This window comes from Argiope bruennichi, chromosome 1, assembly GCF_947563725.1.
Source record: "Argiope bruennichi chromosome 1, qqArgBrue1.1, whole genome shotgun sequence".
Taxonomy (NCBI): domain Eukaryota; kingdom Metazoa; phylum Arthropoda; class Arachnida; order Araneae; family Araneidae; genus Argiope; species Argiope bruennichi.
Genome location: NC_079151.1, coordinates 87,044,925 through 87,333,282, shown reverse-complemented (window position 1 = coordinate 87,333,282; position 288,358 = coordinate 87,044,925). Strand labels below are relative to the sequence as shown.

Sequence of the window (288,358 nt, the reverse complement as noted above, 5' to 3'; positions counted from 1 at the left end):
GTTGCATTACATATTGGACTGAAAAAAATTAAGAATATTTTCATAATAAAATTTCTACATTATTATATTCAATGATTCCTTTTTAATAATTGTTTGTATCAAGGAAAGTCTTTAAAGCCAACTTGTATTTTCCCGAATTTTAACATTACTTAAATTCTCTTCCCTTATTTAAGCTTAATGTGTTTTAATGATTATGTTTTTTGAATAGCTATAATTTTGCAATTTGATTAATTTAGTATATAATTAATATTCAGTAAATATATTCAGTTCTATAATTGATCAAATTAATTATAGAACTGAATTAACTCAGATTAATAACCTTTTATTTTAACGCTAAAAACAGATAATACATCTTTTCCCTTCTTAGCAAAAAAACTTAAAAATACAAAAAAAAAGTATGATAATCTAAAAATGTGTGAAAGAATTTCAGAGAAACGTTTCCTGGCGAATCCTCAATACGCAAGAAAATTCACTCTTGGGAAAAACCTTCAAATGCTAATAGATTTTTAAGAATTAAAAAAAAATTAAAAGCTAATAAATCTTAGGTAAACCTTTTTAGTTACAAGCGCTTTCTGAAAAAAGTATGACATGAAATCTCAATAAAGCGATGTTAGTGGAAAATTTTGTTTGTTAAGGTAATTAAAATGTGTATAACATTCTTCAATATTTAACTTATTGATTGATTGATTTATATATAAAAAGCTGAAATCTAGTTTAGTGTACCCCTTCACCTCACAAATGATGCCAACAATGCCAAATTCGCAAATTATTATGCCTATCTAGTTAAACAATACAGTAAAAAATTATTATCAGTTTTTTTATAAGCTTTTTTACTGCTGCTTTTGACTTTGTGGATTTGGCTTTGATAATATCATTGTCTAAGTGAAAAGGTACCATAAATAAAATTTCAACATTTAAAATATTATGTAAGTTTAGCTTAGTTCAATATATTTTATATTTTGAGGGTAAAAGGGGACAGACCTCGTAATTTTAGTCCTTGATCAAATAGTGTCCTCCGCTGGTGTGGTGTGGTGTGGCGTGGAGAGGTGGGTGCCAGCTCAGGTGTCGTCCTCGTCATCTGACCGCGGTTCCAAATTACGAAGTCCATCCTAAAATAGCCCTAGTGTTGCTTTACAACTGGACGTTAATATAACTAAACTAAACTTGATCAAATAGCAAAGGCAACGTGTAAGCTGGCATTTAAGTCTCAAGCTTCCACATTAATACATATTAGGTGGAAGATTTCATGAAAGTATGCAAAAAGTAATTAAACAAAATTTTGCAATTATTTTTCCTTTGATCTTTTTCATACAAATTTATTTTTTAATTACTCTCATATGCAATCAAAGGGCGTTTTAATTATAACTTAGAAAATGTAGTTAACATTTAAATCCAACAGCCCTGTTATCACCAATAAAGGCATTAGCGGATATTCCGGTAGTGGCCGAAAAGGAACAGATTAATACGAAAGTATTTCTGAACAATTTGTATTTAGACAATTATTTTTGATTTCATAAATAGAAGATTTCAATGCGTGCGTCTTCATTGATAACAAGCTACTTTTGATTACTTGCTAGTTCGTCAGTAACATTGTTTGTTAAATTTCAGTAAAATCTTTTATATACTTATATCTTCACGATTCTATCAACAAATTATTTTAAGCATGCTCTACTTGAGCATAAATCCATGTTATTTTAATGACCTTACGAGTATTTTGCCTATTATACATTTGAATCATTCAAATGAAGTAAAATCCCATGTATATCATAATAAAATGTAATAGTCATATGTCATTGTATAAACAATTTTCTAACTGCATGTAATTTGTCGCCTTTTGATTCCTTATGCAAACTTCTCAAATGATTAACAGAGTCCTTCTTCTTTTGCTTTCAAAGGCGGAAGAAAATAATGCACTATTTAACGAAACATTGAAAACTCTTTGAATATGAATAAAATTATTGAACTAATGAAAAGCATATTTTTAAAATTTTGCAAAAGAAAAAAAATTGCAAGATAATTAGTCTGATACCACTAAAAAGAAAATTTTCGATTTTCAAAATTGTGTCAAAATCATGTCCTTTATTTTTCAGTCCTATTTTCAAAATTTATCATGAAAAAACCGAAGTTTCTCCTTAATTTTTGATAAATTAAAATTATAAAGGGATTTCAATTAAATTGCTCTGTAGTGTACATTCTCACTATCCAAAGTATATTTGTGCCAATATGATATCTCTAGGTAAAAAATCTGATCTATGGAGAGTTTTGGTTTGGTTTAGTTATATTAACGGCCCGTTTGAAGCAACACTTGGGCTATTTTGGGACGGACCTCGTAATTTTGAACCGCGGTCAGATGACGAGGATGACACCTGAGCTGGCACCCCCTCTTCACACCACACCAGCGTGAGGACGTTTGGTCAGGACGGATTTAACGTGCAACTGACCCACTTACACGACGGTTCTTCAGTGGAATCGTGTCTCGAACCTGAAATCCTCCGGTTCCGAAGCCGAGAAATTACCACCAGGCCACCGCGGCCCATGGAGAGTTAATAGACGCACATATACATTCTCCTTTACTATTAGTGAAGTTTAGTTTGAGTTTCAAGTTCTTAACTAGATTTTATCTATGTTTAATTAATAATTTTTTATATTTCTCTGGATATTATTAATTACAAACAGCCTTTGCTACATTGCTTATATAACCATAAATTTGGAATTTTGTCAGAACTTTTGAGAAATAAAAAAGAAAAAGTAATAAAATAAACCACCTCGTCGTTTTTTATTTCAAAAAAGCAGACAAAAGAACTTGTCACCAGATGAGTGCAATCCATCATGTGAATAAAAAGAAAAGGTGTAACAGTTCTGTTATCCTCAGACAGTATGAGTTAATTTTATTTAACAGTTGCTTGACATGAAGAGCATTTAAAGTTATTGATCAACTTACAAAAATTAAGAAAATAGATTCCTTTTTGTGGAACTACTTTCTTTATTTATTTCTCCAAAATGTAAACTATTTCGCTTTGAAATTTGAAGCATTGAAATGACACACTTCTTCCGGAATAGAAAGACAAGTCGCATTTTATTTTCCTCTGTATTTGTACATTTAAAAAATTAGATTGCGCGGGGTTTTTTTATTATTATTATTTACTTTACCCGTTTTCAAATGTTCTAATGAAACTCAATTTATTAATATTTTTAATATTTCCTTTAATTTTCTTATAATTTTGAAAAATTCGAATTTGATTAAATCTGTTTGATACGTATCCCAATTTTAAGATACATTGGAACAAATTTCGGGCAATTCTCAAATGATGACACTTTATTCAAATTCAAGGAGCAAGTTCGCAAAGCGTTTTGGATTCTGATAATTCAATCCACAAATAAATTATATTTTATCCAAACAAACAGTGGATTCTACCCTGAAATGAAAACTGCTCTTTACAAACATAAAGGACACTTGAAGCGGCTAACAAATTTTACAGCTAAGATGGCTGGATTATGTATAATGGTACTTGGCGTAATCTCATAATCGCCAAGTAAATCTCAAAACCGCTATAAGGCGCAAGTACCATATAAAGTTTGCAATTTGATACCCAAATTTAGTTCATCCTATAATTCGAGGATTTTTTTTTTTTGTAGGCTTATTGAAATAGCTAAAATTATTTTTTTACAATTTCAATAAAGAGACTCCATGAGTCGTCATACTTGAAAGTTGGGGCTATTTCATCAGCCCTAGCAATCATCTTTTAGATTTTGGGATGAAGATGGCAGCTAATATTTGGCATATTTTTTTTTCTCGTGGATCACTCTATAGGAATTGTACTTAAAATATTTTCTTATTACTAAGGGTTCCTTATACTTTTGCTTTGAAACTTCAGAATAGTAGTACAAAAATGATTTTAGTTTACTTGTAGTAGCAGCTTAATGAAAAAATCAAATGAAAATTCAAAAATGGATGTATGAAATACGCCTATCTCGGAAAATTAAATTTATACAACCTAATAAAACTAAGTAGTGATTTCTTTTAATATACTTCTTCACATCGTCAATTATCCTTAGTAAAAAATTAAAATGATTGGCAAGGTATTCTGCATATGATTATTAGAATAATTACTCATTTATTTGTTTGGCTTCCCGTAGAATCGACAAGCTCAAGGTGTACTTTAAAGTAAATTTCACCCAAAAACTAAATTTGAAAAGAAAGTACATTTTTAAATAATAGAAAATGCATTAGTAGATCGACCTAAGAATAGGTGCGATCGTTGAAATTAAATTTTTTGGGATGATTTCCTGCCAAATATGCAATCTGACAATTTTTACTGTTACTCTAAAATTTGTTTATTACCATTTTTTGTGGTCTTCCAAAATGATGAAAATTTTAAGAGTCTGTAAACGAGTCTTACTAAAATGGTATTTAAAATCCGGTACTTGTCGATTATAACGGCGGCCAAAAAGCGCCAAGAAAAACTTCGCCAATTTGGCGATTTCCATCGTCAAACTTTATAGCATTTCTTATATATATATATATATATATATATATATATATAGTATTTCAGTATATTTTTATAATTTGGCGAAATTTTTTCTTGACTCTTTTTGGTCGCCATTAAACCGAATTGCTCCTACAATCCTTTATAAGTCGAAAAATAAAGACAAATTAGAAATTCATAATGGTAAAAATGGCTTAATTCTTTTGTATAAAAATATATTTATTTCATAGTTAATATAACTGGGATATTCTTTTGTAGTTACTTTAGTTCACTAATAATTCTCGATATCGATCTGAAGAGCGTACTTCGCTTCGATCAGAGAGATCTTCCTTAAGAATTCTTTCAAAAATTTCAGGACTTAACAAGCTTCGGATATAATTCAAATTATCGTAGTTAATAATCCATTTAAATTTTCTATGGTGTTGTGATTTCTCAAAATCTTCTTTACTTTTGATAGCCCTGTACCAATTATTATTCACATCAAAATTAATTAGAGCCCTGATATAATTGCGATTATTTCCCAATTCAACTAACCATTTCTTTTCATCAGTTATATCCTCGTCATCTTTTGTATTGGAATCGGTACAAGATGATATTTCATGCAAGAGATTGTCAAAATGCTCTAGATCCTCATTGCCATTTCTCCATGATGGTATTCTTGGAATGAGTGTTGGCACATCTTTTTCATCTTCATCTTGAGATGGCAATTCTGACTGCTTATCTTCTAAAGATTCATTTTCGATATCTTCGTCCGTCTCTTTTCTTGTTTCCGAATCATCTGTTGTTGCAAAAGAAACTTTGGAATTTGTTTTAAGGTCTTTTTGATCCATATCTCTTAAATTATTTAGATCATCATCATTTTTATCGTCTTTATATGCATCGTTTTGGTCGTTTTGATGTGCATCAATTTCATCATTTTGGGTGTTTTGATATGCAGGGTTCACATCATTTTGATCTTTTTGATGTGCCTCGTCTTCACCGTTTTGGTCGTTTTGATGCGCATCATTTTCATCATTTTGGGCCTTTTGATGTGCGTGGTTTACATCATTTTGGTCTATTTCATGCACATGGTTTACATCATTTTGGTCTATTTCACGTGCATGGTTTACAACCTTTTGGTCTATTTCATGTGCATGGTTTACATCATTTTGGTCTATCTGATGTGCATCGTTTTCATCATTTTGATCGTTTAGAGCTTTATCTTCAGATATTGCTGAAACATTAAAATTTTCTGGCCATTTTGGTGTCCATTGAGCTTTAGCAAGAGAATAGACAGGAATCTCTCTTACCTCTCCTATTTCTTCCATCTTAGATGAACTTTCTTTCTCTGCAGGATTAAGATCTATACCAAACTGAGGCCAGTTCAAAAACTGTTTAGTAAGATCAACTAAACTTTGACTTAATGAAGGTGAAACTTTCATCTCTTGTTTATCTGATGCAGAATTTGAAACCAACTCTTCTGATACTGGTGAGCTGTTAGGGTTATCCATTGTATCTCTATATTAAATAAAATTAACTTTTAGAACTGCTTTCTTATATATACATGCGAACGGAAAAGAGAATTTATGGGATCTAAGGCAACGAAAGAAAATAATATCAACATTTAAATTTGTCCTATTCAAATCTGCTGCCATCTTCTTAAACTCAAATTTAAAGATTTCTGTCACGCACTGATTTAAAATACAGTAGAGCATTTCGTGTATAAAGTAATAGAAAGTGGTTTTATAATAACTGAATCTTATGCAAAAATATCTTTTATTGAAATATTTTCTAAAAAGTTATCGCATTACTTCCGAAATTGTGATAAATTGTTTGAATTATCTGTAACTTTTACTTTTAGGAAAACTCGCTTAAAAATGGCAAAATGAATAATTTTTTTCCATTTCATGAAATTTTCCCAGGAAAAATACAGGACAAAAAATTAATATAATTTTTACTCCGAAACAGTTTGTTTAATTTGCAAAATTAAAATACGTTAGTTTTGCCTAAGAATATAACACATCTCAGACTGTGTTACATTCTTAGGTATAAAAACAAACATAAAATTCTTAAGCATTTATAATAGACATAAAAGAAAAACTCTAATAGTTTTAGTTAATCTGAACTCTAAACTATTGTGCCATTGACTATTTAACTGTAATTAAATTTTAATAGCCTAAGATAATTTAGTATCACCAATAAACCCTTAAAAATTAAAAAATAATTTTATAGCTATATAAAAAATAATTTTTATATAGCTTGTAAACTACATAGATATCAAATTGTTTTCCTATCGCAATCTACTTAAAGGCCTATGGAGAAAATTACCCTTTTAAATTAAGGGGAGAATGTGTGTTTATTTTAATTCTAAAAGACATATTTTTTAACCAAATATGATCTAGTATCAAATATAATTAAATATAAGTTCAATAAATAATAAAGTAAAGATTTAAACTTTTAAATACCTTCTTAATGTATGAATACAGAATATCAGGATATCGGCGTGGTTTTTTTCTAATAAGTGTTAACGCTCAGCTGTGGAATATACGAACTCATTCGGACACTATGAAGTTTCGTGGACGTGTTCTGCAGTCGTTCAAGGATCAGTGCCACACCTATTTGCACTTTGATATCAAGATTACATACTAAATTATATTTGTTATGCTTTTGAGTAAGCTTGTTCAAAAGCAGTTTGTATGAAAATAAAGAAATCTAGATATTCTAGATTGGTGAACAGATGCATACATCATGTTAGAAAATTACCATAAAATCTCATTTTAAAATGATATAAAACTGTTATGACGCTGAAAAGTTAGATTTCCACCAGAGGGCAAATATTGTAAAATGTATTAAAATTAACTTGAAAATATTTTCGATATACGTGTCGCTGAATACTTAGAAGATCTTTGCCATTTAAAAATCAGGTGAATTTATTCTGATTAAAAATTGCAGTAAGGTTTTATCTCCTTTTGTTCACACTTCTGTTTAAGGAATGATTTTATTTTATTTTCAAAATATTTCATTATTAAATTAATAATAATAATATTAAAATTAAAATAATATTATTATTTATTAATATTAAAATTTCTCTTTTTGTCTGTTTTCTATTGAAGTTCCAGGAAAATGTATGTTAAGTATTGAAATTGTCATAATTAATTATAATTATTATTTATTTTTATTACTCATAGTTTATTCTTTGAATGGTAACATTATATTATGTTTTTTACTGTATGGTAATATTGTTTGAATTCTAAAATGTTGTGTGTTTTATAATGTAAAGCAAAATGTGTCGTTAGTAAAAGGTTGTTGTTAGTAAAAGCTTCACAAGATTATATTGTGGTTATTTTGATTTATTTAATCTAGCCCAAAATAACGATTTAGTTTATAGGATGATAGTATCAACAAGTATTTATTAAGCATTACTTAACTATGCACATGAGTGAAAGATACATTTGGATAAACGGAGGGTACAGTTCTAGAGGCGGGTACATTTGGCGATTTTCCGCCAAATTTTTATCGCCAAGCCCCGCGGACTCTGTAATCTTCAGAATTTTATTTCTCAATATTATGACTATTTTCAAGAGACGCTGGCGACTTTATCTTTAAAATTTGGCGGTACCCGTCCCTAGAATTTAGCCAAACGGAGAAAAGTTTGCCTATCTCAGAGAATCTATCATTCGATCATAAAAAATTAAGCATATTTCTTGTAGTAAAATTACTTATTGAATTTATTTTTACTTATTGAATTGATTTTTTACAGCACAGAGAAAATTTCCACAGTTCTTCACTGATCATAACCCCTTAATTATCATTTACATCATTGAACCACACGCAGGAAGCCAACTTGATACGTTTTTCAGTTAAACAACATCTTCTCATCGTAAAAAATTTCGGATACAAATGGGAAAAAAATAATTGGAAGTTATATTATAGGATATTCTGGAAAACAAAATCCACAGTGATTTTTAGGGGCCAGTAAAGTCATTTTTAGTCAGTGGTTATTATCTTATGTATTATCCTATGCTATTTTGTAAATACGATTATTTCAGAAAATCTATTGGATTTGTTGTAGCGAGTAATATAATGTAAAAATTGAAAAATATTGAATCAGTTCGTAGCTGAGCAATTTGTCTCAAAAAGGATGAAAATGGTAAGAAAGGAAAATTTCATTTCCCTGTAATATTTTTAAGATTTAGGATAGAAGTATAATTTAAATTGGATGAAATGTTCACTTCAATGTTACTGATTTTTTCACGTAAGCTGTAATGGCTTAGGAGTTTGAAACTCAATAACATTTTAATTATTAATTAATTTAATTATTAATATTAACTTAATTATTAATTTTATGAAGGATTTTAAACTTTTAACTCTATAAACTACCTTTTATCAATTTCCATTCCCCCATTCCCATGAACGTCCCATTTCATCCTCATAACTATAATTCCTAAAAAATTAGGAAAAGAAATTGCGGAATGGATGATGTTTATATTTTTAAATAAATGAAATTTATATTTGCGTTTCCAGTTACAGAAGTTTTTTTAATTTATTTTCACTGTTTACTTTACCCAGGATTTTGCAAATTTTTTCCAGTTCCAAACAAATAAATTATTTTGTGTCGTTGCCAATTTTTGTTGCAACTTAACTTTAGTCATTTGTGGCGATCAGTTGGTTCGCCAGAAATTCAATTAAATCTTTTATGCAAATCATAATATCACAATTACATCAAGAAAATATTTTTACACATTCGAATTCTTGTAGAAATTAAAATTTTATTAATTTAATAGTCTGATACCTGTTCCGTTCATTGTGTATATGAACTATCCTAAGAAAGTCGAGTCCCATGACAAAATAGAGCCTGAAAACGTAGTTGGTCGTCTCATCCATTTTCCAACTGTCATCCATCTTTGTAATTCTACTATACTACATGCATTTTTATTTATTGCTAATCGCATCTGGTGAACAATTGGTTGGCCGGTGATATTGATTATGTTTAATTTCGGGTAAATCATGTAGATATAATCAAGTCAAAACATAACATAATTTTTTAAAGTAAGATTAAATCTTGCTTTCTTTGGGCATTTTTCTTTTTTGTTCTCGATGTATAAACTCCTTGTGTGCCAACAAGTATACCACAAGGCTTACAAATGTAAGTCAGTACACAATAGGCAGTCGAATAAATCAAATATAAGGATGCAGGCACAAATGCAAAGAAAGAAGAAAGAAAAATGGGGGGAAACCAATAGATACACAAACAAAAGCAAAATGAAACAAAATTGCTCACATAGAACAGAAACATACAGTAGATGATATAAAACAATTGAAGAAGTATGATCAAATAAAATATTCAAAATACAAATACAAAAGTATATATGCAAATATATGTAGGCAAACACACTGAAGTAAAGTTTAAATAATATGGGGGAAAATAATATTATTATATTTACCAAAGGAAATGAAAGATGATTTACTCTGTACAAAGGCAGATAAATGAGGAGGCCAAGCTATATTGTTCTTTAGAAGGCAGTTCCCGAGTTTACGTCTTTCCGGAATAAACTTGGTGCATTCAAATGTCAAATGCTTTGCATCTTGGACTGCACCACTGTAGCACGAACACATATTAGTCGGCGACAAATTGAATCGTTTTAAATGTGCTTTAAAGTTCCCATGTCCAGTCAGAAACTGGATAAGCTTAAAATTTGACTCAAAGTAGTTAGCCTTTAGGCGTCTCTGTATGGATGGAAAAAATTCCTTAGTGAGTTGCGCATTAGTCGATGCTTGATATAAAGTATTCCATTCAGATATAACTTTATCTTTAAAAACATTCTTTAAATAAGATTTCAGAATGCTCATAGGAATGTAATTAACTAATTTTATCGCTTCTTTGGCAAGCCAGTCGACGCATTCATTGCCATAGATTCCTGTATGACCTCTAGCAAAAGAAAAAAAAACTTGCACACCTCTGCCTTGAAGAAAACTCAGATTGGATTGTGTTTTAAAATTATTTGGTTTAGGAAATCGATGTTATTTAAGGCATGTAAAGATGAAAGGGAGTCGCTGCAAATTAAAAACTTTGATGAAAGGTTTTCACTGTCACAAATCCAAGAAACTTCTTGGGCTATGCAAAGCAATTCAACCTGAAAAGCACTGCATTCGTCTCTTATTCTGAATTGATGAGTTTCAGTTTCAATATAATGTTGGAAAACAAGAAATGCAAGCCCAATCTTATTGTTAATTTTACTACCATCTTTAAAACAGACAACAGGAAAGTTGTTTTCAATGTTATTATTATAACTAATTTAATTAAGAGGAAATCTTTCAGAAGGATGGGGAAGTTCAGAAATTTGAAGGAAATCATCTAGACTTTTATGGGCCAGGTTCTTCGCTGCGTTCTTAAATTCATTACTATGGATTATAAATTTCTTTGCACATAGAAATAGAATTTCCCCTTCCGCTTTTATTTCGCAGTAAATCAACTTTTTGATTTGCACCCGTAGTTTTTTGATGTTGACTGATTCCATTCAGTCCTATCAAATAAAAAGATTAAATTTTAAATAAAAAAATACTGCATATTATTAGATTATCAGTCAAGAAAACGAATATTCTGAGCAAGCAAACTGGTTATCGAAGGCGACTAATTTTAAATAAAAATATAGGAATGAATAAAAGTTCTAATACATTTATCCCATTTATGTTAAATTTCTTTCCCTTTTCTTCGATATTTTATCATTTATCTTAAATCCGCGATTAGACTCAAAACATTTTACGTATTATTTTGAAAATGTTGTGCAAAAACAACTTTACTTCGGATTTTGATATAATAAGTAAGCCAAAAACTATGGTAAATTTCATAGCCAACAGATTGATAGTCCGCCCGTTTTGCAGTAGGCAACTATAATCGCAAATTTCATAGATAACCCTCTTTTCCTAAGATTTATCTTGCATAGAAAGAGGAATAAGAATCAAGATATTAAATAAAAATCAATTAAAACAATTAAAGCTAAATTGTTAATAATTTTTAAAAGATTGCTGCATCCAGCAGGTTTAAGCATTGTAACTACAATGCAAATAGAAAATACATTCACTATAACAGAAAAATCTTCTCATATTAATAAGTAAATCGAAATGATAATATCTCGATATTTCTCCATCTTCGTCAATTTCATTTCAATCATACGATTCCAACCAGACAGGTATCATTACGTTTCACAGACTGCGAAGCTTTTAACCTATAACAAAATATCTAGCCTACAATTACTTACCAACAAAAGAAAAAGTTGCAAATGGACGCTATATGATAATCTACTGTTAGATAACCATCATAAATTGAGAGCGACAGAACTGACAGCAATTTCGTTTCTATAATTCAAAATCATCGTTCCTGGTCCACCTACATCGAAGAAACACTAACCCTGAACTGATTGGCTCAAGGCGCTAGGAAAGAAACTGACTGCCTTAAAATTTAATGAAGCACCTAGTTTGAGATGCATCAAAGAGATAAGACGTAAATATACAAGTAGGAAAAAAAATTACTTAACAGTGGTAAAAAAAGGTGGGCGTTATGTTAACCACAGCGGGAAGCATTATTGACTTATTAGCTCACGTATTGTTTGCTTCCCAAAGGGCCTTGGATGAGCAGGTCTAACGGTTTTTCAGAGCCCCCACCCTGCCCCAAAGGTAAAGAATCCAGATGCGAAGAGAAAGGGTCTATCGTGGTGACCTTGAAGAATAAATCCCTGTCACCCGTGATTGGTGCAATGTCAACAAGGGAAAATCAGTTAAGTAGAAAATTGACAACTCATGAGATAATCAATGGCAAATGCTTACGACTTTTCTTTTTTTCTTTCTTTTATTTGTAATTTTTAAAGTAAATGATTTGTGGGTCGACAGTTCTTCTATGCGACAATTCCCGCATATTAAGTATGATGAAAGGCATGCAATTCTTGTCAGATATAGAAACGTATTTCTTTATCAGATTGAATGAAGGAACCTTAAAACAAGTTTTTTATCCCATACAAATGAAGTAAAAAAAAATTGTGATTTTAAATTAGGAGAATTTTTTTTTCTTTTTATCATAGGACTTGTTATGAATGAGGAAATCAATTTTTTTTAATTAAATCATTAAAATCAATTTAATTATTTTAAATCTACAATAGACTTTTGCTTGCATTTTCAGAATTATTAGTTCTGTTGTTTTATTCTGTTCTTGAATGTCTTGAACATGATAGCGATACAGTTTTAATATCTCCAGAGTTTGTTGAGATACTAACTTCGTAAATTCATAGTTACAAGATTGTGATAACACTCTTTGTAAGTGTTGAAATCACCTACAAAGTAGTAAAGATGTAGTAGGTGAGTTCATCAACTACTACTTCTTACTTTAATTTTACTTGCTACACCTCTTTCCGCATGTTGAAGCTCAAAGTAAACTGTAATCAACTTTGTTTCGTATTGTAAACGTTTTTAATTTCTAAAAATATGCTTACCAAACAGAAAATCAATCTCTTGTAAAATTTCAGATTATTTTAGAATGTTTCTTTCAATATTTCAGCAAATTCTTCTAACGGAGATTTAGCAAAGTATTTCTCAACAATGCATTTTCCATGTAATTTATTTAACATCAACTCATCACGTCAGCTTATATATTGTCTTCTTTTATTTTTAAGGCTTATTAGAAATTCATAAAAGGGTTTTTAAAAACATCACACAACAAATTGACGTATATACTGAAGTAAAAAAAAATCTTTATAGATGAAAGAGAACGACGCACTATTTTCACTTTCCGCCGGAAATTATTTTTTATTGCAATAGGAGTCGAATTGACCACGCCCATCTTTCAATATTCATTAAATATTCCGCATTTATTAACAATAGAAAAGGAAATAAAATAAGAAATTTTGCTCTTTAAAAAAATTTGTACAAGTAAAATTTTAAGGTCATATAAATTTTATTCAACGAAGAATGTTCTATATAATTTTAACGATTTGAATAGCAAATTTTTGATTTTTTTTTAATACATGAATAGAAAATAATTTTAAATACCGCCAAAGTTCTCCAGAAAGTATGAATAAGAATTCTAAGCATTTATAAGTGATAATATTCAGAATAGCGTGTTATTTTGAGCCTTAATAAAGAAATGAAGTGCAAATAGGGAATAATAATATGACAATAAAATAAAGAAATAAAGTGATGCCAATGTTGTTTTCATGTTCATCAACAGCAAAAGTTTTGAAATGATAATAGGCAACAGAGATGTACAGTTGCAAGAACTCTAGATTATCACTTTCGGATAATTTTGCAGCTCACACGATATAGGCATTTCATGTTTCTTTTTTATACTTTTAACTTCATCCCGTTATATGAGTTTTCTTTAATCTCTATCTTGCTTATTATTTTCAATCGTACTGTTTTATTTTAAATCAAAACTTACGTAGTTTATTGTTCTTATAGTTTGATCTGCTTGCAGTTTATTCGTGGTTGCAATATCATTTAATTCCATTGCTAATCGGGGTTTGCTGAATTGTTAGAAAACATAAGCCTCTTCTCTATTTTTTATCACACCTCTATTTTGATAAATGCAGCGCCTACTGGGACATTCGTACGAGTACTAAGGATTTCCTTATCAGAGTATAGACAATACAGGTCACTAGAAAATAAATCGAATTTAAATTCCCAAAATGATAAAAAAAAATATTTTTTTATTCCTTTATGTATATTTTAAGTTTTTTGAATGATATAGTTATGTTCAATTAAATCTTAAAGCTTTCTTTCCTACAGCAAATTACTTATTTCACAACATAAAAAATTATATGTTTATAATATAATTGAAAATACATGCGCTTTTAATAAACAATACAAATATAATATTTTATTACATCTGTTATCACAGTTTTTAAAAATATCACCAAATTTCTGAAAAATGTAGGCACTAGACAATAATTGTTCAAAGCATATTTTAGTGATACTTGTCTCTTCTAAAAGATCACTCGTCCTCTATTTATATACCTCTTCTAACAAATCACCCATTCAATTCTTCTGGTCTCCTACTAAGTGTTCTTCTCCAGGAGGAACTTAAACATTTAGGTACTATATTTCACACTACGCATTGATTTTTATAATAAAGTAATTTCACTTTTTCATCCTTCTTGTAAATTGAGCAAATAATAAATAGAATCCTTCCTCCTCAACTTTCATCAATGGAAGAAATTCTTGAGATTAAATATTTAATGAAACAATAAAACGGTTTAAATTTAAGAGCAATAACAGCAACAATAAAATCTATTTAGAAAATTACTCAAAAAAAATTATTTCTAAAACCCTGGAACTTTTTAAAGATAACAAAATTAGAATAAGTAAAAAGAAATTTCGTAAAAATCAATTTTCAATAATAATTCAAAAATGAAGTAAATAAGAATTTGAATAATAATTCAAGTTCTTATTGGAGTAAGATATTTAGTTTTCTCTTATGATTTATAAAAATTTTAAGATTTCAAAAAAATCACTGCAAGGTACACGTTTTTACTACCGAAAGTAGTATATATATGCCAAATTTTTAGCTCAAATTTTGCATTCTGTAGCAATACAATGCACATACACGAAACATATTCTCCTTAATATTCGTGAAGATAAAACTGAAATTAAATTAATATTTCATATAAATATAATAAATCAATCCACGAGACACAATAAATCGTCTCGTGCAACCATAATCATTATAAAATAAAATTTCTGTTCATGGCATGAATAATACTATTAGAAGATGCAACTGTTAGTGCACTTAACAAATGCAAAAAAGAAAGAAAAAACACTCTACGCAATATTTTTGCTCCAAATTAAAAAAAATAACTTAACTTGTTAAATAACTTGACAAGTTACATAGAAAATTAACACATGCAAAATGTTACCTCAAATTTAAAAAAAGATATATATTTTTCACTACGCATATCGCAAAAAAAAAAAAAAAAAAAAAAAAAAATGCAATATGGCAAGTTGAATTAGTTTTTTTTTTTTTATTTGACATGTCATGATTCTTTATTCAATGTATCAAAATGTAAATTTTTTATTAAGGAGTATGACAACATCGAATGCTCCACCCAAGATCAAACAAAGAAGTGAAAAAAATGTTACAAAATAAAAGTTGCAAGCTTTCTTATGTGAGATGTTGGACATGATATAATTTCTAAAATGACATTTTTCATTTAATTTTTTTCGTGTCTAATTATCTAAAATTTTTCGTCGTTAACTATTCATTTTTAAAAATACACAGAACTTTTGTTCACTTTGCAACATAGCTGTCTTTAAATTGAGAATTAGTGAAATTTAGAGTAGGATTACAGCAGATCATCAGTTGCCAAAAAAAAAGTATTAAGTATTCCTTTCGGATTTTGTTTATTTTAAAGAGTTAAAGCTTATTAATTATATTCACAATGAATGAATATTAAATCTGGAATAACTTGTTTTAAATACATTTCTATCCTTTATATTGAATTGCATATTTGAAGGTAGTGTAAATTCCCTGAATAAATTAAAATTATAAAAAAAATGTTGCACATCATTTAATTCATCTTCACAAAGTATTTTTTTTTTTATTTCTTACAATAAAAGACTAGTAATAAATTTTAAAAACTGAAACTACCCACTTTTCAGTTTATAATAATTTAATATTCGAAAATGTAACAGGAGTTTACATTTTTTTTTTTGAGGTGGGGGGGAGGGCAAATTTTAACTAGTATACTCTTAATCTTTCTTCCAAAGATTCCTACAGTGAACATTTGATTTGTTGTTATTAAAGCTTTCTTGAAGAAAATAAGTTTCGTACGAATATAATAAAAGCATAAAAGAAGTATTTTTAACAAGTTTTTCTCACTAACAGCTTAAAATATAACTCGTCATATTATTTATCTCATTTCTCCAAAAACTGATTACTGAAGAATTTTCACTTCCCTTCTTTTATTAATAGTGCAATTTTCAAATTTTGAATAATCATTGTGAAATATTTTTTGTATCTCTTATATTTAAAAATATCTTTCGAAAAGTTTCAATTTAAGTTAACCGAATATAAATTTCTTCAACTAGTACTTTTGGAATTATCATCGCTAAGTATTTATGAAGTCATGAAACATAAAACAGAGAATAAAAATATTTATTTTTTAAAAGAAATTCGTTTGCTAAGATTATTATGGTGTGCTTCAGATGAAACGCATGTATAATTATTTCGTTTTATTATTTTTTCGCTGCTTTGTTTTCCTTTATTTATTTATTTTTTCCGAAGAGCAGATGTAAAAGTCGAACTTCAAGCTTTTAAACAATTCACGCCAGATCTGGAAAAGAAATCGTCTGCTTGAGAATATGATTGTGTCGACCGATAACTATAAAATGTTGCTGAAAAAAAGGAATATAGAATCAGGAATTCTGGCAACGAAAATGTGGTAAAATTGCGACTTTATAAAGTTTGAATTTCATCGATATGCATTTATGACCAGAAGAATTTTGTTGTCGTGAAATGTTAAACCTTTTGATAAAAAGGAATTAAGCTTATCCTTAATCTGAAGCCGATGAATATAATTTGAAGGAGGTAAGTTTCTTAATTAACTAATTTTCAGCCTGTCTGTTGTGTCAAAAGAGAAAGGTGAATTTTACAGTTTAAATCGACAATCCAAACTTGATATTATTATCGGTTACTTAATCGTTATTCTTTTTGAAGCATTTTCCTTCAAAAGCTTCATAGTTTCAAGATTATTAATATTTACAAATCATCGTCTCCTGGAAAATGTCATCAAAAAAATTAAAGTTAAGAATCGAATGTCAGATAAATAAGTTTTATAAGCTTTGATGCCATAAAAATTAATAAGTAAAAAATTCAAATTTTGTGGAATTTCTACAACTAATTTCTATTCCTTTTTCTACAATTAATAAGGTGTGCGTGAGCGTGTGCTTGCACGCATTGTAATCTCGTCTTAGAGTTTCCACTTTTGTTTCTTTGGTAATATTAAACTTATTGTTGTGCAGATCGCATTAATGATTTACAGACAATTTTACAGTCTAGATATATTATGTAAAATATAAATATCGATAAATATTTTCTTTTTCAAATTCTACATGCAATGACTGCAAAGTATGTAATTATAATAAAGATATTATCATTCGTATTTGCTTTTATAGCAGAACAATTAAATAGAATTGATGAAGAAATTTCAAATCTATTTCGAGTCAGGGTTTTGAAAGATCTTGCTTAAATATTCACATTCCATTCGCCTTACAAGCCCTTTAATTTTTTAATCGAGAAAGCGAATCGAAATTTTCTTTTTTTCTCCAACGAAATTGCTACAAGAAGCGTGCCTTAAAGGATAAAGAAGAAACGGGAAACCTTCGCAGAGAATTTTCTTCTATACGCTAAAAGAATGTTGCCCACCACACGCGTTTTTAAGGACCTTGAATTCTGATCATGGATGATGTGCAAGGTTAAGGTAAAAAATAGAGCACAGCTCTTTGTTTTATGGCGTGAAGCTTTCAGAATTCAAAACACTTCCCAATCTCTAAAAGAAACTCATGATGATAAAAGAAAAAGAGACCGTTTGATAATACTATTGTCCTTGACAGTGTCTTTTTTTGTGGTTTTTACGAATAACTAAGCATTATGTGCCATTCTTCGTTTTAGGGATGCTGTTGAACAAATGAAAGTAACTTTCTGAAACGAATCCCATTATAAATAAACGGAAATAATAATTGTATCTTTCAAATTTGAACTGAGTCAGTAATAAATATACACATACAAAAGCATTTTTAATAATTTGTGGGCGGTGTGTGGCGGATAATTTAAGTACAAAACTTGTTCATTTTATGCTTTAAAAACTGTGAATGAAATAAGAAAGGTCGAATTGTGCAACACTTTAGTAATTATTAGTTCGGATTTTACACATTGAATGCAACCAGTTTTTTTTAATTAAACTATTCAATGATTCCTCTCTAAGTTTCATTACAGACTTTTAGCGAAGCAATGAAAAGCAACAATCTTGTAAGCTTACATACGAATTTTTAAGCATAGGACTGTTTCATACAAAACAATTATTGAAAAATACTTTACTTTCTCCATACTATACAAGATTTTTTTTACAAAAATACTGTTATTATTATTTTTAGCATATCTCTTACTTTAATCCTAGTATCCAAGTTTCTTCTTGGCGTTGTTTTCCTTACTCGATTAACACTGAAAAAGAAAATATGTAGTGATTACAAATGGTTAACAAAAGTCAGATAGTTAAAAAAGCGACTTAATCAAAATAAAATCAATATATACATGAATACATTCATTATACCCAGCTCAGACTATAAAGTTGGGGGGGGGGGGAAATATCTGCCAATGCGAAATTCCAACTACTGTTTTGGCGTCAAGAAAATTAGAGAGGGCATTTTAAGTGAGCGAATGCAGCTAAGCATGAATAAAAATTAGTTATAGGAACGCAAAAATCACATTTTCTAAGCATTTTATGCTGGATTGTAATAATAGAATTCCGGATCTTTCTTTGTTTATTTTTATTGCTATTTACATCAAAAGTGTGCTATAAATTATTGTTCTTATTATTTCTTAAGCATTTTGCCAATTTGCATTGTATTTTCGATTGTTAATTTGTGATAATCAGATGTAAGATATTGTTAACAGGAAACAGCTCTAGTCGGGCACATGTTCTAGTAAGCCAGTTTGATCATTTTCATCTTCTAGTAAGCTTCCTAGTTTGATAATTTAATCCTTATCTGTAGCAGCGTAAAAAATTGTCGTATAATATATGAATTAACCACTTGAAAAATCGCAAACAGAGAAATATTCCTAAGGATTTAAGTTTTACATGTTTTCTTCACACTAGGGCTACGGCTGCATTTTAGGCTGCCTGACATGACTACTTCTCGAGTTAGTCCAACTTAAAAATTTTCATGAAACAGGATATGGAAGCAAAGTTTATATCATTCGAAAAAAAATTGTGTATTAAAACGATGTAAATTTGGGAGTTGCAATACCTTGCTTTAAACGTATTAAAGAATTACGTTGACATTTCGATTCGATTTCGTAAATTCCTTTCTTTGCTATAATTTCTGTGAGTATGCATTTCAAAACATGAAAAATCGAAAAATACCAATGTTATATATACCCTTAAGTATTACAATTTATTTACTAATTTATAGGTTATACCAATACGATTGAATTGTTTCATTAATAGGGATAATTCGTTCTCATATCTTCGTCTGCTTTTAATTTTTTTTAACTATTTGAGCTTCACCGCGTGCTCAAAATGCATGCTATCAGAATATTTAGTTTTTATAACTACTGTTTTCCCCCTATACAATGTTCTAAAAATATATATTATTCATAATAAATTAGTATATTAACAAAGCGCTGACTAGATGATGCCTGTAGTTACTATAACAGTTAATATTACTCTAAAAATTGATTTAGATTCACCTCTGTTGTTTTCAAGCGTTATATCCCAGAATTTATTTACAAAGGCCACGTATTTACAATAAGATGGATGGTTGTATAATGAGGGAGACAAAGGATACGTTAAAAGATTTGAAGGACAACCTATATGAAGAAGACATGGAAATAATGACGGGGTAAGAATTAATGATACATAATTTCAAGAACAAGCCACGCCTCTTTAGGCGAGAAGTTCATTACATTTTTTAGGTGCGTATTTCCTAGCTGGCGTTTGTTCTATCGGTTTGGAAACAAAGAAAATCAAAAATTATTCTTTTTGAAGTGTTATTTAGAATGTTAAAAATGAGATCTATGAGCTTTTACTATTAGCAACTTTTTAGGACATTATGCTAAAAACTAAGATATTTTTTACTATTAATAGTGAAATTGAATAAATTTTTCTTAAATCTAAAGTATATAAAATGTCATGATGTTTTTAAAAAACTGTAGTACTGAAATTTTCAATATCTGTATGTGCATTGAAATTATGCATGTATTTTTTTACTGTTAGGAATGTATTTCAAAAATTTCCATTTCAAGATGAAGAAAGTATTGGTTAAATTAAAAATAAACATCATCATATAGTGAACTATAAATTTGGTAATAAGATTTTGATGTTGTTTATCCAAAGATCTTAGTATCAGTCGTCGAAATTTCCAATTCCATTTTTTTAATGTCATCGTGAACTAACAGTTTTTCTTGAAAATAAGATAAAATTATTTAACTCCCACCTTACTAATTCAAAAAGTATAAAATAGATAGAAGAAATTAAAAAAATACACAAGACACATCTCAAACAGATGAAATCTTTGTGAATATTACAAAATTTATACATAAATTATTTCTATATATGTTCAGTACGAATCGAATAAAGAAAACTTGATTGAAAAAAAAACAGTTTTTTGGCATTTGCAAAGAAACAAAGAATTCAAAATTTTAACTGAGTGGGTAATCATTGATTGATGCATATAAAGAGTCTTGTTTTTGAGCTGTGTTATTTGTATATACCGGGTGTCCCATAAATTTGTAAATACTTCAAAAATTCATAAAAATTGAAGGAATGAGTATATTTTAATGCGGTTTGCGAAACTGTTATTCTCATGAAGGGGGATTTTTTTTTCATACAAAAAAAGAGAAATAGTTCAAAAATTAGTCGATAGAGGGCGCTAAACACAAGCAAAACATACAATTCTACGGGAAAAATACTTTTATTTGCATGCAAGCAATTATTTACATGCGTATCACACCAGTACTGCAGTACTTGTTCTATGTGTCCACCACAAATAACAGTTTGGAAGTGAGAGACAACACTGGTAACTGCATCATACAGCATATCCGGATGAATGCATGAGATTTCGTGGCGAATGGCTTCCTTTAGCTGCACTAACAAAGTTGGCCTATGGCGGTACACCCGAGACTTAAGGTAACCCCATAGCCAAAAATCAAGGGGTGTTAAATCTGGTGAGCGTGGGGGCCATTCATGTGTAAAGTGACGGCTGATTATCCGTTCTTCAGTAAAAATTCTTCTCAAAAATGCCTTCACTTCGGTGTCGATGTGAGGAGGTGCCCCGTTTTGCATGAATGTCACTGTGTCAAGGACATCGTGTTCCAATAAGGAGGGTATCACTTCCTTCTGTAACATTTCCAAGTAACTTGTTCCATTAACTGAACATGTCTTCCATCCTGCTTTTTTACAGGGCTTTTCAAAGAAAAAAGGGCCTACAATAATGGATGCAGTGAAACCACACCAAACAGTAACCCGTGGTGAATGCAGGGGCTTCTCAGTGTAAGCATGTGCATTCTCATGTGCCCATATTCTAAAGTTATTGGTATTAACTGCTCCATGCAAAGCAAAATGAGCCTCATCTGTCCACAATATTTTCAGCAGCCATCGCGGATCATCTTCAAATTTTGCCAAAGCCCAATTTGAGAATTCCAATCTCTTAGCTGTATCATTTGGTAAGAGCTGATGTATCGATTGCAATTTGTATGGGTACAATTGCAATACACCATGAAGGATACGGCACACCGAAGTCTTTGGTATACCAGTTATTCGTGCCACTTCTCGTGCGCTACTGACTGCACTTGTAGACTGTTCCCTTAGCGTATGCATTTGCGAAGAGACATCGGGGGTACGGACCGATGACACAAACTTCCAATTTCTTCGAAACGGCGTACTAGGGAAACAAGTCCAGCAGGAGTGATCGGACCTGAACCTTTCTTCAATATTTTCTGGGTCCTAAACTTTCGTAAGGCTTCAGCCGCCGATTCGTTGCTGACATAAAACAACTTTACCAATAGTGCTTTATCCACCAGTGTCAACATCTTAATACAAACCTTATGCAAACCTTTAGAAATGATGTGTCAATCGCTCACTCTGCCTTTCATAAGACTAATTTGCATATTTCCACTGATTTGCTTGTGTGCAGCGCCCTCTATTGACAATTTTTTGAATTATTTTTTTCTGTATCAAAAAAAATCCTCCTTCATGAGAATAATAGTTTCGCAAACCGCATTCAAATATACCCAGTCCTTCAATTTTTTATGAATTTTTAAAGTATTTACAAATTTATGGGACACCCGGTATTTTTACATAGTACAACTTTTGAATTCTTAATTCCAACCTATTTTATGCTGTTTAAGAACATTCAAGAATTATTTGAATGGCATCATTGCATAAAATTATTCAAATATTGATTAAATTTAGAGAAATAGCACAGAAATAAAATTTATACCAGAAAGATTTATTGTAGAAAAATAAAATTTATGCCATTGTAGAGCAGCTTTCTTAAAATTGTAAACTGATGTGGCTGTTTGTTGTACAGTGTTTTGTTCGAATGTTATTATTATAGTAGAAAGCATAGAATCATTCTACCCCTATTTCACTCCTTTTAGGGGGCTTTGAAAACTTTTTAATAGAGCGATTAACCCTTCTAGGTGCTAAGAAATATGTGTGGCAAATTTTATTCGATTTTGTTGAGAGGTATAGATTTGTTTAACGTTCAAATAAACAAACGGTTATTCTCTATCTCCGATTAAATGGGTAGGCAAAGAAATTCTGCTGCTTTCAATAATATTTTATAAATCTATAAAGAAATATTATTTTTGAAAATTCATCGGCGTCTTCTTGCCAAAGGAAATAACCCAGATATAAGCTTTAGTATTGCCCAATGTGAAATAAACAATCAATAACTTCAAACTCTCCAAAAAATTGAGAACTGCAAAATTTTCCATAATTCGCTATTAACAAATTATATTTCTTATTTAAGTATTAAATGCATTAACACGCCAAGTTTCTTCTGAATTGTTATGATTTTTTTATATAAAAGTTAAATTTTAAAACCATGTCCAAATTGTTTTAAACTAATATTCAAAACATTTGATATTTAGAAGAATTTCTGTACAGGTTTATAAATGTTAGCATATTTTTCTAGGAAAATAAATATTTTTTTTAAGAATAATTGCTCTTTAAGTCATTTCTTTTATAAAAAAACATTTCATATAACTCAAGTGATGAATCTCAATGTTAAAGTATTTTTTCAGAAAATTGTTGATATGACTTGATAATTATTTTGATTATTTCGTGCTTTTATGAATTTGAAAAAATCCATTTCTAAGTTACTTGGCTTTGAACTTTGAAAGAATTATATAAGTTACCATTACAATTTTATACATCCTTTCTCTTGCATTATTCTTTATTAAACATTTTCAAAGTGCATCTATTCGAATATATCTTCATAAATAATTAAGCGGCATAAATGAAATCTATTAATTTTACATATCATTTTTCTGTAATAAAAAAATCATAAGAGGGCATTATCATCAGAAGACGTTTCGCGATTGATATTTATGTTTTATAATCTTTGTGTTATATATACTTTTTGGAAGGAAAATCTCAACCATTCGTCATAAATTTATTATTAGTCCTTTTATTTATTTCATATTTTAATTTCATTTATAAAATATATAAATAAAACGAATTGTAGTTTTTCGTCTAATAATGTGCAAAGCATTTTCTTGCTTTCTTTTTAAAAAATAAAAGTTTTTGTTTCGAGTATATGTCATGTGATATCTAAAAACAAATAAGAAAGGCCGTTGCTAGGTGAAATGAAATTTTAATTTTTAATGTCGGAAAATAATTCGCTTCGTATTTTATTATATTCGAATGAATTATGTCGTGAGAAATATTAGATCACGCAAGATGATTATGTTTCGAATATACTTTTAAATTCCGGATTTTTTTTAATTTTTAACTCATAATTTTGAAATAAGATTCCTCATATTTATCAAACTTAGTTTTGCAAAAACATGAACTATCCATGGATCAGTTTATGATTACTATCATGATTGAGCAGAAAACATTCTTGAGCAATGGTATTCTTGAGCTTTTGTTTCTCTAACATTTTTCTGTATATAATTGAAAAAAATAATCTGATATTTCCACAACAAAACCTACAGAAAAAAATTAAATACATTTCGCGCTGCCGACTATTTTATTAAAGAATTAGCAATTATACAAATGTCAATTTTTGAATCCATGATGAATAGATCACCTTCTTCTTCCGAACAACTTATCAACCATGTAGAACAGTTTTTCTTGATCTTTCTCTAGCAATAAAGCATCAATGCACTGCGTGAAGTATTCGTTCTTGAAACAGTTTGACCTGCAAAAGGAAATTGGAATTTATTAAATTTCATGAAAATTTCAAAATATGATTATATGAGATGCATGATATTATTTAAATTCCTTATGTAAATCTTAACACTCACATAAATGCTTACATATTATGCATTTATGATATAATCAAACCTTGCTTTATAAGCATCTCCCATAATGAGTGAATCGTATAAAGATCAAAACAAAATATAAAAATTAATGATTCCCTTAACAATTCAGGTTTCGCTGAACGAAAGATGAACTCTGTGGGATCACATGTAGGATTGATCTATTTCTTAAGTATAAGTCACTTGTTTGAAGAAAATCCTTATTTTTACTTGGAAGAATTTCTACCCCGATAGCTTTGTCGAACGCAACTCCGAAGAGCTTGTGTAAGTGTCTGTAAAACTTTAAATGAAGAGATTGTGCTTTTGGCCAAGATTATGTGGCTAAAGATGGAAAGCAACGACATCGACAAAAGCATGATCAGAACTGCATTATAGATAATGGGGTTGCTTTCTAAGCCACAGCAAAAAGGTTGTGGATAAAATTTGCTCATTCAGGAGTAAATAATAGATCAGCAGCCTTGCATCGAAATAAGCGATATGCTATAAGTATGTAAATGATTGCATCGGACGTTGAGGAACATTATTCTAATCAGGCAGTAATGCTGATTCTTTTCGCCAAATTTTGAACAGTAGTTGAAGGAAACTTAGAAAATTTTCTTGTAACAACTTAGACAATCTTAAAAAAACCTTCTTGTACAACTCACACAATCTTAGACAACTTTCTTGTAACAACTTACACAATCTTAAACAACTTTCTTGTAAAACGCGTGCATTATAAGTAATAAATTACATTATTATAATTTTTTTGTATATTTTTTTTCAGAATGGAATGCATTGTCCTATTTTACACTGATTCTTATTGAAAAACGTATCTCGCTTAACTCGTATTTCGTAATAAGAGAAAAATTCGGAACAAAGTATACTCCTTAAATGAAGTTCCATTGTAACTCTAAAATATAATAAGCATAATTTCCATTCGAAAATACCAGCGATAAAGATAGTATTAAAGTATTCTTGCTCAAAACATTATAAAAATATTAGCTGTCATAAGAATCCTTAAAAGTTTTGTCATAGCTTTAAAATATGGAGAAAAAAAATTTACTTGAAACAGGAAAAAGTTTTTTTTTTTTATTCTTATTCATTCAAATCTTATTAATTATAAATTTTGCATTACATCCTTAAAAGGTATCTTTTAAATATATTATCTTTCATTATATCTTTTTTTTAAAGTTATAATTGGATTTTATGACAACTAGAAATATCTATTTATTTCATTATCACTTATGATTCGTAAATAATATTGATCGTAAGTGTGATTCATTTACTATAGATTTGAGCTATTTTTTATTCTTGATATGCTTTTCTTCTGCTACCTAATGATTGGTCAGTCCAAATGCAGAATCCTTTCCTTGCAAATTTATTTTCTAACCAAGTGCCTTTTATCATATTATTCACGCTTTCTGGTTTACAATATGTAAATTTATGATTAGAAATAAAGTACGCCGTAAGACATGGACTTAAATTATGGCCTTATTAAAAATTTCTAAGTTGGCACTATTTTTGGAATCGAATTCTTGAACTTTATTTTATTTGACATATAATTTAGGTGAAAACAATTCATTTAAGTAATTTCGTATTAAATATATTTATATAATTATGTTATAATAACATTTTAAAATAAAAATTTCACAAGCTCCAGAAATATTTTCAAAATAAAAATCATAACAAACTGAATACACTTAAGAAATTTTCATTTTTAATGAAACTCCTTTCTCATAAGTTTTAAACTGATATTAATTAATATTTCAAGGAGAAGTTACAATATCTGCTATTTAATTGGTATTTCAAAAAATTCTACCTCATAAAATAGTTAGGTAAAAAATATAACTGGGAAAGATACTGTAAAAATATAATTTTTGACTAACGGCAACAAAAAAAGGCAAAAATTTCATAGAAAACTTTTATGAAAGAATATTCCAAATAAAATCTTCGAGAAGTATGGATATCTTGTAACTACAAATGAAAAAATAGTGTTAAAATATACTTGTAAAGAAAATCACCATTTAATATAAAACTTGTCTTGCATATTTTTCCTAAAACAATATATATTCCTAAAACAATAATAAAACGCTGAGAAATTTACCTGCATGAGGTGTGCACTTCAGATTCTCTGTACAGTTGGTAGCATTCTTCACACACTCTGTCCAACCTGGTGAACTTCGCTTTATCATAGATGCCCATACAGCCAAGATCCGTGAAGCTCCTCTTTACTTCTCTATCTATGCTGGCGCCCATGACAGCTAACAACTTAGTTATAAAGTATACTAATGACGTAAAATTCATTTTCCTGTAAGAATAATTATAGTGAATTCAGCATGAACTGATATTTGAACTTGATATTGACAAATACTTATAAAGCAATTAAATTTCTGAATTATTAATTCAAACATTTGCTATCCTTCTTAAAATTCCATTTATTTAATTTACTCTTTCTTTAAGTTAAAATGATTTTATACTTTTAAGAATCGATGTATCATTTCAAGAATCTAATCAATTGATAAACTCGAATGAACAAGAGAGATTTGATGCAAAATTTAGGTTTTAAAAATCAAAAGAAAACCATCAATGTTTCATATAAGATTAGATTAGCTACCTCTTGATAAAATAAATAATTTTTTTGTCTATGTTAGGTCTGCAGACTCCAATATTCTTGAGAAAATGAACTTTTTTGACATTTATATAACACATTCAAGATAATAAAATTGAATGTTTCATATTATGCAGGTTTTTCTCTTTTATTCCTTTAGTGATTTCAGGGAAGCAGTAATTATTCTAGACACGCCGACTACAGTAAGAAGAAAATGACTTTTTGTAAAGGACTTTTATAATTTAATAATTAATTTCTATTTCATCATGAAACCCGACAAACGTTTATCATAAAAATATGCTTTCAGTGAAGGGAGTAGGAAAGAAAAAGAAGAGTGACCATGCACAATTATGCATTTCACTCACAGAGTGGAATTTACTCTGCCAGGAGGAAATAAATCATCGTTTTATGAAACGGAAGCGCAAAATCCTAATAGAATTAAGGTACTTAACACAACTATTATTAGGTGAGTCTATGTTGTAATACAATTATCATCGCTTTTAGTGATCATAGATATTCTAGTGATCAACAATTTGCTTATATTGATCAATTACTATGGCCAGGTGGTTTGGCTTGAATGCTTTATTAGGACGAATAAAATGGATGACTCGGATTCATTAAAAAGTCATCAGATATTTCTAAAGATTATGAACCCAGATCAACACTGATATTAATTAGAAGAAAACTAAAAATACTTATAAAAGGAACAATTTGTACATACAGATGAATCTGGATAAAACGGCACGTAACAGGAGAACAATGAAGACTCAGAGAAGTCAGAAGAGAATCTCATTCACCCCAGATCACTTCGTCAATCCTTTAACCTTTCAGTACTATACCGTGCTGAATATTATTCATATGAAAGGTGTATCCAGAAAAAGTTTGATAACTTAATAGTCTAGATGACTTTTAATTAAAATTAAATAATTAATTATGCGTCAATATTTTTCAATTCTGTACATTAATCGATTTTTCTGTTTCTAATTAAAACGAATAAATAATACGAATAACATTGCGTGTTCTTCTGCTGTCCATAATATACTTATAGAGTTATATTTATCTTAAAGTATTCTAAATGCACTGCTCAATCGAATGTAGTAATCATTTTAGCTTGGACCAGAAGCGATCCTTACAAGCGGCATCCACTGTATAAAAAAAAAGTTTTCTTTTTTTATTAAAACTTTCAAGCCAATAAATTTCAATAATGCCCAGATCTCAATGTTCCCGAAATAATTCAAAATTATACAACTAAAATCTCAAAATTCAAATATATTTCTGATTTTTTTTAATCATACACATCCACAAAAGATCCATTTCGTTAAAGCGAAAGAGGTACGTTGCTATGGTCAGTACTTGGAATACTTGACAACTACAGATATTCAAAAAATTATGTGGTAACTCGATGATACAACGGTCACCAACTAATTTAACCATCTAGAACCTATATCTATATAGTTTCAAATTGTAACAAATTAAGGTCCGCGGTGGCCTGGTGGTAAGGTCTCGGCTTCGGAACCGGAGGGTTTCAGGTTCGAGATCCGATTCCACCGAAGAACCGTCGTGGAAGGGGGTCTGTTGCACGTTAAATCCGTCATGACGAAACGTCCTCCCGCTGGTGTGGTGTGGAGAGGGGGATGCTAGCTCAGGGGTCGTCCTCGTCATCTGACCGTGGTTCAAAATTACGAGGTCCGTCCCAAAATAGCCCTAGTGTTGCTTCAAACGGGACGTTAATATAACCAAACCAAACCAATGTAACAAATTAAATACTAGATGTTATTACATTCAATTCTTCTTCATGGTTTCATTTCATTAAATGTTACAATTTTTCTCATAAATAATTTGCCAGTTACCAATGAAAATTTTGCTGTTTATTTCATTTTTCTTTTTTGAGAGACAGCAGTAGATTCTGAGCAAGAATTTTAAACGATCTACTTTTGTATTCAATTTCTGTACCTCAAATTTCATTTTCAATACCTATTCTTTAGAAGTAAAAAGTGCTAATAAATGTCTAAGATTTTTTTTAAATGAAATTATTTTTACAAATTCTAATATTATATTAAATATACTCTTACCATGTCTAATAATTATCAGCTTGAAAGTTGTATAAAAAATGCATCAATAAAATTAATATTTATAAGCATAAAAAATAACTGTTTGTACTCTAGAGCAATAAAAAAATAATTAAAAGGAACTCTAATTTTTTGTTTTTATTATTTCACGATTTTAAAAACTCTTCAAAAAACATTTTTAAAAAATCGTGATTTTCTGAGCAACTCTTGAAAATAATTTCAAAAGATAAAACCGCAAGAAAAATAAGATACCCCATTTCTGCAAAACATTATTAAATAGTCATCCAGATAACGCAATTGTTTAATATGTTGATAGAATACAGAATTTTATCCACTTATTTTTATTATATAATAATAGCTTTTCATCAGTAACAATATTAATGGTTAAAATTTCTAATAACTTTTATATATGAACGGTAGCAATATAGAAAACGTTATAATATTTCAAAACTCAAAATAAATATTTAACCTTTTCAGTGCGAAAGAAACTTATTTATTATAGTTATCTTGCATGTAAATAAATTGAAATCTATATGATTAAAATAAATACAAATGCAATTACGCATACTAAAAAAATTTGGCTATTAATTATTGAAATGGTTTTATAAAACCTTTGCTATACTATGTGCTTTTATCTTTATTCTTGTCTCCCAGATTAAATTAATTTGTTATCTTTATTCTGTTAATTTTAAACACTTAAAAATTTTCAGTTACAGAAAGCTTTTAAAAAACACTTCAATATTTTAGTCACATTTTAAAATAAATAGTTAATTAAAGATACAAAAGATACACCGGATACTACTTACGCTGTTCTAGTGAGATCCCCGCTGTATGATGAGTCTGATGATGGAATCTCACGTATCTTCTATTTATATACACTCGACATCATGAAATTTTCATTTCTCATGAAACTCACGTCTCTGTTAGCTAAATTTGGAAACAATTCCCAAAAGTGTAACCAACCTACTTGGGTCCCTTGAGCAGACCTGAACTCGTTTACGCTTCTCCATGTTACATCCAAAAGATCCAATCTCAAAAACAAATTTACAGTCAAAGACATTTTAATTATATGATTATATATTAAATCCCTTAAGTGACTTTTCTTGAATAATTAGGTCTAAGTATTTTAATGATAAAATGATGAATCTGATTTCATATTTCTTGGTGAATAATGATCCTTGTGAAGATAATTACCTCAAATAATTTATGTTTGGAAATAGTGCAACGATTTCTTTTTTCATGAGTTCATGATTGTTCCTGCATTAGCACTGAAATTTTGATTATATACATATAAATATTTGTTTGTATGTTTTTCGTTAACTGTAGATTTATAAACAAATCTACAGTTGTTATACGATAGGTAAATTGTTAGTTTCTAATAACTAATTCTAAGAAGATAACTGTTGTTTCCGAGGTCCAAAAGTTAATATATAAGTTATTTAAAAATTCGACGAATACATTTTGGAATTTTTGTTTTTGCTAATGTTAACAAATAATAAAAAGATAATCAATAAAACTATAAAAAGATTATAAATTTGATAAAAGCTTTAACTTTGAAACATGTTATTCACTTCCATTTTCAGTTCATTTATTTACAAGGACAGCAATTTATTGCAGAGTGATTCTATTAAATTAACATTTTTCAGTATTATCAACTGATAAATAAATTCTTTAATACATTAATATATCATATTAATAATTTAAAAGCCAAGAAGTCGATATTCCAGATGAACTAGCTGGTTGTGAAAAACGGTCATTAATAAATAAATATGAGATTTCATATAAGTTCGCATAAAATTACAAAAACAAATAACCATCAGTAAAATCTCGGTAATTTTTATTAATAAAGAATCATTAGCAGACAATTATTATATTCCTTTAAAATATTTTAATTATTAAATGATAATAACATCAAACGACTTTTAACAACTTCCAAACTAAAATGGCCAGAAATATATTTTTAGAATTTGTACAATTTTTCATAATCTATACTTATAATAAAGCTCAATGTGTGTGTGTGTGTGTGTGTGTGTGTGTGTGTGTGTGTGTGTGTTGGCGCTCTACAGGCCAGACCGTTTGACATACAGCTACCAAATTTGGTACATGTATACCTTGGAGGTTGGGAATGTGCACCTGGGGTTTCTTTTTTCGAATTTTTAATTAGAATTTTAATTATTAATTAAAAACTAACTTTCCCGCCAAAAAAATCTTCCATTTTCCCCACCGCCAACTTTTCCGCCAAAAAAATTTTCCATTATCCCCAGCACCAAACGAGAAAGGCTTCGGTTTTTTTTTTCTCCCAACAGTAATGAGGCTAGGGTTAAAATTTTTCGGCGGATTATTTCAATCGGTTCTGTTTATTTTCTTAATGTTTGATGCATTTAAAATTAAACATTGTTAATGAATCAATCTTTCAGATTCATTCTGAAGTACTTTTGAATTAAAATAAAACAGAATAAAGGAAATTAAAAATTTCTAATCTGCATAGCGTTACCCCAACTGGCGTAGAAAAAATCACGTATTTGCGTTACGTAACCGGCGAAGAAAATTCACGCATGCGCATTCTGTTCTGATTGTTACCATGACAACGTTATCAATGGATGATTTAAATTATTTTTGGGTTAGTTGCATGCTTTTGTAAGTAAATTGTATTTATGTTAGTTATATATTTTTTGTATATGCTTATAGTTTTAAGTACATCGTTTTTTAAGTAGTTTTTTTAAAACCTGTTTTCAACCGTTTATTTTAAACGATTCGTTTTATTTTCTTAGTGTTTGATGCATTTAAATTTAAACATTGTTAATTAATCTATCTGCTCATAATGAATCTAAGAAAATTTTGTTGACCAACTCTTGAGATATTACATAAATTTAAAAAGATATTCTTTAGTGTCCATAAAGTTTAAACGCTGAGTGACTCTATTTTCAGTAATCAGATTATAAAAAAATGCTTTGTTTCAGTAAAAAATATTATTATATTAATTGAAGATAAATTCTTTCCACTTTAATTTAAAGCATAAATTCTACGGGTGCTAACAGAAAATGAGAGAGATACATATTACGTTATGACTGAAGGCCTTTATAATATTATGAATGAATTATATGATAGTCAAAATTTGAAGTTTTAAAATATTTTGATGAAGAAGCTATTAAAGTAGAAATTGCATAAAATATTTAATTATTAAAATTTTAATGAACATTAAGATTGGCGAACCGGCTGGTCGCCAAAGGCGGCTAGTATATTAAATAGATGTTAAGTTGAAACTTAACAGATTCTGATAGTGAAAAATTTATCCCGTTTTTTCTAAGAAATTAAAGATGTTAAAATAATTGTTTTCTTAGAAAATATAGTTTCAATCATTGAATTATACTGACAGAAAATATTATATTTATTTAAAAAATACAAATTAGTATAATTTTATGTAATAAAGTTTTATAGAAGTTAAATTTTAAAGATATATAATTAAAGTTTTTAAATTTTAATAAATATGCCGTTACTTTTTTTTTAAGTAAAAGAGCACTGAAAAATATTTTGCTTAATTTATTGCAGCTCTGAAGAATTTTATGATTTACCACACTTTGTTAATAAATACTAAATTGAAAAGTTGACAACAAATAAAAGCAGAAAATAATATAATTATTTAAAATATATAAATTAATATAATTTTATATAATAAAGCTTTTTAAAAAGTTAAGATTTAATGATTAGTAATTAAAGTTTTTAAATTTTAATAAATAAGCTGTTTTATTTTTGAGAAATTAGATCATTAAAAATTTTTTATATATATATATATTTTGCTAAATTATTTATTGCAGCTTTGAAGAATTTTGTGATTTTGAATACTATGTCAATTAATATTAAATTAAAAAGTTAAGAGCAAATAAAAACCTACTTTATTTGACATATCTTTTGAAACTGAAATCTTAGTTCGTTTTATTTTGCTTATGTTTTTCTGTTTTATATTTTAGATTATTTATGTACTCTAACTACTATTTCAAAATCACTTTCTTTCCATTCTAAAAAAAAAATTCTAATTCCACCATAACATAAATTAATAAAAAAAATATCCAAATCATAACATACTGTTCTATTATGCTTAATAAACAAACTATGCTAACCAATTCATTTCCTATATTTGCAGTATAAAAGATTTTTTTTTCTTCTTATGGTCTGGATAATTTTTCAATAATAAACTTTTTATAAAGATTCAATATATAAAGCAACAGCTTATTGTCAAGATATGCATATTATATTTATTAAAATATTTTCTTATTGTAATTATCATAAATATTTTTAATTAGCAGTCATAGTTTCTTTTTGGCATTACAATGGTTACACCATAACATAAATTAATAAAAAAATATCCAAATCATAACATACTGTTCTATTATGCTTAATAAACAAACTATGCTCACCAATTCATTTCCTATATTTGCAGTATAAAAGAAATTTTTTTTCCTTCTTATGGTCTGGATAATTTTTCAATAATAAACTTTTTATAAAGATTCAATATATAAAGCAACAGCTTATTGTCAAGATATGCATATTATATTTATTAAAATATTTTCTTATTGTAATTATCATAAATATTTTTTAATTAGCAGTCATAGTTTCTTTTTAGCATTACAATGGTTACAGTAGCTCTTATAACATAAAATTAAATATCGATTAACTCATTAACATTAAAAATAATCCTTTAATCATAAAATCATGTGTCTATTAAAACACGTTATCATCATCAAAGGAGAAAGTGAAAAGAAATTGAGATGGATTGGATGAGTGCTTAATAAAAAGTGAAACAATTTTGAATTAGTGAGGAGCAGATATGTGTAGTAATATTTAGATTAAACAACGTTTAATCTTAATTTCAAAATTTATTATAAATATATATATTTATTTAAGAAGACTTTTTTTCTAAATAATAAGAGATTTCCAAAATAATTCCGGAGTACATAAATGTGTAAAATTACACAATATTTTTTTAACTTCGAGAATATTAGAATACCAGCATATTATTTTAAAAATTATTCTTAAGAACTTATTTTATAAAATTAATATTATTTTTAATCATATTATAGTAGTATTATTTTTAATATAATTATATTATATTATTTTTTTATAATTATTAAATAAATAATTGAATATGATTTGACATTTTTATAATAGTTGAAAATATTCTTTTTACTGCAGCTCCATCTGGGTCTATTCACTCATTGTGTATTTAAGTAAAAGAACATGTATAATTCTAATTCGTAGAATTTTTCTTATTAATATCTGTAAGTTATTTTAACTTAAACCCTAATTAATTACTACTCTAAAGAATCAGGATAAAAGAGATTTTTAATATTAGTATTTAGTATGTATATGTAACTATTTCTTTCTATGGAATCTAACTATCTATAATTGCCCATGGGAGAACACAGTTTCTAGGTTCATAGTATCGTATACAAGAGATTAAATTTCCACTTAAAGCATAAACAATATCAAGAGAAAATACAGTCTCTTTGGTTAAAAAACTTAAAAGTTTCTTATATTTTGTTCAAAAAAATAAATAAAAATCAAAATTTTTAGCAAAAAAAAAGACTATGCCCTAATGTCAAAAAATTCCTATTTTCAAAATGGTTATACGTCAAGATGGCACTTATTAAAAACTAGTTTTTGAAAAAAAATTAAAGCAGACGATATTAATTAGTGATTAAAATTATGCTTGGTCTCAGGAGTATAAATATGGGTTGTCATCTAAGCCTCAGTTATTTAATAGGGCCAAATTAAAAACCATTCATATAATTACACTTATTATTATTATGTCATCCTTTAATTTTAAGTCATAGAGTGAGGTATAAAATGGAAGGGATGTCCTCTAGAGTTTCTTGGTACTTTGCTATTTTGGAACATAATTTGAAGTGAAATATTCTGGTAATTTTTGATAAAATCTTCAACTGCAATCCTTTCAAAATAAGAATTTGATTCTGGAACAGTTTTTATGAGAAAATACGTTGTTTCATTCCAAGAAATATTAAATGTCTTGGAGTTTAAACCAGTACAATCTTTTGGATTAGTTTTGCACTAATTGAGATTTTTTAGCTATTCTGTGAATAACTGTCGGTGATTTGAACGATAAACTTTTCAAGGATTGAAAGACTAAAAAATTGCTTATTAGCAATAGCAATTTTTTTCGGAAATGTGAGATCATCAATGACTTGATAGATTGCTGGAAATTCGGTCATAAAGTTGGAATTAAGGTGAGGAATTCGGCTACAGAAAGTTTGCAACAGTAAAAAGGCTTAGTAATTATAATTGTGCACTTTTTTTCACATCACCCACAAATAAATGATTTTCAAGCAGTAAGATGCAATGAAAGAATGAATAATAAATCAATGAAAATATTTTAATTATGTTTGTTTTTTCTTAAATGCAATAATATTCAACAAACGCAAGTTAATAAACAGTAAAAAAAAGTTTTATGGTATGTTATTTTGGTGCTAAATTAATTGGCTGCAAAAGAATTGCTAAAAGCAAATATAAAATTAGGTCAACAGTTTAAGAAATTTAAGTGCAGCATATGACATTTTTATAAAATGTATTTCAAATAATTTTAAAAATTGATTAAAATTATATAGGCAGTCAAGTAGAAAAAATTTATGTGTAAAAACATAATTTTTTAAAAAACAATTAGATTTTTAGTGACATAAAAAATTTAATTTAAGTAAATTTGTCCTTAAAATCTAATTTTTATTCTCACGATTCGAACTACAGAGAATAAAATGTAATCGTGAAAAAAATCCTCAATGAAAATTTTGGCGAATCATTCCTGATTCAAACCTTCCAGAATCCGAAAATACATTTGAACTGTCTGCGAATACGAATCAAAAAACCTTTGAGCTAGATTGATGAAATTTGGTATATGACTTTTACACTAAATTTTCAGATTTTTATCAAATTTTGAATTAAATTCATTCGGAGAAATTCTGCCTGCCTGACTTTCTAATATATATTGACACGTTAACTACAAAACGTAGAGAGCTGCATAGATAAAATTATAATTTTGATATTCAGATCTAACATTTAATGTGTAATTACTTATCAAATTTAAAAGAAATTAAATCCATCAAAAGGTTTAATTCTTTGTCCATCTGGGCTTGTACAATCATACGAGCATGATAACTAAAAAACGTAATACCTTAAATGTATAAATCTTCCTATGTGATTTAATGACTACAGTTATAGTCAAATGTTGGTTTCAGTCAGTTGTAAAAAACTCGTCTAAACACAAATTCGATTTTCGGATATACTATTACCAGCATTCTATAGATTAATCACCAAAAACTCATCAAGGATCACACGATAGATTATTTTAAAATCTGAATTCCAACCATAGATCAATATTTCGTAGCTATCGGTCGCCAACGCCATTTAAAGCCTTCATGGCCTCAAACAAGCTCCAAAATTATAGATGTTGTGAGAGGGTGGTAACATTTTTATTAGAGAGTCTGCGAGAAAATTTAGGAGAAGCCACTGCTATTGGTTTGAACTTTAAGGTTGTGTAAAAATAATTTTTGTGGCAATGGTTTTTTTCAGAAGTTATCGCGGAAAAACATAAAATCTTTCAACCCCCATCTAGTTATTGCTTTTTTTTCCTTTTATTATTATGTAAATAGATAGCAGCTTCGTTTCAAAAATTTGCTGTTTGAAGGATTTTTTTTTTTTTTAATTTTTGAAATTTTGTGGACCATGTGTAATTTTTGCTTCAAATTATACAATTAATGTTAACTTATAGCACTGAAAATCGATAATCCGATGCCTATATGATGCGATGATATAAACGGATTAAAGGATTGGCGAAGAATATTTGTCCTTTGTATCTGTTTTCGACATAATTGTTTGTAATCCCATATAAGGAAGCATCTTTTCTTGCAGGTCTTTTTCTTGCACAACTCGTTAACTCCTCTGATCAACGCTTCTCTAAATTCGTAAGATTTCATCACTGCCGTAATGTAAGAAATTAATTTATATTAGATATATTGAGTGAGTTATCAATCTAGATTCTTTTTTTTCCCCCTTTCTCTAACTGCATCTTCGTCCAAAAGAAGACCACATAAGCTGGTATCAAGACGGAAGTTAAGTCGTAGTCGTTGGTAACGTAGCTAAATACAGCGTTACTTTGTTATGTTTATATCAAATTGAAAAAAATAGATGCAAAAAACTCTTAAAATTAAAATTATATATCAAAACATTGAAAACCAAACCATTCATGATGACCATTCAAGAAGAATACTTAGCTTGACAATGGAAACTTAATAATTCCGAGAAAATATATGTTGGGGGATATATTTCTGTTTAGATATAAACAAAATTTCAAATTTTGATGTTAATGAACAACATCAGCCATCTTTGTACTGCCTTGCATTTCCAAATTGAATGAAACGATGAGCATTGTGTGACGAAAGCTTATAAGCCAGTTAACAGAGACGTTACACGAGCAATTCCTTTTGTATTGTGGTCATGTTTCTGGACGACGAACCACAAGGTCCCAGGTTCCAACCTCGCTCATCCCAAACCGCCACATTGATGACCTCGGACGATGATCCTTCAACTTTCGTACAGCTGTTGGCGCCATCTACTCACAGTAAAACCAAAGTCGTCAGATTCACTTGAGGCAGCAACACAAAACCGTCAGATTCACTTGGTGTATTCAGCAACAGCAACCACACACCCACACAGGCTCGCCATAACGCTTGGCCCAACTCAAATGGGTATAGGTGCATTAGACTCAACAGCTAATAAATACATCACCACTCAACAGCCATATTGTTCGTCTCACCTCCAACTCACTGGAGGGAGGATCTGTGGTGAAAGCTTATAAGCCAGTTAACAGCTCCGTTACACGAGCAATTGCTTTTGTATCGTGGTCATATTACTGGACTGCAAACCACAAGGTCCTAGGTTCTATCCTCGCCGCTTATCCCAAAACGCCACAATTGCTAGGTATATTATCAGAATGGAAAGATTATGCAGAAAATATTCCCTATCAGTAATTAGCTTGACGAGGAAATTACATAAATATCTGTCAGTTAAATAGCATCATAGCTTGTGTGTCATTCACTGCTGAAAAAAAGCATTTCGATTCACATTCGACGTCTTACTAGATTTCTAATTTTACAGAATCTCTTTTCCCTCAATTATGCAATCAAATCGGTAATTTGCTATATAACTCAATATTAACGATCATTGAAAGGTAACTTTATCAAGCGTTTTCATTTAAATTTCCTATTCACTTTTCAAGCGAGAAACGGATTAAAACTGTGTGAAAAGAAGTATCGTGATAATGATTTATAAATGAGTTCCTTCCAGAGACAAATTTCTGCTCCATGGCTTCCATTGAACCATTAGATCAAATATTTAATTTAATAATAAATTTTTATATCAAATGAGTTTTGAATCTAATAACTATATTGTCAAATATTTGCACAATATACCTATTAGATTCAAAATTAAATTCAAATGAACATCTTTTTTGTTTACCTCCATAATTTAGCACGTTTTATACTTAGCTTTCAAGTATTGTGAAAAAAGTCTTTTAAGCATTTTGACAGACTTTGAATGACTTGAAAATTTGATACAGATCAATAATTTTGATGAGATGATATGACAAATTTACTTATAAAAAACAGACAGAAAGACAATCTATGTTTTTAGAAATTTGGCTAGACATTTAAAATGAGTAGATCAAATATTATATCTAATTCACTTATTTTGTCCCAATTTTGAGTTATCTATTTCACATTCACATAAATGGACAGATTTCGCAAAAATTTTACAAAATTTTACAATTTTGGTGCAAGAAGTACGCACCAATTTTGACAATTTTTCGAAATAATGTATCACAGCAGGCAATTTGAAAAATACTTCCTGCGGTCTCAGAGAAGTTAAAAACAAATGAAACTTCGTCAGATCTCTAAGACAGTATTTTGTTTTATGACTCATTTTCCTTTTACATACTTCCTAAAAGGTACAATGAAAGCCGACTAAATAAACATTCATTTTTAAATCAGCACTTACATACGATAAGATGAAATTTTCTCCTTGCAATTTTAATTTTATTGTTAATTACCGAATAATGCATTTAACAACAATGTATAGTACAAAAAAAAATCTTTACAAAAAGACATTAGTAAGAGAATTATAAAACCAACACAATATGTTTTAATGAAGATATAAAATAACTGATATACACTACAGTAAAATGACATAAAATTGCTTTCTCTGTTTGGAGGCACTTGAAATTAAAATTAATAAATAGAATGAAATCACATTTCATATATAGATTGTGGAAAATATGAATAAATGAATTTCTCCAAAAAAAAATGAATAATGCGTCAAAATTCATACAAGCAATATCTTATATAAAATGAAGATCAAAACGCTGGAAATGTTACATGTCTCGGAAACCCTAATGTCGACTAATAAAACATTATTTACTGTGAAGTTCATACTGTATGCCATTATTTTTTAAATGTCCATTTTTTTTATCTCTCGATTAATAAGATTTTGCATAATCCATTTTCCACGGGGCCACACATTTTCGCTGTGATTGCTCTAAAATCTCCCTCATTTGATGATTATCGTTAATATTTTTTCCTCGAGATTTATTTTCTCAGAGCTTCAAATGTCTATAAATGAAAATAAGTTTCATTCCGTCCATTAGTTTTAACTGCAGATACTTTCAAACAAGAAATTTACTGCATAGCCATTCTGTGCTTCAGATATCGTATATCTTCATCAAAACGTATAAACTCGGTTTTTCTTTTTAAAAAAAAATTGTATTAATGTCGTTCTGCAAAGATTCTTTTGATATTCGGCATTGTTTTTAAATATATTATTGAAAAATTGTAAAAAAAAGTCAAACATTTCTGGAGGAAATTTTAAGTTATAGAGTATAATTAATTCTTGTGTAAATGTTTATTTATTCAGTTCTGATTTTTTCTTATATGAAGGGTGTGTTGCATATTCAACTCAAGCAGTGGTCGGTCCCAGAGGAGCAACATTATTGGATAATCATTTTGTAACCGGAAGTACGTTGTATTTCCGGATGAACTGTCATTGGATGTTTGTTCTTTTTAAGTAAAAAGAACGGACACCGCCTGTGTGTATATACCGTAGCTGTATACTCTGCAAGATGCAGACCTTTTAGTTTTTCATTAAAAGAATTTGATTTTAATCTAAATGGCTGGTCTTATTTATACTCTGCTATTTTTGTTGAGAAAAACTCCAACAGGATGTAAAGTGAAAATTTTGTATTCGTCAAAAACTTCGATCTACTATGATAGTTATGATTAATTTTCTTGCTTTTATGAGCCCCAGAAGTACTTTTCGAATTACGCCGGCGTTCTGGCTAAGGGGTAGCGCGTCTTCACCGTGATCTGGGCGTCCTGGGTTCGAGTCCCGGTTTGGGCATGGTTGTTGTTCTATCTGTGAGATGTGTGAATGTGCCCTCCTGTAAAAAGGGGTTGCGCAAGCGAATGAGTGATGCGCGAGTAGCAAAGTCGTGCTCTTGGCCCCGGTTGGCGCTACTAAAAAACAAGGGACGCTCCCCCACCGGCTTAAAATCGCTGTCTTCGTAACAGCGGGCTTGTCCATGGCAAGTGCCATAAGAAACAACAACAAATGTTAGAATTATGTTTATTTGTGAATGTTTTATTTTAAAATCAAAATCGGTTAGATAGATGAAATGTGATATTTTCACTGAGCTTTAAAATGTCCACCTATATTTTTCTTTAGTTCCTTTAGGGTACATTTAATTTTTCAAAAATTCTACAGAAAGAGTTAAAATAGCAATGCATTTCTACCCTATACAAAAAAAGGAAAATATTCTTAAAGACCATTGCAAAACGTTTTCTCCATTTTCTATCACATTCTACGGGTTTATAATTGTTTTCCTCTTGTATCATCAATCTTTTTCGTTTCACTTTCCTCAGTTTATTCCAAAGAGCTAGGAAAAACCAATTAGAAGTTTCGCGTTGAAATCTTCCAAATATTTGGGCTTACGACATTGTGTAATTAATTGAAAATATATATTTATTTCCTCATTAAGTGTGTAATTAAGATTCGGCTTGACAGGACTCTGATTTTTTTTTAATTAGATCTGAAGTTAATGATTCAAGACATTGACTTTACAGCCTGCTGTTTAATTTCCCTTGACAATATTTGAATAATGTAATGTAGTAAAAGATTGTATCAAGCTATTTCATATTTTCTGATGGTATGTTAATCATTTATTCTGTTTTAATAGACTAGTAGTTATAGGAAAAAATATTGTCTTCGAATTGAATCATGAAATCCGTATGCCAAAAAAATTGTACAAAATATTCTGCTAAATGGATCAGTGCGCAAAGGAATGCCAAATTTGGACAGTTTTTTGAAGTATTTTGTATTCACAAAAAAAAGAACATATTTAAAATTTCGATTAGGTTTTTAATTAAAAATAAAGTGAAATGCTAACGTTTTTTTACCCAATATTTTCGGAGTATATTATTACACAAAATCTTTTACGCTTCTTTCATTTTTTTAAATGCCTTTTTAGTAATATTAGTTATATTTTCATAATTCCTCTTTTCCTCTAATTTTCATAAAGTTAAAATTATTTTCAGATACATTCAAGTGCTAAAACTTTTCAATTTTTTAGTTATTCAGTTCATATATACGAGCATTGTGATAATATTAAATGTATTATTTGTACGCATGTCATCACTGCTATATAATTAAGAACAAATTTTAAAAATAAAATAAAGATAGATGAATCAAGCCTAAAACCTTACCATGTCAAGCGTTTCGTACCAACGTTTGATATCCCCTTTAAATTTTTTACTCTTTATCTTATATTTTTAACAAAAAAGGTTTTGTATATAAAAGAGATTTTAAAAAATTGGAAAATATCAGATAAAGCTTTGCGCAAAAATTTACGTAATAACTTATTATTATATACATTGTGTATTATGTACTTTAATGTATTATTGTTACATAATACATTGATGTTATAATATATTATATAATACATTATAATATTTATTGTTACAATGATAATACTTTTTAAAGTTTCATAAACCGTTCAGAATATTATGGTAAAATATTTGGAAGAGGGAAAGACATTACATAGAATTTTAATGAAAATTATTTTGCTTTTTCTTTAAATGATTTGCTTTTAATTAAAATTAAACTATCCATAAACACAGTGAAGAGAAGCAAATTTTAGTCACAATAAAGATAAAAATCTTTATTATAATTTTTGCACTAACAGTATACAGAAAGGGTTTATATTTGAGAAGAAAATATAATTAAATAGATATAAACAATAAAATGAGATGAATCGACATGACGTCACAATTATATGACAAACGTAGCTATATATGCCACTTAACATTTAACTACACCTTGCTTTATGCAGTGTTTATATGCCACATCTTTTTTTGCGCAGTATAGCTAAATATGGCACTTGCTTCAATAAACACCAATATATAACGCACTTTTTATGTATATATTTATATATGCAGTGTATATCTTAGATTATTTAATATATCTAATAAACCGAATCCGAGAAAAGCATTTCATAGAAAAGATTATCAATGAGATAATAACCGTGACTTTATGTAAAAGTACAGCATATCCGTTCTCCTGATACAGTAAATTTGTATGTATTTTGTTGTCTTATTTTTATGCATCAGATACATTAATGCGGTTAGGTTTTTCTTAATAATTCTATTACGCACGTATTTTTATAAGAATTCCGATTATTCTATACATGCTAAAATAAGCGAGAAACGTTTATACACTGTACGATTAGAGGGCCATTCGAAGGTCACCTTAGTATAAACAAAAACAAAAAAAGACTTTATCTAAGTATGCATTCCACCTATATCACACAAACGATACATGCATTCGATTCCAGAGATTTTTTGCGAGAGTGAGATTCTTTTTCACGGTTAAGGGCGTAATTCGAACTTTCTCTTTTATCTCTCTTTTTTATGTAGGAGGAAACTTATGTTTTTACTCTTTAGAAGTTGCACCCTGCATTTTATTCTTTTCTTTTAGATTTACCTATTGTGTGTGTATAAGGTCTATTATTCTATAGATTTTAAACAAATTACACAGTATATTTTAAAGCAAAAAAGAGATGTAAAACAAAAAAAAAAATTAGGTAGATTTTTTTCTTTTTATATACAAAGGATACAAATATTGTAATTGTTAAAAATTTTGACCTCGAATTTTGACGAATCTTTATGTTTTGGATCACGCTCAGACCAAAAAACACATTTTTGGAATTGCTTATCCCTGTCTCTCTGTCTGTCTGTTAATTCAAAAACACTTAATATTATATGAATAAAATTTGGTATATGATCTGTACTTCAAATTAGTACATTTCTGTCAAATTTTTAATGAAATGCCTTTAGAAGAAATCAAGCTGGCTGGCTCTTCCAGTACAAGTGAACTCAGTAACTGTGAAGGGAAGAGAACCGTATGGCCAAAATTTGGTGCACAAATTTGATGTCTAAGTTATAGATCCTTATCAAATTTAGAATAAATTACGATAATCAGTTGCTCATTTGTCGAACTGTACTTTCACAAGCATATAAACGCGGCCATTTAAAGTATGATTTAAATATATGTGCTTTGGTATGTGATTTTTGTAGACACAATTGCAGTTTTATGTCAAATTTTGATGGCAATCTATCGGGAGGGGAAAAAAGCGTCCAAAATGCGTATTCAGTGATCTAGAGCTTGTATAGCGTAACCGAATCCCAGCAATTAATAACTTAGAATCTCGTCAAAGCTCGCAGGTTAATTGCTCTTTCGTAAGTATTGTTCACCATTGGCATGCAGTTAATAATATACAAATACATTTATTAGAGAGTGTGCGAGACAGTTTTGGGAAGTCACCCTCGAAAATTTTAATTTGAGGGATACTATTTTTGGCAATATGGAAAAAATATTTACTTGCGTATTTAACAGCAAATTCAGCAATATTTTATTCGCAAAAGCTAATGTAAAACCAATCTGCTTGAGGAATGATTGGACGAGGATACGCTATATGGCATATATGAATATGTAATATGAGATTTTGAAGAAAAATGGGATACCGAACACACTTTTTTGTTATGTAAAAGGGTAGTTTGACTTCTAATCAACAACTGAAACTTTGATTAACATTTGTATTGAATTGAATGTTTTAATTTAGGAATTTTTCTTATTTCTATACAACAAGGTGGAAACATTTTTCTTTTGATAGAAGCAGATATATAAGCCATAACTTACGAAGATGAAATGAAGTCTGTGACTTGATATTATGTTTTCGCTTTTAAGTATCACTTCGTAAGTATTTATAATACTTACTGAAGAACGTTAGCTCTTTTATTTAAAAAAAAATTCTTGGGTAATATTGCTAAAATTAATTGTTTAAATAATTATAGATTAGACCAAATATCTGTTAGCTTTAATCAAACTATCTTTCTCTTAATAAATGATTCATTTACTGATTCTTACCTTTGTTTAATAATAATGGAATATTTCATATTTATGTAGGGACGTACATTTCTTTCCCATTTTTTTTCATGTAAAGAATTAGCATTCATTTCCTTGTTATAAAGTTAAAAAAAAAATATTTAAATCACATTTCCAGCTTAATTTTAATCTCAACTAAGGAAACTATGTCAATGTATATCATGAGAATATTTGGGCCGCGGTGGCCTGGTGGTAAGGTCTCGGCTTCGGAACCGGAGGGTTTTAGGTTCGAGACCCGATTCCACCGAAGAAACGTCGTGTAAGGGGGTCAGTTGAACGTTAAATCCGTCCTGACCAAATGTCCTCCCGCTGGTGTGGTGTGGTGTGGAGAGGGGGGTGCCAGCTCAGGTGTCGTCCTCGTCATCTGACCGCGGTTCAAAAATTACGAGGTCCGTCCCAAAATAGCCCTAGTGTTGCTTCAAACGGGACGTTAATATAACTAAATTAAACTAAACTAAACCATCATGAGAATATAAACTATGAAGCAATCTCCAGAATGAATCTAATACGGATTTCTTAGCTTATTTTCAAACCTATAACAATATAGAAAATCTTTTAATAGTCAAAATAATCACTAATATGCTTGTATAGTAGAGTCTCTATTCAACGAGCTCCTTTTTATCAAAGTTTTTTAATGATTATTTTTATAGAACCTCAACTTTTAATGGATTTTACATGTTACTTATTCTCCCTGTTGTGGAAACTATGCCCAATTTGGAAAAATTTCTATTTAAAAAAATGTTCCTAATTTTTTTCGATTTATTTTTTTGGAGGGAGGGGGGAGGAAATTTCTTTCAACATTGCATGATTTTCATTTATCGAAATTCAAACAAAACGAACAAAGTCGCCTGCAATGAAAAATGATATTTGAAAACCATAGATACTATTGAAAAAGGCATAGAGCTGTTTTATTTTGTATATGTTGAAGATAATGAGAAAGTTGAATATCCTGCTGAGAACGTCATATCGCAAAATGTTACGAAATGTAATGAAGAATTCTCCTGTTCCAAATAAAAATGATTGTGAAGTTATTTAAAAAACTTCAAGCGGGAAATGCTATGAGCATATGATAACAATTCGAAAGGTTTAAAAATATTTTAGATGATGTTTTTCAATCTTTATTAAAGTGTGAAAATTTTATTGAAAATCTGCTTTCTAATAAACATGTATAAAATAGAATTATGATATTTTTCCTATTTAAAGTAAGTGTGATTAAAATCACTAAAGTTAATAAATAAAATTCAGCCATTCAGGTTTTCCATTTTTATAACTTAATGCACAAATTTCTGTTTGACAAATTTTCTGTATAACGAAGTTTATAAGTGGAATGATGATATTTATTAAACAGAAACTTGACTGTATTTGAAAAAAGCTTTGTTTTAACTGTGTCAATTGATATTATTTTCTTTATCGAACATCCACGCTTTTAAACCGTACTTAATATTTCACTAAAATAGTAGTGCATTATAGTGGCTATATAAGAACAAAATTGAAAAAAAAGCTTTAAAATGACAAAAAGTCTTGAAAGATATTATTTATAAAATTGGTAATGGGTATAATTTTGATTTTTCATTTCAAATGATACAATTTTTTTTTATATTTATGATGTTAATGATGAACATTATACTAATTACAATTTTAGCATAAATATTTATTATTTCTGGAGAAAGCACATTCGAATTGGTTTTTAAAAGTTTAATTATTTATCATAACTATCCACAAGGCTAGATCTAAAGCAAATGTTATAATTCGATGTAATATCGTAAAAGTTTGCATAGTACAAAAGAAGTTTTACTAAATGTCATTTAAGTTATACAGAATAGAAGTAAATTGTAACTACATAAATTATATAAACACTTATTGAATATTTTAAAGCATTACATGATTTCGCTATCATGTAATTTATATATCCAACTCGCACTCATCTCACATGCAGTCGAAATGCAGAAATTTGAAAATATTAAAATTGCTTTCTTCTGCTTATGCAATTTGTTATCTTTGTAATTTTATAAGCAGTAAATATCTAGCAATTCTTATTTTTCATGTATTCATCTTATTTACTAATAAAAAAATTTAAATTGAAAAAAATTCATTTTTTAAAATTTAATAGCATAACATTCTATTTATAACTAATAAAAAAAGGGAAAGGAATAACAGATGAAAAAGAAATTGAACTAGCCAATTTTTCTTCAAATACGTAATGAAAGAAATCTATAACTTCTTCTGTAATCAAAATGAAATGAAGAAATGCTAAACATTCTTCTGTAATCTATCACTTGCATAATATTCCGTGTCGCAATTAATGATTTATATTTGTAATAAAACATTATTCAAGTTCGTGATTAAATCCAAAATATCAAAAGATGATTCCCCAAATGCTTGTTTCATAAGAATAGTTCAGTGCGATCTGATTACTTATTTTTTCATTCAAAACATGTCTCTGATTTCACCTCTCTTTAATGTAGACACGTGAAATTACAGCAGTCCAACACCTGAGGCTGCCACAATATCACCAACAGTTTTACGCTATCAGTAAGTATCAGTGTTATGACATTAACCCTAAATCGTAGAATTAAAAGCAGAAAGAAAAAAAAACTATCACTTTCACTCACAAACTAAATCACGCCATCTGGCTTCGAGGCAGAAAGCTTCGAAATTCGTCTACAGTGGCGGGCAACGACCTTCTAACCTTGCAATTTCTTTTTTACTTTTTTTTTCTATTCGAGTTTTTTTCAAAACTGTAAACGTATCCAAACAAAACATATCTAGGCGTCCACGAAAGAAAAAAAAAGTCCACAAAAAGGAAAGAAAGAAGCGAAAAATAAAAGTATTCGGGTACAACGTCTTCCAAACTCAGAATCTTTATCGGGTATGCTAATTGCTAAAAATTCGAAGTCAGACATGAGACCCGTTGATTAGAACACGCTTCGGATTGGCTGCATTTTTAATTCTACTTCGTCTTTTATTATTATTTTTTCTTTTTCGGTAGCTGATTATTGTTATTTCTGCTATGCTTATTATCAAAAGGAATTACTGTTTGACGGTTGGCATCATTTTGCTCTTCTCTGCTATTACGGAGTTCCCAAGAGGGGGAAAGGTTATGAACCAGAATCGTGATAGATTTTTTTTAATATTTCAAAGACGTTGCTATCACTTATTATCCTCATTTAAAGTATTAATAGGTGATATTTAAAAACATACAATCGTGAAACGACATTAAAAACGAAAGTTTATCAATTTTAATGGCATCCATTATGAAACCATTTTATTTTAGAAAAACTGCTTTAAAAGAACGATTGGACTCACTTATGCAGTATAAAACCAGCTAACAAATGAATTAATTGTTTTTTTTTTCAAAATTATTATCACAAAATTTTCTATAAAAGATAAGATTGAGATATTTCTAATCCTTAAGAGCTTAATTTATGAAGCAAATAAAAGTTTGAAAAATTGCAGAATAAAGATTTGTTTTCTAACTCTAAATTGTGGAAGCAAAAATTCATGAAAACAACTGTGAAATAATTGTCAACATGATCTCAAAAATCTATGAAAACAACTGTATCTTTCGAGTTTGTTTGTTTTTTTGTTTGTTTGTTTTTGTTTTGTTTTTTTTGCATTTGTTTTGTTTTGTTTGTTGCATAACTGCTAAATTATAAAAAAAATGTGATATGTAGTATAAATATCATATTTTTAATCAACAAAATTACTATTTAAAATTTCAGATCTCTTGATTAAAAAAATTATTCGTTAAAAAAAAGTTAAATTGTTATCGCGAAATATGAATTTCTATATGAAATATCTGTGAAAACAATACAAATCTATTTTTGAATATGTATAAAATGTTCGAAAAGCAAAGAAATCAAAATTTATTAAAGAATTATTGGCATATGTGTAACTAGATATAAAAAATAATAGTTTGTAAATACAACTTAAATTTTACAAATGCATCAGTATACTGCCTGAAAAGTTTTCAGAAAAGAAAATAATTTCCAAATCAATCACCATTTCAGATACGCTTTTACTTCATGCGCTTTTTACTTCATGTTGGGGTCATTCTCATGTTCATCATGTTTATTCTGGAAAACTAGACAAAGCATATATTCTAGCCTTCAATGTTTGAAGACAAACAATTGGGTAAAATTTTTTTCTTCATCATAATCCCTTCATAAAAAGGGAATATAAAGGAATAAGGTGTAAACAAATCAAATGAATTTAGAAATTAAAATGATTAATTTTCATATATATCAAAAGTCATACTTGATAAAATCTTTTAAACATAATTATCAGCTTCAAGTCTGAGCTAGTACCGCCGTCTGTCTCTTTGTGGGCAAGGGAATTCTGGTAATTTTATAAGATTTTTTTTAATATATATATATATATATATATATATATATATATATATATATATATATATATATATATATATATATATACTATCAATTGTTTCTTAGAAATTCCACACTGTATTTAATCATAATATTCAAAATATTTAAATTGAGTACGAATTCCTAGTTAGTAGTCCCTAGTTATAAATTATTGTATAAGGCATTCTTAAAAAGAAAAAAAAGTTCCTCCAGAAAAAATATAATTTTTAATAAACTTGAGTTAAAACTTAATGACCCCAAATAATCTGCATTTTCGTGCCTTGTCTTTTTTTTAAATAAAAGACAAGGGCATGTGAAATCCAAAAATAAATAAATCTACCAAAAATTCAAAACTACTCTGATTTGCGCTATATTTCTAGATCGTTTATAAAAGTGTTTGTGTTTCGTACAGTGATATAAAAAAAATGTGAGAAGAAGAATTGAAGAGTTAAAAAATAACCCTGAAAAAAGTTGATCGTTTCATTGAAGTTAGCATTCCGATTAGTTTAGATTTCAAAATGTTAGGCATATTGATTTATAGTCAAACTTTACTTGGATATTTTTGAGAGAAAAACTCAAGCTTATTAGAGTCTTAGAAAGTAGTGAAAAACAATCTCTCTGAATCATGCAGCATTACTGCTAACAGAAATGAGGATCTTCAACTATTTTTTTTTTAAATGAAATTTTGATAATTTGCTAAGAAATTAGAAATCCCCCCCCTTTTGGGGGGGGGAGTTTTTCCTAGGTTTTCCTGGAAGAAACTGAATTAATTTTATTTAAAAATATGTTTAAAGGAATTATTCGCATGAAATTTCTTTCTATTTTTGTAAAAAATGAAATAAAAAAATAAATAAGGGAAATTCCAGAAAGAATATAATACCTCGGATAATAAACAACCTGTTGAATTTCGCTGAGATATTCATTAAAAAATGCAACAACGTGCTCTTCAAGAAAAAAAAATTGTTTTGGTCTAACCTATGCAAAAAAAAAAAATTATGGAGTTAGCGCCTTTTCCAAACACATCAAATTTCATTTCAAAACTAGTATATGAATTCTTTAATCAGAAACATAAACTAAGTAAAGTTGTTTTATTAAATTAGAATTATTCTCAATTTAAGTGTAAATAAGTATTTTGTCAAAAATTCATAACAATATTTTCTCTTATTTGAACAAATAAGAAGAAAGTATTCACTGAAGAATCGACCTCTAAATTTAAGTGAAGTTTTCTTTTTTTTTTTTTTTTGTATTGCTTGGATATTTTTTTTTTTTTTTTCATCTCAATTTTGGAATTTGGTTTTTTAATTGTCTTCTGTGAACACGATAACTGAAAAATACAAAATAAATAAATAAATAAATAAAAGAACATATGGATTAAATTTGATATATGATTTTCCTATCAAAAAAAATCCAGATAAATCAAGAGCTTCGAATAAAATCCATTCAAAGAAAGCCTGTCTGTCCAGCTGTTTATGCACAATTGTGAATGCACAATTGCGAGGATGTTATGCACAATTGCGAGGATTTCAAAGCACTGCGAGCTAGACAGATAAAATTCGATATATGGAATTATTATTATAATTACAGATTTTTGAAATTATGCCTGTCTCTCTGTCCATTCGCGTGTATATCTATTCAAAAATAACTCAAATATTGCTTGTTTTTAGAAGTAAATACCTAATATAATTTTTGTAAACAAATTTGTACCTAATTTTGGGCTAAATCCCTCTAAATGGTGACTTGCTATTTCTTTATATGTATTTCTATATATGACAAAGTAACATAAAAAGAAACAAAAATTAAATTTGGTATACGGACAAAATTTGCTAATTTTAATCAGCAATTGAATTTGCCCTATTTTACTTCCTCGTATAAGAAGTATAAAAAGCGAAAGTATCGTCTGCAGTATCGTAATAATCAGAAAATTCGAAATCGAGGTTTTTGTGTATAAACACGATATCTCAAAAATGAATAAAATTTGGTTTATGGACTTCACACCAAATTTGTAAATTCAATTACTAAAAAGGATAATACTACAAAAACACTTTGGGCTATATGGATGAAGTTGAATACATGGATTTTACGCCAAATTTGGAATTTTTTTTTTTTTATTTTGAACGAAATTCCTTCAGAAGAAGTCTATATGTTCGATTGTTCTAGTATGTTTGTGTTCAAGTGAGCACAACTGCTAGAAAATCTAAAAAACTAGTTGGATAAAATTTGGTGTACAGATTTAGAATGTAAATTGTGATTTATATCAAATTTGGAACGAAATCGTCAAGGCGTTGACCATTTGTTCGATATGTTCTTTTGCATGCATGTAAACACTATAGCTCGTAAACGCAATAATTCAATCAATGAAATTGAGTATATTATTTGGAAATTACAATTGTAGTTCCATGGCAAATGTTGGTCGGCAGAAAGGCATCCAAAATACATATTCGCACCATAGATTCAATAAAAACATTATTTTTACACAAAGATGTGTATTTCGTAATTATTGTTCGTCAATACCATGCAAGTCATCCGTGAATTTATACAATCCACAATTTTATGCAGAGGGGGGGGGGGTATAAGACCTTTATTGAAAAATATGAGAGAAAGTTTCGGCGAGAGCTCCCCCATGGGTTAAAACACAAATGCAAAAGGAGAATGTTGTCATTCTCAAAGTTATGAGAATGAATCGTCGGTTGCGTAAGCTCAGAAACAAAGATCTGTACTTCCTAACTTTTGCTCCGCAATGTCAATGCAAATCATTGGTGTATTTACACAAGAACCACAATTTTAAGCGAGAAAAGAAGGGTGAGGGGTATAAGACTTTTATTGGAGAGTATGCGAGAAAGTTTCGTCGAGACCACTCTCAATGGTTAAAACACTAATGCAAAAGGAGAATGTTGTTATTCTCAAAGTTATGAGAATGAATCGTCGGTTGTGTAAGCTCAGAAACAAAGATCTGTACTTCTAACTGTTACTCCACAATGCTATGCAAATCATTGGTGTATTTACACAAATTCCTCAATTTTCAGTGAGAAAAGAAGGGGGGGGGGGTATGAGTCCTTTATTAGAGAGTATGCGAGAAAGTTTCGGCAAGACCACTCTAACTGGTTAAAACACAAATGCAAAAGAAGAATGTTGTCATTCTCAAAGTTATGAGAATGAATCATTGGTTGCGTAAGCTCAGAAACAAAGATCTGTACTTCCTAACTTTTGCTCCACAATGCCATGCAAATCATTGGTGTATTTACACAATATCCACAATTTTCAGTGAGAAAAGAAGGGGGGGATATAAGCCCTTTATTGAAGAGTATGCGAGAAAGTTTCGGCGAGACCACTCCCACTGGTTAAAACACTAACTCAAAAGGAGAATGTTGTCATTCTCAAAGTTATGAGAGTGAATCGTCGGTTGCGTAAGCTCAGAAACATCTTCCCGATCGCTTCGGGTGTGAAAGCTCTCTCGCCCAAGGATCGTCGACGCCCACCTTTCGCCCAGATGTAGTCACGACGAGGATCTGTTGGAAGACAATGGGATTCACGACGAAGGACGATACTCGGAGGAGAAAAAAAGACTGAGCTCTCTTCGGATTACGAATTTCCGCTTTCGATTGATCTTGACCTTTCTTTTGAAAAGGAGGAATAAAAAGAAAAGGCTTCTTAGAAGAAAAGAAACCGCAACATATAAATGTGTCCCCCATTTTGAAAGTTAATAAGTATCGAGAATAAATGAAATGAATGAAAAAAAGCGTGTTGCTGCTGCAGAAGAAATATCGTTTGAAATATCGTTTGGAAATATCGTTTGAAATTTGAAATAGCCATCTTGTTTCATTAGGAATGATAGAAAGAATGATATTTATTTTCTTGCCGACAATGAATGCATTCATAGAAAGTTAATGATATATAAAGGAGACTTATAAATAATATTTATACTATTTTTTTTAACTTTATTATTCAAGTATATGTACTTTAGGGTAACCAATATTTTTTGTTTTTCCGTCTTCAGCAAAAACAAATAAATTTCTTTACTGCCCTTACTAGTGAGCATCCATCATAAAACTGGCCATGTGAAAAACATGAATTTTCTAGATTCAAAACAATAAGTTAGCAAAGTTTTATCGCCATCGCCATCGGATGAACAGTGCTGCAGCGCTTAAAATACGAATAAACAAAAATTCCTTTAAATCTACACACACACACACATATATACACACACACACACACACACACATATATACACACACACACACACACACATATACACACACACACACACACACACACACACACACATATATATATATATATATATATATATATATATATATATATATATATAATTGAACTATTCCTAGAACCTTCTCGCTAGTGCCAGCAATAAGTTGGCAAAGTTTTATCGCGATCGGATGAACTGTCTGGCAGCGCATAAAATACGAACAAACAAAGATTTATTTTTATATATTAGATATAATAATTGTACTATGCCTATAACTTTCGCGCAAGTTCAAGCAATAACTTAATAACTTGGCCAAGTTTTGTCGCAATCAAATGAATGATAAGACAGCGCATAAAATACGAACAAACAAAAATTAATTTTTATATATCAGATGTGGCTAAAACTGAAAACGTTCGTATATGACAAAAAGAAGCATTTTTGAATGTTATCAATAAAAATGTTTTTAAAAAAAATAATGCCTTTTTTTTTATCCAAATGCTGCTGGATCTTGTAATTTAGATATTTTCTGATGTTAATTTCGGATACTGAAATGTACAGAACATTTAAGACATCTTAGAACTCATATCACCTATTCAGTTATATCAATCTTACATTTTTATGTTAAACATATTTCTAATTACATGCATGATAATTTTTACTCAAACAATTATAATTGTTTACACTGAACATAAAATAACTTCCAAAATTTGAAATTGCGGAGTCACTTTCTTCTCTTATTCTTTTCTTGTAATGAAATAGACTGATTCATTTATTGAAACATAGTATATATTAGAATAAAAAAAAGATAATAGAAAATTGAAAATATTATCAAAATTTCTGTCAAAAAATTCGATAAGAAGTATGTTATATAAACAATACTTTTATCATATGAAATCTTTATACTGAGGACAATTTCTTTTGAGAAATTTTTTCCTGTACCTCAATGAATTTCATTTAGAGCAGTATTTGATGGTGCAAAATTTCAAAATTCTAAAATTTTATTTCAGAAAAAAAAACATTGTGAAGAATATTTGAACAAAATTCATAAATATTTAAACATTTCTTAAATTACTTGCATGCATGAAACCAAAATTCCATAAATGAATATTTAAAATTAAGATTTGAATATAACTTAAACTCATTCTGTCTCCAATGTCCAAATAGAAAATTAAATTAAAATTGAATTAAATTTAATTTAATTCAACCAGAACAACAAATAATTAATAAAGAATTTACTTTGAATCATATTCAATGATCAAGAGAAGAACTCATGCAAAAATTTGTCGGAACTTTTTTTTATATCTAAATAAATTCCATGGCGATTTATTCAATGTAAATTAATTATATTAACAAAGTCATGTTTTTGAAATTTAGTCAAATTCTGAAAAAAAATTTCTGAAACTATATGTTATAGTTTTTTTTTCTTTCTTTTCATGCAGCATTTATTTGTAATTAATCTAAATCTCTTTTGTTTGTTCTTATTTTATACTAAGAATTTCACAGGAGGATATAGTCTTAATTGAAAACAATCAAATGAAATTTCTAAAAATAAAGATTATGAAAACAATGTGAAATAATTATATTAACAAAGTCATGTTTCTAAAATTTAGTCAAATTTGGAAAATAAAAAAAAAATTCTAAAATTATATGTTATAAAATTAATATTATGTTTTCTTTCTTCTCATACATCATTCATTTATTATTAATCTAAATAACTTTTGTTTGTTATTTTTTACTAAAAATTTCACTGAAGGACATTGTCTTTATTGAAAATAATCGAACGAAATTTCTGAGAAAAAAAGGTTCTGAAAACAGTCGGAACATGAACATGCCGGTATTATTTAAACTCTTATTTGGAATTAAAATAATTGAAATAATTTCATGCTTTAAGTACATGGAATAAAAAAACAGTGAAAAAATCTGATATTTAATTTATTTCGATAGTTAATTCTTATTTTTTTTTATGTGTGTGTATTTATCCAAGTAAAGTTCAACTTCTTTTGAACTATTCAAAAAATATATATGGTCAAAGAATACAATGGTTTGCTCACTCTTAGCGATTGTCACATTTTTCTTTTCAGGAAAAGTAATCAATCGCAGATTTCATGATTCTTGATTTTCATTGTTCAGTTAGAATTTAGTTACATTTTTATGATTCACTTGACTGATTACTTAGTCAAGGTTATGTTTTAAAAGGATAGAATTAAATAATTTATACTTTGTAGCAGTTTTTTGCTGTTGTAGTTAAATAGCATTTTAATTCATTGTTGAAGACTGACTCTATTTTTTGTCCTTTGCTGTTCGATTGACAATAGTGAAAGACACTTATTTGTGTCTTCTGATATTTCATGACAATTCACATGTTAAAGAAATATCATATTCTAAATATGTGACAGTGCCAAATACATTATACTTTTGTTATCATAGACATATTATTTTGTAATATATAAACTTATCTGCACTAATCAGTGTGGGTACTTGATAATTAATTGAAGTAATAACTTGAAACAAGCGGACATGGTCTCCCCAAAACTTTCTTGTATACTCTCTAATAAATTCGTCATACCAGAGAAGTGCTTAGCATGCCATTGACGTATTATAGTTATGAAAAATTAACCTTTGGCGTGAATATGGTATTTGTACTGAATCTATCGAGTCGTTCATGCGTAGCCGACGAGAGACTCTCTCTCGATGGCTACGATTCATGGCGAGTTATTTGGCAATTAATCTCTGACACGCATTTAAATGTATCTGAAAATTTTGTTTCAGGTACAGTTTTCAGATACTATTTTTGTTTCGGATTTTGTACTTTAGACACGTTTTTCTCAATCGGTAGAAACAAAGATTTGACATAAAACTTCATTTATAGCTCCAAAATCCCATAATAAATTTTATAAATGTAAGTTATTGTACACATATAAGTTATTGCGATATTGTAAGTTATTTTATATATGTAAGTTATTGTACACATATAAGTAAGTTATTGTTATATTGTAATTTATTTTATATATTTAAATTATTGTACACATATAAGTAAGTTATTGTTATATTGTAAGTTATTTTATATATGTAAATTATTGTACACATATAAGTAAGTTATTGTTATATTGTAATTTATTTTATATATGTAAATTATTGTACATATATAAGTAAGTTATTGTTATATTGTAAGTTATTTTATATATGTAAGTTATTGTACATATATAAGTAAGTTATTGTTATATTGTAAGTTATTTTATATAAGTAAGTTATTGTTATATTGTAAGTTATTTATATATGTAAGTTATTGTACATATATAAGTAAGTTATTTTATATATGTAAGTTATTGTACATATATAAGTAAGTTATTGTTATACTGTAAATTATTTTATATATGTAAGTATCTACACTATAGATGTTAAATTTGTGTATAGAATCTTATCTATTTAAGTCCCATCGTTTTTTAGTTATTATGTTAACTTATATTCGAACAGCCGAAAAATTTCCTCTGAACAGATTTTACTCAAAATTTGATTGAAATCTTCAAATTTGGTGTAAAGATCGAATACCAAATTTGAACCTCCTACCTTAAAGCGCTTTTGAGTTATATTTGTTACAGACAGATAGACGGTAATTTCCAAGAATGTGCTTTACAAACCCACGGAGATCTAAAACGTAAAAATTCGTTAAAATTTTGAATTGAGATTTTTTGACAATTACTGTATTTTTTCTATGCTACGTATATGAAAAAGTAAAAGATAAAATTTAAATATTAGCTATGTCATATTACTGGAAAATATGCATTTCCTATGATAATAATATCTGCAATCAATGAGATGTGCTTGACAGTTAGTAATCATGCCGCAGTGGTGAATATTCTATGCATTCTCTATAGAATAACAATATTTTTTTGAAATATGTCATCTAATCTGCACTAATCAGTGTGGGGTACTTGATAATTCAAGGAGAATAAGAACTTAAGAATTTTAAATATTAACTATGTCATAGTACTGGAAAGTATATCACAGTCCTATGATAATACTATCTGCAATCAATATGATGTTCTTGACAAGTAGTAACTATGCCATAGGGGTGAATATTCCACTCATTGTTTATTCGGACTAGCAATATTATTTTGATATATACTATCTCATCTGCACTAATCCGTGAAGGGTACTTAATCATTCATTGAAAGTAAGAGCTTGAAAAAAGATAAAAATTTCAAATATTAGCTATGTCATATTACTGGAAAATATGCATTTCCTATGATAATAATATCTGAAATCAATGAAATATATTTGATAATTAGCAAACATGTCGCAATGGTGAATATTCTATGCATTCTCTTTGGGCTAGCAATATTATTTTGAAACATTTAATCTCATCTGCACTAATCAGTGAGAGGTACTTGATAATTAATTGAAAGTAATAACTTCAGTGATAAAATTTCAAATACAATGTCATAATACTGGAAAATATACATTTCCTATGATTATAATATCTGTAATCAATGAAATGCACTTGATAATTAGTAACCATATCACAGTAATGAATATTTTATACATTCTCTTTTGACTATATAATCAATGAGAGGTACTTTTTAGTGAGAAGGCTATGTTTACCAAAAAAAAACTTTTCACTTTCTTCGCGAAACATTGTCTTCAGGTCTGCACGCTTTATTGTGTTTGCTCTTCCACTTCCAAATCGAAGCCGCCAATTTTGCAATGCTACTTTGTATTGGCGAGAGCGTTTTCTTAATTGGAATTGTGAGGCAATTCATTTGCTCCGTCAATCCGGTTTGGAGGGGCAGGCCGGGTGCCGCCGCGGAGCTTATAAATTCTGGCTCGTTCTCGACCCTCCTCAAATGCTGGCCGACCCAAAGACACTTCTGTCCATGTCCCTAACATGTGCCACCTTGCTGGGGACCTGCCTCCTGCTCTTGATTAGAGGGGTGGCGCCCGACGATGGAGAATTTGAAAGTAAGTCGCATCCTCGTGTTTATCTTTTTTTATGCTCTTCTGTGGATGAAGTTAGAGTGAATTTACTGCCACAATATGAGTGTCCTATGGATATTTATATACTATACAGCTCTTGTATAACATGATCAATAAAATTTGAAATTAGTTAAGGGTAGTTCTGTTTATCAATTTTCCCCCTCTGGGGGGGGGTGTCTTTTCTAACTTAAAAATATTTCAGATCAATGAATGAATTCTTGTCGGTAAGTGTAAGTGTTTACTTTTGATAAGACTTGTGCTTGTCTGTTTATTTCGAAATAAACAGATACTAAATTTTAAGGAGTTCCAGAATAAAACTTTTTTTATTTTATTCAATTATTATCAATATATAATGAATATAGTTAAAAGAATTTTAAAGATTTCGAGTTATTTTCTTAGTTGACTATTATTTTCTTAGTTAAAAATTATTAATGAACAAACGATAAATGTAGCCATAGAGATTCTAAACTAATTTCAAATATTTTGTTGGTTGAATACTATTTTCTTAGTCGAAAATTATCAATGAGCAAACAATAAATGTAGCCATAGTAATACTTAATTTATTTCAAATGTTTGTTTGGTTGAATATTATTTATTTAGTTGAAAATTATTAATGAACAAACGATAAATGTAGCCATAGTAATACTTAATTAATTTCAAATATTTTGTTGGTTAAATATTATTTGCTTTCTTGAAAACTATTCAGCTGATGAGAAATATTTAATGTTTTGCTTACTGTTTGTTTTATTTAAAATTATTTGTTTTATTTTTTTATTATGTTTCTAATAAAAGAGAAATATTGTAGTCAATATGCTTTTTTTTGGAATGCAATTTTAGGAGAAAGTATTCTTTGTTTGTATTTCAAATAACTTTCCCTATTAACTGCAAATAAATTTGTTAGATAATTGTTTGGGAAAAAAATCAATTTATATAATTGTCCTATTTCGAAAGAGATATGCTTGTTTTAAAGACCCTAATCTCCTACACTGAAATACTGTCATTCTAATGCTGACTTAATGCTCCTTTTTAATTTCTACCGAATTCGGAAATCGATGAAACTATCAGTCGAATGCGTCTTCATATATTAAGCATCGAGATACTTAAATGAATCCATTTGTAAATAATCCTCGTTCCATACATTCAAATCGTTAATTTCCAATGAAATTTCCTTACAGAATTAGGCAATGCAACGTAAAAAGTTAACTAAAAAGGAAATTGGAATATAAAGTAACAAAACACTGAAAATAATTTTGGACAGTAATGTAAAAAAAAATAATGATAATTTGATGCAAGTAATGCTTTTTTTAGGTTGGCAATAAGCAAAAAAAGAGAAATTTGAGAGGATGCAACATCGCCTGCTACTTTTTTCTCTGCAGCATATACTCCGCAAAAATACTTTTTTTTTTCTTTTTTTGTAATTGTTGTTTGTATACTTGTCTGTTTGTTTATATTTAATTTCCAAATATTTATCTATGGATAATATTTTAAGCAATAATTTTTAAAATATCCCTACAAAGAAAAAGACATTTAAATATGCAAAATGCTCTATGCAAACATTTAAATGGGTTTTGATGCAAGAAATTAATTCTATTCCAAACAAAAGACAAACAAAAATGTGAAGTTGTGAATCTAAAACATCTAACTCCTCCAAAATATATATTGTTCTTGAGGAAGGATGCAAAAAATTAGAAAAAAATGACAGAGACTTGAATTTTGGAACATCATAGCATAATACTTTGGCTTGATTTATCTATTTTTATTCTATTTTAAAAAATTTCTCTTAATTATATAACGACGATAATGTGCAAACAATAAATGTATTTCATATCTTCGCAATGCTAGGCTGTATAAATTTGGCAACTGAAGCAATGGAAAGTATTGTAGTAAAATATAATTAAAAATATTTATAAAAGTTTATAAAACTATCGAAATAAAATAGATAACACGGGAAAACATAATTCTTTAACCTCTAAATAAGAGTGAAAGAGATATTTGTATAATATTTATGATTTAGTGTATATGAAGAATATTAATTATATTTATTGATGGAAAGCATTAAAAATTTGATTAATTTTTAAATAATAGTCAACAAAAAAAATTTTTAATTCTTTCTTAGCGAACACTTACTACTAAATAAGTAACCGAGAACTAAATTTACTAGAGTTGGGTAAAATGGTTTAGCATTTAGAGATTTTTTAACAGTTTTTTTTAATCATGTGAATATTGTCAAAAATGTTACAGAATGTAATTTACAGATAATATACCATATGATTAAAATTATCATGCCAAAATGAACACCTCTGAAAAACAGATGCTATATTTTTTATGTTCCATTGAATATGAAAATAAATTTTATGTGTTATCATCAAAAATCCCTGCAAAAACAATAAATTATAATTTTTTACTTTTTAAAAATTTGTGGTGTTTTAAGTAACCAGCGAGAACTTTAAATTCACCATCAACTTAAAGTAAATGCAGAGACCCATGATTTAACATCTTCTATACCTGTATCAATCCAAAACAACTATGATAGCACTGAATTGAATTAAAGAAAAATTAAATTAAAGTACATGTTAAACTGAATTTTGATGCAACAATTGTACCTACCTACTTTTGATACTTAATGTAATAACATAACATATTTACCTATTAAGCGTTCGGATATCAAATTTTTTATTTTCAAATTATTAAACTAAAATTAAGTAAGCTTTTATTTAGAACAAAAATTACATCAAATTCATAAACATCCAAATTATCTGCGGGTTCTAGAAAGAATAAAGAAACAACTAAAGGCAAAAATAAAACCAGTCACTTAATTATATAACGGAACGAACCGAACTTTCCAGAGTAATAAATGAGTTGCAAAACTTGCCCTCATGAGCACATAAATTTCACTCTAGCACTTACGAATAATTTCAACATATATAGATGTTCGAAATACAAATCTAATTTGAATTCATACGTTAACTGTAACACTATGATACAAAAGGTGACGGGCCCATAGCAACCACAACTGGTCAACTTACTGCTGATTCAATACAATTCCATTTAGCAAAATATAACTGGTTGTTTTTAACTCAAGATTCATTCATATTCTAAATCAAAGCAATTTTTATTCCGAAAATGTGTAATTAATTTTCATTGTCATCCACATAATCATTTAATTAATTATAAATACAAAAAAAATTGAAAATAACAAATCGTACAGCAAAATCATTAATCATACGAAAGTAATTTTGCCTTGCATAAAGCTATAAAAACATAGGAATGACTTTCAATGATATAAAAATTATTTTTTTAGAAAATTACTGAAAACTCCATCTACATATTTATAACAAGATCTATATTGCAAATTATAGTTTTCCATTTTATTTAAATTTATAAATTTAAAGTTTTAATCTTAAATTTTCTTGCCTTTTTTCCCCTTGTGCAATAAAAATATGATATGAATATGCTTTATTGTATTTCAATGTTTCTTGGTTTTTGATGGTATTGTGACACATTTCAATAATCCTGATTCATTAAAATATCTCGATTTTTCATTGATGCTATAATTTCTATCAATAAATATAAAGAAAACATTTTAATCTCACATATGGCAAATGTTATTTGATTGAATTATCTCCAGTTAGTCAACATACATTTTCAAGATAAATGACAGAGAAAAAAAAATGAAAACAGTCTGAACCAGCTTTGTGATCACAATAAATACTAATTAATAGCAAAAAAAAACTAAGAAGGAAAAAAAATCAAGATAGAAAATTTTATAAAAATGAATTACATTCATAAAAAAGAAATAGTATACAAATTAAGTTTGAAGTGTGAAGAAAAAAACCTAAGAAGTTTTGACGAGAAGTTCCTTTTTTTTTTTTATTTGCATCTCATTTTTCTAGAAATGTTTTTATTTTTCAAAAATTTTTATTTTTCAAACGTAATTTCTAACATGCTATTCAATAAAAAAAAATTATAAAATATATTCGTACGCTAAATTATGCTTTTACTTAAATATCATTTGAAAATAGAAGAGTATTGCTTTAAATATCATTATTTTTTTAAAGAAAAACGTATCTCCACACCTTTTATTTAACTGTATTAACGCCTCCTTTTGAAGTTACATAAGGGTTGTTTCAGAAAAAATTTCACATATTTGATGTTCACGTACGATTGAAAAAAAAATGTTTCATTAAAAAAAATTTACATCTCATCTAGACGAAAACCATCATGAACGTGCTATCTGAATTTTGAAGACTCACAAAAGACATCATTAAGCAAAGAAAAACTAAAAATAAATCTCCGCTCTTACTTTCCTTTAATATTTTCTTTCTCTCTAAGTAGTTATTAATATTCATACTCTCAGTATCAAATGCGGCCCTCATACCAGTTCTTGAAGATGAGTTTTCTGCTCCGGAATCCAGCAGTTAATTTTTTTTTCCCTTACCATGTTTCTTTTGTTTATTTTGTTAAAATACTTTCCTTTTAATTTGCCAGGATGCGGCATCGGTCCGGTTCTGACGGGCAGGATCGTCGGAGGCAATGAAACGGAGCCCAACGAGTGGCCTTGGCAGGTAAGCTGGTGAGTTCCTGCCAGTATTAGTATGCGCTGTGCAGGCAAAAAACATTTAGGTAGAAATATACTTATTAAACTCTGCTGCTGGTACATCCTTTCATATTCTTTAAAAAGAAAATATGATGAATGTTATAAGGTCGAGAGAATAATAATATGAAGATTTTATGCCATATTGAAAATTGAAATTTATGCCGATTGTTTTTTTAATAAATTTGCATTTTCGATTTATAAATAAGTTTTAATATCACTACTAAGCAAATTTATTTAATTTATAATGAATATTTAATAATATAAATCTCTATGTGTTATGAATATATTTGAATATCATCATTTAATAAAGGTAATGTGTGATGCTAGAAGACATAAGGGTGTTTAAATACGACAAAAACAAAAAATAATGAACTGTTTGTTGTTCATTATTTTGTTACTTATGGCACTTGTCACAGACTAGCCCGCTGACGAAATCACCGATTTTAAGCACTGTTTGTGCAGTAGCTTATGAGGGTAAAGGCCCCTGAGCACCCGAGGGCAGAAGTCTGACTTCTAGCTCATATGGAGATGACACTCACACTCGCTTGCACAACCCATTTTTACGGAGGTTTTTTCGCTCACCTCACAGATAGAACACAGGGTGAAGAACAACCGTTCCCGGAACGCCCAGATCACTGGAAAGACGCGCTACCCCTAGGCTGGGACACCCACTAACGAACTTTCTAAACTTATAACGCATCCTGGACTGTACATTTTAATATTAAATATCCCTGAAATATTGTTTTTTTTATTAATTATCAACGGTTAAATATAATGTAAGGTAATTTAAAAGTACAATAGCACTCTATGAAAATATGACACTTATATTATTTTAATGAATATGATTATAAATCTAAATTCGTTATACAACGCTTTTGAAAGGAAAGTAATTTTGATTGATCGCTAAAAGGGACGCATTGTGTCATCGTTTTTGCTATTTTATGCCATTATTGAAAATTGAAAGTTGTACCGATTGTTTTTTAATAAATTAGCATTTTCCATTTAAAAATAAGTTTTGACATCAGTACTAAGCGAATTGGTTTAATTGATAATGAATATTTAATATTATAAATTTCCTTGTATTATGAATATATTTGAATATCACCATTTAATAAAGGTAATGTGTGATCTTAGAAGAAACAAGGGTTTTTAAATATGACAAAAACAAAAAATAAGGAACTCTCTAAAATTATAATGCACGCTGGACCATGCATTTTAATATTAAATATCACTAAAATAATGTTTTTAATCAATCACCAACGGTTAAATATAATGTAAGGTAATTTTAAAAATACAATAGCACTCTATTAAAATATGACGTTTAGGTTTTTTTAATGAATATGATTATAAATCTAAATTCGTTATACAACGCATTTGAAAGGAAAGTAATTTTGATTGATCTCTAAAAGATATGCATTGCGTCATCGTTTTTGCTATTGCATCATACGAGTACTTTCAGTCTCGCGTATGAAATACGAAAAAAAAATATATAGTGGTTCAATGTCATTGACCATGATTCAATGAAATTAATAATGATATATTTAGATATAAATAATAGATGTATCCGTGTTTTTGTTAATGCTCTAGTTGTTGCTTTTACATGAAAAAGAAATATTTTTTTTATAATAACGAAAGACGGTGGGAATTAACTCTTTTAAAATTTTTTACGAAAGAAAGATGTTCTAGATAACGATCATTTATGAAAAAATTTAGTATTAAATTTATCATCGATATTATTAAGATTTCTTCTTGGCATTCTTTTTATTTAAACATAATTGTAGAAAGTGTAGTATTTCGAAAGAAAGAAATATAAGCTATCCTATATATAAAAAACCTCAAAATAAATGTTTCGGCGTCATCATTTGAATTAAAACAATCCCTCCTATAGAAATAAATAACTGAATAAATTAAATGTTTTTATAAACACGCCTATAAATGTAATAAAAAGTAAAGATATATTTATCTTAATTATTTTTTTATTTTTAATGTATAATTTGGAATTCATATTATAAATATTAAGTAATCTTGAAAACATTTTTTTTTCTTAAACTCCGTGGGACACTGCGTCCTTCACGCATATAGAATTAAAATTTAATTAAATGGAGAGATCAAATAATAATTAAATTCTGAAAATAAAAACAAATTATTTTCAAAAATGCATAAATCTTCATAATTTTAAAACTCCAGCTCGTCTGCAAAAGTATAATGTCTCCTTTCGTTAATTTTTTCTTGTTGTTTCTGAAGGCACTTGCCATGGACTAGCCCGCTGTTTCGAAGTCAGCGATTTAAGCTGATAGGGAGCGTCTCTTGTTTTAGTAGCGCCAACTAGGGTCAAGAGTACGATTTTGCTACTCACGCATCACTAATTCGTTTGCATAACCCCTTTTTACAGGGGGGCGTATTCACACATCTCACAGATAGAACAGATAAAAAACAACCATGCCCGAGCCGGGACTCGAGCCCAGAACGACCAGACCACGGGGAAAACGCGCTACCCTATGCCAGGACGCCGGCCGTAAATTTTTTACAAACATGAAACAACACAATTTGAATGAAATTGTGTAAAAATGATTTAATTAATTTAATCTGGAATATTGAACATGCGTTAATAAATACAGAATAAAATAAAAGGGAAAATATTTTTCTTTTAATAATAACAATCATTTTTATTCAAGTATCCAAAAATAAGGCAGTTATTCCAATTCTCAAAAAAGGATATTGGAACCTAATGCTGAATTTTAAATTGTAATTTTCTAAAAGTAGATGGTATTATTATTAGTTATCTGGATTTTTCTTTGCAGGCCTCTCTACAGCTGACCCATCCCCAATTTGGAAAAGTGGGACACTGGTGCGGGGCTGTCATTATTCACAAACAGTGGGTCATGACGGCAGCACACTGTATACTTAAGTAAGTATCTTCATGCCATTTTTCCCTACATACTACTGAATTCAAAAATGATAGTCAACATTCTGATTCATCAAATTTTTTTAGCCATGATTCAAAATTTGTAAATTAAAAATATTCTTTTGAAAATAATATGTTTGAACAATTTTCCTTTTCGAATTGTTTTACGAATAAAGAAGCATTGTATGAAGACAGTCTGAAAATATCAGAAATAGATAACAGACAACGTATTATAAAGTAATTTTTACAAATCTTTTATATCAGAATATTTGCTATCTGTTTCATCGTTATAGAATTTGCATTTGTAATGTCTTTTGTTAAAGATTAAATGTTTGATATCTATTGACAGTATACAAAAGGATAAGCCTAAAAATAAATTCTTAGTGGATTAATAAACAAATTATTTTAATGAAGTAATTTCAGGATTTTTTTAAAGCTTGAGGCAGTTTTACAAAAAGCGCACCACAAACGTTTGTGCATATATATATTCACTGAATTTTTTGGGAATAACTTATGATGTATGATCCTGTGGTGAAAGCTTATAAGCCAGTTAACAGCTACGCAGCACCAGCAATCGCTTTTATATTGTGGTCATGTTACTGGGCTGCGAACCACAAGGTCCCAGGTTCTATCCTCACTCCTGCCAAATCCTCCACACTCCCATATGCAACATTATAAGTCACAATAGTATAGTTTTCGCAAATATATATAAAAAAAAAGAGAAAAACTTTATTTGGTCCTGTTCCATTTTCTTTCCTTTTATATACGCAACACGTTAAAAATCAACTTTTATATTTTAAATTCATTTCATTCATGACTAAGATATCCTAACGTTTTGAATTATTTCTCAAATTTCCCTCACTTATTAATTTGAATCAACTGTCCAGTGAGACAAATCAATAGTTATCTTTCAATTTTATTATTTTTTTAATATTAGCACTTTTCTTATTTATTTGCAATAGATTCTAGATATTATCCTGGCTACTTTTCAAATCGTGAAAGAATGATAAAGTAGTTTCATGTACCAAAAATGATTTCAAAATCGTTAATTGATTTATTGCATCTTAGATAGATATAGATAGCTAGATAACTATAGATAGCCAGTCTCAATTTCTACTTCTAACTTTTATCGATAGATGGCAGCAGGACAAAAGTCTCTGACACAGATTTTGCAATTGTTCCTTTTACCAAGAAGGAATTTTTTTAAGCATAAATACCTTAGAAATAAGACATTATATTTTAGAATAAGGTTTTCAAAGTATCTTTCTCTACCCAAAGGATTAAATTATCGAAGTGGGGCTACTCTCCTGAGTAAAGGAATGGGGAAAAAACGCACCCTTTTTCTTGTTCAGTATGAAAGTAGCTGCATTCTTACTCTATCAGATGTATGATTTTATACAGAACACACAAAATCAGAAAATGAGAATAGTATTTAAAATTTTTGAAGTTTATTCTATTTTTATCTTAATGACATTCTAATCCATAATAATTATTCCAGAAACAGGAGGGGGGGGGGGATTTCAAAAAATTGAGAATAATTCGTCTCGATTCTCTGATAGTAACGAACAACCCCCAAAACAACCAACCCACCCTTTTCTGTTTCGTGGTGAGTCGAGGAGTAGTAGAAATAGAAAGAAAAACCAAAAACCGAGTGTTTTTCCTACAGCCCCCTGTTCTCCCTACCTCAGCCCATATTCTGGAAGGTACGCGTGGGCGAGCACAACCTGAAGCTGACCGAGGGACCAGAGAAGACCATCCAAGTGTCCGAGGTCCACTTCCATCCTTGGTACCATGCTTATGACAAGGATATCGCCTTGCTGAAGCTGGAAAAAGAATTGGAATTTAATGACTACGTGCGGGCTGTATGTTTGCCGGATGAAGATGCAGGCTATCTGGGCATGCGATGCATTGCAACAGGTTGGGGCAAGGTAGACTTCGGTAAGTCACACTTTTAATTTTTTTTCGTGTAAATTTTTCTAAAGGCTGTCCCAAAATTAACACAAGATTTGAATTTGCCACCATTCGTTCTGTAAAGTGTTGGCAACCCTATTTAAAAAAACCTTTGATAGCTGATAGCTTAGCGTAGTAAAAATGAGAGTTACTCGATAGAATAACGTGTTAACGCAAGATTTGAATTAAATAAAAGTCACAGATTTTATTCTTTAAATTGTTATCTTTTTATTGAATCGTAAAGTACATAGGATAGGGTTGTGTGTGTAATAACACATAGGACAAATGAAATCCATGACGTTGCTGATACATATGCATTCTTTTGTGTAATTTTCCATGACATTTTGCATAAATATGACTGAATTTCCTTGACGCAGCATTGAATTTCCGCCTTCAATGCGAGCATGCTTGTAGGCTTGTTAGCATAGACCTTTGACTTCAAATAATCCCATAAAAAGAAATCCAATGGTGTTAAATCACACGATCTAGGAGGTCACTACTGAAATTTTTGAACTGTGACCGCCAGATTTCCATTATTTTGGAAATATTGTTCAAGAATGAAAACACGTTGTTCTATCGTGTAACGCTCCATTTTTACAAACCTTTAACTAACAGGTGTCAAATAATTTTTTTAATAAGGTTGCCAACACTTTACTGCACGACTGGTGGCAAATTCAAATCTTGTGTTAATATTTGAACACCCTTTAGTTTTTTTAAAAATAAGTATAAATTTAAAATAAGTATATAAGTATATTAAATAAGTTTCCGTGCTGAAAAAGTGTATAGTTCGTCCTCGTCTCACCTCATGCAAGTTACTAATTATATGATCATTTGTTGTCAAAGCTATAATATATATTTTGTCAATAATAATTTAATTAGAAATTCTTAATGTGTTTGTTTTCAAATGTGTCTTATATTAACATTAATCCTCAAAAATAATTATTATAGTTATTTTTAATTTTATTGTCAATTCTAAAATAAATAGTTCTATGAAAAAATAAAAACAAAATGGATGAGGGGGATTGAAAAATATTAAACCAGATCTGTACAATGAAGTCCATGTACTGGCCTTGAACTTCTTCAGTTCCAAGGTCATCTGCCGGATCAAGTTTGATGTCGTTCTCCAGAATGCTTTAAATTTATTCATACAATTAAAAGTCACTGTCTGATTAAGTAGATTTCCAGGTTAATGCCCTTATTTTGTTATTTCAGAAAAAGACTTCAAAAAAATTTATGGTGTCATTCTGAACAAATTTATGACCCAAAGCTCCTTGCTAATGTAGATTTATACTTTTTTTATATATATACGTAGAGAGAGAGAGAGAGATTGCGAGAGAATTCTTTATTCTTATTAGTTCTAAGAAATATCCATTATGCGTTTTTTTTTTATAAACACTCCAGTTTTTCATCATTAGAATTTTCTAGTTTAAAGTTATGAAAAATAAATTTTTACAAGAATAGAATATTTAAATAATCTGAATTTTGAAATTATCAAATGCGTGAGAAGAACAATTAAGGATATAAAAATAAATAAAAATATTTAAACTAAAAAACTGAACTACGAATTCACTTTCAAATCAAGTGTACTCATTTAATTTCTAAAACAATTTTTTTTTAAATTCATTACCGGTAAATTTTGCACTGTCATTCTACTTAACACAATTTCAGTTTATTATATCACAAATTGATAAATCTTAAAGAAAAATCAAAAAATTTATAAATCTCTTTGTAAATCAATTTACAAAATGATTTATAAAAATTTGAAAATCATTCAAAAAGTTACAAAGGGAAAAAAATAAAATGAAAATTAAATCCCTAATTGCAGTAAATAGGCAATTTAAATAAGACATCATTAAATATTTCCTAACCATAATTATATACGGTGACTTATTTTATTTGGTGGCCGTTATGGCTAAACACGCATCTATTTATTTAAAATAATTGACAAAGTCACATTACTATCTATACCAAATGACCATATATCGCCAACTCTTTATTCCTAAGTATGGCATGAATGATCGATTGTCCCTATCTCTCATCCATTTTCAAAAAAAAAAAATCTCAAAAGTATTATTTAGATGTACATTCGTTATTAAGAAAAACTGAATGAAATACCCTAATCCCAACAGCTGTAATGATTTCTCCAATTTTTATTTCAGATGACATCTTAAAACTCCCTGTTATTTTATCAATAATCGCCTGTCCCTATTGCCTTCCTTTCTCGGAAGATTTTATACAATAAAACTTGCACGTAATCTCCCAGCCTCAATAATTGAATCAATTTCACGAACTTATTACGCTGCATTAAGCGTACCGAACATCGGTTGATCTTGTTTTAATTTGATTTTATATTTATGAACAAAATTTTGATCAGTGTAGAATAAACAAAATAAAAATATTACTCAGCTTAATTGAAAAGATTCCAATAAATTAGGTACATTTAATAAAACTAAAATGTTTTCGTTTGTATATCTGTTTCTAATTTGATTAGAGTTCTTCAATTTCTTAAACAAAAATTTGAAAAAAATTCAATAAATCTGCATCGCATAGTTGTTTATTTTATATAATTGCCTAGTTTAAATAACTTAAAGATTGTTATATAATAAAAAATTTAATTAGTTTTTCCATAATAAATAGACGAAAGACTATCATTTATATACTATATGATCTTATTTATGGCGTAAATAATGCGTTATTATAAAATAGTGACAACAATACAATTAAAGACGATCCAGCATTGGTACTATCTTGAAACTTCTAATCCTTCATTGCAATTACAAGCTATGTATTCGATTTGTTTTCAGTTTATGTAAGTCATAGAATATATGAGGCAGTACCAAATCTGTTGGTAGCTATATAGGGTTTGCATAGCTTTAAGAATCTTTGGACTAATTTAATACTGAATATATATATGTAATGATATTTTAAACTCTAATTTCAATTTAATTAATTTCCAAGTTTTTATCTTAATTTAGCCCATAAAGTCATTCTAAAATATTCTCTTATTTCCTGATCCGATTCCACTGTTTCTACTTAATTAATTTAAGAGAAGCTTTAAAAAATTGCTGCATCGGCTAAACGGCGACATATTCTCACGCTCCGCGTGAGGGATTAGAAAAATTTCCAATAAGCACATTCTTTTTCAAAAGAATACCTGTGTTTCCCTTACTTGTAATTGACATGCGTCAGAAATCTCTATCAGAATCTTAATAATATATTAGCACAGTAAAAAATATTTTCCCTATCAATATCTCATGTTATATAAGACGAGGGATAATTTATTTCTCTCTCTTCCCGACTTCTGCTTTTGTGCCGCGCTGTGGCGGACGTGCCTTGTCCGCGCCTTCTTGTAAATAAATCATGCCTGCCTCCCACGAGAAAATAAAACGAACTTAAAAATACGAAGTCTCTTCACTGCTTGTCGCACCTGCATTCTGCTTCACATAATATAATGCTTACATATATATTCATCTATAGAATAACATTGACCTAAATCCGAGAAATATCGACGATAGCTGAGCAGTTCTCAAGCCCAAAGAACGAACAAGTCAGCCACGAGTGTCAACAAAAATTTTTCTAGAGATTTTCAAGAAAAAGATATGTCTATACAAACCATCAATAAAACTTATATTGTTTCTTTTCATAACTACCTTCCCACGTAGCTGGATGTAAGTCAGACACAAAGCTGCTGATTGTATTGAAGGATTAAAATTTCCATGCTATCATTGACGTTGTATAGGCTGTAACTATATAGTAATCAGTATTAAATTTTCTCCTTTTGTAACGAGAATAAATATCAGTCTGTCAACACCGAATGAATGAGAAAAGATGTTATTGGAATTTTTAATCAAATTACTCTCTTAAAATTTCAGCCGTATTATAAATTTATCTGCTGCCTAAGTGTACTTTCCGCCAAGCAAGTGAAAAAAAAACACACAATTCATTCCAAACATGAAACTCGTGAAATTTATATTTCCTTTTTTGTTTGATAATATTGTAATACTGTTTAGGTAATTAAATAAAATAACTCAGTTTTAATCATAAAAATTGTCTTATTCATTTATTTGAAATTTATCTTCTTTTTTATTGCTCTATAAATTGTTCAGATAACTAAATAAAAACTACCCAGTTTTAATAATAAAATTTTTTTCATTTATTAGAAATATTTGTTGGATTTTTGAGAAGCACATATTTAAAATTACTATTGAAATTTTTAGCATTTTTAAAAAAAATCAGTCTTTTTTTATGACATGGAGAAAGGAGAGACTTTCTGCATTTCTCAAAATTATGTGGTCATATCGAAATTAAACAAATTAAAGTAAATTTAGCTTTAATCTTTGTTATTACATAATGAATTTAGTCCTACATTATATTGACTCAATAATAAATAGTCAATCTTTCTTAAAATTAGTATTTATCGGAAAATAAAGTTTGCAATGAAATAACAATAATAAAGTGCAAGAAGGAACTAATTTAAAATTTCTATAAGAAAATTTCGTTATGAAACTTTTAATGATTTGTCAGCATTTGTGTTATAAGAACGGTTTAAAACTATGCCTCTTGCCTGCGAGCTGTGCTTCAGGCTCAAATCCCTTTAGCCTGCTGCAGTGGAACGTGCTACCGTTTCATGTACTTACTTTTTTTTCTATTCAATTAATGTCCTGATTAACTCAAATGAAGTCCTTCACGCAGGATAGGAAGCAAAAAACAAGAAAAAGCATGAGAAAGAGAAAGTCCAATCTGTGGTCTTTGACCCAGCGACAGAATTCCAAGGTCATCCAACATCATTTTCATCTGTGTTTTTTTAATGCCTTCTTCTAGACATAAAAAAAAATTATTATGATAATAGGTCATGCATAATTAATGCCCTTACAACATCTAAAAGTAATACGCAGCATCATAATATCTGTTAATTATTAGTGCTTGGCGCACGAAGCTTTTCTTTGTCTGGAGAATTTCAATGGAGTCCGTTCGTGCTCACGTGATACATGTAAAGTATGCATCGACTATTGAAATGCTAAATTTATTTTGTACCGTGAATTTGCTATTTTTGCTGCTCATGAAGGCGTAAACAATTACTTTTCTGTTGAAAACGCTATATACTTTTTAGCTTTACATTCCCTTTGGTAAAATAATACCAGGTCTTGCTTCAAATCTCGTGTTTTGTATCAGTTCTTAAATTTCGTCTAATTTATTTGATATCATTTGTTAATAACATTATAAACATTGGCTGACGTCGGCTTTATTAAATTTATTTTACTATTCTAATGTACTGTATAACTTTTCTGAATTAGTTAAAATCTCTAACTAAATTCTTTATTAGAGTGTGTTTTTTTTAAATTTTTTAAACCTGAATAAGAAATATGCATATAAGTAAGTATTTCTACCCTATCATAAAAATGCCCTACTGAAAAGCAGTCTTTTTTTAAATTTTGTACATTGCTCGTTTTGAGGGTATAATAATTTTTTATTTAAATCTTAACAGGAAAATAATTTAACAGGGTATAATAAGAGCGATTATCTTTAACTGACATCAATTACATTAGTTAACTTCACAACAAATAACTAACAAATTGAGATTTGATTCAAAAATTCATGCAACGAGATTTTACTTAATTTATAATTAATGGTATATTCGAAAATTTTATAAGCACTTAAAATTTAAGTGTGTCATTAAATTGTATTTAATGTCTTTCTATTACACTTTCGACTTTTCCTTGTGTACGTAGAAATCAACTAATATTGTAAAATTGGAGTTCTTTTAAGATGTCTTAGAATGTAAAAATTTCTAGTTATTTCTAATTAATTAACTTTTTAACAAACTTTTGAGAAAAATCTAGACGATCTGAGACTTAAAATAAGCTGATAATTAAATCTTTCTTTAAGATTTAACTATCAATAATTGATCATTAATCTTATTATGTAGCAATTATTCTTTTTAATAGCAATAAATCTTATTATGTATAATTAATCTCGATTAATAATTAATTTTATTATGTAGAAATTATTTTAATTAATTATTATGTGCGAATAATTATAATTTCCTCTTAATTAATTATAATTACAACTCACGAGTAATTATAATTTATACACTCCTCTCCATTTCAAAAAAAATAAATAATAAAAACAATAGCGTTTGCGTGAATGTGATTTCATGAGAGACCTTTTACTGAACATACTAGCAAGGTCGTTGGAAAGAAAAGTGTCAATTACACAAAAATTGCTTACTAAAAATGCATGAAAGCTAATAAAAGAATCCGTTAAGGAGATTCTTTTGAAATTATTTGATATTATGAGAAAGTTGATAATGCGATTAATTATAATTTCCTCTTAATTAATTATAATTACAACTCACGAGTAATTATAATTTAAACGCTCCTCTCCATTTCAAAAAAAATAAATAATAAAAACAATAGCGTTTGCGTGAATGTGATTTCATGAGAGACCTTTTACTGAACATACTAGCAAGGTCGTTGGAAAGAAAAGTATCAATTACACAAAAATCGCTTACTAAAAATGCATGAAAGCTCATAAAAGAATCCGTTAAGGAGATTCTTTTGAAATTATTTGATATTATGAGAAAGTTGATAGTGTATTCACAGTAAATTATAACTTTTGAATTTACACCTTCCACAAACTTTTAAATCGGGGAATCTAAAACACCGACTACATAAAAGTCCAACTCTCCATAAACAAAATATTAAATACTAATGCTTATTTTAAAAACATCGTGAATGACATCGTACAATTTCTTGTGCTGATAAAGCGATGGGGTTTCTTTGAAATGAAGTGAAACGCGTACTTGAAAATTAGATAGCATCGGTTTCCCAAAACCACAAATGAAGGTACTTTATGTACTGATGATATATTACTAAAAGTGACAAAACTAAAAGTAAAAGAACTAGATAATGTGTTCTTATTTTATGACTTCTATGTGAAAGAAAAATTGTGTATACCGCTGTATATGCAATATTTATTATACACTGTCATTGCACTGATATCTACATTTTTCTGTTTCTAATACGACATTTTAAAGCTACAAGAATATATTAATTACTATTTCATTTTCTTTTCACTTTAAAGAATATGCCGACATTATCTGTTCTAATTTTCCTGACAACTTCCTTTTTTTAAGATGAAATATTTCATTTTAGTTATATATCTTGCAAATCAGCAAGAATTTAAAAGTAACATACCTAACTTTTATGTTTTTTATAAAGTAGGAATTGTAAAATTTTAACTTTACTGACTCTCCATAATGCATCTTTAAAAATAAATATTGTATTTGATGGCATCACATGTATCTCCCGATCAACAGTAGTGCTGCCATCTATTAATTGAAATATACACTAAGATATTTGTTGAAAATGTGATTTTTCGTAGAAAGGATGATAATTTATTGCTGGAATTATTTTTTAACATACGTAACAATTTCTGATTATGCAAAAGCTATAAATTAAAATGATTTCATATCTTTAGTTAATTTGTTTCAGTTCATAATTTTTATTTTTCATAAATGTCTTTAACAAATAATATCTCACAGGATTAAGTGAAATTTTTGTGATTTTGATACATTCTTATCAATAAGGATAATTAATAAGAAATTATTATTGCACTTATTTTTTTCTCAATTGAAAAAAATTGCATTAAATATTACATAATTGAAATCTGTCCTCGAATCTAAGCGTGACAAGTCCGATTTCTTCTAATAAATGAGTGAAAAACTTTTTCCATTTTTATCTATCTAAACAAATTTTAAGAAATCAAAAAATTTTAGCCATCAAAATTCTCAAATAGTTTTAATGGAAAAGCGTTTTAGTAATTAACATAATTCTTTTCCTCATTACAATCAGATTAAATTAAAGTAAAAACAATTTTTTTTAAACAAAATGAATTAATGAATTTTATTTCCCCTTAATTTGAAATCAAGTCTTTCTGATTTTATCAAAACTAATTAAAAACCAATATGAGGCAATCATGATGACATTCATGATAATTTGATTTCCAATATACAGAGTACAATATTCCTGAAAAAATTGGGCGGCCTCGGTGGTCTGGTGGTAAAGTCTCAGCTCGTGAGGCGTACGGTTTCCGGCTTTAGACCCGATTCCACCAAAGAACCGTCGTATAAGGGGGTCTGTTGCACGTTAAATCCGTCAAGGCCAAACGTTCTCCCGCTGGCGTGGTGTGGAGAGGGGGTGCCTGCTAAGATGTCGTCCTCGTCACCAGACCGCAGTTCAAAATTACGAGGTCCGTCCCAAAATAGCCCTAGTGTTGCTTTACAACGGGACGTTAATATAACTAAACTAAACTCCTGAAAATGTTAGCATTAAAGAAACAACATTGAAATATTAATAATGTAAAACTTTTATCACGGCAAAGCCCAGTTTTTAAAGTTTCTTTATCGACGTACATATGGTGAAACTAATCTATAGGTGTAAACAGTGAATCGAAAGCTACTTTTTAATGAAATAACACCGATAACGAACAAAGAGCAGGGAATTTTGTATCTCCATGAAACAGATGAACCATTTTTGTTCATAATAGGTTCAGAAATTGCTATGGACACTATCCTCTCGATATATAGACATAAAGCAGTCCCGTCATTGAAGTTCTATCATTGAAGATTTCTGGTAGAAAAAAATGATTGCTACATGGAATCCATGTCGTTGATTTCCCCTTTTGAGTCTGAAATCAATTATTTAATCATTAACTCACTGGCTATTGATACTTGCTTGATTAACAGATGCCATGTCCAGCACTATATAAAAAATGATGGTCAATTCGTAGCGAATAATAAAATATTGCCTGAATATTTCCTCTGCTATAAAGAGAAGAATATTGAATTAAGGTCATTTCTTTTGTAATTAAATCCATCAGGATATTTACAAATTAGAAAATAAACACAAGTCTAAATATAATAATTTGCACGCAATAAATTTTTATATTAAGAAAAATACTCCAGCATATTCCCAATAAAAGAGTACCCAAATATAGATCCTATATTTTCTTATGATATTAAAAAATATAGGAACAGTCACCCATCATACTTTTTTTAATATATTTTTGCCTGTAGATAAACGAGGATCGAATGTATTACGGGAAGTGGAGATCCAGGTGATGGACAACCATGTGTGTCACGCCGCTTACTATCCTACTTACAAGATTCCGATTAAAGGGTGGCATCTGTGCGCAGGGGTTCTCGAAGGTGGAAAAGGAACTTGTCAGGTAAAAATATGTTCTTATCCATTTGGTTCGCCATCACATGACTTATTCGACACAGAAACGTGGGCAATTGAAGAGCAGAGACTTATTATTTGAAACGATGATTAGTTTAAAATAATGAAAAGTTAATATTAAATTTTGGGATTCCTTCGTAGAATACAATAAATTAAAAACTTTATATCTAGGGTGATATCTAAGAGATGGAAATTCAGAAAAGATTTGTGTGGAACATCACTGACGATTTTCAAAAACAGATAAAAATGTCAATCATGAAATCTTAATTATTCTATACAGTCAACAATCATTTAGTTTAACTTTAATGATTAAATAAGATTAAATGTAATTATTATAATAAAAAGAGTAGAATTTAAGAATAAAAATTCCCTTTAATTAATTAAATTAATCAAAAAACTGTAAATACTAATTGCAATTTTTATAAGCATAAATATACTGTTCAGTAACTAAAAAAGAAGTATCCACATAAGGTTACAATTTTTTTTCAATTTCTTACTGCCGCTCAAAACTTTAGCAATTATTGTTTTTGTTTTATAAATTATTAAATTATGTTTATAAATTCAGATTCCTTTCTTTTTAAACCCTGATTATCATACTGCAATTTGATATTTGATACAGCATCGATAATAAGATGCCTTAAAAGCGATTTTTTTTTCTCTGAATTTCAAACTAATAAGCTGAAAATGGTTTTTTTTTATGATTGTTTTCATAAAACGCATATTATTAAATTTGTAGTAAACGTCAGAAATCAATTCATGATCATTAGATACATATTGGATGTACTTCGCATTTTAATCTTATATGTTTTGTAGGAGGAAAAAGAACTTTAAAAGATAGCAAAAAGAAACGTTGACTTCCAAATGTACTTACCATTGTCAAATTAATTCCATGTTCCAAAGTTTTAATCCGTTCCGATAATTTTTTCTTGAAACACTTTTCACTTTTTCCTATATGAAAGGCACAAAGAGAAATTATCGTAATCGTCAGAAATTTCCCATTCGAAGATTTTCATGAGTTCCGACCTTGACGAGATTTGAAAACTGATTTTTGAAATTATACTTGTCTGTAGTTTTATCTGTGAACATGACAACTGAAAAATAATCATTGAACTTGAGAAATGAAATTTAGTACGCAATTTTAACGCGAAATAAGTAGATTTCTATCAAAAGTTTTAATAACTTTTTATAATTAAATTAAAATTGTGAAGAATGTTCTTTTTTTTTGTAACATAACTCAATATATAACATGTTTAAAGCTTTTGTTTCTATTCATTCTGATGTATGAGGTTAGCTTATATCGCCTGTCGAAAAAAGTGTTGTCGTAGTTGTACACATGATACGCTGTCTATAAAATAACTTTTCCTATTTTTTTTATGAATATAAGTTAATTCTTTAGATCATTGAGAGTAGATTACCACGATTAACTTTTCAAAAACAGTCATCATCATTTTAATTTAATCTAAAGCATTGGACTAGAGTATTTATCCACTTTCCATCCAAGTTAAAATTCAAGAAAGGTTTAAGAAAAGAAATTACGAACTAGGAAAAAAAGAATGCTATATAAATCTATGAACAATTTACGTCGACAATAAAGCAAGTATACAAGCCTCAAGTTCACCAAAATCTAATAGCCAATTAGCAAGAGATACATTCACCCTTCTTCTTGCAAATCCTCACATTAAAATTTCATGGATCAAGGCACATGTAGGCTATGAAGGGAATGAAGCGGCGGACAAACTAGCCAAAACAGCGGCTAATGCTAATCAAGATCGGAATGTAATGAAGCTTCCAAGATATCATCTGAAGAACATCCTCCAAACCGATATGATGACAAGATGGCAAAAGGAATGGGAAGAAGGCGAAACAGGCCGCTCCACATTCAATATAATACCGAAAGTTTCTCTCTACGCGACCAACTGGAACAAAGCGGATGTCCTTTTCTTCACTGGACACGGCCCATTCCCGACATACCTACACAGATTCAACCTGGCCAACTCTCCTTATTGTAGCTGTGGGGAGATAGGATCCCCAATTCACTATGCCACCGAATGCCTACTGACTCTCTCATGGCACATGAGGAAGCCAGAAACAAGTCTCGAGGAAGAATGGTACAGGAGAGTTGCATCGAATACCCTTTCACGCGGCAAGATCCACTCCATAGTAAACCATATTCATAAATACCAAGACCTCTTCAAGACTACACAATAGCTGAGACCAAAATGCCACTTATCAAAATCAGCCGAAATTATAACTTCAAAAGTCCCTCAAAAGTGCAGTTCTGACGAAGGAAATCAAAACCACAGGACTCAGAAGGACGTTACAGATTTCTGACTTTTCAGAGATAATTTATATGCTTATACAAATCATATAGATGTTCTCAATGTAATTTATCAGTTTTTTTCAGTTAGTAATCTCGTTTCCCTGTAAATTGAACCTATAGTGACCATTTGTTTAAGTATCCTTGTCCCCTCTATTCGGTTATTACGTCACCAAAAAATTAAATACAGTCGTGTAGGATTTGACACCGTTGGGATTCTCTCTGGAGAACCCTGGATGGTCTGTCGTCTCTTTCTTTCTACCAACATTTTCTTTCTTTTTTTTTTCCTTCCATCTTGTGCTCATCCAACTGGTTAGATAACTTAGTGTTATAGGCACCGGGGGCACAGGATGGCGTTATGTTATGTTATATAAATCTATGATATAATTTTAAAAAATGAGTGCAAGTAAATAATAATATTATATCACTCTCATGAGTATTTGAACGTGTTATTCGATGAATCCTTCGACCATTATTCTATTGTTCATGAAAACTAAAATTTTGCGATTTTCATGATTTATAAGAAAAGTTGCTCAAAATAATTAAAATAAAATGTTTCTTTCAAAAACATTTTTCATTTTAAGTATAATTAAATTATATCCAACTCAGAAAAATTGTTTGCTCTTTGTTTGAAACATATTATTGTTTGTTTTCTCTACTATTGCCATCTGGAGTTATTAAAGCGACAACAAATATTTTTATCGTTTGCTCTCTATATCTCAACATAAATTAGATGTAGACAAATTCACGTTGATTTTTAATTTCTATGAAACAATTTTTTTTTCCTTCCAGCTGTATATATTTATGATACAAAAAAAGGATACGAGGATAAAAATCAATAATTTAGAAATTTTATAAAGATTAATTTTCAGAAATATAATTTAAGAAGAAAAGAATATTTTTATTCTCATATTTCACTGATTTTTCGATGCAGTATATTTCAGTAAATCATAAGAAGTTGATAATTCTATCAACTCTTTAAGATTTTCAACAATTCAAAAGGGAAATATTGAATAATTACTTATATTATTTTGTGGCAACAAATCTAAATTTAGCTCTTGCAGAATAAAAATCCAACTCCTTCTAAATTTATACGAATTTATAAAGTCAATTAGGAAAATAACTTTGAAGTTATATTTCACAAATTTATTTTATAAATTTATTCTAATTATTAGTATACCGCAGTATATACCCTTTATGTGAAATCAAAAGTAAGTTTTAAATTTATGCTCCTCGCCGTAGATACCTACAAATTTTCATATGTGTGTTTAATAACGTTTTAAGTAAGACTTATTTGAGTTAATAATTTACATAAAATTATATAGTTTGATTTTTTTATGAAAATAACAAAGCATTTTATTGACAACGTATTAAAAATGAAATTTATTTTATTTATAGCATTTTGATACTGTTTTCACACTGTACAATGATGACTAGAATTCAATACTGATTCTGAATAATAATGTTTCCGTACTTTTGATAGTCCAACAGAGTGATTAGATACTTCCTGGTATTACAGTGGATATTTTTGAAAATTTTATAATATAAATAGTATTCTTAACCGGCAACAGGAGATTTTTTTTTTTAAGATACAAAGAAAAAAAATGTTGTAATCGTCAAAAAATTCGAATTTGAGATTTTGATGACTCTTCTCATTTCAGACCACTCCGAATCCAAAAATCACAATTTTGGTATTATTTCTGAATGTCTGTCCATTTGTCAACACCATAATTCAAAAATGAATTATGAAATTTAGAATATTTACTGTTCTTCAAAATTTGTAGATTTCTATCAGATTTTGAGCTGAACCCATTAAGAAACCTGTATGTCCGGCTGGCGAAATACAAATTAACATGATAATTACAAAACGAAGAGAGCTAGATAAATGAAATTTTGTACACAAATTTAGGATCTAAAAGGTAGATCTGCATTGAATTCGCCAGAGTTGACTGTCTGTCGATCTTTACTTTCACATGCATATGAACGCGATACCACAAAAATGAAATAAATTGAATATGCGAGATTTGGTTTATGAATCTTATGAACTACAATTGAAGTTCGGTGTCATATTTTGATTCTAGTCAGTGGGAAAAAAAGGCAATTAAAATAGGTTTTTCTTGTACTTAGATATTAATCATATCTTGGCGATTAATCGACAAAGATCTCTTACTAAAAGACAATTTTGAAAATATTGTTCACTAATGGCATGCTGATAGTAATACATTACTACTGATTTTTTTATTAAACTAAGAGGCAAACAATTCTCATGTGTGGCACCCGGAAAATAAATATGTGAGTATTAGTTATGTCCGCAGACTTCCCTATGGTTCGCAATTTTATGCAGGAATAAGGAGAAGGATAACACTTTTTATCAGAGAATATGGTAGAAAATTTTCGGAAGATCACTTCTGCTATTTAATAGACGAGATGCGTCCTTTTCACTCCTTATCATGCGACTAAGTAAATATAACTAGTATTAATTTTCCTTTACTGAAAATTTTAAGAAAATATGAATATTGGTTAATTAGTAATAAAAATTAAATGTATATCATCAATATATTTCTGAAGACAAGAAAAGTTTTATCTAAAAAAAATATGATTTTACAACAATTTATTGCTGTTTTATTATATCATCACTACAATGAATAATATTTAATTTTTTCTTATTTATAATTTACATCATCATTAACATTTATTTCATTGTTTATTATGCTACTTAATTGCTTTGATATTGCTTACCTCGGATTAAATTTTTAAGGCAAAGTAATTCTCTTGTTAAAATTACAATTGATCTTTCCATTTTATAACTAACTATGGACTTATAAATATGTATTAATTTATATTAATTGTTCATTTGATTATAGTTTTTAATTTTTCTGCTTGCATTATCTTAACTCATTTTTGGCTTTTATACGATGAGAAACTTGAAAAGATATACTTTATCTATTGTTGCCACATATAAAGTAATATTCTGTTCGTTCAAAATCGAAAGAAGAATCAAAGTTTTCGATCGATTATATAATTTGTGAATTACGTGGACATTAAAAATATATTAAATAACATGCGATAATAAATAAGAATAAAATGGGTGGTTTAGTTAACTATAACCATTTGTATGTAGCTGTAACTTTGAATTATAATTTTTCCTATATGGTCGAAATATTTTTATATGTTCATGATATGAATAAAAATGCCGATTACCACGTTTCTAGCTTCATAATAGATAGAATTTTAGAGGAAAAAAATAACTAAATAAAAGTATATTCCGTCTCGTAATTATAAAGAACTATCATATTATAAATCTTCCTTTAATCATATTATAAATCTTGTTTCCTTACATAAAAATGTGAAGATAGAAAATTCGATAAAGTGTATTTAGTTGAATACAAAATATAGAATTTATTTCTTCTTACTTCATTGCGAATTGAAAAATTGTAGCGTTCTCAAGGACTCAACGAACATTTTTCTCAAACAAAAGTCGTCTGCGTGATAATTTCATTCCAGAATCACGTGACACAAGGAGTAAAGTACGTTCGAAAAGGTCCATTAAGCAAAATGGGGTAAATCGTTTTGAGTTTCGATTGATTAGTAAGTCATTAGGAATTTTACGAGTGCCCTGCCATATGTTCGAAATAGCTTTTTCCTAAGCCCAGCGGTTCCGGCATATTTATCTCGCAAAAAGTTCTAGATAGCTGCTTTTGAAAAATATTGTGAATCGGAAGAAATGTCATTATAATTTCCATTTTTTTTTCATAATTTATTTATTATGTTGCCATATTAATTTTGTTATATTATCATTTAAATTTTGTTTTTGTCATATTAAATTCCTAATAGGTTGTTTAGCGTCTTATAGAAACAATGCGTAAAATTATCTACAGCTTTTTAATCTTAAAACGCTATTAAAAATTCTATTAATATGGGAATTTATTATATTGCCATATTAAATTCCGAAGAGTTTGTTCAGTTTCTTACAGAAATAATGCGTAAAATTATCTACAATTTTTTTAATCTTAAAATGCTATAAAGAAATATTCAATTATGAACAAAAAATACGTATTTTAGCATTCAAAAAATTTATTTATTTATTTGTAAGAAAAGAAACCAACTTGTAAAGTACAAAATTTAACCATTTATTAAGTCACAATTGTATGTGCGGGTCCCTCTACTGAAAATAAAAAATTTTCCCCCAAGGGAATTTTCGCATTGATTTATGCTTTTTCTCTAACGAAGGTTTGCTTACCAGCAATTGCCACGCCATCCAGTTCCGCGGTAAATCGAAAGTTTCCTACATTATTTTTAAAGCATTTATTACTTTCTCGCATATGAAATAAGCAAAGAGAAAGTATTGTAATCCTCAAAAATTTGAACTCACGTTGGTAAAAGTTTCCGTTTCAGACCTCTTTGAGTTTAAAAAAAAAATGTTTGGAATTATGTCTGTTAGTCGATGAACATGATAACTTAGAAACGCTTTGAACTTGAGATACGAAATTTGGTATATGGTTTATACTCAAATTTCGTAGATTTCTATCATTATGAACGTATTATTCGTAGAATTCTATCAGATGGATTTCCGAGGATTTCCTCTGAAATCCATTCTGAGAAAATCTGTCTCTCTGAATATGCGTTAACACAATAACTACAAAACGAAGACAGTTGGATGGATACAATTTGGTACACAGATTTAACATCTAAAGGTTAGATACGGATCAAATTTAGAACTAAATCCATCAAGGGGTTAATAGTCTTTCGGGCTGTGCATTCACAAACATGTAAACTTGATAATTCGGAAATGCAAAAATTTAAATATATGAAATTTAGTACATGATTTTGTAAGAACAATTGTAGTTTTGTGTCAAATTTCAGATTTCAAACGGGCTACAAAACGTGACCAAAATACACATTCAACTTTCTAATAGTTGTACATTAACTACATCCAAAGATGAAGATTGCGCAATACAATAGTCATGTGATCATTCCAAACCAGTTTAAACCATATTTTCGCAAATAATAATAATAATTCTGCCATCAAAAAAAAAGTTTTGGAACTCGAACGATTTTGAGATAATTAAAAAATTATCTCAAAATATCTATCAATTATCTTAATTATATCGTTTTCTAAATATCGACACATGCGTAATCTGAGAGTCACGTCATTGTTTAAAACTGGTTTTTCACGAAAAAGACTTCTGGGCTCGAGAAAAAAAATTTTAGAGTTCGATTCATTTTGAAATGGTCAAAAACCATCGCGTTTCTAAATGTTGGTGACTGCGAAATATGAGTCATGTGAGAACATAAAGCTTTTCTATCGGATTGATACAACGTGGCTTAAACAAAATAATGTTCTCACATGATAACTTGAAATTTGCGGTAACAAATTTCAGATTTTTTTTTCAGAAATAATAATAATTTTTCGTTGCTTTGTTTTGTTTACTCATCTCTATTAAAATCATTTTGTCAACGAATGAAGTCTACAGAATATGTTGAGGAAAATGATACCAAATAGTTTGATAAATCTAATACTTGATTATGACAACACGGATATACGAAATTATTGTGTACCTTCAATCAAGTCTTTATTGATTCTGAACAAGTTAGTCACAGTTTTTCCCTCCGATACAGATCCGTTATGTTACATCTGAAATCACATCAGTTGCGAGCTGAACAAACCAAAAAGATCATAAAAAAACTGAGCAAGAGACATCTGTCTGCAGCAATGTAAACAGCCTTTCGGGAAATCAATAACAATGAAATCGATCGTAAATGTTTGGGAAATGTCTGCTTCCTGCATTCTACTTCTGCGCTGGCAATCTGGCATTTATTTTCTGCTGTACGCTTGCTCGAGGAAAAGCATCTGTCTGTTCCCAAAGTACTTTTAACATCGAATCAATTTTTTCGTTGCATAACTTGAAGGAGAAGCTTTATGTTTAAATAGGTTTTTTTTTTAATAGCAGTAGTTGCTAAGTAATACTTTATCTTATAAAACAGTATGAATATTTCATTGCCATAAATATTTAAATGTTTTCCGTTGAATAGAACTCTTTTTAAGATTTCATTTGTCTGCTATATTTTTATATAGATTTAAGGGGAAAATTACTGATATTCACATTATATTGTAAGAATATTTTAAAGTATTGTTTAAATATATCATGTTACGAAGGATCGCCTGTCTTGTCTATATTTTTTTATAAAAATCGAAAAAATTAAAAAATGCATTCTTTAACATAATGCATTCCTTAAAGGGAAATCTTGAGACAGAGTTCATGAGTTCGAAGCCGCTAACACAATTTCGAAAAAATTTGCTGCATATGAAAGATTGACCCCCTTGGTAAAAATTTCCTAAACTGTACATTAGATATTTTATTTACTTTTCGGGACAGATGAACTCTGTCTGGTTATCCCTTACAGAGAAGTAATGCTTCGAAATATCTCTCGGAAATGGACGGTGATTAGAAAAGAGTACTATTAATTTGATTGAAATGAAAGTCATTTGAACATTCACATGACATTAATCTGGTGGTATTAGTTTCATATGAAATAAAAATCGGCGAAATTAACTAAGCTGTGTTTTAGGATGCTTCTTTGATTTTACCCATTATTTTAGATATATCAATGTACATGCAGATATATGGATAGTGGGGGGGGCAACTGCAGTTTTTATCTGAAATGCAAAATTTATTAAGATATTTAGATAAAAACGGGCTAAATATTTAATTGTAACATTTTTTAATAAAATTATTAATTTATTGCATATATTGGATTTATCCCATATTAGTTGTGAAACCATAACGTGTTTGAAGAATTAGTTACAAATATTAAATATATTCATTGGAAAAACTTCAGAATAAATTTCATAATCAGAATACCTAATTAAAACTTGTAAATATAGCCTTTCAAATGAATCGAGATATATTTTGATTTTTAAATTATGTTTCTGGGTAACTAAAAAAGCGATGCATAACAGGCAATGAATAAACACAAATGCTTAAGGGGAAATGAAATATTGAAATTTTGTCTCTGAGATTAATTGACATCAAATACATACTCGAAATAGTAACTGTCTTTTTGAAAATACAAAGCATAACCTGTTGCCTGATTGATAATTTAGTAATCTAACATCATCATACTTATTATATTATTAATACAGTAGAAGCCTGCTGATAATAAACTAAATACCAAAAAGGCATCGATTCACTTTGATAATTTAGTTTCGTTCGCAAAGTCAGTTTTCGAGTTAAGATTCCTAAACAGCTGAAGCATTTAGATGTTTTAGCCTTTTAATTCGATGTATAAAAACAGAAGTTCAGGGAGAAATGAAATACTGAAAGTTTGTCTCTGAGATTCAAAATTATTTTACTCTGTTCCATATTAAAAATTTTGTAGCCAATTTTTTCTTTGGAGATCTTTTGGAAGCTGTTGGAATTTGGCTGATATCTCACTTTACCTTCTTAAAAATTACTATAGAAATACAAGAATATCTGCGCAAACTCAGAATCTTTTACACTACATTTATGTAATAATCTCTACAAAATCATTAAAACAAAATGTAACTTAAATTTTGACTACAAGCACATTCAGAGATGTATACAGCGTCATTACAAAATTTCATAATGTTACCTTTAAAACTTTTCAATTCAGCAACACAAGAATCGTTTGACAAACAAACTGCATACTCAATCAGCATCTAACTGCATGTTATACCCCACTGTACTATGACGCGTCACATGTTTTTCTTCGTACAAGCTTGTAATGGATTCCAAAATTTCCTAGAAGGTGTAAATGCAGCAAAGAAAAAATTTTCTAAAAACTTTTTGTTATTTAATACAAGTGTTTGTACATGAGTGAGAGTGTGCATGTGCGCATGTGTGAGTGTATGTTTGTATTTATCTTATAAAATACTTTTCTATTTCATGAACTTAACTAACAGAGCCATTTGTAATGGACTGAAAAACTGCAATGTAAAGCAAATTAATAAGTCCACGTATTAACTAATTATTCTATTAATAAGGTACTCGATCTATATATTAACACTTAATGGAAAGGCAAAATTGTAAAATAAGAATACGATTCTCTTTCAGTACATTTTTATGCTCTTTAAAAAATTTCATCTTTCAAGATACTATTTAGCATTTATTACTTACTAATATATTATAATAATTATTTACTTACTAATATAACGAATCAATTTAACTGCACTAATTTTGAAAGAATGATCTTAAAGCAATAGACCAATTTTATATTTTTACTTCTTACCTTTTTACCTGTTCTCAAGAGGAAATTAGTCAATATTTCATAAAAGAAGCATTTGACCGAGGAAAGCAAGTGTATTTGACAATTTAACTGAATTTCATACTTTGTTTCATTGATTAACCAGCCAAATAATATGCCAGCTTATAAGCGTTATCAATTTAAAAGGAAAATTTCAACATGTATATTGTGACACGTTTGAATAGATAAATTAACAAATTTATCAATACAAATGAATAATAGTATTGATTTTCACTATTTTTTGGCAATGCATTTCCATTCTTTTTCATTATTCACTTTCTGTTGTTTTCAGGGTGATTCTGGCGGTCCCTTGCAGTGTCTGGTCAATGGCAAATACTATGTAGCCGGCATCACTTCTTTCGGATCTGGTTGTGCCAAAGAAGGATACCCGGACATCTACACGAGGGTCAGTTATTTCGCTGACTGGGTGGAAGAAATCATGAGCAGACCCCCAGCTGGAAAGAAGTGATGATCTCTCTGACACTTTGGAATGAAGCCAAGTCGCAAGGAGTTTTAAGTCCCGGAGATGTTCAGACGTTACAAAATGCACGTTCCATGGATATTTCTTCGTCCCGTCAAACATTAATCGTGTTCAAACATGTGTGAATGTATATAAATGCACAATTTTTCTTTGTCTGTTTTTCCATTCATAATAAAAGATGTGTAGAAATATATTATCTGTTGTCAAATTTTAGGATTGTTCCAGGTGCAAAAACAGATGGTAAAAAGGAATAAGAGGACTATAGGCCATTTATAACTTTTCAAAAATGAAGAAGTCTTTAATGATTTTCAATTTTTAAAATGAGAGGTTCGCAATGTTTATTTCCTTTAATACCCTTTCTGTAACCTTTTTATTTTTAAGTACCCTCTACCATCAATCCTTTTCCCAAACATCCCTTCTTGCGAAGAATATTTTATTAATATTTTAACAGTTTAGGTTAACTAAAGGGTTATTTTAATTATTTATTTTTAATTTTGTATATTATTTTTGTTTCTATAAAAGTTTTAGTTCTGTGTTCTAAGAAATAAAAACGGAAATGAAACAAATGACCTCTCATTGAAAATTCACAATTGCCCATTATAATTATCAATTATTCAAGTGAAAAATAATTTAATTGCTGTCGTTAAGCTTTTTTCAAGAAATTGAATTTTATACAATTAGGTACAGATAAAAATGTAACGTGTGGAATTTCGTAGAGCTTACTATGATATTAGTAACTAATAAATGAGTAAAATGAGCATGTTCGTTCCGTAAGTTCAGTGTTCGTAAAAGATGTTGAATATTTGTTCGCGTTTACACTGATTCTTTTTGTACTTTTCTTTCTTTACTAAAAATTTTCTTTCTTAATTTTAATCTTTGGTGCTTTGCGTTTTCCGCCATATCCAACTTCCCTTTTACCCATCGCATACCTTCAAAGACATGCATACCATTGGTTGAGAAATTGATATAACCATACCATATATATGCATAGCATTGGTTTAAATTGATATAATTCAACTGAACGCTAATCTATAACTGAATTTTTATTCCATAATGCCTGAAAAAAATTTCTACTGTCGGACTTTATTTTCTTCTTTTCAAGAAAATAGAATTCACCACATCTTTATCTATTAGAAAAATTTGCAGTGAAGCAGAGTATGGAACATGGGTATAAAAGTAATTAAAATGATAGTAGAACGTTTTTCAACCCTTTTTACTTTCTCTTGTATTAAAAGCATAAAAAGAAAGTTTTGAAATGGTCAAAAATATTCGAAATTGTGATTTTAACGAATATCCGCTCTTCAAACGTTTCTGATTCCGAAAAATACATTTGTGTTGTTTTTTCTATTTGTTTGTATACCTCAAAATACGATAACACAAAAACACTTTGAGCTGGGCAGATGAAATTGTACATACGGACTTGAAACTTAATTTTTAGATTTATATCAAATTTTGAACGAGAGCCATCCGAAAGTCTGTATGCCTGACTGTTTGGTTACAAGAAATTCTATAACGAGTGAACGCAAAGGGTTAGATAAATGAAGCTTAGTACACATTTTTAACATTTAGAATGTATATTTTTATAAAATTTTGAACCAAATCTGCCAAAAGGATTGATTGCCTGTCTGTTGATACTTTCGCATGCATTCAAGCGCAAAAATTCTAAAATGGAAGAATTTCAATAAATAAAATGAAAGGTATATGAACTTGTATAATTGCCGTTCTATGTTAAATTTTGTTTTCAGCCTCTCGAAAAAAAGGCATTCAAAATACATATTTGATTTTTGAGTTACTTGCATATTAAAAGCATGCCAGGGATTAATCGCCAAAAAAATCGCAAAAGATTCGATAAAAAATACTGTACTTACGCTTTAGATCTATGTTTCGTCATTATTTAGAACTACATTTCGTCATGTAACCCTACCCTATTAAAGATCCCTTATAGACCCCTTAAAGACTTTCCTCCCCTATTAAGGCTTTTATTGGTAAGTATGCGAGAAAATTTAGATGAATTGGAGTGAACGAACACTCCCGCTGGTTCTAATTTATGTAGACTAGTTATCGAGACGATCTTAAAAGACTTAAAGATTTGTCAATAGAGTCATATCATATCCATTTGAATTTTGAAATCCTTTGCGAATTTTACTAGAGAAAGAAAGGAGTATTACGTCAAGACACGCACAAGATAACTTCCAATTTGTTGTCACATGACATGAAAACACTTGGCTTCGTATGTGACTGCGAGCACTTGAAATGAGTCCATCTTGATTCGAGTATTTTGTAACCAGAAAATTGAAGCAGAATTTGTAATAATACAGAACCAGATAAAATCGAAAGATTAGAAAAACTGATTCAGATATTTAAAAATGTTCAAAAATTGCGATAGTTTTTTTTTTTTTTTTAATCTAGTACTTTATTAACCAACAATCCATAAATAATTTTGCCTAGTTTCCTAGAAAACTATAGAATAAAGGATGTTTGGAGATACTTTGAAACTTAATATTTCTTTATTGGATTCTTGCTGCCTAAAACGACCAGCTGGTTCGCCAGAAATAGTGGTTATATTTGCTTTCAGATAAATTGTTCAGATATATATTCATGTCCATGATTTTGTCAAACTAACAAATATTAAGGCCGTATTATTTTGATTATCTAACTTAAGTTTGTTTATTACGAACATGGACATTTTTTATGGAGACAGACCCATAATGTCATAGGGCTATAAAAACATATCCAGTTCATCTAAATTTTGTAACATTATAACTTCACTTTTTTATTTGTCTTGCAGTTTAAAAAGATATTAAATATAACCCTTCTTATTTAGCTTCAAAAATGAAAGAAAATAACGATAAAAATAAATATTTGATGAAACAATGAAAATGATTTAAATTTATCAGAAACGATGCGATCTATAGTTGGTAATTTAAAAAAATTTTAATATTTTCAAAATTCAGGAAAAATTTGCAGGATTAATAAATTGATATCATTAAAAAGATAATTTTTTTAAAATGGTGTGTAATTCATTTTTGCGCAATAATATTTTAGGAAATTATGGCAAAAAAAAACATCATAATTTATCTTAATTTTTTATTAATTAGAATTCTAATAAAAAATTTACAAAAACACGCTTCAAGTATATATATATATGCACACTTCCTCCAAAGTTAATATGTGAAAATGGCAGCTATAGGTCAAACAGTCTGAACTATAGAGTGTCAATATAGAATGAAATATAGAGTGTCACGCATTTTCATTTTCATTATTGGCAGAGATTTCTTTATTAGAACATATTTCTGCTGCTATAAAGTTAATGCACAAAATTAAATGGAGAGGTTAATTTGGTCTTAAATATTCAGAAAAAGCTTGTAGTAGATAGTTTATTAGGAAGATAAAATTATCACTTGAATTCTTTTATGGCTTGTTTTCTTATTCCGTGCTAATGATCGTAAAACAAAGATCTAATCAGTGCACAAATGATGAAGACAATAATGTCTGACAATATAAAATAATCAGCGAATGTTGGAAACTTTAAACAAGTATAGTCATATCACTTCTCTCCGACCCGCCCGAAGGCACACGGATAAATCATACTGAATGACTGGATCGCCATACTAGCAACACTGGCGAGAACTGTGGTTGAATCCTAAGGGCCATCACAGGCCACGGTACAACCCTTCCCGAAGGAAGTACGTCCCATCAACGATGGGAGGAACCAGAATCCCACCTTTTCGCGTACCCACCAGTGTAGTGAGATCCAACCACCATGCCGAACGCATCTCATCCTCATTTTGAGGTGCCCCCGGGGGGATTTAAAAGGGTATAATTAAATAAGTATCCTCATTGAGACTCAAGTTTCTCGTGCTTTGATAAATAGAAAAGATTTATAAAAATTAAAACATCGAACTGCACAAATTCAAAAGTTCTCAGATTTTGGTTGGTACAATCGGTTAACTCTTTACTTTTTTTTTTCCATGAGATTTTTGAAATCATGAATCATAATCACATAAGGCCTACACATGCCTGAATATTTGTACACATACCTGTATATGTATAAAACTTTTAACAAATTCCAATTTTTGATCACAAAAGAAATAAAGTCATATTGGATTAATTCTATGAAAAGAATAATCATTCACTTCAATAAATATAACCTCCATATTTTATTTACAATTTGCGCGAATATAGTAAAATGTGAAATATGATTTCAAGTAAAAAGACTATTAATAACAGATCATCTTTTCGTTAAAAAGATCGTTGTTACTCTTATGACAATTCAGTTTCAGTATTATAACATCATTTGATGCATATATGTAAATTTCTCTTTTGCATTAAATGTAATCAAATTAACTTAATAGAAACAGCAGATGATACTGGAAATAATATAATGATAATGATAATAATAACATTATAGTGATTGCTATATTGCTACTTCATCTGCAGTAAATATTAATAAAAATTTTGGTGTATTTCTTTCTCTTTTAAATTCTTCTGGTGAGTAATCATGTTGATTTTAATCAGGAAAGCTCTAATACCAAATTAATACCAAATTTAATTCTTGTGTTTATTTTAATCGATTTCTTAATTTGCTTTACAAAATTCAAAGATGGAGAGTTAAGGTTACACATTCAATTAATAGATGGCAGCACGACGATCATTTGCACGAATAAAATGCTTTTTTTTTTCTGCTATTTATTTTTTAAAATTATTTACAAAATTTGAGTTATTAAAATTATTAATCTTATAATTCTTGAATTTCTGTTATTTTAATAATAAAATTTACACTTTTCGCTTAATTCTTAAAATTAGTTTCGACATTTATAGCGGAGCGACATAGTAATTATAAATGGCGTCCATTGTAATTTCCACCCTTTTTCACAGAATGTGATTTGCCAAAATATATTAAAACCGTGATGATTATATCTACTTCCTGGTAGTTAAAACTAGCGTCAGGAATTGAAACTTTCTCTAACATTCTTTTGAATTTCCTAGCCCCACCAACACATTACGTTGATACTGATCATTGATTTAAATCCATAATTTATCATTCTAAACAATGGCGGATTTAGTCATTTCGCGGCCATGGCTGTGAGCATTACCATATCTTATTTTTAATACGCTAGTAAATTTTGTTTCATATTTGTTTAACGTTATCAAATATCAAATCAATGTTAATGAAATATTTTAGTTTTTTTTTAATTAATTAAAACTAATCAACATTTTAATTGGTTTGATTATTGTTTTATTATTTTATTTTTATTTTAATAATTTTTGAAAAGCATATGTTTATATTTTATTTTTATTTAATATTAATAATTGCATGCCATTCAAATTTATGAACAATACTTAAAAAAAAAAAAGTTTTCCATTTGTGTGTATGTAAAAACCAAATGAACACATTGAAACGGTTGTTTACCAAACAATTATATTTAAATAAGTGTTAATTTTATTTTAATATTTTGCCAGATTAGTAACATTTTTTTAATAAATCTACTAGTTTCTACTAATAGCTGCAGAATTTTTTAAAAATTGGTATTAATAGTAATGTACAATAAACTGACTTATTTTTTTTCTCTGAAAATTAAAAATTTATCCTACTTTAGTAGATTCTGCGCGATTTCAAAATTAAATATTTTTTAATCGTTAGAAATCTGGCGGTAAACTGAATGTATATATTTTCTTATACGATACGTACAATGTTCCATTCCATTTTTTTAATGAAATAAATTATATTTTTTTCCATTTTTATTGAAATGAATAAAAAAAATAATAATTTATTTTTAGAACGTCTGTAGTCTATTTCTCCTCCACATGGAATTACCTTAAATCATCTTAAGTAAATTTTTTTTAAATAAAGAATTAGATGATTTCAATTATTTATAATATTTTAATTTATGATTTATTTTATTTATGATTTTTTTGTTTATATATGATTTATTTTATTTATGATTTTTTTGTTTATATATGATTTATTTTATTTAACATTCTTTTATCTTTTTTATATATTTATAAATAGAGTCTAAACAACATCATTTAAACTGTAATTTGACACTGACATAAAATAAATTTTTTTAAGTATTGAATTGTGAATATTTTTATAAAAAAAATAAAGAAAAGCTGAGTATCACTCACAAATAACTCGACAGTAATAATTTTCGACAAAGATTAGGATTGCAGTTAACGTATTCTTCGATATTCACCGTTTTAAACTCTTAAACTTTCTACGAAATAAATACTAAAAGAAATTTACTGAATTTAGTTTAATAAGCAGGACAGATAATATCTAAGAAAAAAGAACCTAAAGTATACCTAATACAAAGCATGGTGATTGATGCATTATCTCTAAATCTTTTTGTAATAATTTATTATTCAATTTCGTCAGAAAACTTTAATTCTTTCTCTACAAAAAAAATAATAAAGAAACATATACAAAATGAAATCAATTTATGTGACGTCACAGCCATATGATACGCGCATGTCATCTACATCCAACTGTACTTTATCTGATATTATGTTGCGCTTGAATGGATTCCGAAATGCAAATAGCTTGGGGTACTTGACCGTGGTACGTAAGAACTAAATGATTCCATTGAAGAAATTTAGGTGTTTCATTATTTAAGTAAATCATATAGTCGATTCCAAGCATTTTTTCCCGCTGTTATTTTAATATGCTTCATTTATTGTATTTTGTTTTCAGGAAAATAAGAGTTCAGAGCTTTTCATGGAACAAAAATATGTTTTCAAACACAGCAACTGAAAAAAAAATGGCGAGACAATTTACAAAGTTTTTATTTTTATTATATTTTATTTTATTAATTTATTTTCTATCCTTTTAATTGTTTCTTACTGTGAAAGTTACGAGTTCGTAAAACTTCTTCTCTTTCTGATATTTCATTTTTTTTCCCCTCACATATAAAAGTATCATAATGAACTGAAGATTTTGACAAATGTTCACATTCAATCTTCACACTTTACAAGAATCCGAAAAAGAAAGACACATTTTCGGCATTATGTCTGTGACCACGATAAATCAAAAACGTTTTGAAAAAGTCAACTGAAATTTAGCATATGGAATTACTACCAAATTTGTATATTCCAATCAAATTTTGAACAAAATCCATTCACAGGAAGTCTATCTGCTTGTTAACCGAGTAAAAGTTAACTCGATAAGGTAGTAAGATAGGGTATATAAATTTTGGCATGCAGGTTTAACATCTAAAATATAGATGTTTAACAAATTTTAAACAAAACGCGACTAGTAATTGACTGACTATCAGTCTATACTTTCTCATGCATGTAAACATAGTAACTCATAAAAGCATTTTGGTGTAAATCGGCCAATAAAAATACACGTTCGGTCGACAAATTCAGTGAAATTGATAGATTCATGCCAAAATTGCATTTCGTAATTATCGTTCACCAATGCCATTCACGGTTTTCAGGATCTTACCCAGGGCTCCCAATTTTATGCTGTTAAAGAGGGTAAAGACCTTTAGTGGAGATTGTAGGGGACTCACTCAATATAACTGGCCTGCATATTATGTTATTCCTTAACATAATTTGCAGGTTATGAAAAGAAAAGTTAACTCCAGAGAGTTAACTTTCGAAAACTTCAGAGCTCTCAAATACAAATGTTTATTGCACGAGGTATTTATAGAAGAGAGCACTGTACAAAAAAGAATATGTAATATATATATTGCCGCATTGAAAAGAGGCAGTCGACTCTCCATGGCCGAATGGTCGTAGCACTGATCTCATAGTCAATAGATTGTAAGTTCGAATTCCGCTAGAGACAATGCGATTCACAGTTTGTGTTAATATTTAATTCCTTGATTTTATGTTTCTCTTTATTTCATGTTCCAGAAGATTCTGGACATTTCTTTAATTTACCAGACAAGTGTTCTGGACTCTTCTTACTGTCTCCAGAAAAGTATTCTGGAACTTTCCCTGCTTGTATAAAAGCAGAAGATTTGTCAGTCACTGTGTTCTCAGTTCAGAGTTGAGTTAATAAATTGGTTTAGCTCTATTTCTTGTGTGTGTCATTGCGTTCCACACTAAAGTATCTACGTGACAATATACACATGAAAGTGAATAATCTCAGCGCCACCTGCACCTTAGATACTGTAATTCTAAACACAGGGTGTACAAGAAAGTTTCGAGGAAACACTCCGGCTGGTTCATATCGAAATTTAATACGAATCTAAGAATTTCTTCAAATTTTCTTTTAATACTTCCATTTAGAAAGATATGTTCGATATTAACATATAATATTCCGATAATAAGAAATCTTTCACCAAAATTTATTTATTTACTACATGTATTACTTATTTACATGTATGTTGTTAAAATATTATTTTTGCTTCGCTTGTAATAATACCCCCTCCAAAATCATAAATGTGGATCAGATATTGAAAATGCAAGGGGGAAAAGTTCTTTTTTTTTTTTCATTGAAAAAACGAATGAGTTTGAATTGTTGTTACTGTTTCTTATGGCACTTATCATAAACAAGTCCGCTGATGAAGTCAACGATTTCAGTCTTTAACATCCAAGCACTTTCCAAGCAGCACTCCCAGACTTTCTGACTCTTGTAGACATGGAAACATGGACTTTTACAAGCTCAGGGGAGCTCAGGGGCAGTTACTCTCTGTGGACTGAAGTAATAAATCTGCCATCGTTCTACTTTGAGCAATTACCTTGCTTTTTTCCGACAACGAGCTGCCTTTACTACCGGCCTAAGTATTTCATTCTATTGCATTGATCTTGCAAAAGCATCTATATTTTTCATCTAATTTTCAATAGACTTTTAGAATATTAATTCATTTATTTTTGGAAAAATTAAGTAATACATCATATATTAGTATGTATTTATTTTTACATAATATATGACATACATAGTGTATATATCAGTGCTATTAGGATATTTTTTAGATAGAAATAGACAAATGACAAATAGGCGAAATAATGTTTAAAATCTTCATTTAATACTGAAATAAAAACATCCGTTGAATTTTTAAAAAATGTGAAAACAGTACCTTGAAAGTCATCTCGAAAATGATTATACACTATGTACTTCTTTTAACATTCAGTTAAGATTTTTTTTATTATTATTATTATCTTCAGTGTTACATTTTGAAAAAAAATATATAAACTGTTATGCTCATTGAATATTTGAATATAAAATATTATTTGAATTTTCGATCGTAATGCAAAGACATTGTCTAGACTTTTTATTAAATTTTTAAGGAGGTTTTCACATTTTGTTTTCAAAAACTTACACGTTGTTTTTATTTAAATCATCAAAAAATGCGAGATAATTATACATTCCAAAAATATCTTTATTTTGCAACTCATTTTTACTAATCTTTTAAAAATTTTATCAAACCAAGAGACTACATTACGTCAAGCGTTATATATTTCATCTATCAAAGCAATTCGATAAATGAGATAACATGTTTTTAAAACTTCACTTAATACTGACGTACAAAAAGTTGTTCAATAAAATCCTGGGAAAAAATTACTCAGCGAAATATATTTCGCAAATACATTTCTTCAGTTTTCGGCCTGAACATTTTACTTTACTTCATCATAAATATTACTTTTTTAGTATAAACCATCATGCTAAATTTTTCCAAGCTGAATTTCTGATTTTGAAAAGGTATTTTAATCTTTCTATAGTATTATTAAGACAAGACCTTGTTAAAATGAAATAAAATGAATTTTTAAGAATTATGTTTCCATAAATTTACGCATGAGTGAATTACGCGTAAATTTTTAGTAAATCCTTTTTCAATCATTGAAATAAAAGTTAGAACAAATATCTATACAAAAAATATCCTTATATTTCAGCTTATTTTTATTCAACTTTTAAAATGTTATAAAAAAATCATTTGTCAATCGGAGATAATATGCCATATATTACTGGTTAATTTTTTTGTACATCAGTATAATTCAGAAAATAGACGAGATGATTTTAAAACTTCATTTTACAATGAAATAAGAAAAATAAATTAAATTTGAGAAGATGTTTCAAACAATCAGCTAAAAAAAATGTTTTCGTCAACCATCATTTTCGCTTGACAGATAGCTGTCGCTTTCATCAGTGAATTCAAGTTTACTTTTACTCATAATGAAGAAATAATAAGCGTTTAAATAAAACAAATTACTCTGATAATACAAAAACATATTAAAAGTTTAATAATATGTTTATAAATGTCTTTATGTTATTAAAAGTTAAACGCTTTCCAAATGAGAAATCCTCTTCACAATTTTTCTTTATGCAGTGCTTCAGATATTGTTTCTCCCTCGCTTCATCTAAATGCGCTGAAATGCTAACCATTTGCATATCCCAAACTCTTTTTCCTTTTATTTGATTTTGACGTTAGTCAGATCATTCCTTCCTGGTGTTGCCATTTTAATGGTCAGCAGTGTGCATAACCCTCTATTTGCAATATTTAAAGAAGGCCGCGGTGGCTTGGTGGTAAGGTCTCAGCTTGTGAACCGTAGGGTTTTAGGTTCAAGACCCGATTCCACCGAAGAACCGTCGTTTAAGGGGGTCTGTTGCACGTTAAATCCGTCATGCCAAACGTCCTCCCGCTGGTGAGGTGTGGCGTGGAGAGGGGGGTGCCAGCTCAAGTGTCGCCCTCGTCATCTGACCGCGATTCAAAATTACGAGGTCCGTCCCAAAATAGCCCTAGTGTTACTTTACAATGGGACGTTAATATAACTAAACTAAAAGCAGTATTTAAAGAAGCTATACCGGACTATTTCAGCAAGAATTAGCTGGGATTCGAAGCCAAACTATGCTATGGTGTTCCTTCATTGATTCCTATGCTACTGGGTCATCATGTTTTTGATACTCCTTAAACGAAAATCCCGCTTATATAATATATACTAATAACCTATAACTACTGATTGAATAAATGATACGGCACCTTTCACCTTATCCTAATTTTCTACGAAAGACGATAGATTTATTTTTAAATGTGTCGTGATAATTGCTTTTTTTTAAATAATTTTTATATTTATAGAGTATGCATCTTTCGGGTTCGAATTTACTTAAATATTTTTGAATCCTTTTCAAAAAGTGAGCAACTTTTAGAAAATATCTCGTACTCCACTTCGTACGCGCTAGCTGAGCAGCCACTTCGCACGAATCTTTGGAAGAAGAGGACGCTTTATAAGAAATTTCTAGATCCCTATAAACTATTAAAAACTCAACGAATTGATCGGTCTTCCTTTTATTGTTGCGTGCATTATACAGAAGATTCTGTTTAACGAATTTTTATAAAATGACTCTGAATTCTATTAAGCTGGGTACATTGTGTAAACTATTAATGTCTCTTCTGAGACTGAATATAAACGGAATATTTTGGCTGTCTTCAACTCTTTGGCGTCGTATTCCAAGTAGAAATAAAAAAATATTCATATCTTTTTCAAGAGCTGTATATCACTCATGAATAATTGAATAATAATAGGTAAGTTCCTTAGTTGTTTTGAGTTCGCATAAGTATAAAAATGAACTGTAATAATTTTTTTATGTATCAAAGATTTGAAGAAATATTGGTTCATAATCTTTTTTTTTTCGAAAACGGTGATTTTCATTATTTTAAAGAACTTTTAGAAAATCTAGTTTGTAGCAGAATTTGTTATTACTGAATAAACCATTACTATATAAATGATGCTATCATTTACTAGATGAATGAATAAACCAATTTAAAATATCAAAGCTTGATTATTAGTTTCATGTCAATAGCTTACTGTAAAACATAGTAGTATCATATAGCTCATTTTTCGTCAAATTTATTGGGAAATCCAATTGGAAAAACTGCGATATTTTATTGCGACAAAAGCAGTCTAGAATTTCAGTTCTTGCAAGCAAGACTTCATTCATAAGAAAATCTCGCCAAAAATGAATTGTTCACGATACATTTTACAAACATGGCTACGTAAATATATTGTATAATATAAATTTCTTTTTACGGAAAATGGCACATTTGAAAATGCTAAAAACTTCGTCGTTCGACTGAGAGCCTGTTGATTTGAATACTCGGTTCAATATTTCTGTTAATTAGTGTTAAAAAGCACCTTTATAGTGTTGCAAATATTCGGTACTTTCATTTCTAAACCTTTTTTTACTTATTCACGAATGCGCGTATGATTGTAGCTCGATTTAAGTGTAAAATAGGAGCATTGTAAAATTCTCCGAAACTTGGCTAAAGCTCATACAAGTCTCTTGAACTTCGAAAACATTTATTTTTTAGCTAAATAAAAAAATTGCATGTTTTTGCTCAATATCAGTAAGTTCTTGTATTAGGGATTTGATACATCCCAAAATTCAAATTTGCTTGTTAATTTCTGCATCTTGACTAATAACGATGAATGTATGTATTGGCATTCTACAAGACGGATCATTTGACCTAATGCTACCGAATTTGGCAATTTATAATTTTAAGGGTGGTAATGTAACTTTTTGGATATTTTTGAAATGTTAACGAGAATTTTTATTAAAAAGCTGAATTTCGTGGATTTTGTGAATTTTTTTAAATTACTGTGAAGAATTTCTAATACCAATTTAATAGTCGGGAGAATTTTCCAAATTTTGGTAATTTTTAATTTTTATTTCATTAATATTTAACAATAGATTATACTGTTCAGAAATCTAAAACTTTTCGTTATTTCATCAAATATTTAATCGAGTGACTCAAAACATTATTGAAAGCTAAAGATTCTGTTTTGCATCGGAATAGAACAAATAAGTTATAGTATAGTGAAAATTTGAAAGACCATCTGCGAAGTTACATTTGACTTTATTAGGATGATTTATATGCACTATGAAGAAATGGTTTAAAAAATTGTTAAAATATGGCAAGTTTACATCTCGTAATAGCATGGTATTTTAAGCTTGAATCATTAATCTAGCCCTATTTCATTAGTCAACGCATTCTACTCGCAGTATTTTAGTCATTTGATTTGCAGAATAAATGCCAGTTTAAATCTGTTGGAAGTGAAAGTTATGCTTTGGAATTAATGAATAAAATTGCACCTTTTAAATTATAGATTTACATTGGCTAAAGCATGCGATTGAAATATGTAACTAAACGCATTCTTGATATTTATTACAGAGTAAAAGCATTGTTACTATTTTTCTAAAATTTGAATAAGTTAAATGCATACAAATAAAATTATCACTGAATAGTTTTTAAATTTCTGTAAAGTTAGCTTTTCATCATACTTTCTGGAGTTGTCAAGGAAAATTTTCTATTACTAGAAATAAATTTTGGTAGCAATTTAATTTTTAAAAATCAAATTTTGTATAAATGAATCTCTCGAGTAATGCTAGTTCTCGAAAATCACTATTTGCCAAAATTGACAGCTTCAGGTCCAAATCTTCGTATAAAGAGCGTTATATTCTGTGCGTAATGTCCCTCACGATTCATGGTAAGTTAGTCTTGAAAGGACAATTTCTTAATATCGAAATGTAACGTATAAATTTCGACAGTGCAAGCTGTCGAATTCCGAATAGGTTACTGAGAACAGATGCTTGAACACAGCTTTGGCGCCGTAGGGCCACCAATGACCGGCTCGCCAAGATTTCTTGAAAAGTATAATTTGAACAAATGTACTTATAAATTCTTGATTAACATTACTACAACGGACTAAACAATGAAGGCTACATAAAACATATAAAAGTAGGTTTGTTTATTCGTAAAATACTATAGTCTAGCAGCTTTTGCCTCTCTAGTTGGTTTGAATTTTAATAACACATTTTGCAAAATTGTCGCACAGTTTTAATTCCATGTCATATTTTTCTTGGAAATCTTCCATGTGGTGAGATGTAAATTTAAATTTCATTATCATAACATCTTGTGAACATGCTGAAAGCCTCGGGGATCACAGGCAATTCTTACTAAATAAAATCATTAAAATGATTATACACGATTTCTTAGTCGTAGCTAATTCTTCAGCTTATATTTTTTGCATAATAAACTTATTGCATTAACACGGGAAAAACCCTGAAACTTTTTAGGCTTTCATTGTTTTATGACACTTTATTTAAAATGTATTTGTGTGGCAATCTTTCTATTGTAACATTAATGAAAGCCGAATAAAGTACGTTCCTTCATTTTACCCAAAATGATAAAAGCATAAAGCTGTAATATTAAGGCAAGCTCGTGTGTTCTGCTATGTAATGAGGCGCTCACATATTTTAATGATATTCTATTACGTATGTAGCGTAGATGGTGCATCATTGTTTGGCGCAGTTTATCTAATTCTGGTCCTTTTGCCATAAAAAAAATTCTGTGATTACAAAGCGAATCAAGGATAGAATTTTTGTTACTGTCCATTCTATTAACAGTATTTTTGGCTGCTTAGATAATGTGAAATTAGAACCTCGCTGAACAATCATAATTCCCTCGAATCTTATTCGGGATGTGAAATATCCATTAAGCATAAAATTTTCCACAGAAATCGATATAAAGTAGGACAACGCATTCTATTTCGTAAAGAAATAATTCTTAATTTATCATAACTTGCGCCAAGGTAACCACAATTTTTCTTTCAGGTCATTTCACGATTACGATGTGGAAGCGACATCTGCATCTTTACACTTGACTCTCCTTATGCGATGGACTGTACATTTTGAAGCTATCGCCGTTGCAAGTGTCATTCTTGAAACTTTTAGACTCAAAATTTAATACCAGTTCTAAGATTTGAAAGGAACACCATTACTATAATATAGTGCTGTTTTAGGATGGAGGGCGATATTTTCTTCTTAATTCCCTGCTGTAGCATCGCATTGCACTAACCAGGTATGTCTACATAATTGTGGTACCCTAGCTACTTGGAGGTTACTTGTGTCGAATATTCGGATATTATGAATCCTTCCCTATTCCTTCAGAATACTAGAAGTTTAGATTTTAGTGTCTTCCACGAATTTGAAAAGTGTCGAAAACACTTTAAAGGAATACAGAGAAATCGAATACCCGCTCAAAAAGGAATAAATCTCAAACCAGCCTGGCAATAAGTGCATCCTCTCAAACTAAAAACGGAGGTTGAATATTCTGATACAATCTATCAAAGCTGAAGATAAATTTTCCAAAATGAATCTCTCAAACTATTGTTTGGTTTCATTAATTTTCGCAATTGTTAATTTAGAGATCAGCTCGTCCTCTAAATATTGATTGTAACTTCATCAAAAGCCATTAAAATAAGTTCCGGTGTAGCTTTATTTCGAAGTTATAAGGATTACTTAATCGAACTCGTTGACGATTCTAGAAGTTTCTTAATAGTGTTTACTTATTCCAATCGGTATATTCTAAAGTAATCAAATTTCTGATTTCGGGTTATTCAAAATTCTATTTACGAATTGATAAGGCAAATTTCGTATTGCGAATTACAAATCAAATTCTTAAAGTAATGAAGTATCTTCAACTACTCAGAGGTGCACCTGCGTTTCGCATAAAAAATTAGTTTTGCAGTTAATTCTTGATGTTGGTTTTTATCAAATGCAAGATGAACCAAGATAAGGAATAAACTGTTAGTTCAGATGCTAAAAATAAAAGCATCACGGCCTAATAATTGACGCTATAGATAGAGGAATTTCCTTAATATTTAGAGAAATTATGTACTAAATACAAACATTTCAGAGATCGAGGTTAAAATATACATTATATAACCGAAAATTTTTTTCCGGATAGTAAAGTGAATTGGATGAAGTCGGCATGACAATTTTTTTTTTGAAGTGATTACTTAATGATAAAGTAACGAAAAATCGAATCAAGCGAGGACAGAAGGATATACGAAAATTAATTACATTCTAATTTTACTATCCATTTCAAAAGATGTTAAGTCATTTTTTAATTAAGCCTGAATTACTCCTCGCTAATTCGCATTTGGAAACCATTTTTCGTACTGAAATTGCCGATTAGTACCCTATACATTCTCTTGCTCTTTGAAGTAATTCTTTGTCTGTGGTCAGGTTTTTTAATGTCATAAACAAGTTTCGTATAAAAATCTTTTGCTTTTCTATGTCTGTTATTCTTAATCTTTGCTTATTTTAACGTCCTTCGTGTAATCTATATTAATGGAATAAATAATTATTTGGTATTTCTGCATTTTAATTGTATCTTTTTAAGGAGTGTCATGTAATTAGTATTATCTAGCTTCATTTAGTATTGTCTCTTTATTTACTTAAATCACGAATTCTTGCACAAGCTATTGCATAAACTATTAACATTTTAATCGAGATTAACCGTGAGATCGAGATTATTTTAACCGTTTCCTGTCAGAAACGAACCATGTTAATTTTGCATTTTAAAATTTTATTAATTGGAATTTAGTAAATTAGTTTTGTATCCAACTGATACGAGCACAAAGAAATCTGGAATATGGAGACCGAAAATTTGAAACGGTAAATTAAATGCAAAGAAATTGACGATATTACGGTATGCTTTCAGACCGAATCGTACATCCAAGTATCTACTCTTAAGTTTGAGAATCAAATCATTCTTGCTTTGTTCGATACAAATAGCACTTCAACCCAAACTTGATTTCTTCGCAACATATAATGATAGTAATGAATCGAATTGTTCAGAAACATGATTGAAAATTGCTTCAATCTTTGTATTGAATTGGGCAATTTGGCACCCAACTCTGAGGAAATTTAATATTCATAATTTGACCGAGGAAGCGGTACAGAATACTGATAATATTTGTATGCAACTTATAAAAACAATTTTGAAAAAAATCGCATGCTCTGTTTCTATTCTGCTTCAACTCATCAACGAGTATAAAAACCGCTAGATTCGGTATTTAAATTCCGTTTTTAACTTTAATGCAAAATATTTTGTCTTCGGAGCAATGAGGATACTGACATGCATTCTAGTATTAGGTTGAGATGCATTATGCGAATCAGAAAATTCCCTAGTGATGCGCATCACGAAAGTCCTCTCATCTTATGGAAGAGCATGATTCCCGGAATGAAATTATTGTACTTTGTTTCGGGATTTGTAGTGGGTGCGGAGTTTAATTTGTGCAATGTTCCATTAGGCAGTGAATGGAATGACAGCTTTGTGGGATTTGAAAATAGTTAATATGGGATAAAGTGTGCAAGCTACTTCACCAGGTGTGAACGTATGGACAAGACATGATTCTCTTGATTAACTAGTCGAGATATCGGATATTGTACGTAATATTGAATACAGAGAGCTGGTGTTAGAGGGTGTAATGTGTTTGTAGGCGTGAGAATTGTGGACTGTGGATGGGGTTTTCGGTGTGGATATTTACGAGAACCATGGATTGGAGGTAGAACAGACGGCGTAGATAATGAGCGATTGAGCTGTGGTTTTGAGGTTGGTGTTGGAGGCGTGGGTAATGCCTGTGTGTGAGTTAGGGTTTTGAGGTTGGTGCTGGAGGCGTGGGTAATGCCTGTGTGTGAGTTGGGGTTTTGAGGTTGGTGCTGGAGGCGTGGGTAATGCCTGTGTGTGAGTTGGGGTTTTGAGGTTGGTGCTGGAGGCGTGGGTAATGCCTGTGTGTGTGAGTTGGGGTTTTGAGGTTGGTGCTGGAGGCGTGGGTAATGCCTGTGTGTGTGTTGGGGTTTTGAGGATGGTGCTGGAGGCGTGGGTAATTAATGCCTGTGTGTGAGTTGGGGTTTTGAGGATGGTGCTGGAGGCGTGGGTAATTAATGCCTGTGTGTGAGTTGGGGTTTTGAGGATGGTGCTGGAGGCGTGGGTAATTAATGCCTGTGTGTGAGTTGGGGTTTTGAGGATGGTGCTGGAGGCGTGGGTAATTAATGCCTGTGTGTGAGTTGGGGTTTTGAGGATGGTGCTGGAGGCGTGGGTAATTAATGCCTGTGTGTGAGTTGGGGTTTTGAGGATGGTGCTGGAGGCGTGGGTAATTAATGCCTGTGTGTGAGTTGGGGTTTTGAGGATGGTGCTGGAGGCGTGGGTAATGCCTGTGTGTGAGTTGGGGTTTTGAGGTTGGTGCTGGAGGCGTGGGTAATGCCTGTGTGTGTGTTGAGAAAATGGAAAATGCTGAAGGAAAACGGGGTCACATTTCTGTGTTGTACAGAGATGTGGTCATTCCAATTATTCTCAACTGTTTAATTTCACGTTGAAGACCATTATTTCAATAGAAAGTAGGTATATAGGCGGCGATGAGCTTGAAACGTTGCTTTGAAGTAGGAAAACAAGGGAAGAATGTTTAAAAGAATGATTAGAATGATTCCGAAGTAAGTTTTTAACATTAAACCAAGTCTTGATAATTTTTAAAATCCCATTGGATTTGAATCTTATAAATTTGACAGCTATATATATGACAGAATAATCGTCTTTTTGTTTTGAAGTTTCCACTTTACATAGGAATAAGCTCGAACCGGATTAAATAACAGATAAATCGATTGTTCTGATGCTGTTCGTTTTGTGATATTTCAGAGAATCTCTCATTATTAGAACTGTGCTCAATTAAAATGCATTATGATTTTAATGAATAATCAAAATTCTTGGTATAATAAGGATTGACAAATGGCATTTAAATAACATACTAATGAACAGAATACATTCGAATTCATATTGCGGTGAAATTAGATATTCGATTTCCAGAGTCTTTGGTTTATTGTATTTTCTTTAGGACGGAGCTCGATATAAAATCTATTGTCCCGTTAAAAAATTGTAATTCCTTGAAATGCCTAAATATATAAACTTGAGATTTTTTCGAGTTGCATTTACTTATTCGTAGAGTGGCAATAAAAAATTGTTCGTGTACTGGTAATTAAACAATTAATTTCAAAATTACTACATCTCGTTTAAAAGCTCTTTTATTTTTTAAATTACAGCTCTTGCCATCTTGGACAGTATTAATTCCGGAAACGTAATCTTAAATTATGAAGCATTCCGTTCTTCTAACCACTCTTTCCCCTTTCAATCTTCAAATTAAAATCAACCTATAATATGAACAGTAATATTGTGCATGTCTTTTCTTTCTATGTATGAATTTATTCCACTAGTTGACGTTACAACACCGCATCTCGTACGGAAAAATTAGTTCAATTTGTGCTCGCGTATCAATTAATCTTAAAGAGACTAGATATTTTTGAGGTGCAATAAAGTATAATTTCTACTGAATAAAGTATCCGAGTCTATTTGAACAACCACAGGTCCAGAAATTAGAAATAGTTTAATTTTCTCCATCAAATTTCGAAAACAGAAGTTTGAATAATCTCGTGTATTGAAGGCGGGTGAATTCTAATTACCTTTTGATTTGAATGAAAGGAAGTAATCAGCTAGATCAGGGATAGGAAAAGGTTTAGAAATGTAATCGAATTAAGCGTTGGAGATATTGTCTTTAAATGCAGCTATTCTGAACGTATATGAAAGTAGACAAATTTCGTATGGCATTTCTCTATCCTTTGATACATAAAAAAAATAACTTATCCTTTTCATAAAGCTATAAAAAAAAACAGTCGGTACAGCTTTAAGGCAAAGGAGGTTGTTTCATTCGAGAGCCAATTTTTTATTGAAAAAGTAAGCGCGGGATAATATTTGTAATCTTCTAAGACGCATTGAAATCTGAACATTTGGTGTTTTGATTGAATACGGAAGAAATGATCTCTGAATATTCTACAAAAGTGGCTTTTAAGTGACGAAAGTGCTATAATTGTGTGGATTTTACTCGGTATAGTCTAATGATATAGGAAAGAGTCATAGCGATTTTCTTGTGCCGTTTTTGAAAATATGCAGAATGAATATTTAATCTGTTTCTGGAGTTAAAATAACCTTAGAGATCATTAAACTGCCTCACTCATACCAGGAAGTTTGTGTTGGATTGATCAGATGTTTCACTCATTTAAAACGAAATGCAACCTCACGGAAATTGTCAAACAATTCCTGCAGTTATTAGAGTAGCTGTCTGTAGCCTCTTCAGACGTTTGTTGGAAAAATGAAACGCCTTTTCCCATATGTGGAATGACTGCCTTCTCAACTCTTGGCAAAAATTATGTTGATAGCAGCCATCTGGATGGTCAAGGGACTTTCTCTCGGTTCCGTACAGAAGTAATATCGGTAAGTTATGCTATTTATAACTGTCATATCGAAATGAAGATTGAATACAATAATTTATCAATAATTAGAGCTATAAAAATGTACTTTATTTCATTAGTTTTCACATAGGATGGACCACTTACCTGTGTCCACGCCGTTTTGTTTGACAAAGGCACGACGTTAGTCCCCAGTACTGTTTTTTCAGTTCCATGTACATGCTATTCATCTGCACGAAGCTGGATCAAGGAAGTAAGATTGCATCAAAGTACAAGAAATTCAAGGATACAGTAAGTTTGAAAATTATATTAATGAAACTGACAAAGCGACATGGGGTTTGGAAACATTGTATTCGATTCGTTTCGAAAGTAAGTTTTCTGGAAGCTGCAAAGAGAAGTAAAACATAATTTCCAGGAAGCATTTATTGAAATGTGTGGCCTTTTGAACTACCTCAAACATAAGTACTACCGGTATTGAAATACATGTTAGACTATGGTGGTTATTTGCATGTCATCACTTGGGTAGTTCAGGGCCAGGAACTCTCAAATCATTTATTCTAACACGCACCTGTAACGGGACAAAAAAAATATTCAAGATAATTGTTTTGTGTCTATACGGACTGAGGGAAACTTACTTTCTAGAATAAATGTATTACTATTTTAAAAAATCAATGTTTTTGGTTCCTTTATAAGTTGTAGTTAATAAAGATGTTTCTTGGCAAGATCCTCAAGTTCGTTTTTCTATTTTTCAAGCATCTAAATATGACATTCCATAAAATTTGAAATGCAACCGTCCAAAATTAAAATTGAATGTTCCTTAAATGAAATTTCATATAATTTACCACTAAGCATTTTGTGGGTCGCTTTAAAGAGTATTCTAGAGTTTAGCTAATAAACTCATTGTTATATTAAGTATAATCTGCAATTATGCTTAACAGGCAATTAACAAATTAGATGCACGATTTATTTTCCTTATTATATAGCTTATAGCTCTCGGAAAAGATTTGGAAGTATTTTTTAAACCAAATATTTAGATCAATTGTTTAACAAATGCATTTCAAATATTGCTAATAGCTTAATTTTTTTAAATAAAAAATGAACAGATGTGAGATTTAAGATTTCCTGATTAAAACGGGGAACCTTTAATTTCTGTCAATAAAGTTGCAAGCAAATTCTTATCAGATTTTAAAATTTTCGATGTAGATAAAAGAGCAAAAGTAAAATGCATGCATTCTTGCATTTTATAGTATTCTTGTTTTCATATCTAATCACTATTAATTTCTTTTCAGATGTTGAAAGGTTTTGAAGCAAGTGATCATGGCACAACAGATAACATGGAGCTTCAACAAGCGCATATTAGAATTCGGATCCTATGGTAACCGACTTGCAGACCAAAGATTTATTGGATGATTTATAAAGCCTGAAATATTAGACTAAGCTTAATGTATCAACTTTGTACAAAAAAAATTACACAGGAAAAAATTACAAATTTTACCGGAATTTTAAAAATGACTTGCACAGTACATTGAATGAATTTGGAAATGTTTATAATACTTGCATATTACAGGAAAGTGACTAGAGGCCATTTAATTGAATAACGACTTAATACCACTCCTCATCTGTGTACTGAATACCATTTCGACTGCAGCCGCAAATTCTAAATATGGGAGATGTCTGGATTGGCGGAAAAAACGGTACTGAAGCGATATCATTAGGTTGCACGAATTGTGATAACTGTAAAATCGAATTGAAAACTGTATCCAGACACTTTTGATTATGAATAATTAACCTATAAAATTTTTTATTTCATTAGGTATTCATAGGACAACTTACGACCATTATGGATGCATTTTTTCTTGGATAAGTGTGCCGTCACCATCAGTAACACGGCTTTCTTGTTCCATATTCAAGACATCAATACTTGTCAATTTCCTTGAGATAATTTGAAGTATCAAATTCCCATGGTAAGTTCTTTAATCATTATATTAAAATTATCAGAATAGCAAGATATTCGGAAACTAATTTATTTGGACGCTATAGAAAGTATTCCGAAGGCACAAGTTCCTAAACCATAATTTCCAGGGAACATCGAATATTTAACTGCCTCTGAACATAAGAACCAAATTACCGTTCGTGTTATACTGAGAGATCAATTTCTGTAAATAGAGGTCGAAGTAATTCATTGCCCAGGAATGGAGTTGGCCTATGTATGCTTTCTTGTCAATTGGGAAATGTATTCTCAAACCTTTTTCAGACATGTGCCTATGAAAGATAAAAAATATTTCTGCATAATTTTGTCATTTCCCCGCTAAAGTTATTTTTGGGGCCAGGCCAAACCAAACGTCGTTGCCGTTGATATTTACAATTTTCAATCCTTCAATAATCGCAGTTACCAGCATATAATCTGTAAAGCGAACTCATTTGATTTTCAAGTATATAAACGGCAATCTAATCATTTGCAATCTCTACGAAAGGAATTGTTCCCATTTCTCATCGGGCCTTTCTTTTCGCCACTATGCAAGGATGCGTTCGTTTTTTTTTGCGCTTTTAAGCGGTTCTGTGAAAGTTTCGAGAGCCTGGCAAAATCTACCGTAATCTAAAATCTAAACAATGACTATCGGACGGTATTAGAGCATTCATTATTTGCCATTTCTGACTTTCATAGAGAATAAAAACACGCATATCTCGGAAGATTCTGGAGTAATTAAAAATTGTTTTATTTTAAAATGGTATTTAAATGATTATTTTTTCATAATGCAAACTATTGGTGGGGAAAAAATCCTAGATGTATTTCCGCTTCTTTTCATAGCAATTAAACAAATAAATTTCAGTATATTGAATTTTCGGAGTGGATTTAAAGATCAAACTTTAGTCTTTTATATTCTGGCATTGAATGGCATTCTCGATAGTTTGATTTAATCCATTAATTTAATCCTTTCAGATGTCTATACGTTTTAACCCAAGTGATCACAGCACGAGATACCATTTGAAGTCTTTTCAATGGAACTACGGAGATCCAATTTATGCAGTTGAATTTGTAAAATTCGTTTTGGCTTCACCTAAATCTAGATTAGTGCCAAAAAATGATACATAAATGGTAGCTCGGTGAAAATGTGATTATGTATGTGGTCAAAATTACTTGAGGATATCGATACACCGTTGCAATGTTTTATTCTATTCTAAGAGCAAAATACTGAATATTTATATAATTTTTTTTTCGAAATTTACAAAGCTTGAAATGTGCAAAATATCAGATTCAAAATAGGCCTTTGGCAATTCAATCAAAATTTCATCTTAAAATTGTCTGGAAACTTTTTTATTCTTATACCAACTTTAAAATATTGGTCTTCATTCATTCCCTTCAAATGTAATACTTGTTTGTTTTTTTAAATCTGTTTTTAAAAACTTATTTCTCAATCTACATTGGTGAAATTTTTTTAATGCGAATAATTTAAAATTTGGTAGTGTATTTAATTTTTCTAGTAATGTAAGCCAACTTTCCAACAAGACAATGTTTAATTTATGTGTCGGATAAAATTCGCTTTAAAATTTCTGTATGGTTATTAATCTCTTATCATTGACCCAGTAATGTAAACAGGAATCGCAATTATGAAATAAACAAACCAATTTAATTTGCATAGTGCATTACTTCATTGAGTGGGAAATGAATATTTTCGCCATCAGATGATTTGTTAAGATTATTTTTAATCATTGATTACCGTAGCAAAATTTTTAAAATATATATATTTTTGTAAACTGATCTGTTTTCCACTTTACCTACTAAATTTTTAAAATTAGTCTTATTTTATACTGAATGTCAGTGCTCATGAAAATAATTCCATGATCTTGTCCATTTCTAGAACTCGCTTTGCTATTTTAAAATGAGTTATGGTCATAAGAACATATTGAATCATGATATGTATGGGATTCTTGTATATTAAGGAATTTTGCATTTCATAATCCTGATATTCACCTCTTCAAATTTGTTTTAAATGTTCAAAATTATTTTATGCTTAATATCGTATGTACATTGTTTTATGCTTAATTTCGGTTATGCTTTCCAAGATATCCAAATTTAAAAAAGATAAACTTCAAAGTAAACTCTGCAGTTATAAAATTTTCTATAACATTCATATGCATGTTCGGATAATTTAAAATATACGAATAGTAACTCTTGTCAAGAAAAATGTCTATTGTGTATGGAGGATAAATAGGTACTGTTAGCATGCATGTTTGTCTTCTTACATTATTTCAAATTTCGAAGATATTTTCAATAAATATTAATCAATCTTAAGTCAAATACACACCTGAAACGGTTTTGTATTTTGAAGAGATGTTTTATGGTAATATTATAAATTTGATAATACTTAACTTTTGAAACTATAAATATTCTAAAATTGTTTAGTTAATAAACTGAAAGTTTATTTTATAACTTAAAATAAACTTTCAGTTTATTTTCATTACCTTTCATATGTGAATTTCATAATGTATCGCATTAATTGTTTCTGAATCAAAATTTAGACAATGTCAATGGTCATTAATTTAAATCTTTAACATTTCAGATTTCTTTACCGTAGTCTACGTAGATGTATTAAATCTGTTCGTTGCATCCATTTGCAGTTACTTTTTAAATTAATATTTTATTTGTTAAATTTAAAATAAAATGGTAATAGTTACAGTAAGATTAATAGTATACTTAAAATTCTAAATATCTCGCTACTTAGACTTTTAATTTTATGTGAAGTTTGCATCCGCGGATAAAGCATACTTTGATTGGCTCGGCCGGCCAGCCAATCAAAATATCCTTTGATTCTCAAAGCATTTGATCATCGTGCCTGATCACCACGGTGATCAGTATGCTTTTAGAGAAAATACGATGCTCTTAAATGATTAGTATAAAATAGTATATATAGAATTCCACTAGAATATCTCTTTTGATGAAGAAAAAAAGTGAATGGATGCGATGAATGTTAAATGTAGGGCAGGCTTTTTCCCCCAATAACATGAGAAAGTCTAGGGCTCTGAACTATCAGCTTTTCAGTAATAAATTTGCTAAAAAATTCTTTTAATTTAATAGAATATTAAACTTTCGCATATTTTGTGTTACATTACGCATTGAAATAAAATTTTTATAATGAAATTTCAATTGAAATTCTGCCACATAGGTACATTAACTTGTATAAATGTTTTTTTCCCTTGTCATAGCAATTCATGCTGCATAAAATATTCCAACTTAAGTATGTTAATTTAATGTTAAACGAATACTTTATTTATGAAACTGAATTCTTCTTAAGTCAATTTATGTACTAAGTCTTTGCTGTTTTGATACCTGTACTGGATTCTTCATGCATTTATATTGCACTTTTTTATGTTGTAATAATCTTGTAAATGACCTGTTCTCGTATATCAAACATGCAAATAAAATTTTATGTACTTTGAATTCAATTTTGTATTTAATTTCTGAATTTACTCCTCTAACAAATTATTCGATGGGAGACGTCTCGGGGAAATTATAAATTCCGTTTACGAATTTGTTAGTTTAAGACGGTGCATACATCTAAGTCGTTAGAAGAATATTGAATTGATTCAAATGAAAAGTAAAAATGCTTAAGATGAATGAATAGTTAGTTATTTATATCCTTTACCTAAAATCTTTTTATTAATTTAAATAAAAATTATTAGAATTTGTTAGTTTATTGATGAGTGTAGATATGACGAGTAGAAAGCTGTTCATTTTTTTAGAAATATAGAAGTTGCTGAATTGCAGTTTGCAGTTTTAACAATGTTTTTCATATAAATGTCAGTGCTTTTAATTGGGATTTATCTTCATCCGAATTTAAGTCAAAAATTAACTTTTATTCCTTCCCGATCGCACATGGATAAATTTGGAACATTCTTTACACGGGAAATCGATTTTTGTGAATAAAACGCAACATTTTGAGAAAAATGGTTAATGAATGTTGCAATAACCTCGTCTTGATTACTTCTTAATTTTCTTTTTCGATAACGAAAATGAAACCTTTTAGAAGCTGATTATTCAGAATTCTTGGGTATTAAATTTGTAAAAACATTTTTTGAAAGAGAACTCGGAGATTAAATATTAACAGCAACAATGAAATCGTTTTTAGTTTCACTTCGGTGATAGAGAATATCGTAAAATATTCTTAAAATAATTGTTTGAAATTTAATTTGAAATTGAAAAAATTATAAAGTGTAAAAATTGATACTGTTTTTTTTTTTTTTTTTTTTTTTTTTTTTTTTTTTTTGAATTTTAAAGAGATGTAAAAGTTATTTTTATACTATGTTTTCGGAAGTTAGATAAAAACAAATACCAATATTTTTCTTTATTAATAAACTTAAAATTCTTATTTTAATTAATTTCAAAAAAAATCATTTCTAAGTACGTATTCCCACTCAGCTACTCAGTTTGTACGAGCCAAGTGTGGAAGATTTCAGCCAAACAGTCTATGCTGTAAAGCGCCAACTCGCAAAATACACATACAGTCACTTTATTAGTTTAGAGATAGAGCAGTTGTTCCTTATTGCCAATAGTTAACAGTAACGACATCAAAATTATGATATCCTTTTTACATAGATTTCCGAAAGCCTTAATTGCTTCAGAAAAGAAATATAACCTAAAGTCAAAAGTATTCGTGTCAATCGAGTATTTCTTCTTGTTCCATACTGTTCATTTCAATAGTCTGAGACGACCGCTTTTCGACGATTCTATCTCCGTAAGGGGAGAGACGCGGAAGGATGAGCGCGTTTCCAGAATTCTTCGCGATTCTTTGACCTTGATTTTCGTCCTATTAGATACTTCTTCCATTTTTTTTTTATGTGTATGCGAATAATGCGTCTTTTTTGACCGTATTATTTAAATTCACTTTCCGAGTAATCGGAGTTTATTTTATTGTTAAATGTAAACATCCCCTCCTTTCATCTTTCCTCCCACCCCTATTTTGACGAATTAAACTCATCCTAACGCATACGCAAAAGCACGGAGAGTTTTAGAATTTGTTGTCAAACAATAAGTATGAGTGCTATTCTCTTCCAAGCACAGAGTACGAAATATCAAATTCAGCTATTGCTTACAAACGATTCTATTTTATCTCTGAAAGAATTATTACAGATATATTATTTAATTGTATCATCCAGTATTTTAGAAAAATCTACCTCTTAAAAAAATTGAAGTAAAAATGATGACCCAATAATTTTCATTGCAGTGTGGAAAATAAAAGGCTTTTTCCATAAGAAACTCTTAATTCTAAACAGATTTGCCTTCATATTTTTAGAAAACTCTTTACCGAAATATTTAGGATGTTTTTAGTATAACAATAAGTTTGCTAGCACAATTACAGAAGAGAGAAAAAAAAATGTGATTTACTAAAAAAAAAATTATTTTACGCAACACTTTTTCAAGTGCAAATTGATATTCTAAATATGTTTGTGATGCAATTACAAAAGTAAGATTACGGCTTCTCAATTTCAATAAATTCCTGATACCATGGTGCATTATAACGTATTTCATAATTATAAAGAAATAACTACATGTAAATTACTGGAATCATTGATAGTATAACAAACTATTCTAAATACTCTGTTAAAACATCCCTTTAAATATCAAGCTACTTTAATTTTTGAGACATTTTTTGATACAGATTACTTTTTTCTCTAGTTAAGTTCCACAGTGAATTTAGTTAAGCCATGGCAAAATTGTTAGTGATATAAATAATATAAATTTAGAAGTAACATGAGATCAATTTTGGAACAGATCTCGCAGTTTGTAGAATTGTAAGATGACAGTTCTCCAAACTTCCAAGCCACAACAACAAGAAAGCTTTGAAATTTGGCATAATATTTAGCGTCAGTTAGATTTAATGTCTAAATTAAATTGTGGAATTTTAATGAAACTGGGTATCGAATCCGAAACTCTCAACCTTCAAATCGATACCTCACGGCATCTAACCGGTGAATGTTGAACTATAGAACATTGAAATGGTCAATATCTACTTAAACTGGATTATTTGTTAAAACAACCCTTTGTAATTGTGTTTTAATATCTCATTAAATTAATATAGATGATTTTCAGATGTTTCAATATTTTTATTTATTATTTTTTAACTTACCCTACAAACATTTTCTAAAATTTTTCTCTATTCATTTTAGGGCTATATTTCCATTTCAGATTTCGGGCATTTAGTTAAGTTTCATGTGTCCCTAATATGAAAATAAATTTCTTAAAAAGGATGAAGTTTATAAATTTAAATTAGTTATAATAGATGATCTAATAAATAGACTTCAAATTTTTTTGCAATTGAAATAAATTTACTTACTTTTTGTATTACAACAAAGATCATAGACAAACTTTTTAATGGGCTAGTTCTTTCAATTTCTAAACTTCTTGGTCAACATATCAATGAACATAAATGAACAGTTTTTCCTACTGGAGTAAGAAAATAAATAATATCGTTCAGTTTATTTTTTAAAGAAATCTTGCGAATAAGACTTGAATGGATAAGAAGCCATTTAGCAATGAAATTAAAAATGTGTTTTCTCTAAAAATTGTTGAAAACAGATTAACTGAGACCAAAACATCTGAAACTTTTATTTCAATGAGATTTTTAGCAAATAATTAATTTAATTTAACGTAAGTAGGTAATTTAAATTTAGTAATTTTAAGAAGTAGAATTAACAAGAAATGGTTCTTATTTTCATTCTGGTTTGTTTCTAAATAATCTTCTCAAATCTATTGCAGCAATTTTTGCATTCAATTACGGCATCTTTATTATATTATTCAATATAGCATAAATTCTGTTTCTTTAATTGGATTGTATTTGCCGCTATTCATTAATGAAAATTAATAAATAACTTCTTAACTTTATTGTTTCATTATATAAAAGAACCCTTTAAAATTGTAATGAGAAGTTATTTTTAAATCTACGAAATAATAAATATTAATTATAAACTCAATCATGATATATGCGAACATTATTGCAAATTCCAAACAACAGCAGCTGAAATTATGGCACACCAAATCAAAAGAATGTTATTTTAATTCTTTTTATTTGATATTTTTAACTAATAGTTTTTTTCCCTTTAGTATAAGCATTACTAACACATTAGTATAAAATAGCAAATGATTGAACAAAGATTTGCTGTGAAAAATGACAGATAATGCAAATTTATTCTGATCGAATAATTCGTCTGCCAGTCAGAGTGAAAACAACCCAACTCGCAGGCCGAAAAAAATTCGAAGCACCACGTGAATTCCAGAAGGCCTTGATACCGCACATAATATGACCCAGATATGGCTGATCGATCGCCGAGTCTGCTCTGGAAAGTCAATAAAAAGATCCGGATGTTTCGAATAGGCGTCAAAGGATTTAAGCTTCTCCGGGGTTTCTTTTCTTCGTGCACATAAAAATGCAGCAAATTTTATTCGGAAACATTTTTTTTTATTTCGCTTATTGATATATCAATTCCCTTTAAAATGTAGTGAGATTGCCTGATTTGAAATTGAACTTGCAGCATTCGTACAAATGTCATTGGTTGCTTATCATTTATTAAATATGAATTCTTATTTGCATTTCAGTCATATTCTTAAAAGATAGAAAAATTATTTGTATAAGAAGCAGCATTTTTCATGGTATGTTCGTGACGAATTTCTCCGGAATATTTACTGATTATTTTTCGAACATAAATTTTACTGTACACTTATTTTCAAGATATGCACTTAACCAGGGACGAAGTTATTATAAGAAACTTTCACTATTTGTAAAGTTATATCTCCACATGGTACATTGGATTGGTGGATTTTTTAAAAAAAATTGTTGGAATTATGGAGAGTTTAAATTGACCCTAAAAAATTTCATTTCGCGGTCATTTCAAAATCATTTTCAAACTAAGAATTAGAAAATATAAAAATTTCTCAAGATATAATACCGATATTTTTATGAATAATTTTTTTACTTATAAGATTTATTACGTATAAGATTTTTGAGAAGTTACACTCTAGATTAAATAATTTCATGCTATTTTTGTGGCTGCTTGCATGTAGATTTATGAATACGTAATGAAGTTTAAGAAAAACTTCATCTTTTTCAAAAAAAAATGTAAAATTTCACTATTAAATCTTCTAAAATTAAAAGCCTGTACTGCCACTGAAACTACAAGTTTTTATATATTATGATGACAGGTTAGACAGTATTTTTTTAAATATAGCAAAATTCAAAACTGCTTTAAGATAATTAATTTAACAGTACTTGAAGCAGTTTTAAATAATAACAGCGAATAAAACATAAAAAATCGTTTGTTGAATTAAAATTCATTATCAGAAAATGAAGAACGCTTGTTTAAAAAAAAAGTGAATTAAATACGTGTGACACTATATATTTCCATTTTAACATATATATTTATATATTATATTATATATATTTCCATTTTAGCATAGTGAAATATTGGCAATCCGTACAGTAGCCAATATTTCTCCTAAGCAGAATGGAGTAGCATTCGTACAAATGTGATTGGTTGCTTATCATTTATTAACTACGAATTCTAATTTGTATTTCAGTCAGTGTTCCTAAAAGCCAGAATCGTATGCGAAGCAATATTTTTCATGGTATGTTCGTGACGAATTACTCTGCAATAGCTACTGATTATTTTTCACACATAAATTTTACTTTGTACTTTCAAGATATGCACTTTACCAGACACGAAATTACTATAAGAAACTTTCACTGTTTAAAAGTAATATCTCCTCTTAGTACATTGGATTGGCGGACGATTTTTTTTATAAAATGATATGTTCGATTTATTGTAGAATTTATGTTTTCAAAATACAATACTTATATTTTTAGGAAGGATTTTTTACGTATAAGAAGATAAAGAAATTAAGAAGTTTTCTGAGAAGTTACATTCTAAATTAAATAATTTCATGCTACTTTTCGGTTTCTTACATGTAGATTTATGAAGATGCTGAATACGTAATGAGATTTCAGAAGACCTGCTTCATCAATCTTCTTTTTCAACAAAATGTGAAATTTCAATATTAAATATTCTCAAATTAAAAGCCCGTGCTGCCACTGAAACGATAGGTTTTTATAGATTATGATGATAAGTTTCACAGTATTTTTTAAATAGTGCAAAATTTGAAATTGCTTTAAGATAATTAATGTCACAGTACTTGAGGTATTTTTAAATAATGAAAATAAATAAAAGATATCAAAAAAATCTTCTGTTGAATTAAAATTCACTGCCAGAAAATATAGAACTCTTGCTTTAAAAAGAGTGCCACACGTATTAAATTAAATATAAGCACTATTTCCATTTTAACCCTGTGGAATATTGAGCAAATATTGATAATCCGTAAAGCCAATATTTCTACTAAACAAAATGGAGTAGGAGGAAAATGAAAACTATTAAACCGGTATGCCCAGTAATAAAATATACCAAGTATTTGTTAAAGATCAGCAGCTCAAAACCAGAAGTTGGAATACTTTTTTAACTCTTTGTCCAATTTCGAAATCATGCAAAAAAATTGTTCCCGGTTTCTTCAAAGGTATTTCTTAAAAATAAATAAGAATATTATCAAATGAAGGGCTTTGTTAAAAGCTTTAGCAACTTTATTGTCCATAGCAAATTTCTGTAAATTTTGAAAATTTGGAGACAAAATCTGCTGATTTCTGCAGGCAATTGTTGCAATCACAACAGCTTTAGGAAAACTTTGTAAAAACTAGTTAGTCATTTTTTTAATGATATTGAAAAAGTTTATGGTCGACAAAGATAAATTTAATGACAAAATGCGAATACTGGTATTCTCTACTCGGATAGATTTACCATTATAGAGTGAACTTTTTGTCTTCCAGATTGCTTCTAAGCAACCTTATTTTTTTCTTTGCGGAATTCATTTTTCTTCTAAAGATGGACAAAATTTGCAGTTCCTACGGGTATTGGTTTTAAATAAATCAACCTTTTATTTTAATAACTAGCGTCTTTTTTTAAACTTAAAAAAAAGGACGGAACCATATCTATACAACCAATATTTTCTCATCCATCTTTCCCCAGATTTCTCTAAACGATTAAAAGTGTCTTAGAGAATGAAAAGAAGAAAAAAAATTATCTCAGAGGTTTGTGGCGAAACTATTTAAGTTATCCTTTACCTCATAAATACCTAATTTATGACAGTAATCCGTTTTTTATCTGATAAGCTGAGACTGAATAATATGAGAATGTGAAAAATTTGAAGAAGAAATTGTTAATTAAAAGCACATTCCAATTATACAGAAAACTATTTACTGATTAACAAAAAAAATGTTATTTTCTTATTTAATATGCTTTCTATCCAGTATAGATAATGATAAAGAGTATAAAATATTAAAAAATAAGAGTAAAAATAATAAAATTATAATTATACGAAAACAGTGGATGATCTGAAATCTCAATACCAGAATTATCCCTTCGATTATCATTGCATATGTAGCAACGGTTTTTTTTTTTTTTTTTTTGGCATTCTTCCAGTTAACTGCTGAATAATGCTAATAGAATATTTCGTTATGTTTCTTTCAAGTCATCCTGTGCATAAATTCTGCGCTGACCTGAATATTAAAAAAAAAAAAAAAAAACTTGTTTGTGTGTCAAAGAGTCTGCCGAGAAGGTGAAGATATTAGCATCGTAATTCAAATTTAAATATTTAAAAAGCTATTATTGTAAGTACTCAGAATATTTTATACTCTCAGTATCAATCAGAACTTTAATTATTCTGCCCAAAAATCATCGTTATGAAGGCGAATTCTAATTCTAAGTACCATTGAATGAAAACTAAAATGTTTTTTACATTCGTTGTATGATCAATACTAATAACAGCGAATGAATATTTCAAAAAGGTGTTCTAGATTTATATCACTCTGTGAAATATGATTTGCAATAATTAAGAATATATTTCGATTACATTGGAGAAATTCTCTGTAGTGGCAACCGTAAAATTTATTTTCTTTCAGAAATAGACAGAATATTGTCAAACGTTAATCCAAAAAGAACTTATTTTCAATTATTCTATTAATTTGAATTAAATTTTGATGTTATATGAATAGCATCATCCAATAGTAAATTTGAAGGAAAAAAAAAGATGATGAAATGATATTTATGCTGAAATATGATATATGAAAACACTGAAAATTAGAAAGTAGCAAAAATAATTTTTTTAATGAACTTGCCTTCTATTATGGCTCTAAATGGCAGTTTTGTTTTGTTTTTGTTTTTTTCGAAAACATGGGTGTTTAAACAAGATTCGAAAAATATTCGAAGCTCTGAAAATAATGATATGATGAAATTAAACCTCAATAAATAGCACAAGAAGGGAAATTTAATCTTGATTCCAATTCCAATTTTTTTTATAATATTTCTATTAGCAATTCTATATTTTTCTTAACGAGCCCAACCTATCGTTTTTTCTTAATTTTTAATATTATATTCACTTTGTAAAAACTAGATACAGTTCTAAAAATAAACAGCATAGCATTTGAAATAAAAATTTAACATAATTAATGATGATTATTATTGAAATTATATGAAACATAATTATTCTATCAAAATTGGTAGAGAAACTTCTGGTATTTCGATTGAGATCGATCCAGAAATTAAAGTAAAGAATAAACCGAATTGTCTCTTTGAATTACTTGATATGTTTATCTGTTCATCATATTTCCTTTGGAATGAAGAATACATAAACGCATATAGATAGAGATATAGATATAGATATTGGTGCGAAATCTTCGAAGCCAAAAATATTTTTACCGAACAAAGCGTGGCGAAAAGGGAAAGAAAAAAAAATTTAGAAGACAGCAGCAGTGGATCACCACTATATCTACAGCAGAACTAGTCTATAGCGAATTCCTTTGAAATTTGGGTAGAATACCGCCCACGTCCCTCCTCTGAACTTTTTTTTATGCATATTAGATGAGGAGCTTCAACATTGCAAAACTGACAGATGGAGAAAATGGAAACGATTCAAAAATTCCATTTTCTAGCTGCATATCAGAAAATGTCAGTTGTGTTCTGGTGACCAGATTTATATATATATATATATATATATATATAAGATCCTTTTTTTTTTGACAAATTTAATCTTTCTTTTTATCGAATGCTGTTCTGAAGAAGACGTTTTGTTGAATCTTAGTTTACAGTAAATTTTTATTTTCTGTAGAATCCTACTTTTAAAAATTATAAATGTCTATGTATAATTTCTGCGAAAAAAATAATTTTTTTTCGAGAAACATCAATAAAAATTTATTGATCGTGTGAATTCGATATAGAATATAAAAAGAGGATAGGAAACATATAAAAATTAATATTACATCGAAAATGAATATTTTCTTTTACAAATTATTTTATAGAAATTTTCTTTTATTTTACTATAAAATGGTTTTTATTAAGGCAAATATGCATATGAGATGAGTAAAGTTAAAATATAAAAAAATAAAAGGCGAAATTTTTATTCTGTCTTATTCTTTTGGAAGAGTAGTTAAGAAATATAATTAACCATTTTTTTTTTTGTTTACTCCCATGGCAATAATAAAAGCTTTTATTAGGCATAGATTTAAAAAAAATAACCAGTGAAAATTTTGCAATTTAAAATTTAATTGCATATAAACATATTTAGTTATTCTTATAAAGACTATACATATTTAAGGTCATAAAATTATTATTAAGAATCAGCTTTATTTATACACAATGACCTTCATACTATTTTTTTTTAATTCTAAAATTCAATTATCATTCAAGCATTACATACCTAAGGTTTATAAACTCAAGTTTTAGGTTTCAGAAACAGGTTCAATTTATACCACCACTGGCTGCATTATTAATCGGTTAGTTAATGAAATTAATCTTCCGTTTTGCAACTATTCTAAAACCATTGTAGGAACGCTTTGTGGTCAGCACTAAGATCAGGTGAAGCTTTCTCTAAATTATCTTCCCATGAAGAAGCAAGCATAATTGATTCGCAACAGTTTAACCTCTAGCATTATGCACAAATGAATTCTTTGGTGAAACCTAAGTAATAATCCTATGATCCATGATTCAATTTCAGACACCAGTTAGATATATTAAGGGATAGAATGCCTCTTAAATATGAATATTTCTCTATTTCTTCATTTTCTTTAACCATGTTCTTTGTTTTTGTTTACTAAAAATGGTATCAAATATTTTACAGTGTTATAACTTCGACATTTTAATAAAATTACAGAACTTTTGGCAATATTCATAACGTTTTCGTATTTGAAGAATTGATTTTTCAGGCTTCTATATTAATGTTATTTATTTTAAAAAATTAAATTAATGAGAATTCACAGAATATTTTTCTTCAATAGGTAATATAATATATTAAATAAATTAATGCAATTATCTTATTAATGCTATAATCAAATTATTAAAGTTTTTTCCAAAAATCTCATTTTAAATATCTCAGAAAGTAAAGAAAGTTCGAGTTCAAGAATTCTACAACTCATTTCAAGCATTTTAAAGTACATAAAAATAAAGTAGAATTAATCTTATTTAATATCAGATTAATTTAAAAACAAATGTTTATCATGATTATTTTCTTATTTTTAAACAAATTATATTAAAATATGTATATAAATATGAATCTGCACATTTTGCTTTCTACATAGCAATCTTAAATGGTATAATAATGTCAACGGCGTCAAAAATTTCAATAGAATACAATTGTAAAACGCTCCTGTATTTTACAGTTGCAGAACATAAAAAATCTTTTAAAAATCTAAAAATAAAATTGTAGAATTTCAGTTAGCAGAATGCTTGGAAACAACCTATTTGCACACCATTTGCTGCATTAAAATAACAAATAGCTCGACAAAAGCAATTCTTTTTATTATATACACAAAGAAAAAAAGAAAAGGAAAGAAGAATAAAGATCACTAAAAAGGTCATTCCTTCTTCCATCTTCCCTCCCCTCAAAGCAAAATGGATATATTTGTTTTATCAATGTAAAGGCTTATGCACACCGTAGTCTTTATTTGATCATTAATTTGACGGTATAATTATGTTTCCGTGAACGTTCAACTTTCAGTACTTTTTTATGAAAGGGAAAGATTCAAGGAAACGTTTTTTTTTTACAGTCTTATTTTTTAAATGCATTAAAGAAGAATATTTTTTTTTTTTTATTTCTTTTTTACAAGGAAAAATTTCCCATGTTAGATATCCCTTACAACAAAATGCAAAAAAAAAAAAAAAAAAAAAAAAAACTTTTGATTAGGATGCAGCAGATGCTCCGAGCATTTACTTGCAACAATCTGAAACAATTATTTCTCATTCAATTCCTGGGATGCAAAGAATGAAATAAAGAGAAAAAAAATATTCCATCCCTCTGGGAGAAATGTATCGGGAGCGCCAACCGGTCTACGAGGCTCGCCGAATCAATTCTTTAAAATATGTTCGGACGCTCACCTGAGCAAGGATAGCTAACTTTTAGCAACGCCTGTGCCGTCGCCTCGAGCTATCCGAACCACCTTCGCATGACGTCACCAAGTATAGATGTTGAGTAGGGTTTGGGGTTATCATCGTACGATTGCTAAGCGCTCTTTTTGGCGACTTTTCTTACATCGGAATTTCCTTTATTTTTTCTGACAGAGGAAGTTCTATCAAAATTTAACGAGTGCAGATAGCAGAACGGTAAGTAGATAACGTTTTGTTTACACAATATGTCCAACGCCACCAGATGAATCATCGGCTGTTCTTGAATGTTTTGGTACGCATCTGTTCCGCCATTCTAACGTTCCAATAAAGCTTCGATATTTAATTTTTGACCTTAAAATTTAAATTACTCTTATCAGACGGATAAAATTTAATTTAAAAATTGAATTTTAATACAACAACTACTTACTACTTCATCAGAAAATTATTTTTTGTGCAAACATCTCGGACATTTTCAAATTTTCTAGATAATTAGTAAAAGTCAAATATAATACGTAATAAAGATATTTTCCCCCCCTTTAGTCGAAAGTGAAATTCATTTCGAAATTATTATAAATGTCAGAATAAAATATTTTCTAAATAAAAATTCTAAGAAATTCAAAAATTCATCGAAATCCTTAATGAATGATTTATTAACATTCTTAATGCCATTTGAATTTTTATTCGAAAACAAAACTGATTTCATTCTTGTGTTGCAATGGTTTTCTTCAAATTAATTAACAGCTTTACTTTACAAGCTTTAAATTAATTAATGGCTCAGATTTTGTTTCTGACTCAGCAATTAGATTGATAAAAGAACTTATGTAAATATTTAAATACTTTGAACAATTGAAATAAACCTGTATTCCATCATTTATCAAAAAAATTGAAAGTTTCGAAGATTTTAATAGGTAATTAATTATTTACCAGTAGAAAACAATTATGAAAAAGGAAATTTTTTTAGTAAGCTAATTAAAATAAAAAAGAACTCCCAATTTCAGATAAATTATCATCAAGGTATCATAGCAATTAATAAATTACAATTTTTAAAATATTTACTGAATCAGCATTGTTGGTTTATTTAAATATCTTTACGTTATGCTTTGTCACAAATTTTAAGTACGAACTTGAAGAATTAACTTGTCTTCTGGGTCATCGTTTCTGGCAAAGGAGGAGGAGCAAAGTGGCATTATTGTCCCGAGACGCCAATTGCAAAATATTATTGCATTTATTTCACATTTTAAAGCCAAATATGATAGGGTGCGGATGAAAAAAATAAAATTACGACCATGTGTCATTTCAGAAATGCAAAAAAAAAAATGAAGAACCATTTTTATGGTGTATCTGTCCCATTTACGAAATGGAACAAATGCATCATAAACTTTATTCTTGAAATGCCTTATTTTTAATGAAAAAAAAGCTTAATATAACACAATGAGTTTCTGAAATCTTACTTAATTTATTTTAGATATATTGACGCACTTTTAAATTTCACTTTGTTTTCCCTCCATCAGTGTGTTCCATGGCCATTCATAAAAAAGTGTAAAATCAAATGTTTAAAAAGGAAAAAAATCCTGAATTTATATTTTTAAAAAGAGCAAAAAAATAAATCTCTTATTAAGTAGAAAGTGGACAGATTCGAACTCAAAAACAATAATTGATATAAATATCTAACATCTCTATATAAATATCTAGCATATGATTCTTTTGAAAATCTCAGATCCCTCATTGCAAGCCATACTTTTTAAAACTGATTTTAAAGATATTATTGTTATCGCAGCTTGTTTATTCGTGACTTCATACAGTTTTTATTTTCATCCTAAATTGAAGTTCTGAGTTACGATATTTTTTCTAAGATTTCGGTTTTTAATATCGTTTTTTAAAAATTAAATATAATTTTTTTTACTATATTATTTATAAGTGAAAAAAATGGAATAATCCGAACCATTTTATTCAAAATTTCGATAAATAGTCAAATTTGTCTTAATTAATGCAGGATGCGATTCACTTTATTTTAATATCTTATGTAAAGCAGTTTTTAATTAAAAAAATAAATCATTCTTGATTTCATTTTAAAACCATTTTCTGAAGACAGATTGCTTATAAACAACCTGCATTTAAAAAATAAAAAGGAAATCGAAAAATAATCCTGGCATTCACAATAAGCGATTTTATGATCAATTAACTAGAATTTCTCTAACGGACACAGATAAAGTTAATATCCCTTTTTGTGCATTGTATTTCACTGATCACAAGGAATATGAATTTGATCAATCGTCTCTCAATACATAACACGGTAACTTTTTGCATGTTTAGGTTCAAAAACTGAGTTTACCAGTTGTGAAACTACAGAGTGACAGTATTTGGGTGCAATTATGTATTTGAGAAAAATAATCAATCCAAAATTCCATTCGCATTTACAAATTTCTTTAAATGTGAATCTGTTTTGTTTTAGTTGGTATTCACAATTCATTTTGCAGTTTACTATTCAAAATTCTAATACATTGCTAATTAAACTGGTTAAAATGTGTTAATGTAATGTTAAAAAGTACTAAATTTCGGAAAATTTAATTTTATAGATGTTTTTTTTTTGTAATGTTTTGATGAAGCGGCTTATTTTAGAGTGTATTTTGAATTCGGTTGCCTGTCGCATGGCAAAGCCAAATGAAGAACTAACTTAAAAGAGCGGGAAAATACTATTTACATCTTTTGTAGCCTTTGGAAGAAATACTAAGAATGTATTAATAAACATGAATTGATACAGAGAATGAAATCAAATGTCGAGGAATATTATTAGCTTAAATAAAACACATATCAATAAAAAAAATCAAAACATTGAAGTTTTCTACCATTGTTGAACTCTACAAAGTTATTTCTGCATTTCTCGCTTGTAATCTAAGACACTGAATAAACATTTGAACTGCAACAACTGAGAACTTAAAGTGAAGATAAACCTGCAGTGAAAATAAACATAAAACTGTGTATGTGTTGCAACTCCAAAAGTAACAAACTTAAGAAATCAAGTAATCTATGAATCGCTTAAAGCAAAAATTACACCTGAATCTTCAAGTTCAAACTGAAAGAAAAATACGATTAAAAAAATTGGCTTTAAAAAAAGATTAAAACTAAAACAAGATCCACGTTATGATAACAAACAAATAATTAAATAAAACTGAAGAAAAATTAAAATGAAATCTATGATCGCAAATTTCAAATTATCATTTTTTAAACTTTTATTTTCAATTTTTCTAGCTGGCAAACAAAGTTTTGGAGCTCTACCAATTTTGAGACAAAATAACAGCTATGGTATCATAGTTCTACGTCAACCTTTCAAAAACGCATCTGCTGTCATACATAATAATAATGCAATACTGATAGAAGAAGATAAAAAAAATAGATGCGATTAAAAGATGATGATGAAAATTGCCATTTATGCTTTATTCATTGTCTACGCGATTTCGAGCTTCAAAACCTCCTAACCAAAACAACATCATGTTCTCACATGATAAAAAGGTTAAATAAAATAAGCCATTGCTATAAGAAAGTAAAATTTATTTTGATGTAAGAAGAACAAATAATCAAAGATGCTATCTTTAAATAATTTTATGAAGTAATGGGAAAAAACAATATTAAAAATATTTGTTGAAACAATAAAATCTTTTGATTTTATTACAACAATTTACTTGAATATATTTTAAGTGAAATTACATTAATTGGCCTTCTACTACTACCCAAAATATCTGCAAGAGCTGTAATTATGCCTTAGTGCAAAGTGTGTAATTTGTTTTTTTATTACTTTGGGATTAGGTCGACCGGAATGAAATATATTTTCTTACATCTGAAATAACACAAAATGTCTACTAAGAAATTTATCTATTGAGAATATAAATAACCAACAAGCATTCATACTTGTTCTTAGTGATTCGCTGTGTTCCACCTCTACAATAAAAGTTTCAAGTAATGTCTAACTGATGTTGTCCTTTCGTTGTAAATTTGGTTGTAAACTAAAGCTGATTGAAATTTGAAAAACAGTAATCTACATATTCTAACTGTATAAATTATTCAAAAAATATTTAGGAACTGATTATTTATGAAACTGAGATTAGAAATGAGAAGATAGAAAAAAAGTGCATTTGGTTGGTCACCAGAACTGGAGTATTCAAAACAAAAGTCTTATAGCAATTTTTTATAATATTTAAACCATAAAGTTAAGACAAAGATTAAGAAGAAATTTTAGCAGTCAAAATGGGGTCTTTTTCATCTTCAGCGGATTCTAGAAAATAACTAATACTAAGAACTATCTCACGATTTTAAAGAATCACCATGTTAGTCCATAAAGTCCGAAAAGACTATTTTCGGAGTTATGTTAATCTCTAGTTAAGTTCATAAATTCAGGACGCAAAGAAATAAACTAATGAAATTTAGTGTGTGATTTTTACGTTTAAACTATATATTTCTGTGCAATTTTGATCAAAATAATTCAAAGGAAAATCTATTTGGTCCGTTGCATACTATCTTTGTATCAAGACTAAATTGGAAAGGTTAAATGTTGGACCAAATCGATCGTATGAAGAAGTATTCTTTCAAGAATTCATATTCCAATCTCTATTCTATATTATCTAACGAACTTAACACAAAATTCGTCTTATTGTAGAAGTATGCGAGAGAATCGATGGAAAAAAATTACTTCTGATTGTTGAATTCAGTTTCGGTCAGAGGAAATTTAACACAGTAAAAATATTACATAGAAATATAATTCAATTAATAAAGATGTTTGTGTTCATGTTATTTCATTTACATTATTTTGCTTTATTTTCTATTCATTTTTTCAATGGCTAAATCCGACTTTACAATAATATACAGAAAACACTACATTTTTCCAAAGTTTTGTTGCAATCCAAGTAACACAGCTTGTTGTACGATATTAAGCAACATTTATAATAAAGTGTGAGTACAAATGATGGACCCGATTTTAAAAAAATCATATTTGCGAAACTACTGCACATATTACAATAAGAGATACATAAACTTAAAGAGAAATATACCAAGTCTTTTTCAGTTACAAATGTCCGATGTGTGACCCTCTTATTACACAGCATACGTCCAATCTGTCATCCAGCTCGTTCCAAACATTTTGTAGCATTTTGTTTTGTCTATTATCTTTGGCATGACTCCACAAAAAGAAATCATTGAGAAAAGGCATTGTTTATGTAACACCAATGCCGAAAACACTGCCAGAACGCATTTGTGCAACATTCAGAGCCATTGACAAAGTGATGTCACAAAAGGCTTGAAACGAAATGGATTACAGATTGGATGTATACCGTGTAACAAGAGGGTCACACATCGAACATTTGTAACTGAAAAAGACTTGGTATATTTCTTTTTAAATTCATGTATCACTATTGTAATATGTGTAGTAGTTTCGCAAATATGACTTTTTTAAAATCGGGTCCACCATTTGTACTCATCCTGTATATTATTCAATTTTCAACAATATTATAAAATGTTCTAACATAGTTTAATGTCATACAATATTCAGTATACCATATAGTATAACAAATTTTTTAGTACAATTCATATCCATTTTTATCTAATGATGTAATTAGGTTAATAGTAATTTGAACAAGGTTGTCCATAAGATCCATCCCTCTATAGAACTTGACCTCCTTTTTTTTTTATTTTATCAAAGAATGCATAGTAAATAGGACAGGAATAAAAAGAAGAAAAAACGTAAGCTGTTGAATGCGTTATAAAAAGAGAGTGAGTGGAAATGAAACAATGTTACATATCTTCGAGCTCCCTTCCGATAGTAATATCTGAACTTCCTGTTTCCGATTCGACATCCCTGCCTTGTCATTCTTACATTCTGTTTCAGGCATTTATAACAACGCTGCTTAAAATAAACATATTTAAATCACCGATCTTTATTTGGGATTGTCTTGAGCAATGTTTGTATACACTGCTTATGATAGTTATGAGTCGATATTTATAAAAATCAACATGACTGTCCATGTTTTGTTCTTCTTGTGTGTCGATATAATATGCAAATATCCACACGGTAGGACAATCTGATAGATTTTCCAGGAAATACTTCATGAGAAATAAAACTAACAACAGAATCTAATATGAAAATGTGTTGCATGTTCATAATTTTAGATTAAACTTTTATAACTTTTATAAACGCTGCCCCAAAATTAATTCAAGATTTGAATTTGTCACCATTCAGACAGTAAAATGTTAGCAAACCTATTAAAAACATTTGACAGCTGATAGTATAGGGTTAGTAAAAGTGGAGCGTTATACAATAGAACAACGTGTTTTCATTCTTGAACAATATTTCAAAAATAATGAGTCTGGCGGCCATAGTTTGAAAATTTGAGAATTGGCCCTCTAGATTGTGTGATTTAACGCCATTGGATTTCATTTTATGGGGTTATTTGAAGTCAAAGATCTGTGGCAACAAGCCCAGAAGCACACATACATTGAAGGAGGAAATTCAACTCTGCGTCAACGAAATTCAGCCACATTTATTCAAAATGGTCTTTAAAAAATTTCAACAAAAGAGTGCGTATGTGCCAGGAAAGCCGTGGTGGTCATTTTCCCTAATTGTTATTCCATACATAACCCTATCCTGTGTATTTTACGATTCAAAAACATATTACAATTTAAAGAAATAAACTGTTTTTTTTTTTTTTTAATTCAAATCTGGCTTTGGCACATTGTCCTATCGTGTAAGGCTCCATTTTTACTAACCCCAAACTATCAACTTTTGAATGTTTTATTTAAAAGGGTTGTCACTTTACTGCACGAATAGTGGCAAATTCAAATCTTGCGTTCATTTCCGGACACTCTTTAAAAAAAAGGCATAATGTAACAATCAGAATTGTCCGTGTTTAGACTCCAATTCAACAATGACACCAAAACTGATGCTTCTCCGATTGAAAATATCTTTTTTGATGAAAAGCGGGAAAAGTTTTGATCCTTTCGAAGTGGTTCTAAATACCTTTGCTTTTTTTTTATCTAAGCAATAATTATATTATAAGTTAGAAATATCTTTTTGTTATATATTCATAAGACTTGGGAATTATCAGTTTCGAACTGGGATCATATATATCTATATCATATTCGTTAACATGTTGTGACTGGTAATATAACACAGAATTTATCTCATGTCTCACTTATTTTCTTAATTGAATACAAGGATAAGGTATAAAAAAACGAGTAAATTCGTGAGCTCTCAATAGTGTTTGGGCATGTACACACGAGTTAACTCGTGAGCGGTCAACAATGCGTTAAATAACTGTTTATCAAATTTATAGTATTCGATTTTATTTTGAACTGTCTACAACACAACAAATGTTATTATATTTTTTTAATTTGTGAAAATTTAATTAAATTTCCTTTTATTGCTTTATTGTGAAAAAATTCAGCATTTTGGAAAAATGATTTGAAGAGATATAATATAGCTGACTGATAAGAATCTATGTTACATAGCGAATTACATATCGCTGGTTACATCTGTAACCGTTTGAGTTTTTTTTCTTTTTTTTGGTGGGGGGGGGGACTCGACTATAACTACAAAATTTATCTCAAAAATATTTTTAAATGAAATTAGAAATTAAAATTAAAAAAATTCTAAATTAAATTTTAAAGCATCTTATAATAGTTTTATTTTTCAAAATAAAAGACTCATTTTTACAAACTTCATTTAGTTTTTAAATTCATTGACTCTTCAACGAAAAATGCTGATGATAAATTTCCGGTGGCCACTGATTGTAAATACTTCTCTGTTTCTGAAATTGTTAGCTTTCGCTGTAAACTAAATGGACATTTTTGATGACAACTTTAAATTAGAAATTTCATTTATTTGAATCCTGTGTATTTTAATATACAAATCGCCAGTCGGATAAGCCTTTCTTGGAAACAATTCAAAATTTGGTAGAGATGACACAGCCACATGGACAAATATACTGACAGAGTTTTTTTCATTTCATTCAAAATTCTATTAAATTCTGCAATAGTGATGCAAAAGATTGCACACCAAATTTCGTCCTCCTACACGTTTTGAACATATTCGTGTTCACTTCACAATCCCAAAAATGATTTCTTTCAGACTCCTGGAGGTCTAAAATATAAGATTGATCAACATCTCGGAGTCGAATACTTTTTTACTATATATATATATATTTGAATACTTCTTCCTATACTAGAATATGAAAAGATTCTATTTATGAAAGTAAAAATTCTTACATTAAAGATTTGTCAGATGCATATTTATACCACAAAAGAGATTGTCGGTGTTGACATTTAAATTAATGTGAAATTTGTGGAACCTTGAAAATGTTTAAAAAGCTTGTAGAAATGAGTGAGATTTCAAGAGTTTTCTCGAGTGATTAATCTTCCTAAGACCATACAAAATTTTGAAACTTATCGCAAAGCTTCAAACTTCTAATTGTCAACAGTAACTGACATGACATTCGCAGAAAGTGTTGTATTAGGAACATTATTATTCCGCACAAAAGCAGATTTCAAAAATTAAGCAAATACGATTCCCAAAATTTTCATAAAATTTATGAAACTTTGTTTAATTTTGCTAATTCTGTTTTAAGACAGTTTTAATTTTTTATTACATTTTTGAATTAAAAACCATTTGGGAAAAAGAAGCCACAACACAGACCCGGTACTTAGATGGGATGGAAAATTTTTTACATATATTATAATAATAGATTTAGATAGCTGGCATATGTTATCATAATAAATTTTAAAATTTTGGAATAGGCATAGAAAGATACGTCAAAATATTGAGTTGATATAGATGCAATTTCTGAGTATTTTTAATGATGATGTAGTTAGCTTAGTTTAGTTATTTTGTATACAGTTTTGAAGCAACACGAGGGTGACTTAGGATAGAATTTTGTACAGTGGTCAGATGGCGACGATGATGCTTGAGTCTCCAGTTTCAGCATTATACCGACAACAGCACACACATATGAACCTTGACATCAAATTTATGATATATCAAGCCGAAATACGGAATCAACTTTCAGATCTCGAATCCAAGTGCAGATCTTACCATAAAGCCACCACAAAACCTTAGGTAGAGTAAATGATGCAATTTGCGGATGAAATTCAATGCTGTAACCATTTATGTTTCTCATAAGAAAATAATTTTCTTTATATTTTTAGTTGCATCGCTTGCGTGTGATGAATATTAAAATAAAACTCAAAGCAATTAATCAGCAGAATATGCCAATTGTTAAACTCAATACACATTTGGTACTAATTCTCTAATAAATGCAGGTTAAAATGATTCCCACGAACTTCTTACCTGAACATAAATTCTTACCTGAATTTATGTTCTAATGATCTGCAATTCATAGTTATAAACTGACGATAGCCGGCCTCCTGGCATAAGGATAGCGCATCTTCCCCATGATCAAGGCGTCCCGGGTTCGTATCCCGGTTCGGATATGACTGTTCTTCATCTGTGTTCTATCTGTGAGGTGTGTGAATGTGCCTCCCTGTAAAAAGGGGTTGTGCAAGCGACTGTGTGAGTTTCATCTTAATATGAGCTAGAAGTCAGACTTCTGCCCTCGGGTGCTCAGGGGTCTTTACCCTCAGTAGCTACTGCTTGAGGAAATTCACTTTTTTCTTTCTCAGCTAATGCCAGCTTTTGTTGACAGCTTAATATGAATTTATTTTCTTCTTCAACCGTTGAACTACTTTCAACAAACTTTTTAACACTTGTTAATTTCGCCTTTATCCTTCCACGGATTCTATTTAACTCTTTGGCTTTTTGAGTTTTATTTTTCTCCATATTTTCGCTAATTCGTCTCCGGTTCGACGGACCAGAATGGAGAGGTTCAATAATGATGACGGACCTTTTTTAGTTTTTTTAAAGATTTTATTGTTTCTCCGCTTTCGGGAGTTGGTTTGAGATTTGCCTTTCGGCGTGCTACTTCGTCGATGATGTTACAAAGACTGATAGTTTTTTACAAATACCGCTAGAGGGCGTTACAAGTGAGAGGCGGGGCAACATGCTTACGTAACAGCTACTGCGCCCCCTTTCCGTGGTAACGCGGACACGACATCATCACCAAATTGACGAAAATAAGGGTGACCATTGATTATTAATTATATTATTAATATTCACTTTTCAAAAATATTTGAAAATTCTCATATATTCATGATTTTTTTTCTTTATTCGTGAGTTTTAAATGTTCATCAAAAAGAAAATTATTTAGATAACTATTTCAATTTAAAAAACTTGAAACAAATAGATTTAAAATGGAAATATAAGTAAAGAAAAGTTTTTAAAAATGTTCTTAGATTCTAAAATCACATTAATTTATTCAAAACCCTTTTTCTTAGTTTCGATTGTAAAAAAGAACACATATCAAAATAATCAGCATTTTTAAATAAAAAATAATAAAAAGTAAATGTTATCTTTATGCTTAAAAATTTGAGAAACAAATGAAAAAATAATAAACAAAGATAGGGTTTAAATAGAAAGAGAATTCGTCGAAGAAACAAATAAAAAAGAAAATTCCAAATGCCGCAAGTTAATTTTAGGCAAGACAAAACAATATGTGAAAACCTTGTGTTTCCCATCAGTAACAAATGAAAGTACAATGTAAAACTTTTTTGTTGCCAGCAGCGAATGTGTTAAATTAGGTAAAAACATGATTTATTTTATCTCTTTCGTTCCATCTCGGCGGTTGTAGTTGTTCCTATGATGATTTGAATAATTTCGGAGCGGAATGCACAGTGAATTCACTATCTTCTTTTCTTCTTATTTACTTGTATATGCTTGCAATGGCAATGAAATTTTAAACGATTTCTCTTTTCATATTCTCAATTTTAAATATTTTTAATGTTAATGAATGTTATAAACTATTTAAACTCTTAATTGAGTTTAACTGAGCTGAGATACAAGCTCATCTCTAACTATCTCTATTACTAACAAAGATGAATGTCTATGTGCTACAGACTTAGACCTAGAACTACAAAATTTGCAATATATTTACTTTGAGGGAAGGGGAGATAATATACACATCGGAACAACATTTTACTTTCTCCTATACGTAGTATAGAAAAAGTATGCCGGCGTCCTGGCATAGGGGTAGCGCGTCTTCCCCGTGATCTGGGCGTCCCGGGTTCGAGTCCCGGTTTGGGCATGGTTGTTCTTCTGTTGTTCTATCTGTGAGATGTGTGAATGTGCCCTCTTGTAAAAAGGGGTTGTGCAAGCGAATGAGTGATGCGTGAGTAGCAAAGTCGTACTCTTGGCCCTAGTTGGCGCTGCTATAAAAAAATAAGAGACGTCCCCCTCAGGCATAAATCGCTGTCCTCGTAACAGCGGGCTTGTCAGTGGCAAGTGCCATAAGAAACAAACAAACAAGAAAAAGTATAGTAATCGTTAAAAAAATTTGAAATCGGTTGGGAAAAAGCTTCTAAAACACATATTCGATTTCCGAATGTTATTAACCGCATGCCAAGGTAAAATCGTCAAATAACTAGCCAAGGATTACACGATAGATTCAGTAAAAATGCTATATTCAAGTCAAATGTTAATATTTCTCAGCTATTGGGCACCAAAGCCATGCAAAGCATTCTCTAAGATAACACTAACATTAGAGAGTATGCGAGAAAGTTTTGCGGAGACCTGTCCCACTGTTTTTAAAAACGTAATTATAATTTAATAAATTAAAAATTAAGCGAAATTATGACATTTTTGTGCTATAAATTTCGAAAATATTATAGAACAAATTCAATGATATCAATTTTTAGCCATATAATTTTTTCAAATTCTTTTTAAATTTTTAAAAATATTGTGAGCATATTTTCTGACAATGCATATAATTGCTGGAGGGAGAACTCAAATCGTTTTCATTGTTGGTATTAATATTTCACCTTGTTTTATTTTTTCAGTATTCATGATTAGGATAGAAAGAATCGGTAAATTCTGCGTTGTAGGTTTAATGTAAGACCTGCTTTAAACAGAATTTTTGAAGTTATGTTGTATTTGTTACTAGCCGCCTTTGGCGACCAGCCGGTTTGCCAATCTTAATGTTCGTTAAAATTTTAATAATTAAATGTTTTATGCAATTCCTACTTTAATAGCTTCTTCATCAAAATATTTTAAATCTTCAAATTTTGATAGTCATATAATTCACTCATAATATTATAAAGGCCTTTAGTCACAATGTAATATATATCTCTCTAATTCTCTGTTAGCTCTCTTAGAATTTATGCCTTAAATTAAAGTGGAAAGGATTAATCTGCAATTAATATAATAATATTTTTTACTGAAAAAAGCATTTTTTTTATAATATTATTACTGAAAACAGAGTCACTGAGCATTTAAACTTTATGGGCACTAAAGAATATGTTTTTTAATTTATGTAATATCTCAAGAATTTGTCAACAACATTTTCTCAGATTCATCATGAGCAGATCGATTCATTAACAATGTTTAATTTTAAATGCATCAAACACTAAAAAAATAAAACGAATCGTTTAAAATAATCGGTTGAAAACAGGTTAAAAAAACTACTTAAAAAGCAATGTACTTAAAACTATAAACATATACAAAAAATATATATAGCTAACATAAATTCAATTCAATTACAAAAGCATACAACTAACCTAAAAATAATTTAAATCAAGTTCGCATCCGTTTATAATAGTTGTCAACAATCAGAACACAATGCACATACGTGAATTTTCATCGCCAGTTACGGTAACGTAAATGCGTGAATTTTTCTACGCCAGTTGGGGTAACGCTATGCAGATTAGAAATTTTTAATTTCCTTTATTCTGTTTTATTTTAATTCAAAAGTACTTCAGAATGAATCTGAAAGATCGATTAATTAGCAATGTTTAATTTTAAATGCATCAAACATTAAGAAAATAAACAGAATCGTTTGAAATTCTCTGCCGAAAAATCTTTAGTCTAGCCTCATTAGCGTGGGGCAAAAAACTGAAGCTTTACTCATTTGGCAGTGGGGAAAATGATTTTTTTGGTGGGAAAGTTAGTTTTTAATTAATAATTAAAATTCCAATCAAAAAAAGGGGCCCGAGGTGCACATTCCCGACCTCCAAGGTATACATGTACCAAATTTGGTAGCTGTAGGTCAAACGGTCTGCCCTGTAGAGCGCCAACACACACACACATTGAGCTTTATATAAGTATAGATTAAGCTTTAACTATAAAATTTAACTATGATGAAAGAAAAAACTTATTAGAAAAAACTTAAGTATGCCCATATTTAAACACCATTGCTCTTTTCTTTGATATCATAAATGATGATTAATATGTATCGACTGAATGCTTAACACAATGAAAAGAACGATGTAAGGCTTCTAAAATGGTATGAGTTATATATCCATTTACCCTTTATTTACCGACGGTACTTAAAGTACCGTTTAAATCCGGCTGATATTTTCACAATTTGGCTATTTTTTCAAATAGTATTTGAAAGAACACTAAGAACGTTTTTCCAATAGAACGCAGTAGATATGGTCTAAAAAATAACATTAATTTTTTTATTATTAATTTAATTAATTAAAAAAGATTTTTCTTCTTCTTGGGTTTATTCTGCACCAAAACTTAATTAATGGTTCAAAAATAAATTTGAAAAATTGATGGTAAAATAATTCGATATATAAAAGGTTAAAACGAAGTTAAAAATATTTTGCTGTGGAGGACATTCAAATCAAATTACACAAAATATTTAATTGATACTTTCAGAAGTCATTAATACGTGCAAATCAACTGGTCATCAAAGTGCTTTACAAATGGTATAAAATATGTTTTGTTCGAGTGAAATTATAGTGATGGAAAACTAAAAAAATTTAAATATTTTTTCTTATTTGTGAATTTCTGTAGGAAAGTATCAATTATTAAGAAAAGATTTTCTTCTAGTTAAAGTTTTATGAAATAAGTATATCTTGTTCAACCCAGTAAATTTTTTTTATAAATATTTTCAGAAACTTTTTTTTGTTATAAAACATAATCAAAGACATTAAAATATAACTCAGAATTCGGCGAACCATAACAACCAAAAACACTCGTTCCATGAGAGCAATACTTTTACTGAACCTCTACTGTCTAGTCCAATTCACTTAGTTATTTTTGCCCAATTTGCCTTTCATTCTTGTAATTGGCAGAAGAAACGGAAGATTTGCTTTCGGGTGATTATACTTACTAAGAAAGAGCAACAGCATATTTCTGCTTCTTTTTATACTCGGTCATTTCAGTTCCTTTCAGTATTTCTGAGTGGTCTAATTATTAAAAAAAAAAAAAAATCTTCATTTCATTTTAGCTTTGCGATTATCCAAAATTAGTCACATGATTTGCCTTTGTTTATATTTTTATATAAGAAGAGAAACTAATAGTGTATACAAAGAAAAAGTATTAAAATCATCCAAAAAGATTGAACTCGATATTTTAACGAACATTTTTTTTTTTTTTATTAACATTAACGAATCTCCACATTTCGAATTTTTCTGAATCCGAAAAATTCATTTTTGGAATTATATCTGTTTTTCTGTAAAGATAGTAACTTAAAAACCTGTTTAGTTAGATGGATTAAATTCAGTATGTAGTCATTGCACTAAATTTACACATTTCGATCAATTTTGAACGAAGTCCATTCATAAAAAAAATGTCCCTCTATCAGAGAACAAGGAAACTATAAAACTTAAAGAGCTGGCTGGATAAAAATTTGGTACAATGGTTTAACATATATAATACAAACCAATGTCAAATTTTGAACCTGATTCGTCATAGGAACGGAAGTACGTTGATTTCTAATTGCCTATGCTTGTAAACGTGATGACTAAAAAACCCTGACTTAATTTAATGAAATTTAGTATGGAATGTTGATACTAAAAGTGTAGTTTCATGTCAAATTTTGGTTTAATCAATAGGAAAAAGAGCATCCAAAATGCATATTCAGATTTCTTAGCTATAATACGAAACACAAATCTTTTATGTGTAGAATTCTAAAAATATAAACCTGAACCTCGTGTCGAACACGGCATTTACCCCACGGCATTATCACAATTTTATGCTGAAGGCAAGGTCAATTACATCTATGGATTGCAATATCGGAACAAAATTTCAATATTGGTATTCGGTATTTTTTAGATCTTAATACCGGGATACCGGTTTTAATACCGGTATTAGAAATTTTAGAAAAAGAAAGAAAACACAAGTGTTTCTTTGTTTTATTTGCCAGTTTTATTAGAGAGTGTAAATATCACAAAAAAAATTTGTAATTTATAAATTATAACAGTATATAAAGAATCACAAAAAAGTAAAGGAACATCTTATTTATTTAAATCACAAAAAAAGTGTAAATATCTCTATTCAGTCTGGTACTATTACAAATTTTTGAAATGTGATCTTAAAAAACATAATGCATCAATTGTACTGTCATTAAGACTGAAAAGTAATTTTGTGCAAAAATTACCATCTGTCGAAAACGCTCTTTCGGCATCTACACTAGTTGGTGATACTGTTAGCAATGCGCGATATATTTTTTCCAAGTATTTACCTCAAAATCCCTCATCTTCTAACAAATCGATTTGACGTCGGATGGTTTTGGATATAGTTGATTTCTGTATTGTATTTTGGTTCGTTGAAATGTTTTTATTTATCGCTAATTCTAATTTTTGTTCAAGAGATAATTGCTTTTCACTATCGACATTAGTGTCATCATAATCTTCGATAACTGAACCAAATTCTTCTGAATGTGGATAGGTTTGTGGGTAAAAAAAATTTAAGAAAATTTACTATAAACTTAATCAGATTTGAATTAGTTATTTTCTTTTCTTCTTTTTCATTTTCATTTTTAAAATCATTATAATTATGTAAATACCATAAGACATTTTCTATTTCGGTATGCCTTTCTTCTGTGCGATTTTTCAATGTAATATATAATTCTTCAGATAGTGATGTGTGCTGTTTTTTCAGTGACTGCAACATGAAATTTATTGTTGCATTAGCTGTAAATAAATTAGAATCTCTCCGACATAATGCCTCAATAGTCAGTTTTATTGGAATTAGAGCTGATACAGTTCTGGATATTAAGTCGAATTCACTATCTGAAAAATTAATTTATAGGTTTAAGTCGATTATTTGTTGGATTGGATTTCTCAGTTTCAAAAATCGTTCCATCATTAGGAGCAAACTGTTCCAACGTGTTTTAGAATCTAATATTAATATATATTCTGTTTTATTTTCAATTAGTATATATTGTAATAATATGTCATTCTTTATAGGGAAAAGTTTAAATATCTTAACAATTTTTTGAGCTTTATAAATTATAGGAAGCAATTCTTGATGGGTTAATATTTCATCCTCATTAGCAATATCTTCTTCAACAATTACATTATCATTATCTTCATTATCAATATCACTCTCACTCTTACTCTCTTCAAAGTTGGAATCCCAAGTTTCTATATCCACAGTATTTGGATTCTTCTGTTCTTTATTTTTTTGGTATAATACATCTATTACTTCTAATTGAATTCCATGAGCACAGCACAATAAATGATTTGCACCAATCAACTTTCCAACTTTTTTCATAACTGTTGCTCCATCAGTCGTTATGGATGCAATATCTTCGTTCAGGTATAATCCATGTTTCGCTAATTTAGATTTAAGCAATTAATTAAGTCATTAATTAGATAATTAATTTCGCCCGTTAGGGAGACATAAAAACAAAAACGTATACTATTTTGTTATGTTGGCGATCCCTGAACATATAGTGGAGACAATTTTAAAAATTTCTAGTTAATACCGAAAAAATGGTATTTAAACTTGTGAATGCCAGTATTACAAAATTGTACAAATGGCTCAAAATTCCGGTATTCGGTATCCCTATATAGTGGTATTGCAAACCCTAGTAGTGACAATAAGAGGGAGATATAGATGTCCAGGGTGCCTGACTTAGGGAGGCGAGAAGGAAACAGACGATTAGTCATGTTCGAGCCACCTTTTAAACCCAAATATCACAGAGAACTAAAAAAAATCATTCTGCGGTCTGAACTTCATTAACATTTACTAAGTTACTGATGGCCAGTGGCGGAGAAGACAATTACATTATCTGGGCCTCAGTTTCGCTCATACGCCACTGTCAAAGTTTTATTGAAATCCTTCTCAAAATACTATAAACTTCGAATTGTTTCTAAAAAATTTAAAAATAAATTCCTTTCAGTTTGAAGTTCCTATCAGTGGAGATGATAAAAAGTAGTAAATATCCACAACAAAAGATTTCTGCCAGAAGTAGATTAGAATGAAATTCTAACTGATATGAAACCACACATCACCTCGGATGTCACTCTTTGCACCTCCAGTTTTGAGAACGTTTCTGCCGAACTTCGTATTTTAAAAATAAATATGATCTCATGACGTCACTTATCGAATAAACAAGCACTACATTTTTTTAAAAAGATATATTTATCGACATTGATGAAACCGTTACTATTTGACGCTATTTTTCTGCCTGTTTCACATGTGGAATATCAGGAATTAAAGCACAATCTCACTTATCATATTTTAGAGAACAAATGCCAAAAGTTCAAGGCTCTCAATTTCAATATAATGCAATGAAAAATGTACGGATCTGATTTAAATATAACAATAATTCGTGCATAAAATTGAAATAATATTGTAAGCATCCAGTATCCTTTTCGCATGACTTGAGAATAAAAAAAAATCCTTTTTGTTAGCCCTTATTGTTATATTAACACTACGAAAATTTCCAGTTCAATTAAAATTCAAAGCTTTAGATATTACATTCATTTCTTAAGAATTAATACTGTATCAGTAAATTTTCCATTCAAAAATTATGTATCTTTTAAGCTTTAATTTATCATATTATCTCTAAACTAATCTGCGATACATCCAGTAACAGCATGAGAGAATAAATAGTCCGATATTATTTTTAAATGCGTTCTTATTTCTATTAATAAAAGACAAATTGTTTTTGCGTTTCCTCTGCAATCTTATGGGCCCTACACTTTTCTTTAAAATTCATGTTTTCAAATAATGATTTTTTCTCTATTAGCACAAAATGCCGAACAACAATGTCCGATATCTTCCCGACATTGTTCGACATTCAGAACATCGAACAATATTGTGGGAATATCGAGCAATATCCTATACTAGAGTTGCAATGCTTTTCCTCCAATATAGAAAAGTAGTTCTAATTTTGTTTGATCTTTCAGAATTCGAAAATAATAAAAACTGAATTTCCCTATATCCTGAATAAAAAAAATCAAACTGTCTTGATTTGACATCTTAGTGCATGAATATCTTCGTACTCACATCAGGAACAGCGCTGTTTGTCTAATTTGAAATTTCGATTGTAAAATTTACCGCAATTTTTTTTATTTCTTCAGACTCCAAATACCTTAGAAACTTCCTTATATCACTTAACTTCTTAGTACATGTATAACATCGGTACAATCAGAAACATCTCTACATGCCGACTTGAAGTTTTAATTATAACTTCTTCTTCTTTTCTTTTTTCTTTCATTGAGCAGATAATGCACGATTTCTCCAAGTCATTTCAAAGAAGTAAATAATGTTTCTAAATTCCAATCACCTCAAAAATTCCATAATTTGATGCGTTTTCTTAACAGATAAATATCTTTTACACTCACGTCAGCAACAACCTTGTTTGATGATTTGAAGCGTCGATTGTGGAAATTACCAGAACTGACTTTATTTCTTTGGATTCCAAGTATCTTGTAATTACCATTACTTGATTTGTGCATAGTACATGTATACTTTTTGAGCTCACATTAGATCCAACACAAAAGCTGTCCAAGTTCTTTTTAGATGCTTGAAGTTTTGACTATCGAAATTATCGCATTCTCCCCTTGAGCAAATCTTTCATGATATCTCCACTCCCCTCAAATGGAGTATCGGCGTTGTCTACTTTTCCATTTTTTCGTCCATTCATTCGAATTTGTCATTCGCGAGCATTTCACGCCAGCTTCAACAACTTGCTGAAGTACATTGCAAGTCCATCTCCACACAATCCTAGACTCCTCTTCCCATGATTGAGCTTCCATTCATTGAGTGCCCATTCCCAATAGCGCAATGGAAATAGATCGATGGATAACCGACTGGGTTATCCAGGTGGTTATCCATCATATCAGACTTCCCACACTTTTCTGATTTTCCAACCTCCCTGATATGCCAACATGACTGTTACTTTCGCAATGGCGATAAATAGACTTGAAATAAGCGTAAATGTCCAGTTTTAGAATCTTAATACTTTTAGAAACTCCACCAAAGGCTAGTTGAAAAAAAACGATAATATAAGCATGTACATATATGTAAAGCAATTACAATTACTATCCTCCCATTTAAAAAGAAGTTGACAGTTTTTTGCATTGACTGTTTTAGTTCATTAATATTATTATTGCGGTATCCACTGATGACAAGAATATGCAACATGTTTTAGAAAATCAAAAATGTTCAACTTTATTTATTTTTGGCCTTACATTTTCAGAGAGAAAAAAAATCTAAAATGTTCTGTCAAATAAATGGATCATATTACTATAGGGATGTTCTTTAGAATGTCCATTTCAATTTTATGCCAAAAGAAGTGCTAATGACTTTGAGTCAGAGATTTTTTGCTGTGATATGCTAGCTCCTCCCTCTATCTTTTTCTTTTTTCTAGCTATTCCAATAATTATCAAATTTTTCGATTTCGAATAAGTTGTTACAAAAATGTTCTCTTAGTTTACGAAAGAATGTTGAACTCTATCCATTTATTGACAATTGCACGCAACAGTGGATTCGACATCTCTTTGTTCAGGAATGAATGGGTGTGGTACGGATTCTTGTATGAATGTCAAAAGTCTAGACAGCAAAATGCTTGATTTAAGAAATGCTAAGTATTTCCTCGTTGTTCCTTTGACACATTTCCCGTTTATCGTCACAGCTTAACACAGCGATCTCGGCGACTAGCTAATCAAGAAGTGACAAACAAATTATTTGATAATAAATATAATAAATAAACAATCCAACCGAGATATTAAATAACTCTGATCATTTTTCATTAATTGTGCTTTGGATGACCAGGCTCAACAGGTGACTTTGTCAGCAAAACCAAAGTTTACTTATATTAACGTCCCGTTTTAAAGCAACACTAGGACTATTTTGGGACGTACCTCGTAATTTTGAACAGCGGTCAGATGACGAGGACGACACCTGAGCGGGCACTCCCTTCACCAAACTTCCACACCACGTTTGGCTCCAATGACATAGCGTGCACCAGACCCGCTACCACGACGGTTCTTTGGTGGAATTGGGTCTCGAATCTGAAACCTTCCAGTTCCGAAACCCTACCACTAGGCCACCACCGAGCAAAATCAAAATAAAAGAAACCAGATTTATCAAAGACCCTGAAATTCGACTCAGAATTCGAAAACTAACCATTCTCAGAGAGTCCCCATCATCAATTATATATAGTCTTGGCATGCAGAAAACAGAGCTGTCGCACACAGAATAACAACAAGAATTCTGATAATTATTTAAAATAGTCCCTTCCTTCTCATTTCTAATATTCTATGCATTGAACTTCACAAATATATATTATGCCGTCGATGATGTGCATGTTAACTAACTATATCTCCATCATTATGCCTTGAGAGGAATCGAAAAACTTGTAGCTGCACAACAACCTTACCACTACTTTTAATGCAAACATTCTTACAAATATTTGCTAAAGAAATTATATTATATTTTATACTTACTACTATTTTTAATTATATATAAATAAATATATACTTGTATTTATAAATTTCGATTGTAAACAAAGTTAGTTAGCTTAGACTTGTCTTGTCTTGTCTGAATGGTAACCAGCTAACTACAGTGGTGACCCGGAGGTGATATGAACACGCAACCTTCTGATCTGGAGGCAGAATCGTATATTTCTTCCATTTCTACTGAAATACAGACAATCAACGCGTCCACCTTCGTTGATAGACTCCGGACTCACATGGGCAAATTGCATTCTGTTCCATCTTCTCGTCATACGCGTGGTACACCGTTTGTCTTCAAGGATTTAAAAAACTTACGAGTTTGTTATGCTCCGTGATGACTCTCTTCGAGGGGCCTTGCAACCTCCTTACTCAGGTCCTTATCGCATTTTGCAACGTCTCGGAAAAGTATTCATTCTACGCATTGGCACAAAGGAAGTTCGCGTCAGTGTAGATCACATCAAGCCAGCTTTTATCTTTTTTGATGGCGCTGCAAGTTCAATTGCACCTGTTCCAAAGCCTGATTTTCAACGATCCAGTATTACTAGTCGTTATGGACGGCATGTATGATTTGCAGATTTTTTCCGAGCCTAACCATTTCTCTCCCCGGGGGGGGGGTGACAATTTCCTTACCACTACTTTTAATGCAAACATTCTTACCGCTATTTTGTAACGAAAACGTATTGTTTATATTGCGTTTTATACTTACCACAATTTTTAATTATTTATCTTGTATATATAAATTTCGATTGCAAATCAAGTTAATTAACTCAGACTTGTCTTGTCTGAATGGTAACCTGCTACTTACAGGCTGTATAATTATATTCTCTACTTCTCATCTTTGTGCTCGATGTGAAATACTCACAATATGAGAAGATATTATTAAATATTTATATGAAGTACTCAATATCAATATTTACTTAATCGAAAGAATTATAACACTATTGTAAGCACCACGATTGATTTTTCTCTATAACATCAATATTTTTCTCACTGAGAGAGAAGGGGGGCATAAAATAGATTTAATTCATAGCCTTCCCTTCAAAAAATTAATAGATTACTACAGGTTAATAGAAGTATTACGAAAGTAAGTGGCGCCTGGGGTAAATGTGATTTGTTCGCCTTCGGTTGTCATCAATTGCCTAATGAACAATGGCTCCCAATCACTTCAGAAAATATCACGGCACAAAAATACATTTTACACCGTTTGGAAATTAAAAGTGTGTGTGTGTGGGGGGGGGTGCTCTACGAACCAGATCGTTTGATTTAAAGCTACCAAACTCATATATATTTTGGAGGATGAGAATGTGCACTTCGGAGCGACTTTAAAATTTTGATTAATTAAAAATCAAGCTTTCGACGTTTATTCACGATAACTTCCTATTATCTAATAAAAATGAATTTAACATCATTTCGAAATTTAAAATTTATCTTTTTAATGATATTAATTTAATAGTCATGCAAATTTTTGCTAAATTTTGGCAATTTTTGAAAAAAATATTTTTTTGTTTAATTTCCATCAGTAGACAACATTGTTGCCCTAATTTTAAACCATTTTCATTGTTTCATCAGCTGATATCTCTACCATTGTTAAAAGTTAAAGAAGAAAAATTCGGTTTAATCTGTGTATAGTTCACAAAACAAATAAAAAAGTGAAGCTAACAGAAGAAAAAGATTGAACACCACACTTAAATTTTTATTAGCACTAAGATGTCATTGGAGTGGTCTCCATTAGAAAGGGGTAGATTGTATTTACTACATAATTCAATCATAAGCAAATTATAAGACAGACAACAAAATATAAATGTATTAAAAATGTACATATATTTTTTATTTTTATAGTTGAATCTTTCATTTTTTGAATTAAAAATGTTTTCATGGCTGATTTTCAATTAACCTCTTGTATAAGAATTTAATAAATAGTTTTACACATAGAACCACACTTCATAAAACTTGCAAAGCGAAAAAGTAACAACTGCAGAAGGGCTTGTCAAATGACCTCTATAAATTTTTAAATTTTTTACTATCTAACCATTATTTACTACAAAAAAATTATTTAAAATTGCTCAAATGTATGCAGTAACAAACATTCATCATTACACTCCTGCTGTAAGAAGTGCGTGTGGCGCAATTCACATTGAGATTCCTCGCATAATTCTACTCATTGGCGATGAAACATGGATGCCGAATTGGCAACCCTGTTAGATCCCTCAACCTCGAGTTAACCGAATTTCGCGAGTGTGTATAAACTTTGTGGAAAAGCCTAAATTTTCCGTGGGTTTGTTTTTAATATCGACAGTTTCACATGATTTGATGTCATCAGAAAAGAAAGGTTAGTGATTTAGGATATATTCCATGTTTTTAGGTCTCTAAATCGTATTTTCATTAGACTAATCAATAACGGAAAGATTTGCGAAATGAAATTAGACAACAACAAAAAAAAATGTTTAAAATGAACAGATCGAACTGCGTGCATTTTGTTTTCTTTGATTTCTTTTTTTACTTTGAATAAATCGTTCACATTTATCATAAATTCATCTAATGGTTATTATTTATTTACGATTTTATTTAATCCGTTTATTCAGTTTTAGTACCATCGTTAACCAAAAGATGGAATTGAATAACGGATTTTTCTCGAAATAAAAAAAAACAAACATAAGTAGATGAGTATAGCATATGATGGGGCATTTGAAATAAGATGTTTAAAGAAATGGTTAATTCTTTTTATTCATTAACATCGTAATTTATTGGTTTTCTATTTTCTCATTTTTCTATGGTTTGCGAAAAAAAGGGTGGGGTAGAGACATTTGGGGCGTGGGATTTTTCGTTTGTTTCGCGCATTTCAAAATTATTTTATATACCTAATTTATAAACTACAATACTTTTCTTAAATTGTATAAAATATGTAACTTTTCCTTTGACATTTATATGTTTCAAATTAAATTTTAAAATGTACAATTTAATCACAATTCTGTTAATGATTATTCACATCTATTAATGAAACATTTTCAGGTATTGAAGATTTTAATATTTAGATATTTCATATCTTGGATAATGAACATTGCTTAAATGTATAAGTGAATCCAATTTCATTATGATTATAAATTGTCAAAATTTGTGCTTTAGACTAGTAAAAAAAAAATGTTTTTGTATTATTTTTTTTATTTTGTAAACCTAGTAATCTGAATAAGATTCTAAACAAATTAATGTATATTAAATTTCATTTTGGAAAAAGCTTCTTATTACAGCAATGATTTTTTAAAAATTTTTATCTAAATTTCATCTGCAAAAACAATTTTTATTGATAGTTTAAAATTTTTATATGATATAAAATATAACAATAATATCACAAACACGATATATTACCCTCTGGTCTGTAGTTGTAAAACTTATATAAAATAAATGAAGACTTGAAATATTTGTCTATTCTTGTTACAATTTAAGTTTCTATACTTGACTTTTTTAATAAAAAATTGTATGAAATCTAAAATTAATCATAGCAATATGTTAATTTTTAGAAGAAAAAAAATGATTTAACAAAAGAAAATATCTTTCTATAGATTTTATTATTATGTTGTTTATTTTACTCTAGTGCATATGCCTTTTAATTGATAGATTATCACATTGCTGTTTATTTTATTAATTTTTAAATTTAGTAGTTTTCAGATTTAATTTTTGGTGATATTATAATTTTTTTATCATAATTATTACAAAATTTATACATTATTAAATTGGATCTTGCTATTGTAGAATTAATAAAATTAGAAATTTCATGAAATCGATTTGATTGAAAAGAATGGCCAAACTTCACCATTGATGAAACAATGTGTTCACCATAATGTATGTTAAAAACTTTCTGATGGTTTTTTTTTTCTAAATTTTTGCTTATTTTATTAATATTTATTACAGAAGAACATCAAATGATTGAGCTTTAAACCATTTTATATTTTTCACCCATTAAGATTAACTTTTCAGTTCTGAATGAAGAAAATAGCACTTATACAGGTGTAATGAACCTCTTGTATAATTGAATCATATTTTTTTATTTGTTTATTATTCTTTTCCAGCAGACTACCCAGGGGTAGGGGCTACTGCTCCCTCAGCGCCCACCTATATCAGCATTCCCAGTGCTGGCAGTCATCAGGTGACCATGGCCACCCCCTATGCTGCTGCTTACCCACCTCCTGCATATTCTTCCCCAGCTTACTTGCCTTCATCAGCTCCCACATACTTGCCTGGTAATGCTTTTTCTTTAAATCATCTATTATTAAAAACTTGTGAATTTGTGTCATATGTTGATAATTCTATCCTTATCAAAGAAAAAGTGGTTTTATTTTAATACTTTGCAAGTAGCAACTAATAATATGCTATAGTTTATAATACTAAACTCGGCAAGTAAATTTTCAAGTGACTTTTATTATTTGCTGATAAAAAATAATAATTAGATTTCTGAGTTGATATTAATATGTTTTTGATGAAGAAATCAGATATAACACATAACTAATTTTAGTTAAACTTTCGAATGAATTTTCTCAGCCACTTTTCCTGTTATTCCGTACTTCCATTTAAAAAAAAATCAGAAATAACATTGAACAGTAAAAAAAGGCATTATGAACAAGTAGAATATGCACATGCCCACAAAAGAAAATTGGAACTTCAATTGAAATTCAGCCCAAAGGAATTCCTCACTCCCGAGATAGGCATAATGATTGTCTTAGTGTTACTGTTGAATGAAAATTGTTGTATGGAAAGTTATTGATAGTTTTAAATATTGTGTGAAAAACTGAATTAATGATTAAATGTACAATGAAAAAAGTTTTAAGAGTATTGCCCTGCCGAGTTTAAGAGTATTCATTCTGTCGAAACTTTTATACTTTATTTTTCACAAACAAAGGAACTGTATGAAGATAATATTAAGTTTTTTTTTTTTTTTTTTTGAGAAATATGCTAGTCAATTTTGACTTAATAAAATCATTTCAATATCTAATTCTTTTTAATCCAAAAAAAAGTAGAAAAATTATTTTGCAATTACTTATATTATATCAAAAAAGTCAATAAGATCTTTTTCTAACCATAAGAGAATTTTCTACAAAGATTTAGAACTCCTCCCTATTATATCTTATATCAATAAACCTCATTATTTTATTCTATATACAGATATCTCTGAATTCATGGGCCAAGCTTGAAGGGTAGGTAAAATACTTAAAAAGAATTTTATATAGCAATATAGGGTCGGAAATGAAAAGTTTTGGTGGAAAAAATAAAAAGAGGAAATGAAAAGAAAGTTTTTTATTTACATAACATTACAATAAGCACACAAATGTACCATCACCAGCATCGATATAGGCCTGGTATTGTCTAGCAAGTGATCGGCATACTCTTTGGAAGATATCGGGTGTTTAAAAAACAGTTACAGCAATAACTAAAAGTTTTGAATTGCTATCCTCATTAGTCAGTTGGAATCTCGTAGATTTTACATTTTTCTGCTTTGTTTATACTTTTTATTTTACCACCTACACTTTTCATTTGTGACCTCATATTGCTATACAAAAATGGCTTCTTAATATGTATTTACTCTTAAAGTTTGGTCCATGAATTCAAGGACACCATGTATAATTTGTCCACTTTAATTGTCAAATTTTCAAAAAATCAAGGAATCATCAACTTTCTTCTTCAACAAATTTATTTAATTATTAAGAATACAATAGTTATCAAGTTTCAGATATTTCTGAATAGTCAAAAATGAAATGGTAAAATCTTAGATTCCCACAGGATAATTATTTCTAAATTGGATTACCACTTAAGATCTTATATGTAACCCAAAGTAATTTTATTAATAATTAATGAAAAAAAGCTTAATGTTACTCATCTTGTTAACATCAAATCAAGGCCCTACCAACTTTGTGATTAAGTTGCAATGAATATACTGTGCATAGTTAAATTTTTTAATTTAAATGAATACTTATCTTGCTAGTGTTGAATTACATGTCTTTTATCTAATTCCTAATATTCATGCTAAGAACCATTAACATGTGATAGTTCTAAAATTGTTTTAATTTTAAAATAGTTTGTAATATAATTCAGATTTTTTTTTTTTTTTTAGTTATGTAAATTTGTATGGATCTTAAAATTTTTTTAATTTCATCCTCAACCCAAAAGCAAATACATTTACTATATAATCATTACAAGAAATGAATACAGTTGCATATTTTAATATAACTAAGAGTCTTAAATATCTGATGGAATAGCTTTAATACTTAAACAGTACCAATAATCCAAAAGTATCCTCCTGTATTTATTTTATTTATTTATTTATTTTTACTATATCTTATAGTGTTTTGCCAAAATCATTCTTAAAACATCTGCTTTTAAATCAAGTATTTTTCCTTGAAACGAACAGTTTTTTATGTTCTCTTTGATGATATAAAATTTTTGAATAGTGTAAAATCATATCTCATTTTTAAATCATTTATGCAATCAGCATTGCCTATGTGTTTGCATATGAATTAATATTTCAATAAAATAATTTTTTTTGATTCCTGTAGTGTTTAAAGGGTTGATAAAGTTAACCCTTTTTTAACTAAGTTTTGAACTTTATAGCTTTTTCAAACCACACTAATAATTCTTAGTATGAATTTTATTATTTTTTAACTATTATTATTTTTGTTAAGTAATTATAGTTAGACTCTACAAAACTCTGTATTTAAAGTAGTGCTCCAATTTTTTTATTTTATTTTTCCAAGGAATTGATTTGAATAGCAAAAGGGATAATTAATAGTTTTTCTTAATTGCGAAGATTTGAATATGCAATGCCCAAATATGTTCCATTTGTGAATGAATATAATGAATTTTGTAAACTTCTGGAATTTCTTTTATGAAAAAGGAATTAGATGATTATTATGTACTTAAGTATTAACTACATGCCAATAGTAAACTTTTAACTTAACCGTATGTCATTTACAAACATGAAAGTAGCATGACATATTTGATGATTTATTTTGGTGATTAATCACAAGTTGTAATAAACATGACATTTTTATCTGTTAACACGCTGGTACCCAAAACAGTTATCCATAATTTTGCCATCAGGAAAACCGAGTGTTTTTATTATATTGCAATATTGGTATAGTATATATAATAGCTATTTTTTCTGTTTGGCAGCCATAAAAATATTTTATAGGTTTTTTTGTTTGTTTGTTGGTTGGTTGGTTCCTCAGTTTCATATTTATTGTTCTAATTGCCTTTTATATCATTTCACCTAAACGTGTAATTCCTTTCTTGAATTCCTTTGGAAATAAATTTTCTACCTTTCTTTTTGATATGTGTAGAAATAACAAATTATTTTCTTCTTATTTTAGAATTTAACTTAATTGTTATACAAACATCTTTTAGAATATAGTAACAGCATAACTTTTAAAAATCATATATACTTTGTTACCTTTTATGATAATTGGATTAGTATGTGTTTATCTTTTCTTATTTCTTCTTCTTTTTTCTTCTCTTCATAAGGAACAAATTCAAATTGTTTTAAGATCAGTGATGTAAATTGATAGTTTTGATATCATAGAATTTCAAAATAGGGCTATTTTTAAAAAAAAAACTTCCATCAAAAATCTATATTTTGTTACTATTAGAATCATGTCTAATAAGTTTCTGGAATAACAGTAATAATGTATCTTAAATAATTTTAAGTTGTTTGAAGGTTATTTATTTCTTTAAAAGATATACCATCTATTATTTTATGAAATTGAAATCTGATTATTTATTTTATTTATGATTTCACTATGCAACTACTTTTTGCAATTTTCATATCAATTAATTTCTTTTGATTTATTAAAAGTTATACAACAGATGTTTTCTAGTACGATTTCTTTCATATTTTGCATTCTATTGAATTCAAACAAATATTTTTTCCTTTGCTTAGCATTCAACTGATTTAGTGTCGAAAAAAATTTAAGGTATCAAACTGTTATTTGTAAATTCCATAAATATAGTTTTTTTTTTTTTTTAATAATTCCTTTCTGATTGGTATTATATTATGCATATACGTTTTAGTTAATAAAACTATCTACTAGGAGAATATCTATGAATATTCTCTTCTATTTATAAATAATGTAATATTATACTTAATAAAACTGTTTCTCACACTTAAAATTATAACAAATTATCGCAGTGCATTTTGAAATTATCAATCCTTTAATTGTTATATTCAGATTTTTTTACTGTCACTTTCTTAGTTATCTGCCGAGTAGACCAGTCATTTTTTAATATTGTTGCCATTTATTTCCAAATAAATTACACACTACTTATTGATATTCTTGCTAAAAATCTCAATCATTCAATTTGTATTTAAAAATACAGTTTGTCATCTTTCCCCCCCCCCCCCCCCTTTCTTTTCTTTTTGCTTTGAGATCGTAGCTTGAATAATTGAGAATTTGGAGTGTTACATTTTTTTTATGACATTATCTTCTTTTTGTCTCTTTAAAAATTTATAACCTATTTATTTTTTAATAATCCCTATAAGCTTTCATGTAATGTTCTTGAAAGGTTCTTTGATGCTTCTAAATTGTTTTGTTCCTTCCAAATGATATCATTTATCTGTTAGCACAGAAATTCCTTATTTTGATTTTGTTATGTGTATGATAAAAACTTTGTAAAATGAACAAGCAATAAGTTCTTTAAATGATTTTTTTTTTCTGAATAATTTCTAAGAAAAGAGTTTTTAGTAGAAATTACAATTTCTTTGTTATTTTGTGACCTTTAAGGGACACATTTGGAATAGTGCTGAAAACAGGAAAAAAGAGGATGAAAGTGTATTTAAAGTTTGTATAATTTCAAATGAAATTTTTCATAAATTTAGCTGAGATTTTATCTAAATTTTCATTTATTTATAAGTGCAAGCAAAAGCAAATATGCCTAAAAAGCATAAGGAACAAAAAAAAAAAAAAAAAAAAAAAAGTGCAATTTAAAAATTAAAATGAATTTTATTTTCAAATTGTTAGAAAATGATTAATATTGTAAATGCATTTAAATTATGATATACTATTTGCCTCAGACTACTAGGTTATTAGAAGTATTAATTATTAATGGTTAGCTAGGAATATTAGTTATATTCATTTCCTTATAATTGTTTAGGCAACTGCAGGTTCATGATTTTGCTGAATTGTTTAACATTACATTCTTTTTGTTTTAACTGTCTTATTAGACTTAAGTTCTATTTATTGTATAGAACTGGTAAGCCTTAAGCATGTTTGTGGACATGAGTTCTCTATATTGATTAAAAAGACATAAATATATAGAATGTCATTCTCTATATTGCTGCAATAGAATGCCATTCTCTATAGCCTTTCCACATAGCCTTAATTAAAAAAAAATATTTTGTATACACTAAATCATTTGCTATCAACTTCATTCAGATTTTTCATTTTCATCTTTTCTTTCTCCCATAAAGTATTAAAATGTAAATTCTGTACTTTTTTCTTCGAGCGTATATTGTTATTTTTACTTTTTTGTTTTATCCATTTTAAGTACATACTATCATAAATAACAAAGTATATATTGCTATTCATTAAAGCAGTAATTTTATCTTCCGAGCAGATTCTTTCTTGTTAATTTGACTCTTATGGTATTTTTGGTTTTTGACTGTTATATTTTTTTAATTTAGCAAGCGTTTCCTCTTGTGTTTTTATTTTTCCCATTTATGAAAGGATTATTATGCATTATGAAAGTTTCTTGCAATCATGGTTTTCACTTAGATTTATAGTATTTATCATAAACTTTTAAGTCCAGTGCTTTACTCATTTCTAGAAATAATCTATTAAACCTCTTGTAAGATAGTCACCGAAACTTCCATTTCGTAGTTTTTTGCATTTCAATATATTCTACAACTGAAAAATTGATATTATTTATTTCAGATTTCTTAAATCTTTTGTAAATAATAACTGGCTTGTAACCATTGGCAAACAAAATCAAATGTTTTTTGTTACTCGAAATGGTTTGTTCATTCTCTACTGATTGATTACTTTGCAATGCACCTTCAAGTCAATCATTTACATCTAATAGAGTTTCTATTTTCTAGATGCCATAATTCAACTTATTTCATTGATCATTTCTTAGAAAATTATGATTATATATTTTTGTTGACAGATAAATTTAGTTAACAATCTATAGAAAATTTGGAAAAGGAGCAAAAAAAAATTTTAATATGTTGTTATAACTCTTGATTGATTCAAGAGAATATAGCAATTTTATTTTCTCCATGTAAAAATAAATAAATGGCTATATATGCATTAAAGAACAGCTCCATACATTTTAATATAGAAATATTCTCTCTGTAAAGTAATACTTATAGATACTTGGATACTTACAAAAAGATAATTTCGTTTTTGTTGGTACATGATAATGAAAACTTACACCAATTCTTTTTTGTTTTTGCATAAAAATTATGCTTTTTTTATACTTAAGTACACATTAATATATTCTTATTCATAAACATTAAAGTATTTGTTTAACATTAAAGTAAAGTTTTATTGTTTTCGCTGTTAATTTTTATGTATTTAAATATTAATGTATAACGTTCTGGTAGATTTCCAAGCTTACAGTCTAGATGATTAATCTTTTCATTTATGTTGCAAATTTCCATTTATTATTGAAAGGAGAAAAGTGCATTAAATTTTGCATTATTTTAGTTTAGCAGTTGTATTTTATATCATATATTTCAGTTCATAACAAAATTTGTATTTCTAAAGTAATTGTATCATTTCAGCTTCTTACGCAGCTGCACCCTTGCAACATCATCTTCCATATGGCACAGTAAGCGTAAGTTTTGCTATTGCTATTTTTGCCTTTCTTTAATATATATTCATAAAAATTTGAAGTCCATGTTAAATTATAGTTTAAACTATGCAAAGTATTCTGATGTAAAATTATTTGCTACTACCTGGCTTAGGAAAATCTTTAAATGTATAACTATAAATATATTATATCAATTAAATTTTTATAATTTTTAGCTGTCATAATTTAATAAAAACTTAGGTGAATTTTTGGTAAAGATTGATAATGAAGATCAGAATGTCTTTATAGTTTGCTTCACTTTATAGAATTGTATAAATTATGGATGCTTATTTGCTGACTAAATTATGCTAAGATTGTGGTTATGATTTTGCCAAATTCATGAAATATGAATGTGAAAATAAATAATAGCAGTAACATATATTTTGGTAAACTTGAATATTTTAGTTGCTTGGCCAATGAATGTGTAGAGCTGCTATAATAATATATCAAACTATGTAGTGTTTCTAAAATTTCATTACTTAACAAAAAGATGCTTTTGTGATATATAGCAAACCAAACATTAGATTTAAATTTTTAAAAATTTGGATTAAAATTACTTTTGTCTTTTTTATTTTCCATTCATAAAGCATTTAATTGCTGTGTTTATTTTATCCAAAACATTCTTGCTCTGTGTGTTCTTTAGAAACTACACACATTTAGATGCTTGAATGTATATCAAATGATGAAACTCGTTTTTTTAACTATAGATTTTTCAAAATAATTTTTTTTTTATTATTATTATTATTTTGTTATGCAAATTCAGAAATATAATACGGACCGGGATAGCCTGGTTGGTAGGGCGTTGGATTCGTGTCCCTTGGGTTGCAGGTTCGAACCCCATCGGCTAAAGACTCTCCGTGTGTGTGGTGGCTGGCGCACGTATAAATCTGTCGTTGTCACAAAGTCTTCCATGTCGAGAGTAATACCAATGGGAGTGCTGGATCAGGGGTGACCCTTCTCTGATTCAGGTCTAAATTACGATCTGTGGATGAGTGAAGAAAATGCATGAATGAAGTCTGTCCCGTAAAAACTGTTGCAATGCATTATTCTTGGCTCTACACGGCGCTATTGAAACAAGAAATGCTCTCTTGGATTAAAATTTCTGACTTCGTCTGCAGGTTTGTCTATAACAAGTGCCATGCAAAAAACAAAAACTACAAAAAAAAAAAATACAATACAGCAGATACAATTACTGGTACAACACGGTTTAATTCATTACCCCTTAGATTTGTGGACAATGTAAATTGCAAAATTGCCCAAAATAAAACTATGTTAATAAAAAAAAATTACCATTAATTTTCAAAAAATTATACTTTTGAAATTTTTATGCGACCCCTCTAGACAAATTTTGTCTATTAGAAAGTTTTTATTTGAGGTCCAATACGATCATTAGGGAAAACTGTATATCTTTAAAACCAAATGAATTATGATACAGAAGGGAAAAAATGACTGCTGGAAATCATCACTTAAAATGCTGTTTTTCTCCCCGGTATAAATAGCGGCATATACAAATTGATATTGGAATGCTTTAGATAGACAGTGGTGGGAAATGATCTTGTTGATTGATGAGATCAGAGTAGATGGTTGACAGGAAGAGTATACAGTATTGTCTGTTTCTTTCTGTACAATCGATTTCTCCCAGGGCCAAGCCTCAGATGAAATGAACCAGTAGTTCTTAATCATCTCATCATCTAATAAACAAATATGTGTGAAATTTCAGACAAATTTTTCCATCCAAATCCCTTAGAAGTTACTAATAATTTTTACTGCACATTGAATAAGTCATTGCTGATTTCAATAACTCGACATTTGTTAAAATTACCATAATTATTCACAAACAGTTTTGTATTGTTAATTTGAGAATATGAAGCTAAACATTTATAAATGATTTTCAGTCTCTATTTTGACATGAATAAGTAAAGTTTGGTTGAGGTGTATTAAAAAGGAATAATTCTGAGATTACATAAATAAATTGAAAAAGATATCGTCTGCATTTCAATATGCAATTAAAAAAATATTTTATCATAAATGTTTGAAATGGGCTAAATTACAGTTAAATAAATTAAAGTAAATTGTTTGCAAATTTAATTTATTCGAATGTTGTTTTGAAAAATTATGATAACTTTAGACAATAAATTACTTGCATGTATTTATTTTGTATTTTCATTTTTACAAATCAAAAATGCAGTCAGAACACAAACATGCCTTAAACAGATAAAAAAGTTTTTAATATAAATATTATCATACAATTTATCTTTTTATAAGATGTAAACAAATTTTATTTCTATTTTAGTATATGATCCCTATGCAATGCTTTCAATTTTCAATTCATATAACTCATTCAGTTTTAAAGATACAAGTATATGGGTTTTTTTATAATAATGTTGTTGCATAAAAAATTAAAGCTTTCTAATTGACTAAATTTGTCTAGAGGAATGGCATAAAAATTTTAAAACTTTAACATTTGGAAGATTAAGGGGAAAAAATTTTATGAACATGGTGTTATTCTGTATTTTAAACTACTTTGCAATTACAGTTATCTCTAATAGGTAAAGTATTAAGTTGCATTTCAGTCTTTTTTGTGATCCTGTATGTATGTATGCATATATATATATAAACACATAATTTTTTGAAGCAGTTTTTCATGGCCGAAGAGAGAGAAGACACTTTTAAATTTTAAACCTTGTTTTATATTCCATTCCGGCATAATTTATGTACATGCGAGATGCGATGTGGCGCTTCAACATCACAGCACAAAAGTGAAAAAGGACAGAAATATTCATCCCCGGTCATTATATACCATGAGATTCTGAAGAATTTGTTTAGGTTAATAAATTTTTGTCCCTTCACTTGAACTGTTGATATAAGCATTTTTAAAGAGCTTCTGTTAATTAAATAAAAAAAAAGGTAGAATAGGATCAGGAAACAAGAGAACATTTTAGAATTAAGTTAATATGGGTTAAATTAAGCTAAAAATTAGGAAATTAATTATTTAAATTAGATTTTAAAATATCATTATATATATATATATGCTAATCACTTTATTATAATTTGTTATCTTACTATAACAAAATAAATTACTAACTTTCTATGGCTTTTCTTGAATATATATCTAATGGATAAATTATTCTTTTTAGGTTGCTCCCAACATTACAGCATATGGTGTTCCACCAACTTATCTACCACAGCTAACCCAAGTGTATTCTGCCAGACCTGGTACTGTATATGTTCCAGCAGCAGCTGCATATGATGCTGGAGCTCGGTTTGATGGACATGCAATGCCCATTGTACCTGTAAGTAATCTTATTTAGATTTCATCTTTTTATATATATATATTATTTTATGATTGAATTATCCTAAACTATGAGGGTTTTTTTTCCCTTCCGTGTTTTTTTGGTTTTTTTTAATCATTATTTTGATAGTTTATTCTTTACATTTTGGAAAATGAGGTTACTTATAAATGCCGAATAAAGAAGATTCATGGAGGATTTTTTCATGTGCATTAAAATAATTTTAATAAGAAAGATTCTATGTATATTTGAAATTTTAATAAAGTATATTAAGAAGTTGATTTTTTTATTTCATTGCATGTAATATTTTCTTTTCTTTTTTTTTTTTAAATCTTCTTATTCCTTTTTTTTTAATAGAGGTTTCTATATGTTATTGTCAGGAAGTTTAATTTTATATTTTTAGTAGCTTGAATTATGAAGTAAAACATTTATCTTATGAAAATGAAGGGTTAAATACACATGTATGGCAAATTATTTTTCTGTTTGAGCTGTTAAATGCTTAAATTCGATTTCTTCAGTATTATATAAAAATGCTCCTTGAGTCATGAATCCGTTTTAAAATTACTGATAAATAAATAAGACTCAATAATGCTTTCACTAATAATTCAAATTCATTTAATATAATTTTTACTTGCTAGAGAAATTTTTGCTATTGCTTTTATTAAAAATATTCTACTTTATTATTTTTTTTTTTTTAATTTCCGATATTTTTGAAATGTGGAATTTGTTTGCTAGTAAAATAATAATAATAATTAATAAGCAGAAAATGCATAGGATTTTACTACTTTTGCATTTACAGTCATAAGAGTTAAGTATATATTTTGTTCAAAATATTGAACTTATGATGAAAATATATAACTTCAGAAAAGTATCGAGTAATAACTTAAATGATAAAATGAAAATTTTTCAGAGCTATTAAAATTTAATTTTTTTTTTCAAATATAAATTTAAATTTTCTCACAGTATTTTAAATTTCCCTTCACTGTATTATACAATATTTTAGCCATGTTTGTATGATAGCTGTTTTTAACTAGATGTTTATATATCCATTTTACTTCATGCAGGTAAAAATATATTTACAAATCTAATACAATAGCAAATAATATATATATATATATATATATATATATATATATATATATATATATATTGTACAGTAATGTAATAAGAATGCCAAATGTCTGATAGAAATTTATGTTTTTATTATGAAAAAAGATCGGCATATACAACAAATTTTACAAATAATAAACTTTTTTATTTATTTATTTATGCCTACCTGATTCCTTAAATTAATAAATCCTTAAATTAATAATTTTGAAAAGAAGAAAAATTTTACACTGTATACAGTTTGGACTTTATTTAATATGTGTTTTCCTCTGTTATTTTATTGGTACCAATACGCCTACTTCAAAGAGTTAAGGTGCATGGATTGCATTAGAATAAAGACAATACAATAATTTATTGATCTACTGCACATTTTGATAGTTTAAAATTGTTTCCATGTCCACCATATACGAGTAAAACTGGTTTTGGTAGATTTTTAATATATGTGGAAAATATGCAATCCTTTGTTCACAGATTATCAATCATACATTCTTATTCAGTGTAATCATATATGGCATCAGAAGGTCCACTATGGATCCATACAAGATGTATAGTTTTGTACACAATGAAACATGGCAAGTGTTTTTCACCAATTGACACATAAAAAGAGATCAAGATTTAGTATAAAGTCATTAAGTAGTTTTTTTTTTTTTTTTATGGAAGTAATTTTTCTATAGTTTTCAACAATGCATTTCAGATCTTTCTTATCATGAAAATACTCATACTTTTCCATAAATTCAAGAATTATGCACTCCCTTTTATAAAAGAAAATTTCCTAATTTTTCTGTTCCTCTATGTGTAGAGTTTCATGTGATTCATCTCCTTAAATGTCTTGTGAAAAGATGAAAATTTTTATGCATTTTATATGGATTAAAAAAGCAATCTGCATATGCTATTTTAGCTTCCTACAAGTAAACTTTTCCTCACATGCAAAAGTTTTACGTCTGTATGTTATGATTGCCCCTTGTCTGAAATTTGAGTAGAGATAATACAAATATTCTTTAAAAATTCTTATTCTTTACAAAAAAGTGCAATATTTATAATTATGGCTGTTTTGGTGTTATGTGTTGATAGACAATGTTGTATTGTTGATGCTAAAAAGTGGCTTTTGACTCTTATATTATCATAAGCTGTATTAAACTGTTGAAAATAGATTTAAATGATCAAAAATAAAGAAATTTTTGTATTTAACTAATATATATAATGTGCAAATAAAGACGTAGAATTCTAAATTAAGTACATTATTAGCTCATTACTATTTATATTGACTAAAAATATTTGTTTTATTTAACATAATAGCTAGCTATTACATAAAATAATTGTTTCATTGATATTTAATTCAAATAAAAAATTTCATTCATGATAAAGAGAAAAGTTATGTTGTGTCTAAGCTATCTATATAAGGGTCAGAATTCTAAGCTTAATCACATGTACATTTTACTGCATTTCAAAATATAATATTAGAAAATAAAATAAAAAACACACCCTCCCCTATTAAATTGAAGCTGCCACGGAAATGTTCCAAACAAATATCCCACTGAAAAAGAATTCTTTAATAATCTGGACAGTAGAAGTTTAAACACCTAATATGCAACATAAAATTGCACATTTCTACTTAATTTATTGTAGCCAGTATATCAATGGGGAATGGAAGTCAGAAGAGCCAATCGGAAAAACAATTTAAAAAGTTGTGAATGTAATTTAGTATATGTTATGTTATAGACCATGTATTTTAACTACGCATTTTATACCATTGCTCATTTTAACCCATCCGATCCTATTATATGATATTTTGTGAATGATCATCTATATTTCAAATATTTATTATTTAATTCAAAATATTCAAATTTGGGTTCTCTTTTTCCCCTGTAAAGAGAAATCATTTTATATATTGTTTTGTTATTAAGTGGTAATCAAAATAGTTTTATACTTTCTTTTAAAATCTAAAGATTAGTTTGTAATGAACAATAGTTGATTGTTTACATAATTTTTAACCTGTGTATGATTATAAAAATCGTTCAAATTGGTTTTATTGGTTCCTTCAGACTATGTGCCAAACTTTTACTTTTGATATTCCAATAAATTAATACAATTATGATTAACACTCAGAAAAAATTCATATGTACAGCTAGACTTCTTTGCTGGTTATTCTTGGATAATTAATCAGAATTAAATTAAAGCAGAATAAAAATTTATGTTAAGTGCCTTACTTAATTTTTTTTCTTGAAATATACTTTAATAAAATTTTAATTTAATGCAATAGAAAAGTGACACTGAAATAATGTTTATAAATCATAGTACAGATTGTAAATATGGTTAACAAATAAAATTGACTTAATACCAAACTTTAATTATGTTTGTCAAAAGTAATGATAGTTATTCATATTCCCAGCAGAAAATGTTTTATAATAAATTATTGATAATTGAGACTTAGATTATCTCAGTAGCAAATTTTCTAAGAAAATCCAATATTATTCACTATAGTTTTTCATCTTTCTTCTTGCATCTTTTGTATTGTTTAACTTATCTTCTCTCGGCATTCTTATTTAGGGATTTATATTTTACAGAGGAAATGGCAGTTTTAATATATCCAGAATTCTAGATTTTTTTTTTTTTTTTTTTTTTTTTAATTCTAAAGTTCAGATTTCCTAAATTTGTTCAATGTAAATTCATTATTTTTCTTATATTTTGTTTTAGAAAAAATAAATACCTTTTAGAGATTGATCATATGAATGATATTATAACTGAATCCAGATATCTATGAATATGGAGATGAAATAGTGAAATACTAATATTCTCATTAACAAAAATACATTCAAACTTTTTCAATATGAAGTCCTGTTAAGAAAGATTTTAATATTAGGCATTCGTAACAAAATTCTTTATCTTATAAGAATATTCTGTACAGTCACATATCTCTAATATATTTTAATCTAATACTTTATGACAGGGTTTCCAAACATTTGTGATAAAATCTTGAATGTATATGTATGTACCTTTCCTTAATTACAAAAATGCGATGTGGCTTAAATCAGTAAATCTTCAGAAATATTTTTGCAAAATTATATTTAATAATAAATCCTATTCTTTATATAATCTTTTTGGCCAATAAATGTGTTGAAAAATATGTGTGTGTCTGAAAAAAAATTTAATATGCCAAGAATAAAGTGAATTGCAAAATTTGGTATCTGAAAAGAGGGTTTCAGTCTTTAAAAGTTGGGAAGCCCCTGCTTTAAGAGATAAATAAAAATATATTGTGTGTATCAAAAGTTTTCCAATTAATTAAAAGAAATTAGCATTTCAATTCTTAATTTGTAATTTGTTTTTTCTCTCTCCATACAGGAGAGAGAAGAGCAATTTTTTTTTTAAATATTTAGTTAACACAAAGGTATGCTACTGTAAGAATATAATATATATATATATATATATATACAGAAATTTATACTGTTTTCCTTATTATAGAATTTGTTGTATATAAAGTAGTAGAAATTAAATTTGTAATTTGTTCTTGCTCCCTGGAATTTTGAAATAGGATCACAGGCTCCCAGTTTGATACTAAATATAAAATCGTGTTCATTCTAATCATGACACAACAGATAGTTTCTAATCCATTATAAATGGGCATATATTTGCAACTGATAAATTGCTTTCATTGAGATAAAGAATAATATTTTATGTTGTTTGAATTAATAAATGTATTAATGAAAAAATTGCAAATAAATTTTTATGGAATCCTGTGGTTGTATTAGTCATATTTAATAAATATTCCTGACACACTGTTGTAGTTAAATGAAGAAGTTCCACTCTATTCAATAAAAAGTTATGAAGTTTTGAATAACATTATTTTAAACCATAAAAAGTTGTCATATGATTGACAGATCTTCCTTGAGGCATTAAAATGTTTAAGTTAGTGATGTTCATAACTCATTCCTTCATGAAATTTTAAGTATTTTTCATTAAGTAAGTGTTTGGCTTTAATTAAAGTAGACACCTTTTATTTTCACTTTGTCCAGTATTTAACATGTAACAATATTTAAAATACTGTGGCTAATAAAGTGTTTTCTATTCATGCAGCCTCCACCTCCTGGTGTGGCTCCAAATGCTGCTCAACTAGCAATGATGCAAGGTAATCCTGTGGTTCTTAGCCAACAGAAGAACAGTTTCCTGAGTGGGGGGAGTGGAGCTGGATTCACGTTCTGGTAGTCACAAATATCAGGATGTGTGTGACGAGTTGTAGAGGAGAGCTCACAATTTTCTAGGCAAGCTATGCAACGTTTGGGGCACAATTGTTGAGCCAAGGCGACTTTATGCAATGCATTTTTCTAAAAGAAGAAAACAAAAACAACATAACCCATCTCACAGAAATTATAGGGCCTAAGTTATCTCTTCCCCGTGTTTCATTGTAAATTATGAATGCCTGATTGCATATATATTATATATTCTATAGCAGCTTAAATTATATACATATATATTTAAATGTGTATATATTTGAGCATTTTTTTGTTTATTTTGTAAACTAAGACCGTAGAATTAAAAAGAATAAATGTAAAAAGTAGTTTTTCCTTGTACTGATCCTTTATTTTTTCAGTACATGTATTGGAACCAGCACGACAGTAATAAAGGTGCTATTTATAGCAATACAAAATGACAGTGATTTATATATTCATAAGAATACCAGTGAGATGTAATGAGTTAATGAATCAAAACTGTGTTGGAATTCCTTTTAATGATAAAATTCTGTATTTAAAATTTTATAATTCATTAAATTTTGTTATTTTTATTTTAATTTAAAAGTTTTAAAATAATGTTGACATGTTTATATTATACACATTTAAAGATTCTAATAAAGAAACCCTTTACTGTAATCTATGCATTGGTCTCTATAAATATTTTGAGTCAATGGATAGTTTCTTTTGCATGCATGATTCTTGATTGTTTTATACAGTTTGGGAGCATTAATGTTTGTTAAATTTGTTATGTTCTTAATTTTATATGATAGAAATAAAAATACCATGAAACAAATCATGAGTTTAATGGGAAAAAATGCTATTTTATTGGTTTTGAATTATTTTCTTTCTCTGAGTTTAATTTTGTTTATTTCATTAAAAATGCATACTTTTATAATAAATTCTTTGTTTACAAAACTGCAAAGGAGATAAATATATACATGAATATTTATGCATCATTTCAGGAATACATAATAATTCTTCAAATGTTTATTATCAAACTACATTAGTGTAATACCTGAATTTATAATATATACTGCAAAATAGTATCTTACCTAATTCTTTTCAAGTAAATTCACTAATAATTTTCAAGTTTTTAAAATAGGAAGGGAAATGTTACTCATTCAAGAGATTTAAATGGTTATTTTTATTTTAAACTTCATGATACAATATTTTGTTCATTTTTCTAAAATGTCATATTACTTATATCTTCAATTATTATAAGAGAAATATATTTTCAGCTTTCAGAAAAATACATAATGAGTTACTGGAAACAAGAAGCACAGTTTAAATCATGATTCAATTATAACACTTATACTTATAAATTGATAGCTAGATTCTAAATATTACATTATAGAGTAGTCGAGTAGGCATATTATTAGATTTTAAATGCATCACTTTCTCATATGAAATAAATTGGAACTTGTAACTTCTTGATCATAATATCAATTACAGTAATCTAATACAAAAAAGTTTTTTTTTTTTTAATACTTAATAGTAGAGATGGGTAACATATTTTAAATTGTAGATATTTAACAAGTCATATTTTATTATAATATGTATCTAAAATACAGAAATGATATGTCAATCCTAATTGAAGTTTCAACTAATATTTCCAAAGCAATGGTACATGTACATTTGGGAAAAAAATGAGATCCATATCACATTGCAAGTGTGTGTAAAAAATTATTTCAAAGCTGAAACATCTCACACTTTAATTATAGATCCATTTATTTGCAAATTCATTGTGGCTAACAACAAAAACAGCTGTCAGTAAGCGGATCAAGCAGTTTAATGTCTATGAATGTTAAATTTTCAAACATTGTGCTTTAGCTTGCATTCAACATATGTACAAAATAATGTTTAATTGTTTAACAGGCAACATCCCTTATCTCGATTCCCAATTTTTTGTAAGAAAACATTTTCTCAATCGATTATAATTTTTCTTTTCATATCTGATATGAATTTGATTTCTCATGCTCATATCAGATGTGAAAAAAAAAATTTCATTATTGATTCATTCAACCTTTTTCCTTCTTTAATAAAAGTTTGGAAATTGTGATTATAATTGTTGCTTTAGAAGTAGCACAACCTATTTGCTCTCAATTACATAACAAAATCAATATAAGTATGGAGAACATTTAATTTTTAATTCATTTGAAGTATGATTTTAAAACATAAAAGTAACAGTAGTTATGTGATCCCTACTATTGCAGAAAGAAAAAAAAAGGGACTAGGTAGAAGTGCCAATAAACTGTCAATATGAATGTTGCACAATAAATGAACGAATATTAATATATTTTTAAAAACGAAATTAAATTATACAGAATAGAAACTTATTTTTAATAATATAATCAAGGTGAATGAGTAACCATATAAAAGAAAAAAAAACATTAGAATGTTCCAATAATAAACTTTAAAGATTATGTTTCATCACTAAAAAAATATATATAAGAGAAAAAAAAATAATCTTTACTGTCAAGTTAAAATATAAAATTATTACTAAAATCCAAAAACAATTATTGGCTAATACAATTAAAAAATATGAATATAACGCATACCTCACATCATACTAAGAAAACAAAGTTTTTTCTTTTTAACTCATTTGCATTGTTAGGGCTAAAATACAGATACTAAAAAGAAAGGTTTCAATATGTAGGAAATTTTAAAAATTTATTTTTTGGAGAAAGCAGTTTTAATATCTTATTTATTGAGAATATGCATTACAAAATGTAAATAAAAGATCTGATTTGGTATCAATTTCAGAAGGAAGTAAATTTTTAAAACCAATATTTTCAACTGAAAAAAAAAAGCATATCATTAATCATTTGGATAGAGCAATAAAATAATTGGAATTCAACATCAAAGCTATTTGAAATAAAATTTAAAACTAATTTCTTAATATCTGTTAAAATTAGGAAATGCATTTTATTAACCTGTCCTTCCTTGAGCACCAATTGTTAAAAAACTTTTTTTTCCACCAAAAAGTAATTATGTATGCAGTAATTTTAAGCTGTTATAAAGCGTATATTACCAATGTAATGTGAATTATAGTAACTTTAGTGTGAATAGGAAAATAAAAAGACTTCAGCATTTCAATGATATATATATATGTGTGTGTGTATCTTTTAATGAAGAAAACAGCATTATTGTTGTATGGTTAACTTATGTTTTCAATATATCAGAAAGAAAAAAAAAAAAAAATTATCCTGTTTTTTCCCCCATCCTATAAAATTTTTCTGATTTGTATCCAAAGCAGTGTGCACATAATATTAACAGTACGATGAATCTTCATCCTCAAAATGCTATTAACAATCTAAAATTGTCACATTTTTGTATTTTGCATTAGTGTTCATTAACTTATTCTATCATCTTTTTTATTGTTTTAAAGAAAAATTTTAGTTGGCTATGTAGAAATTAATATGCTTATGTATTCTGTCTTATTAGATTAAACTGATGGTTGAATTTATTTCCTATAAAAAAATTCCAGAGGATAATATTATGTGCAAATTAGACTTTTAAAAAAATCCATGATACATGAACTAGATAAGAAAAGAAATTGATCAATTGGCATTAATTTCTCTGACTATATCAAAGAATGGAAGGAATTATTTTTTCTTAAATCATTTACAGAAGGATACACAATTTAGATCCATTCAAATATTAAATAAATACAGTAATTTTTTTGAGCTTGTGAAAAACAAGAAACATACTGTTTAAATGGTAAAATATTACAAATTATTGTTAATGTGCAATAGCAATATTATATGAAGCGGTAACCAATCATTTGCAAGGCATATCAACAACTTTATTCATTTTAGTTTACAACATAGAACACCTGTGTGAGAATCATTTTTAATATTAGCTTAACATTCTAGAAAAAGAAAATTTTAATCATTATCACATGAGGAGTAATTATCTGTATCCTCCAAATATACATGATATAGAATAAATTTTAAAACAATGAAAGGATTATGATTAATCTACAGATTTGAATGCATTTTCATTATATACAGAAATTCTTTCTATTTTTTTTTTTTATTTACAACAGAAGCTGCCTTTAAAAAATTAATTTTAATGAACATTGTTTTGTTTATCATGACAGAAAAACAGTTCCACTGATGCTTGCATTACAATCAAACAAAAGAGATCTTACTAATTCTGCCGTTTCTTCAAATGTTGCCGATTGTTCAGTCTAAAGAAAAATATATTTGTTTATAACACATGAAATTACACAAAAGATGTTTATTTAATAAATTATTCATTCAGCTTGGAAATGCAATATATAACTATCATTACATTGATATTATCTAAGATATTTCTGAAAATGCATGAATTTTAGTGTTTGTGTACAGTTAACTTATTCACCTTACTTTTCAATCTAGCTTTTAGTCTTGTTGAATGAAATAAAATAACTTAATCCTCAGCATTCAACTGGTACTGCTATAGTGAAATTGAATTGCATACTTACTTTAAGCTTAAAATACATGTAATTCAATTTTTTATTCATGATCACAACACAATTACTTTGTTTAAGCAAACAAAATGGAAAATTGAATAATGTGTTTTAAACCTAAAATATGTATGCATTCAATGTTGCCATAGTTATGCTAGTGAAGTGCAAGGGTTAGTATTATTTTAATAACTGAAGCATTGGCTTATTTTGCACGATAAAACCTTGTTAATAAATTAACAAAATAAAGATTTGTTGTTATTTTAAAATATAGATTAATCTTATTGTATAACATAAAGAATTACTTATAAGATCAAATATCAACTGAAACATACGATGAATTACCAATTAAAAGGACTTTTAAGGCATGAGTTCAACACTTGCAGGATTTTAAATCTGTTTAAACCTGCACTTCAAATGTAGAATGAAGTGCAATGCTAAAAATTCTTCAATAACTTTTTTTTATATGAAAATAGAATTGATTAATATTTTGTATATGATTTAAAGTTTTAATTAATTACTAAATAAAAAAATATCTTGCACTTCAAAAACTGTAAACTGACAATTGATACATTTAGAATGCAAAATATAGAGGATGTCCTTGCTATTAGTGATTTGTTACCTAATTTCAAAATCAAATATAGACATATAGTCCCATTTAGGAAGAGACTTTAAATGGTACAAAAAATTATATTTCATGTTGTTTCAGTCAATGAATGTCCAGCTGAAAAAATTCTCGATTTTTAAATAGTACATCAGTGTTCTTAATCATAATTTTGTACTTATGGACATTTATGACCCTCGTGATAAATTGTCAAAACTTTCTTTTAAAAATTGCAACTTATAAATCGATAACAAATGAAGCCATCATGGCATCTAATATAAAATGGAGCTTGGTATAGTTTGAAAGTTGCTTAGTAAACCATTAGTAGTTAGTTACAAATATCAACAAGAACAAATTAAATAAATAAATATATATATTCATGGTTTTATAAACAAGAGTATGAAAACATACCTGTTCTTTTATGATAATATATACTAGTATATTTGCAGACTTTAAAGTTTTGGCAGTGTCTCTTGCTTGCTTTTGAAATTCAAGAAAATTTATAGTGTTGTCAAAATTATTCATAAAAATATGAACTACTGAACAAAGTTGTGTTAATTTCTGCTCACTACAAAAAATGTTCATATTCTCTATCAAATTATATGGGTTATTGTGATCATGAATGATTACAAGGTTATAAAATTTGTTCAAAGAATCTGTGAATTTTCCAGCCAAGTGAACCTGTAAAAAAGTAATATATTTTTCAAAACATATTCCACTTTTAAAGTTCAAACAGAAATGTCAGAGAAAAATTTTGCTACATATACTTCATTTAAAAAATTTTAATTTAAAAAAAGCACTTGTTTATTTTTATGGCCCCCATGATAACTCGGCAAAAAAATGCAATAACCATCTTAGCATCTTATGTATAATGGATCTTGAAATCGACAAAAAAAACCAAGAATTTAACCATCATGCCATCTTATGTATAATAAAGTTTGGCGATCTTGTTATTTGAAAGTTGCTAAATTAAACCGGGGACATAAAAATAAACTATTGTTTAAAAAAATCATCTTATAATAAAAATGGAGACTAATTTGCTTACACTTTTAAATGTTTGACTAAGAGCTGATTTTAAGAAAGGTACGAACTCTGGCGCAGTATGACTATTGATGAGAGCAACAGACTGATTTTCTACATTAAAAAAAAGATAATAAAAAGAATATGAAAATATTATAAACAAATATTCAATCATATCATGAACTTATCCATAAAAATTATTTTGGTTTGTTTGAAAAAAGATTCTGATTACATATTATCAAATATAAAAATTTTAAAATTTATCAACCATATACTAATGCATAAATGCTTCGTCAATGTTAAACTAAAAAGAATATTCAAATGAACAAAACATAAGTTACATCTGCATCTTGCTTTGAGATTATATCAAGTACAGTATATTTTAATTGACCTTGCTTACAATATTTTCTCTATTAGTCTTTTAGCATTTTAAAATTTCTTGAAAGCATTGTTAAATAGTTTTTTAAACTTTTATTTAAAAAATATAAAATAGATTTTACTTAATAGATTTTATAATAACAGATAATAATTAAATAGATTTTATTTAAAAATCTATTTAATTATTTTAATAGATTTCACTAGAATTAGAATTATAATAATTTTATTGCTAGAAATATTCTCAAATACAAACAATAAAAATCCAAAATTTTAATAGGATTCAAGCTATATTAAGTTGCAAATTTACCATTAAAAAAAGTGGATATATTTACATAAATTAAAATTGCATAAATGTGACGATTTCGATGTAATTTCATGTTTGTCTAATTAGATATAAATCGGATTACTCCAAATTAAAAACACTGGGGAATCCAGATATTTACACATTTTGGAATCTTCCTTTAATAGGGACATTCACTTTTTTTCTTTCTTTTTTACATACATTTACTTTTCATAGCTCTTAAATTAAATAATCAATGCAATATTAAAGCAATTTATATATGTTTGTAAATATGGAAATTTTAAATGAAATATAAATTTTATTCTTCATCAATTTGTACATAAATGCTTTAGAACCAATATTGAACTGCCAAAAAAATAAAACTCTATAACTAGTTTCTATGATTAACATTGTAAAATAAGACAAATATTTTTTCTATGAGTATGGTTAGCTTTTAAAATCGAGCAAAATGCAATCCTCAATTCTGAAGACCCATGTCCAGAAACCACATATGAGTACTAGCTTCTTACTTTGAAAATAATGCCTGGCATTCTGTATAAAATATTGTATTTCTTTCGTTCTTCCCCTTTAAATATCAATTTCATTTCAAAAAGGATGATGGAATGAATTTAGTTTCCTAATCAGTTAGTTCGATTATAATCAAGAATTAGATTTTCTTTAATCACATCAAATGCTAAAATTGATTATATGATATTTACTTTTAGAAATTTTGTTAAATTTTAAAATAGTTTACAAATAACATCCTTGATGTTGCAAAATTAATTTATTTCTACAATCTTTATGAGACAGGCATGGCAGAAATTCACAAAAATAAACAATGATATATTTTTTTCTTTTTTCAGTATATAATGCACAATTCTTTTTACCAAAATAAATTAGAATATTATATCAGAAATCCAAATAATAATAATAATAATCCTATTGAATTTGTCACACATATAAAAGTAAAATTTTACACAAAAATCCTGCATTATAATTAAAATCAGAATCAACTTATAAAATATATATTTGAAAGGAAAACTTAATATTTTTTATGAATAAATAACATAATGTGATTCTTCAAAACTAATTTGATATAATGGCATTACAAGAGTTTTAACATCTAAACTTTTCATTTTATATGAAACATTGTTATCTAATTTCTGAGATAAGGAAGAAGAAATATGAAAGATAGAATAATTTTTAAAAAATAATGATTTATTAGCATAGGAATTCCAAAAAATAATTTTTTCAATGGATTTAAATATAGAAGCTCAGTGTATGGCTAAAAGTATGTTTGATATTAAAGTTTTAAAAAGAAAAACATACACTGTACCAATTCAAATACAAAAAAAAAAAATCCTAAAAGATAATGCATAAACAACAGAACACATAATTTCCAATTCAAAATAATTTCTTCAATTTTATACGCTGACTTAAAGATGTTTTCAGATAATTGAAGAAGAAAAAAAGTAATTAAAACTTTTAAAAAAAAGGAAAGAAATATCAATCAATACCACAGTACCAATTGCTGAATTAAAATGTACATATTTTTTTTTAATACGATAAATCCATAATCATTTAAAACCACCTACCTTTTTTCATTAATAGAAAATTCTACAAAAGAAGACAATGATGCATTCATGTAATTAATTCATTGTCAAAACACACACACACACACACACACACACATATATATATATATATATATAATTGGTTTTAATGTGGTTATTCTATTTAAAAGCTATAAAACTATAAAAAAAGTTCCTAAGAATGTTAATATACAAAAAGAATAATACCTTTTACTACAGCTGCTGCAGCATAAATATCTTTCCGATGAGTGATCTGAAAGTGTTATCAAAAACATTTTAATAGTATCACAAGGAAACATAGCACCTATGCAGTATCAGCTTTTACAATAAACCTTTGACAAGCATGAGGGTTACATGATTAATGCATTGCATGCATAGCAAATTAGTATCCCACAAAGTTTGTGTATTTCCCATAGAGAAAGATAATAGGTATCTATAATTTAAGCAAATATAAACATTATAGTAATTAAAAAGGGGAAATGAAAAAAAATATCAAATGAAAGGATTTTTAATGTTTTTAATAAATAACCATATGATACAATTATTTTTTAAATAAAGATAACAATTTTTGTTTAGAACAATGATTTACATTATATTTTAAGTTTTGCAGTAAAAGTATTTAGTTGCCTCTAATAAAGCATTCCCACTCTTTCTCTATCATTTGATTCAATTTCCCTTTCAAAATGAGTAAGTTCCTGTGACATTTCAAACAACTTGTTTAAGTTCTTATAAATAAAATGTAATTTATCTTCCTCACTATTTTGCTTTTATTGATGTGAAACATTACTAGATCATCTATTTCTCCACTCCTCATTTCTTGATAAATTTCTTCTTCTTACATGCATGAAAATTCTTTGTTGCCAGATATGCTTTGCAATTTCAATACTTATTTTTATTTTATTTTAAAGATATTTTATTTATTATTAGTTTATTTGAGGATCTCAGTTGAAATCTACAATGACATGTACCTTCACAACTTCAAGGATACCAAGAATGCTATAACACCAAAATCAAAAATCAGTATGGATGACTAGGTATGCAGTACAGTGAAAAGGGTTACGAGAAAAACTGTTCCAAATGCAGAAGGTAATAAACCAAAGAGCGCATTAATTAGATTTCAAATATAATGTCTTAAATATTCTAGGAAATGCTCTGCAGCATATCATGAGTGGATGAAATTATAAAATTGGACAAATTAAATGGAAACAATTAATTTTGTAGGTATATACCAAATCACATTCTGTAAATCTGCATTTGGTGAGTGTTACTGCATTACAAAAAATGAGTGCACTGATAAAATCTCAATTAATAATAAATATACATATATATAAATTAAATGAAACATTTCATAACGCACCCTTTAAGAATTGAAAATTGATAAAATTATTAGATATACTTCATCTCATTCTTTCCTTGACAGTTCATTAGAAGTTATAAAACTTTTTCTCATATTACATATATTAGAATTTAATCATATATAGCATTATTTTTAGAATTCTGAGCAGATTTCAAACTAAGAATATCATGCAGATATTATAACCTTGGTACATCTTTATGTATTCTAATTATATCCATATTTAATCAATGAGGAAAAGAAAACAAAGATAACTCTTACTTTCCATAAGTGTGAAGTTGAAGGTAACAGCTTTGCTCTAATTCCAGTATAATCAAGAATAAGTTTAAGACATTCAGTACCTGTTTCTAAATCAGAGGGTGATATCTGTAACATAAAGTAAACAATAAGCAAAAGCGTGTCAAAGAAAAATAAGATTGATAAAATATAACTGAAGAGCTTTTTTAAAAAAATGAGACTGTTTTTCACTGGAATAATTTTAGAAATCTCTACCCTTTGAACTCAATTATTCAAGGAGGCAGTTTAAAAATTCATCTCTCCTTTGCAAATATCTTAAAATTTTGTAAAAATAAATATATCTACTTCTAAATCTCGTCTTTTTAAATGGATAATTTCACTTTTGATAAGAAATTTCTCAATTTATTTACTGCTAAAATTTTCTTCACTTTGCCATCAACATCTATTAAGTCAAAGATACAAATCAAGTATCCATGACTTTACAGACATCTATTCTTATATTTATAATGTGTCAAATAAAATTAATACTTATAAATATTTCAAACTAGAAGTAAAAAACAATTCCAACAAGTTTACAAAATCCAATAGTAAATTTTAGTAGGAAAAAATCATATGTGAATCTAATTTTAAATATAAAAGAATGCTTTCTGAAAAGGTAAAAGGACATATCTGAAGTATTAATAAAAAATTCCAAATTTACACCACCTTTTAAAAAATTTAATTCTTTTTAATTTAATAAGCCAATTAATTAAACAAAGTTAAAATTAAAAAATAATTTGAAATAAAAAGCATTCAATTTGAAATTTACATTGAATTTAATACTATAAATTATTTATATTTTAAGTTAACAAATTTTGTACACAAATAATTATGTTAGATGAATTATAGTTTTGAGATTATATCCTTATAACTTTTAGACATAGAAGTTCATTAATTTTGCCAAGTTTACTTAAATTATTAAATAGAAATAGGAATTAGATATAATATTGTTCAAAAAAGGAAGGAGGTGTAGATTATTCATATTTAATAATAAAATCACAAAATTTACCCTTCTAATAAATAATATTACATAATTTTATATTTTTAAATATACGGTATCAATTTATTTTTCAAAAAATTATACCATTTATATATACATATGATAATTATCATAAGAACAAAATATCTATAAATTTGTTAAGAATTTTGCTTCTCAATCCTTATGAAGATGACTATTTTAGTTCCTTTTACTGTAATATGTAGAATAGGTAGCAGAACATACAAAATATACATTCACAACATATAACATAATTTAAATACAATTATAAAATTCATTATCAAAAATTCGATTCTTCTACCATTTGTAGCTATTGCAGATTTCCTCATTAGTTGAAAATTCTCTATATTTTTTGTTTGATTCAAAGAAACCTTATAAAGTATCTTCATAAAAGCTTCCACAATACAACAATCAATAATTTTTCCTGAATTGTGAACAGTTAAGTTAATATCAGTTCTCTAAATGAATAAGAGAGCTTCTTACTCTTATTTCATTTTTCCACTGTCTGATATTAAATTTAGAAAATATGACTCAATATCGCATTAAAAGTAGTTTTAATTATTTCACTATCACTGACATACAAAAATGACTTAGGACCAATCAAATGAAAACAGAATTTAGCTAATCTTTAATAAATTAATTGTAACACCTTAAATGGTTTAAAAATCAATCTGTGGTTTAAATTTCAAATTATTATATCATTTCTTGTGTTATTTCCAAATGCAATTCAAATATGAAAATTATTTTTTCATAAATAAATTCAGTAAAATACATAAATAAATAGAAAAAAAATCTTAAATAAACTGATGGAAAGTTCTTGTTTAATTTTATTCACCTAAAAAGTTAATACATATATATATATTTTTTTAAAATGTATCTGATTTAGGTTATGAGAGTACATGGAGAATAAAAGAAGAGCAATTCAGCATAAAATTTTAATTAAACTTTTACATTTTAGAACTAATGCATTAATTTAATTAATTATTTTAGTCATTCATTCAGACACACATTATCAAATGGTTTCTATACATTTATATATAATTTGTTTTGATATTCACACATATTAGAAAGAATACATTAAATTAAACTAATAATCAAGAAAAATATTAGTTTTTAAAAACATTTTACTTACTAAATCATAAGCTTTCGATAGCAATTCATACTGGAAAGCTTGGGGCATTTCACTAGCTTTGTATTTACTTCTATCCAAAGCAGCATCTAAAAAGCTATCATCATCTATTGAGATGACTGTAGATACTAATGGACAAATAATGCCAGATGCCTAAAAGAAGTAAACAAATTATTAAAAATAAAAATAAACCAAAGGTATTAAAGATTGTAGCACAATATAAAGATTGGTAGCCCAGAAGATCTTAAAAATATTTTTTGGGCCTAAATGCCACAAGCATTTGCATATTTAAAAATGCAAAAGAAAGAAAGTATAATGTAAACTTTCACAAAGCATGAGTAAAAAATTTAAGTACATATCTTCAAACAAAATAACTATCATTTATTTATTTAATGGAGTCTTTCAAATACCAAACAAAATGAATAACATAAATTTCATATTCTTAAACACAGGTATTTTACTTAATTATAACTCCTCATTAAAGGAAAAAAAATAAAATACACTTTAACAGAAAAGTTGATTATTTTAGATATATTTCTTTTAGTTCCTGATGGTAAAGATTGTGATTTTTTATTCTTTCATGTTATGCCTTGTTTGTCTAATTTTTACACAACAAACAACCAAATAAACAATCTTGATATCTAAATGAAAGTTTTTTGGGGAGTCAGAAAAGTCCACATTCTTTGTACAAGAATGATCATTTAAAAGAGTTTGTAAAATCCCAAAACTTCATGAACAGTAATATCATAAAGCTTATATGTGGAGATTATTTTATGTCTTAACTCACAACTTTTTTATTTACTCACAATAAAAGACATTAAAAATAGTATGCATATAGTATTCTGATAAATATCTGGTATCACTATATAACCAATAAACATAAAGCCATTTTAACCATCACTGTAATACTGATAGAAATTGGATCAAATAGGGGAGGGGGGGGGATTATAAAGTTTTGTAGTAAATAAAGACAGTTTAATTTTGGCTAGTTTGGACAGTTTAATTTGGTTAGACAGTTAATAAAAAATTAGCATGAGTATTTTTGGAACAAATTGATATGAAAATATGGAAGATTGTAAACTAAAAATGAAGAAAACTATAAGACTATGTCATAATATAAAAAATAATCAATTTGAGATAAAAAAAATAATTAGATATAAATAATAAATTTAAAGCTGTGATGCAACTACCAAACTGAATATTAAGAAAGAGGTGTTTTTTTTAATGATTTTAATATACCAACATGTTAATTTGTTGAAGCACTGATTCATTTATTATGTTTTTATAAATGAATCAGTGTTTCATTGAGAATTTCAAGTGTCATGTATATTGTTAAAAATTCATTAGGAATAAAAATTTTTAAATATTCACGACAAAGTGGAATTTATGTAAATTTACATTCTATTTTTAAATTAAAAAATTTTATTCTTTACGACTGGTAAATCATTAGTTTTTAAATCTATATTAAATATATTTTTACCCCATATTCTTTAGCTGCCATAACAAGATTACAAACAATGTCTTCAGGAAAGAAAGGTCTAACACCATCATGAACAATTACAATTTCTGGTAGAGTTTCACCTAAATTATAAAATTTCAGTTACATTTTTTTAAAAAAGAATGACTGTTAATAATTATTTGTATGGCAAGATAAAGACTTAATTCAAAAATTTACTGACAATAAATTATAATTTGTAATAAATACTGAAAATAATTTTTATTTTTTTAAAACTACTTTTTATTATATGTAAGATATTGCAGCTTCATAAATATTCCTTATATAATTCATATTAATATAAATATTAAACCAGAAGACAAGGGAAAGCAAACTCCTTTGTCTTTAAAATATTCTATAAATTCTTTGCAAAAAAAAAAAATTAAAAAAAAATACTAAAACTAATTTAAATCTTAAAAATATTATAGCAAATCACAGCTATTTTGTACAAGATTTTATACTTTTAAATAACAAATAATTTGAAAATCTATTAAATAATAATGAATCAGTTAAATAATTATAATAAATAATAATAATCAATGAATTCAGAAATCTAAAATCTCAAATATATGTAAAATTGTGATTCTATTTTATTCTATTCGACTTTGTGCTCTTATAAATCCTTATTTCAATGAATTAGCTTCAAAAGAAGATTCTTTTTTTTAATGCTTAAATTTGATAATTTGAGGAAAATTATCAAATAATGATATCTTACTAACAGCAAGTCTGAAGCACTCTTAATCCAGATCTAATAGATTCATGTCTTGTTCCTGATGCTTCTGTAACCATTAACTTGTCTCCTTGCAGTACACAATTTTGGCACAATTTTTCAAGCATTAAATTTAGACTTCCAGTTGAAGCAACTACAATAACTTTTTTGATAAAAGGTAACCTGAAAATCCATGATATGAAAATCAAATGATTAATTAAGGTAATAATTACAAATATTTAAATTAATTGAGTAATAAAAAAAGAGCATTTAATACATAAATTTAACCTTTTATAAAAACTGAACCTATTTGAAATTATCTACAGTACTATCTATTATATTATTAGAAACAAAAAATTATTTTAATACAAGTATGTTCCATGAATAGACACTATGAATAATTACCATTTTTTATAGTTTGTAAATAAAAATATATTACACAAATCAATTGTAAATTTAAACTGCTGGAACATTATAAACTTTTTTTTATCAATCTCAAGAAACTGGAATTAAATCAGAAATCTTAGTAAAAAAATTTCAAATAAAAAAAAGAATATTTTTCATACAACTTTTGAAAAGAATATTCAAAAAATAGATTAACCTCAGAAATGCATCAACTGTGTAGCATATAACTGGTTTTTGATGAACAGGTATATACTGCTTTGGAGTGTCCACTCCCATGCGTTCACCTTTACCAGCTGCAGGTAGGATTGCACAAACATCAAAATCAATTGTATCTAGAAACAGATTAATGAAAAAAATGAAATAGTAAATTAAAGCTTCAGTTAGACTGAAAACTAATACAGTTCAATAACCTTCCATACAATTTTCTATTTCTGAAATATAAGAATTCATATTATTTCTATTTTAATATTACTCATCAATTTAAAATATAAAAGTAGTAAATCAAGAGACAGAATAAATAAAAAGATTTACAAGACTTTCAAGGCAATGAAATAAAATTATTTTCTTCAAATGAAAATTCAAAATAAATACAAATAATACTTAAGAGTAAGATGATTTAAAATTCTTTAAAGCAGGGTTGTTGTTTTTTTTTAATTTTGTTTGTGAAACCATTCGGACAATAAAAATATTCCCAAGACTCCAACTATAAGAAACAAATTTATTTACAGTCCTGAAAATCTGAAAATATATCTAAAGAAGATAAGTAAAGTGAAGAGGTATTAAGAGATATTTATGACACAAAAAGACATTTTGCTAAATGATTATTTGTAAGAAATGTTTTAAATCAAAATAATTTTCTGAATTCTTATACTTCTAAATACATGAAAATCTTTACCTGAATTTTCGTGACCTCCTAAAATTAATATAAACTATAAAGCTGTTTAAGAAGTTTCACTTTAAAGAATTAAAAAAAAAATGTGTGATAACTTTTAAAAATAACAATGCTAACAAGATAAGCTATACAAAAAAAAAAAAAAAAAAAAAACTATAAAATTAAAAATATATATATTGTTCAACTGATAAAGTACTATTTTCCAAATGAAAGAATAATTTTTTAGCATGGGATTTTTAAATGAATTTTCAAATGAAATATTTAAATTTAAAAGATATGAAAATGTATATCAAAAGAGACTATTAAATGCCAAAATATTTCTACAATGTATTTATTCCAAGATTAAAAATTTTTAGTAGAAAAATTAGATCAATATACATAAATTCAGAATTGTTTAAAACTTTCATAAAGTTTTTACATTATATTGATGCATAAAGAAGTATTTTTTTATTTCGCAGAAAATATATATTCCGTTTTATTTGTTTCAGTTAAACAAGCAATATTTAGAGTGAATTAATAAGGAAATATAAAGTAATTAATTATTTCAAGTTTTAAGCAACATTAATATTTCAAGTTTTGAAGAGGGAAAAAATTAAACTAAGCTTTCTACATTCATTATTCCATTTACCAACATTCTTAATAATGATACCATTGCTTCAGTAAAATTAGTGGAATTCTTAAATTATTAGGGTTAGTGGATTATTACTTTTATTTGAATAACATGCTAAAAAGTAATAAATAACAAGTGTATAAATAAGATCAATCAATACCGAATTATTATAGATAACAATGTCATGTTATTTATGGCAACATTTCATTTAGAAATGCCACAATAAACAGTACAAATATATGTGTTAAAATAAACAATTTTGGATAATTCAATATACACACAAAACTATAAATTTAGTAATAAATGTTTTGTAACATTTTTCCCCTTCAAATGCACCATTTTATGTAATTTATTGAACAGTACACGCTTAAGATTTGGTGTTATAAAACACAAATTCTAAAAATCTCTAAATGTTAAGATCTAAAGTTCTACCTTCTACATCTAAGTTTAAAGATAATTTATTTTTAAATTAATGAATAATATTTAAAATCACTGACATCTCTGCATCATTGAAAATCAAATCACTAGTTATTTTTTTAAAACTCTATTTTGAGATTTATTATTTTTTGTGTTTTACAATTGATAAAAATGAACAATATATTTTGATACACTATTATTTATTCAGAAGGATTAAATCTTAAGCAAGTTTAATGTACAGCAATTAAATTTAACATAACATATTTCAATTTGGAATTAAAAATAAAGCATAAGCCACAAAAATGCAAAAAAAAATAAAAATAAAAGCATAAATAATTAATAAAGTTCATGATGTAAAGATAAATAATTAGATTATACAGAAATTATCAGAATGAAAATTAATATATTCAGCTTAAATATTCCCAATCTCAATAAAATAGAATAATTCTATATAGTTTTCTTTTATCATGTCAAATTTTAATTTTTGAATGCTATTTTTTGTTATTTTTGTAATGACAACTAAAGAGAAACAATCAACCACTTTTAACATTAGAAAAATAACAGAAGCAAAAAAAAAGAAAAAAAAAGTCATATTACTTGTTGTTTTAAGCTATAAGTATAAAATTTGTATTATCTTTAAAATGTTTCATATATATTCAATTCAACCACAAACAAGCAATGTAAATATGATAAATAATATATAAATTTTTAATCAATATATATTTATTTAAAGAATATTTATACCTAGCTTTTTTGTATTTTTTGTTTTATGAATGGGTAAATGCACAGAATCAGCTTCATGACCAATGTGTGTTTTCCAAAAAATAACTTTGATACTTCCATCTGCCAAAGATCTGGATACTTCTAATATAGAAGGACATGTTGTGCCAATTTTATTTGATCCACCCTTTTTGAGTCTTCGCTGACCTTTAGATTCAGATTTATGGACTCCAGATCGATGACATATATAATGAGATTTTGCTTCACCACTTCGCAGTACCCTCTCTGATACTCTAAGTGTGTACCCATAACCTGTTGTTTCTTCATACCTTTTCTTCCAGGTTTCAAATGCTATATAAAGATATTGGAATAAAATTAATCAAAAGAATGAAACATGAAATGATTTGGTAACTTCACATTGATAATGCTTTAATTTTTTAATAATGTCAGAAGTTTAATGATTTACACAGAAAACTGTAAATAATTAATTATATACTAATAATTTACTATAAATTTATGCATTTAATTTTGTATGAATTAAAAAATGAAAGTTGAATAAATTAAATAATGCATGGAATATTTTAGTATTGTACATATGTAGCATATTCAAGACTGGATGAAAAGAAAAAATGTTGCAATACAAAACTATGAAATGCAAATTTTTTTCAATGTAAATAATAATAAAATTACAAAAAAGTGCTTTCTCTATATACATTAAACATAGAGAAAATTTAAACCATAATTTATTAGTATCACTAGATTGCTTAAACCAGAATAACTTTTACTAAATTTCCTAAAACTAAATTACTAAATTCATATTTTTTAAATTCAGTTTTCTACAATACAAACTAACTAGTTTCTGAAAAATTTATCATTTTTAATCAATCATTAGTGCATCCTATTATTATAAAGGAAATTATCTTTCAAAGAAAGAATTTCCCTCTTTTATCATGCTTTCTAGTTTCGGAAGAATTTGCAAACCCATTGTAGATAACTGAGTTATCCTTTCATAGGTACATAATGAAAATTATGTTAATGGATTTCTAAGTCCATATGACAGACATCAGAATTAAATTTGCCATCTATTACTACTATTAGAAACAAAAAATGCAATTTTTCCAAATATATCCTCAGAAATCCATCACTTGATTATGAACAAAATCTTTGTACAAGCAACTTCAAAAAAAAAAAAAACTACAACTTTTGAAAGGATTAAACCTTTACCTTAGTTCACCACCAATTAAAATGCAACAAATAAAGTTGTAATATTGCAATAGCACCATTCCTTTTAGAAAAAAAAAATTATAAGCATTAAGCATTTGAATTCTAATCTTTAAAATAAAATAAAAAATCTTTAAGTATGAAAGAAGTTTCTAGTATAAAACACTTGACAAAATCTATAAAAAAAATCATTTGTTGTAAAAATCAAAAACTTTTACAAACACACATAACTACAGAATGAATTCTGTTTTTTAAATAGTTTATTTGAGAGATAAAAAAGAGTTATTTTGTGATGAACCTTGTAATTTAGAATGTCAAATTTTGGGGACAAAAATTAAAGAATTATACAAGTTTCTCAAGCAAGCATGTAAAATAAAATCTGACAATATTCAAATTTACTAACTAGAATCATATGTAAAATATGCAAACAACATTAAAGAAAGAGCAACATCTTTCTCAATACAGCATGTATAGGTTTCATTAAGAATTTATAGTGAATTTTGAAAAATTTAATTTGACAAATAAAATAATTACATAGAAAAGACACAAAGCATAAACTAATTATTAAACTTATACACTCCAAATACTGCTTACTTTCAAAGTCATGAAATTCATATATTTCACACTCAACAGGATGATTATGAACAGATTCTAAGTGACTGCGCAGTTCTTTATGAGTGCGAAATTTGCTCTCACATCTAAATGAACAAGGAATTTTTCCAGGCACCTCAGGAGAAACTTTATGTCTATTCCGTAGATGTTCATAAAGGTTTTTATTTAAAGAGAAATTTTTTGAGCAAATGTAACACATAACCATTTTCTATAAACTTTTATTTCATGTGCAAGGAAGATATATCTGAAAAAATACAAAAACATGTATAACTAATAAATCAAACTTAATCTTATTATGCCTATCTGTTTTACTTAAATCAATTCGTTCTTTAAATAATAAAAATTTCAGTGAAAAATATCGGATTGAAATTTTTTAAAAAGAATATTGTGTTGCTTTAATTTTTACTTAAATGACAAATATTTATTAGATTGTTTCAAAAACAAAGGTTTCAGTTAACATAAATATAAACAATACTTCTACTTTAAAATCAGATTCCATATAATAAAAAAAAATTGACTTAATAACAATATGACATTTCTGAGATTATTAGAATTAGAAATTAAGTGAAATTATGCTTTACAATAATTATGTTTCAAAATTCCATAAGAATCAGAAAGAAAAAAAAATATTTCACAATATTTTATCAAATACTTTTTTTTTCTGTTTCTAATCACATAGACTTGCACGGCTATATGAAATGTCTATGAATAAAAATTGTATTGCAAGCATTAATTCAAAAGAAGCAATATTGTTTAACATGATAAATTGCTTTTCAAAAAAGGATTTCCTATTAGTAGCTTATTTAATACATTAAATGATATTTAGGCATTTTTTAACTTTAAATATCACATAAGTATGTTTGTATGAATTCTGCTGTATCAAAATTATATCATAAACACATATTTTTAATTTCGTAATAAAGAAGGTCATTTTAAGCTTACATAAATTCTTTTAAGTATTTTGGGTGGATTCAAACTAACATTTTTGCACTTCTGAAGTGAGTTTGTTCAAGATTTTTCTTAAATTTTGGCATGTAACATCTGGCTTCTCATGTTCTAATTTTTAAACAAACAATTTATTTCATTCTACATATGGTAAATGAGATTGAAGTTAGGTGGCTGTAAAGACAATTGAAGTCATTGTAACCTTTTTATAGTAGCTAATAAGATGAAAATCCATGCTGCATGGTAAAATTAATACAATGTTAGAAGATGAAAGATGATTGCAGAAAGATTATGTATTGTACCAAATGTAATGTTTTAACAAACACATATACTTTAATTCATGCATACTAGTTAAAAAAGATTTTAAGTTCTCCATTTCAAGAAGAATTTGCACATTTTTGTACATTATCAATCACAAATCTGAATAATTCCATTATTTTTTTTTTAATTTTATGTTCAAATTTAATTTTTCCCAAATAATTTATTTTATTTAAAGAGCTAGGATTCTTTCTTGAAATAACATTAAATAACTAGGTGCAGAACATGAAATTAAGCAATCCAGTGAATATATATTAGGCAACATAAGCTTTTCCCATTCACTAAAATTTGGTCCTAAAATATACTGCATTTTGTCTTTTATTGAACAATTTTTTTTGTACCAAATGTCTAAAAGATACCATTTTAAATATACTACAAATTAAAGATTTGTTAAAATCAATAGATATACTACTTCAGATTTAAATGTTCAAAGATAAATAGCACTTTTTTTAAAGTACTATTTAATGTTATTTTTATTTAGTCAAGCACTATCAAATTAATTTCATTACCCACAAAATAGAGGGATTCTTAGAAAATCACACCAGCTGCTATAACCTTTAAAATAAATTAATTGTGATTGTAAACTCTATGGTTTTTGGTTGTAAACTTTATCATATTAGATGTCATACTTCTTAAAAGGCTGTTTGTTTACAATGTTACCATTGGCCCAACTGCAGAATATTATTTGTTTGACAAAGCTAAATTTTTTCAGGCGATATATTGCCAAATATAATTCTATTAGTTCTTTTTATTACAACCCTACAAGCTGTTTATTAACATTCATTATAGTCACTCAAGATGGCGGATTTGGCGAATTTTTGGACGTTTGGCAAGATTTTGCTGCTACCACTGTGCAGTAGCTTATCACACAGCTTGCTTATAGAATAACATATCCTCAGCATAAGTAGTACAAACTTGATAAACAGATAGAATAAATTATGTTTACGTTTGTAAAAATTTCACAGTCTTTACTTCGTTTTTCTAATTTATTTTCGATCGAAGTAGTTTCTAATTTTCTTTGTTTAAATATAAAGAATTTGTTCCACCATGCCCGATGTTTAGCAAAATGTCTTTGTTGTAGAAATCTCCATTTGAAGATGTTGTAGGGAATAAGGCAAGAATTGATGTGGTACTGCACAATATGGTTCTGAATGACACTCATAACATCGTACAATAATGTGGAAAAAAAATGTTATATGAAACCGGACAATAGATTATGTGACCTGAGACTTGGACACCACTTTGACAATATCGAATTTGAAATTTCCCTTTTTGTATCCCAGTTATGCACTTTTTTTTAAATCTTAATAGATAGAATTTGATTTTTATCATTAAACGTTGAAAAGATGTGAAGTGTGATTATTCTTTGTTCTTAAAACAAAGTCATAAACCCATTCGTAAAACTTGGCTAAATTATCATCTTACATTACACAATGCTTTAATACAGTTTTAAATTTATTTTGAAGTGAAAAGAGAACAGGAAGTATACTGCCACTGCAAGTTGCTTTAACAGTAATGACAAATATTGGGTCGGTTTGTCGGTCGAGAGAGCCGGCACTTTTGAATTTTGATAGTTTTGTACTGTTATTTTTGAAGCAAAAGAGTTTGCTGTTATTTCCTGTGTTTTATTAGAAGTTCCATTTTCAACGAGTGGTTGACATAGGGCATTGAAATCAGATGAGAGCTGTCCACTTTTTTCTCTACTATTTTTGAAAATTAGAAAAGCTGAGCCATTCCAAGGTTATTGTAGTGGAAGAAAATTATAGTTGCTATACTTCAAGCATTATGCAATCTTCAATGTCGGAAAAATTCTTCAAGTGTGGAAATCCTCAAACGAATTGGTATTACGTCTTGGATAGAATGAATATGAAGAAATGAATATTGTAATGACAAATGCAGATCACCAAATCAAGAATTACCCATAAAGGGAAAAAAATCGGCATGCAAATATACTAAACATGAAATTTACCCGCAAAGGGAAAATCATGTTTAGAGATGCATAGTCCACGATTTTTTGAATAACAAATACTATTGCTATTGTTAATTTTAAATATGCGTTCCAAATGTCTGTTATTTCAATCATATTATTAATTAAAAATTATTACTTAATATTAAATATAAAATTTATTAATTGAATTAATATTTAATTTACTAATTTAAGTAACGTGTGATTGAATTAATTTATCTGTTTCAGCTTACTTCATAATTTTTTTTTTCTCAAAACTATTTATTTATTAGAGTGAACCATTTTCTGGAAAAGGTGAGTTAAAAATATATATCATTTCTTTAAAATGTTTACTTTAGTCCTATATTCTACCAATAGATGGCGCCAGCAGTAAACAGAATACATGTAATCAAAGTCAATCCTGTCACGAGCAATTAAAAATGATCTGTATGGAATAGTGCATCATCAAATACGAATATCGGTCACTCCCGTAAAGTGGAGCGGTGACTTCGCACTTTCCAGTGAAGCCTCGCACTTTCCGGTGAAATCACCGCTCCGATAAATTTCAGTGATTTCAGCAATTCAATGATACGATACGATAATTCCAATAACCGGTCCGTTCATTTTTCAATCCAATCACAGATTTCTTTCGAGAGCTTCCATTGGACAGATCGTATCGATTGTTACTTGCCAGTGAATCCGGCAAATTTCAGTGATATCGTATCGATTGTTACTTTCTATCGTGATCCAAAACCTGCAATCGAAATATCATCAGTAAGATCGTATCAAGGATTTGAATCACACCCTTCTTTGAAAAGTATTGATCATTTGTATTTGTGACTTTTTAATATTGGTTACGTAATAACCGCTCCTAAAATATTCGTCATCCCTAATCATGTTTACAGCACAGGATCCTGTTTGTACAGCCCAGCCACTTAGCCTAGACACATTAATAAACATTCCAGTTACGACAGATATCATATGGGAAAATATAGCATCACGTTTTCTCCTCTATGACATCCCCACAAAAATCTCGTTGCTGGAAATTGCCAAAGAACTAACAAAAAAAAAAGGAAATAGAAATTGTGGAAATTAGGTGATTTTTTAAACAAAACGACTCTCGGGAGACATCACCCGTCCTTATCACGAAACTAGGAACGCGTCTGCCAGTGAATATTAAGATTTGGTTTACAAATCAAAGAGTACAACTTTTCATTGATAATCATCGGCAATGTACAAATTGTCACAGTTTCATGCACCCTTCAAGGACATGTGAAAAGCAAAAGATTTATCTTCTGTGTGACACCACTCACGCAGGTATCTGTCAATCGCAACAAAAATGCGTAAATTGTAAGGGCGAGCATTCCGCCACATCAAGAGGATGTCCAGTCTTTATCAAAGAAAAGGCCATTTTAGAACTAAAATGTAAAAACCATATCGCAACAGCTGAGGTGAGACCAGTCTATAATCAGTCAAAGAATTCTAGTTACGCGGCAGTTGTAAAAATAAATACCCCTATAAAAAATTTCGAAGAAAAAAATAAGTGAAAAAATGGAGATAATGCTCAATAAAATGAATGAAAGAATTGACTCAATTATTCAAACAATTCAAAATTCAGACGGAGCCATTTTGGTAACTCTAAAAGACTTGTTGGGTGAGAACCCCAACCAAAATATTTTTTTATTCTTGCAAGATATTGGTATCGAAAAGCAAATTTGAGGTGTTTTAATTTTGATATCATTTTTGTGCATGGTTTCTTTTATAATAAAATGATTGTTTGAATAAATCTTGTGATTGGCGCAGCATGGCCAAAGAACCAAACCAAACTAAACCAAACCGAACAATTAAAATCAAAATGGAAGAACAAATAAACATAATCCTTGGGATTTTTGAAAAGTTGGTGGAATCGTTGTCGCATAACTTAACCGTCATGAGTAATCTTGGAGGCGAAAATATTTCTCCATCAAGAAAAAAAAATCATTAGAGAAGATTCTCAAAGCATCTGCTATTTCAATGCAGTTGGATGCAGATGCTTTTGGTTAGTTCTTGAAATCTCTCATTCCCTTTTTGGTCCTTTTCCTTTTTTTTTTTTTTTTCCTTCTGTGTTTTAAAACTTTTTCGTTTTCCCATAATTCCTTGAGAGGGGTTTTTCTTGATTTTTTTTTGTTGGTTTCTTTTTTACAATGACCTTCATACCGTGGAACTGTAGAGGCCTTAAAAAAATTGCCTCAAAGTTCCTCCTTTTTCTACATCTGAATTCTGGATTTTCGAAGAAATATTCTTCAATCAGGAAGATCTCTTTTTTTTGTTCAACTAAAAAATTATTTTTTTTAGACAGGCAACATCGGCCTGGAGGTGGTTTAATTACCGGCATTCCGAAAAACGCATCTGGCAGAATTACACACAATACCAACTTTGAAATTCTGCAGTTGAAGATTACCATAAAGGTTTAAATTTTATTATCATTAACTTATATGCCTCCAAGGACTCAATATAGAAAATGTAAAGGGTTTTTTTATTCTTTCTCCGTCCCTGTTTTTATATTCGGTGACTTTAATCGCCATCACCCTCTTTGGGGATCAAATAAATCATCTTCTCTAAGTAATGATTTCGTAGAATGGCTTTAAAATTCCAATTTTGCCCCCCTTAATACTTCGAACCTACGTATGCCACTTGTTCTAGATCAGTATCACTGCTCGATCTCTCGATCTGCTCTGCATTTATCTTTCAAGATGTTAATTGTTTTGTTTCGGATTAGTCCTTTGAAAGTGATCATTGCCTGGTCATAATTACATGGTCAAGTTTAGAACCTAATGAAAGGTATATAAGAACAATAATTTGGAATCGGAACTATGGAGCAATCGGCAAAAGTATTGACTACAAAAACTAATCTAAATGTATTGACACGCAGGATTTCGGAAGCTATAAGAGAATACACAAAATTATTACCATTGCCGACTAATAATTATCCTCCCTGGTGGAACCTATCTTGTCATAGATTTCAAAAATTGAAGATTCTGTTTCAAAAAAAGAGCCCTTTCTTTCGTTTCAGAACCAGACTGGATAAAGCACAAAAAATATGCAGTAAGACTTCGTTTTCGTATCAAAAAGGCTAGTCGGAATTATTGGGACAAAATTTGCAACATTTTCACAAATTCTAGAATGTTTTACTCGATGCTCAATAAGTTTTACAATTATTCAAACCAAGAATTGAATATTTCAAATCTCATTCAGTATAACAATCGTTTTATCGTAAATCCATCTCCAGCAATCTTTTTGCTGTTTTTTGTTGAAAGTAGTTTCGGACATGAGCCAATTCCACTCGATTATAGCGAAGACTACATTTCTTGTCTTAATAGCCCTATTCACCTACAGGAAATCAGATACGCTATAAAAAAAAAGCACGGAATTCCATACCTGTGCTGATGGTATTACAGCAAATTGGTTTAGAAATCTTAGCATAACAGATTTAATAAATATCACATCCATCTTTCAAGAAGTTCTTACAACATCTTTTATTCCGGAGGAATGGAAACATTCAATCATTGTCCCAATTTCCAAACCTAATAAGGACAAAACAAAAATCACTTCTTATAGACCAATAGCCTTCACCTATGTTTTCTCAAAAACTTTTGAAAGAATTTTGATTCAGCGTATTACTCATCATTTATAATGCGCAAATTTCTTCATTTTGCGAATGGTTTCCTTCTCCCCAGGGACAATCGGATTATTGTATATAAAATCTACACAGCCATTACAGAAGCCCACAATCTAAAGAAATACTTTATCGGAATTAGTTTAGATCTTAAAAGTGCATATGACTCGGTTTATATTGATGATTTTATTCTGAAGTGTCTTCAGCTGGGTATCAAATACAACATTTCAAAGGTTATACGCAACTTTCTACAAAACAGAACTTTTCAAGTTCGTTGGAGAAATTCTCTTTCCAAGAGAAAAACTTTTCAGAAAGGTTTGCCTCAACATAGTGTTGTATCACCCATACTCTTTATAATTTTTCTTACGGATTACTTTGAAATTTTCGATGTTGGTGTGGAATGCTCAATTTTTGCTGATGACATTTTTATCTTTTGTGCTCATATATCTCTGGATTACATTTCAAAGAATCTGCAGAATACAATGGAAAATGCCTAGAAATGGTGTAATTATTGGAAACTTAAAATCATTCTCGAGAAATGCTCTATTGCTGACTTATCAAAAAAGAAACTGCAATCGACCCCTCGAATTACATATGCTGGTTTCCCTCTCCCTTGGAAACAACATATTAAATATCTTGGCATAATTTTTTCCAAAATTTAACCAAAATTGTATTATATTAAAAAATATACGAGCTAAAGCACTTAGAAAAAGTAATGCTTTAAAATCCATAGCATCTAAAACTTACGGCACCAGAAAAACGGACCTTGTAAACCTAACCAATTATAGCATTTTAAGTCTGTTTTATTATAGGAGCTCTATTACCAATAAATTCTCCGAATCCCAATACAAAGCCTGCAATTCGAATCAAACTATAGCTCTAAGAATAGCACTTAGGCTGCCTAAATGGACCCCAAATATTTTTTAATGAAAATCGCGGATCAGAAAATGCTATCAGAAAAAATTAAAAGATTGGCTGAGCAATTCTTTCTCAGTCAAATAGCCAATGGCACTGATTCATCTATTTATTATCATAATCCCAATCCTGGAATTAAATTCGTTAAAAAAGACGAAATTATAATTGAAAATCTATTTGAAAACCTGAATTTTACGACAAATCATATTATTTCCCTTTTCCCTACCAGACCCCATTGTCTCTCAAAACAGTTTTGGGGAAATTCACCTTTCAGACTTCAGTTTTCAAAATAAAGCTTTTCCTAGTTATATGATCAAGAATCTCTTTAAAGAAACTTATGCAAACAATTTCAAGATTTTTATATTAACGCTACGGATGCATCCAAATCGCAATCTTTCACTTCTATCGCAGGTATTTCGTGTAATCAATCCTTCGTTTATAGAATTCACCCTATCAATTCTATATTTACAGCGGAAGCCTTTGCACTTTGTCAAGCTCTTGATGAATTTTCAGTAACATGAAAAAAATTTGCTTTTGTTGACAGACAGCTATTCGGTCCTTCAAGCTTTAAAATGCCTTACAATTAAATCTCCAAAAGTCATACATAGATTAGTTGGCAAAATTCAAGCACGGAAAAAATTAAATCAGAGAATATGTTTTGTGTGGTCTCCAGGACATTCATAGATTCATTGGAATGAAAAGGCGGATGTTCTTTCAAAAATGGTCACGGCGTCGCACCCATTGCTAGAGTGAATTGCTTCAGAAGATTTAATTTCTTATTATCAAGAAATCTCCCTACAAAAAACGAATTACATCTTCCAAAATGGCAAATATCAATCTCGTGTTTTCCCTTAATCCATGGCTCCAACATAGAAGAGAAGATATCATAACTACAAAACTTTTAACCCGCTCTATTGAATAGATTCGGACTACGCAATTACCCTCACTGCCAAGCTTGTAATCTAGAAAATAATATTGAACATATCACCTTGTTTTGTTCCAAATACGCAAATCATAGGTTTAATCTTTTTGCAAAACTTAATACTGATCTTCATTCTTGTTCTTCGTTCAAAACGTTTATTCAAAAAGCTGTTTCTAATAAGCGGTATCTCTGGATTTTTCTCCAGGCTCTGAAATTTTTTACCAACTTTTGAATGGACTCTTTTGGAATTAGGGGATAATGGCCTTTGTTGCCAAAATCACATTTCAATCAATCAATCAATGAAGAAATATTTTTAAAATTTTAAATTATTTTAATATTTTTATTTGATATTAGCTGCTTTTGGCAAATCGGCTGATTCATCAGGATCAGTTGTTACGATTCTGTAGAATGTTCAATAAAATTTACAATTTTTTTTACAACACTTTCTTTTACTGCCTTCCTTGACACAGTATTTTAAAACATAAATTTTGGTTGACATGTAGCATATGGTATTTTAGAAGCTTTACAAGCTTTAGAACACTCTGTTCATTAAACGATGCCTTTTTTTTTTTTTTTTTGTAATCTTATGTAAAAAAAATTTGAACATTAAATTGAACCGAAAGTGGTTAGATTTTATTTACAGTAATATTCTTACTGAAACTATATATATATATATATTAATTGGAAATATCAGAATTAAAAGTAAAATCATTCAACATTCAAATTTTACGTCTATTACAGAATATGTATTGTAATTTTCAGCAGCAGATTTTTACAATATGAGGTCACAGACATTGGAAGATTTGAGACTTCTCCTTGGTAAACTCATTGAATAAAAGAAAGTAACATGAACTAACTTTATTTAAGTTTTAACTTTACCGTCATGCTTATTTTCTAATTTTGATAGATAATTTGAAGGCAACTCCTTTGTATTATTTAATGCATCTATAACTTTTACTTCTTCCCATTTGCACAGAGTATCTACTTATTTACTTTTTATGTACATACTATACAATTTATATATTATATCATTCTTTTAAATAACTCTACACCCATGAATTTTGCTATAGATAAATTAACCTAAGCAATCGTTGTTGAGTTTCTGGACGATTTTTATTCACAATTTCAAAGAAAATGTCCAATTTTTATATATTTTCGGTCCAAACCTTGATGAGAACTTTGTAGTGTACGAATAAGAAGGAACAAAATAGGTTGGTTGGTTGGTTGGTTGATTGGATTTTTCTGGCGCAAGAGCCATGTTTGGCTATACTGCACCAAGCGTATGGTAAATAAATACTATATTGTGCTAGACATATGGTATTAAAAAATATAAGTACAATTGATACATACAATTTAAAATTACAAGTTCTCGTTATAAAATGAAAGTCAAATAATGAACAGTATCAGTATTCTTAAAACAAATTATATCCAAGAAAGGAAAATTTTCCAAAAATGTTAAAAGATTAAAATATTTATGAAAACGTGAAAATGCAAATCTCATAACGTTCAAACAGATACAATATATTACAAAATCAAGTTTAAAAAAATTCATTGTAATCTTTTTATTCGATGTTTTTTAATGTATTTCTTATGAATAGGTGTATTTGAAGGTTGACTGTAAAATTTTTTTGGGTCAACCCATTGAACCATACTTTTTTGAAGACTTTGTCTAAAAACAGTTTTGTCCACTGTGCTGGAATCGGTAGAAAATTCCGGAGCAGGTGGTGTTTCATCAATTGTTTCATGAGGATTATATATTATTGCATTATCAGATTCTTTTTCGCTATCAGTGTTTTGGTTGGGTTTATCTGTGGACATAGTTTCAATCACAGAGTTGGCTTCATCCATTTTATCATATAATTTGGATTTAATGGTCGAAGAGCTAAAATTAGCGACTGGCATAGATTGGGAGACTTCTCGAGGTGAAGTCTTCCAGAATTTAGAACTGGATACATTTTCAGAATTTTGCTTGTGTTCTTTATACTTTTTCTTATAAGTAACTGTTTTAAAATCATTAAGGTCCTGTGGCATTTCACTGGATGGGACATAAGTTTCACATTCAGGACCAGTTGGCTGAGAAAAAATTTTGGAAGCATTTGGAGTATTTTGTGAAGAAGCTATTTTGGGATTTTCACGAGGCGATACGACATAAAATTTTGAAATTTTTTCAGCCTTGTTAACATGTTTTGTTTTAACAGGAGAAGCCTTTTTCACCTTTTTCGTGTGCGTAACAAGTTTAAAACCAGTTAAATCAGGTGAAGCAGAAACGACTTCACAAACTGGGGGAACAGAGCGTGGAGAAGGTATTAGAAGATTATTTGATTGGACTGGATTGGATTGTGCAGAGTCGGACTGTTTCAAACTAATGCCAGAATTTAGATCATTTAGATCCCATTGGGTCGATATGGTAGACAATTTTTTGACGACAGAAGCATAATCATTTCCAGCGGTAGAAGTTTTAGATTTTATTAATTTTCGGGCTTCTTGATAAGATATTTGGTTTTTTACTTTAGTTGAAATGATTTCTTTTTCTTGCTTCCAGGCAAAACAGTTCCGAGAGAAAGAAGTATGCTCCCCTTTGCAATTCACACACTTCTCTTGAGAAATGCAATCAGTACTGTCGTGACCGACTTCTGCACAACGGGCACAAGTCAAAGTCCCGCGGCAAGAAGATTTGGAATGCCCGAAGCGTTGGCACTTGAAACAACGTAATGGATTGGGAACATAAGGTCTGACAGCAAGGCGCATATAACCGGCTTTTATGTGATCTGGTAATTTAGAGGAAGTAAACGTCAAAATTAAATGCTTAGTGTTCAGATGCTGGCCATCTCTCCGTATAGATATACGCCGTACATGGCTCACCCCCTGTATTTGCAATTCTTTAGTGATTTCTTCAATCGGAACATTGAACAGCTCCCCACAGGAAATAACTCCTTTAGAGGAATTCAGAGATGCATGGGGAGAAACAGTGACAGGGATATTTGAAAGTGCTTTCATTTTAACAATTTGTTGAGATTGCTTGCGAGAACATACTTCGACCAGTAAATCACCGCATCTGAGCTTTTTAGTGCTTTTGACTTCACCAACAGTACTAGTAATAGCCTTTTCCACCAAAAACGGAGAAACAGAATGAAATGTTTCATTAGTGTCCGATAATCTTTTAATTACAAAAAAAGTAGGAAAATTTGTTGCTGTTGAGGTGTTGGAAGTAATTTGTTGCCCACCGAAGGGAGCCCGTTTGGTTTTACCCATACGACATTGATTTAAATTCAGGTCCGACAGCACCGCCCACCACGGAGCCCAACAAGAGAAGGCAGCCACCGGCTCTAGCCATTCCCAGCCTCGGCGCTTACCCTAGTGCTAGCCGGAACCTATACGCTCGGAGTTACCCCCGGGGACAGTGACCACCCTTAACGCCAAGCCCAAGGAGTAACCCCTTCGCTTGATCCCTAGCAGACTAGCCACTAAGGTGACTAGCTACCAGCCGATTGATGCACAGGGGATCACAGTGCACCACCCGTCTTTCTCATGGGTTGCCACGCACGGCAAACACGTGGGGTTTGGGCTGTCCATGAGAAGCAAGAAGCAAACAGAGCGGCGACAGCTTCTCATAGAGAGCTCCCTCGCTTGCCGTCGAGGGAAGGAAAGACACAGGATACAGCAGAAGGCGTAGAGGAGAGCGAACTGAAAGGGAGCAAAGATCCCTGGGTACCTCGGGGTTGGGACACCTGTACCCACCTATAGTAGGTGAGCCCCTGAGGGGGGAACAAAATAGGAAAGACCATGACAAAGTATTTTGAGCTTATATAGATTTAGAAAAGATTTTGTTAATGATATTTTATATTTTAGACAATTACTGATATAATTTATCCGAGTTATCCAGGCTCCTTCCTTTTATGGTGCACAATAAAAATGAAAGTTTATTTTTTATTTTCTTTATAGATTGATTTAACTTCCTGTTTATTGTCAAGCATCTGGATATTATTTCCTTTGCGACTAACATTATATTTGCGCCAGTTGCAATAGAAATCTTTTCCAAGCGTAAACAAAATTATCCCTATACGATTACAAATTACGTAATACACATGTGTTCTGACATTGTTACTACGTATTTATGAATACAAGAAATATAAAAAAAAAAATACCATCAAAGTGCATGCGTATAATGTAATTTCATTTCTATCATAAGAACACAGGGTAGCAAGATATATATGTAAAAATTGGTCGTGACCGAATTGTGATCAACGACATCTGGTGATGGAAATCGACCTTAAAAACTTTTGAGTGACCACATTAACTGAAAGGCAAAGATTTAACTAACCGAATTAAACAATATTTATGGAATAAAAACAATATACGATTAGAAGTATAATAGAACATTCCAAAAAGTAAATAAAAGTATATGAATGAAAAATTGAATGAAAACGCCGATGAAATATTTAACCTCACTAGCGATGCGGATGTAATTTCAGAAGACATATGCAGTCATTGTCGGACTGCTCAGGTTACCAGCTTGCCCGATGATAAGTGGACTCCTTAAATATAATGCATTATGGGCGGACACATTATACGGACGGACGAATAGAAAGACATAATCTTTAAAAATGTGCTTTTCGGAATCAGTAAAACTGACATGTTGAGATGTGTTGAAAGCTCGAATTCGAATTTTTTGACGTTTTCAATACCTTTCCTTATTATATTGGATAGTAAAAATATTAAACAAAATCATATAAGGTAACTAAAAATTAAGTTCTTCTTGACTTTGTAATTAATTTCAAATTATTTAAAGAAACGGTTTTAAGCTTCAATAAAAATGTTCTTTTTATGTCACATATAAATGCGGTAATCTTTTTTGCTTTTGAGAACTCATAGAATTTCGGATGTGAGGTACCAACACGGAAAAGGAAACAAGTCTGTAAAACTGTAAGACAAAAGGAAATAAAAAAAAACCCAAGGAAAAGAGATGATTCATTGACAAACAGATCATCATAAAAAGATTACATAAATCTACCAGAATGTAAAGCCACAGTTTAGATATGAGAGTTAACCAGCCATGGTAAGATTTTTTTTTCTTAAGATTAATTTGATTTAAGAAGTTTTTTATAAAATGGATTTTAATAGTCTATTTAAAAAGAATATTTTTTTTCCCTTGGACTGCCGCATTCGGAAAAAAAGAATCGCAATTAAAATGTTTGATTAATATTGAGAGAAGTGATTGTTTTTATCAATTTATTTTATTTCATTATTTTAAAAATGTTAAATCGATAGATAGATTAACCTTTTCGCTACGCTTTAAAAACTATATTAAAATTGAAATAATTAATTTAAAATTAAAAAAGTTAAATTAAAAAATAATTTAATATTAAAAATCGAGTTAAGAATTTATATTATTTGAAGTAAAATTGTTTGTTTTCGTATTTTTTTTCTTTAATGGAATGACAACAGCCATATTTCTTATGTCGTTTCAGAACTGTTAATTTAGATTTCTATCCTATTCTTAAAAATGTACGTATGAATGGATCTGTAAATAAGGAATAAATGTATGTAATTAGATTATTTTTTCCCTCAAATTCCCGAAAATGTCATTGAATAATAGTTCTCATTCAATTCTCAAGTTGTGTAAAATCATTTATGATTATGATAAACTCCACGTGAACTGAACATTTAAACCCAGTTAATACCAAAAGTCTACCAAAAAAAAAGAAAAGAAAGAAAGAAAGAAAGAAACAGTTGAGAAATCTCATTTACAAAAAATTCTTAAATTCTAATTTACAGTCTCTTAGCTTCTAAGTAAAATATAGATATAAAAAAAAATCAGCACAAATATGTGTTTCAGGTAAATGACATTATTCTTCAGTGACTTCTGATTCTTGAAAAATATGCTGCCTTCAAAGAAAAATCGTTGGGAAATTCTACTATTTCTTATATACTATTTTTGCTTGAATTCAGGTAATTTTCTTTTATCATGAGAAAATATTCAGATTTTTTTCTTAGAAAAACATTACATGAAAAAATAATAATATAGTCCTCCACCAAAAAATCGTATTTTAAAATTCCATTTCATTGATGTTCGCTATTTGGTATACTTTGATGTCGCCAAAAAGTGCTCCATATCGCCAAAATCACACATGTCGAAAAGTAAGATGGCCACTAAGGTATATGACATAGTAAAAAGTGCGAACACAAACTATGGAATAAAAAAAAACAGAAAAGAAACCAATGACTTCATTAATTGCCTTAATAATTCATTAAATGCCTTAAGCAGTTAATCATTAAATATGACAGCTTTTGCAATGTTTATCTTAATCGCCTTTTTGCTTTTCACAATGGCGATGGCATCCTTTGGCAATATGAAGAAATAACTACTAGTGGATTTAAACCTAACTGGATTTTAAATATACGATCTTTTGGCTCTGTGAGGAAAAATATGAATTTCTTCCGATCCCCCTCCTTCTTCTTTAATTTGAATTTTTTAAAAATAATTTAAATCTTTCTTTTTTTTTATGGAATGCGAATAAAACATATTCTCCTAACTTTTTATTCTTCTTGAAAACTTTTGTAATTTTTTGCCTTCTGAATATTTTCCCTCTTTTTGTAAATATGAATTTCAATTTTATAATGTTACATAAAAACTGTAACTAACAAACAGGATTCTTTAAATAAAACAAAAATGCTATAACATAACGCTTCAAAAGCTATATGCTATATTTATTATGCTTTAGTTTTAAAATATATTTCTCCAAATGAAGTATTGAAACTTTCATGAGCATTTCTATAGTATCTATATGTATCATATTCTATAGTATTATGTATCATATCTCTAAAACAATTTTTGAATAATTTAAATTTTTGAATTTATTCAGTAATTTTTGTAATAAACTTAATGCTGGGTTTGCACTTGCCAGTTTTAGGGTGGCCAGTAGGTAGCGCATGCGTAGAATGGGATTGATTTATGTGTGCAACAATTTCATAAGATAGATTCAGGCATTCCATGTTTGCCTATAAATTTCCGTTTTGGCGACTCTGAATTTTTCTTTTTCACTGTGTATCGTATTAAAATGATGGATATTCACACAAAGAGACATACTAAAATAAAATAAAAGGGCAATATACCTATAGAAAACGATAGAAAAAAAATGCCAAATAAAATGAAAACACACACACACAAACCTTGCATCAGAAAGAACAAAAAGCAAAAAATATCGGAATTAATCTAGGCTAAGTGATCAATTTTTTTCTACCAAAAAAAAAAAAAACACAAAAAAACTGCGGGGCCGGGATAGCCTGGTTAGAATCGCGTTGATTTGCATCCCTTGGATTGTGAGTTCGGTCGAAGACACCCCGTGTGTGTGGTGGCTGGTACAAGTATAAATCTGTCGTGGCCACAAAGTCCTCCAAGTCGAGACAATACCAATAGGGGTACTGAATCAGAGGTAATCATTCTCTGATTCAGGTCTAAATTGCGATCTGTGGTTGAGAGAATGAAACGTGTGAATGAAGTCTGTCCCGCAAAAACTGTTGCGATACATGAGTAGCTAAATCGTATTCTTGTACCAACACGGCGCTATTGAAACAAGAAACGCTCTGTCGGATTAAAATTGCTGACTTCATCAGCGGGTTTGTCTATGACAAGTGCCATACGAACAACAACAACAAAAAAAAAAAATAACACCACCAAATTCTACAAACAGTGATGGCGCAATGAGAAAAAAATACAATACAGCGGTATCTTGTTGTTCCATTGGGACAAGTATTTGCCATGGACCGAAAAGCATTTGTCAGCCTTTCTACGCATGCGCTGTCTACTGGCCATCTTATAACTGGCCGAGTGTAAGCCCACCTTAAATATTCAGCAAACTTTAGTATGATTCTTTTCTAAGTCTTTCAAAGATATTATTGAATAATCAGTTCATTCATCAATGGTCTGTTTTAATCAATTGTTACCCGTTTTTTGTGTGGAAATGCAATAATCAGTAAAAGCAGAATTTTTGTAATGAGGATGAGATTTTACATAAAGAAAATAAGATTTCATAACTTAATGAAAATAATAGAAATTAAGTTTAATTTGTAAAAACTCAAAAGGCAGATTATCATTATGTCTATGAAAAATTTCAGTTTGTTCATATTGCTTATGAATTTTATTGCATATACATCTAATAGGAAAAATGGTCTAAATGAAGGAAATAATACTGGTTTAAGCAGTTTGAGTCAATAAATGAACGAATTAAGAATTTTAAACTTTTACATAGAATCGCGATCGTATAAGTCAAATTTTGTAAAATATTTTTGAACTCACATTTTAAATAACAAGAAAGGTCCACTCTATTGTGACTAAAACTGTGTGAGTTATGAAATTTGAATATTACTGTCTTATAAAATCATGCAGATTTAAACCTCGCCATTGACCTTCTCATGGAAGAAATGCCACTCAGTCTCCGGAGTTTCCCCAATCCCTGATTAGTTTAAAATTTTAAAATTGTTAATTGTCCTAAAATAGTGATATTTATAACTTGTTCAGATTTGGTCGCAAAAAACAGAAACATTTTTTTCATTAAAAGTTGGAGTGTCAACAATATACCACTAATATAATTCCTTAGGATTAAAAGAATGTATAAAATTTAGTTCATAACTTTTTCAAATGTGCATTTATTGGAACAAAATAAAATATTGTTACTGACATCATTTAAATTATTTTGAAAATAAAAAATGGAAACTAAGTTTTATGCTGAATCCGATAAGTTTTTGTTGGTTAATTCTTCGAAATAATGAATAAATCATAAAAAAAAGAATTCTATAGTACACATACGACTTCAATACTGAACGATTCTTTTTCTATACTCAGATTTAAAAAAAATGTTTGGTTCAGTAAAAGTGTTTTTGTATTAATTGATTTCAGCATCAAATGCAAAATTTTGTGGGAGCTGACAGAAAATTAGATTTAGGCAATATAATGAATAGAACAGTGCAAGGCTTTTATAATAGTATGAATTGTAATTAGTATGAATTATATAATAATTAAAACATGAAGCGTAAAAACATTTTGTTGAAAAGACTGTCAAGTGAACAGTTTAGATGAATTATCTAATTGAAAAATTTAGTGAGCATTAATTACAGGAACGAAAAGGGTCACCAAAGGCATCCTTAAATCTTTATCTTAAATCTAATCTTTATTAAAGATTTATGGAATTATAAAGATTTTTTCATAAATCTTTATTATCAGATTGCGCAATGTAATGTTATATCTTTAAATGAGCAAATCTTGCATATAATTTATTACGTGTATCTCGGAAACGGCTCTAACGATTTGCATAAAATTTTATATTTAGATAAGGTTTTGCTTTTTAAGTTTATATATTTAGGTATCTCCCGAAAAAACGCTATTTCACACACAAACATACAAAAAAAAACATTTTTAGTAACTAATTATTGTTCTATCTCCTCTCTTGCTGACAATGTCATATAGCGGCATCTCGGATCCGAATTCCCTATGGTAAAACTGAGTGTTAGTTCAAAATTATAAGTAATGATAAACTGTGAAATTACCACTGTAATATAGCAGATTGTTTCGAACAACATGTTAAACTAAGTGCATTCATCATTTTTTTTTATTTAAATGATCAGTTCATATGTAGGTAATATTGAGAAATATTCATATGTAATCAGTATGTGATACGTATCTAAACATTTTCACTAAAAAAAACATAATTTTACAATAAAAAAAATTGCATGTCTAAGCTCGGTTTTCCTGGTATAAATAGTAAAATGCGATAAATATTATTTTGTTGTAAAAATTTTTTTAGTACCTCGCAAGTCAAGTTTAGACCAGTCCTCAATTTTGTTCGAGACCGCTCTGATAGCGGCTAAATTAAGCAGTTGAAAAATGGTGCGACGAAAGAATTGAAACATCCTAAAATAGAGGGACAAATTTTCTATCTCTATGATGTTATATTATTGTGACTATTACATATATTGATTTATAAAACTATTTTTGCTTTGTTTTGAAATATTGTTCCTATTTTTTAAATTTCCTTAGATGCATTCATGCCAAATTGTGATCATCTGTTAGATAAATGCCAATGCCACTCCACTTATGCTACATACTATGCTGACATAAAAGAGACTTCAAAAATTTGTTTGAAAATGTTTAAACAAAAGATGAGTTGGGCTGATGCTGACAAGGCATGCAGGAAGGAATTTTCATATTTAACGACCAACGACTTTATTAACACAGTGCCTGCGGTTCTAGGAAGAAATGGTAAATTATTTCAGCCACAAAATAGTTTCTAACTATTTCTTGTGGAACGTAGATATAAGCAAATGTTTATCAAATCAGAGACTGGGGAAAAGTTGTATTATTCTATTTTAAATAAATTAAATGAATTTCTCAAAGGCACCAACAATATCCAGGCTTAAAGCAACATTTTAACTAAGTCTAAATAAAATAACTATTAGTTATCAGAGATGTAGGATCACAGAGTCAAGGTGCTCCGTCAAAAACATTCTTCATTAACATTAAATGAATCTCTTTGAAAAAAGATGAAATTGAAATATACCACAACAGATGAGTTTCAAAGAACCCCTTAAACGCCCAATTGTTTTTATAACAAAAAAAAAAAAAAAAAAAAAATACTTGTATGATAAAAAAAACATCTTCACAAAATATAAGTATATTAACTGTTGTTATTTTTTAAACATTATATAATGATGATTAATATATACAAATGAAGTGCAATTCATTAAAATTTTAAATGAAACTAAAGCCAGAACACTAGTTAAAGTACTAACTTGAAATAATTGTAAATATGACTAAAATGCATTTAAATGAACTGTAAAGAATAATAATGTATAATGGTATTACACGCATAATATGTCATCATGAAATTCATGATAATAATAATGATTGTTTTTATTTTCCATTTTAAAGAAATAAAATAATTAAAAAAATGATGCCTATGAAAACGTTAGGAATGACCTATGAAGGATCTCGACAAAATGTATTTTAAGGCACGCAAGATTTCAATTCCAATATATCGGTACTTGCAGAAATTACTGTCCAAATTACGTATAAATTATATATATATATATATATATATATATATATATATATATATATATATATATATATATATATATATATATATATATATATATATATATATTAAAAAAAGAATCTGGCCTGAAGACTTTTTCAAGGGTCACCCTCAGGCAGGGATTCAAAAAAAGGGATTTTTTCTGTGAGGGAATGCAGACAAGAAAGTCTAATAATAATTCCCGAAAATTCCCTGAAACTATGCCTAAGAGATATACCATTTTAACAGAAAGAACAAATTAGAAGAAAATAACCACTAATAAGTAAAAATACTATAACAATAAATACTATGAAGTTTTTCCTGTTCCTTTTTTGGTTTTAGTTTGAATAAGAAATAATTTTTAGTTGTGATTCCGAAACTATTTCGTTTCGTTTCCAAAATATTTCTTACTTTAGATTGGTTACTTATATATATATTATTTCTAAAACTTTTTTGCAACATTATTTATAATCTGAATGAAGAAAAGAAAAAAAAGTAACTTAAACAGAAGCACCTAGTAAAAAGTCTATATTTCATTTAAAAAAACTATGGATTTATTTAAAAAATTGCCTCATTGAATCCTACAGCAATTTTTCTGGGGAAAAAATTCTGTAAGCATAAAATTTTGCATATGTATTTACAACTTTATGTGTATTTCTTGATTATACGCAGTTCTGAATTTAGCGTAATATTTTGAACAAGATTATATTTATGAAAAATAATATCACTAATAAATACTGCAATATAAGATGTTTTCATCAAAATATTTCGAAATGACACAAAACATTGATTTATAGCATCAACGCTTGGTGAGCCTGTATGGACTGGAATTAAAAGAACCCCTAATGGAACATTCAGAGGCTTTTATCTTAAAACATCCAATTATCCTGAGTTATTTACGTAAGTATTCAAACTATCAAGTCTATTTTGCATGCAACCAGGTCATTAAGTTACAGAGTTGTTTAATTTCAAAGTGAAATAATTGTTTTGTGTTGCTTAAAGCAAATTTATCTTGATTGCGAAATAACATCAACAAAAAATATTTTTATACGCTAAAATTTATTTTCTGTAACTTCGTGTTTATCATTTTTTTTCCTACCCATTGCAATAGCGAAAGACATTTTGGCTAAATTCGGCAACTTGGTACAATCGCATAAAGTTTGAATTTTTTAAAGTTATGACTATAAATTTATATCAAATATAAAATTATTCAAATTAGAGTCAATTTGTAGAATTTTTAACATCTTAACAGTTGACGAAAGATTCATCAGTTTAATGTTTGTTCGTACTATTTTTCTCGAGTCTAGCAAACATTTCATCATACATAAAAGTAAATTCGCATATTGCTAAATAGATCGTTTTATACATTTAGTGGCATTTAAAAATAGTAATATTCCATTAGTGGAACCCAAACCTGCCAAATCACTGCAATGACTGCCATCACCAAATCATAGTAATGAATGCTGGTTTTAATATTGAAAAAGCTAATATCCATGCATAATAATATGAACAACTTAAAATTCGAGTTATTCTCACTGCATTTGAATAAAAATAAGATATTCGAAAGCTATTCAGAAAAAGTCAACCACTCAATTATTTTTGAAAATTGGCAATAGACAATGGATTTAATTAAAAGAATTAACAATTTCCTTAAAACCTTTTCACTAAAAGTCTTTTCCTTTCTTTTTCATTTTTTCCCCTTTTGGTTTTCTTTTTCACTTTTTTCCCTTCTGTTTTCTTTTCTTTCTTTTTTTTCCTTTTCCTTTTTTTTTTTTGTAATGTTTTTTATTTCTCCAGATGTGCTTTTTTCCACATGTGCCTCAAGTAAGATTCTGAATTTCTCTCACTAAATTTGAATTAAATTTGATTTTATTAGATGTGTTCGGTCAATATTGGGGTTAAACAACAAGGAATCGTGTATTAAATTCCTCTCACATGATTAATATCCAAAAAGTATTTTATTCTTTTCTTTTACTTTTTTTGCAAAAGCTGAATATGAATAAAATATTGTTCGGATTTATTTTTACTAATATTTTTTTTTTGAATTCCATGCTTATGATATAATAATTTAAATCTATAATATCACTGCTTTACTATATAATCTTTTGATTATACTTATCGATTGATTAAAGGCCAAAATAAATTTCAGTTAGCATTAGTTTGCTCCTCCTGTGAACTCGCTATAAATAAGCCTGTTTTGTTACTATTGGAATGAAATGCTCATTACCTTGAAGTGAATATTAGTAATCATATTCTAAGTTAATGAATTTTCAGAAAAAAATAGAAATACACAAATTTCGAAAAGGGTAAAATATGAGATGAAGCAAGGAAACATTTGAAAAATGGAAAATTTTATTCTTTTAATAATGATAAACGAGTGAACAAAATATAAATTTTAAAAGCGAAACTCTAGTGGTTGTGGACTAATTAAATCAAAGACAGAGAAAGGTGTTGTAATGAAGAACTGGTGGGTATTTTGAAAACTGTTTATTAATTTAAAAAAAAATACAAAATATTTTTAAAGGATTATAATATTAACTGTATTATTAAAGGCAGCTCTAACATTAAAATGGCTCATTTAACAGCAACTTTTTTTTTAACTGAAAAACTGATTATCTTTAATTTTAAACACAATTTATATTTTGTATAATTTACTTCTATCAAATATTCATCTGCCTAAAATTCAGACACGAAAGCAACGTGTGCAATTAGAACTGTAGGCATTTATTTACTTGAAAGTATAGAATTTTTACTTTAAACTTTATACATGCGAAATTCAATAACCCTCTCAAAAGGCAGAAGTATTTAACAAAACTGCGAAACGTGCAAATAATTATTTTTTGCCAACGGAATTCTAAAATCCTCCGCGCTTTTGCGCATGTGTTAGTATGGGTTTAATTCGTCAAAATAGAGGTGAAAAGACAGATGAAAGGGGGAGATGTTTACATTTAACATTAAACTAAACTCGGATTACTTGCAGATTAAATTAAAATAAAATAATAAATTTTGAAGAGGGACGATACTCACGTATACGTGAAAAAAAAATTGAACAAAAAATATCCATTAGGGCAGAAATCAAGATCAAAGAATGACGAAGAATTCCTCGTCTCACCCCTTACTGAGACAGAATCATCGAAAAGTTGTCATCTCAGAATACTGAAACGAACAGTAGTTAGTAAGTAAATTTCAACGTCGTATAACGTCGTTTTTGTTTATTACTTTTTCTCAAAGTTATTACATTCTATGCTTATTTAAATTTACTCTAGAGTGTTATAAACATTAAAAAATGCGGTTATCTCAAGCTTTTAGCGTTATATGTAAACAAGTAGGTGTTTTTCAATAGGAATTAAGATGTGGACTGATAAGTGAACAGTCAAATAAAATATTTAATATGCAAGAATTTAAAGGTATTCTTCAAATTCTTGGTAATTAAAGATCTCTGATTTATATACAGGCAATTTTTTTTTCAAAAATAAATAAACATCTTTTGCGGAGTGATGATTTTGATGCTTCTTTTATTATGTTTGTTATTCTTTTTCTTTTTTTTTTTTGACGTTATTAAATTTTAAAAAAATGTAATTATTAGGGAAGATACCGATGATGATGGATTTGATCAATGGGCCAAAGGGGAACCTGTTCACGATTGTGCGGCGTGGATCATCGAATCCGGCCATTTGATCACTCTTCCATGTGAAACAAAACTTGAGTTCGTATGCCAGAACACCGGATTTCCCGTTTATCCAGTTTCAGGAAGTAAATTAATAACCTCATCCAGTATCCTGAAGATTTCGCTTTTGTTAATATCTCATATTAGATCATTTAAGTTGCATTATCTCATATCAGATAATTAAGTGCGAGTAAATGTTTCTTCCATTCAATTTTATTTTAGCTCTGGCATGCCCTCAAAATTGGTTGTTCTATTACCATTCTCCTGTGACTAGTAAAAAATGTATTAGGCCATTTTCATTTCATCCAGGAACATTTATGGATCAGTCAGAAGCATGTTCAAATATTGGAGGCACAGTTGCTGACATTGCTGTTTATCTTATGTCATACAATTATTTGAGTAGATTAAATATAAGAGGTAAATATCAAAAATATCAAGGTATTATCAGATAGGTATATATATATATATATATATATATATATATATATATATATATATATATATATATATATATATATATATATATATATATATATATATATATATATATATATATATATATATATATATATATATATATATATATATATATATATATATATATATATATAAAAACTCTATTTCGAATCTCCTTTAAACGATAATGCAACAGCATGATAACACAATGATATTTTAAGCTTGATTCGTCTGTCTTTATATTACTTTTTAAAATTTGAATAGATTGGGCAAATTAGATAAATAGCAAAACTAGGTAAAAATATCGAAAATAATTGGTACAAAGAAGTATCAAGATTCAACCTGGCCCAAGTCTGAAAATAATAGCACTATAATTTTTAGGATTGATTTGTCTGTCTTTATCTTAATTTAAAAGTCACTCTAAATTACAAAATAACGATATACTTCAAATAAGTGGCAAAACAGTTCGATTTCCCAGTTTTTAGTGCCTATAATACCATGGTATGTGAATTCTAAATATGCTATCAAATATAAATTGTCCTTTGCATTAATTTTCGCTGGGCGTCCCGGGTTCGAATCCCGGTTCGAGCATGGTTGTTTTTCTTCTGCGTTCTCTCTGTGATATGCGTGAATGTGCTCCCCTGTAAAAAGGGGTTGTGCAAGCGAATGTGACGCATGAAGTAGCTAAGTCGTACTCTTGGCCCTAGTTGGTGCTACTGAGAAAACAAGAGACGCTTGTGGCGGATTCGGGATGCGTGAGGATAGAACCTAGGACCTTGTGATTCATAGTCCAGTAACATGACCACGATACAAAAGCAATTGCTCGGGTAGCGTAGCTGTTAACTGGCTTATAAGCTATTTACAGACTCTCCATCCAGTGAGTCGGAGGTGAAACGAACGATATGGCTGTTGAGCGGTGATGTATTAGCTATTGATTCTAATGCGCCTGTACCCATTTGAGTAGAGCCAAGCTTTATGCCGAGCGTGTGTAGGTGAGTGGTTGCTGATGCTGTTGCTGCGTCAAGTGAGTGTGACGACTTTGTGTTGCTGCGTCAAGTGAGTGTGACGACTTTGTGTTGCTGCGTCAAGTGAGTGTGACGACTTTGGGTTGCTGCGTCAAGCGAATTTGACTACTTTGGTTTGCTGCGTCAAATGAGTCTGCCGACTTTGGTTTGCTACGTCAAGTGAATCTGACAACTTTGGTTTGCTGTGGGTAGATGGCGCTACAACAGACAACAACAACATTAATTTTCTGGCGAATGCTCGAAAACTATGATTTATTATATATCCTGTATGGAGGAAGAATCATTATAGAATCCTACAACTCCAATCCCACACATTTAATCAAATTTTATATATTTTGAAAACTCATGAATAGAGAGATATACAATAAACAGGGATGTGATTGACCAAAAGACAAAAAAGAGGAAATCCAAAAAGTGACACGAAACAAGGCGTGAAGGAATATGTTTTTAAGACAAATTTAAATGTATATAGGACAAAAAAAAATGAAAATATATAACTAACATATTTTAGCATACATTTCATTAATGGTCAATGTATGTTTTCGATGTATCTCGAACATATTATTGATTTTTTATAAGTTTTTCATTGATTTGAATCAATAGGCATTTCATAGTTTACTTTTGAGCTTCAGTTACATTGATACAAGCAGCTCCATATTTGTGTACAAGATACTCAATTTTACGATGAATAGTTTTCTGCAATTTGGAAACTATGTCAGATCTATTCATTACAGTTTCTTTTGATATTAGTTGGAACTCGATTGTTTATCACTTTTTTTTTGTTAAGAAATTCTGCTCTGTAGTTCCTTTTTGTTGAATTCATATTCAACAGAAACTGTTGTCTATTTTATCTTTTAGATGGTCCGTTTTGTAATATTGAATTGCAAATATGATATGCCCTATTACAAAAAAAAAAAAAAAAGAAAGCCTCCCTTCATGTTTGAGAAGAAAATGTTGAGCGTCCCGAAACTGCTTTTAATCGTGATGTTAACAAATCAGCAAACACACAGAGAAAGCAGAGAATTTGTATTTCGCAATCAAAAGTATGACGCGCGCTTAAAACCTATGCCTGTTACTCGTCGAGACAACAACGCAACCATCGAGTTGCTACAGCAATGAGTTCAATAAACAGGAAGCAGTTATTTCATATGTGTTAAAAAGTAGGCTTCCGATTCGATAGGGTTTTTTTTTTCCTTTTGTCGTATAAGAAAATAGAATTCGCAAAAAATAAAAGTTTGAACTCCACTCTGTGCAGTGATGTTTCTGAAGTTATTGTTTCTTATGGCACTTGCCATGGACAAGCCCGCCGTTACGAAGGCAGCGATTTTAAGTCGGTGGGGGAGCGTCTCTTGTTTTTATAGTAGTGCCATCTAAGGCCAAGAGAACACGTATACACACGTCACAACCCTTTTTACGGGGCGCATTTCATTCACAGATCGTAATTTAGACCTGAATCAGAAAACGATCACCCCTGATCCAGTACCCCCAATGGTATTACTCTCGACATGGAATACTTTATACACGACAGATTTATGCATGCGTCAGCCACCAAGCACGCGGGGAATCTTCGGCCGGCGGAGTTCGAACTCGCAACCTAAAGGATGCGAATCCAACGCTCTACCAACCAGGCTATGAAACTCTATCTATTGCCATTCATATCTACTAATAATAAAAAAATAAATGTGAGCATGTTGGCGCTCTACAAGCCAAACCGTTTGACACACAGTTGCCAAATTGGAAGTGGGAATTGGGACCTCGAAATAATTATTTCGAAATTTTAATTAATTGAAAGTGGAGCTGAATTTTGGTGTCTTCTATGATCGCTTAAAATATATAATTGAATAGAAATTCATTTTACAGCATTCAAAAATCGAAAAAATTGTCTTTTTAGTGATATTAATTTAATAATCGTGAAAAAAAATTTCAAAATTTTGACAGTTTTAAAAAAAACACATTTTTTTTCAATTTCTATAAATAGATTATATTGCTGCTTTGAAATTCGAGCCATTTTCATTGTTTCATCAAATATTTAATCGCGTGATTTTCTTCTTATATTGAAGGATAAGAAGGAAAGATTCAATTTAGTATATGTGTAGTTGATAAGTGAAAATTTGCGTTGAAAAGTGAAGTTATAAAACCTTAAAATTAGTAGATAGAGAAACTGTACATTTATTTTTATAATAGCACTATATTGTCTCTATAAGAAAGATTCAAGTATGCTATGAAGTGAGCATATATAAGACAAATGAAATAACATGGGTTTATATTTGATAATTTCATGCTTAAAAATAGTTTGTTGACGGAACCACGGACACGAAGTTATACATGAAAAATTGAATTAAAATGAAATTCAATCCATACTTCATGCGCAATAGCTGATCGCGAAAGATGGCTAGTTAGAAATAAATAATAAAATAATGATTTAAATATTTTCCTTCCTTTTGACTGAACCTTTTCTTGAAAATTCAGAGTTTTTATTTTTGATACTGTGTCCTATTTGCCATACAGCTATCAAATGACATATGACTTGTAATGTTACTATATGTGATGTGAATTTATATTATATTAAACCTGTATCGTTCTCTTTATTTCCTTTTATTTATTTAATTCACGAACATAGAGCCTCCTGTAATTGTCGCCCTTTGAGTTTGCGATACTTTGTTTCGTTTTAAAACGACTTTATTTTCTGTATATTTAGTTTATCCTGTTTGTAAATAGTTTTTGGAGCACTTTGTATATGTATATTTTAACTTTCGTATAGGATTTCGAGTGCCAAATAATGAAGGTTGCATACCTGCATACCTTGAAGCTGTTGTTGGTGGTTCTGATGGATCCGTAAATTGCTCTCATACAGTATTTATTTGTGAACGCGACAGACGAAATATTTGTAAGTCATTTCCTTGATTCACTTTATAATTAATTTTTTTAATCACTCTCGATATAAAAAAATTTTTAAACGACGATAGAACACAGAATTTTTTGTTCCATAAAAAAGTCATGGCTTCCTTATTAAGGCGTGTCCATAGAAATTTCAATTAAGCATAGTTTTTGCAAAGGAAACTTTATGGGTTTCTTTTTTTACAACATAAAATACAACAATTTATATCAATAAATAATGATATATTAATTAAAATAACTGCAAAATTAAGGGACTTTTTTGCAAATAAATAGTTTACTAATCCTTTTTAATGAAAAATTACTACCACCAAGGGAGAACACCAAAAATTTTATAATATGCTTTTATAAATCAATAACTAAATAAGTCAGACTCTTTAGAAAATGTCACCATTTTGTCTGTAAGTCGAATTGTATCCATTGTAATCCATCTCTTACCACAAAAATATTCTTAGTACATGACAAACCAAAGACATTTTTTAAAAGTTCGACTGATTTCAATTTATAGTTTCATATAATGTCGAGTCCACTTATTTGGTCAAAAAGCTAATTAAAATTATTTATTTGAGTAAAATGTTTAAGGAATGGCTCAAATAATCCCCCCCAAAAAAAACGTGGAATAAAATCCCTTTAACTGGAAAGATAACACGTTGATTTCCAAAAATAGTCTGTTCGATTCTAAAGTTTGCATTAAACTAATATAACTGCTTCAAGATAACTGGAATTACATTTCTGCACGTGCAGACCTTCTACTGAACCTTGTTCATTTCATTGGACCTGTTTTATTGCTCATGAAACAAGAATAAATTTATAGTACTGCTACCGCTACACCCCTTCTTGTTTTTAACATACGTTTTTTCTTAATTTTGAGATGCTCTCAATATATCAAGAAAGCTATTTTATTAGATAAAATACAAAAAGAATCTATTTTATTTAAGATCAGGGCCGCAGTAAGAGTAAGTGGTACTCAGAATATAATTCGATTTTTTTCATTCTTAAACGTTATTAATGACTTAGTAAATGTAAATGGGCAATTTCTCAGCACACTTTATTTTTTCGTCCCTTTATCAGTGATGTATTTAAAAAGTGGCATAAATGCCATGAAGTTTATTCCTCCATGGTACCGCCTAAGATTGGCGCCCGAGATATTTATAACCTTTATCATTACGTCACTTACAAATTAATGTATGGCGATTGAGATTGAATATTAAAATCCACTAACTCGCTGCTTTTGCAACAACAACAAAAATTAAGTCCTCGAGAAATAGTCATAAAATACAAAAGGAACAACTAAGAATATTCGAAATATACCGTGATGGAAAATTTGAAATATTAGATCGATGGTTTTCTATAGTTAGGGGCAAGGCGTTAGTTTCGGCATTATTTTTTTATATCTTTGATTTTTACTTAATAATTTTTTTTGAAATATTAAAGAAAATTTGTTTATCATTTAATATTACTCGTTTAATTCCGCCAAAGTGTATTTATCCTATAGTGTCCTAATTAGGTGGAATCGGCGGTAATTTTAAAAAATGTTTATCATTTAATATTACTGGAATTCGCCAAAACTGGAAGAATCTTTTAATTCCGCCAACGTGTACTTATCCTATAGTGTCTTAACTAGGTGGAATCGACAGTAGTTCAAGAGTTAATGGTTCTGGGCATAAATATTGAAAAAATAAGACTTTATTAGGTGAAATTTAGAATTTTCCTTTGCCAATTTTATAAATTTATTTAAAATTGAGATATATGATTTTAAAAATACTTTATAAAATCTAAGAGTTAAAAAAACTGCAAAAAGTTGTTTTGGAAATTATCCAACTTTAAAAGAGTGGCTTTTAAGTAACCATTTTTCTCTAAAATAGTTTGGAATAATTTAGATAAGAGCAATAATCGATATTATAATTCTGCTTTATAAAATTTAAAATATTTACTTTGAAATGACAGATGATTGTGAAATTTACAATGAATTGAAATAGAAAATTGCTATTTATACAGAAAGGGTGAAAATGAAAAAGGAATATTTCATTATCTCGAAACCAGAATTTAGATTAGAATCATTCTTTTTCACAACATTTCTGAAGGCATTATAAATTGTATGCTACACTAATATCTAAATGCAAGTCGAAAGTCTGGTTCCTATCCTGTGTTCCCAAACGAAAAATAAACCCATGAAACGATAATTTTAATAAACGATAAATTTTAAAGCATATAATTCAGTACTAGATACCTGATTGAAACTTTATTCCTAAATCTATTTCATTCTTATGGAACTGATATGAATTATATGAGAATTTTCTATTTGTTAACTCTATTGAAAATAGTGTCATTATATTTTCGTTCATCAGAAAAGAAATTATTCTGCAGGCATATATAACTTTTCTTAGATATTCATTTTTAATTTATTTTCGATTGCGAAACTAATAAAGTTGTTTATTTTCTTCTAAAAATAAAGATTCATATAAAACGGAATAATTTCTCAGTTACAAAATGAATAAACACATATAAAACGGGAAATTTTTTTCTGCGTTCAAAAAATGATTAAGTATAAAAGTAAAAAAAAAAAAATCAATATAAAAATAAAAGGAAAATCATTTAAAAAGAGGCTAAACATAAAATTCAAGGAGTGATGGCGTGAACTCATTGACCAACAGATAAAAAACTGCTTCTTTCGATGCAAAAAATTTAAAAATAGATTTTTATTTCTTAAGAACGGACCCTGAATGTTTAGCCAACAATCGAAACAACCTCTGTATCGATAAGTGGACAAACGATATTTTAAAAAATATATTATTAAAATCTTCTAACCATAAGGTATAACGAAAGATTCAGGTACATCAAAAGAGTTAACGAATTGCATTTTCTATCTTAACTCATTGAACTTTAGAATTTAAATGATTGATCTCTTACCTTTTATGCATAAAACAAAGGGAGTTGTCTTCCAAAAACATATATATAAAAATATATTAAATAAAATATATAAAAATATATAGTACATATAATAAAAATATATAAAAGATATGTAGTCCCTTTCTCATATACTCTTTAATAAATTAGTTTGTTTGTTTCTTATGGCACTTGCCACTGACAAGCCCACTGTTACGAAGACAGCGATTTAAGCCTGAGGGGAACGTCTCTTATTTTTTATAGCAGCGCCAACTAGGGCCAAGAGTACGACTTTGCCACTCACGCATCACTCATTCGCTTGCACAACCCCTTTTTACAGGAGGGCACATTCACACATCTCACAGATAGAACAACAGAAGAACAACCATGCCCAAACCGGGACTCGAACCCGGGACGCCCAGATCACGAGGAAGACGCGCTACCCCTATGCCAGGACGCCGACAATAAATTAGTTATATCAGAGAACGCCTTGCACGGAGCAATAGTTATGACATATTAACCTTTGATAATAGTTACCAAATTTTAACTTTTTTCTACTCAATCTGTCCTGCCATCCTTGTTGAGATATTTGGCGATTGAGCCCTGGTGTGCGGTTAATAACATCCCACAATCGAATCTGCATTTTAAATTAGCTTTCCCCAATCGATTGAATGAAAAATTTATTAAAAAGCTACACTTTAAGTCGCAAAATCCTATACCAGATTTTATATTTTTAACTCATTACGTTTTTGAGTTATTGCGTTTATATGTTTCTGAAAGTACAGACCGACAGACGGTCAACCCCTCATTGGAATTAGCAAAAAATTTGTAATATGTCTATAGTATAGATGTTAAATGTGGCTACCGAATGTTATCCATCTAGCTCCATTCGCTTTGTATAATCATGCTAACTTGTACAGACAAATTTCCTCTGAGCAGATTTTGCTCAAAATTTTATAGGAATCTAGAAATTTGGCATTAAGAAAGTATATCAAATTTCATTCGTTTTTCCTCAAAGTTTTTTTAGTTATCTTTATCACAGATAGACGTAAAGATGGTCATTTTCTAAAAATGTATTTTTTTAACTCAAGGACTCGGAGATTCGTCAAAATCTCGAGTTCGAATTTTTCGATAATTACGATACTTTCTCAATACTACGTATACAAGGAAGTAAAAATTATTTCAATGTTTTTAATCTTAACTAAAGTTTAAAAATAACTGCCATTTTTAACACTGTACACAAATTGGTGTTTTTTAAGTGTTGTACGATTACTTATGAAATATTAATCTATTTTGATGGATTTATTTGAAAATATATTTATATAAGTGAAAATTGAAGAAAGTGTACTTCATTTTCGAAATCTTTAAATTAGTGCGTTTTTAAACACGACTGATTTGAAAATTTCCGAATTAAAGCGAATTTTAAAATTTCGCTTATAAAACTCTATAAAACAGATTCTGCAATTCCTTTCCATTTTATCTCCCATTCAATAACAAAATGTAAAACATTTGTTATTGAATGGGATAAATATTGGTAAAATTATATATCCTTCTAATCTTGATTATTAAAATATTAAAATTAATTATTCTATTTTTACAGCTGTAACAGTTAAAATATTACCAGAAATTTCCTCTCTCTCAAATGTTAAAGATGGCTTCTTGACTTGTGACGTATCGTTCCATGGTCAAACTATAAGCAACCTGGAAGATAAGCTCCAGTATATTTGGCTGAAAGATGGAAAGCCTATCAAAAACAATCATTCTCAATTTTGGTTTAGAGACGTTCCAAACCTTGGGTCTGCGCTTGGCCACTATCGTTGCGGAGTTACAGGTGAAGGATTAGAAGACACATATATGTCATCAGAGGCTTCATTAGGTAGGATTACATTTAATTTATTCAAAAATTTCGGTTATTTTATTTTAAAAAATTAGGGGGAAAAGCTATCGACATTTTATTCCAAAATTTTGTTACAATGTGTAAACATTTAAAAAAATCTTTCAACTATTTTTATACGCTTTCAAAGGAATGCAACTACGTTTGGAACGAATTTTTTTGAAAAACGTTCGAAAATAGTTATAATTTTTTAGTATTTTCATAAGGATTGAAAAAAATTGAGAAAAGGATTGAAAAATCATCTATGAAATCAAAATATACCTATTTAAAAGCAAATTTTAAAAAAAAATTGGGGAAAGAAGAATTATTTATTTATTTATTTATTTTGCTAAAAAAAAAGGTATAAAGCAAAAATCTTCCAGTTAAGAGGTTTATCAAATGATTTGTTTAGAATTTTGCTGATAATTTAAGAAATATGTTATCTAGTTTATGAACTAAAAAAAATAAGCTGTATTTCAATCCATTCTTTAAATATTGGGATTCGACTAATAAATAGCAGGAAATTTAAAATTTTTGTTTTCACATTGGGAAGCTCTAAAATAATTATAAAATATTTCTAAATGAATATATTTATTATTCTTTAATTAAGGAACTGCAGAAATTATTATAACAAATTTGAATATATATATATATATGCATTAGATTTTATTTTATGAGGTTTTTCCTAAAGAAAATTCAGTCAAAGATTAGAATTTGAGAAAATAACATCTAAAGAGGTAAAACGGCATTAAAACAATGTAAATGCAAATATAAAAATGAGTGTAACTTACCAAAAATTAGAAACAAAATTTTAACGGATTTATAAATAACCCTGCTCAAACATTAAAAAAATGAAATTTAAAAAAAAATTAATGATTTTGCAAAAAAAAAAAAAAAAAAAAAATTGTCTTTTTAACGTAGTTTTCGACCATTCATTTCATTTTCAAGTAATTGTAAAAATGGACTTTCTTAACCGATTTTTCACTTATTTTCTGATGAACTAAGTTTTGAAATTTTGCATTCTTATGGAATTTAATTTTTATTTAATCAATTAATTTAATTAAAATTTGATTCCATACGAATGACGCTAATGCATATGTGATATGATTGATTTTCATATTCATAATATTTCTAATAATCAATTAAAGACTATGAAGTGAATAGTTAAAAAATTGTAGGTTTTGGTGACCAGCTCATAATTTTCTCAACAAAAGAGGAGTTTGCTTTATTAAGTCAATCAATAAAATTTTGAAGGAAGTTATGGTCTTTTGACAACATAGTCCACTGAAAGCTTAAGTGTTTGTGTGATCGATTTCAATATCATCTTTTGCGGTTGTGTGACTTCACTTTCTGTTTTCGACATTTAAATTACTTAGATAATTGAAATTAAAGTCAAAAATAAGCATAAAATCTTTCTTCTTAAATTTTCAATAACGGAAGAAAGTCAAGATTAAATAATTCATAAAACAAGATTATTGTTTGTATTTCATTTCAATAATAAAATGTATTGTTAAAAATCATACAACAAATAATTTTTAAAAAATTTTTAATTTCTGAAAAAATTTTTAGGCAGTTATATTGGTATACTCCGAAGATAATTTTTTTTTAATTTTAAAACTGTATAAAAAATTACGTTTGTGTGATTATGTTTTTAAGATTTTCAAGGGAAAACATCAAAGTTCAATCCAACTTTTAATAAATTAAAAAAAAAATTTAAAAACTCCCCTTGGAAGTGCATTGTCTAAAATATATCTCTGTTGAATTTAGCAACTCTAAATCAACTGATCTGACCTGTAGAGCGCTGAAATACATTCAAGTTAGTGCAAAAACCTTCTTTTATATGTACAAAGTACCATGGAAATCGAGCTTCACTAGGTGTTTTTTCCCTCCAAAACCATGGTTGTTGTTTTTTTTTTAATATTTAGATACGAATTGCATATCATGATGAGTATTTTTCAATCTTACTTATATAGGAACTAGTTATTTAAATAAAAAAATCAAGAATGCACTTTGTTTAACATGTTATTCGAATTAGTTAACACAATAATTGCATTACTGCTATTGGATATGAGCCGGACGTATTCGTATTCGGATAATGTCATTTTCTCACAAAAGTAGTAGATTATCATCCTACTGCAACTATACCACAAAAACACACGAGACATTGTCAGCATGAAAACAGATAGAAAATGGCTCTAATAATTAGTTATAAAAAAATGTTATGTTGTTGTGTGTAAAATCGCGTTTTTTCCAGAAAGACACCTATATAGATAAATTTCTGAAATACAAGAATATATATATATATATATATATATATATATATACACTGGTCAGATATTGCAGATTTGAGAAATGTCACATTTTTTCATTAATAAACCTCCAAAAGTAATATTTCTTTTCATTTAAAGTGATATTTTCTAGTATATTAGAAGTTTCAAGCTATTGTGCCATCCATTGTGAAGAAATCGTCTGCTACGATTGTGTCATCTGGGTTGAATTTGAAATTTTAACTTGAAAGAATTTTAAGTAGTCTGGCGCAGCAAGGCCAAATCTATGGCCCTTGTGCCAAAAACCCAAACCAAGTATTTTAATCTATATATTTTTATTAATATCATTTAAAATATTTAAAATTCGGGAATTTAATCTACAGATATTAAAAACAAATGTATTCCTTTTTTAATTTATATTCATGTTTATTGTGTTTATATAACATATATAGCAAATATATGTTATTATGTTTGCTATACAGACCAAAATACATAAGCTAATAATATAGGTAGATATTATTATTGAATAGGAGTCCTTGTAGTTCAGAATTAGTATTATTTTTGCATCTAAATGAGTTTTAGCATTGTATTCTTTTTGAAATAAATTTGCAGCTAACCCTTTCTGGTCCCCTGTTGTAATTTGGCATTAAGGTAGTAACATTTTTGTCCACACAGTTTTTGCTTTTAATTTGGACCAAAATGGCTACATGATCTGAATGCAAATGAATAATGCTTCTGTAATTTTAATTTATTAATATGATGTAAGCAATTATAAATAATAATAATGGTGCTATAAATATACGGATTGCCTACTTTAATCGTGTCCTATTATAAATTACAAAACCGTTAGATATAGGCATTAGGCTCCAGTTAAAAAAATTTTTTTTTAATAAAATAAAGAATCATATTTTATTTTGCTTCAATTAATAAAAGTATCGTTGAAAAAAATTACGAAATCTAAATTTGGTGCAATTATTAAAATATTCACAACACACTGCATTTTACCCCTTTATTTACTTTTGTTACTTATGGCACTTTACAAGTCCGCTGACAGATCTGTCAGCGATGTAGGCCGAGTGAGCGTCTCTTGTTTTTTTAATAGCACCAACTAGGACCAAGAATATGACTTAGCTACTTCATGTGTCACATTTGCTTGCACGGCCCCTTTTTACAGGGGGAGTTGCACATTCCTCACAGATAGAATAAAGAAGAACAACTATGCCCGGACCGGGACGCTCAGATCACGGAGAAAATGCGCTACCCCTATGCTAGGACGCAGGCACTCATTATTTGATGCGGTTGTTTAGATACAACGTGTTTTCATTGTTTCTCGCAAGAGATTTATTACTTCAAATGTTACTGTTACAAAACTGTTAATATATTTTTCTTAAGTTAATTTCTGCTTTCTTTGATTTTAGACTGGAGACCGATTACTAGAGATTGCAATCCTAATTTATTGGAAGGAACAAAGTGGCTCTCATTCAATTACTCATTGTGTACGAAATACCTGTCTACGATTAAAAGTGAATTATTTTCTTCTTATAATTCAATTTGGATCGTAAAATTGTAGATTTTTTAAATCAAAATTATACTTTGAAATTGCTTGAAAAATAATTGATTTTAAACTATGCAGAATAAAATAATAATATGTGAAGCAATCCATATAAGTAGAGATAAAAGCAATTTTAAATTGGGAGTTCGACTTTTTAATATGATATTAAAATAAAATTAAAATAACAATTTTCTTATATAAAATAATGGTACTGTGATATTAAATTACTCTATAAAAAAGAAAAAAACTAATATAAACTCAAACTGATAAAAGAAAGATTTTCAAATGAGATGTTTACATACATCCAAATATGCTCACTTTAAAATAATAAAATTTTCAGTCCTACAATATTACAATCCAAATAAGTTTAATTGCATAAGAAAGAAGTAGAATACATAACAGAATATTTGATTTAGTAGAATGCTTCGTTCATTGAACTTTAATCCATGTATAAATAAATAAGTAATTAAGAACAAAATTAATTACTAACATTTTTACATTTACACATTCAGAATTTTTAACCTTTTTTTGTATTTTCTTAATTAATTTTTACTACATATTCGTTAGACTTTTAAAGACTTTTGGATCTTTAAAATGAGAAACATCCGAATCGTATTAAAAAAAGAAATGAGAACACCAACATTATTTAATTGACTTGAGATTAAAATACAGTTTAACAAAATTTAAATAAATAAGATTGTAGATATATGGATTAAACTAATTTTTGATAATCTATCCTTTCAAATGAATGTGATTGAATATAAGCTTTTTTATTTATTTTAATTTTTTCTACTTCATGTCTATAAAATGTTTCTCACAGTCAATTTTTACCATTTTCTAAGATTCAAAAATTCAGTGTCCTGAGAGTTTCAAGCCTTTGGATGAAAACTTTTGCTATATGACTTACAAAGATAAACATACGTATGAGGAAGCAGAGGAAGTATGTAATAAACGGTCAAGCTACCTTATGGATTTAGAAGCAATAAATAAAACCCTACTCTCCAAATTAGGTAATACTATAGCAAAATTCTTTTTTAAAAAAAGGGTATCGTATTTTATTCATTCTTTGGGTTGGATGGGATTGTCTTCAAAATAATTTGGAAATAAATTTTATTTTTATTTCACGAATTTGCTTGAGTGCTTGTGATTTTGCAAAAGAAAGTTACATATTCTAAAGAAAAGAAAAAATATGCATAAAGGAAAGATAAAATGTTAATAATTCATGAAAGGAACAGGGTGTTCTTGCTAAAAAAATCGCTGAAATTTGATTTTTTTTCCACGGGGTATTTTTTTTTTCAAATAACATAAAATGTATTTGAATTAAAAAGTGGAAGTGCAATATTTTCATTAACATGTATAAAAATATTTGTGTCCTAAAGAGTTTTTTTTAATAGTAAATTGAAAATGTTCTTCCATATAATGGTTTGCAAATAAAATAACCGTAAATTTTGTACTCTCTCAAAAAGCAGCTCGGAATTAAAGTAATCAAAAATTAGCACAATATGTGAAAAAATTTTTATAATTGTAGTGAACTTACTTTTATTTAATACACTTAAAAAATTTATTAAAAATTTATATAATATCATATATTTTAAAAATCTGAAAAATGCATAGTATTTTCTACTGTACAATTCATCATAAAAATGAGGAATAAAAATCTATAGTTTGATGAAATATAAAATAATAATATAGATTTTTCTATTTATACAATGAATGATTTTTTTTTATCGAATTAGGAAAGGAACATATTTCAAATTAAAAAAAAAACTATAAAAATAAAACAATACATATTATCCTACCGGATCTTTCTTATTTTAAATGCTAATTTACGAACTTTTGGCATTTCAAACATAGACTTATATGATTTTAGAAAGAGCGAAATGTCATATTTTATAAAATTAATTTGAAGAATAGTTTTTTTTTTTTTTTTTTTTTTTTTTAACAACAAAACGTTATAGTTCCCTGATATTCTTTTATTGTTAAATAATCAAGTCAAGTTTCTATTATTCCAAAAATGTCATTTTTAGATTCCAGATCAATCAATACTATATTCTTGCATGCTATTTTATTTTATTTACTAAGGAACTGCAAGATAACTGACTATTTTAATCTTAAATGAAACAAAAAAAAACCAAATTAATATAATCAGATAAATGACAGAATGCATTATTTTTCTGTGAACAAAGATAACTTCTTACCATGTATTTTTACCGCTTTATTTTCATTTTTCTTCCTTAGAATTTCTTGGTTGGCTTTTTCCACATTTTTTTGACTATAATAAATAAAATACGTTTAAATGTGAAATAAAAATTTACTCGAGCATTTCAATTTTACTTAGCTGAAACTACCTTTACATTATTCTTCATCAATAATTCTTTTAAATTTTAGTATACTATGAAATACATAAAATGAAACATTCAAATTTAATTTATTACAATAATTAATTGAAATAAATGAAGGCAAATAATAAAATGCTTTTATTGGAAAATATAAAAATAAGTGAATTAAATTATACATATTTGTTACCATAGGAAAACTGATTATAAACTAAACTTCTTCCAACAGTTGTTTCAAATAGTTTTTTATTTAAATGCTGAAAATGGAAGTTAAATGTATTATTTAGGTTTTCAACCTACATATTTAGAAAAAATAATATTCCAATTTTATTCATTCAGTCACATTATAAGAGAAAATTATTCTATTTTACAGAACTTTTTTCTACTTATTGGATCTCGGAAAGAAGACCTTCAGAATGGTAAATAACTTCCTATTTGTATCAATATTGATTATAAAAATTGTGAATTATAATCATATGAATAATCGTCTAGTTTTATCTGATTTCATGTTAAATTTTTTACGTACATTATTTCTCTCTCGTGTTTAGTTTAGTTACATTAACGTCCCTAACGTCCCGTTTTAAAGCAACACCAGGGCTGTTTTGCAAAGGGCCACGTAATTTTAAACCGCGGTCAGATGACGAGGGTGACACCTGAGTTGGTACTCCTTCTCCAAGCTTCCACACCACGCCAGCTGTAAGGACGTTGGGCCCCAACGGATTTAGCGTGCTCCAGACCCGTTTACACGACGGCTCTTCGGTGGAATCGGGTCTTGAACCCGAAACCCTCCGGAGACCTTGCACCAGATCACTGCAGCCTTATTCCTCTGTAATATATTAGAAATAAATTATTCCATTTTAGTTATATATTAGTATATAATTCAAAGCTGCAGACTATGTAGGGATCTGGGGAAAATAGACATAGAGATAATACATTCTTTTCAAGTTTAAAAATTTACAAATCGCCTCTGACGACCAACTTTTTGCCAAATCTAAATAAACCCATCTTCTGATTATAATCAATCTACAAATTTCATTAATTTAGGTAAAAAAAAAGTTAATACACATTAGAAATGTCATTAATGATTTCCTAATTTTTTTTTCGTCTATTTTCCAGAAAAAAAAAATTCAAAAGCACTATTTTGCTGTACATTCTCGGAGGATGAGAGAAATCTTTATAGATTTCCCCAGTTACAGTCATTAATTAAAATTCTAATGTATTGATTACACTAATTTTTAATAATATGATAGTTGACCTCCCCCCCCCTTAAAAAACGTCTCCTGGATCTTCTTTCCTCTTCGTCTCGATTTTCGAGAAGTATTGCAAAATAAAGCTTTGACTGAATCCCCAACTTCAGCAAATAGACTAATTTTGCCAATTCATCATTGATAAATTCGTTCCTTCGCAGAAATACTTAACCAATAAGAATACATTATTATTAATACGCAATCATAATTTAATAGCTTATTTTCATTTGTTTTTATTAGATTCTCCACGTGTCTATATTAATAATATAAATATCCCAGCCAAAGACGGCTGGTATTAATAAGATTTACTTAATCATGTAATTTGATGAGCTTCGTTCTATCACAGTAAAAGTATGATTAAATCATAATTACAATAGTATAAGTAAAAATAAGCAAAATGTTATTTTAAATAGTTATATTTCAGGGTGTTAAATTTTCAAAATAGTGATGAAAATTGACAAAAATCGGCACAATTATTGAGGTAGAGGACTCCGTCAAAGATTTAATTTATAATATATTTCTAAATTGAAAAGTAGGGGGTAGGCTATCATTGATGACATATCTAAGGATCACGAGCATTCATAAAAAACGTAAATCATCAAAATCAGTTTCAATGATTGTGATTGGGGAAATCTTTCGAGGATTTTAACCATAGAGAAGGCATTGAATGCACATAATGTAGTTGTGTTTTTTCTATTTCTTTCGGAGATGATGAGAGAAGGGAGGCGTTGACCAAAGAAGTCAGAGCTTCCATTTATAAAAGGGGCTTCAAATGGAAAGGTACGAAACAACACTGTGGGTATAAATGAAGACTTTATTCAAAGTATACACCATAGGCCTGAGCACAACTATCACATTGATTAACGAGCTGAAGGATTTCTTGTTCCGAGAATAGGGGGTAGGCTATGGCCTACCCCCTATTCCGTGACCTTCCTATGGCCTACCCCCTGTGGCCGTGACAAGACCCAGTCCTTCACAGCGTCCTTGAGTTCGCCGTCCGAGTTGATGTGCTTCCTTTTCAGATGTTTTTTCAGGGGACCAAACACATGAAAATCGCAGGGTGACATGCCCGAGCTATAGGGCGGATGGTCGAGCTGCTCCCTCTTGAACTTGGCCAGTTCCATGTATGTGATCCTGGAGACGTGTGGACGCGCGTTATTGTGGAGCAGAACTACACCCTCCGTGAGTAGCCCCGGTCTTTTGTTCTTGATGGACCTGCGTAGTCTTCGGAGTGTCTACACAATCGTCGAATTTTGCAATGTGAACGCCATCCTGTCTTCACATGCACTGCCACGTCAATTGGACGGCGCTCTTTATAAGAACCTGCGCATGCGGGCGCCAGCGCATGCTCCGATCTACGCTTTAGACTCCAATCGCATCCCTAGATGTCTCGCTAAGTTCTTCCATAACGGCATAGACAAATATGTTAACGGTTACGTTGTTACGACGTTTCGTACCTTTTCATTTGAACACCCTTATAGCAAAAATTGCAAAAATGGAACTATGGTTGTGGCTATGCAACAACGTCATTGATTTTTTTTTTTAGATATGTAGATGCTTTTCTTTTCTGTGAGTTCAAATATATCTTTCCCCACCGGATGCAGCAACTAAATGTGTCATTTGCGCTATGGGCTTGTTAACCATAGATAAAAAAAATTATGATAAAAATAATACATGATTTTTAAAAAAAATTCTTAGCACGCTTTAGACCAAAGAAAATAATACTTAAATTGTGAATATTAAGAAGTATTATTTCCAATAATACATTCCTGCATATATAGAAAATATTCTAAGCAGTGAAAAATAAATTTTGGCGCTAAAATAGAACTATCGCCAAAGTACAGGCTCATAACAATCTCATTCTGAAAATACCGAATCGCTGAAATAATTAAATGACTATTAATCACAGGGAAATATTAAGGTGCTCTCTATTGTTAAGGGGCCACATCATATCATAAAATCAAAAAATGAGATGTTTTTGTTAAGGTATCTGTCTACGTCTAAAAGGCCACTTTTGGTCAAAATTCACAATTTTTTTATTTTTTTTTATTTTAAAGTGCATTTATTTAGCTTTCTAAATCTGTATTTATTTTTCTCCTACGATTGATAGAAATGGAGATATGAAGATTTATGTAATTCAAAAGAGTCGAAAACGAAACCGGAAGTGCTTACCGGAAGTTGAATGTTTTTCGTCGTTTCATCAAACATACGCTCCTAAAATCAGAAATTAATTATTTTTTTAAATTTATACAAAACTATATGCAAGCCACCTAAATTTGAATTAATTTTCAGCTCTTTATATACAGAAAAGATTGGCAACAGCTGCTTCTCGAACATTGTTTACGTTTGAAAACATCTGCTCGTCTCGTGTTATATGTTTATTTACTTTGCTTTTTCGAGTGAATACAGCTTAGTTTGATTTGAATATTTATTGCTTTTTGTTTAAAAAGTGTTTTAAATGGGTGGAAAAAGCATTAACAGAAGTAAGAAACGAAAGTTTCATGGAAATAGGCATTCTTCTTCCATGCAAGCTGCAGACTCTGTTGGTGTATCAGATTCAAAACAAAAGACTTGCAGCGAAAAGAAACTGCTGAATTCGCAGTTATGTGAAGATAATGTTCCTGATTTGAAAACAAATAACCTTTCTGGATTTCGAATTATGGATATCGAGATATTAATAAGTGTTTTTACTCTTTTATGTTGTCCTTTATGCTTCAAAAGCAACTTGTATTTGATAGAGGATTCTACCTTTGGATTGTGTTCGAATTTCTGCCTCAAATGCAAGAATTGCTCCTTTTACAAAGGTTTTTCTTCATCTAAAAAGAAAAACACATCCAATGAAATAAACACTCGACTTGTGTGTGCACTTAGAATCATTGGAAAGGGTTATACGGCTGGAAAGAAATTTTTTGCTACCCTCAATTTTCCATCTTTTCTTTCCAAACAAGCATTCAGAATGCAGGAACTGAAGCTTCTTCGTGCTGCTCGTTCTGTTGCAGAAAATTCAATGAATATTGCTGCTACTGAGTTAAAAGACAATAAAAACCCTGCTGCTATTACTGAATGTGGTGTATCTGTTGATGGAACATGGCAACGGAGAGGGTTTTCATCACTGAATGGAGTAGTGAGTGCAATCTCTGTGACATGTGGTAAGGTGCTGGATATTGAAGTGATGTCTCAGTTTTGCCAATGGTGTCACACGAAAAAGCTGAATTTATCATGTGCATCAAAACATCAGTGTGCAAATCATAAGGGTTCATCTGGAAGTATGGAAGTGCTTGGTGCTTACAGAATATTTGAGCGTTCCAAGAGTTGTCGTAAACTCATTTATTCACAATACTATGGAGATGGTGACTCTAAGGGCTATGATACAGTTAAAGACATTTATGGGAAAGATTCCGTTTCAAAACTGGAATGCATTGGCCATATTCAGAAGCGAGTAGGCACTCGTTTGAGAAAATTAAAGTCATCGAATAAATCTCTTGGTGGCAAAGGGAAATTAACAGACTCCTTCATAAATAAGTTGCAAAATTACTATGGGATAGCAATTAGAGCTAATGCAGGGAATTTATTGCAAATGCAGAGTGCAACCATTGCTGCATTTGCTCACACATGTTCTAATAATAAACATCCCATGCATGGACAGTGCCCAACAGGAAAGGACAGTTGGTGTAAATATCAACGTGCAATTTCCTGTGGAAAAAAATTCAAAGAAACAAATGCAGGTCTTCCAAAGAACATTATTAAAATCATTAAGCCAACATATATGCAGCTATGCGATCAAAACTTATTGAAAAAATGCTTACACGGTAAGACTCAAAATGCCAATGAAAGCTTCAATAATCTTTTGTGGACAATAATTCCCAAAAACACATTTGTGGAGCTACAGACTTTACGTTTGGGAGCATCAATAACTGCAATAATTTTTAATGATGGATTTTATGGTCTCTTGGCAATTTTTTTTGAACTGGGAATAACTCCTGGGGATTATACCCTGAGACACTTCCTTTCTCTCGATAAAGAAAGAATCATCACGTCAAAAAGGCAGTCATTGGGTACAACAAAAGTTGCCAGGAAAAAATTAAGAGCTTTTAGAAAGAAGAAAACAGATAAAATTGTTAACAAAGAAGGTGTATCATATAAATGTGGTGAATATTAATAAAAATGAAGAGAGATATTTTTCATAAAACACAATTAAAAACTTTAAATGCATTTTTTGAGGAACTTTAATTTTGTAAAAATTTTGATACGCAAAACATGATATCTCAAAATATTATGAATATTTTTTAATGAAATTTTGTATGTATGTTATTTATACTATCCTAAAGGCAATGAACTAGGATTATAGTTTTGAGATGAATAGTTTTTTATTTAGAGCTCATTAATGTTGTTTATGCATAAGAATTTTGATAAATTTTCAGTTAGGAAATACTCGAACTGCTATAACTTTCTTATAAATGCAAATATTTCTTAGATCCTAGTTCATTGCCTTCACTAAAGCTCTAACTATATTTTGTAGAAAAAGAATTTGAAAATTGTGATTAGAATTCTTGTTAGGATGTTTTGCGTTTTACACCAATTTTCTCAGTTTTTTACCCAAATTTCCCCATTTGACTGAGTTGCAAATTACATAAAACTTTTTAAATGGTATTATTCATTGTTTTGAATTGCAATAACCTAAAAAATAAACTAAAAATGAAAATTAAACAGTTTTTTCAAAAATTTGTCTTCGCACGTAGACAGATACCTTAAACCTCTAAAAAATCAATAAATAAAAGAATTATTTAAATTCACCTCTCAGTTTTTTTTAAACGTGTTCTCGATAAGGAACTTTTATCTTTTAGAGTGCATTTTTCAGCACCTTATTAATTAATAAAAATGCACTTCTTCATTTCTTGCAAAATATTTTTTCTAAAATTGATTATCCCTTCTTTTGTTGTATAAAGCATGGTCCTTTACATTTATCACTCTTTTGGTGAATGTCAATAAAAAATGATTTTAAAATTCTTTTTTGTTTGTTGTTTTTTGTTTGTTTCTTATGGCACTTGCCACTGACAAGCCCGCTGTTACGAAGACAGCGATTTAAGCCTGAGGGGGAACGTCTCTTATTTTTTATAGCAGCGCCAACTAGGGCCAAGAGTACGACTTTGCCACTCACGCATCACTCATTCGCTTGCACAACCCCTTTTTACAGGAGGGCACATTCACACATCTCACAGATAGAACAACAGAAGAACAACCATGCCCAAACCGGGACTCGAACCCGGGACGCCCAGATCACGGGAAAGACGCGCTACCCCTATGCCAGGACGCCGGCCTTTAAAAATTCTATTTGATAAAAGAAATAAGATTTTAATGTTTTTTGACATATAGCGCTGAAATGTCTATTTATTATATGATTCCATAGGTTCGAAGAAGAAAATCATAGTATTTTACACGAAGACAGGCAAACTCCGCGTTGCATTACTGTGAAAAAAATTGGAGAAACTCGGAGTTACAGTATTTCGCCGTGCGATGATTATAAAAAATTTAGTTTTCTTTGCATTCATCAACCCCTCACAATATTAGAAAGTAAGTATTACAGAGTGTTCTAAAATTTCTGATGTTAATTACTCATAATTTTATTCCCAATGCATTTTGCAGAATTGCATAAAAGTTTATCAGGATTTTATTTAAAACACTCAATTTTATTCCCAATGCATTTTGCAAAATTGCATAAAATTTTATCAGCATTTTATTTAAAACATTCAATTTTATTCTCAATGCATTTAGCAGATCATATAAAAGTTTATCAAGATTTTGTTTAAAATACGCAATTTTATTCCCAATGCATCTTGCAGAATTGCATAAAAGTTAATCAGGATTTTATTTAAAACACTCAATTTTAGTCCAAATGCATTTTGCAGAGTTGCATAAAAGTTTATCAGATTTTATTTAAAACACTCAACATGAGCTCTGTGAATCCCTGCCGAGGTGCGTCGCACATAATCTGTTCGACTGCCACACGATTAATGACATTTGAAAAGTCGTATTCGGAATTCTTTCCAGTAAATTCGACAAACTTGAAGCGTTTTTGTTAGTGATGCCTTGAAAGGCTTCGTAAAGTTTTCATCAAGAAAACGTTCATTAACTGTCAGTTGAGTATTTAAGTAAGATTATCAAAAGATATTAAAAGGATACTTTCTGAAGCAGTTATAAGACGAAATCACACATCTCTCATATTCTACCAAAACATTACTTCTATTTTTATCACAGGATATACTTTTGAATGGTTTTAGAGTTAATAAAATACGTTACTGGCTTTGAAGTTCGTTCTAGAATATTTTAGATAGCATGAGAAAAGGTAGCAAATTCACAATATGAAAATGACGAAATGTACAACTGTGCTATGCTGTTTGGCTTAAACTATGTGATAACTTTTTTTTTTAATTTCACTAATTCTAACTCACACTTTTAAATAGACGTTTAAAATTAGATTAATGGTTTAATATTTTTTCTACATACTTATATCAAAACCGTTTTTAATTATTTAGGACATAAATGTATAACGTTAAGTAAGGGTAACATTAAATACAATCCAACAAGCTAGATGATGGAAAAAACGCTTCATTTCCATGAATGTTTCAGAAAAATGAATCATAGATAAAGACACAGCCAAATTATATGCACCGAATAGTATTTGCAGAAATTAACACAAAGACTCAGCAAATTACAATTAAATAGAAATAACAGCCCTAATAAAGGCACATAGTCTTTAGTAGCTTTCAACTCGCAATATGAACTAACTCCAGAGATATATTGATTTGTTTCATGTTCTTGGAATCATATAATTCTGTAATAATTCATGAAATCACACGGAATTCTTTAGAAGAATTTCCTGTCGTTTTTTTCCCCCTAAAAGAGATAGGGTCATATTTCTAGCGATTTCCAGAATCGCCATTTTTGTCGTCAAATCGCTAGCCAGAGATTATCGAATTAGCATCCATAAATCTCCATAAATCTCTCTTTACATAAGACTAACATAGAAGGAAAAAATGTAACGGATTCGTAACAATATTAGTATAACACTGATACACGTGATATAAAGAAATAAATATTTTTTTCTAATTATTGCTCGTAATAAACAATTGTATATGTATATACAAATGAATAAAAACTTCTGAATAAAAATTTCGGCTTAAAATGAAATTAGTATTAAATAATTTCAATCGCATTCAGCAAAACATGTTTGTTATTTGTTATTTTTGAACTCAGCAAGTGCCTTATCTTATCAGAATCCTTTAACTTAAAAAAAAATTCTGATCAAAACATTAAGTAATGTGTCATAGTTTGATTTTTAAAAATAACGCTAAGTAAAAAAGAATCCCATTTGGATGCCTTTCTTAAACCAGAACGGCACCCATTTGAGATATACGGTACCGAACGATATCAAAATGGTAAATCTAAACTAGAACAACTTAAATTGCCACGTGATTGTAATTTCTTGCATATTTGGGTGTTTTTACAGTATATTCCATCATTCAAACTTACTGTAAAAAAAACTCCCAAATAATTTTATTTGAAATTATATGACATGATTCGAGTCAATACTATATATCTGTGTTATCAATCTGATATCAGTCAGGAATGGATTTTAATGGCATTATCTGTGATGTGCTTCATGAGAATACGAAAACTTTTATTTCGTCGAAAATAACGAAATTTCATACTTTAAAACAATTTTATTTGCCCTTGACTTTCACATTAATGAAATTTAATTACAAAATTATGATTAATATCAAATTTGCTTTCTCTGCAACAATAGTTGACAAGTTACGATAAGCATCTAATAAAAAAAGGGGGGAAGCAGTAGCATGGAAATATGACAAGAATTCGAAACCCACCAATACGTGCTTTTATAAATTTTGCTAACGTACAATAAAATTTCATTAAATTTATTCATGGATATATTCTATATAAAACTTATTTAAGACATATTCCTAAAATGCTTGAAATAGAACAAAAACAAAATTCCATCTATTTAGAATATTGTGATCATGAATATTGACTTTTAATTATCAAAAGCATTGTCATGACTTTTTATGAAGAATAGAAAAATCAAGTGATATTTGTTGAATTAAGGTTTCTTACAATTTGCAGCTATAGCTTTTTCAAGGAGCTGGAAAAAATTTATTCATCAAGATTCTTGTTATTTTGTTGATGACACTGAAAAGACTTGGAAAGAGGCGAATAAATTCTGTCAGGCATTTCCTGCCAAATCAAGTCTACTTCAAAGCATACGGAACCTGAACGATTATTCATTATTCAAAGTTTTAATACCAGCATTGACACAACTTTCGAAAGGTAATTTTCTTTTTTTTTAAGAATACGTCAAAATATTATGTAATATCATAAATAATGGCTCATTTGATGTTATCATGGAAGATGCTGCTTCCTTTATTCATGCACCACTTTTATCCATTATAATTGCATATAACCTATGACGATTAATAATACGTTTCTGAATTTATCTTATTTTTACTAATATTGAAGCTCAGAGATCAGCTGTCATTTTAAGGAATTACCAAACTGAAAAGAAAAAAAAATTATAGAGTTATCCTGTTATATTTACTGTTCATTTCAGTATTCTGAGACGGTCACTATGCGGCGATTCTATCTCATTCAGGGGAGAGAAGCGGAAGGTTGAGCGCATTTCCAGAATTCTTCGTCATTCTTTGACCTTGATTTTCACCCTATTAGACACTTTTTTGTTCAATTTTTTTTCTTCTCACGTGTACATACAATATCGTGTCGTTTTTGACCATATTATTTTAATTCAGTCCGAATTGAGTAAACATCTCCTCCCTTCATCTTCCCTCTCATCCCTATTTTGAAAAATTAAACCCATCCTAACGCATGCGTAAAAGCGCGGAGGGTTTCAGAATCCGTTATCAAACACTATCTCTTGGTGTTTTTACGCCATTTTTAAATGAAAAATAAAAATAACGGGTACTTTGTAAGAAGTTTTTTTTTTTTTTTTTTGGAACAATTTGTGTTTTATTTTGAATTAAGGCCAGGCATAACCCCATTACGGAATTATACACAATAATGTTTTCTTTCAGATTTCTAAACATTTGTAAGTAAAAACTGTCAAAATCGCTGTTTTCATTAAAAAATATCATTGAAATTTACATATAAATAACAAATATTTTAAAAGAATTCTTATTTATCATAAATTATCCTTCATTTTCTTATTTATTTCTTGAATACTGTTTTTTCGTTAGAAAAATTTTTAAAACTGTTTCGAACATCCTTTCTATTGTATTTTTTAACTATTACTGGGAAACAAAACAAAAGAAACACTGGGGGCGTACACTTTGTTATTGAGGATGCAATAACCGAAAAAAATTAGGACACATAGGAAAAAATTTTCAGACGTCATGTCCATAGATTTCCCTTAGTTTTGTTTCGGATTGAAGAAAATCAGAAGTATGAATATTTCTCAAAACATGGAGGTCGAATTTTTTAGACGTTTATAATCGCTCAATCATATGTTTTATAAATCGTATACAACTTTATATATGATGAAATAAAAAAGAATTATTTCTTCAAAATTATTTATTCTTTAAATTTCCATGCTTTTCGAATAGCAGAATTCAATAAAAAAAAATGCAGGAAATAAAATATATCGTGTTCAATTTCAAATGCATTTAAACTAAATTTATTCAGTCTCGATGTTTTTATTCAATACTTTATAATAAAAAGTTTAATGTGCGCTATAAATATTTGTTTTTTTTTAAATTATTTTTCAAGGATTTTCTTGGTGGACTGACCTATTGCAAGAGAACGGAACGCTGAAGTGGTCCAATTTGCCAGAAGAATCGTTGACTTTCGTAGACTGGGAAGAGAATACCGATTTCAGCATGGAAAGGGCTCGTGTTGTCCTCATCCCAGATCCTTCGAATGAAAGCAGCATTCTTTGGTCCCTGAAAGATCTTTCGTCAAAAGCAGCTTCTATATGTGAAATACAAAGCTTGGAATATACTCGTAAGTTTAAGAAATGTTTATTAAGAGAATGCTTATTTTTTGGTAATTAATATTTGAAAAGCACTTGATAATATCTGAAATGTTAAGTTAAAACTTTTATGTTTTTCATAAAGCAGACATCTGTAAACAAATTGTTACTGTAAAACAAGTAATCTTGGTAAGTGTGATGGATGCATTTACAACAAGAAAAATTATTATTTCCTATATAAGCTTCTGTAATTATTAAATTTGGCTATATTACCTAAACTCGTGAACTGAATTGCATTTATAGGGTATTCAAAAAGAAGGAGTAGAATTAAAATGCTTATTTCTAATGAAAGAAAAAAAAAATATACGGTACATCTATGAATAAATTACAATGTTTGATTCTATGCATTCAGCGTTCGTTTATTTAGCTATAAGACAATAATCGAAAAGTTCATTTCTTGCCACACATGAAGTAATTGAAATCTGGTTATTGAATACACTGCTGTAACACTTCGATCTCATATCGAAGTCAAAGAATTTTAGGCACAGATGTTAAATATAAGCTATACCGTTGGTTGGGAAATTCCAAATTTTCTACTTCCTCTATTTGTAAATTTCCCATAGTTAGATACACGTTAAAAAAAAGTTGGGACAAGCTCAGTTTTTTCATTTATAGTGCGAGGACGACCAGTGCTTTCTCTTTTTGCATATGCACCCAAATTCTATAAATTTCTTCCAGCAATTGTATATCCATTTATAACGAGGTGACTTCGTTGAATTTATAAAAAAATGCAAGCTGTAAGGCAGTGGTGGATTTACACTTTACATATTGTAGCAGACAAAATGACTTCATCTGAGACATCGCCATTTTTTTTAAGTAAGCAACAATGAAAATAAAAAAAAAGTATTTTTGCTCACTATAAATCTGTCGTCTCGCCTATTTCTTCAATTTTAAGTTCCCATGTAGAGCATCCGATTCTTCCCCATCTAATCAGAAATTCTTTTGCCCCATAAGCATTCGATTTAGTTTTCGCACACATTCATTTCGAAGTGGTTCATTATCAACTGTATTATTATTTTTCATTTAATCATGTTTATTACTATTTTTAATTAAAAAAAATTCTTTAAGAAATAACGTAGCAGTTCATATCCAAAAAAAATTAAATGCACCAGGAATGATGAGAATCGCTTTAGAATTGGCTTTTAAAATTGGAGTTCAATGTTTAAAAGTTTGGGAACCCTCGGTGTATTCTGATTGTCATCAAATGTTTCAAAATGAGGCAAAAATGCATAACATGCTCTAAGTTACTAGATTGGCTTTCCAAAACATGCCACTATATTACATAGCTAATCGGATTGGATAAAAGGGAGCAAGTAAAAAATGAGTAAATAAAAACAAGTATTATAATAAGAAAAGAATATAAATTAGAAAGTTACAGATACTAAACAACTATAGAATGGACCATCAAAATTTTTTTAAGGTAGTTTAATAAAATAAAGGGTGGATTTTAAAAATAAAACAAGTGCGTATGTGTATCGATATAAAGCAAATATATTTGTCAAAATTTCAAAAGTTGATTCTATTATTCATTATTAATACAAGCCAAACTTACGCAATTAATTTCAATTAATATAATTTCTGTATATTATATTTAAATATTCTTTTTGTGGCTTCTTTTTTTAAAAAATAGATTCTACTTCTGTATATATTGATATTGGACCAGAAGGACATAACCTAGATGATACAAATTATTATAATGTAGACCTGTATTGTGTTCCGAGTGGTTGGTTTGTATCAGAAAGCGTAGCTTGGTTTAAAGATGGTGATCCCGTGAAACATGGAATCGGCAAAAAGCAATTGTCTCTAATTTTAAAAGCACCATTTAAGTTGGAAAAAGTTTCGGAATTTCAAGGTTATTATAGATGTTCTGTTGACGATGAAATTCGCTATGAACAAATCTTCTCTTCTAAAGTGTTGGTTAGAATTCCAGGTATGTATAATTTTACTGCCTCATAATTTTAATCACAAAGATAATTCTTAAATTGAGGAATTTTATTTAATTGGTTAATTTAATGAGTTGGATTTTTATTTAATGAAAATAAAAACATTTTTTCAGTTGTTTTGCATCAGTTAGTAGAAACTAATGTTTCATAAGCACTTTTTTTTGTTTACTATCTTATGAAACTTTCTTTAAATGCAGCTTCCAAATATTGAAAACTAATTTAAATTTCAGATTTTAATATGCAGAAGTATTTTCTTAAAAGCTTTACAATATATTATCAAATCACAGGGAAGGAAGGGAACATCTTGCTTGGTTTAGCATCGATTTGCGAGCATTATCATGAAGAAAAACATTACAGAAAAAAAATTCCAAAGTCATTTTAACTTTCTTTTCCGTCGCATTAAGGTTGGTAATTCACCATTACGTTTCTCATATGTTTCCTTTCTTTGAATTTAAACTACTCTTAGATGTATCGAATTCACCAGAAGCACAATATCTCTTTAAGGATCATCTGCTGCTTGCGTCAATAGATTAAATACGCGTGCCCTGACGTTTCATTCTGTCTACAGTTTTAGCAGTCTGAGGGTATTAATTGATCCACCGCATCGATAAATTGGTGATTCATGGCAGGTTTTGATTCGTTATTTTTTACTTATCTTTATATTTTCATATTAAATAGTAGCTTGTTTAGAGTAGAAAATTATAGATACTCAAAACAAATTTTTTTTTTTTTTTTTACTTATTTACTTACCGCATACTAACCACCTTTACCAGTTGTTTCGTCTGGAATACTAAATGTGTTTACTTTCAATTAAATAAATTATTCATAGCTTGATGTTCTTGATTATCCCTCGCCCTCCCAAAAAAATGTAGACATTAAACTGTGACAGACACAAATAATGTTGGCTATTTGATTAGTCCTAATATGTTTTATTTATTGTGCATATTCTCTTTATTTAACTGAATGAAGAATAATTGCAAACTATAATTAATTTCTTAAATACATTTAAGAAGCTTAAGATTAATTTCTAATTCTTAGTAATTTTTAATTGACCTTTAAGGTTTGGTTTCATGGGTTCTGATTTGGCTTATGCTAATCATTTGCGGACGAACCATGACTAGTTTCAGTGGGGGAAAAATCATTCAACTCCTCTGGAAATGATTGATTAAAAATCAATCAATGAAGGTATTTTTATCGTTATTGTTTTAAATTAGAGAGAAAGGTTAGAATAATCACTTCAAGAATTATATAGAAGATAATGGAAATAAAATATTGAATGTAAAAATTTTAGTTCGACATTTTAAAATTTTTCGGAAAAAGTGACTAATTTTTAAGAATTTCTTAAAATTTAGTAAATTATGTCAAAGGTCCAAAACAATTTTTTGGGAATGACAATTGGTTGCTTTTTTTTTCGATGAAAAAAACATTTCCGACGATAATTAGAAACCATGTTATGGAGAAATATGAGCGAAAAATCATCCAAAATAATACAAAACATTGAATAAAAAAATTTCTGCATTGGATTTTAAAATTCGGATTTTTACATGCATTGAATCATCACTACCACTTTTTGTGTGCGAAATTTCGTGTGAATAAGGCATATAGATTTGTCTGGACATCGTCGACACACAAGGACATCAAAGACAACACAAGCAATCAACACAATTTCCTTTTTATATGTATAATGTAATTGATATTATTTTTTAATCTAAAGCTATTTAAAAATAAGAAAAATTATATTCAAATTTTTAGATAAAATAATTAGCTTATCTCCAAATATTAATTTTTTAAAGTCCGCATCACAATTTCTTAAGCAATCGTTAACTACGTTTAAGTAAATGACAGCAGTATGATCAGGAGGTACTAAATAAAATCATTGAATCAAAATTTGCGCAATCTTATGATTGTATTAAAAAATTATAATTCTTCATATTACTTATATAATTTGAAAATTATTTATATAATTATTTTCCCAAAAGATAAAAATTTATTTTAACCAGCGGTGGTGGTTTCCCCAAAACTTTCTTGCATAATCTATGATAAAAGTGTTATGCCAGAGAACGCCTTACATGACATTGTCATTGAATTGTTATCAAATAACAAAACTGGTGTGAATTTAGCATTTTTACTGTATCTATCATATCATCCTTGTTCGGTTTTTTAGCGATTAATCCCTGACATGCGTTTAATAGTATCCGAAAATAGAATTTATATTTGCAAAGCGTTTTTCGAAACGGATTGAAAAACAATTGGCACAATATTACATCAGTAGTCACAGAATTCCATACTAAATGCTTGACATATGTAAATCATTGCATTTTTGAGTTATCATGTTTGCATGTTTTTGACCGAAAAACGTCAATCCTTTGTTGGATCGAACGGATTTCGAAACGGATTGAAAAACAATTGGCACAATATTACATCAGTAGTCACAGAATTCCATACTAAATGCTTGACATATGTAAATCATTGCATTTTTGAGTTATCATGTTTGCATGTTTTTGACCGAAAAACGTCAATCCTTTGTTGGATCGAACGGATTTCGAAACGGATTGAAAAACAATTGGCACAATATTACATCAGTAGTCACAGAATTCCATACTAAATGCTTGACATATGTAAATCATTGCATTTTTGAGTTATCATGTTTGCATGTTTTTGACCGAAAAACGTCAATCCTTTGTTGGATCGAACGGATTTCGAAACGGATTGAAAAACAATTGGCACAATATTACATCAGTAGTCACAGAATTCCATACTAAATGCTTGACATATGTAAATCATTGCATTTTTGAGTTATCATGTTTGCATGTTTTTGACCGAAAAACGTCAATCCTTTGTTGGATCGAACGGATTTCGAAACGGATTGAAAAACAATTGGCACAATATTACATCAGTAGTCACAGAATTCCATACTAAATGCTTGACATATGTAAATCATTGCATTTTTGAGTTATCATGTTTGCATGTTTTTGACCGAAAAACGTCAATCCTTTGTTGGATCGAACGGATTTCGAAACGGATTGAAAAACAATTGGCACAATATTACATCAGTAGTCACAGAATTCCATACTAAATGCTTGACATATGTAAATCATTGCATTTTTGAGTTATCATGTTTGCATGTTTTTGACCGAAAAACGTCAATCCTTTGTTGGATCGAACGGATTTCGAAACGGATTGAAAAACAATTGGCACAATATTACATCAGTAGTCACAGAATTCCATACTAAATGCTTGACATATGTAAATCATTGCATTTTTGAGTTATCATGTTTGCATGTTTTTGACCGAAAAACGTCAATCCTTTGTTGGATTTAGCTCACAATTTAACACGTGTCTACACTATAGATGTTAAACCTGTGTACCGAATTTCATCTATCTAGTTCTCTTCGTTTTCAAGTTATCATGTTAGATTCGAACAGTCGGAATTCCTCTGTAGAAATTTTACTCAAAATTTAATAGAAATCTGCAAAATTGGTGTAAAGACCATGTCTAACTGAAAAGGTTTTTGAGTTATCTTTGTCACAGACAGACAGATGGGCGGACATTTTCCAAAAATGTGTTTTTCGAAGTCATGGAGGTCTAAAACGCGGAGATTAGTCAAAATCTCGAGTTCGAATTTTTTGATGATTACTATACTAAGTATATGGGAAAGTAAAAATTGTAATATAATTGAAAAATATTATATTCATCACTACATTATATACATTTAATTTCAGATTGTTTTGATAAAATAAATAGTGAATATTCTTGCTTTTTATTTATTATAGGAGTGCATACATTTGTTCTATTTATGAAATCGGAACTTTCAAAACTCACCAGTTGTTATGATGCACTGCCACTGGTTATATCCTTTAATGAGGAATTAGGTTTACATTTACGAGAGATTTTTCTCAATGAATCCATGACTGTTCTGAAGAATATCACATGTATTGAGTGAGTATTTTAGTAATTAAAAATATAAAACATCGGGATTTTCTCTTTTGTTTGTTATTTTTGTAAGCCTTTGCTAATATCTATTTATTCTTAACTCACTAGTTATTGTATACTAGCTGATATAACCTGACTTCGAATGAAAATAATGTTATTTTCATGTCTATTATGAATAAAACTAATGAAAGTAGTCTTCCTAAAACTCTCTCGCATATTCTTTAATGAAAGTGTTGTTCTTTCTCAACCTTGCCATCTGAAATTTGTTGATTTGGGGCAAGACGAGTTCTGACTTTTAATATGAACGGATAAAAGACCTGAGAAACGCGAAATGTTGATAATGTAAACGGAGTATCTCCCGACCAATTTTGACGTAAAATGATAAAATCCCACGTGAGCGTTTTGCACTTCGTAATATAAGGAAGAAAACCGAATATGTATTTTATATGCCTCTTTTTAGCCGATTGAAATTAAAATTTACAAAATTACAATTTTAATAAATTTCAAATTTTATTGATTTGAACCGTTGCGTTTTTAAGTTACCATGTATACATATCTGCGAATAGACATACCAACAGATAGTGAATCCACAGCCGGAATTAGCTGAAAATTTGACTTTGAAAACTACACTTTAGAGGCTAAAAACTATATACCAACAGTTAATTTGGACCAGCCTGTATTCTATATTAAATGCAAATAATAAAATCGCCACTTTAATATGAAATATCTTTTGCTTTTTTTAAAAAATTTTTTAATTATAATTAAGGGTCATCAAATTTTGCTTCAATATATAAATAGTAATAAGATGAAAAAAATAGTGAACTACATATAAAAATCGCAATTTTAAATACCTGGCTTATTTTTGACTAACTTGAACACTTAACTGCTAAACAAGGCTAGCAGCTATCCAAAAGAAATTATTAATTTAATTGAGTTACTATTAGAAAAAGAGTCGCATTTTTAGAAACAAAAGTCTCTCACGGATAGATTTTAAGGAAAAAATTTCTATGAAATTAAAAACATTCGATTTGAAAGAAGGTTTTATTACAGAGTATATCGATTATTAACATTTAAAACAAAAGACATATTGAAATGCACGAGTTATTTGAAAATTACTATTATAGTGAGCTACGCTTTATGGTTTTTGCTATACAGTTAAGCTAACCTGTTTAAAATATAGAAGTCAATGTAACTAAATTAAAATGCAAAAATTGTACCTCAATAAAATATCTTAAAGATTTCAGCAATATTATATTTCAATAAAAAGTAATCGAGTCCATCCCAATTTGATGCTTAATCGAAATGTCGTTCTTATTTATTATATGAAAAATTTTAGAACAGAAAATGAATTTTTCTTCTTCTGATCACCTGTGACATTTTTTACTAAAATTTCTTCGTGAATTAAAAAAAAAGAGTATTTTTTTCCTTTTCTATTCCAGCATTTCTGGTATTCAGCTTCGCTTGATAATTTCTTTGATTATTTTGCAGTTCCAAATTACACATTTATGACCATGTTTATATTTCGGAAGATTTTGGAAATGAAAAGAAAATACAGAAAATCTTTGAAAACAGTATGAATGCAAGAAATGATTTTTTATCAGAATTACTGAACAAGCTCCATGTAGATAAAAGAGACATGTCATTTAGAAGTACTGGTAAGCAGTTTTATCTCTCTCTCTCTCTCTCTCTCTATATATATATATATATATATATATATATATATATATCACAATTTGATGCTTAATAATTATACTGATGCTTAATAATTATTTGATGCGTAATTATACTGAAAATTTAAAAACTACGTATTTGCATTATATATTTCTTTCAAACGGCACATTGTCTTCGTCGCTGTAACAGTGATAACATAATTTTATTTTGTATTTTGTAGAATCGTGCAGGTAATTAAAATAATCTTTCTTCCTTAGCTTCCTTAACTTAGACCGGATACTCGAGAGTGTTCTGTATTATATGTAATTCTATTATATTCGTCGATTTATTAGACTTATAATTATATTAAGCCATATAATAGACTTTAATGTTTATTCTGCGTATATATCATTATCGAAGTCTTGCTTCAACAAGGATGTTTGAGGCTTCATAACAAATATACATTCCGTAGCCCCGGTATTTTTGGTCAGAATCATTAACTTATATATGGAAATTGGCCTTTCTAAAATTATTATTGGAAAGCAATTCCAAAAAGGTATTTTCTTTCTCCATCAAAAAATAATATTTCGAACGTATCATATATTTTTGTATTGATATTTAATTATGAAAAAGTAACCCTTTAACTTAACTAAAATAGGGAATTTATAAAATTTTTAAAAATAATGTTATTTAATTTCAGAGTTTTATCTATCCCATTCCATTAGTAATTCTGCGTAAAAAAAAGGATTTAAGATTTTTGATAGGATTTATATGAAATTTTAAATTTTACTTTCATGATACACACAAAAAAATAATATTGTTGTTCTAGCCAGTGACCAGAAAATTTCTTTTCAACTGTGCAGAATTTTTTAATCAAAATATCATAATAAATTCAGGGTTTAAAAAAAAATTTTTTTAATAAAATTGTAAAAATTAATAAAAATTTATAATGTATTTTAATGAAAAAAAACCAACCTTTATAACCTTTCATATTGCCAGGTAAGGCTTAAAACAGTAATACTAATATAAATGTCATTTTTCTTTTACCATAGTCTCTTGCCCCAGAGAAAAATCTTACTATAATGGATGGGAACTCAATTGGCCCGATACGCCCATTGGACAAAGTACTGTGCCAGAGGAGATATGTGTAACAGGTGAGTCATTAAAAAAATCATTTCATGTTACCTTATTTTGAAATTCTATATAAAAATATATTTTAAGCAAAATAATCAATCCCAGGTGTAAAAAGCACTAATAAATATGGGTTATCTAGAGAGTAGGTCTTTAGAAACATGCATAGCAGTTGTGCTGCAATTACAACAATTCTTTGATCGCTAATTGGCTCCAATAATGTAGCCGGTGGGAAAAGGGGTCAAAGGGGAGGGCATTAATCTTAAACAGCGTTCACACGAGGCCAACTATAGCGCGCAATGGAAGGTCACGCCTAACTCAGGAATATCACGTGATCTACAATGGTTGTCACATCGGGACAACTATTTGCTATTGTGCTATTACCGTCACGTGAACTTCCTGGAGTATGTGTGACCTTCTACTGCCCGCAATAGTTGGCCTCGTGTGAACCTTGCTTTAGAGAATGCTATAGACATAAAACGGTTGTGCATTCCCGTCCTTTTTGTAAAGCAAAAAATATGCTAAAAAATGATATAGTGTCTCAGATGCATTTACATTTGCTAACCCACGGCTGACAAGTGAGGAGTGACGAAAAAATATCATTATGTCCAGAGTGATAATCGAGTGACTTACCCAATTATGTCACTGATAGGCTCAAACCGTCTGAAAAACCGAAACAGCACTGTTAAGCAAGAGAATACAACATACGTGTCATGGTGGGTTGCGATAATGTTTAAGAAAATTAATAAGCCATTGTATCTGTATGGCGGCTACAATGCCACGACTCGTTATAGAATATGGCTGGAAAATATACCCCCAACGATTGTTATCACCACAAGTGGTAAACGTTGTTACTACTACTTGTCATTACCACAAGTGGTAAACGTTGTTATAACCATAAGCGGTAACGTTCTTTGATGCGTGGATACTGCTATAGTGACTTGTCACACTAAACGTCTCAACAGCGATGACAATTATGTTTGGACATAGTCCGTCTGATTAGAAATTTTTCGAAAGGTTTCAATTGCTTCAATATCTTTGAAGAAATATTTATGGCAATATTGTATGATAAGCAACAACTTTAACGCGTTTTATGCAATCAGAAACCAAACCCAAATTTCCACCTTTGTCTCATATAACTATGTATAATTAAATTCGCATATATAAGTACATAATAAGAATAGCATGTGCCTCAGTTGATAATAGTGCTATATTCCATTGCATTTTGCTATCATTTGTGTTCAACCAATGGAGTTAACTTTCAGAGTATCTTAAATACTAAAATTCTTTCATGAAAGTCACAATTACGCCTAGATTACATTCGAAGAAAAGAATGATTAATGTTAAATATTTTCCCAAAAATTGCTAAATTATTTTAATATTTTAGATGATGGTGATCTTCTTGAACGAAAGTGTTTTGGGGATTTTAATGTAGGAGGATTCTGGAGTCCAGTGAGAAAGGCTTGCGCTACTGTTTCTTCTAGTGTGACAAAGGCGCTTCATGAATTGTCCAAAGTAAGTTTCTGCAAAATGTCTTATTGGAAAAGGAACTGATGATTTAAAATATCATATAAAAAGGAAAGGGTTCGCTAGACCACCAAAAAGTCCATTAGTCAAAAAAAGTAAATAAAAAAAGTAAAAAAAATAGGCTTGAAACAGAAAGTTTCCTAGAGCGCAAAAATAGGCTTAACCGTCGCCAAATAAGAATCGCTATGAGTTAACAATAGAAATACAGTCTTCCAAAGCAACTATGTTTTTAAAAAATTGTCTTTGTAATATCTTAAAATTCAAAAAAAAAATTATCTTTATAATAATATCAATATAATTTCCGTACTAGTTCCTCTTAGATTCAATTTTAATTTTAATTTAATTCGATGCGCAATGTTTTTAAATGTTATAAGGGAATTCCAACTCATCTATCGAAACATTTAATTGTGTATGTTTGCTAATTATTAACTACGTAGTAGGAATTTCACTTTCCCTTTTATTATCAATACTTTTTAATTTGCAATAAATTATTTCAATTGATTTCACGTTTTTCAATCGTATAAAATACAAAAGTGAATTTTAAAAAAAATTCATTTTATATTAATTATTTAACAGCCTAAAAAGTCAATAATCTGAGCGAACAAGCTAGTCGCCAAAGTCAGCTATTTCTTCAAAATGCATTATCGTAGTATTAGACGTCTGTTGTGGAACGACTTTCAGTTCAGTAATTTTGGATGAAAATCGCTCATTTACAATTTTTAATGATGAAATAAAAATCCTTTAAATGTTAGTTATTTCCTTAATGCAAACCGTCATCTATTTGTAAATTTGGATGGGAAAAAAATTTCATAAAATTAAATAAATGGGTAAAAATACTAAATTAAATGTATTATATACTTTCTTTTTAGACAAATATCACTGAGGACAATATTTTGAATTCAGTTGTGAGTGTTGACTCCCTGATTAGCACTTCAAATAGCCTAAGTTCAGCAGATGTTACTTACGTGACACGCATATTAAGAAATGTAGCTACCGTACCTATTATTAAACCCGAGGTGAGTTTCTTTATAGACATTATATTTTTTATTGAACTACTTACAAAAAATATTTTATTAAAACATTCAGAATTAATAAATGATATGTTTTTTTATAAAGCGTTAGTATGTTATTTACCTTTTATTTATCATTTTATAAACTATGTGGTTTTCATAGCAATAAATGAATAGTTTTCACAAAATTATTTTTAATAATTGAACATAATAAGAAAGTGAAAACTCTTTTAGGCAATACATTCATTTATGTTTATATTTTAACCCTGACTCCTAACTATCCCAATTATCCAAGTTAACTTCCAGTGAATGTTGTATTGTTATAGCATAATAGTGTAGTTTGGCAAAGCTGTAGGAAATATAATTAGCATCTAAAACATTTTTCACTCATTTTCGACCTAAATTCAGAAATAGCGCGAGGAAATAAATTTATACATTATTTATACATTTATACATTTTCCGGTTTGAAATTTAGTTTAATGTGCACTTTCACATCACCAAGTATGCTATCAATGCCAAGTTATGTAAATTGGAAATCAAGATGTCTGCCAAAACAAATATTACTGTAAATCAATTCAGTTCGAAGATTAACTGATTTTTTTAAATTATAATTATGATATTTAATGATTGGGATTGTTTTATTTACAAAATTTGGTATTTCAACCTTTAAGAACCGCTTTTATTCGGTCTCCTTTGAATGAAGTATTCGAATTCTGAAATAAAGAATTTCTGCAAATGGTTACGCTGGTCTGTGCCATGGGCAATAATATTACAATATATGAAAAAGGCAAAGGTTAAAATTTATTTAACTTAAAATGCATGCTATAACTTCGCTAGTAACGAGTGCTGAAATTTAGTAGTTCGTTGAAATATTGGAAATGTGTATTACAAGGATAACAAAAATAGCACAGAGTTAAAAAAAAATCCGTTCATATTAACTTCAGTCTTTCTATTCCTAGCAGCTTTATTTGTTAATATTTTTCCTAAGGAGAAGAAATTTCAAGAAATTAATACTTACTCGATTTCATTAATCTTACATTTGGATAAGGAATGCTTCAGAAATTTCAGTAAAAAACAGCTGATCTTTCAGAAATGTGGACGTTGTTGTATTACTACATATTCTCCATCATGCCGGCATCGAATACTCCGACATAATATTTCTGATGATATTTTTGTTCATAATTTTTCTGACCATCAAGTTCGCCAGACATCCACTCTTGAACAAACACTAGCATAACGAATTATTAAGAATCTACGAAAATAAAAACGATAAATCGCAAAAAATTTGTTAGAATAATATGTGGACAAGATTTTATATTAAAATGAAAATTGTGAAATAAAAACAAACGATTTCAAAAAGCTCAAGCAATTGCTTTTATCTATTTATTTATTTTTAATTTTATTTCTAATAAAATTCATGAACAGACGATTTCAATTAAAATAAATTAATTCATTAAGAATTGCATAAAGATATATTTTATTATTTCGTTATTCATTTTAAAAATAACTCTAGAATACATTTATTAGTATTCAAAATGCTTTTAATTACAAGAAATTAAATAAACAGTTTAATTAAACACTTTAATCAATATCTATTTGTTAATAATTTCGCCCAAGATTTTTGTTGTAGATAGTCAAAACAAAGGAAAACTTTAGTAATCAAATCAGTAATAGAGTTGCTAGAAGAATTACTCCGGCTGCTTGTGTAGATTTAAAGAGCTGAGATACTGATATACTCATTTATATATCAGCTCTATGTGTAGATTACCATATTTGAGACAAACTTAAGAGAGATTTAAACTAGATTTTCACTTTCTTTTTTCTTCTTATCATCTACTTATTAATACAGTAAACCCTTGCTGAGTGTGTTTTTGTCCATTGACACAATCATTATCTAAATTGTGTCTATTTAATTCGTTCACCACTAGAATTTTACTTTTAAGCGGTACGTTTTAGAGTGTCGACCGTACTCTAGACTGAAAATGAAAACAAAGGAATTTATTTTTTAAATTTTCAAACCAATTGGCTACGATGGATTTTTTAAAATGAAAGAAGAAAAGTCAAAGTTAACGTTGATTTGTCTTTATTTACCTTTGCTGATAGAGAACGATGATTCAGAAATATAGAATTAGTGGATTTTCGCACCAGCAATGAAAACAGCGATAATGAAAAAGATAAATCGACCTCAACTTATAATAAATAACATTGTCAAATAGGGAACAGAAATTTTCTAATTTTGCCATGGAGAACAACCGAAATGTAAAAATAAGAGGATACATTATAAAATATTTTGAAAAACTTAGCGTTTTACTCCTGCGGCTTTAGAGTTGCATCAAACAAGAAAATTTATCAGCTTTAAAAAAATAATTACTTTTAAATATTAATAATAAAACAACTTATTAATAATTGAAAAACCTTGAACTGATATTTGCTTCATTTTCTCCTTTAAATTTCTATATTTATATGCTTAAAATACAAGATTTCTTAATATTTCTTATATATAACGCAATTTTTTTTATACTCGCCATTGCGAGATTCCATTTTACCCAAGTGAAATGTATCAATGATGATATCTTAAAAGCATAAAATATTCTACAATATTTTTGCAATACTTTTAGCAATTAGAATATCGATTTACATCCAGAAAATATCGCCTAAGACTTAATATCTTGTGCAAATAATGACTCTGTCTATTACAAAGAGTTTCTTATTGCAAATGCTGATTTTCGGAGATGAAAGTATTACGCTGTTAGAAGAATTTGAATAATCACGAGTTACCTTTCTGAAATATACTAAAAGTCTTTAGGCTTTAAATCAATTTAATAAAAAGACCTTTTGCCCTAACAGACAAAATATAGAGATTACTATTATTTAAAGTAATAATAATACCTACTTATATAAAAATAACAATAATACCTACTTATATAAAATAATAATAATACCTACCTACCATAAAATAATACATATCAAGCCATAAAAGTGTACCATCCAACATTGGTAAGAAGAAGTGGATAAAATTCTAATTAATTTTTACTTATATTAAAGGTGTGGGAGGGGGAATGATAAAATTCAGCTGAATTTTGACATTTTCTCCCTATTAACTTCCAAAATATTATTGGACAAAAATAATTTTTACATCATCTTAAAATTCAAAAATTTTTCTTTTCAACGATATCTATTATATTTTGATGTATAATGTTTTCAATAAAAAAATATTGTAAATGTATTTTCCGACAATATATTTCACACAAAATAAAAATTAAATTTAACCAGCACAAGCACGTTATGCTCGTAGGAAAAAAATGATCTTTTATCAATGTGTTGCCATCATGCTGGCAAAAATTCAAATTCAAATATTAAATTAATCTCAATCAAGCCAAAGCAATCATTTTGGCTTGATTGATCATTTTGATTTTTGATTTTGGCTTAATTGATCATTAAATTGTTCATTTTTTGCACGTGTCTGTGTGTAATAAAATACACATGAAACATAGTATTTTCTTGAAAATTAAATGCAATAAATAAATTTCTATGACTTTTAAAATATGTATATTATTAATCAATAATTATGCAGCAAGCAATAATTAATAGCAATTATATTATATTATTAATCAATAAATGCGGCAAGCAATTTATATAGATATATAGCATATCTATTCTAATCAGAGCATCTAATAGGCATATGCATATAATAAGAAAAATGGTCTAAATGATGTAAAGAATTATATTTTATTCTTTTTGAGTCAATAAATGTTCAGATGAATTACGAATTTTATATTTTTATGCAGACTCTCGGCAGTATGAGTCATATTTAGTAAAATATTTTTTAAACACTAACATTTTAAAATAACAAGAAAAGTCAACTCTATTGCAACTAAAACTGAGTGACTTATAAAAATTTGAATATTACTCTCTCATAAAAACACACGATTTAAAATCGCCTTCATTGATACGTCTTTCTAGTAGTTACGTCAATTAGCATTCGGTTTAGTTTAGTTATATTAACGTCCCGTTGTAAAGCAACACTAGGGTTATTTTGGGACGGACCTCGTAATTTTGAACCGCGGTCAGATAACGAGGACGACACCTGAGCTGGCACCCCCCTCTCCACGCCACACCACACCAGCGGGAACAATTAGCATTCGGAGTTTTCCCGAGGTTGATTAATCTAAAATTATGGAACTGTTGATTATACTAAAATAATGGTATTCAAAATTTCATAACTCGGTTGTGTTTTGTTGCAGAAGATAGAAACATTTTATTTATTTATTTAAACATTAAAGTATCACGAATATTTCATTGCATATGATTCCTTATGATCAAAGAACTGTATAAAATTTAGACATTGAGATTTTTTTCAGAAATACTTTTATTTGTTGAAATAAAATAACTCCGCTTTAATTTAAAGTTCAAACTTTACAAAATCTGACCATAAAATTAGGGCGATACATAGCATAAAGAAAGAACGGCGTAAATTTCTATAATAGTGTGAGTTATATGATTATCAAAATTTGGAATTTACAAATATTTTGCTACTAAATTTATTAAGAGATCAAGTTGCATAAAAACTTTATTTGAAGCTTTTATCTAGCATTAATCCCATCGGACCAGATGGTCGCTGAAGACGGCCAGTAAAAACTAAAACAAGCACAAGAATTTGATTAAGCCGTTCCTCAGATAATAAGAATTAATTTTAAGGAAGAATATAATTTAATTTTGAAGAATATAATTAAAAGATTATTTTGCCATAAATAAAAATATGAAATGGCAAATTTGTATTAAAATAAAATACAATATGATACTAAAGATTTGATGAAAAAAGGCAAAGCATTCTATATGACATTATTTTATAGAATTTTTTAAATTAATATTTGCTTCTAATATTTAATTTAAGTGGGTTTAATAGAGCATATTCATTAGTTATTTTGCATACCCAACAGTAAAAATTGTTTAAATAAAATATGATTATTTATACAATGGCTTTAGCTAAACCAACTCTATGTAATGTCAATTCATTCTTGAAATTCTAAATCTGCTTCTTTCATTTTTTTTTTTTTTTTTGCTTGATATGGCATATCATGGATTAAATTATATTTCCTATATTTTAGGATATATGTTTACATTAAAACCATTTTTTTGCTAGATTTTAAAGTCAGTTGTCCACACCGTAGACACTGTTATAAACACAATGTCAGCTTATGACAACAGAGATTCCTTATCAAATGTTCCTAATAAGTAAGTGATGCATTTTTCCTAAAAGGAATATTAATATTAATATTAAAGACTATATATCAAATTTATTTTTCATATTTTATCCTAAGTTAATTAGGTACATAGTCAATACAAGGGCTAAAATTTCAAAATAAAAATATTATATTTCTCAAAATACATTATTGCATCATGTTCAACTATGCAAAATTGAATTTCATTGTATTAAAAAAGCTATTTTAACATTAATTTTTTATCTATCCGACAAAATAAAGTATTTGATTTTGAAACTCATCTCATTATTGCTTTATTTAAGTGACTCATTAATATTTCTTCTATTTAGAATATCTTCAGCTGTGGACACTATTATATCAAACACCGAGACCAATGATCAAGTTATTAAAATAGCAGGAAATAATATTGCCGTTTCTGTTCATCCAAATAATGCCAATGCCTCTTTTATCCTTACCGGAGGTGTCTTGGAGTCCTGGGGCTCGAATGTAACAACCTTATTCAACGACAGCAGCATCGATCATGCTGAGCGATTGGATCAATTTGAAATGTTTGAAGCTGCAGTACTTTTACCTGACAATCTGCTTTCAAGAAATCAGAGCGTTAATATGACCAATGTAGCCATCACTATTCACAAAAACTATTATTTCAGAGAAAACGTTGAAGTTATTAGCCCATTAATTGATATTTCTATAGGAAATGCGCCTGTGTATAATGTGGATCCACCAGTTGAAATGGTTTTTAAAGTACCAGAGGTAAATTTTGATTCTAGCATTTTATCATTTCATAATTTTTTTGATAACTAAAAGGCATTGTCTACCATTATAAATGGGTTCAATTTTTTTTAAATATCTGGTATACATTGTATAGAGAAAATATAGTAATCGTCAAAAAATTCGAACTTGAGATTTCGACAAATCTCCATTCAGGAAGGGCCCTGAGTTCGAAAAATACATTTTTAAGAAATGCCCATCTGTCTGTGACAAAGATAACTCAAAAATTTGATATTTGGAAAATTTGCAAATTTCTAATAAATTTTGTGTAAAATCTATTCACAGAACTTCCGTCTGTTCGTATATGCGTTAACACGATAGCAACAAAACGGAGAGACTTAGACAGATAAAATTCTGTGTACAAATTTAACATCTGTAATACAGACACCTGTCAAAGTTTGAGAGAAAACCAAAAATGGATTGATTGTTTGTTGGTCTGTACTTTCAGAAACATGTTAATGCCATAATTTAAGAACGCAATGACTTAAATAAACTAAATTAGATAAAGGATTTTGTGACTACAAGTGCAGTTTTGGGTTAAATCTTTGTTTCAATCGAGTGAGAAAAAATGTCTAAAGCACAAATTCGATTTTTTGGATACTATTTACCTCATGCTAAGGATTAATCGCCAAAGATGATACAATAAATTCAGTAAAAATGCGAAAATCACGCCAAAAAATATTTTATAACTATTTTATGGCAATTTCATGCAAGGCATTCTCTGGCATGACAAGTTTATTAGAAAGTATGTGAGAAAGTTTTGGGGAGACCACACACGTTAATTTCTATTGGTTAAAACCAAGAATTAATGCAAGATTTAAATTAAAGAAAATTTTCTAATTTTTGAGTGAAATTCATCTTATTAACTTAAAAATTCATTGCTGAATTTTTAAGAATTGCTAAGAAATTAATATATCAAAAATAGTTTTAAGTTCTTAATGGGGCCAATTATTTTAAATTTCTTGTATATTAAAAACATTAACATTCAAAACATATCTCATTTGTTCTAAAAGAAGTTGTACGTTAGTTGATTTAATATTCATTCACAAATGATGAGATATAAAGAATTTATTATTATAGTAAACATAAACAAAACAACGAATAACATAAGAACAAAAGAATAACAAAACATTAAAAATAAACAAACAAAACAAATGAATAAAAAACGAAATAAAAATATAATAACAAAAAGATTATTATTATAGTATACATTAATTTCCAATGTATTATATCTTTTTTATTAGTCTTTATAGTAATATGCAGTCTATAAAAAAGGTCGAACACATTTTTGTGTAACTTCCTCTAAAAGATACAAAAATAAAAATATAATAACAAAAAGATTATTATTATAGTATACATTAATTTCCAATGTATTATATCTTTTTATTAGTCTTTATAGTAATATGCAGTCTATAAAAAAGGTCGAACACATTTTTGTGTAACTTCCTCTAAAAGATACAAAAATAAAAATATAATAACAAAAAGATTATTATTATAGTATACATTAATTTCCAATGTATTATATCTTTTTATTAGTCTTTATAGTAATATGCAGTCTATAAAAAAGGTCGAACACATTTTTGTGTAACTTCCTCTAAAAGATACAAAAATAAAAATATAATAACAAAAAGATTATTATTATAGTATACATTAATTTCCAATGTATTATATCTTTTTATTAGTCTTTATAGTAATATGCAGTCTATAAAAAAGGTCGAACACATTTTTGTGTAACTTCCTCTAAAAGATACAAAAATGTTTTCTTTAAAGATTTTCAAAAATAGTTTAGAGTTACAAATAATTATAAACTTGATAAGATAATAATTCATCTCAGGAAATTCTAAATAGTATTTGTTTTTTTAAAAAATTAATAAAATATATGAGCTATTTTCTACGATGTCGATAATAGAATAATTGCCGTGGGAAATATTCTGCTTTATATTATTCTTATTATAAAAGACCTAAATATTACATTTCACTTTTTTTATAAAACATACAAAATGTATTCTGCCTTTATATACTGAAATAGATGAATTATACATATAGTGAAATTATCTGTTATAAATTCGTATTGGATAAAGGAAAACACCAGTTAATTTTTTTATGATTTTTTTAAAGATTTATGTATTAAAAAATATTTAAGATTAGCCATCAACATCATCATATTTGGCTAGACAGCCCAGGGTGGGCCAGCGCCTTCCTATGAATTATGCTCCACCACATTCTACTTTTGACACTTATGCGCCAGTTTCTTTCCTGGATAGCCAGGAAGTCTGTTCCCACTGACTCCATCTATCTCATTTTGGGTCTATCCCTTTTCCTACTTGTTAGAGGTTTTTGTAAAAGAATTTTCTTTTTAATATGAAATCATCATCCATTCTAAATATATGAGCCGTCCAGTTCATCCAATTTATTTTTACGAACTTTATAATATCTGGCTCTCAAGATTTTATATAGCTCAAAGGTATATCTTCTCTAAACATTGTTAATTTCTATACCACCAATAATGGCTCGTAAAATTTTTCTTTCGAAAATGGCTATTTTATTTTTTCCAGCTTTGGTCAGGGTCCAGGTCTCTAAGCCATAGATAAGTATTGGTCTAATTAAGGTTTTTTATAGTAAAAATTTTGTATTTCTTAATAGTAGTGAGGATTTAAAAAAAAATCGTTTTAGTCCGTAAAAGGCTTTATTTGCATTCATTAGATGACCTTGAATCTCCTTGACTATGCTCTTGTCATTGGTAACTATAGGACAAAGATAAGTAAAACTTTGCACAACCCGAAATGTGTGAGAACAGATTTCTAGATGGGATTCATGAGAGGTTCCATTATTTAGTACAGGCATATATTTGGTCTTTCTGCTGTTTATGATAAGTCCCATGTTTTTAGCAGCATGCTCTAAAGATAGAAAAACATATTTTAATGCGGAAACAATTCTTGAAATGCTGTCAATATCTTCCGCATAGGCCAAAATTTGTGCTGATTTTGAGAATATATTGCCTCTGATGTTAGTTCCTGAATCTCTAATGACTTTCTCTAAAGCAACGTTAAAAAGAAGATACGATAAAGAATCACCCTACCTGACGCTATTATTGACACTCATTTCTTCTGATAAAGATCCTAAGAATTTGACCCTGCAAGTGGTATCGGACATACTTGCAACTACAAGTAATTTGTTTAGGCGGTAATTTAAGATTAGCCACCTTTGGCATTTTATTGACCGTGTTGATTTTAAACGAATCTCTTGTGTATAATATCCATAATTTGATCCTCATGACTTCATCAAAAAGTTAATTTTAAACATGACACTACGGCAAATATTGGCATGTTTCTTAATAGTTTTAAATCCATTATGCTTATTGAGTACAGGATCCACCCATATGGCGCAAAGCCCCATATCATCATTAGGCCATTAAAACCTAAAATATCTGGTTAATATATCTCAACGTTGTTATATCAACGTTAAAATATCTAGACGTTATCTTTTGTGGTATTTAAATTTCTCTTTTTAATTTCTCATAAAAATTGCGTAGATAAGTAAGACTTTTTTTTTCTTTACGGGAGAAAATCATACAATTAAATATTTGCTGAAACAATAAAAACGGCATTGAATTTTATTAAAGGAGCGTAATATTTTATTGAAAATTATGCAAAAAGTATTTTTTAAATATTTTCAAAATTCAAAGAAATTACATGGTGAATAAATTCGTCACATTAAAAAGATAAATTTTCATTTTGACATGGTGTAAAAGTCACTTTTGTGCAATATTTCGGAAATGCAATTTTTGAGCAATATTTGTTTACCTGGAGTTATCAAGACAGAACACCAGAATTTTGCTTGAATTCCGAATTTTTAATTTTTAATAAATTAAAATTAAAAAAAACGTTCTGAGTTTCATATTCTCAGCCTCCTACGTACATCGATCTACCAAAATTTGACGATCAAAACGTTCTGCCTGAAGAACACCAACAAACGCACGATCATACACAAAGAAATTCTCTTTTATAAATAGTAAAAAGTATGAAAAAGTTAAATCTGTATTGTTTGCCAACGGGTTCTAAACCCTACGCGCTTTTGCGCATGCGTTAGAATGGATTTAATTCATCAAAATAGGTGTGAGAGGAAAGATGAATGGAGGAGATGTTTACATTTAACAATAAAGTAAACTCGGATTACTCGTAGATTAAATTAAAGTAAAAATAATAAGGCTAGGAATGAAACGATACTCATTTACACGTGAAAAAAATTGAACGAAAAAGTATCTAATAGGGCTGAAATCAGGGTCAAAGAATTCCACGTCTCACTCCTTACTGAGATAGAATCGTCGAAAAATGGTCGTCTCGGAATACTGATACGGACAGCATTTTCTTTTTCCTTGTTTTTTAATTCATGATTTCCGTTGTATTTCAGAACTTGTTGAAAGAAAATTTTTCTTGGGGATGTGTCTATTGGGATAAAACAATGAATGATAGATCTGGTGGATGGTCTTACGAAGGCTGCTTTGCTAACTTGCTTGATTCTGCCCATGTGCAATGCTACTGTGACCATCTAACAAGTTTTGCTGTTATTCTGGTAATTTAATTTTTCAACGTTTTATTTTGATAAGAGACAGGTGATGAATGTATAGTTTCTTCTAGAAATAATTAACCAAATACTCGAGACCAATTAATATAATTGATTTTTCAGTTTCAGTTAGAAACTATATTAACTAAACGTCAATTAGAAAGTATATTTGCCTTTTACATTCCAGGAATTTTACGGTAATATTTACGATATGTTTTAATATGCGGTAATGAGTTAAAAGAAATTAAATATGATTTTTTAGACATGTTTCTCATATATAAGGTTTGAAAAATACACTTTCATCATTAGTTTAAGAAATCATGTTTTTCCTGAAGTTTTGATTCCAATATACGTTACTAAATTTCAGTTGCTTTTTTATGCTGATTAAAAATAGAATTCAGCACTTTTTTAATTACCATAATTGATATTTAAATACATTTTTCAGTATTACTAAGTATTTATTACATACCGCTTAAAAGTGGAGCACTAATGGATTTAAAAGACTACATTATTAAAGACGCCAACTAAATCTGAATTAAAAACTAAAAAATGAAAATATAGCAGAATAGTGAAAACGATCTACTATTCTGAGACTTTTATTTTTATTTTACAAAAGCTGATAAAAACAAAATAAGTTGCTGAACATGAAAAAAAAATATAACATGTAAAATACATTATAATATTATATCAATATTTCAACGCAGTTTCAAAAATTTTCTTTTCAGTACATCTTTCAGCGATCTTTTTGACTTTCTCAGAAGAATGTACTATAATCGTCAAAAATTCGAGCTCGATATTTTGACGAATCTATACGTTTCAGACTTCCTTGAGTTCGAAAAATACATTTTTGACAATATATCTGTCTGTGAACACGATAATTCAAAAACACTTTGAGTTAGAATGAATGAAATTTGGGAGCAAAATGTAGATATCTATCAAATTTTGAACGAAATCCATTCAGCTGAAATTATTTTTGTTTTACTGCCCGAATATTATTGAAATCATACCTACAAAACGCAAAGTGATAGATTAATAAAATTTGGTACACTGGTTTAATATCTTCTTCATACTGTTTATACTATAATACTGTTTAATCATCCCTTTAGTGGGTCGATAAACTGAAGACCAAGCATGCTTGGGAACTAAACACTGGGGGTTCCGCGTTAGGCTGACCACCTAACATATGCCTTGCACCCCTTGCCCTCGGTCAAGAAAGCATATATGGGCACCTTGGCCTACCTAGAGCTGTTGTACCACTCAGTTTAGTTTAGTTTTAATATCTACAATGTAAATTTTTTTTAAATCAAATGTTAAGCTAAATCTGTCAAAGGGTTGGTCAAATGAAGTGAAACTCATTAGGTTATGAGTCACATACGGTTGAGCTACTTATGAGTCACATAGGTTATAAGTCACATACGGTTGAGCTACTTATGAGTCACATACGGGAATAGCCCTTAACCTTTGAGTTTCATTTCGATAAATATATTGTTATAAAATGCACTTAAAATATTTAAAAAATAATTAACAGTAGAAAAAAAATTATATGCCAAAACTATTGGTTTTATTGAAAAAAATTGCACAATTTGGTAATTATAATTGAAACGGTCTGGCCTTTAGAGCACCAACACACATTCATAATTATAATTAGCTATGTTCATTTTCATATAATTTCTGTTAATCATTTTTAATTGCTGGATTGATTATTGTTATTTACAAAAATTATTATTTTTCTGATATTATATTTCAGGAAATAAACTATTACAATGAGTTTGCTCCAGTTCACCGGAATTTATTGAATATTATAACTTATATTGGATGTTTTCTGTCGATATTTGGACTAGGAAGCATCATTCTCACGTTTATTTTATTTAGGTATGAAATTTTCTAAACTTCTACTTTTTGTTTTGAAATGTCTTTTTTAAATATGAGGAAAAAAATGGAATCTCAAATTTTATTTAAGATATAACATGAATTTAAAGATGCATAAAAAAAAGTTTTAATAAATACATTAAAACTTAATTTGATACTTAGTTATTTCAATATAGTTTTTAAGATTAAAAAAAAATTCTTTTTTCACTCATGACATAGCAGTTATTTAAAGAGATATTTTATAGCTTACATACGAGTTCATTTAATAAAAGCTCATAATCTTCCAAGAGTTGAATCTTCTCATAAATTCTTCGACAAATTAATATGTTGTTGCTGCTGCTTATCCCCCTTAACTGAACTCCAATTCAAACCAAATAAGAGATAGGGGAAAGAGTAGTGCTGTAGCTTCTGAGAGTAAGGACTCTTGAGCACCCGAGGACAGAAGTCTGACTTTAGCTCATATGAAGAAGATGATACTCAGACATTCGTTTGCATAACCCCTTTTTAAAAGGCTGTTCTTTCACACACCTCACAGATAGAACACAGGGTAGAGAACAACCTTGCCCGATCCAGGACTCGAACCCGAGATGCCCAGATCACAGGGAAGATGCGCTGCGCCTAGACCATGACGCTGGCACAAATTAATATTCCTACATAAAACAATAATTAAAACTGATAAACATTTTGAAAGTTGTAAAAATTAAGAACCGCATATTTAATTATTGATTCTGAAAGCAATTCTTTAAATTTCAATTGCAAATGTTATATCCTCATATTTCATTTTATTTCATGATTCTTATTTCATATTAGAGAAAGAGACAAATTTGAATCATGGAAAATGTATCCTGCCTTCATGAAACACAATCAATATCAGTTTGCCTCCACATTTCTATCATACCACGATAGCGATGTTTTACAGTCATCGTATTCGCTAGACTTCTATGTCCGGAAAATTCTTCTTTGAAAAATTATGAGCTTTAATAAACCACGAGGTTCTTCCTATCTAAAGAACTTGAATAACCTCAATAAAGTTGCTGTAAAAACTAGAGTAATGTAAGAATTTCCAGAATTAATGAACTCGGAGATTTTGAAAATAAAGAGTTTCAGTGAAGCGACTTAGTGCTTTCTAAAGCTATAAAATATCAGAAATTCTTATGCTATAGTAAAAAGTTATTCTTATGATATGTTTGGAGAATAAAATAATCATATAATATGCTATTTGGACATTTGATAACTGAATTATTAAAGAATTATTTCGGAATTACTAAATTAATTAATTACTTCAGAATTACTTAATTACTTCAGAATTTCTAAATTACTTAAGAATTACTAAATTACTTCAGAATTACCAAATTACTTAATTACTTCAGAATTTCTAAATTACTTCAGAATTACCAAATTACTTAATTACTTCAGAATTTCTAAATTACTTAAGAATTACTAAATTACTTCAGAATTACCAAATTACTTAATTACTTCAGAATTTCTAAATTACTTCAGAATTACCAAATTACTTAATTACTTCAGAATTTCTAAATTACTTCAGAATTACCAAATTACTTAATTACTTCAGAATTTCTAAATTACTTCAGAATTACCAAATTACGTAATTACTTCATAATTACTAAAGTACTTATTTACTTACTTAATTACTTCAGAATTTCTAAATTACTTCAGAATTACCAAATTACGTAATTACTTCATAATTACTAAAGTACTTATTTACTTACTTAATTACTTCATAATTACTAAATTACTTCAGAATTACAAAATTTCTTAATTGCTTCAGGATTACTAAATTAATCGCTTCAGAATTACTCAATTAATTACTTCAGAATTACTAAATTACTTAATTCAGAATTACTAAATTACTTAAATTCGAATTACTCAATATAATCTCATTAATTACAATGTAGCTATGAAAAGATATTTTAATCTAACCTCTCCCCGCCCCCCCCCCAAAAAACTGATCATATTTTTCGAAAAGTGCATTAATATAATTTAATGGGGGGGGGGGTTATCGTCTTCAAATTATGATAAATGGTCAGCGGAAATTTCTGTGGGGAAAAAAAGGTTTTTAACAACAGAATTATTCATAAAAAATTTATAACTCTCTTTCGCAAACATATTTCATTTCTTTTTAAATTTTTGCCAGCGTTTCATTTCAAATCAACTTATCATTTGAATGAAATGCTAAGTTGATTTTTTTTTAAATTGATGATAAATTTGATATTGATGAAATTTTGTTTATTCTTGCAGCAAATGGAGGTCGGATGTGAAACACAAAGTCTTATTCAATCTCTCCCTCTCCCTATTTTTGTTCCTCTTCATTTTCGTGTGCGGAATCGAGAGAATAGGATCGAAGCACGGATGTATGGTAGTTGCTCTGCTTCTGCACAACTTCATGTTAAGCTCTTTTTCTTGGATGCTCGTAGAAGCAGTCTTACAGTATTACGGCTTGGTAAAAGTTATCGGAACTTACATCCCTCATTTCATACAGAAGGCTTCGTTCTTTGCTTGGGGTAGGTATAAGACATTTGAAATGTTTGCAATGGTTGATTCTTTTACTCGAATTACACCCAAAGAAAACACCACGAATTACACCAAAAAAAAATTACACCAAGCCTAAAAATATTTTAACATAATATGACTAGAAAAAAATGGCCCTTTAAAGGGTTAAGAGAATTTTCAATTTTTTTACGGACTTTATTTTTTATACTAATTGATTTCTTTCAAATTTGTGCATTATTAAACATTAAATTCCCTTTGATTAATTATGTTATTTTAATATTATTGTATTGTAAATACAATAAATTTACAAAAAAAAATTATTATTCAGTACATTTTCCAATTATTTTTTCCGTGGCTGTTTTATGAAGTTCCTGCTCTTCAATAACTTATTTCATTGCTTAAATCGCCAAATTAGCACTAAGGAAATATTTTTATGCGAAGTTTTTCATAATTGGAAATTATATGTAAATGAATTTTTCCTACAATGGTAAATCAATTATTCAATTTAAATGGATTAAAAAAAATATTTTCACTGTTAGACAAATGTCAATATCTTTGCAGTATATGATTTTATTTTTATAAAAATATTTCTACAGGATTGCCTCTTATAATCGTGGTAGCTGTTTTAAGTGTAGATCACGGTCTCTATAGCGGTAGAAACGAATAGTGAGTACAACCTTATTTTGTCTAAAAGTCATTTCATTATTTTTATTATCCTTAAGTATTATTTTAGAATAAAGAGATCGCCGGATACTCATCACTCTTGACAAATGACGAACAAAAAGAAAAATTCTACAAGTCTGAAGGATTGAATCAAATCATCAGTCTCGAAGAAAAAAAGGTGTCTCTATTTCATCGGTGGATTATGTTGTTTGAAAAAGGATTAATGAAATGATAAATATATCGGTATTCTGATGTCTTATCAGTCAATATCATCTATAACATAATCTCAACTAAAAAAACGAGCCACCCCTTCCATTCCAAAGCGTTCGTGATAATATGAAAATCGGATCTCTGCAACAGCATATTCGAACACTGAGATGAACGCAAAATAGCCTCCACTACGGTGCGGCCCATACGGCCACCACCATCGAAAGGTACGTCCCGATATCGGCGTGAAGGCAGCTCAGTCCTACATCATTACGATACTCACCAGGGGAAAATAGAACTTCTTACTTATAAGGTAACTGAGGTGGCTCCCGATTATGATGATGTCGTGCCCGCATTACCACGGAAAGGGGGTGCAGTAGCTTCTGAGGGTAAAGACCCCTGAGCACCCGAGGGCAGAAGTCTGACTTCTAGCTCATATGAACTCACACACTTGCTTTCACAACCCCTTTTTACTGGGGGGGGGGAGCCACATTCACACACCTCACAGATAGAACACAGATGAAGAACAACCATGCCTGAACAGAGATTCGAACACGGGACGCCCAGATCACGGGAAAAATGCGCTACCCCTATGCAAGGACGCCGGGTGATTCCCGATGATATTCATCTTTAACATAAAGGCAAAACAATTGTAATGAGTGAATTTTATCCTCCGAAAATAAAAGTAAATGACGCTCAAAAAGGGCGATTGTACAATGTTGGAAAATTTTCTAGCATATTGGATTATTTTTATATATCGATTGTAATTGTGTTAATCAGTTAAGTAATTCCAATATATATATGTATGTGGGGGAGGATTACTTAACTCATTAATACAATGCTTACTATATATATGATACCTACATCAAACTTCTCTGACTAAACCGAATGCATATCATTTTTTTTTTTACTTTCAAGTTTATATGTATCCATGAACTGCAAAGCAGTTTTCAATCAGCATGTACTAACCATTGGCAAGATTTTAAAGTCAACGTGTAGTTATTTTGTTTTTACCTTTGGTTTATTATTGAAAGAAAGCAAGGTATTCAAAAATAGAAATTATTTTTCGATATTTATAAAAACTTTTAACACACTCATACAGGCACATATATATCCTTTTGAATTGCTTCTTTTAAATTTTATAATTTCAAGAATTTTCCTTCAAAAAATTGCAGAATTTATTTTAATATTACAACTACTTTATTTCTGATATTTCAACATAATTTAAATGAAATTTATTAGAATCTATGCTTTAAAATAATTGGGCATTAACGGATTCAAAATACTGCCAAAAAGAACTAACAATAATATGAAATAATACCTAAGATTCAATTGCTTTTCTCATATAAAGTTTATGATGCTAAAATTAGAAACTTTAAAATTCCCAGCGAGTTTCCAATAGATGTCCGTTGGATACTTGAAATAAGACTGTAAGAAAATTGTCCTAGGGAGAATTAATTTATATTCGAAATAATTGCATTTAATTCTTGTTCAATTTTTGCAAGGATTTATTTATTAACTATTTTATTCTTATCTTTTTTATTATTATTATTATTTCTTTCAGTTGTTGGGTGTCTGAAAAAGCATTCTTTTACGCTGTAGCAGCGCCTGTTTTATTGATGCTGGCCATAAATTTTGTGATTTTTGGAGTAATCTCATATTCCATCACTTGTGGTAGATCCAAACAGTATTTGAGGAGTAATCAAAGTGACAAACAAGAAATGATAGCTCGAACAAAAGCTGTATTTTGTGTGTCAGTACTATTAGGTAAAAATTAATTTGTTTCGTTTCTGCCCGCTTCCTTTCTATAATGCCGAGTTTACATTTGCCAATTATAAGACTGCCAGTAGACAGCGCTTGCGCAGAAAGCGATTGATTTAGGTTTGCCATAATTTCATAAGATAGATTCGAGCATTTCATGCTTGGCTATAAATTGCCGTTTTGGCTTCCCTGGATTTTTCTTTTTCATTGCGTATGGTACTAAAATGATGGATATTTATACAAAGACATATGGTAAAATAAAAAAAAGGTCAACTTATCTAAATTTGGAAAACTATAGAAAAAAATGGCAAACAAAATGGAAAAAAAAGAAAAAGAAAAAAAACATAATCTTGCAACAGAAAGAATAAGGAGCAAAAAAATGTCGGAATTAATCTATGATAAGTGATAAATTTTTTTCAAGCAAAAAAAAAAAAAAAAAAAAAAAAAAAATCTCCAAATTTTACAAATGCATGCGTAGTAAGAAAAAAATACAATATAGCGGCATGTTGTCCCGTCGTGTATTTTTCAGACTTTCTACGCATGCGCTGCCTACTGGTCAACTTATAACTGGCCGAGTGTAAACGTAAATGCGTATCTCTCTCATGTTCAACAGGAATACTAGAACTTGCGCTCACTCATTAACTAGTGCACTCGTATGGTAGATTTACTGGAACTTAATTAGCTTCGGCAGGAATATTTGGCGAGTATTTAGAGGGATTATAATCAATTCGATGCAATATTTAGAGAAATAAAACTTATTTCACTTTTTGTGGGCATCGTATATGTAAAAACTTGTTCCAAAATACAACCACCTAGCCCTTTCCAGAAATTGATTTCAGAAATTACGCTTATATAGCTATTATATTAGGCTTGTTCGAAGTCCTAAATATTTATTGGAATTGAAATTACCATAAAAGTCCAACTTATACGAATCTATACTTTCGATCAAAGAATTCAGGAAAGAAACAGAGAGATTAAAATATAAAGTTATATATATTTTTTAGCTTGAATGTGCATAGATTTTGAACAAATTGAAAATGAACATTAATTCCATGACAATATTTTTAAGAAAATAGACAATAATTTGTTAGAATTTTACCTGCGGATAAAACTTTAGCTTCTGATATCGTATCTAAGAATTAAGCTCTTTAACGCAGTATGTATAGATGTTGCATTTACATGTCGATCACTTGGAATGATGTATTTAAATAAGAAAATAAATGAACAAGAATAGAGTAAAATAGAAGATAGATAAATTTTCCTACTTAAAATAAAATGAAATACTGAATAATTGAATGAATTTCAGTGAAACTTAATAATTTCTTATTGAAAATATGTTTTATGTTATTTTTAAAATTGCTAATATGGTTCCTGTCTTATTTTTTTTAGCCGGAGAGTTTATTATTTTTCAAAAAAAAAAAACTGAAATTAAGGCAACTTATTTGAATAACTTCATCGTAAAAAAATATTCATTAATCTGTTTCAAGTATTAACTTATGAAATGTATTTAATAACTATATTTAAAATAATATAATATAGTTCTAAAATATAGTTTCTTATCAAATTTTGAACCAAAGCTATCAAATTATTGACCATTGGTCATTCTTTAATTTCGAATGTATGCAAACACAATAACATAATAAATAAATAAAAATTGTATGTGATTTTGTGGCAACAGTTGTAGTTCTGTGCCAAAATTTGATTTCAATCGGTTGGAAACAAAAGGCGTGAGGATTCCTATTCGATTTTCGGGTACTTGTATATTAACCGTGTACTAATGATTAATAGCCAAAGATAGAGCTCTAGATTCAGTAAAAGAGCTAGGTTCACGCAAATGATTTATATTTCATAACTATAAGATGTGCAACTGGGAAACCATTATACCAGCTAACGAGTAGAGCATTAATTCACTGGAATTCAATCCAACGACGATACAGCTAAGATCTCCTTTTCATTTGGGATACCTTACATCGTTTAAATTTTTTTTTTAAATAGCAAAATTACATAAAATATTTTTTATGTTTTTTTTTTATCACACGTACACATTTTCTATCTTTCAATAAAGAAGTTTTGATTTAAAATGCTAAAAACGTTTTTTAATTACTTTTTTCATAAAATAGATTTTTAAACAGACCCATTTATATGAATTTCTCTCAAATTCTTGATATTAATATTTTTCTGTTTCTTCCAGGATTGTCTTGGGTATTCGGGTTTTTGGCAGCCATGGAAGGAGTCGAACTAATATTCCAATATTTATTCACCGTAACGACTACACTACAAGGATTCTTATTTTTCATCTTTTTTGTAAGTTATCTTCTATTCTAAACTCGTCACTAATCATTTAGCAATCGATCAGAACTTTGAAGCCTAAAATAAACCAAATGGGAGGGCCAGCGTTTTTAGTTTCCTGTCTAGTAGCTCTAAAGATAAATAAATATAAGAATCTAATTATAATTTAATTGCTTAATTTTATTTAGTTTGAATCCCATATGAGAAACCAACATCTTCTGGTAAATTTGAAAAGCAAAACAAAAGAAAAACCTGATTTCTAAGTTTCATAAAAATAATGAATTTGAAATATATTAAAAACAAAAGATAGAAACTAATTTTTAATAATTTTTTAAAAAATATTGATGAATAAAAATGACGAAAATATTTTTTAAGAAAAATTAAGAAACCAAAGCAAAAAACAAAAGGCGAATAAACAAAAAGATACGGAAATTAAATCACAATAAATAAGGAAACGAAGATTTTTAAAGTTAGAAATTAAAACACTTGATAAATGATCTGAAATTTCTATTTTCTTTAAAGTATGTGTATCTCATTCTTTTATGAGTTTTGCTCAGTCTTTCAAATTTTCGAATTAAAAAAAGTGAAACTTCTATATTCTTATTGCACTATACTTTTTAAAGCTTTTTTTAAATCACCAAAATCGTTCCAAATTAATCCATAACATGCCTTATAAACTTAATTTTCAATTTATGATGTTTATTTTAGAGAACATATACTGTTTTTTCCTCAAAATGTAAGTATTAATAAAATGTTATTTTTACATGCGAAACTACAAAAAGAAAAAACTGATATAGTAAAACGCAGCTTATGTGATCGTGGTTAATGTTATCAGTCGGTTTATATTATCAAAGTCGTTTGGTCCCAAACTAACATTTTCAAATATATACAAAAATATGCGTTTAATGTGACAGAAAATATGCGTTTGATGTTATTAGATTTAAAGTTAAGAACTAATCGAAGTTCCATTCCCAACCAGAGTTAACAGCTGTCAATCATCGAATTTCTTGCTCGCCATGTAAGAAAGCATCTCAGAATAATTTTTTCACATGGAATGGAGTTTTCATTCTTTAGCGTTCTGGATTGGTTTAAACGGACATTTATCAACTTTGGCTTGAATTCTAATGAACAGTCATAAACCACAGTTGCCTGCGATTGAATTTTGAAAATAAGATGGTAAAAAAAGAAAAAAAAAAATTCTTGCTGATTCTGATAGGAGCGAATGTATTCGGGGGAAAAAAACCTTCCAAAGAATAGCGAAATGAGTCAAGCATTGATTAATTTGAAGTCTGGCATGCAACATAATTTAATAAATAATACTTAAAAGGAACTAATAAGCGTACGGATAATATACAAATGTATTGTTGAAGAATATTTGTGAACAAAGCAACAAATCAGAAATTTTGTAATTGTTATTTTTGATATAAATTTTAGATAGTCCTGAGATATGAAATTTTCTTTCCTTTTCCCTTGATGTCATAACACGTGAAATATTTCTTAAGAAAATTCTTTGATCAAATCTCCACCCCTGTGAACCCTCTAATCAGCAACCAGATTGAGTTTACACATAAGAAAGGCAGATATCCGTATCCATATTCCACTACTAAAAGATCACTTCTGCTCAAGCTGCCTTAATCTGCGACATTTTGGTTTTCACTTTTCTTCTTTTATAACTTCTAGCCATTCTTTAAACTACATCGTCTATAAAGACTTCCCTCTCAATGCAATTATCAAATGCTATCAAATAAATTATAGATATTCTATCTCAAACGTTTCTGAGCACTCATTCAGAGTAGAAGCGCATTGTTGTGCTGTTACTCTAACATTCATGTGATATGTGACCTTGATGTCATAAAAATATTGTTGATTTTATCCAATAGCACTTGGTCACTTATAAGACGACCAATAGGCAGCGCATACGTATAAAGTGACCGATTTAGGTTTGCCGCAATTTCTTCAGATAGATTCAGGCATTCCAAGCTTAGCTATTAATTGCTGTTTTGGCGTCCCTGAATTTTTTTTTCCACTGCGTATTTTATTAAAATGATGGATATTTACACAAAGAAACATGATAAAAAAAAAGGTCAACCTACTTAAATTTGGAAAACTATAGAAAAGAAATGGCAAATAAAATGAAAAAAAAAATTACTATCTTGCAACAGAAAGAACAAAGACCAAAAAATGTCGGAATTAATTTGTGATAAGTAATAAATTTTTTTCTCGCCAAAAAAATCTCCAATTCTAGAAACGCATTCGCAGTAAGAAATAAATACAATACAGCGACATATTGTTGTCCCGTCGGGACAATTACTTGCCATCGACTGAACCGCATTTTTCAGCCTTTCTGCGCATGCGCTGCCTACTGGCAGGCTTATAACTGGTCTAGTGTAAACCCTGCATAAGAGCACATTAAAATGCAGAACACTTTTTTGCAATTAATTTTCTGTGATGTGCAAGAAATGAGATTAAACTAACTTTTTAAATTTCTGACATAACAATAGGTTTTGCGACAGAAGAAAACGAGAGACCTGTGGCTGACTTTTTTGAAAGGACCTAAACCGCACATTTCTCGTAATACTGGCGGCACAGAAACGGAGAGCGGAGAATCGCAGCAAGAACCAGTTCAAAACAAACTTCATAGAGTTTCCTACAAAGCAAAAATGCCCTACGTCATACTTAATAGGTAACATCGCCTCAAATGAAAACGAAACTCTTATGGAACTGTATTCCTTTAGGACAATCACAACTGTGAATTACAAAAGAGCAGGATTCAAATGCAACATGGATTTAAAAAAATGATCCAGCTTTTTGTATGTATGAAAGTTTCTATCTCAAGAATAAGAATGTATCTGCATCTTATCTATTAAATCTATGCTCAAGACTTCAGTTGTGAGATTTGACTTAAATATTTTTATTTTATACTTGTTTCGTGCTTATGTAATTGGAATTTTGAAATCGATTTTCTTATGAGAATTTTGTACACTTATGCACAAAATTCTCATAATGTATGTTGGGCAGGGCCGACCATCTGGGTGATGTAGCGGATGCTATGCACAGGGGCCCCAACCTGATCAAGGAATAAAATAATATTCTGAACAATAATAGCTGATTGGAAAGAAGAGAGAAAGAAATTTAAATGGAAAAATCTACGGGTTTGTAAATATATGAAGTTTACAGATATATTATAGTTTATTACTAGTGTGCAAGACGGGAATTTTAATTTCTTTCATTTTCTCTGCTCATAGTGTATATGGATCTTTTGAATGGAGGTAAGTCAACTTGCAACTTTTGAAATAATTGCAGTACAGAAGTGTTTTATATGCCTATTTAAAGGGACAGTCAAAATATTCCAGACGTCTGAATTTTTTTCTTATTACCCAATGTAAATTTACTTGGGAACAAAACTACGTATGATTTTGTAATTCCAATTAAATGCTAATGTTTTAGAAATATTTTTATGCACACTTGCTGAATTTTCATAGGAATTTTATATTTTTCTGAACTAAAATTTACTTTTAACGAGCTAAAAAAAACTCGAAACATAAAATGCACATCTCCTTTTCTTTTAATGTTTGACTGAAATCTTTATTATCAATTTCATTTCATTTCTTCAAAAATTAAGATACTTAAGACTAAGAACATTTCAAAGATATTTAATTACAATATCATTTTGAGAAAAGTCATTAAAGATGTACTTTTTTTCTTTTTAACCCTTCAAATATTTATTTTATTGAACAGTACATTTTAACACACTTTTTTAGTTGAATATAAGCATATATTTTGGTGATAAAATGATAAAAATAAAATTGCACGTTTTCGTCCATTATTTGCTTATTTCCAAGTCCATTGCCCCCTTAAAATGAAAATATTTATTCCAAGACAGTTTTACTCAATAGACTAGAAGCAGATGTTCGGTTTCATAAATAATAATTAAGTAGCCTGATGAAACGCGACTCCTTACTTGATAATTTCTAATACTATCGAGTATAATTTGTCAATATACTATTTTATCTTTCATACATTTTATATTTTCTACAAATATTTATTTGGCAAATAGGAAAATAAAGTGCCTGCCACCTCTTTCATTGTAAAGGCCCTAGGCAACTGCCTAAATGAAAATCCATCGCTGGTTCAATTTTTTCCCCTTTTAATTCGCGTTAGATGTATGGCCCTTCCCTCGTTTGAAGCAAAGAGGCAATTTTCCTTATACATGCTGTTCACAGAATAATGCAAAGGAGACACGTTAAATGAATGATTAAGTTTAGATTCCTGACCATAAATTTAAACCATCTTTGTTTCCCAACTGGCTTGGATGTTTAATCCAAGCCCAACTTTTTTTTTTTTTTTTTTTTTTTTCCACCAGGAAATCCGAGTTTTGCTGGTAAACCCACTCCTCATCATGAGTTACTCGTCAGATTAATCAAAGTTCTAATTGTTCGAATTCTACCAACAATTTCAGTGAATTTAGGACCCAGTTTTTCTCTCTTCGAATTTAGAGATGCCAGAGCTACAATCAAACCAGCCCCAACATGGGATACAAAAACTGGATTTTATTTTCAATTTTCTTCCAAAATTTACTTTTGTTCTCTGAATGTTTTTCTCTCCCACTCATTGACTACTTTTAAATTTTGATTTTTAATATATGAAATACATTTGGTTTATAGGATATTCATTTTTTTCCATTAAAAGTCAGGAAAATTCCATTCATATTTCTTTCAGAAGTTATTCAGATTAAAATTTTTATGAGATTATTTATTACTTCATATAAAAACAATGAAAATGTATAATCATTTATTATTCATCTATTTGATATTCATTTCTATATGTGCATTATCAAGCTTACTGAACAAAGATGGAAATGTATAAATGAGGGGGGAAAGTCTTGAAACTTATCTGCTGAATTCTTACTTCCCCATTCATATAACTTACTATTGAAAAAACTACAAAGGATTTATATACTATATGAGCCGTTTATTTTGAAAGTGGGGCAAGTCCATTTTTGAAAAAATGGAGGTAATGGTAGTATAGATAAAGCTTGTTAAGATCTTTTTTATGCGCAAACAATTTAAAGTAAAAAACAATCAGATTCTAGTATTTTGGAGATGGCAGTTTTAGCTCTTAACAATATTGACAATCTGTTTATATTGAAAGTGGTGCAAGTCCATCTTAGATTGAAATTATTTTTGACCGAAAATATTACGGCAAAATTTAACTCTGGTTGCTATATGGTGAAGCAAATGTAGCCGTTTGATATCATGTCTGAAATCTAGGGTGTTTCTATCTATCTATCTTTGATAATGAAAATCGGTGGTTGTACAGGGTTTCATAAATAATAAAAAGTATATCTTAATTTTGTGTTTCGATAATAATACAGCATCATGCGTGCATCTCTGATCAGATCAGCATCTAATTAGGCCTGGAACAAGTCTGCATTTTATTAGATCCATATCGAAATAGATCTGCATCAGGTCTGCATCTAATTGGGCCCGCATCATCAAACAGGCATCTAAAGAGAACTGCATCTAATTAGATCCGAATCAGACTTGTATTTAATTAGGGCCGCATCAAACCTGCATCTTATTAGAACTACATGAAAATAGATCAAATTATATCTGCAACTAATTAGGCTCGCATAATATCTGCATCAAATTAGATCCTCTCCTAAATAGATACATTTCAAAATAGATATTCAACAGATTTGCATCTAATGAGATCCATATCTAAATCAGGGGTGTTTGTGGGACCCCAAAAAATCCCCTGAAACTTTTACGGACTTACTACCGGCATTTTGGAGTTTCGAGAAGGGGGGGGAGAGAAATGAAAAATTACAATTATGAAATATTGAATGACCTAATTATAAAAGTTCAATGAATTACTTTTTTTGCAAAATTAATAACCATAAATTTTCAAACATATAAACTACTACATTTTATGCAAATATTTTAAATTACCTGAATTAATTCTTTAAAAAAAATTATCTAATTTCTGCTGCTTTTTTTTATTTTCTGATGTTTGTGGGCTTGTCTTTCTTTTGTGGTGAACTTCATAATTGCAGGAAGGTCGACTTTTATTTTCCTCATTTACAGTTGAAGAAATTTCTTCGAGAACTGCACATGCAGAGGTAGAAGCAGTTTGCTTTTCTGCTAATGTAGAAGGTTTTTCGGAGACTTTTATAGGTGACTCATCTGAAATACATGTTTTTAAGTCCTCTTGATATGTTTTCCAACTTCTGTTCATATTCAGTAAGAGATCTTTGCGAATTGGATCAGTCATTGGATTTTTTGAGCCATATTTTTCACATGAGGTTTCTTTAGAAGCCATTAAATCATATTTAATAGTCTGCACTGCATCTAGGGAATCAATCTTAAGAGAGGTTCTATAGTCAGTGACAAGTGTGTCCATTAAGTTGAATGCACTTTCCACTAATGGGCCATGGAAGCAGCTAAGGCAGGCTTTGACCAATTTAGCCAATGTAGGATACTTATAATCATTTGTGAAATCATCTTTTAAATTAAAAACTTAAGACCAATATTTATCAATTGTACACTTGACTTGATTTCCACTTTCATCAGATGTGTAGAGCATTTCTTTGGTGATATCAATATCACTCTGGTGTAACCTTATTTCAGCTTCTACTTTTGACTTTTCATTATCACCAAAAATATGGGACATAAAAGATGATAATTTTTCAAAAGCTAATATTGTACTGGTTTTACCTCTTAGCTCTGGATCTAATGCTGTAAAACTAATTAGATATGAATTTTTAAGGGGTAATTTCTGTTTCATATGCTGAAATTTCAAAGTGAAATTCTCTTGCGTACATAAATAAAAAAATATTTCAATAAGCGAAACGAAAAATTTACACGTGCATCAATAAATGAAACGAAAATTTTACACAGCGGAGAAAAAAAAGTTGCGAAGCGATTAATGACAAATAGCTAATACGGCGAAAAATCCCCCTTCTCTACTTATTGGCGCCACGCCAGGAGAGATAAGACCTTTGAACCCAGAGTCACGTGATCGCACATCTGGTCGCGAAGTCTCTCCCTTTTTTTTCTGCCGCGCCTACTTGCCGAAAAGAATCCAGAAGAGAATGTCCGAGAAACGGGGGAATGAGTCATAACTCGCAATAAGGAAAGAACAAAAAAGAAGTTTTTTCCCCCTTTTCACGCATTATCACTGCCTTTGGAGAAAGAAAGGAAAAGTTTTCACCACACACGCTGACCTTGCGTTTTCTGCTTTCAAAGCAAACAAAATCGCCCAGATCAAAATAAATAATTCATTATTATTCCTACTTCCTTTTGAACGACGATCCCCGGAATTTCCGGGTATCGAAGTTCAAAATCCCCGGAATTCCGGGGTTTCCCCGGAACACAAACACCCCTGCTAAATAGATCTGTATCAAGGCTGCATCTAATGATATCAGAATCAGGTCTGCATCTAATTAGGCCCGCATCAGACATGCATCTAATGAGATTTGCATCAAATTTGAACTGCATGTATCTGCATCTAGTTAGCTCCGCATCAGATCAGCATCTAATTAGATGCAATTCTACTTAGGCCTATTGAGGATTTAATGTTCTTTAATTACTACTGATCAACAAAAAAGAATCCACATACCTTTCTGCTGAACAAAGTTCGAACCAAAGTGTCCGGGATAGAGCCTGCCTACACTAAAAATATCCAATAACTTCTCTACTGACCACATGACAAAAGCAGTGAGGACTTTTTCTTTAACATTTTTTAATGCAGATTATTAAAATACAAGCACTCCTTTAGGAGTTCTAACCGACAACTAGTTAATTCTAAAAAAACCAATAAAATAATGATCCCTTCTGGCGCCACCAGACCGGAAATGAACAGATGAATCATATAAAAAAAAATAAAAGCAAATAAAAAAAAAGGAATTACAGGAAACTACGAAAAAAAATCAAGTTTGTTCGTTTCCCGTTGCAACAAGGCCTGTATGAGGTCTGCATTTAATATGATCCATATCTAATTAGACCCGTACCAAACCTGCATCTAATTAGACCCGTACCAAACCTGCATCTAATTAGACCCGTACCAAACCTGCATCTAATTAGACCCGAACCTAATCAGATCTGAATCAGGTCTGTATCTGATTAGACCCGAATCAGACCTGCATACTTATTAGATCTGCTTCTAATTAGAACTGCATGTAACTAGATCTATTTAGATCTGCATCTAATTACGCCCGCATCAGATCTATCATCTAATTAGATCGATATCTAAATTTGCATCTGATTAGATCGGAATCAGGTCTGCATCTAATTAGGCCAGCATCAGACTTGCATCTAATTAAGCGCGCATGAGATCTGCATCTAAATAGAACTGCATCTTATTAGGCCCGCATCTAAATAGACCTGCATCTAATTATATCTGATTCAGGTCTGCATCTTATTAGACCCGCATCAGAACTGCATCTATTTGGAGTTGTAAATAACTAGATTTATTCAAATCTGCATCTAATTAAATCCGCATCTAAATAGAACTGATCTAATTAGGCCTGCATCAAGTCTGCTTCTAATTAGGATCCCATCAGAACTACATATAATTAGATCCATATCTAAATCTGCATCAGGTTTCCATCTCATTAGAGCGGAATCAGGTCTGCATCTAATTAGGCCAGCATCAGTCCTGCATCTAATCAAGCGCGCATGTGATCCGCATCTAAATAGATCTGCATCTAATTATATCTGAATCAGGTCTGCATCTTATTAGGCCCGCGTCAGAACTGCATCTATTTAGAGCTGTAAATAACTAGATATATTCAAACTAGATGTATCAAATTAGATCTGCTTCTAAATAGAACTGCATCTAAGTAGGCCAGCATGAAGTCTGCATCAAATTAGGCCTGCATCTAATTAGATACATATCTAAATAGATATTCAACAGATCTGCATGTGATGAGATCCATGTCTAAATAGGCCTGCATCTAATTAAATCTGAATCAGTTCTGCATCTAATTAAGCCCGCATCAGACAGGCGTCTAATTAGAACTGTACCTTATTAGATCTGCATCTAATTAGTTCCGCGTCAGATCCGCATATAATTAGATCCTCATCTGAATAGAACTGCATTTAATTAGGCCAGCTGCAAGTCTGCATCTAATATGATCCATATCTAATTAGATCTGCAACTAATTAGGCTCGCATCATATCTGCATCAAATTAGATCCACTTCTAAATAGAACTGCATCTAATTAGGTCAGTATGAAGTCTGCAAATTATTAGTTCTGTATGAGGACTGCATCTAATTACGCCCTCATCAGACCCGAATCTAATTAGGCCGGCATCATATCCGCATCTAATAAGACCCGTCTCTAAATAGATCTGAATCTAATGAGACCCGCATCTAATTAGGTCCGAACCTTATCAGTCTTGCATCTTATTAGATCTGCATGCAACTAGATCTATTTAGATATGTATCTAGTGAGGCTAATATAATTAGATCCGCATCTAATTAAGACCCCATCAGATCTACATCTAATTACATCCATATTTAAATCTGCATTTTATTAGGCCCGCATCAGAACTCCATCTATTTAGAGCTGTAAATAACTCAATATATTCAAATCTGCGTCTAATAAAGCCCACATCAGATCTGCATCTAATTAGATCCATGTGAGCCGCTTATTTTGACAGTGGGGGCTAGTCTGTTTGTGAAAAACAACTTCGATAATGGTAGTTAGATAAAACTTATGATCTTTTTATGCTTAAACAATTTAAAGCAAAAAAAAAAAAAAATTAGATTCTAGTATTTTGAAGGTGCCAGTTTTAGCTCTTAACAGCATTGAAAATCTGTTTAATTTGAAAGTGGTGAAGTCCATCTTGGATTGAAATTATTTTTATTATGGCAAAATTTAGCTCCGGTTGCTATATGGTGAAGCAAATGTGGCCGTTTGTTATCATGTCTGAAATCTAGGATGTTTCTATCTATCTTCAGGGGTGTTTGTGGGACCCCAAAAAATCCCCTGAAACTTTTACGGACTTACTACCGGCATTTTGGAGTTTCGAGAAGGAGGGGGGGGGGGGGGGGAGAAATGAAAAATTACAATTATGAAGTATTGAATGACCTAATTATAAAAGTTCAATGAATTACTTTTTTTTGCAAAATTAATAACCATAAACTTTCAAACATATAAACTACTACATTTTATGCAAATATTTTAAATTACATGAATTAATTCTTTTAAAAAAAATTATCTAATTTCTGCTGCTTTTTTTTATTTTCTGATGTTTGTGGGCTTGTCTTTCTTTTGTGGTGAACTTCATAATTGCAGGAAGGTCGACTTTTATTTTCCTCATTTACAGTTGAAGAAATTTCCTCGAGAACTGCACATGCAGAGGTAGAAGCAGTTTGCTTTTCTGCTAATGTAGAAGGTTTTTCGGAGACTTTTATAGGTGACTCATCTGAAATACATGTTTTTAAGTCCTCTTGATATGTTTTCCAACTTCTGTTCATATTCAGTAAGAGATCTTTGCGAATTGGATCAGTCATTGGATTTTTTGAGCCATATTTTTCACATGAGGTTTCTTTAGAAGCCATTAAATCATATTTAATAGTCTGCACTGCATCTAGGGAATCAATCTTAAGAGAGGTTCTATAGTCAGTGACAAGTGTGTCCATTAAGTTGAATGCACTTTCCACTAATGGGCCATGGAAGCAGCTAAGGCAGGCTTTGACCAATTTAGCCAATGTAGGATACTTATAATCATTTGTGAAATCATCTTTTAAATTAAAAACTTAAGACCAATATTTATCAATTGTACACTTGACTTGATTTCCACTTTCATCAGATGTGTAGAGCATTTCTTTGGTGATATCAATATCACTCTGGTGTAACCTTATTTCAGCTTCTACTTTTGACTTTTCATTATCACCAAAAATATGGGACATAAAAGATGATAATTTTTCAAAAGCTAATATTGTACTGGTTTTACCTCTTAGCTCTGGATCTAATGCTGTAAAACTAATTAGATATGAATTTTTAAGGGGTAATTTCTGTTTCATATGCTGAAATTTCAAAGTGAAATTCTCTTGCGTACATAAATAAAAAAATATTTCAATAAGCGAAACGAAAAATTTACACGTGCATCAATAAATGAAACGAAAATTTTACACAGCGGAGAAAAAAAAGTTGCGAAGCGATCAATGACAAATAGCAAATACGGCGAAAAACCCCCCTTCTCTACTTATTGGCGCCACGCCAGGAGAGATAAGACCTTTGAACCCAGAGTCACGTTATCGCACATCTAGTCGAACGAAGTCTCTCCCTTTTTTTCTGCCGCGCCTACTTGCCGAAAAGAATCCAGAAGAGAATGTCCGAGAAACGGGGGAATGAGTCATAACTCGCAATAAGGAAAGAACAAAAAAAGTTTTTTCCCCCCTTTTCACGCATTATCACTGCCTTTGGAGAAAGAAAGGAAAAGTTTTCAACACACACACTGACCTTGCGTTTTTCTGCTTTCAAAGCAAACAAAATTACCCAGATCAAAATAAATAATTCATTATTATTCCTACTTCCTTTTGAAAGACGATCCCCGGAATTTCCGGGTATCGAAGTTCAAAATCCCCGGAATTCCGGGCTTTCCCCGGAGCACAAACACCCCTGTATCTTTGAAAATGAAAATCGGTGGTTGTACAGTGTTTCATAAATAATAAAAAGTATATCTTAATTTTGTGTGTCGATAATAATGTTTACTTCCATCACCGATTATTCAGTAGAGTGAGAACGAAATAAATATCATTGATCACAAATTTTTACTGTCAGAACATTCATTACTACAGAACGATCGTGATTTTGGATTGAAACTATCCAGTAATTATTCAAACCAGAAACCAGTTCCTTGCATATTCCCCAGGATTACTATAAAGTAATACAAAATTGTCGAAAACATAATTTTTAGTATATGAAATTAAACAGGGAAATTTATTTTCAACCCAACCTTTGGAAAAAGCGGTTTTAAAAAGAAAAATACAGATGGAGAAACCATGAATTGATTAACTATATGCTGGACCAGATTTACAAGGGATGCACCATACAAAATGTTCAACAAAACTTCGATAGAAAGAGATTTTGAATTTAAAATTATCGATTTGTCAACACAACGAGGAAGTTAAATAATTCCAGAAATATAAAATTATCTTTAATGCAAGAAAAAAAAAAAAAAGATTTATTACATCTGAAAAATACAAGGATATGATGGATTTATTACCATATATAGCTCCCGTTCATGAATTTTTTAAAATGTTAAATCTTTAATGAAATTCAAATTGATTATACCTACATATAAACTGAAATATATAATTTCACTGAAATTCTTGATAAAACTGAATTGTTTGTTGTTATATTATCTACTAGAATAATCTTGGTTTTGTTTCCCTTTTTATCAAATGAATAAATATTTATAAAAATTTGAATAGTATTTTGTTTTTATTCTTAAAAAAAGACTGAAGCAACTGACATATTTCCCAATTAAATAAATGATTGCAAAAATTCTTTAATTTTGAAAGTGAAGCAAGGTTATTTAATTATAACGGAACTCTTATTTTTTTTAGTCAGCACTGTAAACACTATTGGATTATAAACCTACATTATCTGGTACCATAAAATACATCTATTAATATAAACAATATTTTTTAAATTTATTGAAACGCAAACCTTTAAATATCTCACAATAACAAAAAATGGACGTGTCCCATTTTCAAAATAAACAGCTCATATGCCGGTTACTTAATATTTTTGAAATGCAACAGTCTTCATATCTGGTTTTGAAGTTAAATATTTTTGGCTATTTATACATAGTTTTTTAAAATGGTAATACCTTGATATTTTTTGTGACATCACCTATTTCTGAATTTAGGAATTAATAAAGAGAGATAGGCAATCTTTTATGTCAACCATAGCCTATCCTAAAATGAAAAACTAGATGATTTAAATAAAAATACACAAATTCATGCTATATTTTGAATTTAACAATAGTGATGAGCAAGTGGCATATACAAACTTTGATGGGGAAGCATTCAAAAAACCAATTCTTTTTATACACCCTAATATTGGCAATGTATCAAGTTGAGAAACAGAAAATAACTTTTAATCTACTTTTTTGGTGCTTTGATTAATGTATTTAATACATAGCTTTCATTGAATTTTATACATTATCCGCTGAATACACCAAAAAATGAATGTTTATAACATTGCAATTGTACAATTTTTTAACATTTTCAGATTGGATTAAATTTAATATATCAGCAGAAAACAAAAGTTTAATTGATGGGCTATTTATTTAACGTAATCTGATAGAATGCTGAAGTATTAGATGCATTAAAAAGTAATAACTTGTATAAGTTTTATGATTTTTAAAAATTGTATACCTTAAGATGTCACAGAATTATAAATAATTCTGCTTTTTCAAATACACAGTAAACTTTTTTAAAAAAAGAAAAGAAAAAAAAGGATTTGCTGTGAAGTTTAATTTATTTTCACAAATTTTTCAGTCTATTTTTTAGCTTTAGCCTTCACTTCCTTCTTTGCCTTTTCTTTTCCTGCACCTTTTCCTTTTGCAGGCTTGTCCTTGGTGGCAGCAGCAGCACCACCCTTTTTCTTTCCCTTTTCTTCAGGAATTGGAATCTGCAACACAATATAATATATCAGTATAAACTACAATACTTGTTTAAAAACTTCTACATATATGCTTAATTATAAACAAAAACTTTAAAGGAGATAAATATTTCGCTCATCCAATTTTCTTAAGGCTCATTCATAATTGTCATTTCATTGTATTAAGAACAATCAAATTTTATCAATTTTTAATACTGTAATATAAGAAACAAACTTACTCCTCTTTTCTTCATCAAAAGAATTTCCTTTTCCTTCTTTTTCTTCTCAGCATGCAGATAATTCTTTCTTCTCAACACAGCAGCATAAGGATTCAATTTCATCATTACTCTAATGTTCTTCAATGGGTTCTTTTTCAAAATGTGACGCTGAACTTTCGTGCTAAAAAAAAAGTGAAAATATTATGTACTTACTGACTTAATTACATAATAGAGAGGGCGTGCTACAATTTTATAACTGTGTTCCATTTGCTTTAAAAATTTGAAAATGAATATTTGATATTGCATAGCATTTGAAGATAAACAGATAAGACTGATATCTGGAATTGTGCAATGCAAAATTTTAATACTTAATAAATACAAATGTGTGAAAACTTACATTGGTGGTCTCATTACACGCCTAATTCTAGAATCCTTCAGCATACGAGCCAAATCAGTGCTTGTCATCTTATGCATTGGCAAACTGCAAATAAAAATAAATGTCTTAAAATATTTCATAAGAAAAACATACATCTCATACTATGTGCAGAGAAGAATTTAAAAAAATTTATATTTTCAGCATTTGTCAACTTAAAAGTTCAAGACTGAAATTAATAGTAAATTTTAATCACTTTACTTACACGGTATAAATTGTTATATTTCATAACATCTTTTGAGAGTATAAAATAGAAATAAGCCTGTGTAATAGTATGATTTATTTCCAAAGATATATACTTCAGATAATCTAAAGGAAATTTCCACTTTTAAAATTCCACAAAAATTTAAGAAAGCTATCCAAGAGGAATTACTTAAAATTATTAATAGAAATATATATATTTTTACAGGTGAGATCTAAAGAAACTGATATTGCATTCTGCAGTACCCTAAGGAAAAAAAAGTATTTTTAAATAAAAATTATAAACCCAATAAATATATTTACCTATAATACAAAAATTTATTTTCATTGCATTATGTCACTATTAAAACTAAAATACATTTTCAGTTAATACAATTAATATCTAATGCTTCAGTACTAGGGGTTAATTACATGTTAACTGAAACCAACATTTAGTAAATACCAACTATGCATGTAGCTACACACTTGTCAACTAATTTATAGTGCAACAGATTAATAAAGAACCAAATAAAAGGTATAAAATACTCCAATATGTACAATTTTAAGTAAAATTGTCTATTTGCCCATTAATTCACCTATTTTAGATCTAAGAAGCATTTCTTTAATTAACCCTTCTCTAGATTTGATATTTAATAAAATTATATAACAATGGTATAATTTAAATTTGCACATAACACATCTAATCATAAATAAATGAAATGCAAAAATACAACATTTAACCACAAAAATCCTGAAGGCAGTCAAAACTTATACTTACAGCCGAGTTAGTAGTGAAAGGTTAAACGTGGATGCATCTCACATAGCCCAATATATATGTTCGAATGAATTATTGTATAAATAAAGATATTTATGCAATATGATTTAAAAAAATAAGTCTTACTTATAATTCTTCTTTTTGGCAGATTTTCTTTCCCATGTGCCATAAAGAGCATCAAGTCTTTTAAATGCACCTTCAGTCCAAATAACAAAACGTCCAACATGACCTCCAGGAGCAAGACGAAGAAGATTTAGTTTATCAACATTAATTGTTTCAACACCTACAGAAAAGGGAAAATTCTGATGAAGACAATACATAAATATATTAACAAAATAATCAACAGCTAAGTTACTGTATTGAGGAAACAAAACACCCAGACGAAACAAATACATTTCAGCAATTTTAGAAACAATTGAGGATATACTAATTTTCAGAATAAAATTCTTGTACAAAATAAAACCATAAAGTAGTCTCACAAATGTTTAATAATAAAGGCATTTGCCAGAATTGTTATATGAAGTATGCATGTTTAATGCTACCCATTCCCTAAATTTTATTAAGTATCATACTGTAATTACAGTGGATAGATAGTATTGCACAACTAATTTGAGATAAAGACTTCATTCACATAATATTTTTTCCACTAAAAAAATTAATAATAACCTAAGCAAAACGGTGCAGGATAAGGGCAACTCAGATTTCACCAAAGTATACAAATTTACAAACCTGGAATATTTCTGAAAGCTCTGGTGAGACCTTGATCTTTACGATAAATAATAACAGGTCCCAATCTTTGGATTCTCCTACGATTTCTCATTTTACCCTTGCCAGCTCTAAAGCGCTTTGAATTATAAACCTGAAAAGAAAAAAAGAAAAAAAAATCAAATATGAAAAACAAATAAAATATAGTATTAGCATACAAACAATGAAATGTTGAATAAAATATCAGCTTAAAAACTATCTTCATCAGTGTGCAATTGCAATATCTGATGATGGTTCAAAAAGGTTAACTAAAATTGCACAAAGTATTACAATCAAAGCATAAACAAAGATGAACTCTTGTGCATTTTTAGCACTTAACAGATCATTTCTACTACTTTTAACAATAGAGTATCATATTCAATATGACAACATAGTAATTGAAAACAAGTTAGATGCCAATTGTACCAACTTTATCAGTGTGCAAGATCACAATTTCAAGATCTGACGATGGTTCAAAGAGGCTAATTAATTTTGCACTAAGTCTGATCAATCAAAGCAAAAGCAAAGATTGAAATTCATTTGTGCATTTCTACAATTCAACAGAGTATCATATTCAATATGACAACATAGCAATTGAAAGCGAGTTAGATGCCAATTGTACCAACTTTATCAGTGTGCAAGATCACAATTTCAAGATCTGACGATGGTTCAAAGAGGCTAATTAATATTGCACAAAGTCTGATCACTCAAAGCATAAGCAAAGACTGAAATTCATTTGTGCATTTCTACAATTTAATACAGTATCATATTCAATATGAAAACATAGCAATTGAAAGCAAGTTAGATGCCAATTGTACCAACTTTATCAGTGTGCAAGATCACAGTTTCAAGATCTGACGATGGTTCAAAGAGGCTAATTAATATTGCACAAAGTCTGATCACTCAAAGCATAAGCAAAGACTGAAATTCATTTGTGCATTTCTACAATTTAATACAGTATCATATTCAATATGAAAACATAGCAATTGAAAGCAAGTTAGATGCCAATTGTACCAACTTTATCAGTGTGCAAGATCACAATTTCAAGATCTGACGATGGTTCAAAGAGGCTAATTAATATTGCACAAAGTCTGATCACTCAAAGCATAAGCAAAGACTGAAATTCATTTGTGCATTTCTACAATTTAATACAGTATCATATTCAATATGAAAACATAGCAATTGAAAGCAAGTTAGATGCCAATTGTACCAACTTTATCAGTGTGCAAGATCACAATTTCAAGATCTGACGATGGTTCAAAGAGGCTAATTAATATTGCACAAAGTCTGATCACTCAAAGCATAAGCAAAGACTGAAATTCATTTGTGCATTTCTACAATTTAATACAGTATCATATTCAATATGAAAACATAGCAATTGAAAGCAAGTTAGATGCCAATTGTACCAACTTTATCAGTGTGCAAGATCACAATTTCAAGATCTGACGATGGTTCAAAGAGGCTAATTAATATTGCACAAAGTCTGATCACTCAAAGCATAAGCAAAGACTGAAATTCATTTGTGCATTTCTACAATTTAATACAGTATCATATTCAATATGAAAACATAGCAATTGAAAGCAAGTTAGATGCCAATTGTACCAACTTTATCAGTGTGCAAGATCACAATTTCAAGATCTGACGATGGTTCAAAGAGGTTAATATTGCACAAAGTCTGATCAATCAAAGCATAAGCAAAGATTGAAATTTATTTGTGCATTTCTACAATTTAATACAGTATCGTATTCCATGACTAAATAAAATAGGAGCTGCGAACTTCATCAGAATGCCAGATCAAAATTTCAAGACCTGATGATAATTCAAAAAGATAATCCATATTATACATTGTCTCAAAGAATGATGCCATAAGGAATGACAAATTCATTTGTGCTTTTAAAAATCTGATCATTAATTTTGAAGAAAGTAATACTATTTTAAAAACTAAAACATTTAAAGAATTAAAGCCTTCTCATTCTAACAACTTTGATTCATATAAAAATTCTTAACAAATGTAAGAAAAGAAATACAACTGATGTCAGGTTTACTTGCAAATTATCAATATTTAATAAATTCATTAATAATTCATAAATTATAATTTTTCAACACTGAAGTCAGAAGTAAACATATATTAAAAATAGTTTCTGATAAGAGAAAATGGTGGCATCCTAGGATTTTCAGTTGAAATCCAATATATATATATATAATTTAATTTCATACTACAAACTTTTTAAAGGAAAGAAAAACATAAAAAAAACCCTTTTACCTAAATAACTGAGGTGTATTAACTATTATTAGCATTTTTTGAGATGAAAAATTCATATTTAATAAATTAACACACAAATCTAAACATACCTTCTGAATATCAGCCCAAGCCTTTACTTTACGCAAAAATTGGACAGCTTGTTTAGTTTTAGCAAATTCCTGAATTTTATCACTAACAACCAAGGGTACTTCTGGGATTTCTTCAATTCTATGTCCTAAAAATAAATGAGTTAAGTTTTTTAAGTTTTCTAAAACTGCACCAATATTTCAAAAATAATTATGAAATATGGCTGATAATCATTTTTACCAAATAATTACCTTTAGACATCACTAAAGCAGGAATGCCAGTAGCAGCAACAGCAGAGCAAATGGCATAACGTCGTTGGTTGACATTAATTTTACGATGCCATCTTCGCCATGTCTTAGTAGGAGCAAACATGCGTCCACCACGACACATGTTTCCAAAGGCCCCCTGTCCAGAACGATGAGTTCCACCACCTCGTACTCTAGGAATACGAGCAACAGCACGTCCAGTACCCCAAGATTCAGCAGAAGTTTGATGACCTGTATACATTCACAAGTGGATTAAAAAAATTATAAATGGCACAAAAGAAAAAAATTAGGCTATAAATCTTATTTGAATGTTAAAACTCTAAAAGATCAAACCTGCTTCCTTTGAAACAGCATAAGGATGTCGTCTATTTTTAGCCATATTCATATGGACAAAATTAACAATGTCAGGCCGGATTGGTGCCTTGAACACCGCCGGCAAATGAATATTTCTTCCAGTTCTTTCATTTGTTTCACTATACACAGTTACTAATGGTCTTGCTCCTGCAGACTGTAAATAAGAAAAATATGTTAAGATATTACATAAAAAATTATAAAAAGTTAGCAGTACTGTGTATGCTGTCATATTATCATTAATATAACATTTTATAAATTTTATTCCAAAGAATATTGAAATAAATTGTCGTATTTTCTAGTAAACTGGAAAATAAACTAGTATTTTTAAAAAACTGAATATTCTTTACTATAACAAAGTTAAAACAACTTAATTTTCTGTCATTTTTGTACTTTTAGGGAGAAAAAGCACCATTTTAATAACTTTCAAAACAAAAATTTATTTTCACTATCTCTTGTACTATCTTGTAAGGTTTATTGAAGTATTAGATTTTTAAAACTTAAAATAATGACAAAACTAATTACTCAAAAACTTCGGATTCTACACAATATTAGTCAATTAATAAGTTAAGAGCAAAAAGTTTTAACTAAATTTCATTTTTGCAACAACAGCTTTTAAATACGGACTAAAGTCCTCATAAGAAAACCTGTTATAATGCCCTAATACTGCTATTTGAACTCAAATTACTTTCAATGAACTCTATATTTAATAAACTATTGTTTGCAGAGTCTATTATATTATATTACGGTTTTTTTTTCTTTTTTTGTCTGGTCGAATATAAGACATCTAATATTAAATTAATAAGAGAACATTGAAGAAACTGCAACACGTGGAATCGCCAATATTTAACTTTTTAAGTTTTAAAACAAATTAAATTCTATGCTTAATAGTTAATTTTCGTTAGAATTCATTAAAACTAATGCAAGAAAATAAAAATAGCGATCATGTTAACTTAATTATAGAAGAAAAGTTTATTAACCAGAGCAGGCAGTTAGGCTTAAGATTGTAACAGAACATTTAGCATACAGAAGCATTTAGCTTTTAAATAAATTATTTTTTAAACCTAAATCACTGAAGTTAGTTACTTAATATCATATATTAAAATTATATAATATAAAAATCAATTAATAAATGAAATATCTCACCATCTTTGCCCCCTTAAACGCGAAACCTAAATACGTAAAACTTAATCCTGCGGCGACAAAGATGAATTGTTGGCGGATCCAGTGCAAATGAGTCGAGTTGTTTTAGCCTGTAGCAGGTAACAAAAATAAAATTACATTTTTTTATTTAATTATAAATAAAATGAATAATTAAAAAAAGAATAAGAATAAAATTTTAAGTTTATAGCAATTTTAACCGTCAATATTATAATGGCAATTAATTTTCGATTATCGATTATGCTTATATTTAATCAGTCGATAAAATTCACTAGGGTGGCGCTACGAACAAAATTCTGGAGATATGAAATTCGAACATAAAACAGTAACAAGATCAAAATTTCATTGCAAATCTAAGCAGGTTAAGTTACGTATATTTCGCTTTTATTACTGACAGCAGATCTTGCTAAGAACTCGCGGTAACGTTGAGCGCGGTTAAATTTCATTTCATAAGGCAAATATTTTTTATGTTTTTAATATAGAATAAAATAGTATTTTTTCAGTCATATTTTCTTAGCATTAGTGTATTTTTATAAAATTGTTTTTGCTCTGAATATCATTAAAAAATATTAGATATTATTGCACCTACAATCTAATGACTGGCAACATTTTCAGAGTTTTTAATATTGTTTATCTTTAGCAGAAGACTTTTCGTCCTCTGTGTTCTCGAATGATAATAAAGGTCTCTTCTTTAACAGATATCACTATTTTCAGACGATGAGTGCTGCAGGTGAAAAAATTTAACTGTTGATTTTCATAATATCCTTTTCTTCTTTTAAAAGCATTGTAACACTGTTCTCTCTTCTAACCGAAAACATGTGCGAAACTGAAAATCAACAATCCGCTATGATGAATGGTGTAGTACAACCTCTTTTGACGGATTTGTATCAAATTACTATGGCTTACGCTTACTGGAAAAGCGACAAGTGTTCTGATCATGCTGTGTTTGATTTATTTTTTAGAAAAAATCCGTTTCAAGGCGAATTCACAGTTTTTGCCGGCTTAGAAGAGTGCCTTAAATTTCTCCAAAATTTTCGCTACTCGAGAAGTGATATCGACTATTTGAAAAGTATTTTTCCATCGAATGTAGAACCTGCATTCTTTGAATTTTTAGCTAATTTAACTGCCCGAGATGTCAAATTATATGCTATACCTGAAGGAACTGTCGTGTTTCCGAGAGTACCGCTGATACGCGTTGAAGGCCCATTACCGGTTGTTCAGCTTTTAGAGACTACTTTTCTTACTCTTGTGAATTATGCCAGTTTAGTTGCCACTAATGCTGCGAGATATAGAATTGCCGCAGGATCTGATCTCCAACTATTAGAGTATGGATTGAGAAGAGCACAAGGACCTGATGGAGGTTTATCTGCTTCTAAATACACTTATATAGGAGGATTTGATGGAACCAGCAATGTATTAGCTGGAAAAATGTATAATATACCAGTAAAAGGGACTCATGCGCATGCATTCGTTATGTCTTATTCTTCTCTTGATGAAGTCAAAACAAGAGTTATACAAAGTAAAATTGATAATTCTGAACAGGATTTAGTCCAGCTTAGTTTGAAGTTTCGTACAGATCTTTCATCACTCCTCTCATTACTTAAAGAAGAAGCTAATAATGGTGAATTAGCTGCTTTCATTTCATATGCAGTAGCCTTCCCAAATAGTTTCCTAGCTCTCATCGACACTTATGATGTTAAAAAGAGTGGCTTGTTAAATTTTTGTGCCGTTGCTCTAGCTCTTTGTCAGCTTGGTTACAAACCTCTTGGTGTCAGAATAGACAGTGGTGATTTGGCTTATTTGTCAAATGTTGCTTTCCAGACTTTCTGCAAAGTCTCTGATCATTACAATTTTCCATGGTTCCGAGACTTTTCCATTGTTGCAAGTAATGATATCAATGAAGAGACCATTATTTCTCTAAATGAGCAAGGGCACAAGATCAACTGCTTTGGGATTGGAACTCATCTAGTTACTTGTCAGAAACAGCCTGCTTTAGGTTGTGTTTTTAAACTGGTTGAAGTCAACTCCAAACCATGCATAAAATTGAGTTTAGATGTTGAGAAAGTTACTATTCCTGGTGGTAAGTTAGTTTACAGACTTTTTGGGAAGGATGGACATGCCTTGATTGATCTACTGCAGATGAAAGATGAGCCAGCTCCAGAAGTTGGTAAGAAAGTACTTGTCCGCCATCCATTCCAGGAATCCAAGCGGGCTTATGTCCAACCAGTCCAGGTTCAAAATTTGCAAACTTTATATTTCAGTGATGGAGCTATATGTGGGGATCTTCCATCTCTTTCTGACATTCGTAAGCATGTTAAACAATCACTTGCTACTTTACGAGGTGACATAAAACGAAATTTAAATCCTACACCATATAAAGTTTCAGTATCGGATCAGCTGTACCATTTTATGCATAACTTATGGTTGCAAAATGCACCTATTGGTGAACTGTTCTAATTGTACTTAGGATTGCTTTTTAGTGCTGTTCTAAATGATATTACAAGTTATAGTTTTATATTTAACTAATGTATGTTTTATTGCAGATGTTAGTAAAGCACAATATTTATAAATAATTGTTTAAATTGAATGAGATTATTTTTCAAACGTTGTTATACAATATGTTACTTTGTATGCCTTAAATGCTTTAAACTATTTTAACACAATTAAGAAGAGAGTTAAAGTGATTGATTCATCGTAATTTGGATCTAATTTTAATAATCTTTATTGATTTGTACATTTACAATATTTTTAAATATATTTGGTGACTATATTTAATTTTTGTCTTACTTTAATTGTGAATATGTAATTTGAATGAATTTTTTAAACTGTTTTTTGCCCTTTCATATTTTTAAGAGTAAAATTAAAATTGTATGTTTTTTAATTAATTGTAAAATTATAAAATATTTCATATTAATGATATGTAATCAAACTTTCCACTGCCATGATCATTATTACATTATTAATTTTTTTTTTTTCATTTTCTGATAACTGTAACATTATATATATAATTACAAATTTAGATACAATCATTAACTATGTTAGATATAATATCAAAGTTATCCATTATTTTTCAATA

General features: G+C 29.0%; 7 protein-coding genes across 9 annotated transcripts in view; 4 read left to right on the top strand and 3 right to left on the bottom strand.

Moving 5' to 3' along the window:
- Positions 1 to 24,481: 24,481 nt before the first annotated feature.
- LOC129969373 (crustacean hyperglycemic hormone-like) lies at positions 24,482 to 30,201 on the bottom strand. Its single transcript, XM_056083924.1, has 3 exons — positions 30,180 to 30,201; positions 26,801 to 27,004; positions 24,482 to 24,596 (listed from the first exon to the last, which is right to left on the bottom strand). Exons 2-3 carry the CDS (start codon positions 26,998 to 27,000, stop codon positions 24,482 to 24,484), a joined length of 315 nt encoding a protein of 104 aa, XP_055939899.1. The 5' UTR covers positions 27,001 to 27,004; positions 30,180 to 30,201.
- A 28,075-nt stretch (positions 30,202 to 58,276) lies between these two features.
- LOC129980911 (trypsin-1-like) lies at positions 58,277 to 88,414 on the top strand. Its single transcript, XM_056091393.1, has 6 exons — positions 58,277 to 58,452; positions 62,956 to 63,032; positions 65,866 to 65,972; positions 67,636 to 67,907; positions 76,996 to 77,147; positions 88,033 to 88,414. The coding sequence occupies exons 1-6, from the start codon at positions 58,338 to 58,340 to the stop codon at positions 88,207 to 88,209; spliced, it is 900 nt and encodes a 299-aa protein (XP_055947368.1). The 5' UTR covers positions 58,277 to 58,337; the 3' UTR covers positions 88,210 to 88,414.
- A 59,265-nt stretch (positions 88,415 to 147,679) lies between these two features.
- Positions 147,680 to 165,292, top strand: LOC129969379 (DAZ-associated protein 2-like). 2 transcript variants are annotated; one of them, XM_056083936.1, is made up of 5 exons: positions 147,680 to 147,839; positions 149,575 to 149,745; positions 156,273 to 156,325; positions 159,478 to 159,633; positions 164,809 to 165,292. In XM_056083936.1, the coding sequence occupies exons 1-5, from the start codon at positions 147,821 to 147,823 to the stop codon at positions 164,935 to 164,937; spliced, it is 528 nt and encodes a 175-aa protein (XP_055939911.1). In that variant the 5' UTR covers positions 147,680 to 147,820; the 3' UTR covers positions 164,938 to 165,292. The 2 variants fall into 2 exon arrangements, with proteins under 2 accessions (XP_055939911.1, XP_055939920.1); XM_056083945.1 differs by having other exon boundaries at positions 147,689 to 147,839; positions 149,578 to 149,745.
- A 3,479-nt stretch (positions 165,293 to 168,771) lies between these two features.
- Positions 168,772 to 186,122, bottom strand: LOC129981493 (D-ribitol-5-phosphate cytidylyltransferase-like). Of its 2 annotated transcripts, none has more exons than XM_056092357.1 (12): positions 186,017 to 186,122; positions 184,107 to 184,368; positions 182,316 to 182,642; positions 179,849 to 179,984; positions 179,258 to 179,430; positions 178,524 to 178,624; positions 177,047 to 177,196; positions 174,903 to 175,007; positions 173,495 to 173,540; positions 171,063 to 171,151; positions 170,429 to 170,698; positions 168,772 to 169,155 (listed from the first exon to the last, which is right to left on the bottom strand). In XM_056092357.1, the coding sequence occupies exons 2-12, from the start codon at positions 184,327 to 184,329 to the stop codon at positions 169,057 to 169,059; spliced, it is 1,719 nt and encodes a 572-aa protein (XP_055948332.1). In that variant the 5' UTR covers positions 184,330 to 184,368; positions 186,017 to 186,122; the 3' UTR covers positions 168,772 to 169,056. The 2 variants fall into 2 exon arrangements, with proteins under 2 accessions (XP_055948332.1, XP_055948324.1); XM_056092349.1 differs by having other exon boundaries at positions 185,897 to 186,091.
- Positions 186,123 to 197,842: 11,720 nt separating this feature from the next.
- Positions 197,843 to 268,064, top strand: LOC129973432 (uncharacterized). Its single transcript, XM_056087499.1, has 29 exons — positions 197,843 to 197,880; positions 198,661 to 198,773; positions 202,858 to 203,079; positions 204,691 to 204,793; positions 207,480 to 207,646; positions 207,783 to 207,977; positions 211,803 to 211,928; positions 216,423 to 216,698; positions 220,381 to 220,485; positions 221,357 to 221,524; positions 223,224 to 223,269; positions 229,505 to 229,668; positions 232,237 to 232,440; positions 233,890 to 234,123; positions 235,782 to 236,081; positions 239,868 to 240,033; positions 241,516 to 241,682; positions 242,730 to 242,831; positions 244,196 to 244,323; positions 245,205 to 245,351; positions 250,489 to 250,580; positions 250,897 to 251,320; positions 255,749 to 255,910; positions 257,649 to 257,773; positions 260,030 to 260,292; positions 260,878 to 260,947; positions 262,716 to 262,918; positions 265,104 to 265,216; positions 267,703 to 268,064. The coding sequence occupies exons 2-29, from the start codon at positions 198,704 to 198,706 to the stop codon at positions 267,886 to 267,888; spliced, it is 4,728 nt and encodes a 1,575-aa protein (XP_055943474.1). The 5' UTR covers positions 197,843 to 197,880; positions 198,661 to 198,703; the 3' UTR covers positions 267,889 to 268,064.
- A 10,619-nt stretch (positions 268,065 to 278,683) lies between these two features.
- Positions 278,684 to 285,398, bottom strand: LOC129987480 (60S ribosomal protein L4-A-like). Its single transcript, XM_056095484.1, has 9 exons — positions 285,268 to 285,398; positions 284,104 to 284,278; positions 283,756 to 284,001; positions 283,528 to 283,652; positions 281,161 to 281,290; positions 280,558 to 280,714; positions 279,441 to 279,524; positions 279,065 to 279,224; positions 278,684 to 278,855 (listed from the first exon to the last, which is right to left on the bottom strand). The coding sequence occupies exons 1-9, from the start codon at positions 285,268 to 285,270 to the stop codon at positions 278,724 to 278,726; spliced, it is 1,212 nt and encodes a 403-aa protein (XP_055951459.1). The 5' UTR covers positions 285,271 to 285,398; the 3' UTR covers positions 278,684 to 278,723.
- A 213-nt stretch (positions 285,399 to 285,611) lies between these two features.
- The window catches only part of LOC129987384 (nicotinate phosphoribosyltransferase-like), a 5,674-nt gene continuing 2,927 nt past the window's right edge, over positions 285,612 to 288,358 (top strand). The window contains exon 1 of the mRNA XM_056095400.1: positions 285,612 to 288,358. This exon is cut by the window's right edge and continues 2,927 nt beyond it. Within this exon, the coding sequence (XP_055951375.1) occupies positions 286,099 to 287,739 (1,641 nt within the window). The 5' untranslated portion in view covers positions 285,612 to 286,098 and the 3' untranslated portion in view covers positions 287,740 to 288,358.

Coding starts and splice junctions, on each gene's coding strand:
- LOC129969373 (XM_056083924.1), bottom strand. CDS start 27,000: ATGAATTTTACGTCATTAGTATACTTTATAACTAAGTTGTTAGCTGTC. Junction 24,597..26,800: donor GAAGTGCACACCTCATGCAG/GTAAATTTCTCA, acceptor TTCCTTTTGCAG/GTCAAACTGTTTCAAGAACG.
- LOC129980911 (XM_056091393.1), top strand. CDS start 58,338: ATGCTGGCCGACCCAAAGACACTTCTGTCCATGTCCCTAACATGTGCC. Junction 58,453..62,955: donor CGACGATGGAGAATTTGAAA/GTAAGTCGCATC, acceptor TTAATTTGCCAG/GATGCGGCATCGGTCCGGTT. Junction 67,908..76,995: donor TTGGGGCAAGGTAGACTTCG/GTAAGTCACACT, acceptor TTTTGCCTGTAG/ATAAACGAGGATCGAATGTA.
- LOC129981493 (XM_056092357.1), bottom strand. CDS start 184,329: ATGGTTATGTGTTACATTTGCTCAAAAAATTTCTCTTTAAATAAAAAC. Junction 179,985..182,315: donor AAAAAATACAAAAAAGCTAG/GTATAAATATTC, acceptor ATCTGTTTCTAG/ATACAATTGATTTTGATGTT. Junction 179,431..179,848: donor ACAGTTGATGCATTTCTGAG/GTTAATCTATTT, acceptor ATGGATTTTCAG/GTTACCTTTTATCAAAAAAG.
- LOC129969379 (XM_056083936.1), top strand. Junction 149,746..156,272: donor AGCTCCCACATACTTGCCTG/GTAATGCTTTTT, acceptor GTATCATTTCAG/CTTCTTACGCAGCTGCACCC. Junction 159,634..164,808: donor ATGCAATGCCCATTGTACCT/GTAAGTAATCTT, acceptor CTATTCATGCAG/CCTCCACCTCCTGGTGTGGC.
- LOC129987480 (XM_056095484.1), bottom strand. Junction 284,002..284,103: donor TGCTGTTTCAAAGGAAGCAG/GTTTGATCTTTT, acceptor GAATGTATACAG/GTCATCAAACTTCTGCTGAA. Junction 280,715..281,160: donor AGCTTTCAGAAATATTCCAG/GTTTGTAAATTT, acceptor CCTTTTCTGTAG/GTGTTGAAACAATTAATGTT.
- LOC129973432 (XM_056087499.1), top strand. CDS start 198,704: ATGCTGCCTTCAAAGAAAAATCGTTGGGAAATTCTACTATTTCTTATA. Junction 207,978..211,802: donor GAGTAGATTAAATATAAGAG/GTAAATATCAAA, acceptor ACTTTCGTATAG/GATTTCGAGTGCCAAATAAT. Junction 223,270..229,504: donor GAAAGAAGACCTTCAGAATG/GTAAATAACTTC, acceptor ATGATTCCATAG/GTTCGAAGAAGAAAATCATA.